This window comes from Martes martes, assembly GCF_963455335.1.
Source record: "Martes martes genome assembly, chromosome: 10".
NCBI lineage: Eukaryota > Metazoa > Chordata > Mammalia > Carnivora > Mustelidae > Martes > Martes martes.
The window spans coordinates 97676027-97919819 of NC_137898.1; the positions used below are offsets into that span (position 1 = coordinate 97676027).

A 243793-nucleotide genomic window follows, 5' to 3' on the forward strand; every position below is an offset into this window, starting at 1 on the left:
AACAAAACAAAAAGGATAAAAAAGCCTACCACACTTCACCAGCAAGAAGAAGAGCTCTATTTTCATTATGAAGTCATTAACCCTACACTCAGAGCACCTAGCAGATGGGGTGAGCGTGGTACCCTGTGTTTTGGTGGCTGGTGGTAGGAGGAAGTACATTCTGCCTTCCAGATGCTCACAGTTTGAGCATCAAACTGAGCATCATTCAGGGGCCCCTGAATAAGGGCATATTTTTATGAAATGGTAATGATCAGAACCCAGTGTGGTTCTTCTTACTGTAGATATTGAGGACTTGTCGTTGAGTTGAAGAGCATAGACTCTCATGCTTGAAGAACTTCAAATTATAGTTCCTCTAACTCCCTGTCCAGTATATGTATCCACCACCACCCCCAGCATTTCTGCTAAGTGACATTTCTGCTAATGAATTCATTAGCTCCTGACGACAGCTCTGACTCTTAGTAAGTTCTTCCTTACAAGGAGTTAAAGTAAGGACAATACTTCTGTATTTTTTTTTAAGATTTTATGTATTTATTTGACAGAGAAAGAGAGAGCGAGAGAGGGAACACAAGCAGGGGTAGTGGGAGAGGAAGAAGCAGACTCCCCATTAAAGGAAGGAGTCTGATGCAAGACTTGATGCCAGGACCCTGGGATCATGACCTGAGCCGAAGGCGGACGCTTAACAACTGAGCCACCCGGACGCCCCTGCTCCTGTATTGTTATTGGTCCTAGTTCTGCCAAGTCTGTCCACTCAGAGCAAATGTTGTCCCAAATATTTGGAGGTAGTTTCATTGATTGAGTCTTCTCTTTTCCTTCAGCTTCTACTCATGAGTTTGGCCCTAAGCCCTCCACTGCCCCAGCTGCTCGTCTGAATGTACTGTTTTCCATTCTCCTAAACCGTTCCCCTGATACAGAATACAATTCCCATTCCTGGGCTGTCCTGGGAAGGGCATGGAGGAAGCTGTTGGTTTTCCCCATGTGTGAGGTTAAACAACTCTGTGCCGCTCCAGAGAACATTCATTTATTTTTTTATTTTATTTTTTAAAGATTTTATTTATTTAACAGACAGAGATCACAAGTAGGCAGAGAGGCAGGCAGAGAGAGAGAGAGAGGAGGAAGCCGGCTCCCTGCTGAGCAGAGAGCCCTGGGATCATGACCTGAGTCAAAGGCAGAGGCCCAACCCACTGAGCCACCCAGGCACCCCAATATTCATTTAATTTACACATGACATTTGTGCTCTTCATGTCATTCCTACCTCCCCAGCCTTCAATGTCTTCCTTTTTGTTATGGAATATATCTGTTTCCCTGCTTGGTTTTAAAGGCTTTTTCTCATCTTTTCCTATTGGATTCATTCGGGGTTATTTTACATTCCACTCTAACAGACATCCATCCCTTGGGTCTGTCTGGTCTTGTTAATATATCCCAAACATCTCCTGCCTGTTCACTTCCAGCTCTGCGCATTCTCATGCTGTTCCCTATCTGAAATGCTCTTCCCCTTGCCCATTTAAATTCCCTCTTTCTTTCCAGACCCAACTCAAATACTACCTCCCGGATGCAGCCCTCCTATGTTATCTCCACTTGGATTATCTCCTACTTTGCTGAATGTTTTTATCCCTCAGAAGCTGATAGGGCAGGACCCATCTTACACCTCATGCATGCAAAACTTCCTGGTCATTCGTCTTGTATTATTCACTATAAACTATATGCATAAGTATTATACTCAGAGCAAAACATGGACCACGTTTTAAAATTCACTTTGTTTTATCCACTGATTGTTAAGGACTGAATGTTTGTGTGTCCCCCCCCCCTTGCTAAATTCGTATGTTGAAATCCTAACCCCTAATATGATGGTATTAGGAGGGGGGGCCTTTAGGGAGGGGATTAGGTTATGAGCGTGAGGTCTCTGTGATTGGGATTAGTGCCTTCCAAAAGCAACCCCAGAGAGCTCTCTCATCCTCTTCCCACCATGTGAGGCTACAGTGAGAGGGCAGCCTGCTGGGTTCTCACCCGAACACACCTGTCTGGCTTGCTGACCCTGGACTTTCAGCCTCCAGAACTATGAGAAGTCCGTGGCTGTTGTTTAAGCCACTCAGTAGAGAGTCCTTTGTCATAGCAGCCCGAGCAGACTAAAACACTGGTGTAGGGCCAACACCTGGAACAGCGTCTGGCACATCGTAGGCACTTAATAACTATTCGCTGAATGAATGAATGAATGAATGAATGAATACATGAAAAATTCTTAAATGCTCACTGATTGATTGAGTGTCCTGGACTGGACAGATGATTAACCAGAGCAGAAACTAAATGGCAGAGGACAGGAATATCGTTCTTAAAAATCAAACAGCACTCCACATCCTTGGGTCTGATCCCGATTTGCAGAAGGAGGAAGAAGAGGTAGGCTGTCAGCAGAGAAAGTCACCAAGTTCTCAGGGGAGTAAGATGAGGGAGGGAGTTCTGACTCATCTCGGGAAATCATCAGCAACATTTCAACACTCCCTAAAACCTGCAGCCCCCGGATAAGCTTTGAGGCAGTTTTGGCTCCTCTCTTGCCTTCTCTTTGTCCCGTTGATAGGAGGGAGCTTGTCTTGGAGACTGAAAGTGCTGTGGTTATTTGGTGTTCAGGATATGACAGGGTGCACGCCCTGTGTCCGGTCACCTCCACCTTCACTTTTCTTTGGAGCCCAAGAAACTATTGGAGGCAGGAGAAATGGACGCAAGGCCAAAAAAAAAAAAAAAAAGTTTCAAGGAGGAATATAAACTCTGATGTACTACCTGAATTACTCTCTTCACCTACCTCGTCTGCTCCCCAGATACCTGGGTTTTGACACATAATATACTTTACACATAATAAGGCGTGTTATTATATACATGTATATATAATATGTATATATACACATATGTATATGTATATATATGTATTATAAGGCATAATAAAATATATGTATATAATATGTATGAATACATATTATACATATGTATAATACATGTATATACGTGTGTATATATACATATTGTAAGGAATAATAGAAAGAATCACCTCAAAACATAATGGCTTAACACAAGACCAACCACTTTTTTGGCTCATGATTCTGCAATTTGGGCAAGTCTCAGCAGGGACACCTCGTTTCTGCTACACCCGGTGTTACTTAGGGCAGCTTGCCTGGGACCAGAAGCTGGACTGGCCACCGGCTGGCGGAGCCTCTCTCTCAAGCGGAGTGGTTGGACTTCTTCCCATAGTGGCTGGCTTCAAGGAGAGAAGAGAAGCCTTACAGCCTCTTAAGGTTTAGAACCAGAAGTCACACAATGTCACTTCTGCCATGATCTATTGATCAAAGCAAGTCCCCAGACTAGGGTAGAGGGCAGGAGAAGCAAAAAGCTCTGCCTCCTCGGGAGGGGGTGTCAAAGTCACATTCCAAAGGACATGTGGAACGGGCGAGATTTTTCTGCTCCTCCTAGATACAGTTTACCGCAGTCATTTGTATATCCTCTGTGCTCCAATAGAGTACTTCCCTAAGGTCAAGTCCTTATTTGTATTCATTTGATGGCTCTCACCATGCCCACTCCTCCAGAATCTCTTATCAGTCCAGGCACTGTGGTTCCCTCAGAATCATCTCCTCCTTGGAGCACTCCCTGATCCTCCAATTGGAAATGAATTTTCATCCCCTGAATGGGAATTTTCCTTTGACTCCTTCTCTGACATTCTGAAAATTATAGGTCATACAATGCTGAAGCTGCTAGGAAGTGAAATCATCTGGTCCCATACCCTTCATTTATAAATACGGAGAAATTCAGACCAGATGGACAAAGCAACTTGACCTAGGACTCATAGCTGGCGTTGGACCCCAAGACTTCCTCATCTTGCAGTGATACCGTATTTTGTACTCCAAGCAGCTTACCACGCGAGCATGAAGTGAGCCCGATCCAGCGTGGAGAGGGGATGATGGAGGAGTAAGAGAGAAAGGCAACGGTGTCGAATTTTCAGAAGGAACCTTGAATCAGAGGACACCAACTGCGGAGAGTGGGTAGGCTTAAGCTCACAGACGGAATGCAGCTGAAGTAAGTTTTGCATGGTTCACGTGGTATTTGTTAAAAACACTTGAAGACGTTGCCAATATTTAAGAAAAAAGTTTATGTCAAAATCCAGATTATCAGCTTCTTTGGGAAACCAGCAGGACCATCTAGCCACAGTGGGCCTGCCTGCGAGCCTGGCAACCATCCGCTGGAGCCACATGGTGGCTGTCCTGTTAAATATGGCCATGGTCTCCCAGGTCCCTGGTTTCAGGAAAGTTCAGCCTGCTCTCCTCTCCTGTGTTAGGGGCACAGCTATGGGTGGACTATGAGTGCGTGGCTCCTGCCTTAGATGAAGGCACTGGAAAATCACACAAACATCTTCTATATGGCAAGGATTTGCCTGCATGTCGATCTCCCTACAAATTATAAGCTCCCTAAGGGAACTTACCATGTCTTAGAACACTTCGGTAGAAATAATATTTGTTTAGCACTGTGTACCCCTGAGTACTCTGTACTTAGTACATACGTAGTACTCGGAACTTCGTGATGTAGGGCTTACTATATTTGTTTACCTTCTTCTAAATTTTTCTATCAGATGAGGAGACAGAATCAGAGAGGTTGATCCCGAGATCAGCCAGCCATTAAATGTGGAACTGGGGGTGGAGGACATCTGGTGTTCATTTCCCTTTGGGAAACTTTCCCTTTCCCCCACACCCCTGTGGTTTGGATGAGGCTGATCCCATGGGAATTCAGTTCTGGCCTGTCCAGTAAGAGTTCAGATTACCCCTAACCTCAGTAATTGGTTTGCATGAATATGTGACCCACGCTGGGCCAATCAGAGCTGATGAGTACCAGTCCCAGGACTTTTTCTGAAACTCTTCTTGCATTAAGTTGATCACTTTCAGGTTAGACCAGCCTCCCTGTTCTATAGACTTCCAGAGGCAAGTGACAAGAGTGTCCTAGAAGCCCCCCAGCTCTGCAAAAGATCACCCCACCCCTAGCTTCCAAAGCATCACTGACAGGAGTAAAATAGGCTGTAAACTCTGTGTGCGCCTGAAAAAGCCTCTCACCTCCCTGCCTTCTAGCCGTCACTGACCGACCACCATGCTGCCTTGAGGGCACGAAGACCTACCAATATATGCATTATCTGGAGACTGAGAGAGTCTGTGCTAGAGTACAGGTCTCTGAGATCATCCCACATTCCCAGGATGCTAATCCTCATACTTCATGAGCATTGGGGCGCGGGCACCGCCCTCATAGTCCTTATCCCCTTTTCCTGCTACTTCTATTTTCCATAGAATTTGTGTTCTGAATGTATACAATTGCTTTTTTCTTGTTCCCCCCTGCCCCTACCTTATTAAGATAGCATTGACATGTCACACTGTATAAGCTTAAGGTGTACCAAGTGTTTACTTGATGCACTTCTGGATTGCTGAATGATCACCACGTAGCATCACTGACACCTGCGTCATGTCACGTAATTACCATTTCTTTGTTGGGATGAGAATGTTTGAGGTTTACTGTCTTAGCCAAGTTCCTTATTTCTTTCACATCTGTCTCTCCCTGTTAGAACGTAAGCCTTGTGAGGGAAGGGACCTTTTCCATTTGACTCACTGCTTAGAACAGTGACTTCTAAGGACTGAGAACTGCGTCTGAGACCAAGAAGGAGTTTGGTGCACACTGTGTTGACGAATGAATGTTACCCAGTGGGATAACCGCACCCACCCAGGAAGAAAAACCATAAAGAAAGCAAATGCCGGGGGGAGGAAAGAAAAATATTTCTGCTCCATTTGTCTGAACCCTGTGTTTTAGTTTGTGAGGGCTGCCATGACAAAATATTATTGCTTAAATGGCAAAAATTTATTTTCTCACAGTTCTGGAGGTTGGAAGTCCAAGATCAGAGTGCCAGCACGGCTGAGCTCTCCCCTGGCCTGCAGACGGCCATCTTGTCCGCGAATCCTCGTACCGCCTTTGCTCGGTGTGTGGGCCCGTGTGGTGGAGAGCTCTCTGTCTCTCTTCCTCTTCTCATTAAGCTACCAACCCTGTCAGATTAGGACTCCACCTCTCTCACCTCATGCAACCTTAATTACCTCCTAAAAGCCCTTTTCTAAAGAAGTTACTTTGGGTATGAGGGCTTTGTCATATGAATTTTGGGGAGGATACAATTCCGTCTAACACCTTGACCCTGGATGTGCCTTAAACTCTTCAGTTATTTACAAAGCAATAAATTCTTCTGTTTATGTCATACCTTAAGCCAGGTTGACTTCGCTTTCTGAAGTTGCATTTAAAAGAAGCCTAACCGTGGGGCACCTGGCAGGCTCCGTCAGTGGAACATGTGACTCTTGATCTAGGGGCTGTAAGTTCGAGCCCCATTTTGGGTGTAGAAATTACTTAAAAATAAAATCTTTACCATGGCTCAGTTGGTTAAGCAGTTGTCTTTTTTTTTTTTTTTTTAAGATTTTTATTTATTTATTTGACAGACAGAGATCACAAGTAGGCAGAGAGGCAGGCAGAGAGAGAGGAAGGGAAGCAGGCTCCTCGCTGAGCAGAGAGCCCGATGTGGGCCTCGATCCCAGGACCCTGGGACCATGACCTGAGCAGAAGGCAGAGGCCTCAACCCACTGAGCCACCCAGGTGCCCTGGTTGAGCAGTTATCTTAGCTCAGTTCATGAACTTAGGGTCCTGGGAGCCAGTCTCTCATTGGGCTCCCTGCTCATCGGAGAGCCTGCTTCTCTCTCTCCCTCTGCTGCTCCCCCTGCTTGTGCTCTCTAGCTCTCTCTGTCAAATAAATAAAATCTTCAAAAAAAAAAAAAAAAAGAAAATCTTTAAGAGTAAAATAAATAAAAGAAGCCTAACCATTCCACAACAAAAACCAAGCAGCCCAATTAAGAAATGGGGAAAGGACTAAAATAGACATTTCTCTAAAAAGATAGACCAACGGTCAGTAAGCACACAAGAAGATGCTGAACACCACTAGTCCTTAGGGAAATGCAAGTCAGACTACAGTGAGATACTACTTCACACCCACTGGGATGGCTGTTATGAAGAAACAAACAGAAAACAGGCTATTATTGGAATAATGATGTAATGTTGACGAGGTTGTGGAGAAATTGGAACACTTGCACATGGCTGGTAGGAATATAAAATGGTGCAGCTGCTGTGGAAAATGGTATGATGATTCCTCAAAAAGATAAAAACAATTACCACATGATCCCGTCGTTCTGCTTCTGGATATGTATCCAAAAGGAATGAAAGCAGGACTTCAAGTAGATACTGGTACACCCTGTTCATAGCAGCATTATTCACAATAGCCAAAACGTGGGAGCCACCCAAGTCTCCATTAACAGAGGAATGGACAGGGGCGCCTGGGTGGCTTGGTCAGTTAAGCATCTGATTCTTGATTTCAGCTCCGGTCAGGATTTCATCAGGGTGGTAAGATTGAGGCCTGTGTTGGGCTCCGTACTGAACGTGGATCTTGCTTAAGATGCTCTCCTGGTCCCTCTACACCCCCCCCCACTGCCCTTCCCCCCTCGCACACTCTCTAAAAAAAGCAAAAAACAAACACACAAAAAACCGCAGATGGCTGGATACATAAAATGTGCACAGGCTACAGCATGGGTAAACCATGAAGACATGCCAGCGAAATAAGCTAGTCACGAAATTACAAATACTCTGTGATTCTTCTTACATAAGATTCCTGGGGTCATAAAATTCATAAAGGCAGAAGGTAGAATGGGGGTTGCCAAGGATTGGGAGGGAGGGGGAAATGGGCAGTTGGCATTTAATGAGTACAGGGTTTGGGAAAATGGGAAAGTTCTGTAAATGGATGGTGGTGATGGTTGCACAATATTGTGGCTATGCCATTGAACTGCATATGTAAGAATAAGTTTAAAATGGTAAATACTGTATTATGCATATATTGCCATAACAGAAAGAAAACTAACCAATGAACTGGGTCTCAAACCAAAATCGTTAGTCTCCAGATCTGTTTTTAACCCTACATCCCTAGGTCTCTTTCCATCACTTATGCTATCCAACTCAAATGCCCTACGCATCATTTGTGCTTAATACAAATCAGATGAATAAGTGAATTAATATATAAGTGAATGGAAGCACTAACATTTACTTGTTTGTATAGAGAGAGAGGGAGAGAGCATGTGCACACATGTGAGAGGAGAGGGGGAGGGTCAGAGAGAGAATCCTAAGCAGGATCCACGCTCAGCACAGAGCCGGACATAGGGCTCAATCTCACGACCCTGAGATCATGACCCGAGCCAAAATCAAGAGTTAGATGCTTAGGCAACTAAGCCTCCCAGGTGCCCCACTAACATTTACTTTTAATTAACATGACATCGCCATGACATGACATAATCATCTGGCAAAAAGCCAACATTTTAATTGAGGGTCCTTAACATTTTGGAAAGTATCGTGAAAGTTCAACACAACCTCTTACTTCAGGAAGCCTGGAGGCTCTGTCCCTACCCATTCACACTTCCCCATTCGGCACATGAGAGTGTTTTCTCTGCGGATACGTGTTTCAAGTGTGACCCCTGAGGAGAAACAGCTTCAAGGCAGAGGCACTTTCCTTTGTACCATTGACAGTTACTCATTCAGAGAACTTAAATGCCCATCTGCTCCCCCAGAGCCTCGGGGTGGACATGGCCGCTGGGGAAAGTAGACCTGACTTTCACTCCTTCACCAAGCCCTGGTGAGGTTTACATTCTAAATGTCTTCAACCTTCTCCATCCTCATTGCCACTACCCTGAGGATAGCCATTGCCATCTGTCCTCTGACTGTCCTCCGACTACTTGCAGGAGTCTTCTAACTGCCATCCTTATTTCCTGCATCGTCCCCCACATCTGGGGCCATCCCCCACAGAGCAGCCAGGCTATTTGCCAGATCATCAATCTACCCTGGTTTCAACCCTGAATGACTTCCTACTGTGGAAGGATAAAGAGAAAACCTCCTAATTTGTCCTCCTTGGCCCTCTTACATTCTGGCACCTGCGTAACTGTTCAAGCCTCATAGGGAACCACATCCTGCATCTTCCCTGGGCTCCATCCAGATGTGCCCACTCTTCTCTTCCTGAGACACACCGATCTTTCCACCATAGAATCTTTGTGCACCCTGGCACTCCTTCCCACCATCACACCCTCTCCTGTTCAACTCTTATTTCTCCTTCATCTCTCGATACAATTGTGTTTTCCTGCATAAAGTCTTCCCTAATCTCCCACATTCCAGCCAGGCTAGGTCAGTGTCCTTTGTAATAAGCTGTCACGGTTCAGTGTTCTTTTCCTTCAGGACACTACTACCGGCTAGGAATCATGCATTCCTTCAAAGCTCTGTTTGACCAACAACTAGCTCCTGCACTGCCCAGATTCTCAGCTTCTTAAAAACAAAGATGATGTTTACTTTTGCCCATCACTGACCTATCTAGCTCCATCATCATCTAGCTCCACACCTGGTGTATAGTAGTTGCTCAATAACCATGTGGGGAAAGGAGAAAGGAAGGAGGGAAAGATGTAAAACAACAAGGTCTCCCTCTGAAATGCTGGGACACCATATGGCAGCTTCTGTGCACAGCACTGGTACCTGCTTGACGTAACAGCTGGAGCTCAGCAGAGTTCCAGGGTTCATCTTGGTTTTGTGGGGGCTTGGTCAAATTGCCAAAAGTCTCTAACTTTGGGTTTCTTCCATTTATTTCAGCAGACAGAGGTAGAATTCTTACTAAGTGCAAAGTGTTATTAGAAAACTGCTTCTCAGAGTGCCTGCCTGGCTCAGCTGGTAGAGCATGCAACTCCGATCTCGGGGTCATGGGTTCAAGTCCCACTTTGGGCCTAGAGCTTAGGAAAAAAAAGAAAAAGTGCTTCTCACCTGGAATGGGTACCTTCTGTAGAGGGCGGTAGCAGAATTTTAAGGGGGAGTCTTGCTCAGAGTACAAAGAAAACCCCAGCTAAGGTGATGGGGCACATGTTGGGTGTGTGAGTGAGTGAGCAGGCAGAAAGTGATAGAGAGATGAACCAGACAGTTCATGACGTCAAAACACTTACTCTCAAATGTGGGAAAGACGTGGGGCTAGAACTGTACTATGAGGCTGTTGGCTAGAATAGAGACAAGAGGCGCATACAGAGCACAGAGGAGGAGTGATTAATTCCATCTTGGGCAAGAGGGGAGAGGGTTTATTGGTAACTTTGGATCTCAGCCTGGAAAGATAGACAGGACCTCATGGATAGACCTGAGGAACAGCCGCTTGGTCCTCTTTCCAAGAAAGATGGCCAGTGCTAACTAGCTGAAGTGCAGGTGGCCTTCTAAAGACTTTCACCAGAGGCTCCATGAGTACCAAGTACAGCAGACGAGTTTGTACCATGTGGGTCCACTTACAGGTGGACTGTTCATACTTCAGTACTCAATGTATTTTCTCTTCCTCATATTTTCTTAAGAACATTTTCTTGTATCTAGCTTCCTTTATTGTAAGAATATAGTGTGTAGTACCTACAGCCTACAAAGCACATTGGTTGACTATTTATGCTGTCTGTAAGGCTTCTGTGGTCCGTGGTAGACTGTGAGTAATTAAGTTTTGGGGGAGTCAAAAGTTTCATGTGGATTTTTTTTAAAGATTTTATATTTATTTGAGAGAGAGAGAGAGAGCACAAGTAGGGGGAAGGGCAGAGGGAGAAACAGGCCCCTGGGATTGTAACCTGAGCTGAAGGCAGACATTTAACTGACTGAGCCCCCCCAGGGGCCCCATGTGAATTTTTCACTACACAAATGGTCAGCAGCCCTAACTGCCCACGTTGTTCAAGGGTCAACTGTCCCGTCTCTTGACAGCAGATAATTCTAATATATTCAACGACACAGCGGCTGTGCTCCGCTGACCAATGATATTACTCCTGTGAACGGAATGAACATAAGCTTTTCCCTTCATTCCACAAAAAGGTCTCGACTGACCAGCATAATCAGTTTGTGGGAGAAAGTATTGCAGCCGCCAACAGGGGATTAGCTTGGGAGAGGTTGACTCCTATCTAAAACTAACCGATGATTTCGGTCTTATTTCTCTTCTTACGGAGCCAGCCAAGTGCCTGGCGTTCTCGTGACTTTATCAATTCAGACGGACACCTCGAGAAACACATAAACAAGGGCAAGTCTTTCTAGAACAAGATACGGGGAAGCAGCAAACAGAGGTGGTGTTAGACAAACATGGGACGTCTGGTCTCTCTGGCTGGAGCAGAGCACATTGCAAATGACACTTAGCTCTTACTGGGCTGTGGGTGCCAGACTGAATACTTTGTATGTATTGCATCATTGACTGATGCAACATGAAGTAGACAGTCATTGCCATCCACATTTGGTAGAGGACAAAGCTGAAGCACAGAGGGGCTACATAATTTGTCCAAGGTCACACAATGGTGGGATTTGAACTCATGGCCCATGCTCTTAACCACCATATTCAACTGCCTCTCACCTGTACAGCTGAAAGCAAGGACATTGGAGTCAGGCAAACCTGGCCATGACAACAGTTCTGTCACTTTCTAGCTGTGTGATCTTGGGCCTATTAGCTAACATTTCAGGGGCAATTGCATTGGAATAAGCCCCAAAGCCTTAAACTTGGGAAATGACTCTCATTGGGAACAATGTGCCATCTCAACCTGCTAGTCGGCTGCCTTCCCCATGTCCCCAGGCCACTCCCCCAGTTGAGTCACCAACTTCACCTCCCGCATGCTTGACCAGTTCTGAGTTAGGTGTGCCTGTTTCAGTAGGCTGAGCTGTGCCAAATAAAGGCCAAGTCTTGGGATACTCAGGCCTTTGTTCTAATCCAGTTTCCAGAGCTCTAATGGGGGGCCCCTGAGCACCTGTGTGGCTGTCCCATTTTTTTTTCCCCTCATGTGGTTCTTCTATTCTTCTATCCTGCTAATGGAGTACTGGCCCTCGCCTTCTTAATCCAGATTCCCCCCATGCACTTTGATTTATGTGGTTAGGCTTCTGTTCTGACACCTTCCAAGTTCTGGTATATGGGCTGGTCCCTGCCTCGCACTTGCTAGTCCCTTTTCCCAGCTCAAAAGAGGAGCATTGCTCCTTAGATGACCCTAGGAGCTGGCCCTCTGCCACCTTGAACAGGCCTTTTGATTAGATGCTTTCCTGACCACTCGCCACACCTGCGTCTTTCTAGATGAACTCATGTAGCATAAAATTCACCATTTTCATCACTTAGCGTGTATGGCTCAAGGGCTTTTAGTATATCCAGAAGGTTGTGCAACCACCACCACTAATTCCAGAATATTTTAGTCCCCTTATAAAGAAGCTCCAGGGGACATTAAACCTGAAAAGCCTGGAAGGGTTAGGGCTGGAAGGGACGGGGCTCAGCATGGCATGGCAGGTTATGTACGGCGTCATACATGAGAGACGAGAGGCCAGCCCAATGTCCTACCCTCAGTGACAGCACCTTGGCATACTGAATATCAGGCCGGGGAATTTTCTGACTTTCTTCGGAAGCAGGGGTAAGATCCTCCTGTAAGAGGCTCCTTTTTTGTCCTCGGAAGAAAGAGCATCCCTACCTCTGAAGAGGACAGACAGACACTGAAAGGAATCTGAGTGGGCAGGCCTCGCTGTCTTCCCCAGTTTACTGCCTTAGCTCAGAGTCCTTTTTGCATGTTTGCATTTTCCCACGACTCTCCAGTCTTCACCAAACCTACCACAAATGCTTAGGCTTAACCACCCAAAGAACAAAAGCCAAAAAAACAACCCCACACTCCTCACGGGTCATTCTCCATCTCCCTCCCTCCACCCCCGGCAACCACTACCCTATGCCAAATCCCATTTCTATCACCATGGATTTGCCCATTCTGGACACTTTGTATAAATGCAATCATATACTATTTGTCCTTTCTTTGTCTGCATACTGTCTTCTCTCTGTTTCTGGCTTTGTGAAAGACCATCCCCATCATAACATGAGTCTGTACGTTGTTCCTGTTTACAGCTGCCTAATAGTCCATCGTGTAAATAAACATTTTGTTTGTACGTTCACCAGTTGGATGTCTGGGTTGCTTCTACTTCTTGGCTATTATGCATAAGAGTTCTACGGGCATCTGTGTACAAGTTTTCCTGTACACACTTTCAGTTCTGCCAAGGAGTGGGGTTGCTGGATGGTATGGTAACTCTGCGTATAACTTTTTGAGGAATTTCTCAGCTGGGTTCCAAAATGATATTTTACATTCTCACCAGTGATGTACGGGAGTTCCAGTTGTGGAAACATCCTTGTCTATGCTTGTTATTGTCCTGCTTGGTGTTTCTTCGTTCCCCTGGTGGGGGGTAGTAGGGGGTAGTTTGCTGAAGTGGGTGATTCCTTGAAGAAAATAGTTAAGCATTTGGCTTTGATGCTAGAGCCCTAAGTCTGGGTCTGTTCTATCATGCAGGGTACTAAGGCAGGTATGTTTCTTGAGCAAGTTTTTTTTTTTTTTTAATCTTAACCCTCAGTTTGCTCATCTGTTAAATGGGAATAATAGGGTCATTGGACTAATTAAATGGGACAAACCATGTCAAACCTTCAGGATAATGCCTGTAAAGTCCTGTCCCAATAAGGGAAAGCTGTCATTATTACCTTCCATCTTCCTTTGCCTACACATCTAGACTTCTCGTCAGTGGGTCATTACGCTGGTCATTTGGCCAGATAACAAATATGTATGGAGAGTCTATTAAGTGCCAGGCACTGTTTGAAGGAGCTAGGGTTAGAGTGCCGTACAAGTAAAAAACCCACGAGTAGGAAGCTAATATTCTACTAGCCCAAGGGCCATGATAAGTACGTAAATTTAAAAATAAGGAAGATAATCATAGGAACTAGAAGAACCTTGATACAATAGAAGAGGGTAATGTAATAGTGAGCAGGGTGGGGGTCAGCAGGTGTGGCCAGGGGAGGAGGGACACCACGGTGCAGAGCTGACTAGAGAGGGGGAGGCAGCCACACATGGGTCTGGGGAAGAGAGTTCACACCGACAGACCCTCACAGAGAATCCCTGTGACAGGAATGGCGTGGAGGGGCTGAGGGGCTGAGAGAGTGAGGGGAGGGGGCAGCAGTGGCTCCCAGCAAGCCTGGGACCCTGGAGAAGAGCCAGCAGGAGCCGAAGAGCTGCCCAGACCCTGTGCTGGTGACAGCTCCGTGCTGACGGTGGGGCCCCAGAGAAGGACGTTAGGGAAACTGGGCCAGACCCCGAGTGTGATATTTGGCAGGAGTTCCGGATACTAAATGTTCTCCGTAGTTGGCAGGAGTCAAAGGAAGTCTCACTGGAGAGCTTCAGCCTGGCATGCCTCCTCCCCGAACACCACTGTCACTCACTCCTGGGAAGTCCTGTCCTCGTTTGGATTTCTTTGTATCTGACACCGAGCCCTCGATCACACGTCTGCCACCGGCTTACCTATAATAGGACAACCTCTGTGTCGATGTAGGCGCTTGCACTTGGGAAAGTTGAGACAAGAAAGCCTGGACCCTCTCTGCCTCTTGGGGAACATTCTGGATGAGCCTGGTGGGGTTGAAAACTCATCCTGTGATGCCACAATGCCCAGACTCAAGGACCGAGGGGGCATCGCAGGAAGCCCATTTTGCCTCACACGTGCTGGCCTGAGTGCTGCCTGTGACTGCTCTGTGGCCATCCACGTGGCAATGGGGGACTCCAGGAGCATTGGTTGTGCGGCTAAGGGCAAGGATTTCAGACGTGCGTGTGTTTGTGCTCTGGGCTCTCCCAGTTCCTAGCTATCTGGCCATGGACAAGTTTCTTCAACACTCTAAGCTTTGGCTTCCCCATTTGTGAGACAGATGCAAAACCTATGTCAGAATGGCCGCAAATACATGGCTCCTGACCGTGGAGTCAGCCCTCAATTACTATCACTTATCATCATTAATTATCACTAGTTTTGCTCCTACTGTGCTATGATGATTTTAAGAGCCTCCATCTAGGAAGGGTCGCCACATTTTGAAAAGCCAGTGCCGAGGTTAACGGGTGTCCCAAGAAGGGCGGTGATTATAATGATAAGACTTTGAAGATTTGAAGGAAAGGTTGGCATGGGAAGGTTGAATCAAAGAATGTTGTTAAACAGTTTTCAAGTATGAAAATTGAAGAGCTATGAAATGAGAACTAATATTTTCTTGGCATAACCTACTCTATGCCAAATCCCAGACTGGGGTCTTTACATTTTTTATTACATTAATTATTACATTTACTCTCCATTGCGACCCTCTGAGATTGTTGTTATTCCCATTTCACAGATAAGGAAACTGAACCTGAGAGACCAGATGCAAACATTGAGTGAGGTGCTGGTGTCTGTCTAACTTTGATACCAATGGTCCTTTCTCTATACTCCAAACCAGTAAAGCCCCAGCTAAACCTATCTGGTTATTCTGGAGATCATGAGCTCCATAGACCCAAGAATATTGCCCCACATGTTAGAGCTCTGCAGCGGAGCAACTAATCCAGCCCAGGAGACAGACGTGTGTATGTAAGCCGAACACTAGAATGAAAAAGTCTGTGTAGCAAGAACATGCTTCTGGAAGAAGGCGGAGGAGGAGGGTTCCTTCTCCTGAGGCTTGAGAAGGTCCTCAGGGAGGGCAAAAGTAAGTAGGAAGCCTTTTCCAGAAGAGGAGTTTCAGACGAGCCTCCTTGGGGTCGTCTGCTAGAAAGGCATGGAAAGGGCATCCTTTTCAGCTAGGGCTAAGGAAGCCATGGCTTGGAGGTAGAAAGGGACATGCTTCTTTCAGGAAAAGACTTGGACCACCTGGACTAAAGGGGCAGAGGATCTGGAGAAGGAGAGTGACACCTGAGGGCGGGATGCTTTGCATGACAAGCTATGGATTTTAGATTCTGTCCTGTAAGCAGTGGGGAGACATAAAGGCTTTTCAGTAGGTGACATTTGTGTTTTAGGACATTACCTCTGGCGACTGTGTGAACAATGCAGCAGGCAAAGGGTGAAGCCATAAAGCCAGGTTCTTCTAATTTACTCTGTAGTGCGCCTGCCTTTGGGACCCACGGGGGCCCTTGTTAGTAGGCAAGAAAAGGGGCATTTCAAGGACGCAACTGAATCCAGTCCTTCAAAAAGCTCCCACTCCATGACATCCATCCTGATCCGCTCAGGTCCCTGACCAGGCAGTCTGCTGGTGGCACCATCAACCTCCGTTTCCACTGCACTGAAAGGCAAGGGAGGATTTCTGAACATATCCTTTACTTTTGAAAGTGTCTCTAGCTGAGATACCAACATTTCCAGGGCAGACAGAAATGGTTGTCTCCAACAGTTGAGAAGTCTCCAGAATAGGACAACAGTCCAGGGCCATCCCCCAGGACAGGCAGGATGAGCAGCATGATCTGGGACAGTGGATGACGCCTCAGGCTCAGGCCTCCGCCCATCCATTCAGCCAACCATTCATTCACAATTGCTCATTGAATGCCTGCTTGCGGCAGGCCACAGTGATGCGTACTGGGTGTGCCAAGGTGAAAAAGGTAAGGTTCCCACCTTCAATAAGGTCACAGCCTAGTGTGGAAGTCACGATGATGGCTTTGGGGTGGAGAGGTGGACCTTGAGCCAGGCACTAAGGTCTTCTGTGAAGCAGGCCGATGGAAGTTAACACAAAACTATGACAAAATGGGAAAGGCATAATAATGGAGATTCTCAAGGATCACTTAGGAGCAACTAGCTCAAACACTCAGGGAGGTAGAATAAATATCAGGGACCTTTTTGTCAAGATCTTATTGAGCATGTAATAAAGTGCCAGGTTCTGGGCTGGGTATCAGCTGTGTCAGGAAGAATGAGTAGTCATATAAACGAGGAGGTAAGCGGAAGGGAACGTGCAACAGAGCGAAAGTGTGAACCATCATAGAACCTACAAGTAGTCAATAATGCTTAGGACAGAATGAAAGAGATAACATTTAGGATAGAAGAGAAAGGGAGGAGCTGGAGGGATGACAAGTGTGTAACTACAATGGGTCTTCTATGTGATGCTAGAGAGTTCAAACAGCCAGTAAGAAGGAGATCTTGGGACAGGGCACTCTGACTACAGTGATAGGGTCAGAGATCACATGACAGGATACAGAGATAAGATCAGAGCATGGTTCCAAGAGCTCTTGAACTTCAGTGCTGAAACTGTAGGCAGGAAGAACTAAGTGGAATTAACATAGGGGAAACTATCGAGTCCCTGAACGAAGGTAAGGGTGGTGGGGATGGTGGGGAGGGGACCAATGGGGAGATACTTGGGAAGGAACAAGAACTTGCAGGGCTTGGTGACCACTTGGAGTGAGGGAGAGAGGAAAATCGAGAGTGAGGCTCATGATGCTGGCCCACAGCCAGGTATGCAGAAGAAGGCAGTAGATGGCTGGATTGGTCCAGAGACTGGGATTTCATTGAGAAGAGCGAAATGACAAAGGAGAGGAAGCAAGGATCATTGCAAGATGCTTATGAAGCAATATATCATGTTTTCTAGACTGGCTGGCAGAGGAAATGAAGAAAGAGGATTGATCAATGGCTGAAAATGGAGGCAAAGGGCCAGTAAGGTCAGACACTAGATGCAGCAGGAATAAAGGAGTTTGAGAAATGGAAGGATAGGAAACTGTGGTGGGTTTGAGGGTATTGGAGTAAAGGTTGGAGATGAAACCTTTCCAGGGTGTGGCCATCTGTGAGAGCAGCTCCAGTGGAATGGACCGGACTACTGGTCTACCGGACTGCTGGTCCTCCTTATAGACAGAGAAGTCAGGATGATGGCAAGCTTTGGAGTGGAGAGGGTGGACCTTGAGCCAGGGACTAAGGTCTTCTGTGGAGCAGGCAGATGAAAGCTAAAAAAGTGGGTAGAGGGAAGGGTGTGGACTTCTAAGGAGCAACGTTGGTAGGAGGCTTGAGAAAGTATGGTTTGGAAGCAGAACTGGGAAATGCAAGTTTGCTTATCGGTGTGGGCCCTGGGTTTCTTCCAGAGGAGGCAAGTGTTGGTGAAGCCGAGCCCTCATGCAAGGGCCACTTTCAGCTCAAACCAGGATGAGCAGAGTTTACGTACTGGGCTGTTGTGTTCAGAAGTCCTAGAGTAGGAGGAGAAGGAATCACAGGAGAGGAGGCCTGAGTGGTATGAGAGCTGTTCGGGTCTGTGACTGGCGCTGCCATCTTCACAGTCATCCTGGTCTCTCCCCCTCACCCCTGCAGCTAACTGGTAACCACAGCCTGCTGATTCAGATTCATAAGGAGCTCTTGGGCCCCTCCCTGTCCTTCCCTTTCCACTGCCCAAGCCCTAAACAGGCTCTCGTGGACCACAGCAGTGGCCTCCATTTTGGCCCTTCCCCTCCATGTCCCACTCTCCACCCCCCTCCACCCTCCGCATAGCTGACAGAATGTTCTTTTTTATCCACAGTCCCGATCCCATTATCCCAGCACTCAACGTTCATCAGTGGTCCCTCAGTTGTTAACAAGACACAACCTGTCCCAGTTGTTTGGCTTCTAGAGTCATTCATAATTGGTCTCCTGCTGATCAGTCCCATGTCATTTCTACTGTTCCCTATCCCTCCCCCCGGAACTGTATGCTCTAGTAATACTCAATTATTTATAGCTCTCAGAACATGTTACTATATTCGCTCATGTTTCCAGATTCTGCACATTCCACTTCATCCACCTACACATTATTCCCACTTGCCACACCTTGCCCTTGACAGAGCCCACTCCAAATCCACTCACGCACCTAGCTCTTCCTCTGTAAGTTTGTCCTTCACTCCTCTGGAGAGCCGAGGAGACCCTTTCCTTAAACTCCCCGTAAACTTTGCACAACACACCACAAAAGCAAGTATGCAATTACACTGTACTGAGTGTCTCTGACTATTCACCTTACTACTAGACAATAAGCTCTTTAGAGGAAAACGTTGTTTTTAAAAACATATATATATATATATATATATATATATATATATATATATATTTTTTTTTTTTAACAGCAGTTTTAGGTTCATGGCAAAGCAGAGGGGAAGGTGCAGAGGTTTCCCATATATCCCCTTGCCCCATACATGCAGAGTCTCCTCCATTATCAACATCCTGCCCCAGAGTGGGACATCGTTAAAACCTCGAAACTACATTGACATCATTATCACCCGAAGTCTGTAGCTTCCATTAGAGATCGCTCTTGGTGTTGTACAATCTATGGCCTTGAACAAGTGTGTGATGACATACATCCTCCATGATAGTATCATACAGACTGCCCAGAAAATCCTTTGTGCTGTGCCTGTCCATCCCTCCCTCCCCACGAACCCCTGTCAACCACTGATCTTTTTACTGTCTCCATAGTTATGCCTTTTCCAGAAGGTCATACCATGTGCCGTCTCTGCAGAGACGTTGACTTTTAACGCTTACATCCAGTGCCTGTCACATTGCTTGGCCCATAGTAGGTGCAGACTATTTACAGAATCAATGGTGGACTTGGTGGATGTGTGTTTAGGGAAGGGACCCTCCCTGATCTGAGGTGAGCTGTATATAATTAGACTCCAGACCTCAGAAGAAGCTCGTAGACTCCGTCTGATTCCATTCATTTCCAGACCTTGTCCCCAGGGCTGGTATGGATTTTTTTTATATCATGGGGACTCAACAGCTGTGGAAGGAGGACATAGTCCCTGACCTCAAGAAGTATACAGTAGACCAAATAAGTAGGCCAAGTTTCTGCAGCCATGTTGCTCCGTCCTCCCTTTTCTTCAGTTGTCCACTAGCAAGGCCTAAAGGCCACAATCACTCGTTCTTCCATTCATTTATTCAACAAAGCTGTCACAGGTCAAGTGCTGTGTTCTGCTTATTCACTGGAGACTTCTGGAAGGGCAAGGATGTGGCTGGATGGCTGGTGCTCTAGGGCACAGGCTGAGACCCTTTCCCTCAAAGCATCCCATGCCTAAACCTTGGGGCTCCAGGGAGTTCTCCGTGCCCCTGCCTGGCTGACGGTTCCAGCTCCCCAGGCCTTCTCCAGGGCAAGTCCTGTTGTACTCCAGTCAGAACCAGACAGTTTGGCATTAATTGCTTTCTAATTGTTTCAAGTGTGCTATTTTTATCTCCCGAGTACTTTGCACTCTCCTTGCAAAGCGCCTGGTCTTTGAGTTTCTCGTTGCCACTGTGCCCCCAGCGCCCAATAAAAGCTTGCTGATTGATTTTCTATGAGCTGTAATTATTTTCAAGGCTGCCCTGGGACAAGGATCTCTCCTGAAACTGGCTGCTTCTACCACCTGTGATCCCCTCCCCACTCCCAGCACCTTCCACCGGCTGCCACTTCCATGGGTGTCCCTAGAACCTCTGTTTCTCCTTCTCTCTATCTCCGCCACCGAGGTTCTCTTTTTTTTGCCAGACCTCTTTTTGCATAAAGGCTCTCTTGGCAAGAAACGTTATTCTTATCGGCTGCCTCATGATCTATTTTTATCTCTCGGCACAAAGTATTAAACACTTCTGGGACGTGCTGGGTGAAGGAAGCTTCCACTTTGAATTTCTGTGTTTTCAGTTTTCTTATCTCAAGACACAGTTGAAGGAAAGGAATCTTGGGTGGGGGGATGGAGCTGAGGTGAGGTTAAGTGGGAAGAGAGGCTTCTTTCTAGAAGGGTAAGCTGTGATCACAGACAGGAGAGGGTGGGGACGGGCAATCACCGGTCACGGAGGCTCCCGGCTCCTTGTTAGTCTCAGAAAGAAGACAATAAGGCGTAGGTAGGGACAGCGCAGAGTTTTGCTGTAAACGTGCTTCTTAGAGTTCAGAGAACCTCAGAAGGTTTTCTGAGAATTGCGAATATTGCTCTCCAGACTGTCTGAACCTGCCTCGCCGAGCCCCAAAGGAGACGGAACCGTGGGATCTCTGAGGTCTCTTGGGGCTTTAGGGAGGGCTTTGTCCGACCTGTCTCCAGGTGAGAGCTCTTGGGAAGACTGTGAGCCATTCAGATCTACCGGGAAACCCTTGGATGTACGAGGCCACAAATTCTATCGAGGACAGGGGTAGTGGTTTTAACTATTTTTATTTATTTATTATATATTTTATATATAATATGTAATTAATTATATATAGTATATATTATATAATGTATAATTTATTTTCTATATAATATATAATTTATATTTTATATATTTATTACACATAATATATATTATATATAATTATTTTTCACATGGATCCAATAAGATTTATTTGCTGCCTAGAATGCTGATGGCAGAGCATGAGAGTGAAGAGGCTGGGCTTGGCGTCACGTTAACCTGAGTTTGAATCACAGCTGTAGCATTTCCTGTGGGAGTTCAGGCAGACTACTCGCACTCTCCAAACCTCAGGTTTTATCAAAAACGTGCACAATACTACCACGTCCTGGGTTATTACAAGGGTTGTTGAGACAGGGAAGGCACTGACTACGATGCTTGGTGCATAGTAAGTCCTCCATTGATAGCTCATAGTATTATTATCCTAAAGGCAACAGCTACCTTCTTCCTAACTAGACTCTGACCCAGTGCTCATCCAAATCCTTGGGGAGCCTTGAGCTAAGTCATCTAAATAGTGAGTCAGTTAAGGGACCTTGGGAGCAAGCCCCAGTGAAAAACTTTGCACCACTGGGGCGGTTTCTGGTGGCTGTTACTGTGACACCACTTCTCCTAACAGAGCAGAACCAACACGCGGCCTCTCTTTGAGCTTGAACTAAAACAGAAGACCCTGGTTCCAAAGAGCACCAGTGAGCCGCCTGCTCACATCGACCAGTCAGGTCGAGGCCCTTCTGACCAATCAGGACGAAGCGCCTTTTCCCCCTTTCCCTTATTAGCATATTGGACCAAGTGGGAACAGGTGGAGCCACCTGGTGTATATAAGCGAGGCCCCCCCCTTCTCGCGGAGGTCAGCCCAGCTGCTCTCTGTTGATGTTCCCTCTCCGTTCCGCTCACACTGTAGCTCTGATAAGATTCTCGTCTGTGCCTTTGACTCTTGGGTCCGGCTAGGTTTGGGGGGGAGGGTTAAGATCTTATTTATCTGTCCGAGAGAGAACAGCACAAGCAGGGGGGATGGGCGAAGGGGGAAGCAGGCTCCTCACTGAGCGAGGAGCCCCATGGAGACTCAATCCCAGGGCTCCGGGATCATGACCCAAGCCAAAGGCAGACGCCTAACCGACTAAGCCACCCAGGCGGCCCCCTGCTCTGTTTCTATTCTTGCCGTGTTCAAGAACCCGACTCCGGCACCAATAGCAACCAATCTTGTGGGCTTTTGCTGTGTATTCCATTGGTTAGGGGCATTTAGGAAGAAAACAGGATGACTAGAGACCCTTGTAGAGCTGTTTTCAGTGGTGGGAGTTCACTTGGCTTTTTCTGTGACTCTAGTCCCTCTCTATTGAACAAAGTCTCTCTACCATACAATATATCCTCCCCCACCCTTGCCAAGCAATGTGGTGATCCAGGTCAATTATCACTTATTTGGCGACAAAATGTGGTGCAGGTGTAAAAAGCAAATCATCTGGGGCACCTGGTTAAGCTTGGGACTCTTAATCTGAGAGGGAGCAGGGATCGTGCCCCATGGGGAGTCTAAGATTCTCTCGATCTGCCTTTGTCTCTCAGATCTTTAAAAAAAAAAAAAGCGGTGGGGGGGTGGTGCAAATGATCTGAAAATGGAAATCCTTGAATTCAAATGACGCCTCTATTATTTACCAGTAGGCTGCTTATTTAGTATTGCTAAGAGAGCTTTGGTTTCCTGCAAGACGGGGTACTAAGAATATATGATTAACACACCGTGCATGAGAAATCGCATAGTTCCTAGCCCGTAGTAATTGGGCAATAGATGGTGGCAGTAACTGAGGAGTCTGCTTCCTTACTGGGCACCTGCTACATTTTGCCCCTTCTTTGAAAATGTCTGGAGCTCTTCTTCACACCCGGCACTTAAAGCTCTGTTCCTGCCAGCCTAGATTTGAACCCACATTCATCTGCAAAGGACATTCTCTGAGCACTTCAGGTTACTGTCTGTTCGTCAGCTAAGCTGGGCCCAGAAACACTCAACCTGGCAAAAGTCCTTCTGGCTGACTTGGCACCACGGGAAAAAAAAAGCCGTGTCAAGTGCTTTTTCCCCCAACGGCGCAGACACTGCCTTTCACAGCACAGAGCAGACAACAGGCTCCTAGACAAGCTCCTAATTAACGACACATCATCAGTGTCTTTCAAATGTGCATATGTTATTCTCTGCCCAACTAATTAATTGCACTAAACATTCCATCGTTTAAGGGGGAGCCTGGTTTATCAGAAAAGCCCATTAGAACCAGACCAGATTCAGAGCTCCGAAGACACAAAAGTTCCCATCCAGGTTCCACAGAGCTCCTGGAATCTACACAGCCCCTCCCCTCTCTGAGCTTCTCTGTAAGTAGGGCCGGGGAGACTTTCTACCTCTTAAGGCGATCTATTACAGCTGAGCCGCCATAGGGCATCCGGCTGGCCCTGCTGGTTAAGCAACTGCCCTCGGCTCAGGTCATGAGCTCCACGTCCTGGGCTGGAGCCCCCAGTCTGGCCCCCTGCTCAGCAGGGAGTCCGTTTCTCCCTCTCCCTTTGCTCTGCCCACCCAAACTCTCGCTCTTTCCCTCTCTCGCTCTCAAATCTTAAACAACAAAAACTGAGACCGTCATGATCCTCTCTGGGCAAGTAGAGACCTACACCAAGGCTTTACTGTCACCTTGTTTTGTAGGCAGGAAGGGTGGTCCACCTTGTACAAAAGTGATGTGTGTGTGTGTGTGTGTGTGTGTGTGTGTGTCTTCTAAGGTGTGGGCTTTACACACATAATCTCATGTGATCCCCATAACCATTCCTACCCATGAGGAAAATAAAGCTTCTTCAAGGAGGGGCGCCTGGGTGGCTCAGTGGGTTAAGCCTCTGCCTTTGGCTCAGGTCACGGTCTCAGGGTCCTGGGATCGAGCCCTGAGTCGGGCTCTCTGCTCAGCAGGGAGCCTGTTTCCCCCCCACCCCCACCCCCATCAGCCTCTCTGCCTACTTGTGATCTCTCTCTCCATCAAATAAATAAATAAAATATTTAAAAAAAAGTTTCTTCAAGGAGCTCCCAAGAGAGCTGGGCCGCAGTATGAATCCAGGTTGATCCAATTTAAAACATCCAGAATTCATCCTTGTGTTCTCACATCATCCCCCTTGTATAGTCCTCCTTTCACCCTGTCTTTTCTGGTTCCCTCTCCTCCCTCCTCCCAGCCCTGTACCTTACCACCCTGCCCCCTATTAAAATACACTCTCCTCTGTCACATCCTCTGAGGACCCGGGGGCGGCTTCCTTTCCTCAGTGAGGTCTCTTTAACCTGATGGAATATTCCTTGCCAGTGTGTCAGCTTAAGGCTGCCATTCTCCTCCCCCACCCCCACCCCCAGCAATTTAATTATTCTAATAAGAGCCTTCTGGAAAGACTGTGATTCTCTCCCATCACACCAGGGATTACCTTCTTACTCCATCTCCCCTGGGAGTTGCCCTGAGCAACCACGCTGACGGAAGCTGCGCGATCATGGGAGCAAAGCCAGAAGGTTCACTGGGCACCCGATATATCGAGATTAATACAGCACAGGGTTATAAGCGGGGGACGGGCACCAGAGATGGCGAGAAAACCATGATGAAATACGTGTATCATGTGTTCGAGCCGGAGGGCTGGCTCTGCTTGGACAGAACGGAGGGACCAGGGGAAAACAGATGTCCCTCCTCTCGGAAAGCCTGTGTTCCCTCCTTTCCCTCGCTCTTCGAAGCCTTTCTGGTCACAGAGGTAGCTCCTGTGGCAACGAGTTGCAGGTGGCCGCTAAGCTGTCATTTTTTATTTCCCACCAGGTCGCAGGCAGGGACGGGCTAGCCAACAGGGCCTCATCTGAATCGGTGGCAAGAGGACGCTTATTGCACATCCGTACATTCAGGGTTCCTCTTCCAAGACTGCGTAGCAGATCGCGGCTGGGGAGCACTGTGTTGGAGCACAGGGAGGGCGCCCGTGGACCAGGCTGCCTCTCCCTTGCTTTCTCTGTGACTCCCTCCCACACGCTCCCACTTGACTACAGAAATTGGGAGCAGGTGGACAGTACTTCATTGTTGTTAGACCCCCGAGAGAGAGACAGAGAGAGAAAGGTCTGGAAAAAGTGATACTATGCTTTCTAAATTTGGCAAGACATGGTGGTTGCCACTTTCTGCCTGTCTCCTATAGCCATGGCTCCGTCCCTCTCTGCCCCCTTCCCATTCACACCTGAGGTCTTCGGGGGGGCCCTTCTAGAGATGGCTGCTTTCTGATGCTCTCTGCCCCGGGGGCAGCATGAGTCTGGGGAAACATTCCCAACAGTTGCCTGGATATTCAAGACCTCCCACTTAACTGAGGTGGCTATTAACTTGAAGATTTAATTAAAATTGGGTCACCCATCTCTGTTCCCTGTGTGGCAGAAAAGCCAGCGTCCCTGAGACGTCCGTGGAGAGTCAGCCCCTGGCGCCTGCTTCTGCTGAGCTTTCATCTCTTCTCCGCTCCCTCCTGAGTTTGCTGTCCTCCTAACAAATCACCCCCGCTGGACACCCCCAGGTCTTGCCGTCTTGTCACTCCCGAGTGGCCGCCATATCCGGGTGCTCTGCTGAGCACACGTTTCTAGAGTTGGAGCAAGAGAAAAGTAACGCTACAGATAGCATCGTAACTGGCATAAGCCTGCGTATTAGGTATTCCTGTTTTTATAATTCCCTTGAGCCATTTCTGTCTCTAGAGGAGCATTACTGATCACCTGTCTCATTTTCTTAGTCACCAACGTCTTGCATTGCTGCTGGCCCTCTTCCCCTCTGAGAGCTCTTTCGTTCTTCCTTCCTCATCTGCCCCAACCCGTAAAATCCCTGGACCTTTTTAGGCAGAATAATTTAACTACCTCTTACCCCCTCCCTCGGCCATGTGCCAAGTCTTAAGTGATGTCTTTTCACAACCCAAAATGACCCAGCAAGGTGTTCTGCTAAACCTATTCTAATTTTTCATTTTGATGAATTAAAATTCACAATTTAGTCCTTTAGTGGCTCTAGCCACATTTCAAGGTTTTCATAGCCACAGGTGGCTGGTGGCTACGGTGTTGGGCTGTGTAGACAGCAATAAGTTCCACTGGGCCGCCCTGCAGCGGAGCCAAGACCAACCCCCGCTTCCCCTCAGGAGACGGTGTCACTGGCTCCTGGACTAATCCTTTTCCCCGCCGAGCTCATTAATGTGTACTGAGTCCTTTCGCTGTGTGAGGTACTTTTTGTGGGTTTTGTGTAATCCTTATAACAGTTCTCTAAAGTGGGTAGCGTTTTTCTCTTTGCACACAGGAGGCCAGTGCAGCTGGTCCCTGTTCTTTCCTCTAAGCCAAATGCTCAGGGGGGCGGGGGGTGATGGGAAGATAACACTGAGAAGGTAACCAGGGGCCAGACTGGGAGAGAAAAATGAGAAAGGGCTATGTCAACCCTCTTGCATTTTTTTCCCTTAAGATTTTATTTATTCACTTAGAGCATAAGCAGAGGCAGAGGGAAAGGGAGAAGCAGACTCCCCGAAGAATAGGGAGCCGGACACGGGACTCGATCCCAGGACCCCAGGATCACGACCCGAGCTGAAGGCAGGTGCGTTACCATCTGAGCCACCCAGGCGCCCCTAGTGCATATTTTTAATGAAATCTTAGGAAGAATTTTCTTAAGGGTTCAGTCCCAAAATGGGGTTACTGGAAAGGAACCTCCAGGGGATGGAATTTTTACTTTGCTTTGAGGGATGCCGTTGCTTGTGGCAGCTGGCCAGGCAGAAACCTGTTTGGAGGGGGAGATCAGATCCCTCCTTTGAGGGAAACCAACAGTGACGGGAAACTGAGGAGGTTACAGAGCTGGTGGTTCCTCCCCCACACCAGCTGCTCCCAGTGCCTCCTTCTGCTCTTTGCTCGGTGGAGCAGCCTTCCAGGTCAGAACCACCCCCTGTGCCGGGGAAAACCTGTTTCTGTAGGTTGAGCCCAGAGCTGACCCAGTTCCATCAGCTCCCAGGGGAGGCCTGGGTTCGATGATGGCGCCATCTGCTGGCCCTTTCTCATGCCGCAGCCCCTCCTGGCTTTCTTCTTGAAGCTAATGCAGTGGTTCTCAAAGTTGGGTCCCCGGAATGACCTGTATCCCCTGGAATGTGTTAGAGCTGCAAATCCTCGGCTCTGCTTACTGGTCTAAAAGTAGATTGAGCCCCAGCTGCTCATGTTTTAACAAGCCCCTCATGTAATCCTGATGCACCCTAGAGCTCCGGAGTCACTGGTTTAGGAGATCCAACTCTACCATGTATTCATTTCTCAAGTCAACAATTATTCATGAGCCTCTTTTAGGGAAACATGACCCCCCCAATAGAAGTAGGATTGCTTGCTGTGCCCTCACATCTGTGTGTAATAGGGAAAGGAAGCATTATGACTACCCTGTTTTCCAGATGAGAAGTGAGAACAGGAGACTGGCCCAGGACCACACACCTAGTAAACAGCAAGGTTGGGTTCCATACTCAGGTCTTTGCCTGTCAAAGCCTGGGCTGGTCACCAAACCACACCTCCCCAACTTTTCCATGAGCTGGGAGGTGGAGGTGGTGGGAAGGAAGAAACCTCCCCAAAACATACACCACTAAAACTCGTCATGCTGCCTAAGATTGCCAGCAACACTCATGGAGGGTTAGTCATTTTAGGAGGCTAGCACTCCTAATTGCCACACTGCTCTCACCGGCCACCTGGCTGGACCCTCCCCACCTCTTCCGTGGACCATACAGAGCATTACTGGGTAGGTCGTGGTGGGAGGGAGAAGGGTGCAGGGGACGACTAACATGTATGTACTGCCTGGGTCCTGCCAAGCTTCAGGGCCTCCTAGGAAGGCACGCGTTTAATTTGACTGCTTAACTGGGGATTTAGAGGGAGAGACAGTGGGACCAAACAGAAGAGGAAAAAAAAAAATGCTGGAAAGAAGAGATAAGAACAGAAAGCAAGCCCTGGTTCCTCTTTTTACCATTTAACAGACTCTGCAGCAATCTTTCATGCCCAGGACAGGCTGTCCATTGACAGCAAACCGTTGTGGAGCACCTGCTGCGAGCAGGGCCCCCCACGCTTATAGCCCCCTGACCACAAGGGACACGCTTATTGTTCAGGGAGGAGACACATGACTTAAACAGGTTTAGACACTCCAGGTTTAAAATTCCCTTGGCAGTAGAAAATATGTTCATAAATAGCAATTTTTTTTTTTTTTTTTGTAATAGTAACAACATTTACTGAGGCACTTAACTAAATGCTAGGCAGCGCTCCAGGCCTGAAATGGAACCCGGGTGGCTGAGCGAGTTACCACCATTTTGAAAAGTCCCACTTCTGGTCCTTAGATCTGCGGGCCTGGGAATTGGATTTTATTGGCTTCCTCTCTGTTTATCTGGCTCATAGCTCTCAGATTCACAGGGAAATACATTAACCAGAATGGCAAATTCGTCCAACTACAGTCATGACTATGAACTGACATTTGTGAGGCCATCTTCTTTCCTTATGAAAATCTGTAGGTATGTCACTGTGAGCATCAAAGCAATGGCAGTGGGTGAAGGGATTGGGGCATGTCAGAGAGCGAGAGCCTGATGCTCTCATCTTTGGCACTGGAAACACACTTGGACAGCTCAGAACACTGGCCTCAAGGCTCACGTGAAGGGCTCAGGGCACCCTCTTCCTGGATCAAGGCTGGAGACACACCAGCGTGGTACAGCTGTCCATCCTCTTTTCTGCTGCTTTGCACGATTTTAGCCAGGCTGCAATGCCAGTCATCTGATTTCAGCTTTAGTCTCCAGTCTGGTCCCCTTGAGTGGTGTTGTCTTGCCGCACTCCTAGGATCATATTCACAACTGTCTCTTGAGGTAGTTTTGCCAGTAGATAAACTCTGTTTCATGTACTCTGTGCTGACTTTTAAGTTGTTCTATTGGGAAGATGGCCTTTTCCTAATCACAATTGCCAATGCCAAGGCTGCCCTTGGAGCTGGCTGGCCCACAAGACGGCCCAGGCGTCTGCTCTCCACCCCTACTTCTCGACTCTTGTGTTCTCCCCTGTTTTTACCTTCAGCACACACACAGGGACCAGGAGATCCAGAACCAAACACAGGGGGAGTCTTGGAACCACCTGCTTCTCTGTTTCTCCCAAGAGCTGTTTCTTCCTTATTTATCTTTGTGTGCCCAGAAGCTAGAAGAGTTGCTAATACTGGTTACGAATTAATAAATCAATAGGTGTCTGTTAGATGAATAGAAAGAATCCTGCTCTGTGATCAATACATCTAGAGTCTAAAATTGTTTCAACACCATCACTAACTGATTTTAGGATCTGTGACTAATCACTTGATGGCTTTGTTGTCTGTTTCTCCGGACATAAAGCTGGAGAATCATCCTTCCTCCCTTCCTGCTTCAAAAGGACATTGGGCAGGTGTACATGATCACTGCCACAGATCGAACTTCTGCCAAGTGATAGAAGTTATCCATCACTTTTTCCATCCTAAGAAAGGCAACAAGGCATAAAAGCTTCTGGGCATTAAATACAGGCTTTCCATTTCCATCATGTCAGCCTTCTGGTGTTTCAAAACAAAGGAAGACCCAGCTTGTCCCACCAAGCTCTCAGGAATAATAAGATGAGGTCTGTAAAGTATTTGGTGGCTCCTTAAGTTGCTGCTGGTGAATTTGCGCCACTGTTTCGGTTAGCAATTGATTCCATGTGCCTGGTTTCCATACTCAGAAAAGCATTTTCAAAATACAGTGATCAGGACTGAAAAAGAGATGTGGAATGATACGGTTGTTTCTAGAATTTAGTGATTCCTGGCTTTGAGTCAAGGAAGCCCCGGTGCTCGCTGAGATCGTGGGTTCTTCACTGAAGACCGAGGCAAACCTCATGATGCTGGGCCCCTGGGCAAAGGTGCGAGGGCCTCGGGCCTCTGCTCTTTCTTGCCCCATGGATAAGCACCCCACTCCAGGGTGGTTGTCCTTCCGGGGGACACTGACCAATCAGTCCTCCTGTATGATGCAGGTGATCCTGGCTCCTGTTCACCCTCTGGCAAGGCAAGCATGCACTTTATTTGACACTGGGAATCTCAGCTCTGAGGAACTTGGAAAGTATAATCAGCTGCTCAGATTTTTTAATAGGTAAAAATCCATTTCGAAGCCGGGGGCTCAAGTGAAAGAGGTAATAAAGTGAGGACAGTTTATAATCACTAAACCTCTCCTTGAAGCATTTCTTGGGGATCTCTCTTGATAATCTCCCTTTCACCTCTGGCCCCTGTGTCCATTTTCCCAGCCCCCTCCACCCTCCCTGACTAAAATACATAAATATTTTTCTTATTTAATGAGGTTTTTTGGGTAAAGTGACATAATCTGCTTTTTTACTTTTAAAAGCAGGAGAGCTGGACATTTTGCATTGCCTCAAGGAAAACTGAGTCGCTTTCCACTTTTGTTTGGGGGGAAGGGAGCGTAGACGGAGGGAGAGAATTGACTGTGTGGGTAGGGAAATGATACTCTAGCCTTGATATGAGTCTAAACGTTTCTCCTTGACTTTCAAAAGTTTTCCTAATTTCGGTGCCACCCTATGTAAGCAACGGTCTTTCCATCCAAGGATACTGGTCTCTAGCCAGAAGAGTCTCCCTAGGGACCTTGACTTCCTGCACCAGTGGCCTCCTGAAGGACAGGCTTGGACTCCGACACCGCAGGCTGGGCCACTTACCCCATCGTTCAGTCTCTTTGAGCTTCAGCTTCCTTATCTGTAGCTCAACGGCTGACCGGCCCAACTCACAAGCAGTGAGAGGATACGATTATAAAATAAAGCTGTGGATATGCGCAAGTGTTGGGAGGGGGGGATGTAAAGTTCTGTGTGAACGGACAATGCTTTATTGCCCGACTTCCAGAACGGGTACTCCCAATTTCCCCATCAACCGGGTCCCATTGATTCTTCAGTAATCACTCTCAATCCCTACTTTTATTTTTCTTTCTTTTTCTTAAGGAAAAAATTAAATGCATACAAAAGCGGAGAGAAAAGCATAATGAACTCCCAGGTACCCATCCCGCCCAGCTTCCAAGATTGCATCTTACGGACAATCTTGTTTCACTCCTACTCTTGTCAGCCCGCTGATTATTTGGGGGGAAAAAACCCCACTCAGATAAAAAATATGTATGTTTCTAGGGGCACCTGTGTGGCTCAGTGGGTAAAGCCTCTGCCTTCGGCTCAGGTCATGATCTTGGGGGTCCTGGGATCGAGTCCTGCATCTGGCTCTCTGCTCAGCAGGGAGCCTGCTTCCTCCTCTCTCTCTGCCTGCCTCTCTGCCTACTTGTGATCTCTGTCTGTCAAATAAATAAATAAAATCTTTTATATATATATATATTTCTAAAAATATGTATCTAAACTTCGTTTGTTTGAATCAAGATTCAGACAAGTTTCACCCATTGCTTTCGGCTGATACGTCTCACTCGTCTCCTTTGTCTATGAGTCACCTCTGTCCTCCTTGTTTTCCTTGCAGTCTGTTTGCTGAAGAAGCTGGATATGAACCCCAGCGACCCCACCACGTTCTGGGTTTGATGGACTGCATCTCTGTGCTGTTTTTTTCCGGCTTTCCCTACATTTCCTATAAACTGGTCATTGGATCCTGAGGCTACGCCAGACTCGATGTGGTTTTTTGGGTAAGGATGTCGGTGGCGGGGTCCAGTACTTCCCACCGCATCACAGCAGGAGGCAGGCACCGTGACGTGTAGATGTTCTTATTGGGGGATGTTCACCAACGTTCACCAGTGGGGTCCTGATGCGCTGCCCGTTGAATCCGTTACGTGGCAGATGAAGCCCCCTAGCTGCTTCTCACCGATTGGGTTTAGCTGCCACTGACGATTGTGGTGGTTTTGGAATGTGTCTCCCATGCATCAGCATGGCCGGCAGGGACTAGTTTTCCTGTGTATTTCTGGTGAAGATGGGATGCGAGGGAGATTGTTGTGGTGCGGGGGAGTGGGTGTGAACAGAAGCAGGACCCGTTATCTCACACCCACATGTCATGTCCCTGAGCTCCCCTCATTGCCAGGAGAGAGCAGCCGCGCCTGCAGCGCCCCCCACTCCCACCCCAGGTACTCTCTCAGCCTCTCTACCACTGGGCGTGTGTGTGTGTGTGTGTGTGTGTGTGTGTGTGTGCACGCATGCATGTCCCACAACGGAGGCCCTGGCTTCGGTGGGACACCCTTACCGTCAACATCAGAGACCAGAATTGCTGTAGCTTTTGGGCCCTCTTCCTGGCTTCTGCAACTGACATCCGTCCTCCCTTCCCAACTGCCTGCCCCGTGGACTTCAGCTTGGGTCCCAGAACGGACCCACGTTTCATGAGCAGTTGCAAAATGGTCAGATTCTGGTTGTAGCATTTCTTTTGCTGAAATTCCTGAGCTGTAGCCTCGACAGAGCAGAAGACTTATTTGTGTCCCTCCCGTTTTCTCCTTCACCAGTTTTCAAAATAACCAGTTGGTTTCTAAGCATCTTCCAAAAGTAATCACATTTTTTTTTTTTAGTATCATTTTGAACTCACAGATTTTAATATATTCGACATGGTATTGTATCATCATTGCTATAATGTTCACATTATCTCCTCTTTGGCCAGTGGGACTCATTCAAGTGGGTTCTTAGATCTTTTTGACACAAGCCCTGCGGTCTCTGACAACTTGTTTGCCTGCCCGACCCACAGAATGTCCCAGGCTGCCCTTTGATATTTCCCGTCCCAGCCTTGAAATCCGCATTTATCCAAGAAGACATGGTTCCTTTTAGTTGGAAATCCAATTTAGAGAAAACAGTCTGGGTGTAGGGATGCTCATTATTTGGGGGTTAATCATGGTTTCCAGACCTTTGCAGTAAACAGAACAAAGAAATAATGTTTTTTTTTCTTTTTAAAGAAAATATATAAAAAAAAAATATATCATACATACTTTTTAAATCAAATTTAAGATTATGGAATTTTCCATTTGATTCATTCAATTCTATATTTATATCTCTCCCCTTATGCTAAACAGCTCAGATCCTAAATATATTAACATAATTATTTAACATATCCTGGTATATACACACACTTACTAGTCTCAGAATAATACTAACATAGCATATATAGTACATACAGTGTATAAAAAGAATACATGTTCTTAAATATATATGTGTATGTACTTGACAGTTTCAGAATATAGATACTGATGTTATAATTGCTGAAAACAACGTAAGATTTCTTTATTATTCTTTTTATCCTTTGGGTAGCAGATTCTTTCAGGATTGTATGACTTATTCTGTTCTAAAATACTTGAAATAATTACTATCTATCTCTGTTTATTATTTTTTTTTCTTTTAAGTAAGCTCCATGCCCAACATGGGGCTTGAACTCACAACCCTAAGACCAAGAGTCACATGCTCCATCGACTGAGCCAGTCAGGTGCCCCTATCTATCTCTGTGTTTAAACCCTCAACTTGGTCTACATTCATTTCTTTCATTTTGCTCTCAATGTTTAGGGATTGCATTTATGTTTTTTAATTTCCTTTTGTAACTATAGAAGACATTAATATGGTTCCAAATTCAAATGTTTAAAATTAGATACTGTGTTGATTTAAAATATGCCCACAAATGCTTTAACACACCCTTTAAAAGGTCCCAGCCACACTCCCCTTGAGTGTCAGTATCTTGCTTCTAACAAACAAAGTAAGATATAAATGGCAGTGTGTGACTTCAAAGACTAGCTCATAAGAGGGGCACCTGGGTGGCTCAGTGGGTTAAGCTTCTGCCTTCAGCTAAGGTCATGATCTCAGGGTCCTGGGATCAAGCCCTGAATCGGGCTCTCTGCTCAGCAGGGAGCCTGCTTCCGCTCTCTCTCTCTCTCTCTGCCTACTTGTGATCTCTCTCTCTCTCTGTCAAATAAATAAATAAAATCTTTAAAAACAAAAAAACTTAAAAAAAGACTAGCTCATAAGAGGCATTACAGTTCCTCTGTTCTTTCTGGATAACTTGCGTTAGAGGACACTGGCCTCCCCATGATGAGGAGGTTCAAGCAACCCTATGCAGAGATGAGGTCCAAGTGGTGAGAAATTGAAGCCTCCCTCCTGCCAACAGCCATGTGAGGGAACCATTGTGTGGTGGATCTTCTAACCCAGTCAAAACTTTTGATGAATCTCAGACCAACATCTTGACTGTTGTCTCTTAAGATACCATGAACCACAACCACCCAAGCTGCTCTGAGTCCCCAACTCTCAGAATGCATGTGACAGAATAAAAATGTATTCTTATTTTAAACCACTAAGCTTCTGGAATAAACTGTGATGCACTAATTGACAACTAATACCGGTACATTCAGAGAAGTCTAGTTTCCATTCCTGTCTTTCATCTCCCTGAAGTTAACCAGTTTTTTCCTTGCTAGTTTGTCCTTCCACTGGTTTTTATTTTATAAATATAAGCCAAAAAGTACATATCTGTATTATCCGCCTTTCTTAGATAGAACCTAGTATATTACACATTCTTCTGAACCTTGCAGGGTTTTAAGAAAAGATTTTACTCATTTGAGAGAGAGTGCGCAAGAGTGAGCAGCACGAGCAGGGAGCGAGGGAGCAGAGAGCTGGAGAAGCAGGCTCCCCACTGAGCAGGGAGTGGACGTGGGACTCGATCCCAGGACCCTGGGAGCATGACCTGAGCCGAAGGCAGATGCTTAACCAACTGAGCCATCCAGGCTCCCCTGAACCTTCCAGTTTTCAATGAACAACGTTTAGTGGAAATTATTCTAAAGCTGAATAAAGAGTTTCTCCTTCTGTTTAACAGTTGATTAGTATTCCATTCTGTAGGTGAACCACAGATCAGCCAGCCTACTGGAGCTGTGGTGTCTCCAGTCTTTAGCATTGCAAACAGTGCAAATGAAAGAGGATGGGTGTGTGTTTTCACAGTTTTGCTGGTTTATCTTTGGAATCCTTTCTTAAGGGCGCTCTTCTTGAAATTTTGTTTCCTATGACTTCAGTTCCCCCTTGTTCCCCGTCCTACTTCAGAGTTTATTCCATAAAAGTTAGCATGTATCTGTGCCTTTATATTATAATTCTGAGCTTCCCATGTGGATCTTAGCTCGCAGCTAGCAGGCTGTGCCATGGGAACGCACGTAAGGCAGTCACAATGCCGCTCTACGGCTGTCAGGAGATTGGGTTTAAAGCTGAATTTGTGGGGATTAAAGAGGTGACCTAGAAAGGGAGTCGGAGGGCGGTGATGACGCTCCGAGGACGCCAAAACGAGAACTTTTTCAGTAGGTATTTCAAACAGGAAGCAGCTCTTCTTGAAAGAGAGGAAAATGTTCCGTCCCACTCCAATCATGATGACAAGTGAGGTAATGAAGATTACCTTGAAGATTCATGTGGAAAATTATTAAGATCTAAGATATGAAATAAAGGGATTAGAGAGAGAATCCTTTCTGTGCAAACCAGCAAAGCAGGCAGCAAATATCTCCCCAAGCCCAGTGGCTGGACGTAAAGCCTCTGCAGAGACATTATATTTAAAATGAACAAAAGTATAGTTGGTTAAGCATCTGCCTTTGGCTCAGGTCATGATCTCCGGGTCCTGGGATGGAGCCCTGCATCGGGCTCCCCACTTTACACAGGGTCTGCTTGTCCCTCTCCCTCTGCCCTTCCCCCCACTCATGCGCTATCTGTGAGTGTCTCTCAAATACAAAAATGAAACCTTGAAAAAATGAACATATAGAATTGGGGGAACAAAGATGAAGAGCCCGTAACTGGACAGCGATTCTCTAAGGGAAGGTCATCCTGAATGTCTCAGAACAGAGGTGTGTGCAGTGATGCAGGACAAATGGGAACCAGATCAGCTTGATCAACCCTTGACCTTGATCAAACACAGGTTCAGTCGCCCGATCAGATCCCCTCTGCAGCCAGGAGTGAGAACTTACCAGTTAAGGCTTGAAAAAGCATCAGCCCCAACATGAGTAGGAAGGGCACAAACCACAGAACCTTGAGAGAACTTGAAAAAAAACCAAAACAACAAAGAGGCAGGACTAATCAAGCCAAATGCTGTCTGGACCCCAGTGAGTCTCACCATGTCCACAGGGCGGAGGGACTAGAACTTCCCTGTCGCAGCCTCCCTGTCCAGTCTCAAATCTACAGGTGTTTCTACTTGTGCCTCACTTTGCTATCTAGAAAGCTGCATTGAGTTCTCTTTCAGGGTGTAGCCTGAGTCCTTCCTTGTTTTCCTGTGGTCCTTAAATATTGTGATTTATCTAATTTATCTATTGCAATTTATCTGATGAAGGTGGAGTCTATTTTAGACCAGATGCTATTACTCGCTGGGGACAAATCAAGGAGGCAGTGTCCCTTTGCAGTGTGGCTGGGAGGAGGTCACTACCTAGTACACTTTTGCCAAAGAATACCGACAAGCACATGCTACACAGCAGATTTTCAATGAGCCCTGGGTACCCTGATCAGATCCTTAGTTTGAATGTTCATCACAATTTTATTCTTATCCTCGCCTTTCTCCCCTGCCTTCATGTGACTTAAATGTCAGTGCACATAAACCTTTATTTAGGCAGTAGATGAGCTCCTTCCAAAGTTGCATGTGAATCTAGTTTTTATTAAAATATTTTTATACACAATGTGCAAGTGACTGATGATGCAAATGCATGCCTGTAATAGACCTAGTTCCTGCATTTTAGAAATTGATTGTTTAGTCGGGGAGACTGAGTACACATGCGAAGATAAAGACAGTCCTCGCTAAATGATTACAGTAGCTCAGGAGTTCACGTAGGGTGTTGCCTGCTGGAAACACCACTCAGGGGCTGGAGAGCCAGCTGAATGTTGAAGGGCTTGATGACAGATAAATGGAAAGGAGAGAGGAGGGTTTTTGGCAGGAAGGGCTGTGTGAGCTAAATCAAGAAACTGGTAAGGTGCCATGTTGATAATATTAGCTAGCTGTGGTGAGGAGGGCGCGGATAGCACATCCCATCAGCAGGGAGGGTTTTGCATCGGGAGGGGAGGACGAAGACGAGCAGGGCAGTGATGTGTAGGATGGAGTGGAAAGAGAGGGGACTGGAGGCAGGCGGGCTGATTCAATGTCTGAAAATAGAATCATCGGCTTCACACTAAGACTGGGGCCCAAAGACCACTGATCATCTCCAAGAAGCTTCATCTTCGTTTCCGATTAAATTTGAATACGGCTTTAACCTCAAGTGTCCATCCGCATTTGACCTCAGGGTCTACATATCAGTACTGGTGTGGAGCGGGGCTTTCTGTTCTCGGGTATCTGTTAGAAGGGGGAGGAAATGTTTAAGAGCTAACGGACGGCTAGTTCATTGGTGTCTGGCAGATTTCAGGCTTGCGTGCTGGGACTGCTCAGAGTGGGCGCATGCCCGCACACCCCACCTGTGTACCCAGCATAGCCTGGCCTTGTCCTGGGTTGCTTTTTTGATGTGTTTCAGGAACGCAGGAGGCACACACAGTAAAATAGATAGAGTGCCTTCTAAGAGCGAGGTTTTTCACATGCACCATCGCACTCCATTATCCCAGCCATCCCGTCCATGGTATCAGTCCCAATTTACAGATCAGAAAACTGAGACCTAAGAAGCAAAAAGACCTGCTTAGAATTACAAACTAATAAATGGGGAGACCAATGGACAGACCCAGTTTGGGCTGACTGGAAGGCTGAAGTTCTTTCCTCAATCCCCCGTCGTCGCACTTGAAGGAAAATTGTGGTAGATTTGGACGTAGGAGGAGGGGTGGTGGTGCAATGTTTGAAGTGAGAAGGAGAAATAAATACCCGTTACTTACTGTTAAAGGGGAGAATTATAAAATAGTGCAGCTCTAGCTCAGCTGTTCCTTGCCCTTAAGCTACAAAAATTATCTGTTGTTGGGAGATAGGGTTTTCCTCCATAGGATTATTTGTTGTAAAGAAATTTTTAAAATTCTTAATGTCACTAAATCACAATGACTGCTCATGCTATTAAGATTTTATGCCTGGGGGACTGCCTGGGTGGCTCAATCAGTTAAGCATCTGCCTTGGGCTTCGGTCATGATCCCAGGGTCCTGGGATGGAGACCCACGAGAGCTTCGTGCTCAGCAGGGTGTCTGCTTCTCCTCCCTCTCCTCTCCTTCCCCCTGCTTGTTCTCTCTCTCTCTCCCTTCTCAGGTAATAAAGTCTTTAAAAAAAAAAAAAAGAAAAAAAGGGAGATTTTCTGCCAGGGCAGAAAACCGGAATGAACATTTCTCCAAAGAAGACAACTAGATGGCCAACAGACACATGAAAAAATGCTCAACGTCATTCATCATCGGGGAAATGCAAATGAACAGCGCCATGAGGTATCCCCTCACACCTGCCAGAAGGACTAGAATCAGGAAGACGAGAAACAAGTGTTGGTGAGGATGTGGAGGAAAGGGAACCCTTGTGCACTGTTGGTGGGAATGCAAACTGGGGCAGCCACTGTGAAAGACAGCATGGAGGCTCCTCAAAAATAAATAAATAAAACTGTCATGCAATCCAGTAATTTCACTATCGGGTATCTACCCAAAAAATGCTACCAAAAACGCTAATTGGAAAAGCTATGTGCCCCCACTGTGGTTATTGCAGCGTTATTTACAAGAGCCAAGGTAAGGAAGCAACCTAGGTGTCCATCCATGCATGAGTGGATACAGAAGAGGTATCCGTACACCATGGAATATTTCTCAGCCATGAAAAAGCATGAGATCTTGCCATTTGCAACAGAGGGTACAAATGCTAAGTGGGAGAAGTCGACGGAGAAAGACAAATGCCTTAAGATTTCAGTTATGTGTGGAATTTAAGAAACAATCCAAATGAACACACGAAAAAAGGAGCCAAACAAAAAACCAGACTCTTAAATACAGAGAACAAAGGGGTGGTCACCCACCAGAGGAGAGGCGGGGCAGGGGGAGAACGGATAAATAGATAAAGGGGTCGATGAGCACTGAGAAATGTGTAGAATTGCTGAATCATTGGACTATACACCAGAAACAAGTGTAACTCTGTACGTTCATTACACTTTAGTAACATTTTTTAATTAAAGAAAAAAGGACTTTCTACCTGAAATGCCCCCATATCCTTAACTCATTCTTCAAAATGAGTTTGGCTCAACGTCCCCCCCCCCCCCGAACCCTGTCTCTGCCTTTCACATCCAGGAACTCCTTGTTCTGTCTGCAGCACCTGGACAGGGACTCAGTGTTACCAATTCTAAAAATACAACAATCTTCCTGCCAGCCTCTTCCAAGCCACATGTGGTCCAGGACTTCTTGATAAAGTTTTCCTGGTTTTTCCCATCAGTTTACTTCTAGATAAATTGAGTAAAGGGACTGTAGATCAATTCCTGTGACTTTTTCCTCCTATCTCCTTCCTCTCCTCCCCGGACAGTCTTCTCCATCTTGGCCATCCCTCTGTCCTCTCTTCCAGGGCCCTGACTCCATCATGGAACCCGAAAGGGAAGATTATGCCCCTGACTGCTCTAGGGCACACTGGAGGAGTGACAGTAGGCTTCTGTGCCTACTCTTGGGGGGCCGTCCCCTAGAATGGGGTCCACAACAAAATAAGCTGAGTAATAGACTTGTAAAGATTACTCAGGCCATGGGGCGCCTGGGTGGCTCAGTGGGTTAAAGCCTCTGCCTTCGGCTCAGGTCATGATCTCAGGGTCCTGGGATTGAGCCCCGCATCGGGCTCTCTGCTCAGCAGGGAGCCTGCTTCCCTTCCTCTCTCTCTGCCTGCCTCTCTGCCTACTTGTGATCTCTGTCAAATAAATAAATAAAATCTAAAAAAAATCTAAAAAAAAAAATTACTCAGGCCATTTCATTCTCCTAGGTGGAAATACAGTGGATTTATAAGGATTTTTTTTTCCAGTTATTTCTGTTGTTGATAATATTTCTAACCTCTTAGCATAACTTTGACATGTAGTATGGTGGACATGTATAGTTTTCCTGAACCAATCTAGAACAATGGGAATATTACATCTCCTCGCCACCATCTGGGACACACATGGACCCCCTTCAAGGTCAATGGGTGTGACACACTTGTGACTCTGTGTGATCTGTTGGTAATGGGCAATGTTGTTCTCCACCAGATAGTTCTAAGGGGTTGGATATAGACCCAGAGTAGCCTGTGGCCATCCTGTCATCCTGTGGGAAGGACCTAACTGAGAAAAAGGTTCATAAAGAGGAAGGCACCAGAAAGAGATGTAGAGAGAGTCTCTTTTGCTTGAGATCTAGTGTCAACCATGCGTGAAGCTAGGTGCCGCCTGGACTTTCCAGTTTGGAGAGCAACACATCTCCTTTGTTTCTTAAGCTAGTTGAAGTTGGGTTCTTATCACCTGTAACAAGAAGTTGCTACAGGGCGGTTATTAAGCTCAGGAAGTCCTTATCTCTCCAATCAAAGCCCTCCCTGCTCACGAGAGAGGAAAGACGGAAGCACATAAACGGTGGATGGGAGCTCGAAACCCAGTTCCGGGCAATCCCATGGTAATAATGTATCCACGTGCCTGTAAGACGATGAGTGCCTCGCCAGCCTGCATCCCCAGAGTCGAGCACAGTGTGTAAACAGAATTAAAACCTAGAAAGTATTTATTGGTTGAATGCACTTGGTTTATCCATAGTTTCTAAGCTTTGGAGTCAACTCAGCCTGTTCCAATCCTCACTAGTATTTACTCACCATGTGATTTGGCCAAGTGACTTCCTTTCCAATTTTGATTTCCTTATCTGTCAGATGAGCACACTAATAATAGTACTGACTTCATGTGTTGTTGGGAGAAGGGGCAAAGATCAGGCATGGAACATATCACGTGGGTAAAGATGCAGCGATAGGTACCAGCTCTTGGTATTATCAAACAAACAACAAGGATTGGGACATAAACTTTTGCATATTAAAATTTCTATAAAATGCTATTTGCTATAATGACCTTTTAGTGTTTCTTGGTTTATTATATAATTTATGTACCAGATAACCCTGAGCAATGTGAGGGTTAGGGGAACTGACCCCTTGTGCAGTTGAAAATTCCTGTATAACATTTTTTTAAAAAGAGTTTATTTGAGAGACACAGAATGTGCAAGAGCAAGGGGGGCGGGGAGGGGCAGAGGAAGAGGGAGAAGCAGACTCCCTGCTGAGCAGGGAGCTGGATTCGGGACTCGATCCCAGGACCTGATCGTGACCTGAGCTGAAAGCAGAGGCTTAACCCACTGAGCCACCCAAGCGCCCCCTGTATAATTTTTGCCTCCCCCAAAACTTGACTAACAATAGCCTGCTGTTGATGCAGAAGCATTACCAATAACAGTCAATCGGTACATATTTTGTATATTGTATGCATTATATAGTATTCTTAAAGTAAGCTACAGAAAGAAAATGTAGTTATCAAAAAAAAAACAAAAAACAAAAAACTGGGGGCGCCTGGGTGGCTCCGTGGGTTAAGCCTCTGCCTTCAGCTCAGGTTGTGATCGCAGGGTCGTGGGATCGAGCCCCACATGGGGCTCTCTTCTCACCCCTCTCTCTGCCTGCCTCTCTGCCAACTTGTGATCTCTCTCTCTGTCAAATAAATAAAACCTTAAAAAAGGAAACTGTACTTACGAAAAAAATCCACACAGAGGTGGACCCATGCAGTTCAAACATGTCGTATAAGGGTCTACTGTCTAGCTGTGTGATCTTAGGCAAGTTACTTAACTTCTCTGAGCCCAGTTTACTTCAGCTGAGCCCAGGTCTACTACTGCACATATTCGTGTTTACATTAAATACCATAGGGCATATTAAAATGCCTCTCTGGGAGGTGGCAGTCGGAGCAGGCAGCCTGCGGGCTGAGCGTCAGGCATCGGTGCCCTGCCTTAGTTCTTCGTCTTCACAAACATTTCGGCGAGCGGACGTCCTCTGTTCCTTGTGCCCTGCTCTGCTTGCTCTCACCTTCTAACCTTGGCTCCAGTCCTCCCACACTTTAGAGAGCCTAGCGGCCCTTTTAATGCTCTGTCTTTCATAAAGGTTTTTCTGATCCTTCCCTCCTCTCCCCCCACCGCCAACACCGGCTTCTCTTCCTCTATACTTCACAGCAAGTATTTATACCTTTCTTGGACCTTCTATATTTGTACATTGTATCCTATCAATTGTATCCTGTCTCCGCTCCTAGAAGGCTCCAACTGCAGATTTGAATCCTTAACGTCCAATCATCTTTGCAGACTCTTCTGTGCCAGCACACAATGACGTAAACGATCATGGGTGCTCAGTTAAGTAAATGATGCCGTGAGAAAGCGTATGAATGAATGGAGGATCATGAAAATAATTTTTGTCCGTACTTCCTCCTTCTTGAATGATGACATTTCCTATTGCCTTCAGTATACCCCCTTAAGTCCTATTTCCAGGATTCCAGCATTCGTTAGTGAATTCCTGAGCAACTGACCTCAAGGAAAATTCCAAATCAGCAAAAAGGAGCATTTCTATCCTATTAGCAGTATAGCATTATGACAATTATAATGTTAAAGCATTTTACAAATTGTGTTAGTTATGCAGCCAGCCAGCCAGCCAGTTAGTCAGTCGGTCATTTATCCAAAAAAATGTATTTGTCAGTGTTGGTGAAGATGTAGAGAAAGGGGAACCCTCTTACACTGTTGGTGGGAAGGCAAACTGGCATAGCAACTCTCAAACTAACTCTCAAAGTTAAAAATAGAACTATCCGGGGCGCCTGGGTGGCTCAGTGGGTTAAAGCCTCTGCCTTCGGCTCAGGTCATGATCTCGGAGTCCTAGGATCGAGCCCCGCATCGGGCTCGCTGCTCGGCAGGGAGCCTGCTTCCCCCTCTCTCTCTGCCTGCCTCTCTGCCTACTTGTGATCTCTCTCTCTGTCAAATAAATAAATAAAATCTTAAAAAAAAAAATAGAACTACCCTATGACCTAGCAGTTGTACTACTAGATATTTATCCAAAGGATACAAACAGCAATTCGAAGGGGCATGTGCACCCCAATGTTTATAGCAGCAATGTCCACAACAGCCAAAATATGGAAAGAGCCCAAATGTCCATCGACAGGTGAATGGCTAAAGAAGGGTGTGTGTGTGTGTGTGTGTGTGTGTGTGTGTGTGTGTGTGTAATGGAATAGTACTCAGCCATCAAAAAGAATGAAATCTTGCCATTCGCAATGACGTGGATAGAACTAGAGGGTATGATGCTAAGTGAAATAAGTCAGAGAAAGACAAATGCCATATTATTTCACTCATGTGTGAAATTTAAGAAACAAAACAGATGAACATAGGGGAAGGGAAGGAAAACTAAAATAAGATGAAAACAGGGAGGCAAATCATAAAAGACTCTTAATTATAGGGAACAAACAGGGTTGCTAGAAGGAGTTGGGTGGGGGGTGGGGTAACTGGGTGATGAACATTAAGGGGGGCACGTGATGTCATGAGCTCAGGGTGTTATATACAACTCATGAATCACTGAACTCTGCCTCTGAAACCAATAATACATTATATGTTAATTAAATTGAATTTAAATTTTTTTTTTTTTTTTTACAAATGTGTTTGTCAGCTGAAGAGAGCACCATGGAGGGGGTAGAATAAACACGAATGTGTGATTCCTGCCTTCACAGTCCATCTGGAAAAAACAACAAACTAGTGACAAGTTCACTAAGGCAAGGTGTTGGAGGACTGATCCCTGCAGAGACAGGCAGTATTGGCCAACACATTTCAAGCGAACGTACAGGCAAAAGAATTGAAATCCACTATGGTTTGAAGGTTGAAAATAATTTCAGGCGCTGCCCCTGAATTCAACGTTCATTTGCAATTTTCTGGATTTGACAAAAGCCTTCTCTAGCCTAGTAGGAGATGGAGAATAATTAAAATGTCAGTAGAACTCCTTTTGAATTTCCAAGAAATTAATACCTGTGGTTCTGTATTTTCCTTGCCAACCTGCACAGATAAATCTGAGAAACCGTCCCAAAACTATGCGTGCCCTAATAACGCAGGTGTTACCAGGTGCCAGACACATGGGCATTATGGTGCCAGGGCTATGTTCCCACGAGGGAAACCCCAGGGATCCATCTCTGACCCTGACTCTGGAACTGACTGGTCCGTTCCACCCCCTCCACTTCTCACTTGTCCGCAAGTTTCTGAGTACCAACCCCAGGCTAGAAAGAGACTGGAAATCCCATCAGGTCACGTGCCACAACCTGGATGAACCTTGAGGACATTACGTTGATGAAAATAAGGCAGTTGCAAACATACAATTACTGTATGATTCCAGTTACAAGAGGTACCTCGAGTTGTCAAACGCACAGAGACGGAAAGCAGGCGAGCGGTGGCCAGGCGCCGGGCAGGAAGGACTAGGAAGTTGTTATTTAATGGGCGCCCCACTTCTGTTTTGCAAGATGAAAATGTTCTGGAGAGCCGTTGTACAACAATGTAAATGTGCTTACTACCCAAATCGTACACTGAAGAATGGATAAAATGGTTCCGTTTTCCATTATGTGTGTTTTACCACAATTAGAAGAAAATCATTTCAGCACCGCCTCTGCCTTCAAACTGGACAAAACTTTAATGTGCCCCAACAGATGGGGATTTCCTGGGTACAGAGAGATCTGGAGAAAATACTCCACCGTCTACTTCCAGCAAGCCTGCCTGCTGGGCTCTGGGTCCTCCTTTATGACGAGTTTTATATTTAAATACACCAGAGTCCCTTTGGGGCCGACTGAGCCTTTTTCCAAATGTCCTCCCAAAACCCCCAAGAAACAAAAAGCCCCAAACCGAAATTCACAACTTGGGGCCCATTAGAAGGCAACTTTGGAAATCATTATATGAAATCATTGTATGTTTCCTTTCCCCCTTCCTTTCTGCCAGGTAGAAGCGGGAATATCGGCTGTTGGGGTTGGACCAGGGCAGACAACCAATAAAAAAAGAGGGAGTCGTGAATGATGGTTAGGACTTACAGTCAGGCACATTTGTGCGTGCTTTTGCCCATATTAACTCATTTAGTCCTTGTAACGATACTGCAAGGCAAGCATTCTTACTGCCACTCCTTTTTCGTTGATGAAAAGATCTGGCAGAGAGACGTTAAGTAAATTACCCAAGATCATACTCCAGAAAGAGGAGGAACCGGGATGGAAGTCCCTGAAGTCCAGTCTTGATGACGATGCTCTGGAACCCTGGCCGGCACAGCTGGGACACCCAAGCTGTGTCCTATGCTCTGGGGAACGCCCACCCCACCAGGGTGCACCTCTTCTCCAGAGAGAGGCCCCTCTATGGGCCAAGAAGCTATGACCACCTGAACCCCATATCAGGTGCCCTTACCCCAGTGTCCTCTTCCCAAACAGTCCCAGACCCTCCCCAGGGGCCTGCACTACCTTCTTTCTTGGGTCACCCTTTGGGGGTGCATGCACTTCTGGAACCAAGTGGTGCCCAAAGAGTGACTGTCTGTGAGAAATACAGACAGATCCCAGATGTGTGGGCAGGTACCCCATGAGATAGATGGAAGGGAGGAGGCCTGGGTGGCTCAGTCTGTTGAGTGTCTCCCTTTGGCTCCAGTCATGGTCTTGGGGTCCTAGGATCGAGTCCTGCTTCGGGTTCCCTGCTCGGTGGGGAGTCTGCTTCTCCCTCTCCCTCTGCCACTCGCCCTGCTTGTTCTCCCTCTCTCTCAAATAAATAGGTAAAATCTTAAAAAAGAAGAAAAGGCATAAGGCCACAGGCTGGGGTTGGCATCAGCCAGAACATCTCTGGCCCACAACGTTCTGGTGCAGAACTCCAGGGAGTCTGAGAGCTCTGAACGTGTGCTAGGCCCTCAGGTCACCGCTGCAAAGATCTGTTAGTGTAAGAGAACAGGACATAACTTTATTTTCATTAGTTCATTAGCTTGCTCCAAACTTCCAGTGTTCAGAGACAAGTGCTCCTTTGCTGCCTGCCTTGCCCGGGGCCCCCAGAAGTTAGGGATGGGCCTGTTCCCGGTTAATTGGCTCCTGGGTTGGGGGGGCTGGCCCCTCTGGAGTACTTCCTGCGTTCCCCGGGCGGTGTGGTGAGCACTTGACATAGCTTCCCATTGGGTCCTCATAACAACACGAGCCAAATCCCCCTCCACGTGCCGGTGTGAGGAGAAGCCATGTTACCGTGGCGTCAGCTTCGCCTCCTTTGACCCCAGGACGAGGCGGACCTACAAGGCAAATCCACCAATCGCTCTCCTGTGGGGACTCTAAAATCCTTCAAAAGCACCAACGAGGGAAAATGGTAGGCCTGTTTCGATGACTTTCAGATCATCCACTACATTCTTTTCCTCTCCCGACAAATTAAGCACCATCCGGGGCCAATTTTAAGCCACGCTGATGGACGGTACCGACCCAGACTGCCCTCCTTGAGAAGGACGTATAAAGTCTGTTCCCCTCCGGTAGGTGTAATTCTGGGGACCCTGCTGCCTGGACACTCAGGTGCGTCCTGAGTTTTCTGGAAGAGAGTTACTGCCCACACGATCTCATGTTAACCTCATAGTATCCTGTGATAGAGGAAAAAAAAAAGAAAGAAAAAAATGGAAATTTGAATCTGTCACTGGAAAAACCAGGCCTGGGTTCGAGGTCAGTCTCTTATTCCCAAATTACCACCCTCACTTTTGAAGAAAATTTTAGGATGATAGATGTTCATTTTGCCTCTTGGGATGCCTTCACTCTTCCAAATACGCAGAGTTGAAAAGCCGTTGCCCTTTTCCACAGGCACATGTTAAAAAGGTAGTTACCAGGGGTGCCTGGCTGACTCAGTTAAGCATCTGCCTTGGCTCAGGTCATGATCCTGGGGTCCTGGGATGGAGCCCCTCACCACCACTACCATCATCATTACCACCACCACCACCACCATCATCATCATCACCATCATCGGCTCCCTGCCCAGTGGGGAGTCTGCTCCTCCCTGCTTGTGCTTTCTCACTATCCCTGTCCCCAAAAAAAGGTAGTTACCAAACCTGTCAGCACCTCGATGCTAATGTGGGGCCCTGCTGGGGGATTAGGAATCACAATGGGTCTGCAAATCTAGGATCCCCTTTCCACCAAGATGCATGGGCTGTCCAGAGGCACCCAGCTGAGAGGACCTGACTACCACGGGATTATTAGCATCCCTGTTTCCTTCTGCCCATAACTGTCACAAAGCATAATAACCTGCTCTAAGGAGAGACACGTCTTCCCCTATAAGGGACTCTCCATTTTCTCTCTGGTGCCCCAGGCGTGGTCATTATGGAGATGGAGAGAGCCAGCGCCGCTACTCACTGTGTTCCAGCTCTCATTTAATTGGCTTTTTTTTTAGATACAAAGCCGGCCCTGGAGAGAGAGTGGATGGGTGGTCTTTTCACAGACCCATTATCAATAACCACGCGCCAAGGCTGGCCTGCTTTGTCCTCTTACTTAAAAATAGGAAGAGGAGGAGATGCTGGGGGGGTGGGTGGGCAAGGGATATCTTGCTTTTTTTTTCCCCTTAAGCTTGAATCTGAGCATTTGCCTCCAGCTTTCTCTCTCCAACCAAGCAAAAAAATCGTAAAACTGAAGCGAAAAGACAGTCTAATGACAGTAGTTAAACATTTCCTATTTGAAAATTTTGCAAAGGCTGGGAAGGGACATAAGATTATAATTGGAGCAAAAAAATTTGGGGTTTTGCTTGGGGCTCACTGTTTCTTGAGCTTAGCCGGACAGCCTGGAGCCTGCATGCACCTGGTCCTTCCCCCCGCCCCGTCCCCCCACCCCATCACATCTCATATTTACTTCTTGATGCTTTCTAATTTGCACAGTAATTTGGTTAGCATCTTAGGTCAGGTTCCCCAGGAAACAGACTCTCAAGAGGGAGGTTAACTGGGGTTGCTTTCAGAAACAGCACCTGTAAGGGAAGCAGGAGGGGGTAGGGGGAAATGCTGAGCCACCACACCATAGCCCTACAGGCCTCAGACAGCTCCAGAACCGGGATGGCCCTTTACAGTTATCCTCAATCCTCAAAGCGCTCAGCTTCTGTACTTCATACAGACCTGACACTGGCGGGTGGCCTACGGTCCGGGAGACATGACTTTGGGCCAGCAGTTCCCTGCAGCCAAGGGCAATTTCCACAGAAGGAAAGAGGTACTAGAAAGTGGGGGGAGTGAGGACCTTGGTCCCTTGTATCTCCAGTGCCCACAGCAGCAGTTGGTGCATAATAAGGGCTCAATGGACGGTGGTCGAATATAGAATGAGTTAACGCTCTTTATTCTACAGACTTCTTTATTGCTTGAAACAAGGAGACTAATGTATTCATGCAACACATTTTCCTAGAAATATTTACACACATATCTCCTAAGGCCTAAGGACGTTCTCCTAGGTAACCGTATTAAAATTATCCATTTAAGAAATTTACATTGACAGAAAGCGATGATCTGATACATAGTCTATGTTCAGTTTTTCAATTATCCTCATAATATACTTTCAGCTTTTTTTCTCTCTCTCTTGTCAGTCCAGGCTAGAATCGCACCTTGCATTTGGTGATACTGTCTCTTTAGAATCTCTTAATCTAGAAAGTTCCTCAGCTTCTTTTTGTCTTTTGTGACATTGACATTTTTGAAGTACTCAGTCTAGTTGTTTTATGCCATGTCTCTCGGTACGGTTTTGTTTGATTGTTACCTCGTGATGCATGCAGATTAAACCTTTTTTTTTCTTTTTTAAGATTTTATTTATTTCTCAGAAAAAGAAAGAGCACTAGCAGGGGGAGCTGCAGACAGAAGGAGAAGCAGGCTCCCTGCTGAGCAAGGAGCCCAATGTGGGACTCGATCCCAGGACCCTGAGATCATGACCTGAGCCAAAAGTATATGCTTAATCAACTGAGCCACTAGGTGTCCCCAAGTCAAATATTTTTGATAGGAATGCTATATATGTGATGCTGTGTTTTCAGGGATCACGCTGGGACCAGATGAAGCTCTTTTTCCCATTACTGGTCATGTTAAATTTGATCTTTTGGTTAAGGCAATGTCTGCCAGACTTTTCTGTATTAAAACTATCCTTCTCTCCTTGTATTTAACGATTGTGATGTGACACTCTGGGACTATCTGAGGATCCTGTTTCCCCAAAGTTGTTCTGTCAAGGACTTTAGCCTCCAGGTGTTACCATGATGCTCACAAAGTAATAATACACTTTTGGAAATAGAAATATCTCACCTGGTTGGCAAACAGTAACTGTGAAATCTCTGTAGTTAGAAATTCTCATGTTATATACAACCAACACATCAAGTGATCTGTAAGTAAACATATGAAGACAGGTTGCTTTCTTAATTAAATTTTTCATGTAATTACATTTGAAATTAATTTATGCCTTTTAAATGATATTTTTAAGGTTTTTTTTTTTTTAAAGATTTTATTTATTTGATGGAGAGAAAGAGAGCACAAGAAGCAGAGCAGCAAGCAGAGGGAGAGAGAGAAACAGGCTTCCCACTGAGCAAGACGCCCGATACGGGACTCAATCCCAGGACCCTGGGATCATGACCTGAGCCAAAGGCAGCTGCTTAACCAACTGAGCCACCCAGGCACCCCTTTATTTTTAAGTTTTTAAGCAAACATGTATAGCTCGAAAAGTCAAATTGTTCTACAAGGCTTGTAAGGCAAACAATTCCCTGCCCCACTTCCCCCCAACTCCCCATTCCCACTTCCCAAGGCCATTCACTTTAGGCTCTCTTAGTTGCTTGTTTCCATGTTTCTAGATAACTTACCTGTCCTGTTTCTTGATTTTCAGTTGTGGATATTTTCCAGTGACTTCCCACTGGGAACAGGACCGTCTGGTTATCTGGCACTCTTCCCTAACCCCCCACATGGAGGCATATATGCACACATAGCTGCTTCCTCTTTGTTCCACAGCCAAACAAAACACACTTACAATCTTGATTAGATTACAGTGTACTGTTCACTCTGTGATGACCATGAAATTGTTGTTCACAGAGCTGTGCAGGGCACTGGGCTTGTACTTATCTATTTTCTATACAATTTCAGTTTTGCTTGAATATCAATAATATTCTCACTTCTTCCTCTGCACAGTTTTCTAACTTCCTGGCATTAATTCACTCCCAGACTCTCAGCCGGCAGTATGACTCTCTTCTTCTTGTACTCATTTACATCAGGTAATGCCTCGGTTTCCTGTTCCTCCTGGTGTCCTAGTTTTGGGCTCCTCCATCCTTCCTCTCTATGTTGTATCCTCCATTTACTAGGTTCCATGTCTGTCTCTTTGTTGGTTTCTTCCCCTGTTTTGATGGAGAACATCCTCTAGCAGCTTTCTGCGAGAAGTGCACATGCTATAAATATTTGGAGATCAGGTACAACTAAAACTTGCATGACTTTACTCCCTGATAGTTTTCCTGAATATAGAAGTATAGATCAGAAGGAATTTTGCTTTTGTGATTTTTTTTTTTTTTTAGATTTTATTTATTTATTTGACACAGAGAAAGAGAGGTCACAAGCAGGCAGAGAGAGAGGGGAAACAGGCTCCCTGCTGAGCAGAGAGCCCGCTGTAAGGCTCGATCCCAGGACCCTGAGATCATGACCTGAGCTGAAGGCAGAGGCTCGACCCACTGAGTCACCCAGGCGCCCCTGCTTTTGTGATTTTTAAAGCATTGAGCGAATGTTTTCTTACTTCCCACCTTACTATTGAGAATTCTAGTGGCATTCTGATGGCTTATCTTACATGTGAGCACCTTTCCCGTCAAGGAGCTTTTGCAATGCTCTCTTCACCTCCAGTGTTCTGAAATTATACTCTGTTGTATCCTGCCGGGGGGCTTCTTTCACTCGTTACACCACACGTTCAGAGTAGAAACTCATGACCCGCAATTCTGGAGAATTTTCTAGAAGTATTCCTTTGATCATTTCCCTCCGTTTTCTCTTTCTCCAATGCCTGTTATTTGGATATTATACCTCTAGAACTAATTTTTTTATTTCCCCCCCTTTTTTCTGCTGTTTGCTGCCTTTTGTTTTGTTTTAACTGTTGTTGTATTCTCCGAGGCTGTTCTTCAAGTTTATCGTTTAGCCCTTCTACTCACCTGCTCCTAAATTTTTCACATTTTCTCCCGCTCCTGCCTTGTTCTGTTTTCTCCAAGTTCTTCTTGCTTGTATCAGTTCGCTAGGGGCACAAGAGTGCCACATAACGGGCATCCCCAGCTCACTGGGTTATACGATGGCACTCACTTCTCACTCATGGGTCCTCCTATGGCAGGCCTGTGGGTCGGCTGTTGTGTCCCTGGTGTATGTTTCTCACTCCTCTGGGACCAACCAGCTATCAAGGATACGTTCTCATGTGGATGGTAAAGGCTTAAGAAGGCAAATGTCAGCATAAAAACTCATTTCAATCCTTTGCTTACATCCCATCCACAAACACCTCATTGATCAGAGCAAATTACATAACCAAATCGAACACACCGGAATTGGGTCGTACATTTTTCCACGCTGGAAGGGAGAAGAGGTAAATATCTGCCGAATGATAAACCAAGCTTTCACATTATTCTTCAGCATATTTGTTTGGGTTTCTGTCTTTCCTGTTAGAAGCTTTCCTAAAATGTTTGGTGAGCTTTGCCAGTTCTGCCCATTCGGAAATGAGGCACAGAGGGGGCAACTGACCAGCTTTATGGGGACGAGCTGGACTTGCTGGCTAGTGAGCTGTGTAGGATAATCTGGCTGGGTGGTGTCACAGGAGATGACCCCGATAAGGACCAGGGGATCTTGTTCTTTGAGCAGCTCAGTTTCTAAAGAGAAAAATCTTCCAACGTTCTACGTAGGAAGTGTAACCCTGGCTTCCAGCAATCTGGGAGAAGGGGGCCAGGGATCTCACTATGATAGCAACAATCCCAATTAGCAGCGTTGTTCTCCTGCCTCAGTGAAGCCTGGTATCCCCAATCCCAGAATGTCTCTGGTTCAACCTCTTCAGAAAGCAGACCTTTAGGCTTCTGCTGGCTGGTAGAGGGGAAGTCACCAGCACAGTGGAGTTGAGGTAGGAATCCGGTGTCTTTCTGCTTCTTAGGTAGACTTTCAATTTCTAGATCACCCTGGACACCTCCCCACCTCCGATAGAGGGAACGTGTGCTGGCCCCTTTGGAACATTCTGGAGCTCCATAACATGCATGCCCTTATTCTGGGGCTTCTCCCACTATAAAAGTAAGATTTCGCTTTACTGCGCACATGACATCAGCCATCAACTGTCCAGTTTCCAAACTTTTGTTCTGTCCTTTCCTTTTCTATTCTTTTTCGTAGTGTGGTTTTGTGCATTTTCATACTCTCACTGTTACTTCAGTTCTGGACAGAGGGGCACTAGCACGAGTGCCTAATCTATCACATTTTACCAGAAGTTTCTCAACATATTAGTATTCTGTCACTAACCTATATATCTAGAATATCTTTCCATGGCAAGTGTGGAGATGCCTTTTTGCTTAATTTTATTATTGTTGTATGTGACTCAGTTAATCAATCTTCTATTTATGGTCATTTGGATCATTTCCAGAGGTTATTAAAATAATGCCAGGTGGGGTGCTTGGTGGCTCAGTTGGTTAAGCGTCTGCCCTCAGCTCATATCATGATCTCAGGGTTCAGGGATCAAGCCCCTCCTTGTGGGGAAATCCTTGCTCAGCAGGGAGTCTGCCTTTCCTTCTCTCCCTCCCCCCAGCTTGTGCATTTTTTCTCTTTCCTCTCAAATGAGTAAATAAAATCTTTACAGAAAATAAAATAATAGGGACGCATGGGAGGTTCAGTCTGTTAAGCATCTGCCTTTGGCTCAGGTCATGATCCCAGGGTTCTGGAATGGAGTCCTGCACTGGGCTCCTTGCTCAGCAGGGAGTCTGCTTCTCCCTCTGCCTGCCACTCCCCCATTTGTGCTCTCTCTTTCTCTACAAACAAATAAAATCTTTAAAAAGAGAGAAAAGAAAAAAAATAATAAAATAATGTGAGGTGAACATCTCTGGGAATATTGATGGATTTTTTTTCCCACTGGTGGGTATTTTTGAACAAAGGTTCCAAGCAGTGTAATTGCTGGATGGGAGTCTTAAGCCTCCCGGCTTCTGGAAACCGTGCAGGGAGCAGCAGGTATCTGGGCTCCTCTGGGTTCTGCCTGTAGGGATCTGGTGTCCTAGGGACTTGTCCAGCCTGTTCTCAGGAAACCTGATGCTGGGAAGCAATGGTCTCTTGTTCATGGTGCAGATGGAGCCCCTGGTCAGGTTTAGAGCAGCGAATCGATCCCACGATCGTGCACAAAGCAGTCAGTGATGTACACAGCTGAAGATGAGGCCAACTCTGTATTTCAGGAGTTTAAAATCTTTGGTGGTGATGAGAGAAACGGACAGAAGACGAACCAGCAGCACTTCCTTTTCCCTGAAGCTGGGCGTGAACAGGACGATCACCTGACAGCTAAGGTTTGCTCGGACTGTCTTGGTAGGCACCTCCGAACATTCTTCTTATGGAATAAATGGAAGAGAAATGGTGTAATAATCAGCTACCAAAGCCCTGATGAAGTCATGACTCCCTAAGTCCCAAGTTCGGTGACAACCCCCAGCAGGTCGGTCGGAAATGACTGCCAGTCTCTCCTCCTCCTTTGCCTAGCGTTACAAAGCTCGCGTGTCAGTATCTAGTTTGGGAGCAATCCCCACCTGGCCCGTGCCCTCCCCCTGTCCACTTTGCAGCTGTCTGGCTGATCCCCGATGCATCTACCATTCGGGAAGGAAAGCAGATGAGATTAACTTGTTCAAATCTGTGCTCCGAACAGTAGGGGCAGGAAAGAAGTGAAAAATCTGAGCTACAGCATTGAGTAAGAGTTTCTTGTTTGGGTGTTTATTGCCTTGGTTTCACACCCAGGGTTTGTCCCATGTCATTTGGGTTAAAATGCAAGGATCAAGCAGAAGCAAAGCCACAGAGACAAAACAGAGAACCCAATACCTCACATTTTCTTCTCACTTGTTTTGTTGAATCCTGCTTAGGTCTATCTCATTCCTTAAAAAGCTGATGACTTATTGCTTGTGCCTATTTTAACATACCGAGGCAATATATATCGATAATATATTTAAAACAGAAAGTGTTCCTAGTAATAGCCACCCCTTACTGAGTGTTCGCAAGAGCCAAAAATTTTACATGCATTATCTCATTTGGATGCCTGTAACTCCTTGTGATGGGTATTTTTAGGACACCCATTTTCCCCCCTCATTTTATAGACAAGGAAATAAGCTAAGAGAAGTTGCAGACATACCCACGGTCACGGGCTAGTACATCACAGAATTGACCCCATGCCCATGCTGTTTCCTACAGTACTTCCTCTCATTTCTTCAGATTACCTCCCAGTCTTACTGATGCATGATTAAATGCACATATTTGTGTTAAAGTGTACAAAATGTTTTGTACTCTGCTCTCTCTACTCCCACTTATTGTATCAAACATGTTTCCATGTCTCCCCCACCGGTATAATTGTAATTTACATTTTAATAGGCTTACAATAGTTCACTGAGTCATCATAGCATCATTTACCAAGCAATTTCCTTCTGTAGGAGTTTTATGTTTTCACTATTTTTGGTTAGCAGAGACAACACCGTAATGGACTTCCGGGGGCTTTTTGCTTTAAAAACGTACATCTCCTTAGGATAGATTCCTGGCACTGGGATTTGCAACATATTATCATATTGCTTTCCAGAGTGTTATACTAACTTACAGTACTGCCAGGAGTGAGTTAGTAGCCCAGTTCCAAAGAGGAATATGTAATATATGGAGGGCTATTATGATTATTGTTGCAATGAAAATTATTACCAGCAATCAAATTGTCCTTGATCCACTACCCCTCATTTCTCTGTGGTTCCCTTCCCTGTCGCTTTGATATCCTCATCTGAAGTCACGGTGATGAGTTTGGCTCCATTGCAGGACACCGGCAACATGGATAGGAACCAAAAAAGACAACCCATTATTCAGAGACCAGCAGCTGGTGCTAAAAATTGCTTCTTCTCCCACTTTCACAATTTCCATATCCCTCTCACTTGCATTAACAAAAAAAAAAAAAAAAAGGAAACATTTTGGCCCCTACCCCTCCTTCCTTCCTTAGTTTCCTGAAGTTACATGGTCTCCCCTCGATGTTGACTCATTCTCTCCATTCGGAAAGCCAAGAGACCACTTCGGATCCTAGTCATCACTTGCCTGCGCACACGTTTTATTTTTTTATTTAAAAAAATTTTTTTTAAGATTTTATTTATTTGAGAGACAGTGAGAGAGAGAGAGAACACGAGAGCCGGGAGGGTCAGAGGGAGAAGCAGGCTCCCCACTGAGCAGAGAGCCCGATGCGGGGCTCGATCCCAGGATCCTGAGATCATGACCCGAGCTGAAGGCAGAGGCTTAACCCACGGAGCCACCAGACACTCCACACGCTTTATTTTTTTAAAGATTTTTAAAATTATTTATTTGAGAGAGAGAGCAAGCATGAGCCATGGGGAGGGGCAGTGAGAGAGGGAGAAGCAGACTCCTTACTGAGCAGGGAGCCTGACGCGGGGCTTGATCCCCAAACCCTGAGATTACGGATCGAGCCAAAGACAGACACTGAACTGCTTGAGCCACCCAAGTGCCCCTGTGCTCACGTTTTAGTATATATGCTGCCGAAGCGAACACTGTGCTCACGTTTTATAACGGGACTCCCTTCTTCCCTAACCCTCCCCACACGCAGCTCCCCATTAACCATCCTGAGGCACAGTCCCAGCTCTCCGTGCCTCCAAATTGGCACTAGTTTTCAGGAGATTCAGGAATGGCGTCCAAGCCGGGTGATGTGGTGCCCCCCTCCATGGTGTACACCCTCCTCCTCCCCAGCCTTGCTTGCTTCCACTTTCTCCATTTACTCCCTGCATGCCCATCAGTCCTCGGGACCTGGTCTTTCCGGGTCGACCAGCTGCCTCACTGGGCAGGAGCTACAGGCAGAAGCTGGGGCACCATTCTCCCACCTATGCTGATTTGGGTCACCTGCTCTGAATCACTCTTGGGCTGGGGGAACCTGGGAAAGTCTCTCCTGCACCTTTAAAGCCACCATGAGCCTGATGGCCCGGGTCTCCAGCAGCTTTTCTGCCTGCAATCTTGCTGGTTCCTCCCCCCGCCCCCCCCCCCCCCATCTAGCCTGTGCACAGCTGCTCGAATGAGTTATCTGATTGCAGGCAGGGCCATGTCCCTGCCCGAGCTTCCCACACTTTCTGCAAGGTGGCATCTCGTGCCCTTGAGGAGCTGCTCCCTCTGTAGCCCTGCGTGTTTATCCGCCCAGGGCTCCATTCTACTCATCCTGCCTCCAGCCCTCCGCCCAGCCTCACCCCTCTTCAGAGGACCCTCAGTGGATGCACTTTAGATCTCCAGGCCATCTGCAGGCCCTGGTCTCTGCCTGGAACACCTTCTCAGTCGTCCACCTTCCCGGGGAAGACTTTGATTTCTTTCTTTTTTTTTTTTTAAGATTGTATTAATTGGAGAGAGAGAGAGCACAAGCAGGGAGAGCAGCAGTAGGAGAGGCAGAGGGAGAAGCAGGCTCTTCATTGAGCGGAGAGCCCGATGCGGGACTCCACCCCAGGACCCTGGGATCATGACCGGAGCCGAAGGCAGACGCCTAACTGACTGAGCCACAATTTCATGGCTCAAGCCAAATGCCACTTCCTCGGGAAACTCTCCAAAGACCTTCACAGACGGAGCTGGGCGTCAGTGAGTCCACGACACCGGTGACTTTTGTTTTATACTCACATTATGTTATCCTGATTGGTTGCAATCTCTCTCCACTAGACAGAAACTCCTCTAGGAAAGGGACCATGTTTGATTCATTTTGGCTTTCCCAATGCCTGGCTTCATCTCTATTATAGGGAGTTGCTTTTGGACGAAAGGTCGAGCTGGGCCTTGTCTGAGAAGGGAATGGGTCAAATCCCCAGCCTGACACTCTCATGAAGAGCCTGACTATGGGTACAATGGGACGATGACCCTGAGCCCTGAATCCTCCCCCCACCCCCTGCCCCACTGCCCGCTTTAGGGAAAGGACTGGGCATTTCTCCAGGAACCTCTTGCTTATGGCTAGAAGAGAGGAAGCAGGGGTCGCCACGTCACTGTGGAAGGAGAGGCTCGGGGGTTTCCTCCATCCCTCCAGGTCCACACGTTTCCAAAGTCAGAGTTAATGGAAGAAATCAGTGAGTGGGCAGGAAATGATCAAAACTGGGAGTCACTAACTCATCGTCTGCTTCAATGGGCTGCTTTTCGGTTTTGAAAACAAAGGCTTGCCGACCTGGAGAAAAGCATACATGTGGTGTCTGTTTTCCCAAAGAATTTAGCCACTTTATACCTGAACAAAACTAGGTTTCTGTGACCCCCAAAGAAGGAAGTCTGCTGGTTACCAGCCATTGTTCAGTTCCAAGCCCACAGCACACTCTCTTCTGTGTGATGCTGTACCCCAGACCCTCTCCTTTGCCAGAGGATCCCTGTGAATTACAGCCAACGGGGTCACTGGAGGGAGACTGGAAAGAGGAAGAAGGAAGCAGAGGCAGCTTGCATTCTTGTTTGCTTGCTGTTCCGACCGACATCACTGGGACAATGCTTCTTTACCCACAGCAGGGCTGGCTTCAGGAGCAGCTGGTTCCAGTTTCCAGAACCTTCCACTCTCCCGGAACTAACCCTGGGGTGCCCCCTCGGGGGTGCCCACGCCAGTCTGCCAGGAGTTGGGGGCCGTGCTTTTTCAGTCTTCCGCTCCCTGCAACCCACTTCTCATGTTAAATTATCTCTGTTAAAATAATGGTATGGTTTCTCTTTTCCTGACTGGACCTGACCAGTCCAGGGAGAACAGCTGTTGGGAAGCTTCCGCTAACGTGTGGCTCAATTACAATTTCAGAGTCAACTCTAATCATGGTGGATTATAATAACGATGATTACCACGTACTAATATCTGTGTATGCCATACACCATGTGACAAGATTTGAATGTATGACGAACGACTGAATTTACAGAAGGACAGTGGTTACACCATATCTGACGGTAGAACTCTGACCCGCCAGATCTCAGGCGCTGACTGCCAGCTTCCCTGATTTTTGCTCGGCTTCCAACTCAGGACCCATCAGAGAAAAACCAAAGATGTTGCCCAGACCAATCACAGAAGAGGCCCCCCTCCAGTTAGCCTGCTCCGACTTCCCATGGCAACAGCCTCCAATCAAAATGTCCCTGAGGCCTTTCCCTCTCTCCCCTCCCCTGCCTGCTTATGAGTCCCTACAAAGGGAGCGACGGTGGCCAGCTCCCTTGCTATGGCAAATTCTGTCTGTTATTTGGGTAACGTTCATTGATTTCCATAGTGATGTTATTTCGTATTCCAACAAGGCAGGCAGAATTACGTCCATTTTACAGACGAAGAAACTGGCACTCAGGGATGCCCAAGTGTATAACAGTTAGGGGAAAGACCCGGGATCCAAACCCGGGGAAGTCTGACTCCCAGTCTTGAACTGGCCCTATTCTATCTCTATCATGGCACTGCCCACCTAACCCTTACTGCTTCCTGCTGTCATTGTATCTTCGCGAGGCTGTCTCCCTGACAGCCTGAGACTTTTCCAAGTTAGGTGTAACTCATAAATGTCGTATTCTTGGCCCTTACTCAGGGCGGGACACACGGTCCATGTCCCTCAGTGTGATGCAGTAATAATGCTGAGGAAATGTCTCTGCTCAGCCTTCCCCAGGCCAAGAAACCCTTTGAGAAGGAAATAAAATTAGGTGAGTGAATGGTCTGGGATGTACTGAACTCTCGTTTTTCTTCCTGGGCTGTGGTGTAGACTGTGGACATGAATATGGAAGAAGGTAGCACCATCTGGGCATCAGTGGGGCTTGTGAGCAGGGACCAGTGGGACCGGGGAGGATGTACTGAACTCTCGTTTTTCTTCCTGGGCTGTGGTGTAGACTGTGGACATGAATATGGAAGAAGGTAGCACATCTGGGCATCAGTGGGGCTTGTGAGCAGGGACCAGTGGGACCGGGGATCCCAAAGAAGCAGGAGGCGATGCATGCTTGTGCTGTACCAGCATGAGGTCAAAGCGGACAAAGTTGTCCACGCCCCAAATCCGTCATCACCAGGAGTCAGATGTTTGCAGTTACGGGAGGAAGGTGGTTGTCTCCTTCATCTCCCCACACACAAGGATCTTGTGAAATGTTGTCAAAACACCTGTCTGAGCAAATATCCTATGATCTCACTCATATGTGGATTTCAAGAAACAAAACAGAGGATCCTAGGGGGAGAGAAAGAAAATAAGACGAAAACAGAGAGGGAGGCAAACATAAGAGACCCTTAACTCTAGGAAACAAACTGAGGGTTGCTGGAGGGGAAGAGGGTGGGCAGGATGGGGTGGCTGGCAGATGGACACTGGGGAGGGTATGTGCTATGGGGAGCGCTGTGAATTATGGAAGACTGATGATTCACAGACCCGAACCCCTGCAACAAGGAATACATTTTATGTTAATAAAAATAAATAAGTAGATATAAATAAATTTTAAAAATAGATAGATAGTTTAGTTAATTAATTAAGACAACAACAACAACACCTGTCTGAAGAACTGGAGAAGGCGGACCAAAACCCCACCCCACCCCACCACCCATCGGAAATGCCAGGAGGACCCGCAGGAACCAGGGCCGGCCACCAGGTGGCACTAGTGCTGAGCTAATGGGCTCTGGCCTCCTGCCCACCCCTCCCTAGAGAGGCCACATTGAACCGAGGCCAGTGACAGCAGGTAAAGTAAAAACTAGAGCTGGAAATAGGGCTGCTCTTATAATCCCACAGCGAGCCTTTTATGTGATTGTGACTTTTATCATTAATAGGGCATTTGTTCTCCAGCAGAGGCCTGAATTAGCAGTGGTTTAAGAACCGAATCCAGCCTAATGTTTGGACTACACTAAGCAAGGTCACGAGGGCTTTCAGAGAAATGACCTGAACAATCCCCCAGGAAGATTAATGTAAATAAGGTTTTCTTTGATTAGCATCATCCTGCTGCCCGGGGCTTTCAAAATTACAGGATTTCTGAGGCTCACAGTTTAATTGCATAATTGTACAAAAATATTACTTAATAAAGAACCAAGCACATAAAAATGACAGCAGCGCTTTCCGCAGCTATTATCAGCTACTGGAGGCTGCCTGACACAGGCAAAAGAATGGGTTTTGGAATTGAACTTGGGTTCAAATCGTAGCTCCGCCCCTTCCCAACTGCATGTTCAGGCAGGCTCATCGATCTCTCAGAGTCTGTCTGTCTATCCAGTTAGGATGGTTAAGGTGTACATCCTAGATGAGTGCGGCATCTGGGACTGTCTGGTACGATGCAGGGCACGTAGTAGGTGTGGGATAAACCTAAACCCCTTCCCCTGTTCCCCAAATGGCGGGGGGTTGCTTCAATAATTAAAGTGGCTGTGCTGCCTTTTTGTAGCCTCTGTGCCCAGGATTCTATTCCTTTGAAAGCGTTTCTCATCTACCAACCCATTTTGGCTCACAGGTTTTGGAACACAGCTATAGAGGGCAGATAGCTGTCGGGGATGGAGGGGCTTTGTTTAAAATGCAGATTAAAGGGGCGACTGGGTGGCTCAGGCATTAAGCGTCTGCCTTTGACTCAGGTCATGATCCCAAGGTCCTGGGATCCAGCCCCTCATTGGGCTCCCTGCTCCGCCGGAAGCCTGCTTCTCCCTCTCCCACTCCCCCTGCTTGTGTTCCCTCTCTCGCTGTGTCTCTCTGTGTCAAATAAATAAATAAATACACTTTTTTAAAAGATTTTATTTATTTATTTGACAGACAGAGATCGCAAGTAGGCAGAGAGGCAGGCAGGCAGAGAGAGAGGAAGGGAAGCAGGGTCCCCGCTGAGCACAGAGCCCTATTCGGGGCTCCGTCCCAGGACCCTGGGATCACGACCCGAGCCGAAGGCAGAGGCTTTAACCCACTGAGCCACCCAAGAGCCCCAAATAACAATCTTCTAAAAAAAAATAAAATAAAGGGGCGCCTGGGTGGCTCAGTGGGTTAAAGCCTCTGCCTTCGGCTCAGATCATGATCTCAGGGTCCTGAGATGGAGCCCTGCTTGGGGCTCTCTGCTCAGCAGGGAGCCTGCTTCTCTCTCTCTCTCTCTCTGCCTTGCCTCTCTGCCTACTTGTGATCTCTATCTGTCAAATAAATAAATAAAATCTTAAAAAAAAAAGGAAAGAAAAAATATATATTCCATGGTACTTTCAAAAATCAAAATTGCTGCTTTTTTTTCTAATTTCTGAATGCATTATATAAAAACAGCTGAATTCATTTTTACTGAATTTTAACTGTTTGGGATAGTCAGACTTAAAAAGTAGACCACAAGTGGACCACAAGGTAATAAAGAAATTCATCAGAGAAAGCCCCAGAGACACCTCAAGAGCTAGACAGTCATCCTTCTGAGGAACAGAAACTAAAGGACAATGAGACGGTTTAGTGACTGCCAGACACATGGTCCCTAAGACTTGGAAATGCCACATCAGGGGAAACCAACCAGGGATTTTTTTTTTTTTTTAAAGATTTACTTATTTATTTATTTGAGAGAGAGAGAGAGAACATGAGAGAGGTCAGTGGGAGAAGCAGACACCCTGCTGAGCAGGGAGCCCAATGCAGGACTCGATCCTGGGACTCCAGGATCATGCCTGAGCCAAAGGCCGTTGCTTAACCAACTGAAACACCCAGGCGCCCCAACCAGGGATTTTTGACAGGAGCCCTAAGAGGGGTAGACATTTAAAAATTATGAGTGTTGATTTGCAGTGAATTTCCTTTTTGTATGACAATAAATGATTCTCTCCAGTAACTCCAGGCACGTTGGCTTGTAGATAGATACGAATCTAATACAGTGATAGATTCAGATTATCAAAATCGAAATGAGAGATGTTTCAAAATTATGAGACTCATGAATAAAGCCCTTTCCCTTCTTGTTTCAAGTTGATTCCTCTAATCAGCCAGGATGGGGGGGTGGGGTGGGGGGGGGTAGGGAGGTGTCTCTCTTCTGCTCAGGAAAAAGCAGAATTGAAACAGCCTGCATTGTGCCTAAATCTTGTGCTGGGACCTCAGTCTGTGCAAAGGGGAAATCCTCCCTATCCCCCACCAACCTGCTGTCCTCCTGTGGGAATACAGGTAAGTTCCTGGTCAAAGTGGGATCTTAATAGAGACCATTGCCCATTGTCCTCATGAGAACTGGGGTTCACTCTCTTCTCTGCCCCCTACTTCCAATCTGTTAACAATCTGTTCGTTCTACCTCATAAAATTATTTTTCAAATCCATTTCTCTTCCCCCAACCCTCAGCTCCAACCCTTGTTCAAGCCCAGATGGGTCTGAGTCCGTGCGTGAATCTCCAGCTGGACCCAGATTTGTTCAGGAAATTGGAAAACTGAGACCGCCATCTTGGGGAAGTAGGCATCAGTGACCTTAGCTTGAAAGGGTGAAGAAAGAAAAGCTACCAGTGTCCCTGTCTCTTTACCAAATATGTCTTAGGAAAATAAGACTACTGTGAATTCTTACGAGAGCCACATATTTTGTACCATTCCTATCCAGAGCAGTATAACCTTTGCTTTATACCCAATTATCCCCAACTCCACTTCAGAGAATCACTACTCCTGGAGTTTCAGTCTGAGGCCATTAAAGAGCAGATCAGTGGAGGAGACAGGGGAGGGAGTCCTGGAGCCTGAGGACTGCCGCCGTTGCCATGACAATGGTGGGACCTCAGGCTCCCCCCATGTGAAGTCTCTTGCAAGGCAGTCAGTGTAAGGGTTGAACCTAACATCTTTGCAATTACGGCGATTATCTGAGCAACTGGCTAGAGAGTCAAAATGGGGTCTCAGAGGAGCTCGGGTCTGAGGTATATTCCCAAAAAAGGCATTCCTCCCATGAACGCTAGGGAGAGGAAATAGAAATAGACAGTGGAGGGAAGAATCTTCGGAATGTACCAGAAGACAAATGACACAATGAGTACAAAAGAACAAGAACACAAAGATGCTGCTCATGGGACCATGATCCCACCTGGTCCCAACCATGAAGACATCCATTTGTGCCCTCAAGTGGTCCACAAACCTGGCTTGAGCATCTAGTAGGTTCCTCACCCTGGGCTAGACACTGGTGACCCAGAACAGAATAATCTCTGTCCTTAAAGTGCTGCTTGGAGAACAAGGGAAATATGAAAAGAGATTGAGACTCTAGACTCGAGACTGAGAGACAGGAGCCATAAATAAAGTTCCCATATTTGGGAGCGACACCACAACTCAGTACTTTTCCTACGTGGTTATTTACTTACTACTCATAACATCTTAGTGAAAGAGCTATGACACCCCCATTTTACAGGTGAAACAACCCACCGTAAGAGGTTAAATTTCTTGCCTGTGCCTCCCACCCCTGCCACCACCACAGCGGCTGCATGACAGAGCCAGGTTTCAAACAAGGCTCTCCACTTCTAAAACCTTTCCCTCCAACATACTGAAAATCCCCGCTCGGTTTAATCCTGTCTGTGCGGAGACTCTGCCCAGGGAGACAGACCAAAGACCTTCTCCCCGTTTAAAAAAAAAATCCCTCCACAAAGGTTTAGAATGAGGAAAAGATCCCCAAGATAGTGACGGAAGAATAAATAGCCTTCTTCCGAAGGTGGGCAAGCCCTCCATTCTGAAAGAAAACTGATGCCCAGATGAGCAAAGAGGAAGGGAAAAAAAAAAAAAGGAGAGAGAGACACAACCCAAGAGACAGACTCTTTTAACTATAGAGAACAAACTGGTGGTTCCCACAGGGCGGGGTGGGGGATGGGTGAAACAGGTGAAGGTAATTAAAGAACACACTTACCTTAAATCACTAGAATGTACACTTGGAACCAGTGTAACACCGTATGTTAGCTACACTGGAATTAAAATTGAAACCTTAATACAAAAAAAGAGGGGTGCCTGGGGGGCTCAGTCAGTGAAGCATCCAACGACTCTTGGTTTTGGCTCCAGGTCACGATCTCAGAGTCCTGAGACTGAGCCCCAAGTTGGTGCCTGGTGCTCAGCCGGGCATCAGCTTGAGATTCTCTCTCTCTTTCTCCTTCTGACCCTCTCCCCCCAGAAAAACAAATCCTTTAAAAAAGAGAGAAAGCTGATCACGTCTGCCCTCTGTTTGTGAAGCCTGAGCTCCTTGCCATAAACTAAACAGACGTTTTCCTGAAAATGGACCGAGCCATCCATCAGTTCCTGGGATCAAATGCATTTCTTCTAAAACCCAGGCATGTGCCCAAACACAAAAAATGTTATACAATTCAAAATACTGTTCTACTTCTTGTCCTCTGCTTTGAAGACAGGAGGACGCCAGCAAAATGAGTTGTTCTGGTGATGAAATGGCATAGTAGCTATTTGCTATAAATAAATACATTTTTTAAAAAACTAGTACTTAGGAAGACTCTCCCCCCGCAAAAAAAGCTATATATGACATTGAAAAGCAAATAGCTCTGAGTCCTCTTTTGTGCTCTAAATCCAGTTCAGCTGCGAGTCGTACAGGCTCTTCCTCTACAACACGTCCAAAGCTCACCCACTCCTCGCCACCCAACCCCTGGCAACTCTATCCGGGCCATGGTCACATCTTCTGTGGACTCCCACAGAATCTTCCCTGGTCCGCCTGCCCTGTCCCCTCGTTCTCCCTTACAGACTCTTTGCCAGAAAGCAGCCGGAAGGACCTTTTAATAATGTAACTGAGATCATGCTACACCCATAAAATCCTTTAATCGTTTCCAGTCACTTCTAAAATAAGAATGAAATTTGCCACGGCCTCGCTACCTCTCTGTCCCTCTCGTTCTCTCCGCTACAACCTCAACAGCCTTCTTTAGATCGTCAGGAGCCGCAAGCCGCCTCAGCCGGCAGAGTATACAGGCTCGCCATCCCTTCTGCCCACAAAGATTTTTCCCGGCTCGCACGTTTCTGACTTTCTTAGCATCAGTTTCTGGATTAAATGTCACCTACTCAGAGCAGCCTCTCCCTACAGCCCTACTAATGCAACAACCTCCTCCATCACCTACCAAAATCTTAAACTAGTAATTTGCTTTCATGTTTCTCTTCCCTCCATGAAAGCAGAGACCCTGACCATCTTTTGGAAATCACTGAGTCCCCAGAATCTAGAACAGCCCCTGACTCATAAGTGTGCTGAATGTTTGTTGAGTGAATGAATGGACAAAATACTGTAACTTTGATGGCAGACCTAGGGTTACGGACTCAAATATGTAAGAGCCTTTATTAATAAGCTAGAAAAATGAGTACGCCCCCAAAAGCCTGCAGCAGCTCCCAGCCAGGATCTAAAACAACATTTTCGGTCCAGACAATAATACTTAGATACTGTCTTTTTCTTGCTCTGCCATTAAAAATCAAGAAAGATGTTAAGCCAGAAGGAAAGGGTATTTGAGTCTGCAGATGGGACTGATGATAAAGAAGAGGTCATGGACACCTGGGAGGCTCAGCGGGTTAAGTGTCTGCCTTCCACTCAGGTCATGATCCCAGGGTCCTGGGACTGAGCCCCCATCAGGCTCCCTACTCAATGGTTAGGCTGCTTCTCTCCCTCTGCCTGCTGCTCCCCCTGCTTGTGCTCTCTCTTTCTCAAATAAATAAAATCTTTTTAAAAATAAAAGTATATTGGGGCGCCTGGGTGGCTCAGTGGGTTAAAGCCTCTGCCTTCGGCTCAGGTCGTGATCCCAGGGTCGTGGGATCGAGCCCGGAATAAGGCTCTCTGCTCGGCAGGGAGCCTGCTTCTTCCTCTCTCTCTGCCTGCCTCTCTGCCTACTCGTGATCTCTCTCTGTGAAATAAATAAATAAAATCTTTTTTAAAAAATAAAATAAAATAAAAGTATATTAAAAAAATAAAAATTGGGGGCACCTGGGTGGCTCAGTGGGTTAAGCCACTCCCCTCAGCTCGGGTCATGATCTCAGGGTCCTGGGATCGAGTTCCGCATCAGGCTCTCTGCTCGGCAGGGGGCCTGCTTCTCCTTCTCTCTCTGCCTGCCTCTCTGCCTACTTGTGATCTCTTTGTCAAATAAATAAATAAATAAAATCTTTTAAAAAAATTTATATAGAAAACAAAACAACAATCCGGTTATGAAGCTTGCCATATGCATTGAGGGCATCCCACCAGTTGTGCCAAATGCTGTTTTGAACACCTGATTCCCCACAGCTGCAGTTGCGTCCCTCCTGCTGATAACATTTGTATCGCCCCAAATCAGCATGGGGTTGATGAAAATGCAAATGGCCTTGGAAGCCCAAGGCAGGAGAAGGAGGAAGTGGAGAACGGCAAGCCCTGGCATTTCGCCAAACGGCCCTGCGGAGGTTTGAGTCAATGAAGCAAATCACAGGCTCCCCGCGTCCGGCAAGATGCAGTGAGACGAGTTGCCCACAAGGGGGCAGAAGCCAACCGGTTGCGAGCTCGGCCCCGCTGTGGGGGACGGTCATTGATTAGTTTCTGTGTCTGTTTTGCGATCCTTTTGACCCCAGATACGGAAAGGTTAGAACAGGGTGCCCGTTTCCAGAAATAGCTCCTCAGTTGAGGCTAAAAGCATCTGGTGTCAAGTCTTTGATGACCTCCCTGCCCACTGCACACAGAACTCGGGCTTGCTGCCGAGCTACAGGGAGGTGGGAAGATGACCTAGATTTAAAAATCCTCTGAATAGAAGGGTGGCTTCCCGTCCTAGTGACATCTAGCCCCTCCACCCCGCTCCGAAAGGAAGAAAGCCATCCCCCTCCCCCCCAAAGACAAAGAAGCCCATTTGGAGGCACCAGAACAATGATCTTTGAAGCCAGATTCGGGACCTCCTCAAAGCCTCAGATCTCAACAGACCACACTACTCACTCCTAAATCCTTGTCCCCGAGGCTCGGCTTGACAAAGACAGAGAACAAATAATGTGATCAGACACTGAAGACCGTGTCTAAATAATTTAACTACTCTCCAATTCTACCTACACGGCTTATTTCCTTTAGCTCTATTTGTGATCTTGATAAAGATGAACACTCCACCACACCACCAGCACCACACACACACACACACACACCCTTTCCCCTGGCGGTAAACCTGCAGACACACCATGCTGGCTTTTACCTAGAAGCATCGGCTCCCAGACCTGTGTGCATCAGAATCGGCAGGAAGCAGCCTGCTGCCTCCCCACCTTGAGTTCTGATGGAGTAAAACCCAGGTGCATGTTGATCCCGCTGGTCGGGGAACCACCCTTTGAGAACCACTGTCCTCATTACACAGAACAGAGGGATTGGTGTCTCTCTCCCTCTCTCTCTCTTCATTGCATTATCCTCAAGCACTAGGAGGCTCAGAAACAAATACTTCCCAAATAAGGAAAAGAAACTAATGTTCATGGAGACTACTGTATGCTGGGTACTTTGCAGTCATTATCCTATTTTACTTAATTCCTGGAAAGTAGGTATTATTATCTGCACTTTCAAATGAGAAAAACAAAGGTTCCAAGAGCTTATTTGACTGCGATCATCTCTCTAGCAAGTGTTACCTCGTGGATTTGATCTGGCTTCCCGAGGTCATGCTGAATATTCTATCTCCCATGGGAAAAGTGGATGCACTGAAATGAATAAAAGTATAACAATAAGCAGTTTTTTGGGGGGCGCCTGGGTGGCTCCATCAGTTAAGCATCTGACCTCAGCTCAGGTCATGATCTCGTGGGTCCTGTGTTTGCTTCTCCCTCTCCTCCCTCCCCAACCTCTCATGGTTTCTCTCAAATACATAAATAGAGTCTTTTAAAAAGATAAGAAGTTGTTGTTGTTGTTTTAAGGTGAATAAGCAAGCAGTGTAAGAAAGCTTTGCAGACACCATTAGTATCAGAGGTGGCTCCCAGGTTGCCCCAGTGTGGGGGAAACAGCTCGCTCAACGAAGGGCGGGACTAAGCTAGGAGCTCGAGGCTGTTTCAAACGAGATTGCTACCTGCCGTTCTAACTGCCTCATAGAACAGAACACCATACCTTATGCAGAATAGAAAGTAGTTTCTATTTTTGCATTCGAAGAAGTGGTGTTTGTATAAAAGGGTGTTGGGGACGTTTGTTAAAAAGCTCTCTACAGGGGTGCCTGCGTGGCTCAGTGGGTTAAAACCTCTGCCTTCAGCTCAGGTCATGATCCCAGAGTCCCAGGATCGAGCCCCGAATCCCGCTCTCTGCTCAGCGGGGAGCCTGCTTCCTCCTCTCTCTCTCTGCCTGCCTCTTTGCCTACTTGTGATCTCTGTCTGTCAAATAAATAAATAAAGTCTTAAAAAAAAAAAAAAAGCTTCCTACAGATCAGAAATCCCCAAGCTGGAGGTCTGATGAATTTCAAAAGTGGAAAAACAAAATGGGAGGCAGTGTTTCAATGCCTGAGACACTGACTGACACCCCTCACCGCTTTTAGGTTTCTGCCTCAAAATGGTTGCTTCCTGAAAGCACTCCTTCTCAGCTTTTTTAGGCAAACATAAGCATGTTGATTCTGGTGCGCGGTGGGAGGGGGGGAGCTTGGGGGGTGGAGGGGAGAATTTCTACTCAAAGTAATCCAATGCCAGGAAATCTACCTTTTACATAAAATAATGTTGCTATCCAAAACAGACTCCTAGTTGGTAAGTCTTGGAGAACAGTTAAACAGATTTTCATTAATAATAATCAGTGTGGAAAAAAATAGAATTTCAACATGTTAGGTGACACATAATTTAATTCAACGAACAGGACCTCCTCTGCAGACCAGGCATTGCCTTCAAGAAACTTATGAGTTAGGCCGAAGAGTATGAGAGACATATTAATAATTATGGTAACTGTGATACACACTGAAGCTTGTGTCCCTTGACATTCAGCATTCAGGAGTTGAGATCCTGACTCCGGGGGGGCGGGGACGGGGTAGTTGGAGGCGGGGCCTTTGGGAGGTGATCTGGTCCTGAGGGCGGAGCCCCATGATGGGATTAGAGCCCTTCTAAGAAGAACCCGGAGAGCGGGTTTTTCTCTCTGCCTTGTGAAGATACAATGAGAAGACCGCGGTCTGTAAATCAGGAGTGAACCCTCACCAGACACCAGAACTGTGGGTGCCTTGATCCTGGACTTTCCAGCCTCTAGAGCTAAGAGGCACGAGTGCTGGTCAAGCCCCCCAGTCTTTTTAAAACCGGCCAAACTGACAAAGACAGCAACCATGATCCAGCTGGGGAGGAAACAAGCACCCAATACTGCTTCTTTCTTCATGGTTCTTCCCACGTGTCTTTCTAGTCCCATCGGGGCTTTGTCTCTGTCCACTGCCACCCAAACTATTTAGGCTCTTCTTATGGCCTGGTTGCCCCTGACCAGTTGCCTCTGGTCTACTCAACACACTGCCACGGGTTTACCCTCCTAAATTCCAGGCAGTTGGTTGTGACCACTCAGTCTTTCCGTGGATCTTAGTTCCTGCAAAGCTGAAGTGATCTGGTTTTCAAAGTCCCCCAGGTTCTGCTGCAAACCACCATGACAACGTTGTCCCCTGTCAGTCCTCAACTCTGGTCAAGTCCATGCATACTCGCTGCCCCTGAACAGAGCTTCCCACATAAAACCCAACAGCACTGACTATAACACTATTTAATATTTGGCATATGATATGTCGAGATATTACCTACTTTGGTGGGTCCATCTCATGGTTCGTCACAATTTCTTTTTTTTTTTTTAAGATTTTTTATTTATTATTTGACAGAGAGAAACAGAGCGAGAGAGGGAACACAAGTAGGGGGAGTGGGAGAGGGAGAAGCAGGGTTCCCGCTGAGCAGGGAGCCCAATGTGGGGCTTGATCCCAGGACTCTGGGATCATGACCTGAGCTGAAGGCAGACGCTTAACGACTGAGCCACCCAGGTGCCCCCACAATTTCTAAGAGTAGGAATTGTGTACTCCTTGTCCTCATATCTTCACTGCTCAGCCCAGGATGGGTACACAGTAGGCCTTCAATACATTCAGCTGACTTTGACAAAGGCTTTCATTAATGATACCAGGTCTTGTTAACTAACAATCCTCCATACTTAAGCCCATCCAAGTTAAGCCCATCCAAGATAAGCCCTAATGGGCAGAGTCCAATGGGCAGAGTCTTATCAGCATCTCTTGGAGTACCATAAAATTAGAGTCAAGAGTTAGATACCTATAGACTTGTCAAGAGGATATCTGTTGCACAGCACCCCACCCCTCAGCCACCACCACCCCCAAGAGGATAACTGCCCTACTCCTTTCAAAGTCAATGTCAAGTGTCACACAACAATATCACAGCTGGATAAGCACCCTCTCAGTCTGCTTATATTTACTTCTTAGGTTAGGAGGGCATGGCCCTCTACAAAGAGGGCCAAATTGGGAATCACAGATGCTTATTGGTGGTAGAATTATCTGAAAGACCTTTGACCAAGTGAGTGTGAAAAGCCTTCTGACAGCTCTGCTAGGTTCCTCAGACTAATTAGCAGTTTTTCATCAGGGACTTCAACTCAAATGTGCCTCCTGGTTATCAGACTATTAGTCTTAAGTTGCCTCTTGATTTCCTCTTTTGGCTGCTTTTTTCTAACTTGAAAAATGGCAACGGAAGATAGTTCGTTTCCTCTGGTCTCCAAACATAATTTTTGGTTATTATTTAGGATTGGAAGCAATAAATTAAAATAGCAGAATGTATGTAAGTTGCAAAATGCTTTTCTCACTTCCCTCCTCACCACCCTTCCATTCGCCACAGTGGTGGCTTAGCCACTCAGTTCTGTTCAGGAAAATGCTTGCCGTTAATGAAGTGTTCCTCTGAGAACAACGACAGCACTGGTGACATGTATGGGGAGGTCCCCCCATGCAAACACCACTCACCCAGAACAGCTACATATAAATTTATTATTTACTGAAGAGCTGATGAGCCAGAAAAAGACTTCATTGTGAATCTGTACTTTTTGCCTATAGTTGATTTCCAACTTGGCAAGATTACAGAATCACTATCATGCCGGGTTCCTGGAATACAACGTAGTTGAATGATTCAAGGAGGAACTGCTCAGAATTATTGGCTCTGAGTCGTGTTGTGGGGGTCCTCAAGGATTTTCAGTGTTTTAAATTTAGTATTTCAGATTTAGATTATTTTGGTTTTCAGAATTTTAGTATTCGGGGAGTTTCTTATTTTAGAAGCCTTGCTTTTACGTCGTTCTCAAATCGTCGGAGGCAAAAACCTCACTCACATGAGTATAATGAGCAGAGTCGGAGACTCCACCCTCTCCTACCACCCACCACTTCCGGTGCCTCAGCCTGTGTACTTTCCAAATTAGGAACTTACAAAATCTGCTAAAAAACCATCATGGCCGCCCTCTGCATTCCCACCCACTGCTTAACGCCCAAATCCGTATCCAGACATGTAAGCCCTCCAACAGGTGACTTCACAAGGAGCCTGAGTCTCCCTCCTCCTGTCCCATCGCTCCCTTTATGTCCCAGTTAGTCCTATCTCCAGTTGCACTGACTTGTTTTGATCACTTTTGACAATTGCTATAAGGCTAGCAAGCAATTATTGATCCCCTATTATATCAGACGCTACACCAGACACGTTCATACTTTGTCCATTTAACCGTCACGACAATGCCACAAGGTCTTTCCCAAATAAGGAATGAAATTCAGAGGCTTGTGACATCAGAGTAAGGCTTTGGTTATCCGCAGCTCCAGAACTTCTAGTCTTCCCACTACGTATTGTCCCCTTGCTCTCGGGGTCTCTGCCCTGCTCAGTTTCTCCTCTATAATTTCTGCTCATGCTCAGGACCCAGAACTAACTCTGCCTCCTCCTGAAACCTTCTCCTAACTCTCCAGAGACATCACCCTTCTTGGAATTCATAGCACTTATTGATACTTTAGTCCTCTTCCCAGGAATGAATTCCTACGTGTTTCATGCACATGTGTAGTATTTCTCCAACTAGACTGAAAGCTCCTTAAGCAGGAGTCACGAGTCGCTCATAGTGTTTACTCAGGCAAGGCACAGAGTAGGTGCTGAAAAATTATCTGTTCAGGAACATGACACTACCAGATGTGTCTAATACCATTCTTGTTACAGTCTGTCTCCCGCAGTTGAACTAATTCAGGAAAACATCTAGCTAGCTTAAGAGAAAGCACACAGATGCTTAACAAACAAACGGAGTCTTTTGGAGAGGATAAAGGGAAAGAATCAGGTTTGGGAGGTGGCTTAGAGGCTTATAATGTCTTTGATGATTATCAAAATGGATAAAAAGATAAAAGAGACCTTTGAGGATGATCATAAAGGATAAAAAGCCAAAAGAGATCCATGATTATAATCAAATGCTAAATGGAGATCGATGTGGCCGGACGATTGGCTAAGTCCTCCCAGGAAAGCGCCCATGATAAATGACCGTCTCCAAAAGCATCATTCTCACTTGCCTACAAACATAACATCTAGTACCTGCTCTGTACAAGATATCACAGGGCAGGCTACAACGCGGTATTAGGGTCTGCTCGAAAAAGATCCCCAACTCAACTGGCAAGAGAGGACACATATCTACACAGAAGAGCAAAAACACAGGACAATGTACCAGCTCCCGAATAATGAAGTACTTGGAAGGTCCATGCCATTGGGGGTCAGGGAGGGAGAGACTCTGGGGGGTGTCATGTCAGGAAGGACTTATGGGGAAGATGGAACTAGAGTCATACCTTAGAGTAGAAGCAGGATGACCCAGGGAATGAGCGATGGGAAGAAAATTCTAAGCCCATGAGTGGCGGAGACTCACATTCCTTATGAAGGCCACGGGAACATATGAGATGGTCTGGCATAGAACGTCCATGCTCGGCTGTTGGTATGGTAGCCCTGTGTAATGGCTACCTGATTCCAATGCCTTTTGCACCACTGCACTGAGGCAAAACAAAAATAATGAATGAAACAAATTTAGGTTACCAGCTTGTGACAGCTGACGGGTGGGAATCAAGTCATATGTGTGTTGAGCTTGGTGTTGGGGATTGTAGATGTAACAAGACGGAGTGAGCACAAGGCCCTTGCCTTCAGAAAGCTAAATACCTACTTTGCGAGCAAGATGAACACCCGTGCAAATGTCAAAATTGGAATTTAAGATTTTATTTGTTTATTTGATATATAGAGAGAGAGCACAATAGAGGCAGAACTGGAGGGAGAGGGAGAAGCAGACTCCCCTTTGAGCAGGGAGCCAGATGCAGGGCTCGATCCCAGAACCCTGGGATCATGACCTGAGCTGAAGGCAGACGCTTAACTGACTGAGCCACCTGGGCACCCCTCTAAACGGAGTTTAAAAACCTGTATAACCAGGGGTCCCTGGGTGGCTCAGTGGGTTAAGCTTCGGCCTTCAGCTCAGGTCATGATCTCAGGGTCCAGGGATCGAGTCCCGCATCAGGCTCTCTGCTCCGCGGGGAACCTGCCTCTCCCTCTCTCACTCCTGCCTCTCTGCCTACTTGTGATCTCTCTCTCTCTCTGTCAAATATATAAATAAAATCTAAAAAAAACCCCAAAAAACCCACACCTGTATAACCAGGGCTAAGTTGTATTCTTCTGACTGTATCATACAAGCTTATTTTAAAGATGAAAAATATTAGTATGGACACAGGTGTTTAGTAGAGGTAGAGTTCCAGTAAGTCCCTTGAGGCGGCCCCATCAAAATGCAACTTCAGGTTGGGCCGGGTGGGCCCCAGTATCTACTTTCACAATCCAGTTTCCACCTCACACTGGAAATCTCTTACGAGTGTTTCAGAAATGTTCAGTTTTAACCTGAAGACTTCATGAAGGAGAACAATTTCAAGTCCGGGCAAGAGCCATTCCACTTGGCAGCTTGCGGAGTGGGAGAAACCGATGACACCACTCCCCTACCAGCTTCCATTTCTGGTGAGAGCCACCAAGTGAGAGACACCCAGCCTGTCTGCAGGATATTAAAAGCGATAGACACAGTCACCCTGCGAGGGCCGCTGCGGCTCACAGAACTGAGTCAGTATATTATTCACGAGGCATCTTCTAATTTTTCATGGCTCTAAAACCCACGAACCCAGCCCCTGGCAGAAGCAGCTGTTTTAAAAGTCCGTCTGAAATCGTGCATGTGTCTTCTTTTAACAGTTCCCAAAATGTTACAGCAACACTGAATTCAGCTCCTGAGCTGCCTCAAAACTCCTCCCACACAATTCTCTTCATTATCCCTGCGATCTGTGGAAATCCGACAGCCCAGCCAACGTCTCCTCCGTGAGTCAGGCTGCAGGAACAGGACACGTTGGGTTCCTTTCCCCCTGGGAGCTCAGGGTCTCCCTGGTGGCGAGTTGACTTTCTCAGCTCGGTTGACCTCAGGGGAAGGAAACGATGAGCGTTTCCAGCGACTGACAGGCAGGCAGAACCGGCCAGGGAGGCAACAGGAATTCAGCCACGGAGGAGTCAGGTAGGACTTCTGGTGGCCGGCGATGTGTGATGTTCTCCTACTGTACGAGGGGAAACGCAACGGTACGCGTCTCCACGGAAGAAATGAATTAATAATGAATGACGTCATCGCTCTCTGTAAACTAAGGGCTGGGTTGAAATGGTGAAAGAGGCGCCCCTAACAACAAAAGGTATCATTTCTGAAGAGGACCATGTGCCAGCCGCTCTTTTCAGTACTTTTCCTCTATTACCTCATTTTGCCCTCGCCAACTTCCGGAGAATGTGCTATTATTATCTTATAATCCTCGTGGTACAGAGAAATAGGGAGATGCGCTAGCTTGCTTGAATTGACCCATAAGAGGCAGAGGTGGGATTTGAACCGACACACTCTCCCTCCATACCCCAAGCTCTTTAACTCAATGTTCTGCAGCCAGATGTAGAAACCATTTAGGAACATACAGAGAAAGGAAACTACACATTCATTCATGGTCCCTGGAAGGTGGAGGTTACAAAACGGCTTGCAATCAGGGGGCCGGCCTGCGGGGAGGCCCAGGATTGGGGCACAGTGTGGGGACTGCTATGAGGGTTGTCAGCCCAGAATTCACACGGGAGGGCAAAGGAGGGATTAGGTAAACATTCCTGGAGAAGGTACTGTTCAAATGAACATTGAAGCCAAAGTGTAAATTAGAATTGGAGAAGCAGCATACGGTAGGTTGATGACAAAAACGCCCACCGTTCCTCATTCTTCCCTGTATCCTTGTCCCTTGCAACTTCCTTTGCGGTTCTTCTCATGAAAACGTTGTCTGTTTCTCCGTACCTTGAATCCTATACCTTGCTTTGGCCAATAGCGTGTAGTGGAAATGACCGGTCAGTTCCCAGCCGTAGCCTTGAGGACCTCTCATGTTTCTCTCTCTCTCTCTTGAACTGTGCCCCCAACATAGGCTGTGAAAAGCCTTGGCTGTCCCCCTAGAAGCTGACATACCAAGCTCCAGTCACCTTTGTCACCCCAGCCACCACCTGTAAATCATCAGACAGAAGAGTGAATTCAGAGACCAGCTAGCTCCCACCAAACCACCAGGTGACTACAGACACCTGAGTGAGCTCAGTCAAGATCAGCTAAGCCTGGCCCTGGGGAGCAGAGCTGCCCAGGTGACTCCAGCCTCATGAAGACAAGTCTAAGTTCATTGCTGTATGTTACTGAGGCTTGGTGGTTGTTATATAGCAGTATTATTACAGAATATAATAGAATATTATATATATCATATATGATATAATTATATAATACAATAATAAATAATATATTAATAATAATATATCATTAATATAATAATATATTATAATATATAATAAAATATATAAATATATAAAATATAAATTTACATATTATATATAAATTTATATTTTATATTTTATATATATAAAAATTTATATATAAAATATATAAAATAATATTAATAATAATATATAATATAATATATATTATATATCATATATAATATACCATACTATATATCATATATATGTATATATACATACAGTATATATACTATACCATACATATACTATATGTATGTGTATATATGATATATAGTATGATATATATCATATGATATATGATATATAGTATGATATATATGTATGGTATAGTATATGTATGGTATAGTATATATACTATATATAGTATATAGTATATGTATATGTATGTATATAGTATATGTATGGTATAGTATATGTACTGTATGTATATATACATATATATACTATATATGTGTGTATATATGTATACTATATATAGATACGTATACATATACACATAAATACATATATACACATATATACATATATACATACTATATATAGTATACATATATACATATATACATACTATATATAGTATACATATATACATATATGTATATATACTATATATAGTGTGATATATATAGTATGATATAGTATGATATATATATCATATATATGATATATGATATATAGTATTATATATTATATATGATATATATAATATTATTTATTATATATAATATTCTATGTATAAAATATATAATAGAAGTAGGTAGGTCCTCTTTCATAAGACTAAAGCCAGTGTGGTCCAAACTGTACTGCAATCCTTCCATACTTTGTTTGCTTTAGAAAAGAATATAGGGTTCTTCCTTTGGTCCGGGACTGGGTTTCTCAACCTGGACACTATTAATAGTTTGGGCCCGATCATTCTGGTAGGGGACTGACTGTTGTGGGCCTCACAGGATGTTGAGCAGCGTGCATGGTCTCTACCCACTAGAGGCCAGTAGTAATCCCAATTGTGACAACCAAGATGTTTCCAGGCTGCCAAATGTCCTCTAGGGGGCAAAATCACTCCCAGTTGAGAAACACTGGCCCAGAGACAGATGCAAAGAAGTTCAGTGAGCCAATACCCAAAGTCCCCCTGCAACCCAGCGGTCTTTTCTCTAGGAGAGTTCTAGGGGTAAACCCAGCTCAGACCCCCAGTGCATACAAATTCCTTCCCTGGGAAGGTGTGGTCTTGGACCGCCCGGCGCCAGGTGGGGCTCAACAGGGCAGCTTCTGGGAGCTGCTCCAGCGCAGGGTAAAGCTCGTTCTGGGCACTCCTGCTGACTCAGCAAGCTGAGTGTTGTCCATACAATGACGTTCAAAAGAACAGAGAAACAAAAACACAGGCCAAGAGGCAGGAATCACAGGCCATCTTGTATGGCAGACCACTTGTGTCCAAAGCTTTCTTACAGTTTCCCTCTGACTTAAATCTTCTTCCGAGTATATATATATATTTTTTCTGGCCTCTTGTGAAAAAGAGCAATTCATCATCACAAACCCGACACATATCTGAATATCCAGCATGAGCATTCCGATGACAACACTCTTCTATCAGCAGGGCTAAGAAAGATGGTTAGCGGTTCTCCTATTCCAGAACTGAAGTTTAACTCAACATCTCTGATCATCATTGAGCTTCCCGGGAGCTAATTCCAACTCATGAGAAAATGCCAGATCCAGGTCTTAGAAGATTTATTTATTTATTTATTTCTCAGAGGGAAAGAGCAGGAACAGGGGAAGCGGCAGGCAGAGGGAGAAGCAGGCTCCCCCCTTGAGCAAGGAGCCCTGTGCGGGACTCAATCCCAGCACTCTGGGACCATGACCCGAGCCGAAGGCAGACACTTCACCAACTGAGCCACTCAGGTGTCCTGAACTTGTCTTGTCTTTTCTTTCTTTCTTTTTTTTTTTTTTTAAGATTTTATTTATTTATTTGACAGAGAGAGATCACAAGTAGGCAGAGAGGCAGGCAGAGAGAGAGGGGGAAGCAGGCACCCCGCTGAGCAGAGAGCCCGATGCAGGGCTTGATCCCACAACCCTGAGATCATGACCTGAGCTGAAGGCAAATTGCTATCTTTCCCCAGGTTTCCATTTTCCTCTAAAAATACAAAATCACCTCTTACTTTTCCTGCTGTTCCGGGAAAACCAAAAGATTCAGCACAAAATCCATGAAAAACAAAGAGAACATCCATTAAGTAAAAGAAGGACAAATCCAAGTTGGAGCTATCCTGAATTCTCTAAATCTGAGTGTCTCCCAGGCACCGCTGTCATCCTGATTTATTTACTTTCCCAGGGGAGCCGTGCCCAGTCATACAGTTGAGGAGTTGTTTCAGAAAAAAAAAAGATGAAGTCATCGATTCTTGGCGTCTCAGTGTTGGACGCAGCCAGACTTTATGGAGATGAGCTATTCCATTCCCACTCTCTGTAATTCAATTGTTATTTTTCCTGGAGGGCTTGGTGGTGATGGTCCAGGCTTTGTGAACACATGAGTATCTTGGGGTGCAGAAGTGGGAAGAGGGTTTGAGTGTTCAGGTGAGGGTTTCCCCTAAGGTTGTTTCTGGGAATTCGCATCCAATCTAGATGTTCGATACGACAAATGAACCATAGGCTGCAACAAGTATGACTCTTTGGGCAGAATAAGAAATGCAAATATGGCTTCCACTAGCCAATGGCAACGGATGCTCCAGGATACACCATCAGAGGCAGCTGAGTCTTATCTGCAAGGCTAAGGGGACAACCTCAAGGCGCCCTGACTGTCTGGATCCTTCTAGAATCAGCTGGTGATATTTGAGAGCACTTGATACCCAGCTGGGCCCACATCCGTACAGAAGGCTATTAAACTGGATTATAAACTGGAAAAGAAAAGGTAAGGCAAGCCAAAAGCCTTCTTCCTTGCCTCTGCAAATGTACAAATACATGGAGAAGAGAAATGACGATCTCCATCGTTTATTGTGTCTTGTAGAAATCAGCACCTTTTCATAAATGATCTCAGTTGAACCTCAAAGCCCTATAACATACATAGGAGAGAGATCATAGCCCAGATTTTTAAATGGGGAAACTAAGAATGTGGGAGGCCTGTCCCTTGATCTCAGGGCAAACACAAAGAGGAATTAGAGGCGGAAGCCAGTTTTTCTGACCACAGACCTCAAGTTCTTCGATCCACATTTCTTCTCCCAGCAGACGTGGGGCCTTCAAAACCATGGCCCCAGAGGGAGGTTTCATTGACCCCAGCCCCATATAGCAACACACCCCCTCCCGTCCCTCTTGTCCCCAAACCAGCCCCAAAGTATTTAGCACCAAGGCAGCAGTCATCTCAGAAACTGAATACTAACAGGTTCTTGTTCCTTTTATGAGAAGTCTTGGGTCTTCTTAGTCTGCACTGTTTTGCCACGGACTGATGAATGTACAGTAAATAATAGTGACAACAGTTAACAAATCTGAGGGTTGAAATGTGGTAAATGATGCTAATCACCGCTCACGTATCCTAACTAAAAGGTGCCAGGAGATAGATCTGCTGGCTACAGTTAGGGGTTGGGTTCTGTGGAGGGCGCCCAGCCCAGAGCACGAGTGGGAGCTGAGGTCAGCCTGTGACGCCGCCTCTCACCCACCTTCCCCCCTTGCACAGGACTGTGTTCACCCATGGGAGGGGCACCTGCTTTTCATTCCTCACCTTGATGGGCTGTGTTCCTGAAAGATCGTCTCTGCCAAGAGAGTAGCCCTTTTCCTGATTCACACCGAGGTGCGCCGGGGGCTAGTGGTCACTTGGTGCTATAGCTATGTTCTTACACTTACCAGAAGGTTGTGGGGTAGATAACATCATCAGCAACATTTTACAGGTGAGGCAAGCAAAGCTTTGAAGAGATTAAATGCTTTGACCGAGCTAGTAAATAGAAGAACTCCTCTGTCGTATCCCGTGGGGGCCACCGTGCTCTCTTGCTGCATTCCTAGGAAAGCTGAGTCGACCTCTCCCCTGTAGCACGTAGAGACTCACCTACACAGGCAAGGTGCCATGGTGAGTAAGCTTCAGAAATTTAATTCAAGGAAGCAACCTTAAGATGATCATCAGAAAAAGTGTTTCCGTCCCTTGTGCTTACAGATCTGAGCCAAGATCCTCGGGCAACAAGTTTTCATAGGTGATAGGAGTTCACACTTTATCATTCCCATTTCCAAAGAAAACCAGGGAAACGAAACTAGTGTTCTTTCTCAATACCATGAGGAGTTGGGGCTAAGATTTTATTTAAAAAATAAAAAGGACCTGGAGAAACAGAATAAAGTCTGGCTTCCTGATCCTGCAGTATTGGTATGGGCAGAACTGCCCAGCCCTGCTCCTCTGCCCGGGTTCCCCTCCCTCCTCCCACCCCCCAACCCCCCCTCCATAATTAAATATTCTTCCTCCTCAGCTGTTGTCACAGTAACAGCGTGGGTCACATGGCCATCACTTTACAATCTGTTTATGGAGCTGCTTGTGATCCTAACTCCAAGGCCTAGTGACAGCTCATTTAGAATCAATCAAACATTTATTAATAGAGAGAGAATCAAGGGGCACGATCTCTTGATTGAAATTCTCTGGTCCTTGGCAAGGACAAGAGCGGGGGCAGGGGGGGAATAACTCTCAGGTGGAGGCCAGGGGAGGCCACATCCTGTCAGGGAAGGAGTCGTCTCTTGAAGGTTGGACCCATGAAGGTTCAAAGCCCGACCCTGGCTCTGTGCTAGGCAAGGAAGGAGTCTCCCTTTCTTTCAAGATTTTGTCATGAGGCCCAAAGATAATGAAATGAATAAAGAAAAGGCGCCACCCTTGGGAAGGACTTAATCAGTGGCAGCCATTAGAAACGAGCAAGTGGTAAAGACAGGAAGTAGACGGAACCAAAAAGGAAATTGTGATTTAGGGCTGACGGCTAAAGGAGTGGGTTTATTTATCCCAGCAGCTACTTGCAAGCAGAAGTCCTGTTAAGTGCAGAGAGTAACAAGCAGTAGGAGAAGAAAACGGGGGAGGCGGACTGGTAGAGAGAGAGGCTGCAAGGTGGGACTCATGGGTGAATGAGCTCTGTTTTGTTTTGTTTTGTTTTGTTACCAGCAGCATAACTAGGGAAAAATCTTGCAATATCTGTTGTTCTTTCGATCAGTGTGTGATCTCATCTTGATGGCATAGGTGGTCCTGCTGGACGCCGAACCAATGACAGTCTGCCTGGTTTGCACAAAGCCCTTGTTAAATAGTTGTTGAATAGGGGCGCCTGGCTGGTTCAGTCGCTTAAGCATCCAACTCTCGATTTTGGCTCAGGTCATGATCTCAGGGTCCTGGGATCTAGCCCCGTGTCGAGCCCTGGATTAGCTCCATGGATGGGGGGAATCTGCTTGAGATTCTCTCCCTTTGTCCCTCCTCCCACTTGTGATCTCCCTCTAAAATAAATACATTTAAAAAAAAATTGTTGTTGAATGAATGAATGAATGAATGAATGAAAAACAAATTATTTAATGGACCTAATGATCCCATCAGAACACTTGGGCTTTGTGAAAAAAGGGAGAAACTGATGCTAATACCCCATTTCTTCCCTCTATGTCCTAGTTTCTTACATCTAAATATGTTAAATATTCTTCCTGGCGAAGGCATTCGGAAAAAAAAAAAAAGCAGAAATGTCCAGATGGATCTGACATGGGTGACAATCCCCAGAAGTGAAAAAGCTCAGATTGATGAATAGACCTCCTCCCTCCAGACTGAGCCAGGGGAGTCTCATCCAACATTTTTCCATTTGATTATTTACAGCCAAAAAGATGCAGCTGACTCTACAGTCTTCCAGGCTCCCGCCTCCTCTCGGCCAGCTCAAGTGGCTGACTTGAGCCAGGGCAGGACGCCAGGGCCGAGGCTGTCCGTGGCCCCTGGAAGCGGAAAACGCCTCCCTATCCGTGACCTTACCTGCTTTCTTCCTTTCTATGTCTTCTCTCCAGCCTCTTCCCCTCTTCTCTCCTTCTCTTTCCTCTGTCCTTATTCCTTTCTTTTCCTCTCCTTTCTCATCCTTCTTTTCCTGCGCTCAGGGACAGTTATCTGATATGAGTGTTACTGAGGGCTAATGAACATGCTACTTTTTCATTAAAATAAAGTGGCTTTGTCACCCCAGGTCCCTGAAGGCTCCAGCTGTAGGTCCACACTCAGGATCTTACATGACTAACCCATTTAATCTCCACAGCAGTGAGAACTAGAAATCCTTCCATGAATTTATCCTTCTCCAGATCTATCCCAAGTCATCTGGTCTTCACCTGCCTTACCCAAGATGACCCCAGTCTCTCTCCCCCGAGACTTATCATAGACTGGTGTCACAGAGTGCATCAGTCGTCACCCTGTGGGCTGTGTATAGGAGGATTTGGTGACCTCTGCTTCCAAGGCCATCTCTGGAATGTGTACCTGCTTTTCCTTGGATTGTAGCTACGACTGGCTTCTTCCACGACTTGCCCGATAGAAGTGTAGCCTATTAAACCTGTTACTCTTCTGCTCAGCGCCTCTGACAGCTTCCCATTTTCCATGAGATAAAGTTCCGATGTTTTGTCTGTCACTTCAAACCCTCAACGACCTGACCCCAATTCACCTGTCCAGGGAATCGCCCAGACGAACACGCTTGTACATTCATTGCATTTTCCTGCCTCCTTGCCTTGTCTTGCTTTTCCCCTTTCCCACCTCCACCCATCCAGCTGGGGGACCCTCTTTAAAGGCCCTACTTAAAACACTACCCCCCCATGCGTCTGGCCCTGAAACATGAAATAATCCCATTTCTCTCTGCTTTCCTCCTAGCTCCGCCGTAGTGCTTACCTTACACTGCCCCGTGTTACAGAGAGCAGCTCACATCCGGCACCTGCCGTGAGCTCGGGGCCGCTCCAGAGAGCTCACAGAAATGATCTTTAGGGACGCCTGGGTGGCTCAGTTAGTTAAGCAGCTGCCTTCGGCTCAGGTCATGATCCCAGCGTCCTGGGATCGAGTCCCACATCGGGCTCCTTGCTCGGCAGGGAGCCTGCTTCTCCCTCTGCCTCCGTCTGCCAGTGCTCAGTCTCTCTCTCTCTCTCTCTAACAAATAAATAAATAAAATCTTAAAAAAAAAAAGCTTTATAAAAAAAAATAGAAATGATCTTTACTCCTCACCACATACCCATTTTACAGATGAAGTAACAGGGATCCCACCCAAGGTCACAAAGCCGGTCCGTGATGGGGCTGGGATTTCAAACCAGGCGTGTTGGACTCCAGCCCTCTTTCCATCACATCAGACTCTCACAGAAGGATTGCAGGTGGGGCACGCTTATTCACATCCATTCTTTCAAAGCATGAAGTCCTCTAGGGCTTACATAAGAACCAAGGCAGCAGATATTAATCACTTGTTTTCAGCAACATCTATATATCTCATCTATGAGATTATAGACTTTTTGATATATGTGTGTCCCTCAATTCCTTTTTTGTTATGTGAATAAGCTTTTTTTCTTTAAAGAAATGGACTTAAGTTATGTAGACACACCTTGAGCTTTTCAAAGTTTACTTTCCTCGAGACCATCTAATTTTTACTAACTTTTTAAAAAAATACATAAGCTCAGGGGCACCCGGCTGGCTCAGTTGGTGAAGCACACAACAGTTTTTTTTTTCTTTTTTAAAGATTTTATTTATTTGAGAGAGAGAGAGAGAGAGCATGAGTTGGGGGAGGGGAAGAAGGAGAGGGAGAAGCAGACTCCCTGCTAAGTGCAGAGCCCGATGCAGGGCTCAATATGGGGCTCAATCCTAGGACCCTGAGATCATGAACTGAGCTGAAGTCAGACACTTAACCAACTGAGCCCCCCAGGTGCCTCAGTACCTGACTCTTGATCTCAGGGTTGCAAGTTTGAGCCCCACATTTGATGCAGAGATTATATACATACATACATACATACATAACTTAAATAAATAAATGAACTTTGAAAAATATGTAAGCTTAGTTCTGGAGAGAATATGCCATCTGTCTAGAGGCACAAAACAAAATCACGGCAGGGCCAGGATCAGAAGGCAGGTCTTGGAGCCTGGCTGGGTGATTTGCCCCTTGCCCACACTGGAGGTACGGTTATTTTACGCATATCCCCTGAGCTAGTTGTCAACATTTAATTCTGGACTGTTTCCAGGCTGGAGTGTTCAAGTCCAGGTCAGCAGAAGCCTGTGAGTTGCAGTGAGAAATTTCAAATCTGACACTTGCCAGTTCCCATCGAGCTCCGGGTGGGAAATATCCTGGGTTTCGTCCATTTCTAATGTCACAGTCAGTCTAGCGGAAGAGATCACCTCCAGGTAAAGTCATTCAGAACAAGGGCTTGTCGTTTCGGTGCCATTCAACGGAGACAGATCATGGGCCACTCTGCTCCCCAGGGGGTGGGCTTGGGATAAAGGACAAAAGCCAGTTTTCCCTGCCCCCCTGCCCTCTGCACCCCAGGATGGTCAGACAAATCCCCACGATGACAAAGCCCTTGACAGAGCTTCCTGGGACTCAGCCCCCAAGAACTCTAAACCCACGATTATAGTCCTGGTTCTGCTGTTGCCCAGCTGTGTAACTTGGAACCACTCACCAGCCTCTCGTGTCCCCCTTTCCACATCCATAAAAAGGGAATAAAGGCACTACATCACAGCTCGACTTTTGAGGACTACACGAGATCATCGTGAAAGCACTTTGTAAACTATAGATAACCGTAGAAACATAAACTGCCAATTTTTCAGGTTATGTGAGGCTAACGCCTGATTTCCTGCAGGACACAAAATACTAGGAAGGGGGGGGGGCGTTCCATATCTAGAAACAGAGAAAATAGCCCGGTTTGTAGGTATATCTGTTTAGATATGTCTCATAGCACCCAGGAAACTTGTCATTCTTAGAGTGACCTGCTTTTCTTCATCCTCCCAAAGAACAGAATGGGAGGAAATTGTCAGTTGTCCATTTATTCATTCCTCCAAGGATCATTCATTAACCACTGAAAGGTAACACGCGTTACACCGAGCTAAGCGCTAGGAATACAGAAATGAATATCGAGTTCTATGTACAAATATTTAGAAAAAAGTCTGGAAGGATATCCAAAAGGTAGGTTCCTCCTTCCCTCCCTCCCCCCTCCTCCCCCCCTCCCTCCTTCCCTTCCTTCCTTCCTTCTTTCTTCCTAAGTAAAAGTAATTTCACAGAACTCTAAGTCCTGGGTCAAAGTAACTCAGATGTGGTCAGTCGTGGCTCAGTGGTGTTCACTCGCTCCCCCTCTGGCAGCTCCTGTGGCAAAGCCAAGACAAAACCAAAATCATGACCCTGACCCACAGAGACAACCCAGCTCTGTCTTCCTATGCGACCCCTTTTATCTCGAGGAAACTTTTCCAAATAGATTGAAGAATTCCCTTCATTTCTCTTTTGTCTGCATTGGGTCACAGGTCCATCCTAACTCACTGGTAAAGAGAACAGTCTCACCAGTTCAGACCAGTGGTTCTCAAAGTGTGCTCCAGGGACCCTGTGGGACCCCAGCCCCTGTCAGGTCTTTGAGGTCCAACTATGTCTGTGATAATGCCAAGATTCTTCTGTGCCATTTTTATTCTCGCTCTCTCACAAGTGTACAGAGACTACAAAAAGTTTACAGATATGAAACTATCACTTTTTTGAGTTTTGGTGTAGTATCGAATCAGAATATCAGCAATTATCTAAAAAGGGAATTAAAACACTTTCCCTTTTTCCTTTTTCTAACCACCTATCTGTGAGGCCACATTGTCTTCATATATTATTTAACCAAAATAACATGTCACAACAGACTGAATGCAAAAACAGATATGAAAGTCCAGCTAGCTATTAATCCGGACAATAAAAGATTTGCAAAAATGTAAAACAATGGGGGCACCTGGCTGGCCCAGTTGGTAGAGCACAGGACTCTTAATCTCAGGGCCATGAGTTCAAGTCCCACCTTGGGTGTAGAGTCTACTTAAAATAAAATAAACTTTAAGAAATAAAATAAAACAATGCCACTTTATCACCAAATAATTTTAGTTTGGGGAAGTATATTTATTATTTTGTCATAGAAAATGTTATATGTTAACCTGTGACAGATTGATTTTGTTATTTTTTAAGGAATTACTAGATATTTTGAAAATTTGTTTTAACATCAAATACAGTAAATATTGGTAAATGTAACCTACAAAAAACTAAAGCTCTCTGGGGTTTTCAATAATCTTTGAGTATAATGGGGTCCGAAAAGTTTGAGAATCCCTACTTCACTCATTCTGGTTATGTCATTGCGTTGCATACAGGGTAAGGTAGACCCTAAGCTTTGTCCAGGACAGAAGATGTAGGAAAATGGCGGTTGGTGAAGTACCCACAATGCCTATGGCAATTGTTCCTTAGTTTTGTGGTTATCGACTATTGTTATTTTCTTCTTTAATTTTCCTTATATATTGTATGAACTTTTTCTTGGGTCTGAACTTTTAAATGAGAAAATTCTGCTTTTCTGAGAAGAAGAAAAATCCGTGAGCCAGTTTTTACTTCAGAATAAATAAGTAAAAACAAGGATGAGTAGGATCCCCAGTTATGAAAGCAGAGAAGCCAAGCCCTGAGGAGGAACCAACTGTGAGTTGTGACTTCCTCTTCCAAAGCTTGGGCGTGAGGAGAAGGGGAGGGCGTGGTGAGGTTGGGTCCAGGATGGGTAGGCTTCTTGTCCATCATAGACGTAGAAGCATCAGCTAGGCTGAGGGAAGGATTCCGGGAAGGAGGAGCAGTAGAACATTGAGGAGAGGTGGAGAGAAGGGATGGCACAATATGGCGGGAGGGGCTGCAAGGGAGCAGAGGGGGAGGCATGAGCTCCGGACAAGAGGAGAACTCTCTTCCCAGATGAATAAAGAGTGCCAAATACAAATCCAATAGGCACAAAACAGCACCCATCTGTCATTCAGAGACTTGAGATAATTCCTTGATATGCCATGATGTTGATTCGTCTCAATCTTTTAAACCCTTACCTTTCAAGTAGCATAGGATTTGGAGCTATTCAAACAATATTAACTCAACAAGGGAAAGAAAGCAATAACCAATGCTGGATCTTCCAGTAGAAGACAAACCAAATGTTTATGATGTATTTGAAGGAAATATAAATACAATAGATTATTTAATTCAAGGTTCTGCAAACTCAGGCTGTGGGACAAATCCTGCCCACCACCTATTTTTGTTATGGCTGATAGTTAAAGATGGTTTTTATATCTTTAAACCATTGAAAAAAGTGAAATGCAGAATCAAATGGAGACTATCTCATGACATGAAAGTTGTATGAAATTCAAATTTCAGTGTCCACCCTCAAAATTTCACTGGAACATGTACACATATATATATATATAAAAACAAATTCAGTAAAAATGTGTAGGTAGCAGCACACCTGGGTGGCTCAGTCGGTTAAGCGTCTGCCTTCAGTTTGGGTCATGATCTCAGGGTCCTGGGATGGAGCCCCGCATCGGGCTCCGTGCTCAGCGGGGGGCCTGCTTCTCCTTCTGCCTGCCGCTCCCCCTGCTTGTGCTCACTCTCTCTCTCTCTGTGTCAAATAAATACACAAAATCTTTTTAAAAAAAGAACATCCAGGTGCCATCAAAAGTAAACTACTTATAGCTTTTAGAATATTTATTAATGTCCTACCTTAATAAATCTGTTAAGATAGATTTATTATAATATAATCTATATTAATATTCTAATCTCCCCTCTGGGAGGGCTTCCAAGAGAAAATGCTTTTCCCATATGGAAGAAGATAAGGGCAGTAGTTTGGCAGAAAATGGTGGAAGGTGAAGCCATGGGAACGTATCTGTCCAATGTGCCAGCCCACCCCCACCCCCTGTGCCAGGGAGGCTAGGTGCTGTAGGACAGAGTTCCTGGGGATGGGGGTTGGTGTGGCTTGAGGTTACAGAGGACAGAGTCCTGGACCACCTCCCCTTGGGCCACTGGTGCCTCCGCGGGTACCTCCAGCTGAGGCAGTGCCCCCCCATCAGCCCGCTGTCTGCGTGTATGTGAGTGGTCTTAAGAAGGAAGACAACTGAAAACTGGGGTCCTGGACCTTGCCTGAGGACACCAAAATCTACCCAGGGAGCTGAGATTTAGTCACTGCAAGAAAGTGAGAGAAAGTTTGGTTCAGGCTGTATAGACGGTTCCAGACTCACCACAGCCCCACTTAGGACTTCTCGACCCTACAACGGTGCCAAAGCGATCCTCATTCGGTAGAAACTGTCCTTGGCATTTTGAATTTTGCTCTTCTCCCAGCCTGGCAACATGTGTCTGATACTGTGTCTGTGGTTCTGGGCAGCTGGAGGGGTGCAGCCCTTAGTGACCCGAGATCAGGAGGGTCAACCCTTGATACCCTGACAACACTCTGTACCCATACAACCGCATTGTTTCTCACTTCCGGTACAGTGTTCAATCAGTTCCAAGAGATATGCAACGCTTCATTATAAACTGGGTTTTGTGTGAGATGATTTTGCCCAGGCGCAGGCTAATGTAGGTGTTCCGAGCACGTCTAGGGTGGGCCAGATGTTGGGTAGGTTAAGTGTACTAAATGCGTTTTCAGTATTTTCAACTTACAGTGGGTTTATTGGGGCATAACTCCATCTGAAGTTGAGGGCCATCTGTGTAGGCAATGGCATGGGCTGGGTTCATTACAAACAATGCCTGAATGCTCTCCCAGAATGGTTTCCCAAAGTGAATGAGTGTGAACAGACATCCTAGGTCTTGGTCCTGCTTAACATTGTTCAGAAATCCCAGCCACTACGAGGTCCAAACCCACTTTCTACAAAGGTTCTCCCCCGCCCCCGCCCGTGCTTCTGTTTTTACCTCCCTCTCTACTCAGCACTCCCTCCTAATCTGTCTCCCCTTCCTGCCATCTTTCCCACCCCTCCTTCCTCCTTCTTTTCTGGTCCTTTCTCTCTTCCTATCTTCCTGTTCTGTTGTCCTTCTTTCCTCATAGCAATGAAATACGAAATGTTCAATTTGCAACAGGAGAACACCACTAAATGAAAAGACAATGCTCCCTGGCTCGAGAAGCAACTTTAATAATCTCTAATCTCTAGCTGCTTTCAATCCTATTTTATATGGGCGTAATTTTACATAGTGGCTATCATAAAGTCCATCAAAGCCATGTTTGCTGAGGGCAGAAATTAGAGATGTATGTGAGCTCTTCTGAGTTTTAATAGCCCACTGTTCACTAACCCAGAGTCAGAGCTGCAATAAACCGTCAGACAAGTTCATTACAATCGGATGTCGGTGAGCTCTAAAAAGGAAAAAATGAAGCAAAAAAAAAATCATCCACTTTCCAGTAACAATGCCATAGGGTAGGAGCGCTCTCAGGAGTCCCTAATCCTCCCCACACAGAACCAACTTGCCAAATTCAGAGTCCCCATAGCTGAATAAAGACCCTCATTCCCTCCTCCCCCCTCATCCAATAACAAGCTAGAAAATGAGCCTGTTTATTTCAAGGTATGGGCTGCTTTATGTATCTATAAGCTATCATTTTGTGTAAATGCCAGTTTGGGAATCTGGGATCAGCTGCTTGCAAAATCACTTAGCTCAAACTTTGATATTCTTTAGAGAAAAGTTACCTGCTAACCCAGTCAGCCCTTTAATTGGATGCCACCCTCTGGGACTACAAGGTTAAGAAACAAATAAAAATCAACTGTGAGTGAACCAGGAGGCACTTTGACTTGTATCTTCCATGAAGAATCAGTCTGGGCCTGGGAATTTTCTTATGGAATTTTCACAATAACTCTGTGGTTTAGGTAATACAATTAACCCATCGTACAGAGGAGGAAACTGAGGCTCAGTCTCACATCAGAGTTAGAAATCGGATCCTGGATCCTCAGTCCCATTTCGTCAGTTTAAAGTTTGTATTTCAAATCCTCACATCATGCTGCTTCCTCAGACTTTGTTGGGGGGCTACATCTTCTGGGAAACCTCTCTGACAACCAAGAGACATTAAAAGTTCCTCTTGTCTCCTCCTTGAGCATATCAAAGAAGCTTCAGTAGACCCCTCAGCATAGCACCTACCACTCGTCTCTCCCCTGCACTGTGAGCTCTTCAGGTAGAGAGAATATGCCATCTAAAAAATTTTTTTTTAATTTTATTTATTTATTTGACAGAGAGAGAGAGAGAGATCACAAGTAGGCAGAGCAGCAGGCAGAGAGAGAGGAGGAAGCAGGCTCCCTGCTGAGCAGAGAGCCCGATGCGGGGCTTGATCCCAGGACTCTGGGATCATGACCTGAGCCGAAGGCAGAGGCTTAACCCACTGGGCCACCCAGGCACCCCAGAATATGCCATTTTAATGTTTGTAACCCTGACCCCCAGCTCAAACTTCTTTCTCAGTAGATGTTCTGGGCTGAATGGATGGTCCATGAGACACATCCCTCATGACTATGAAGGGTCATACCATGAAGTGTGCGTTCTGGCTGGTGCCCACTTGTATTCTCAACCGATATCCAAAACCCATCTTTTTTCAGTCACTCCTTCTTTCCTCCTCTTTGCCAGACTTTGGCACTCTTTTTCCTAATTGCAATCTCTACAGAGGTACTCATTCCCCCTTCAGCCAACACATAAAATGTATGTATTTTCCACTTTGGTTTAAGGTGTTTCTCTTGGAGACTGTGAGCTCTTTTCTTTCTCGTTCCTATTTGTGAGAGACTGTATGTTCAAAAACAGAAGGGATTTGGTCATAAATCTTGGCAGAGGACCTGGAACATAGTAGGTGCTTAGTAAGTGAACAGACATACTTCTCCTGGAACATCTTTCTTTCCTTCTTCCTTCCTTCCTTCCTTTCATTCTTTTAAAAGATTTATTTATTTATCTATTTGAGAGAGAGAGAGAGAGAGCAAGCAGGAGGAGGCGCAGAGAGAAAGGGAGAAAGAATACTCAAGCAGAATTCCCCTTCAACGCGGAACCCAAAATGGAGCTTCATCCCAGGACCCCGAGATCATGACCAGAGCCAAAATCAAAAGTTGACATTTCACCAAGAACCACCCAGATACCCCTGGAACATCCTTCAACTTAATGCCACACACAATCTGACATTCTGTCAGGATTTGTGCACTCATTCATTCATTCATTCATTCAGTAAATAAATAAATGGCTATTACATTCAAAGTCACATGTTACAGACTGAGAATGCGAAGATGAAACAGAGAGGAGCGTAGCCTTCAGAAAACACAGGTCTACAAGAAGAAAGAAGGAATGTTCCACCAAAAAGAAATGAGAGAATGTGCTCTGACCATTTCCTGCTGAACAGCTAGAGATGACTTCACGGAGAAAAAGGACTTTGCACAGGCTTTGAGAATCAGTAATACTTAGAAATTTGGCAAAGAAGGAGACAGAAGGGCATTCCAGATGGAGCAAAGAATTTCAGCAAGAGCAGAAAAGTGGGAAAGCCTGGGGCATGTACTTGGAACACAGCAAAGTTTATTTGCTGGGGCATGGAGTGGAAGAAGAGGCAGGACGAGGAGCGGAGATGGAAACATTTGTGGACGCTGGATGAAAAATCAGTCCTAAGGAGGACACCACGCCCTTGGAAGAGTTCCCCTACTTTCCAGGTCTCATCGGTGCCATCTCTATACCAGCCAGTGAAGGCCTCATGGGACCTTTGACCCATGGTGTTGGCTGCTGTCTGCTGTCTTAACGTAGTCCCCTCTTAGCAGATACTTTTCCCCTTTAGCAGATTTTCACTTTTGGAAATATCACCTATATCATAATCATATTTATAAATGAACTTGGCCCATAGTCAACACATTAGTAGGAGCTCCCATAGCACATTGGGAGGACATTGCCCCCAGGTCCTCCCTCCCACCCCAATCCTTCTCCACCACCCACCTCATTACAAGACAGATCCCAGTTTCAATTGGCACTGAAATGGTCACTACCCAGGGCCTACAGTGCAGGGCACAGTGCTCGCTGCATGCATAAGTCACATGGTCTGTGAGCTCAAGTAGAGGATTTGCCTCCCTAGACCTCCGGTCCCTCCTCTGCAGGATGGTGGTGGAGAGGGGGATGGTGGCTATCACTTGCCTTGCCAGAATATTGGGAGAATGGACAAGGTAATATATATAAAAGACTTAACACATTTTCCGGTCTGTACAGGTGCTCAATAAATGGTAACTAAGTATATACTGTAGAAGTTTAAAAGGTGTGTGTATCTATTGTATGTGTGTATTTACATATATGTGTATCCACATTCAGACATACAGAGACACAGGGATTTTTCACAGTACCTGAAGAGATGGGGAGGGCAATTTCCTAAAGAAATGAATCCCATAGGACAGTTGAGGCATTTGTTTAAGGTCAAAAATAAATCGATGGGGGAATGCCTGGCTGGCTCAGCCGGTAGAACATGCAACGCTTGATCTTGGGATCATGAGTTCAAGCCCCACCTTTGGCATAGAGATTGTTTTTTTAAAAAATTAATTTAAAAAAAATTGATGGCTTGGGTTAGAACCCAAGGCTCCCTTTTCCTAGGACCAGATTCTTTCCAGCACAGCGGGAGGACCAAGTGCATTTCAAGAGCACCTGTGTATACCTGCAAATGAGAATCAGGAAATGAGCTGAAAGCACCTGCCAGCCGAGAAGGCCGGGGAGGGAAACTGTCAGCTCTCCTTCAGGCTGCTACTTCTGGCTGAAGTATGTCCCGACCCAGAGGCCGCTTCATAAGCTCTCCATCATATTGTTCTTCCCTCTTTTGGGCTTTCTTTAAAGTCTTCATAAGTTTCCTTCAGAGACCGAAGCCCCAAATTGAGTTCGCTCTTTCCAGTAAAGGACTGACCCAGCCGAGGTCAGAGCCTCTGGGCCTGGCGGTCCTTGTGCGCCGGCACCCACACCTCCTGGGCTCTCCTCACGTATCCTCCGGGCGCCCGGAAGAGCATCGTGAATCCAATTTTAAGGGCCAAGGTCCGCAGGTCCAGTCACCCACGAATGGGCTGGAGGACAGAGCGGGCAACGAGGACAGAGGATGAGCCAGCAGGCGGCCAAGGAGGAAATGGGGCAACGGGCTGATGCCCAGGAGCAGCCAGGAAGGCGCAGAGCCCGAAGGTGCGTGTGAGACGCAGCAAGAGCGGGGAGCCCATGACCAAGGCCAACGGCACTGCTGAGCCGACACGGCTCCAGCTGCTTTCTTCCTTCCTTAGATTCTAACGTTTTGCTCAGGAAGAGGGTAGACAGAAAGGCGTGACGTGGAGGTCTCAGAGCACGGAGGCAAATAAACCCAGAAAACAGAAGGGGGCCGGAAATCCTCTGCGGGCTAGCAGAGGTGAAGGTGGTTACAGCCCCGGGAGCGGGGAGGGGCCAGGCCAGCGGGGTGCGCGGTTTCTCTGCAGCCGGCAGCTGATGGACAGGGAGCCCCCACCTCCGCGGGCTCCTGCCCCCCTCCCCCACAGCACCGGGGTGCAAGAAACCGTCAAGAAGAACCCCAAACTCCGTATCCAGGACCTAACAAGATTCAAGCTGGAGAAGGTCTGCTCGCCGACTTAAGGGAGTTTTCCTTGAGCTTTCAATCTTGGCATGTTTCTGCTTTGCTTTGCTAGACTTTGAACAGAGAGGAAGATATGAGACAAAGCGACGGGCAAATTTACCTTGAAACCCTGTGTCCAGTTTTGCTCCCTGATGCTGCGATGTGAACCCCAGATTCTCAAGAGGTCTTGGAAAAAACAACAACAACAACAAAAAAAAAACAGGGAGGAGCACCAGCTCTTTCTGCCTAGGGGTCCTGTACCCATGCTCTAATAAACCACCATTTTGCATCCAAAAAAAAAAAAAAACCCCAAAACAAAACAAAAAACAACAAAAACAAAACAAAAAAATGGAGTTAAACGACCCTGGTGTTTTCTCTGGCTGGAACCCACCAGAGAGACAGGCAGCAAGGATGCCCCTCAGCCCCACGTGTACCCCCGCCTCCACCTCCAGGGCAAGAAAAAGTCAGAGACCCAAATTGAAGTGTTATCTTGCTGGCAAAAGGAGTGTGAAGAACTGCTGTGGCCTTTTCTAGCAATCCCAGTGAGCTCATATGTTTTCATGGGGAGGTGTTAAATATTGCCAGCAAGAGGGCATTCTATGGGTATTTAGGTCAAACGCTAGAATTTCTTTTACCCCTTTAGAATTTGAGCCCGATTCCGAGGATGTCACATTGAGATCATAAAACTGGCACAGCAAACTTTCTGGAAACTTTAGAGTCATCACTAATATTGTTAGAAAAAAAAACAAAACCCCAAAACCACAAAACCGTCTGATCTCAGAGAGAGCTGCATTAACTCTTTCTGTCCCCCTGAAATAACCCCTGTGTGAATAATCACAATAATCACATCAGTAATGTGCAGTGGCCTTTGTCTCCCCACTTCTTTACACCCCACTTGCAGTTCAGTGGAGGCTGAATCCCGGACTGGGTGCGGGGTAACTGCCTTGCCTGGTCACTCCCCAGAGAATTACTATTATCTCAGAATTCTGTTTTAAGACAAAGGGAACATCATCACTTTGGAGCTTTCTTACCCAGGCAGGTCTCCACAGGCCCTTTGGAAGCCCTCAGCCTGGCTGGAAGATGATTTTCAAAGAAGTCAAACTGGAAGAACTGGAGGAGGTGGGCGGGTTGCTGGGACAGGGGGTGGGGTGGGGGATGGGCTGGGGAATGGGGAGATGTCAACACACACACACACACACACACACACACACACACACACACACTAATTTCTGAGGAGACGGAGGCGTTAACTAACCGTACTGTGGCAGTCATTTTGCAATATATACACGTAATCATCACATTGTATACCTTAAGTGTAACATTTTGTTATATGTCAATAATTTCTCAATAAAGCTAGAATAAAGCGAACGATGACATAAAGACCAGAATTGAAACAAAGCCTAAGAGAAGGACGATAACTCCTGAGGTTTCTGCCAAGACGTGCTCAGTGTAGAGAAATCACTTTATTTTCTTTTTCTTAAGATTTTCTTTATTTATTTGACAGAGGGAGTGAGCACAAGCAGGGGGAACAGCGGGCAGAGGGAGAGGGAGAAGCAGGCTCCTAACCCTAACCCCTGAGAAATCGCTTTAAATTGGAGTTAAAATACGCAAAGCAGAATGATTCAAGGGGAACCTATGGTGTCTAGTAAAATATGTTACTAAGCACAGGGGCATTTTACCTGGGAAGTGGCTGAATGCTGGAAGGTGACAGAATGTGTGTGTGTGTGTGTGTGTGTGTTAGTAGCATGAGGGTGGTGTTGGGGGTCCAAGGGAGATATTCAATATTTTAAGCATCATTTAAAAAAGAAATCGCCTGAGAATGAACCAATCTGGCAAGAAATTATTAACAATCTACTTCATCTTGGAAAGATCAATGAAACCAACCCTCTCTGTTTCTCCTTTGGTACCAACTATCACTCTGCCCTAAGAAGCCCCAGCTCCTGAGAGGGCACTTGGAGGGTCACTCAGGCACCGATCCCTTACCTCAACTCTGTGAGGCATCAGGGGTTAAGGAAATTCAATAATCCAGCTCGAGCCCGTGTTATATGTAGATGTCAGTAACTTTCATACACGCGAGTAACAAACAAGATATAATGAAACAAAAAAACCTGTTTTATAACAATTTTTAAAAACACAGCAATAGCTGTAAGTAAATTTAAGAATTATGCAAGATAAATAAAACCTTAAAATATCAAAACTAAACTGAATGGAAAACCTAAGTCTAGAGGCTTACCATGTTTCTCTTTCTTTCTTTCTTTCTTTCTGTCTTTCTTCCTTTCTTTTTCTTGCTTAGCTTTAGTTAGTTAGTTAGTTAGCTTGTTTCGGGGTTACAGTTTAGTGATTCATCAGTGACCTCTAACACCCAGTGCTCATTCCACCAAGTGCCCTCCTTTACGCCCATCCCCTAGTTATCCCATCCCCCAACCTACCTCCTCTCCAGCAACCCTCAGTTTGTTCCCCGGAGTTCGATGTCTCTTATGGTTTGCCTCCCTCTCTATTTTCGTCTTATTTTATTTTTCCTTCCCTTCCCCTATGATCTTCTGTTTTGTTTCTTAAATTCCACACGTGAGCAAAATCTTATTTGTCTTTTTCTGGCTGACTTAGTTCACTTAGCATAATACCCTCTAGGTCCATCCACGTCATTGCAAAGGGCAAGATTTCATACTTTTGATGGCTGAGTAATTATTATATATCGATACCACATCTTGTTTATTCATTCATCCATCAACGGACACCTGGGCTCTTTCCATAGTTTGGCTATTGTGGACATTGCTGCTATAAAGGTTGGGGTGCGTGTGCCTCTTCGAATCACTATGTTTGTATCCTTTGGGTAAATACCCAGTGGTGCCTTTACTGGATCATAGGTAGCTCTATTTTTACCTTTTTAAGGTACTTCCATACTGTTTTCCAGAGTGCCTGCCCCAGCTTGCATTCCCACCGGCAGTGTAAGAGGGCTCTCCTTTCTCTGCATCCTGGCCAATATCTGTTGTTTCCTGAGTTGTTAATTTTAACAATTCTGACAGGTGTGAGGTGGTATCTCAGGTGGTTTTGTTTTGTATTTCCCTGATGAGGTTTACCATGTTCTCTGATAGCCAGACAAGAGAGCACGATTAAGAAACTAGTTTCCCGGGACGCCTGGGTGGCTTGGTTGGTTGGGCAGCTGCCTTCGGCTCGGGTCATGATCCCAGAGTCCTGGGGTCGAGTCCCACATCAGGCTCCTTACTCGGCAGGGAGCCTGCTTCTCCCTCTGCCTCTGCCTGCCTCTCTGTCTGCCTGTGCTCACTCTCTCTGACAAATAAATAAAATCTTAAAAAAAAAAAAAAGAAACTAGTTTCCCACTCCCCATATCTGTAAATTTAATGCACTGTTGATGAAATACCAAGATATTTTAAAACAAACTTGACTCTAGAGTGGATGTGGGGAAAGAAACTTGCAAGAATATCCTGGAAATGTTTTTTTAAAAATGAGGAGAGCACAAGTGTTGGCAGACATTAAATACATTCTGAAACTACATTAACATAAATCATGCAGTGCTCATACAATGAATAGACAGATCATAAACTACATGAGGAAATAAAAAATAAATGCAAATACATAAGGCAAATTTGGGTATAAAGTTGGGATCTCTAATTAGCAGATTATCTATAGATTATTTGATAGATGGCTTAGGAACAATAAGGTAACCATTTGTAGAAGAAATAAAGCTGGATTCATACTTTATACCTAACATCAGAATAAATTCTCAGGACTTGTGGGTGGCTCAGGCAGTTAAGCATCTGCCTCAGGTCATGATCCCAATGTCCTGGGATCATGAGTCCCACACTGGGCTCCCTGCTCAGCAGGGAACCTGCTTCTCCCTCTGACTGCTGCTCCCTCTGGTTGTGCGCTCTCTCTCTCTCTCTCTCTCTGATAAATAAATAAGTAAAACCTTGAAAAAAAAAAAAAAGAAGTTCCCAATGAATCAAAGATTTATATGTGAAACATGGGACCATAAACTTACAGAAAGAAATCTAGGAGAGTTCTCTTGTAACCTCGTTTGGGAAAGAGCTTTCTAACTGTAACGCAAAATTAGAAGCCATAGAAGAAAATACAAACCCAACAATATCAAATAAAAAGTCCACGTAGTGAAAATCACCATGAACAGAGTTTGAAGAAAAGACAACCTAGGGGAAAACAATATTTGCAACTTATATGTTAGATTAACAAACCAATAGAAAAATTGGGCACTTCCCCCCAAAAGAAACACATGAACAAAATGTTTCATCTCATTATTAATAAAAAAAATACAAGTGAAAATTACTATAAGATAATATGCCCCTTTGCAAAGTTCAAAAATGTCACAACACACTGCTGTAGTATTGCCCAGGGCTCCCATATATTGATGGCAGGATACAACTTTTATGCAGAACAAGTTCTCAAAAACTTTAAAAATCATAAATTTATATGTCCTTTGAACAACCAATTTCACTTCTGGGAATTTATAGATGTACAAAATGGTATATGGACATAGTTATTTAATGCATTGTTGCCTGTTCTTTTTTTTAAAGATTTTATTTATTTATTTGACACAGAGAGAGACAGAGAGAGAGGGAACACAAGCTGGGGGGATGGGAGAGGGAGAAGCAGGCTTCCTACTGAGCAGGGAGCCTGATGTGGGGCTGGACCCTAGGACCCCAGGATCATGACCTGAGCCGAAGGCAGATGCTTCACAGACTAAGCCACCCAGATGCCCCAAACATTGCCTGTTCTTTCAAACAATTGGAAACAACCTAGATATCTATTAATAAGAGAATGGTAAAATAAATGCTCATAAATTTATCCAGTGGAATAATATATAGCCATAAACAACGAGGGAGCTCTTTATGCACTAAAATTGGATAATCTTCAAGATATATCATTGGATGAAAAAAAAAAAGCAAGTACAGGGCATTGTGTAGCACATTCGGCCACTTACTGAAAAACGGACAAAAAGAATATATAAACGTATTTGGCAATATACATAGAAAGTATCACTGGATGTTGTAGAGGTTGGGGAGGAAAAATGGGTGTCTGGGATAGTGGTAGGAAGTAAGATCTTTCCTATACACCTTTTTGAACTTTTTGAATTTGAACCAAGCGAATATATCATCTATTTTTTTAAAATGCCAACTACACGTTTAAAGACTGGACGGGATAGAAGGAGCAACAAGACAGAAATTAACAGATGTGTCTAAAATGCATAAACATCAACGCACAAGAAGAACTCAGACTGTGATCTTGGTCAGCAGACTGAGGAGCAAAGAGTGACTTCAGTTGCGTGATATGATGGGAAGAGCTTGGAATATAGAGCTGTCGAGGTGTAATTTCTGAAAATACTAAAAACTATGATTCTCTTACAAAATAGAATGAACGCCTGTCAATGATTTTATTTAAATGATTAGCCCACGAGGGCATCAGGGAGACGGAAGCACTGATTCCAAGAGCAGCTGAGGAAGTGGAGTGGATATAACCCACACGGACAGGCACAACGAATTAAGTTTTTTAAAATTAGAGACAAATCTAATTCGTGTTCCACTGGGAAAGAAAAGCGTCTTTTCTGAAGGACAGAAACCTTTGTATCTCTATAAATAGATACATGTTGGACCCATATCTACAAGTCAACATGTAACGTCAAGGAGTCGGAGCGCTGCCTTAGTTGTAAATAACAAAATCAAACATCAGTTTCTTCTCGTAGACACAGAAATAGGCGTTTATTCTCTTAGAAATAATTTGCTGGGCCCAGTGCAAATGAGGATTCAGGGCCTCTTGTTCAAAAATTATGCAGAACTTCAAGACAGCAACAGTCAAGCTGTAAGCCAAGTTAGGGGGCTCTCCTAAGTGCAGAGTTCTGGGTGATTGCAAAGATCTATAACCCACCAAGCTAGCCTTGCCAGGAGAAGTAGATAAACCCAGGAGAACTTTCAAATAATGCCCCACGATGACAATGAGAGGACGTGTAGTCACCCTCTTACTTTATTTCAGGTCATTTTTTTTTTTCATTACAGAGTGGGAAGAACCCCTTCATAGTTACGTGATCTTGGGCAAGTTACTTAATGTCTGTAAAGCTCCCTTGCCTCCCTGGTAACGGAGGATTAAAAATAATCCTTGCCCAAGGGCTTGGGGGAATGGTGAAATGGGTGAAAGGATCAAGAAGTACAGACTTCTGGGGATGTAATGTACAACATGGTGACTGTAGCTAGTAACCCTGTGTTTTATATTTGAAAGGTGCCAAGAGAGTAGATCTTCCAAATTCTCATCACAAGGAAAAGAATTTGTAACTATGTGTGACAGTGAATATTAACTAGACTTCTTGCGCTGATCAGTTCCCAGTATATACATATATTGAATCATTATGTTGTACCCTTAAAACTAATATGTATGTCCATTAAATCTCAATTAAAAAATTTTCTAGTAGTCACATTAAATAAGGTAAAAAAGTGAAATTAATATTTTTATTTAACCCAACATACTAAAAATATTATTGTGATATGAAAGCAGTATTAAAATTTATTAATACAAAGGGCCTTGCCCTATATACTTCTTAGGGTTGTAATGATTTCTTAATAAGACATGCATCTGACAGTTGGATACACTGTGAAGTCCTATATGAGACTATGCAAATATTTAAAATCAGAGGGGAGTTTTGCCAGTTCAGTCTGACAATTCCTTTGGATTTTCTTTCTCATTTTCTTTTCTTTTATTTTTTTAATTTTGAGTGATTGATTGATTGAAGTTTAGTCGGCTCACAATGTTACCCTAGTTTCGAGTGTATGACATTGCGACTCAACAAGTCTGTATGTTATGACATGCTCACCAAGTGTAGCTTCCATCTGTCCCCACACAATGCTATCACAATACCATTGACTATCGTCTTCATGCTGTACTTTTCATTCCCATGATTTATTCATTCCATAACGGATTCTCTTTTCAGAGTCAATTCTCTTAACCTAGAGAAAGCTTCCTGGATAAAATGACCTTGAATTGCATTAGAAGGAGAGGAAGAGAATGGGATGTGGCTGTCAGGAAGTGGGAGGTTGTCCAGACATAAGTGACAGTTTGGACAAAGCCTCGGAGAAAGGGAAGGGTGAGCCCATCCCTGGAGACCCCCAAAACAGTGAGCTTCACCGGCTGGCAGGAGATGAGAGCTGACACCTGAAAAATCATGGTAACTCACCTAGCCTGTGAAATATCAGCAGGGCAGTGACTGTCAACAAAATTTCCCCCAAATACCTCTGAAGGCAGAAGAAAAGAACTCTCTGAAAAGATCACTACAACTGGGACACTTCTTTTATTTACTTATTGGGAAGGGGGGAGACACTTCTTTTAATTCTTGTGTTTATCTTCATAAATTCATGAAAATTTTACATGCTATCCTATCATATATCCAAGGTTATTTTGATATTAAAAATAATAGTCCCCCCCAGCAAAAAACAAAAAAACAAAAAACAAAAAACAAAAAAAAAAACTTTGGTTAAAATTGTATTCCTTCAAGATGCCCCATATTTATTCTGTGGTTCCCATAATCCAGAGGCTCAAGCATCCCCATCGAAAAGGCACTATAATATTAGCCCCCTACATAATATTGTTCATGGCATCTCCATGATCGAGGCTACTCCCCAGAAGCTTCCACGCTTGACTGGGGCCCTTCCGGCACTTCCAGGACCAGAACTCCTTGGATGAGGTCCAAAAGAGGACATGCCTTCTGCAGAAATCTCACTCTGCAGCCACGGTTACACCCAGCCTTCTCTGCAGTCCTTTTTCTCTGCACGTACTCCCACCACCCGCGAGCCTCCGGCCTCGCCCCTCCCTGATCCCCAGAGCGCTAACGCTAACGGGTTTAAGGGGATTTATGACTACTTGAGTCTTCCCCAAATTCTTTTTTTTTTTTTTTTTTTAGTTTTCCCTAAATTCTTTTGCCCAGTTTAGTTTTTCTGCTGCGTAGATGGGTTTGGAGATGGAGCTAGAGAAGGGGCAGGGGAGTGGTGGGGGGAAGCTTAGACTCAGAACAGAGCACTTGCCATGAGAGCAAACAGTCTCTAAAATCTTCCAGTTGTAGACCACCCAGGCTCACTAGCTCCCACCTACTGCCCTGAGCCCCTTGAACCGTGCGCATATTTTTGCTCTCCAGAGCCTCAGCCGCTGGAGCAGAATTACCATTTGTTTACGATTAGGCCCGGGCTGCTGAATGCACAAAGTACACTGGAAAACTCAGATGGCGGCCCTTCCGACGGATCTAACAAGAGCTTCTTGTGTATTTCTTTTTGTTCGCGTCTGTGTACGTTGCTCAGAGACGTGATGACGATTTGAAAGAGCAGAGTTTATGACTGCCTCCGCGTCTTAAAGAGGAATTAGGGGAAACTGATGATTCTTCCTTGATCCTTTCTTGCCATCTTCAGAGCTTGTTTTTATCAGCAGGGGCTGCTGGGTCGCAAAATGGGAGAGCAGAGGAGCATGTAAAGTATTTTTCCCCATTTGCGTCAAAATGGTGGAGGTTGGGGAGGGAATGACAGGTGGGGGTGGCTTTTGGTGCTTGGTGCACAGTCAGGGTGTCACTGTCCTATCTCTGCCGACGGTTCCCTGGAAGGACTCTCACCTTCACCTTTCTGCAGAACTCTTGCCACCTGAGGACCAGACTCTCGATGTGGCCGTTCTCCGCACTCGGAAGGAGGAGGAAGGAAGAGGAGGAGACCAGGAGAACTAGGTTCTCACCTACAGGACCAGCCCTCTGTGGCAAGCAACCGAGACCCATGCTGGGCAGGGATGAGAGTCATCATTTCCCGCTGGACTCACACCTGAGAACCGGAGTCGGAAGTAGAACTTAAGGACACAAACTTCCAGGCCCCGTCCCAGAAGGAATGAATCAGCCTTGGGGTGAGGAAGATAGGAATATGTCACGTTAAATTGCCCCCAGTGACTCTGCTGCATGAGCAGGGGAGGGGACCACTGAACGAGGCCAGCACTTAGCGTCAAATGGCTGCACCTGCCAGTCTGACCAAGAAGATTTCAGCTCTTAAAGTTTGGTTCAAGGGCACCTGGGTGGCTCAGTTGGTAAAGCATCTGCTTTTGGCTCAGGTCATGATCCCAGGGTCCTGGGATGGAGTCCCACGTCCAGCTCCCTGCTCAGCACGGAGTCTGCTTCTCCCTGTCCCTTCTCCTTCTCATGTTCCTTCTCTCTCTGTCTCTCTCTCTCAAATAAAGACAATAAATAAAAGTTTGGTTCAACCTTTTGTTCCACCGTGGACCACCCCCCGCCCCCGAACACACACCGTAGCCCTATGGTTTGCCCTGATGATGCTGGGAGATCGCAGTACCCTTAACCACCCTGTTTGCTCATTAGTTTTCACTGTCCATTAGCAGTCTTGCCCCAAGGGGCAGCTCGGGTCTCACCTGGTGTAGATAACTAATAACCCACATTCAAGCCAGAACACCAGTGTGCATCCCACCAGGGGGTCCTTTCGGTCCCTCAAACTCAATATAAAGGCATTCCCTGGGTCATCCTCTCAAGCAGCTTCCTCTCCTGGCTTCTACATTTCTTTCTGGTTTTAGAAAGATAATTCTTCCTATCATCCTGGCTTGAAATCAACATTACAATCAACTTATCTCTATCCCTTCCCATATGCCCTCCTCCTCTAATCAGTCACCACATCTCACAACTTTCAACTCACAAGTTGCCACTCGTCATCTCCTCCTTAGGCAAACTGCTTCTGTCCAAGCTCAGCCCTCTTCACCTCTCGCCTGGAACGCTGAATGCCTTGAAGGTGAGCTTTCCACCCCCAGCTGGTCCCAAGGCACTCCACCCACCTCCTTCAACCATTTCCTATCCCACCGCCTCCCTTTTAGGGGGTTACGAGTAAATCAGATCCGTCTTTTCAAGACTGTATTGTTTGCCAGATCAAAAACCTGTAACAGTTTCCTGTGCCTACTGAGTGAAGCCTAGACATTTTTTCAGTGATTTGGCCCAATGCCACCCTACCGGTCTATCTCCACCCAGAAGTTTCTTAAACTCCCAAACTGTCACCACCTGCGGATCCTTCAAAATCCCTCCCCTTCCTCCTCCCTGAGCCACTACCGTTGCCATGTCTTTCCAACTCCTGGACTGAAATGCTATCCTTCCTTCAGGGCCCTAGCTCAAAAGTTACCTTCTGCTGCTGGTTTTTCTGCCCTTTTTTTTTTTTTAAAGATTTATTTATTTATTTATTTGACAGACAGATCACAAGTAGGCAGAGAGGCAGGCAGAGAGAGCGGAGGAAGCAGGCTCCCTGCTGAGCAGAGAGCCCGATGCGGGGCTCGATCCCAGGACCCTGGGATCATGACCTGAGCTGAAGGCAGGGGCTTTAACCCACTGAGCCACCCAGGCGCCCCAAAAGTTACCTTCTTCATGATGTCTTCCATGATCAGACCAGCCCCATGTGACTTCATGCTCCCTAAGACGAGTATTCTTTTCTTATGACATTTTTTCACGTACTGTTCTTACGGACGTTATTTGGTTGTATGCCATAGCTCTCTTACTAGACCCTTTGTTTCTTTAGGGTATGTTTCTTTACTCTTCTTAATGTCCCCCATTGTGTCTAAAATAATGCTTTGCATAAGAACAAAAGTTGGAGCGTGCCTGGGTGGCTCAGTCGTGGAGGCCGAGAAAATCAAGGCCATCCCACCTCAGGTTTAGCCTTAGCATAAGTACAGCCATCTTAGCTCCGGCAGCCATCTCAGACCCCTGTGCCCAAGGGCTGAACTTTCCCCCACCCTGCTTTAGTAACCCCCACCCTGTTTTGGTTCCAGGAAGCCCCACCCTGCTTTAGTAACAGGAACCCATAAATACCCCTGCCTTAACTAAGCTCGGGGTCCAAGTCCCTACTCCGCTGTGTCCGGTATACTTGGGCCCAAGCTTAAGCTTGTCAAATAAACCCTCGTGTGATCACATCAGGTGCTTGGCTTCCTTGGTGGTCTCTCAGACGCGAAAACTCGGGCATAGCATCAGTCAGTTAAGGGTCTGCCTTTGGTTCAGATCATGTTCCCAGGGTCCCGGGATCGAGCCCTGCGTTGGGCTCCCTGCTCCTGGGGAGCCTGCTTCTCCCCTTTTTGCTCCCCTTGCTTATGCTCTCTCTCTCTCCACATCAAATAAATAAATAAAATCTTAAAAACAACAACTAAGTGTTGGCAGACTGAGTAAAGGCAGAAATTAATAATGGATTGTGTTGGGGCGATGAAGACAGATAGCTGGTACACTCATTAAATATTCAGAATTAAATATTGGAATTTTTCCATTCTGGTTGTGCATCTTCTGCACTATTTCATGCTGGTAAGTGTCGGCAGCTACTGCTTTAGATTCCTGGGAGCCCCCAGCTTCCCTGAGTCCTCCTCTGACAGCTCTGAACCCCCTGCAAGACCAAGAGATGATGCTTAACACAGCAGGAAGTCTCCAGAACTGGTTGATGCCTCCACAGTAACACCACCCACAGGGAGGAGCAACATGATAATCAAATAGGTCTAATAACATTGACTTTTGGACGGGATACTACACTTGCCTGGGCACAGAAAGAACTAGAAACCTAGAGATGATTGCTGCAGATCTTAGAATAGGAATGTTCCAGTGGCTAGAAGACATATCAATGTTCATGTGATGACTGGTGAAGCAGAGTGCGTATTTCTTTCTTTTTTTTTTTTTAAAGATTTATTTATTTATTTGACAGACAGAGATCGCAAGTAGGCAGAGAGAGAGGAAGAAGCAGGCTCCCCGCTGAGCGGAGAGCCCAATGCGGGGCTCGATCCCAGGACCCTGGGACCATGACCCAAGCCGGAGGCAGAGGCTTTAACCCACGGAGCCACCCAGGTGCCCCGCAGAGTGTGTATTTCTATAAGTAGTAATAACAACCAGCATTTGACAAAACACTTTAATTTTCGTAAGAAGCCTTGGAAGCAACTGTTTCTACCTCATTTACAAGGGGACAGATCGTAGCAGAGGACCAGATAAGCAGCAGTGTGCCCAGGTTCCTACAGTGAGGACACACGCTGTCTGAGTTCCTAGATCTTCTGCACCATTTCATACGGCTTCTGTATCGGCAGCAACAATACGGTGCCCCTTGGTAGAAAGAAAGAGAAGAAGAAAGAAGAAGGAGAGAAAGAAAGGAAAGGAAGAATGGAGAGGGGTGGAGGGGGTGGGGGAGGAGGGAAAGCAAGAGAAAGTGGGAAAGAAGGGAGGGTGAGCAGGAGGAAGAAGGAAAGAAAAAAGAAAGAAAAGGAGAAAGTGGGGGGAACCCAACTTAACAAGGAGTAAGCAGGAACATTCTGAAGCCTTCATAGGCCTTTCGGAGGCTTCATACCACATTCTATTAAGCATCTTAAAATATGCCCAATCTTGGGGCTCCTGGGTGGCTCAGTTGGTTCAGGGTCTGACTCTTGATTTCAACCCAGGCCATGATTTCAGGGTGGTGAGATCGAGTCCCGAGACGCCGTGCCGAGCGTGGAGCCTGCGTAAGATTCTCTCTACTTCCCCCTTTGACCCTCTTCTCCATCTGCTCGCTTTCTCTCTCTCTCTAAAAGAATAAAAAACAACAAAAAAATACCCAATCTTTAACTTTTTTAACTACAAAAATCCCGTTTTTTTTTTTTATAATTTTACTTTTCAAAATTTGGCCTAACAATGATTTCTTGGCAATCATCGCACCCTATCAGGAATTCTGCCAATTATGAAAAACTAGCCTGTGAGTTGTTCTTGGATAGGTAAAAATCTTGTAATAAATATAACAATTAAAGAAAATGGCATAACAACCTCCTTGTAGAGTTAGTGAGGTCTATTAATTTTATTTTCATGTATTCTTTTTGTACTGTGAAGCTGGTTACATTTTTTTATATCTTCAGCATTGCTCCGTCTCCACCAGCAGCCCTAGAGAAAAACAGCCCTGGTTGCACGTGTTGGAGGAGGGTCAGCTTGCAAACTGAACCAGGACCCTCGAAGTACCACGGACATGCCACCAGCCACCTCCTCCCCAAGCCATCTTTCTGCGTCTTCATACAAGGTGTAGACCACTGCTTCCACGGTGGAGTTAATTTCAAATCCCAAGTGGGCCTCTTCTAGGAAACCCCTCCCCACTCTGGATCTGGCCAAGCCACTGGGAGAGGAGCCGCAGATGGAGGGCAGTGACACGGGTCGGAAGCAGTGCAGTCAGTGGGCTTGAGGCTGGCCAGCTCCCTGCCTCCCCCAGCCCAGACCCAGAGAGAGAGACGCGGGGTGCTTACCAGTGAACGCTGTTTACTTGGGCCAACCTGAGTGCATTCCTCGCCCAGGATGCAGTCGAAGACGATGCTAAACAGTCCTCCTTTGCTTTTGGGGTTGCTATGACAGCCAGGAATTTGCTGGAGACCTAGAGAAGGATTCTGTCCTCGGACCGGAAGAGTTATTGGTTCCAAATGGTTCTGCTTACAGTTCCTGGTGTCCCCTTTGACACCTGCCAGATGGAAGGATCTCTAAACTGGGAATTTGGAAATGTCCCAATGGAAAGGCTATTTCCAAGCTGGCTGAAGCTGCATTAGAAGGAATGTAGGTGTGACTGAAGGAGCTTTTTGGCAAGAAAAACTGGAAAATATTACAGTAGGCCCCAGAGAGAACCTCATTGTTCTCTGGAAAACTCATATTTGTTTAGCATTCTGTGGTTTGCTAACTACATGCACATAAATTATGCCATTGGAGACCTGTACCCCTGAAACAAATAATGCATTATATGTTAATTTTCTAAAAAAGACTTTTGACCAATTAAAAGAAAATTATGTCACATCTGTCTGGCGAAGTAATAATTGGATATTATATTCGACCAAAGACAAGGAAAGTCAGGCTCAGTAAGAAAAAGAACAAATAGCTAACAAGTGGGAGAATTGAGATTTGAATCTGGGCTTTCTGATTCGAGATTGAGCAATTTGAATTCTATAATGATCTCCAAAAGGTAGACGAGGTCACACCTGATCTAGACAGTTTGGGAGTAGTTTTTGTTTTTGTTTTTGTTTTTGTTTTTCTTAAGGAAGTGATGTTGTAGGGATGTTGTAGGAATAATTTTTCCTATTGTGGTAAAATACATGTAACACTAAATTTATCATCTTAGCCGTATTTAAGTGTACAGTTCAGTGGCATTAAGTATGTTTAAATCATGACACCTGGGTGGCTCAGTTGGTTAAGTGTCTGCCTTTGGCTCAGGTCATGATCCCTGGGTCCTGGGATCCAGCCTCACATCGGGCCCCCTGGGAGCCTGCTTCTCCCTCTGCCTGCTGCTCCCCATGGTTGTGCTCGCTCTCTCTCTGACAAACAAATAAATAAAAAAATTTTTAAAAGTATGTTTGAATCGTTAGGCAACCACCACCAGCACCCGTCTCCGGAAATGTTTCCATCTTGCAAAGCTAACACTCTGTACCCGTTAAACACCAACTCCTCATTCCGTCCTGCCCCTAACCCCCTAAAAATTCCCACTCTATTTTCTGTCTTTCTAAATTGAGCCACACAGGAGGCCTGAGTGGCTCAGTCAGTGAAGCATCTGCCTTCAGCTCAGGTCGTGATCAGGGTCCTGGGATTGAGTCCCGCATTGGGCTCCTTGCTCAGCAGGGAGTCTCTCCCTCTGCCTGCCTCTCTCCCTATGTGTGCTGCTCACTCTTGTGCTCCCTCTCTCTGATTAATTAATTAATTAAGTATATTAAATATATTAAATAAATAAATGAATAAGACCACACTATGTCCTCCGTATGAGTGGAATCCTATAGTATTTGTCTTTCCGTGACTGGCTTATGTCACTTAGCATAATGTCCTTCAGGTTCATTCATATTGTAGCATGTGACAGAATTTCCTTCTTTTTAAAGGCCGAATAATATTCTACAGTGTGTATACACCACGTTCTGTTTGTGGATTCATCTGATTCGTCTGTTGGTGAACATTTGGGTCACTTGGGTATTTTCCACATTTTGGCTATAGTGAATGATACTGCTATGAACATGCGCGGGCAAATACCTTTTTGGGTCCCTGCCTTCAATTCTTCTGAGACTATATCCAGACGTGAAATCCCTGGGCTATATGGTAATTCTATGTTTAGCTTTTTTTGAGGAATCATCATACTGTTTTCCACAGCAGCTACGCCATATTATATCCCCACCGAGAGTGCCCAAGGGTCTGGATATCTCCACATTCTCATCATCACTTGTTATGTCCTGGTTTTGGTTTGTTTGTGTGTTTTATGTGAGCCATCCTATTGAGTGTGTAGATGGATGATTTTTTTTTTTAAGGTTTTATTTATTTATTTATTTGACAGACAGAGATCACAAGTAGGCAGAGAGGCAGGCAGAGAGAGAGAGGAGGAAGCAGGCCCCTCACTGAGCAGAGAGCCTGATGCGGGGCTCGATCCCAGGACCCTGGGATCATGACCTGAGCCGAAGGCAGAGGCTTTAACCCACTGAGCCCCCAGGCGCCCCTAGATAGATGATTCTTAAACACGCGGTTATCAGGGTCAGTTTCTTTCAGAGGGATTAAAGAATGGTCCCGGGGAAACCGGGTTAGTTTCTACTTGACCCACCAGCCCTAAGCCCAGCCAGGAATCTCACGAAAGCTTTCACTGGTCACCAGAGAGAGCACTCCAAATACTTGACTTGCTCTTGGGATAAGGAACCAACTCAAAGCACAGAGCCTCCTCGTAGGAATTTCATTTACCTTCACTGTGCATGAGAATTCATTACAGGATGCCTTTATAGTCGATCAGCCCCTTGCTCCATAACCGGAGGGTCCGTGTGAGTGCCCACACCGGCAAGGGGGGCATCTCCGTGGATAAACATGGAGGAGGAGAGTTCCAAGAAGGGGATCAGCAGGCTCGTCTTCCAGATGGCTCTAGAATCTTGAGACCTCATTTCATGTCTGTGAGCTTCCTTCTTTATTGTTTATCTACCTCTGCCACTTCGGAGAGATGAGTTAGATTGTATCTTTTAAAGGACTTTTAAGTGAGCTGCTCTGTGAGTACAAGATGTAATATCCGATTACGTCCAAAGTTATATAATTTCTCCACCTGGCAAGAACTGCTGGATTCTCTCTAATGTGGTTCAGAACAGTGGGGAAGCTCTGGGCTGGTGAGTTTGGGGCTGGGAACCATGTCTGATTCTCCCAACCTTGGATGTACAAGTTTTACCCTCCTTAAATGTCACCTCCTCCAAGAAGCAGTCTCTGATGACTACATAGGACAAAAATCACAGTTTCCTCCTTCTAAATTCTGAGGCACTTCACTTATGTCTGTCTCAGGCCAAAGGCTACATTTTATCCTAGATTCCTGGTTATTTAAGACCGCATTAGGGGCATCTGGCTGGCTCAGTTGGTTGAGTACACCTACCTGAATTCCGGATTATGACTTTGAACCCCAGGTTGGATGTAGAGATTACTTAAAAAGAAAAGAAAAGAGCATATTATACCTTCCCTCTTTGAAACTGGATGCCCCTTAGAGGAAAAACTCACTTTTGGTTTGCACATAGTATAAAGTAAATGTTTACCAAAAATTCCCTAGCAAACTTCTCTTATGGCTGACATGTTTGCCAGAACTGTGTTACATGGGTTTCCTGGAGCAGGGAAGGCTGGGGAAGGGTTTAGATTTCTTAGCTTCGTTAGCAGAGGAGCGTTGAGAATGGGGCTGGGTGAGCCAGCGATCCTGTCTGTGCTCGGCACATGCTTGGGGAAGTCAGAGGGGAGAAGCCTCACCCCGAGTCCTGTGGCTGGGCTCTGTTTCCTCTGTGGGCCCCGCCACGTCTGTCATAGGGATGCACTAAACATTCCTTGACCGACTGATTCTCTACCCTAACTGGGAAACGGGGGGGCACAGAGAAGAATGACCCACTCAAATTAGGTCATTTCAATTCCTACCATTGACACTCTTAATAATACTTACCTCACATTCCTCAAGAACTCAAGAGTTTACAAAGCACCAGCAGCCCTATTTTCTTCAGACAAAAAAAATGAAGGCTCAGGTTCAATAACTTGCTCAAGGTGACTCTCAGAGAAGCCAAGTCTGCTACAATCCTGGTCTCTTGATGTCACTCGTCTGGCTCTGTCCACTACTCTCCACTGCCTCTCAGAGGGCCGTTTCGGGCCACAGCTGTCCTATTCCCCAACCCTGCTCCCAGGAACAGTATAGTCAGGAGAGATGCCAGACAAAGCAAGAGGCTGCAAGACAGTGACGTGCGTCATGTGCTTGTGGGTCTGTGGTAGTTGGGAAGGTGGGAGATGTTCCTCCTCGTCGCCTATCCCCTCAGCCTGGCCGCTACAGACATCAGTCTTGCCAGTGAGCAGCTGCTCGCAGCTGTGGACAGCCCTCAGCATCTCAGCCCACGAAAATATGAGTTCCCCTCAGGACCCTGGGGGCATATCTAGGTTTCGCATATGTCATCCTCCCTTTTACACTGTGGTTTTGACAGCCTCGTCCAATTCTAGAAAAAAAAAGAAAAAAAAAATTCCAGCTCTTTCCTGGGCCCTATCACACCTGTTCCTGCCAGCCAACACCATGGGTTTTTCTGTTCTCATTCCTGACCTTTTAGGAAGAGGCTGTCTGGTAATCTTCCACACGGCGGGGAAAGGGAACGGGTCTGGTCGCTAGGCAACCGGCCTCAAGCTTGGCTCTCCGTCTAACTTGAGTGTGACCCTGAGATATAGCACATCCGCAGGCTGGGGCTCAGTCTGTAAAATGGGGAAGTTCAACCAGAAGGAACTCTACAGACCCATGCAGCTCCATAGTGGAGACAGCAGCTGCATGGGGTGAGATGGGGTGGGGGGGGTCTAATTCAGGCTTTTGGGCTGGAACATGTCTTTTAAGCCTGAATGAATGAAAAGTGCATGAGCGCTCCTGCGAGCTGGGGACAGCAGGTCTCCATTCCCCAGCTGGAAAGATATGAATTATTTCTGTCTTCTGGTTTGGCAGTTTGCATTCTCTGCTACGGGCTTACATGTCACAGAGGGAAACAGGCTGCCGGGTTCTCAGAAAAATCAGCTAGGGCTCTGTCTGGCTGCAGAAGGAAACCAGACATGGGTCTGGTCACCCACGGAATCGTAGCAGCCCGCCTGAGACCGTGGTCTAGGAATCAGACTGGGAATCTTCTTAACTTGAACACCACCAACTCGCTGTGTAGCCCTGGACGAGTTGCTATTCCTCTCTGAGCTTGTGTCCTTTCATAAAATAAACAAGTTAGAGGGGATGCTTCTCCTACTCCCTTAGAGCCAAGGATCTGATATTCTGTGCTGAATCGTGTTTGTCTCCTACTTGGCTTCTCTATGACAGTTTGTTTTGGGGGTAATTCTGAGTAAAAAAAGCCTTTTGATTTTGACCTCAACTCAGACATGGGGAATGAGATGAGGAAGGGAGAAAGCTGTAAATACGTCTACTACCCCCTTGTGCTGTGTTTCTAAGGAAATGCAAGACTTCATCCTTCAAGGAGAGAGATGCTATCTTCCCAAAGCTGAGAGGGCAAAGGGGCACCAGTAGATCCCGTTACTGTGTAGGCTGGAGTTTGGACACTTACTGTTATATTCATTAAGGGAGAACAGAGAAGGGAGCTAACTTTCGCTGGCCCTCATGTGCCCTGTGCTAAGTGCTTTCTCATATAGCCTCATGTGATCTTCTGAACAACCACTAGAGAAACCTTATAGATGAAATAAGGAAGGTTGAGAGAGATTAGAAGACACTTGCCCAAGCTGGACACTGTAAGGAGAGTAGCGAGAATTCGAAATTAGCCTGTCTTTGGGCCCCCGGCTAGCTCAGTCTGTAGAGTGTCGACTCTCGATCCCAGGGTTACAAGTTTGAGCCCCATAATTGGCTGTCGAGATGACTTAAAGATAAAATCTTAAAAAAAAAAGAAATCGGCCTGTCTTCCTGCAAAGTCTGAACTGCCTCTCTGAGGTATGACTTCAACAGGAATTGAAAGTAGGATTCGGGAGAATCTGGGAACCCCGAGAGCCAGCCGACCTCAGGGAAAAGGGTGGCATCTGGAGCCACTCTGAATCCTTCGGCTCAGCAGTCACGTAAACCTCTATGTTTCATCTCAGTTCTTGATTCTCCCACCGGCCCCCTCAAAACCCCTGTGGTGCCGAAAAACAGGCCTGTGCATCCTGCCACAACTGACCACACGGATCAAAGTTGGGGACTGTCCTCTCGTGGTGTGGGACCGAGCAGGGCCCAGCACTCGGCACCTCTTCCTCACTCCCGGGCCCCCTAGGGGGAGAAGAGCTGCTTTCTCTACATTAGTGGGAGCTCCTTATTCCTTAGCCTCCGCGAGCTCTCGGGGCTCCCCAGGCACAGCCTCAGGCCTGACCCTGAAAGCCAGTTGGGGCCTCGCACTGTCCAGCCATAAAAAGCACCAGCCCCCGGAACAGCCAGGTCCAGAAGTATCCTTGTGAGACAGGAAAGAGCTTAAAGGAAAGATAACCTTGTTTTAGTAGAAAAAGGAAATGAGACAGAAGTTGGCTCCTTACTGCGGGGAATGGAATCCTATGAACTCAACTGATTTTGTTGGAACATTTACCACACTTGGGGAAGGCGCTTTCTTCATTCTCTCATTTCTCCCTCAGAACAGTGTTAGGAAAAGGGGAAAGGAAGGCTTGCTGAAGTCAGGTGACCTACTCAAAGCCACTAAGAACCAAAACTTTCTGCCTCCTAGCCCAGCATACAGCAATTATGCCACAGCTGCCTTCTTCTAAATGCTGTCCCGAGCCTGTATCTTCGTCTGAGACAACTGGGCACAAGAGGATGCTGGAGCTTGAAGGGACAGAAAGATGTGTGGTCCCTGGTCCCCAGACATCCTGTGAGACGAGGCAGCAGCACAGAGCTCCCTTTTCCTCACGGTGCTCCCCTCCCCTCTGCTTACAGGACTTCCCCTGGGAGGTCTTCCTTGACATCATCTACACTAGGTACAGAATCCTGCTATCAGCTCCACGAACTTGCCCGTTCCGAGTCCTTCTCACTGCACTGCATGACTGATTCTTTGTTATCCAACTTCCTTAACTCACTATAAGCATCTGGAGGGCAAGGACATCTTTGCCTGTGCTCGGCACATAGTAGGTACCTAACAAAGATTTACTGAAAATTTTTTTAAGTTTTATTTCTTTATTTGAGAGAGAGAGAGAGAGAGAGAGAGAGAGAAGGAGTGAACATGAGTAGGGGAAGGGGCAGAGGCAGAGAGAGAAGCAGACTCCCCGCTGAGCAGGGAGCCCAACCCAGGGGCTCCAACGCAGGACCCAGAGATCACGATCGGAGCCGAAGGCAGCCACTTAACCGACTGAGCTGCCCAGGTGGCCTCCTGAATTATTGATTGAGAGAAAAAATAGAAAAAACAAATGGATGAGTGGATGGGTAGATAGAGAAATGATGGTCTCCCAACCCCTTAAAGTTACCAGGTCTCAAACGTATCTTTCCCTTCCTGACAAGTTAACTTACTTAACTTACCTAGTTTGTTAGTAGTGCCATCAAAAGATAGTGAAGGGAGTGCCTGGGTGGCTCAGAGAGTTCAGCGTCTGCCTTGGGCTCAGGTCATGATCTCAGGTCCTGGGATGGAGCCCCACGTCTGGCTCCCTGCTCAGCAGGGAGTCTGCTTCTCTCTCTCCCTCTCCAGCTCCCCCTGCTTGTGCTCTCATTCTCTCTCAAATAAATAATAAATAAAAATCTTTAAAAACAAAAGGTAGTGAGGTATAAGGGCTTTCAATCCTCTGACTCCAACACTTACTAACCATGGAACAATAAGCAATTGATTTACTCTCCCTAAACCTCAGTTTCCTCGTTGTAATGTGGTATTATGAGGCTTATTGATGATGTTTCTAAGCCCTGGAATATACTAGGAGGTCAATGAACAAATATTATTAATTTAGTATATATAGAAATATATGACATCACTGATAGTTATCTTTGGTGCGTCTTTTGTCTTCCACCTCCTCTCCTACCCGCAATGACCCGCAATGACCGTCAGCTATGAACTGTGTAATCTTTTCCCAAATATCTCTCATGTTCGTTTCACCACCCTCACATCTCCCCATGTGGTGCAACAGGTTCTAACCAGTTCCTCTGCTTCACGTTTTTTGTTTAATGTTTACTGCTCCCTGTGGAGGTTCTAAAATTCCTGTAAAAACAGGTGTAAGGTGGCGATCTTGGCTCCCTATAGAGTGGGGAAGCAGGAGAAGGCACTTGTCTTGAAGTTGCACGTGCATATCATTTTAGAAAACACTGAGGGGCGCCTGGGTGGCTCAGTCGGTTAAGCACCTGTCTTCGGCACAGGTCAGGATCCCAGGGTCCTGGGATGGAGCCCTGCTTTGAGCTCCCTGCTCAGCAGGGAGTCTGCTTCTTCCTCCTCACCCCCTCCTTGCTTGCCCGTGTGCACGCTCTCTCTCCCTCAAAAAAATAAATAAAATCTAAAAAAAAAAAAAAGAAAATATTGAGCGAATGTTAACTGTTATCATTAAAGCATGGGGGGAGGGAGTCTGATGGATATGAAAAGGGTGCTAAATCCCTCCATCCTTGGCCAATCATTGGGGTCATCTCTGGGCAAAAGCTGCCAATTTATATTTCCTAAAATATGGTTCTCATCAAAGTCCCCTCTGCTAAAAATTTTTTCTAGGAGTCTGGAGAAGCTGCAGAATAGTTTCCAGAATCTTCTACCTCACATTCAGGACTCCACCATTTTTGCCTCAGGCTAACTGTCCCAGGGCATTTTTCCCCAACACCAATTTTTCATTTCATTCACTGCTCCCTGAATACACCAAACTATTCCTACTTCTACGTCATTGTCCAGAAATGCCCCCCCAGGTCCTCTCATCTAATGAGATTCTATTCAGCCCCCAAGGCTGGACTGAAGCCTCGTTCTCCCAAGGAAACGTCACAACCACCCAGCCTACAGTGCTCCCTCCTTCCTGAGAATTCACAGTGTTTCTTACTGTCAGGGTAATTTACTCAGGCACTTAACTACATAACTTTCTTGTATTGTTGTTGAAACATCTCACGTGTTGACGTTTTCTCTCCCGCTGGACAGAGAGGTCCATTTAGGGCAAGGACTGCCGCATACCTCTTTGGATTCCCATGGCACCCAGCCCGGTCAGTGTGGGACACAGTGTAGGTAGGCAACGGGCTGCTGAGTTATGAGCCCTCCCGAGGCACTCTCCTCTTTGGGCCCACAGATGCAGGATAATAGAAAAGAGGCTTCAGAGAGAGGGACAGTCATCTTCAGGGATGCAAAGACCCTTTCCAAGGAACGCAGGCCAACTATCTACTGGTTCTAAGACTCTGGACCTGGGAAAACCAAGGGTTTATGACCTAATCTCAGCCTAGTCAACTCACTTCCTATGCTGATGACTAATGACTTGGAGTGAAGTCTTGTTACCTTCTGCTTGAGCAATTTGGTTTAAACACACGCCTGCTTACACCCACAGACATCTGTCCTCCTGTGCACACCAGCCCTCCAGCAGTAAATGGTGTCATGCAGTTCAGGAGAAAGCCCACAGTGCTTGGGAGATTAAAGATGGGGCTTTAAAACTTTTGCAAAATACCTCCTTTAGAAAGAAATAAAAAGGAGGTGTCTGGGCGAAGAGTATCCAAGAACTCTTTGTACTATTTTTGCAACTTTTCTGTGACTCTGAAATTACTCAAAGTATTTAATAAAATTTTAAAGCAGAAATAAGAAAAAGTCACCTTCTCTATACATTTTCCCTCCCACCTTCCTCAGCCTTTAAGAATAAACATTTTTCAACACATTCACATATGAATTATAGTTGTGAAAATTTCAATGTCTGTTATTAGATAAGAAGTATAAAATGGAAAATGAAAATACCCAGAGCTTTAAAATATTTTATAGTATAAAAATAATGTTTTAGAATATTAAACTAGAATATTAATAGAAGAGAGGGGTTTTTAAAATTTTATTTATTTATTTATTTGAGAGAGAGAGGGAGAAGGAACGAGAGAGAAAGCACTAGCTGGTTGAGGGAGAGGGAGAAGCAGACTCCCCACAGAGCAGGGAGCCAGACTAGGGCTCTATCCCAGAACCCTGGGATCATGACCCGACCTGAAAGCAGACGTTTAACCTACTGAGCCATAGGTTCAGTAGGAGGGGGTTTGAAGGAGGGGGGTTTTATTTTATTTATTTATCTATTTATTATTTTATTTATTTATTTATTTATTTATTATTTTATTATTTTGTGACCCGTGACAAGATACTAATTTCTTTAGGTTATGGTTTCCTCATCTTTAAAATGGAATTAAAAATGCCTATACCTTAGCATTATTATAAGAACAATGATAAATGTTAAATAATTAATATAATTTTTAGTCTGTAGTTGGTGCCCCAACAAATTAGTTCCAAATTTCAAAAAAATGTCAATAACCAAGCTCCATTCACTTTGTGTGTTCACCACCTTAAAAAAAAAAAAACCACCTAAGAGTAAATGCATAATGAATATGTATTAAAGAAGGGAGGACGGAATGAATAAATGTTAGAATTCTAAAACAACTTACGGCTGATCCCAAAGCTCCTACAAAATCCCCTGCTTTTGCCATCCCTTCTGAGTGACCTTGGGAGTGTCCCATACCTCTGTTTTCCCCATCTATGAAATGGGTTGGTTTTCATTAAAACCAGAAAGACTAGAGAGGGCCATACAGCTCCTGGGATCTAACACCCTTAGAAAGAGGACTGGAAAAATTGGGGCAAATCTGTGATCCCGCAGCTGGCCAGGCCTGTAGGGTTCCTCTCTCCTATAGCATCCCCACTTCTCAGAGCGCTGGTCCCAGCTGCCAACTGGTTATAGACACAGGTGAGGCTGAAGGGGAGCCGTTCCTCCCGCCTCAGTGTGGCTGAAGGAAAAGCCAAAGCGCCAGGGACATCCAGAGTCTGGGAACCAGAGAGCGCAGGCGACCAGCGTTTCTCAGAGCCCAGGATACGTGTGCCCCGCAGGAGCCCTGGGCCGTGGAGACCTGCGCACGGCCACTACTGCTCAAGGGCTGACCCGAGAGTCCCACCCCGGAGTGCACGGAGCGCCCCCTGCCTTCGCCTTAAGTCCCTGGAGGGCCTAGAGGCCAGGTCCCTGGAGCCCCAGAGCGCGGCCCTTCCACGCAGAGGGAATTCCACGCCTTCTGCCTTTTCCTTCTGAAAGGGAGTGATGCACGTTTTGGCCGGCACCTCGCGCAGCGCAGCTCGCTCCAGTGCTTCCTCGCGGACGGGTTCCCCCGAGTTCCGGGCCCCCACTCCCGGCGGGGGAGGGGGGGGGCGATGGTGGGGAAGGCTAGCTTAGCTGCCCGGGTCTGGATCCGAGGATGGGCTGCTGTAACTCCTGACAGCAGGAGAAAGAGCGGGTGCGAAAGGCCAAGGGAAGGCCGGGCACACGGTGGCCGGGATGCCAAAACAGGCAGGGAAGCCAGGAGAGCAACAAGCGGACGGCGGCGAGGCTGTCGTCGCTGTCCCTTCCACGCCTAATCGTCCTTCTGGTCAGCCTGTGGTTTCCTGTGACAGAACCAGACAGGGAGCGCAGAGGAGAGGAGAGAAGGTGCGAGAGAAGGGAGAGGAGGGACGAGGTGAGAGAGGGGAGCCCAGAGAATGTAAACGGGAGAGAAATGGGGAGAGAGAGAAGAAGGGGGCAGGAAGGAGGGCAGATCCGTGAGAGAAGTGGAGGGGGGAGGTAGAAAACGGAGATGCGCGAGAGAAGTGGAGAGAGGGACAAAGTGGGAACCGAGACGGAGAAGCCCGGCAAGGCCTCGGCCCTCCGCTCGTGGCCGCGGTGCCGCGGCTCCTCGGCTCCAGCCGGTGCGGCCCGGCCCCCTGCCCTCCCGGCCCGCGGGCCCCGAGCTGCGAGGGCGGGCGCGGGCGGGGGCGCGGGGGGAGGGCGAGGGAGGGGCTGCCGGTGGGAGGCGACCATGTGGTTCCAGCTCACTCTTTTTTCCCCCCTCTCGCTTTCTTCACTTCTTTTTCTTTCCAAACAGGGAAAAGTGTTCCGCGAAGCGGTAGCGTCTCTCCGCCTGGCCCTTCCCTTCGCGACCCTGGTCCCCGCTCCCGTCCGGGCGAGCGCTGGAAGCCCCTCTGCGCCGGGGGGGTTGCGGGGACCGGGCGCGGGGACCGGGCGCGGGGCGGGCTCCCGCGCCGGCACATGGCCGCAGCCGCCCCGCGCGCACCCCGAGGCGCCGCGCCCAGCTCGTCCAAGGTCCGTCGGCTGCGTCCGGCCGCCCCGGAGCCCTGCAGCGCCTGAGCGGGGAAGCGCCCGCGCCCGGGCATCGGGATGAGCCTCCTCCGCGTCCTCCTCTGGCTAGGTGAGTGCTCGGCAGCGCGGGAGACCCGCGGGGCGCCCCCGCGCACGCCAGCCCCGGGGTCCGAACGCCGGTCCCCGCAGCCCCCGGGGAGAGCGCGCGGCTCGGTGCCCGCTCGGCGCTCCGGAGGCGCACATCTGGCAGCCCAGGCCCGCCCAGTCGGCCATCGAAAATGCCTCACACACACATCTGGGCCCGGGAGCGGGCTGGGGCCGGGGGTGTTTCCTGGTGGAGTCTGGCCGTGAACCGTCCGAGGTGGAGGGTTGGGGGGGTGGGGGGCGGCGGGCGGCTGATGTTTAGTTTCGGGAGTCTTGCGGGGGGGCGGGCGGGAGAATTGGGGGAGGGAGGAAGGTTTCTTCAGGAATTTCTGTGCCAGGTTCCTGAGGGTGGGGGGAGTTTTTTGTTTCAAACAGGCGCCTCGAGGGCTCAGATTAGAAACAGATGTGTTGGAGGGGAGGCGCGAGGGACTGGAGGAAGAGACGGAGGAGACGGAAAGGTGGAGGGGGAAAGGCCAGAGCGCAGGCAGGACCGGGAGCAGTGAAAACGACCCAGGGAGGGCAAGAAGAGGGAGAAGCCGAAGGGGCTGGGAGCTTGGGAGAAAAGAGGAAAACGGGGGATATGAAGCAGAAGCGCAAGACTGAGGGAGATTGAGCAGCGGAGTGTCAGGAAGACAGAAGGAAAATGGAGTGGAATGGAAGGACGGAGAGAAGCAGGCTCTGGGGCAAAGAGAAGAGCTCTCGGGGTGTCCACCTGGGTGTCACCCAGGGGGGACTCCTGAAAGCCCAGAGGCCCTGGGACACATTCTCACTTGGGCTGGAAGCAGGCAGGTTTGCAGGACTGGGCGGGACAGTAGCATCAAGGATGTGTGTGGACAAGAGCAGGCAGGAAGACCAGTAGTGTCTGAGGCGCCAGGGGCAGGGAAGGCAGGCAGGAGAGCAGAAGAAAAGCCATGATATGCACCAGGGATGTGTGGGGAGCTCCCTGGGGACAGGATGAAAAGTTAGCCAGGGTTCAGAAGACCAAAGAGCCAGTTGGATGTTGTAGAGTGAACACTATGCAGGACATCAGACCTCCTGAGAACCAGTCCTGGTTTTGAGCTGACCAGCTGGGTGATCTTGGACAATTCACTACCCGGGGCTTTGGTTTCCTTAGCTCCAAAGCAAGCAAATTAAACGGTTCCTAAATCCCTTGTTGCTCTGACAGCCTGAAACACCAGGGGGTGTGGCAGGGCCTGATGTCTAGAAAACCCCCACACCAAAGTGAAGCAGCACAGAAAAGCCGCCCTGGTGTGGATTTCTAGAGCTCTCTCTCTCTCTTTTTTTGTTTTTAAACCTATAACCTGCCACAAGCATGTCCTTCTAAGCCAGCCTCAGGTCGGTAATCACCGAGGTAGAGGAATAAAAAAGGTGCATTAGCCTGTACGGTTGGCTCAAGTGGGGCAGGTGGGAGGCCAGTACCTTCTCAGCTCCTTCAGATACCGGCCAAGTATTGGCAATCCTTCTCCTGTGCACAGCTGGCACAGTTGGATGGCACCTTTGTCACCCTTACCGGCCTCTGCCCCTAAGCTGTGGATCACCAGATGTTCACTAGGCTCAACCGTCAGAGCCCCCTTATTAAAAACAGCTGGAATTCTTTAAGTACTTAGGCTGAGCCCTTGCTATGAACTGTCTTGTTAAGTCATTTACCCTTCACGCCAATCCTATGGGCTACACACTGTTACTTTCCCTGTTTTACAGCTGAAGAAATCAAGGTGTAAAGAGGTCAGAGAACTTGCTCGAGGCTAGCTCGTAATTAACAGAGATGGGATTTGAATGTAGGTTGTTTGCCTTGAGAGAGTGCTCGCTCAACGGCCCTGTCTACAGCCTTCTGTCACTAGAGAAGGGCTTACCAAAGTTGTTCTTTGCAGTGAAATCCGGTTTAGCCCTCTTCCTGAAGGGTGAGATGTTAGGGTGAACCTGACCTCAAGGAGGGGTCTGGGGGAGGAAGGGCGTGCGGAAGGGATAGAAAACTAAGCTAAGCGTGTTCGAACCCCAGCTCTGTACCAGCCCCAACGGGGCACAGTTGATAGTGGAACGTGAAAAGTGACATTTGTCCTGCATAGTCAGTTGCAATCAAGTGACTGGCCTTGATCACAGTCATCCTCTTAGTTCATGAGAAAGAGGAACTGACAAGACAGGCATCAAAAGATGTTACTGATTCATGGTCCTTTCTTTACTGAGTGCCGATGACGTGTGACCGTTCTTTTGGTGAGAAAACCATCTGTTGGGCCGATTGTCTCTTTATCATAGAGGCTGCCTCTCATGATTCCTTTGTTGGTTCTGTCCTTATAAAATTAGTGCCAACAGAAGGCCTTGTGGAGGAGAAAAAGTAGACTCCAGACTTAGCGTTCTGCACAACTGGATGTTTGCCATTCACACCTACTGTTCAGCTTTTGCCACGTCTGTGTTCTTTGTCAGACATGCTCAGACTCCTGACATCCCAGTTCAGGTAGAAAGTCGGAGTTGATGAGCTGAAGGGTCCCGACGATGGACAAGGCAGGAGACCTGAGGTGATGCTGGTGATCCAGAGATCAGCCCCAGAGGGGGACCCCTCTATGCCTGACATTACTTTGTGGCTAAGAAGCCCCTTAGGGAATCACTTCGTGGGCTGGATGAACCTTATTTGCTAAGGGCTTTTGAGCCATGGTATGCCTGGCCCTCTAGCAAAGCCAGAAAGAAAACCCTCAGAGTTGCCTGAATCCTAAAATTGTCTACTGGTTCCTTAAAGGAATAGCTCCAGGACTGCTTAAGATCACTGCTGGCATGATTTCTGGCCTTTTTTTTTTTTTTCCCCCTAGAGAATGAATAGTATTGAAGGGGAGTTGGGAGAGCTAAGAATTCGTAATCTGAGCAAGGGTGGACCAGTTGACTTCATGTTTTCTGGACCTGCCACACCTCTCTAATGTGAATGAACAAGTAATGTTCCGAGCTCCATGGAGGAGAGAGAAGGGGTACTTCATGGGCTCCCCCAGCTCCAGCCCCTCCTCTGACCATCCCCCTACTGCCCATGCTCAGGTCCTCATTATTCCACCTTAAATTCTCACTTGGACTCCCATAATGGCTGCCATATTGGTCTTCTGCCTGAGCTCTCTTCTCCACCCTACACACTGCTACCAGCATGACCTGGTGAAGCAGCTGGTATTAATGCAAACAGTTGGGACTTAGGAAACTGGCAAGCTTTCTGGGTTCTTGTTCTGACTCCCTTGTCCCTAAAACAGAGCTAAGGAGATCTTTAATTCAAAAATTCTATAATTCTGTGATGTTAGTCCCTTCCTTCAAAAATCTTTGGAAATCTCCATTGCTTATAACATTGAGTACAAACACTTCATTCTCAGGTTAAAGAAGTTACACGGTGTCAATCACAACTCCTTTCCTCCCACCCCAGGTGACTCTGCAGGGAATCGTGCTGCTTTCCTGTGCCCTAAATAGGCCCCATGCTTCTTTCTGTTTCTATGCTTTTGTTTATGATAATCCCTCCACCAAAGATGTCCTCGTGCTCTCTGCTCCTGCAGATCAAAATTGTGTTCCCCCTCCAGATCTCATCTCAAAGACCACTTCCTTCATGGGTCCATCCACGATTTCCCCCAACCAAGATATGCTTTTCTTCTTTAGAATCACAGTAGCCCTTCTGTTATGTGGTTTTTGCGTGATGGTGATCTAAATGCTCATCTCAGGCTCTAGTGAGAGTCTAAGCTCTATGCAGACTGGGTGCTGTCCCATTCAACTGTGTTCCCCTTTCAGTACCTTGCAGAGACTCAAAGCTGGGGACCATTTGTTAAGATAATCGGATTTTTGAAATATCTGGAACACTTAAGTTCAAGAAAGGTGAAAAATGGGGAGGATTATTACTCTGTGGAATGACACAATTGTGAGGAGCCCAGTTTTGTTGTGTTTTTTTTTTTAAGATTTATTTATTTATTTGAGAGAGAGCACAAGTGGGAAGGAGAGAGAACCAAAAGCAGACTCTGTGCTGAGCATGGAGCCCGATGCAGGGCTTGATCTCATGACCCTGAGATGTCAACCTGAGCCAAAACCAAGAACTGGACGCTTAACTGACTGTGTCACTCAGATGCCCCCTGAGGAGCCCAGTATTAACTCAACTTGCTTTTGGGTTTTCTTGTCCATTAATGCAAATAGGACCAGTACCATTAAAAAAATTATGCACAGAACATTACATGGACAGGGACCAGAAAATGTATTTGTTACACAAATTTATTTTGTTATTCACAATAAACTTCTTCATTGAAATTTCTGCCAGGGTGGGGAAGGAACTTTGTTTCTAAGAAAATGAGTTTGAGGAAGGCTTGATTGCCCAGTCCATTGGTCTGTAGTTCAGTGACAGGTCTCAGTAGGATTCCATGCCTTGCCTTCATCTTCCCACATTAATGATGATGGTCATAATAATGATACATTCCCAGTAGGCTCATGTCTTGTCTCATCCTATTTTTGTCTTATACTTAGCCGGGCAGTGTACACATGAGTGGAGTATATTTCATGAATGTACCTAATGGTAATGAACTAGACAGACATTTTTAAAAGACGGAGTCAAAGATTGTCAGAACTGGGGCAAAGCTAAGGGACTGTCTAAAAATCAAAGGTTCTTAAAATTTGGAATTGCAGACCCCGCTGAGAATCTAATGAAAACCATGAAACCACGTCTCAGAAAAAGACACATATACATTGAACTTTGTCTAGAACTTCTAGGGATTCATTGACCTCCTGATGCCCTTCCTACGCAAGTAAATCCTTGATCTAAATGTACTCCCCTTTTTTTCTACCCCCTTTTTTATGATGAAGAAGGAAGCAAAGTTCAGAGGGACTTGGCTTAAGTTAAATAGCTAGCTTCGTAGAAGGGCCACGACTAGAACCCGAATTCCATAATCTGTCCTTTCACACATTCTTGAAATAGAAAATGTCTCTCCTTTCTTCTCAGCTCTTGTAGTTGAGCTCTAAGATCACAACTGCTCTCAGATGCGTCAGTTAAATGAGCTAAATGCTGAATAATTGGCATTGGTTTTTACATTGAGAAATTGTCCGAAAAATAGGGCAGATGTCGTAACATTTCAGTTGAGCCATCCTAAGTGGAAATCCTGGAAACGTCTACTGTGCCTTGTAGAATGTCTGGTATAGTCAAGAAGAGGGGATTATGCCCAAAGTCTCAAAGAGGGGTGTGTGTGTGTGTGCATATGCACAAGGAATAGAATGGTAAACCAGTAGCTCTAGCACCTTCATAATTTTGCTAGGTTATTCTGGGAAAGTCGTACCCCTCTGAGCCTCAGTTTCTTTCTCTGCAAAATGAGATTATTAGACTAAGGTTATCTCTATGTTTCCTGATACCACTAATATTTTCTTTTTTTTTTTTTAAGATTTTATTTATTTATTTGCCAGAGAGAGAGAGAGAGCACAGGCAGGCAGAGCAGCAGCAGAGGCAGAGGGAGAAGCAGGCTCCCCGCCAAGCAAGGAGCCTGATGTGGGACTCGATCCCAGGACACTGGGATCATGACCCGAGCCGAAGGCAGCCGCTTAACCAACTGAGCCACCCAGGCGTCCCACCACTAATATTTTCTGATTTTTTTTTTTTTTTAAATGCTGGCTGGTCGAGATGTGGTTGTGTTTAGCAGCACATGGGTGTGGCCATGACTATCTGATTTTTTTTCAGGCTCTGTCCACTCATAGTAACTGGTTGCATATGATTATAAATCTAGAAGGGCAAGCCCCCTAACGTGAAGAGAGCAGTAGTCGAAGTATTGTATGCAGCACTATTAGCCAGGGAGCATCGTTGAAGGTCAGGGTAAAGAGACCTGTGCCCCGGAAGGATAGCAACTGAAATATTCACCCAGAGGACCTTATCCTAAGCAGAGTTACCTACATCACAGGCCCAAACATGGATGCCTGGGTAGATCTCCGTGTAGAGGGCTCAATGTGTGAAACTGTTTGCAACAAAATTCACCATTTGCTTTTCATTTCCCAGGAGGGACACAGTTCTGAAATCAAGGCTTCTGTGTTACCAAGAAGCAGAGTCTTCGTTTATAGGGGGCCAAACGATAAATCCCACTGTGGAAAACTCAGTGAGAACGTTTATCCCCTAGCCCTTTCCCGTACCCCCATTCAAATGGTTAATCTGATTTGTTTGGGTAAATGACTATTGTTTGTGATTTAGAATTCCTTCATCTATCTTAGAGGGATTACTAGCTCTTCTGGTTAATCAGAAGACTCTTAGAGTCCTCAAGGTTATTGTGGAGACCTTGCCCTTTTGTGGGGTCAGATTCATGAGCTGTTCTTCTTAGCACACAGTCCTGAGACCATGGGTGGAGAAGGTGTGTGATTCGGTATGACTTGCCCTATATGTTGCTTTTCTAGTGAAATTCCTGTTTCCACCAGTTTTCACTTCTTTGCCTCCCACCTCCCCTCCCCCCCCCCAAAAAAAGAATGCAGACTATATAAAAAAAGAAAAAAAATCTAGTTATCTGAACTTCTTAACTGTCTGGATTCTGGAAAAATACAAATTTATTTCCTTTGGCACCATATAGACCAAAGTGGGAAGGAATGCTGAAATCAAACAACCTTTATTTTGCTAGTGACAGTCAGCTGGATCGCTGTGTGACTAGCATCAGCCAGAGTCTGGTGGCGATAAGATTGAGGGCTGCTTCGTTTCAGTGGAAAGCCGGGGAGAAAGCCGTTTCCTTCCTGGGGAGAGAGAAGGGGCGACAGCCATCTTCGGAATGGTTCCCCGGTCCGTGGGGAATATGGCAGGTTTTTCTGCAGTGAGGCAGCAAGGGGGATCTGGGGAGTTCAGGTCGGAAAGGTGACAGGGGAGGAGAAAGGAGAGGAGAAAGAGGAAGAGGAAGCCGTAGAAGTAGAAAAGGCAGAGAAAAGCTAAGCTAAGCCACTGGGTTCTTGGTGTTCACAGAGGAGTTCTCTGAGCTCATGCATCTTCAAGGATGGTGGCGCCGCTCCTCAGCCTCCCTTACCCGTGTACACCATTTCTCCTTAATCCACAAACTCTCACAGAAGAACTGTAGGAGGGGAGCGCCTTGTCTGGTTCAGGCCCCGTCCTAGGCTCCGAGACCCCATTAATGCGAAGGGCACGGTTTCTACCATCTGAGAACTGAGGCCCCTGGGGGCATCGTAGGCCTGAACAGGGAATTACAGATATATGAAAGTGCTAGCAGCATCGAGGAAAGTACCAAGATTTCTAGGAGTCCCAAGGAGGAAGGAACTTAATTATGAGCTGTCTTGTGGAAATAGGGTATTTCTTCTCCGTAGGTCTCCAGGGACTGGGCCTGATGTTCCTCTGTCCCTCACAGCACTTTCACGTCACGAGGTTGGTGCTAAAGAAACAGCTGGTGGGTTGATAGATCATCCCACCTCATCATCAGAAAGGATATTTAAGCAGCGTGTGTCCTTGGCTTTCAGCCAGGTGCTTCCTAGAGGGACTGAACCTCCCGATGTCCTTGCCTTTTGAAAATTATGGTCTCATTCTTCATCACAACCTGCCAGCTACGTAACTGCGTCGACTCCTGCATCCCTCAGGGGATGTTAAGAAAAGAAAAAGAGAAAGAAATACATCGATGAATCTGGATCTCTTAATTAAGAACGGTGGTCTGCTCATGCAGGGTTGCAACTGGTATTTGTCTGCATGGGAAGCAAATGGGATCAAGCCAAGAAGGACTTTTCTGTTCCAGAAGGAATCCGTGGTATCGAACAGAGACTCAGCCCCTGCCATGGTCTTCCTTTTCTTGGTGGAAGGGCGGGGAAATCCAGTCTCGGAGGGGGAGATTGCTTTGTGACTTCATTGTTTAAATTTAGGCTTGGGTCTGTCGGGATGGTTCAGACTTGGAGCAATGAGCCTCTAACCCAGCCTCTGTCACTTCTCATTACTTCCAGTGACAGTTCTATTATTTCTGATCACTCTTCAAGGGAAGAGCAGGAGGAGGCAGAGAAGGCTTCCATGTAGACCAACAGGGCAGCGACTTCTCTAAGAGCCGGGCCCTGGGGTCCTTGGACCCCCCACTTCGGGATCCCGTGACCTTCACCCTCCGGCCCCTACTTGTCTCCCCAGTCCCTGCCTCTAATAACGACGTCTTAGGTTTGTCGTGACAATTAAGTGAGATGACACATGTAAGGAATCTCGGCGCCCTTCTTGGTACAGAGGGAACAAACGGCTGTGGTCGTGACCATGAGTGTCCTTGCTGGGAGAGGGTCAGCCCATGGGGATGGGGACGACGTGGGCATATTCTGCCTGGAGTCAGCGGATGCCGGGTCAGCCAGGCCAGCCTTTAGAGCTTCAGCCACGGCTGCTCCTCCAGCCCACAGACAAGTTCCTAGATGTCCTTTGGGGAATGCCGCCCAGCTCTGGGACCCCAGCTGACTGCCTGCAGCTGCTCTGGGAGAGGACTGTTTTGTGTCACTTAGCCTTGGGCAAGAGGTGCCCTTCCTCACCCCACTGGGCAGAGTGTCTGTGGGCTGCTGCTGGGATGACATCTCGCCGTGAGCCCTTCTCCCAGGCTCTGCCCTCCCTGTTGCACACTCCCAGTTGGCTGTGCCTACTCGGGCTGCCCCAGCTGGGCCGACACCGTGGGCCTCATTTCTCCTTTCGGCGTCAGATCATGTTTTACTGAGCATCTGCTGTGTCCTCGGCATTGTACTAGGGACTTTCGTACAAGTAATTTCTTGTATCCTCACAACAGCCTGCGAGGCAGGAATTAGCCCCATTTTACAGGTCAGAAAGGTGAGACTTAAGAGGTTAGGTGTTCTGTTGTACGTTCCCTCTGCCTCCTGCTTCAGCACTGGTCTGGGGAAGATGGGAGTGAAGAGACAGACGGGTAGCATCCGTGTAGCAACGCACAGACGGGAGGTCACTTGGGGACCAAGGTGTGCCCACTCTTTGAGGATGTGGCCTGAGAAGGAGGCGTAAGTCCCTGCATTCTCCCCTTTTCAGGCAGTCATTTGTCCCGACCAAAATTAGACCGCAGTGCTCCCAACACCCACAGTCAAGACGTGTTGAGTTATATTTCCTTTTTAAATTTGGGAGGACAGGAAAACCTCAAGGTGAGAAGGAAAATGTCTGTTTTTTCCACTGACCTGAACAGCAGGGACTGTGACATCCCTCCTCATTAAACAGGGCGAAGCCGAGTGTCCCAGATTTCTGCAGACCTAGAATTCCCACTCAGAATGATCCCTGGGCCAGGCAGGTAGAGTCTGGGTTTCCAGCGGAGGCCTGCTCTCCATCTGCTTCCCTCTGATGGAGTTCCATCCCTGGGGCTCCTCCAAGCCAATGGCCAAGTGTAGCCGGCTCCCCCCTTCCCCTCTCTGCCCTGCAAAGGAGGAGAGGCGGAAATGGGGCCACCTCTCCACACCCATCCTCTCTGCTCCACTGCCTCTCACTCCCTGTTCCCGGACTCCTGCAGCTTGCCAAGCCCTGAGGAATCCAGCGACAGCCCCTCACATGCCCGCCACCTTAGCCTGACCTTCCCCTCGCTCCTTCCCTCTCTCTTTGGGCCCAGTATGTCCTGCTCTCGGATCTGGCACTTAACAACAGACACGGAGAGAGAGACATGCAGACAGAGACAGAGACAGTTATAAAGAGATGAGACAGAAGGAGGGACAGAGACAGAGACACACATACACTGAGACAGAGAGACGCTGAGAGAAGAACAGAAGGAGAGACAGAAACAGAGATACAGAGGGAAAGGTAGAGACAAAAAGAAGACAGAGAAACAGATGCAGAGAGAGACAGAAGACAGAGAGAGAAACACACATAGAGAGAGCAAGACAGAGAAACACAGGAAGACAGAGAGAGAGAAGACGACAGCACAAGTGTGAACTTTGTAAAGCTTATCTTTGGTGTGCATCTCTCCTTTCTGTCCCCCATCCCACATCTCCAATTTCACACCGATACCCTCTGCAAAGAAGCCCTCCTAAAAGGTTCTGCTCTCAAAGGATCTAAGCTACTGTGGGCCGTGCCTCGGGGGTGCCCTCGGGCTCGCACCTTGCTCATCAGCACCTCCGTGCTGTCGGCCACAAATTTCCCTTTGCCCGGCTGCCTCTTCACCCTTCCCCCACCCCGATCGGCGCCCACCTCGCCTTCAAGACCACAGGCTCCACCACCGTCTGCCCCGCGAAGGCTCCCCTGACTGTCCCAGGCAGGGAGCACGGCTCACCCGTCTGCACTCCCATGGTACCCCCGTACTCCCATTGGAGCGGCTGCGCCACGTCGTGTGGGCGTCTGGGGTTCTCTGTCGATGCTGTGGGATTGCGAGCAGGGGCAGGATCCTACTGTCTGCGATTCCAAGCCCAGTGGCTGACACTCAGTCGATACTTGGAAAGTGGATGAATGAGTGAGCAAACTTAAGGATGAGAAAGTTAATGAATGTAAAATGTAAGCTTATAAAAGTAAAAGTGACTTCTTCCTAGAGTTTCTTTAATGAGGATTCTTTATTGTCAAAAAGACCCCAACGAGGAAAGGGTCATCTTAGGCACGGAACAGAAGATGGTGGACATATTTGCAGGGAGAGTGGCCTGCCCAGCATACCTCCCACCTCTGGAGGGACAACCACACTTAGCTGCTCCCTGAAGGGACCTACACCCTCTCCTTGTAAGGAGAGGTCAGATGGTCTGAGCTCTGTGGTGAGCAGGTCCGTGGGTGGGAGGTGGTGAGACAGCTGGTCGGGGGGCCTGAGGTCGTTCAGACGTTTTACACTTTGGTGATTTATTTTCCATGTACTGTAATAATTTGGAGAACATGTAGCTTTTCCTTCCAGCATCATCTGAACTTTTAGCTTCATTAGCGGAGAAGGCCAACCCAGCCATGCTGACCGACTCATTCCCTGGCCCTTTGCAGGCCCTCTGGGGGTGAAAGGCTCCTTCCCGCGTACATAGAGTTAAAAGTCTTCATCTTTCCTTTCTCCTCTGTCTTGGCGGATCGCTGACTAGGGCTCTATCACGGAGGCAGGGCACACAGAAGAGACACAAGTCAGTTAATGAGGACAGAAAGCATTGGTGAGATTTAAAGACATTTTTCATTTTATTTTATTTTATTTCCAGGCTTAGTGCTTATGAGTATGTTAGATCCTTATGATAGCATCGTGAGGCAGATATTGTCAGCCTCTATTTTATAGAAAAGGATCAGAGGGGGGCACCTGGGTGGCTCAGTCGGTTAAGCATCTGCCTTCGGCTCAGGTCATAATCCGGGGCTCCTGGGATTGAGTCTTGGCTCGGGCTCCCTGCTCAGTGGGGAGCCTGCTTCTCCCTCTGCCTGCTGCTCCCTTGCTGTGCTCTCTCTCTGATGAATAAGTAAAATCTTCAAAAAAAAAAAAAAAAAGGACCAGAGATTAGGAAATTTTCCCTAGTTAGTAGCAGAACCAGAACAAGAAGCCAATTCTCCTGTCCTCCAGTTCATTGCTCATCCCACACCTCCGCAGGACCAGGAGCTCCCTCATGAGTGGCCGCAGCATCCCACGGCACTCAGTGGACCCTTCACTGCCCCCATGTGAAGTCCTCTGTGGCCCCATGGCCACCGCCGCTCCCTGAGCGTGCGTGCGCTCCGTGAAAGATTGTTGCCAGCTATGGCTGCTCTCTGGGAAGCCTTGAGATCTAAGATGTACAGTGACTGACCACCCTGATTTGCCCAGGACTGAGGGGTTTCTCAGCCACAGAACACTGGATTTTCAGTGCTGGAACCATGATGGTCCCAAGAAGACTGTTCTGCTGGTCAGCCATCTTGCTACCCAGAGTGTGGCCCTCACACGAGGGCCGTGTCCTCCCAGGGAGCTGGCTGAGACGGGCAGAATCTCAGGCCCCACCCCAGGCCCACTGAACCGGACCATACGACCTGTACAAGATCCCCACAGAACGTAAAAACCTCTAAGGAGCTATAGCAGGACCCGAGTTGCCTTTGACAGGAATTGAGGAAACGGAAGAGTCCTACCTCAGTTATGTGCCCCGGGAAAAGCTTGGCCATAACCTCCCGTGATGTGCGTTCACACACACAACTTTGGCTTTATAGCCTGAGGAAAAAAGGAGTCCAGGTCCCACGTGTGGCACAACTGGGATGAAAGTTTGGAAGCGTGTCTTGACTCCCTCATGTATGGGCATGACGGGATGCATGCTTAAGCACTTCTTTTTTTTTTTTTTTTTTTTTTTTTTTTTTTTTTTAGATTTTGTGTATTTATTTGACAGAGAGAGAGATCACAAGTAGGCAGAGAGGCAGGCAGAGAGAGAGAGAAGGAAGCAGGCTCCCCGCCGAGCAGAGAGCCCGATGCGGGGCTCGATCCCAGGACCCTGAGATCATGACCTGAGCCGAAGGCAGAGGCTTAACCCACTGAGCCACTCAGGCGCCCTGATGATGATGTTCTTATAAAGGCCCTGAAGTTCCCTGGCTTCGCCTTCCCTCGGACTGGGGAGAGGCCGGCGCGGTCAGGAGCAGACCGCGCACGGACCAGAGTTCATGCTGCATGGACGGCAGCAGGCTCTGCTCCTGGGGCCGGGGACTCCGACACGGGAAATAAAACACAGGGGCACAGCATAGAACAGAGCCAGGTGTGGCAAACAGCAGGCTCTCGGGACTTAGTTACTGAGGGAATAAGGAGGCTGCAAAAGCTGTATTCGGAACTTGCATCTTTGTTTTCCTGTTGGGTGCCTGGCTCTTCCTCGCCAGAGCTGAACCCAGCTTTGCAAGCAAGAACCCGTTGAGTCTGTGTTCCGGGAGAGGAGTCTGCCCCCTCCTGCTGTGTCCCAACAGCTTCGCTAGACCTTGGCTTTTCTCAAAGTAAACCTCAGTCCAAGCTACGGTTTAAGTCTGTTGCGTGATGGTGGTGGCGTGTTATCTTCTGGGATCTTTGTGCTCTTGAACCTGACCGTCAGCCGATAAAATCCCAGGCACTGGGCAAGGGAGGAAAAGACATTCATCTTTCTGGGCTGGCAGAGCGGCCTCACACTCAAAGAGGCATAACCCACATTTGTCAACTTCCTCTCTATTCCAAGTCACACGCCCAGTAGAGGCTCTGAAATAAGGGCAGCCCCAGGGACGGAGTGACAGCAAGGCCTGGAGATGAATGTGTGCGGTCGTTCAGTTAGAGCTGTTCCCGACAGAGCTGATTTCTGCCAGGATATCAATCCCACCATGAGGCCAGGAAAGCAAACCATTGCTTCTCTTCTAAGAGGGAGAGATGTCTCTGACCCGGGGCGGTTGGTTGTGTAACAATTTCTTCTGTGTGTGGTGTTTTCCCTGGGATTTCGAAGGGCTTGGTTGTGGGTGGATTTTAAAGAAGATACAGATTTCCATTATGGAGCAATCCTTGTGTGCTTGGTTCCGTGGGCGGAGATGGACCCGTACGTGACCCAAGGTCTCATCAAGGTCTCTGGTGGGAGGCGGCAGACTGACAGAAGAACAAGAATGTGTACAATGTGAGGTGAATACACAGTGACTTGAAGGCTTTGCTTCTGGGATCCTTGGGGCGGGGGTCTTGGGAAGGGGCCCGAAGGCGCAACAGGCAGAGCCCGGGGCAGAGGAGGACGGAGTGGGGGGAAGGACACGTGATGGGGGGCAGAGACCCACATAAAATAATTGCTCTGTCTGACTCTGGAAATAACACATTCTTATTTCACAGTCCAGTTTGGGGGTCCTTCCTCGGGTGGTGCTGAGAAGTGACCTTGAGCAGCTTGCCCTCTGGGCCTCGGTTCTCACCCTGCAAGGGGGGAGGTTTCTGGGTCCTTCCAGCTCTGCAGATGGAGGTCTCTGCGGCATTCCTTTGTGGGAGGCTGAAGCCCCAAGCGATTCCTGGTGTTCTCACCTGCATCCTTCAGCCCCGAAACCCCCAGGCTCCCTGCTGCTGCTCTGGCTGGGCCCCTACTGCTTTCCCTTGCACTGGAATGGACCCCGCACATCTGACCCTGCCCAGGCCTCTGTCCCCAAGCTGCCAAAGTTGCTGCAGGCTCAAGGTCTTTGCATTTGTTCTTCCCTCCCCCAGATACGCACTTTCCCCTGATTTTTGCAAGGCTGGCTCCTCGCCTTCCAGGTTTCAGGGCAAATATTGCCCCAGTGAGGCCTTTCCTGAGCCCCACCCACCCTCCCTGTTCTAAACAGAGCTCTGCTGCTCACTCCCACATTACCCTGGTGTATTTTCTCCCTCATGTTCATCACAGTCCGATATACCCTTTTCACCTCCATTCATGCACTTGCCTGTTGTTCGTTTCTGCAAGAGTCTGGGCTTTGCCTGTGTCGTTGACTTCTGTACCTCCGTGCTGAGAGCAGAGCTAGATGCTCAGTACAGGTGTGACAAACAGACATGTGTGCCCTTTCCTGTGTGGCATGCCTGGCAACGGAGAAAGTTTATAGATGCCAAAAGCCGTTTATGAGCTCCCATTATGTGCAAAGATCATTGTATACGTTAGTGCATTTAATCCTCGCAGCCACTCTACTGACTAGGTACCATCAGGATCACATTTTTTTTTTTTAAGATTTTATTTATTTATTTGACAGAGAGAGATCACAAGTAGGCAGAGAGGCAGGCAGAGAGAGACGGGGAAGCAGGCTCCCTGCTGAGCAGAGAGACCGGTGTGGGACTCGATCCCAGGACCCTGAGATCATGACCTGAGCCGAAAGCAGAGGCTTAACCCACTGAGCCACCCAGGCACCCCCATCAGGATCCCATTTTACGGAGGAGAACACAGACCCTACAGAGGTTAATTAATCTGCTGGGCTAAGGAGCCATGAAGTTAGGATCTGGCCCCCGGCAGTTTGACTATAATGCTGATGCCATAAATTAAGTATTACTCAAGTCCTCCAAGCCAGTGTTTCTCAGACTTTCAGGTGCTTATGAATCACTTGGGGATCTTGTTAAAATGCAGCTTTGCTTTTAGTAGATCTGGTGATGGGGGGGGAGTGGTGGGCTCAGATTCTATTTCTTGGTTCCCAGCCAGCGCTGCTGGTCCATGGAAAATACTGCTCAGGAAGGAAGGGAGAGATGGAGGGAGCGAAACGGAGGCTTACAGAGGTTAGGCGGCTCTCCTTAGATCATATGGATAGTTGATAGCAGAGCTGGGACTCGAGCCCAGTGTCCCCGCTGCTAGCCCCAGGCTCGTCCAGCAGCTCACCAGCCGCAGGGATCTGGAAGCGTGTACACATCTTCAAAGACTGGTTTTCAGGAATAGAGCCGCCTGAGTTAGAGATCACAGAGAGCGTGCGTGACGCTGGCCGCTGCCCCAGTGATCACGGCTGGCTTGGTTGCTGCCGGCCTTCCCGTGACAGGCCGTGACGGTTCTTGCTTTGAGAGACAACAGTGGCTCCCCCAGAATCTCCAAACCGCTTCCTAACACACTCAGCCTCGAGGTGTGACCTCCAGCACACCCACGACCCCTCACTCTGCCCCACAGGGAAAGAGTGCCCTTCGCTCCCGTTTACTGTATTTCCTCTGGCTGCTATAGGGTTTGCCACGAGAGTTGCTTTTAGAAAAAACATCAGCTCCTTTGTGCGGCCTCCCTTCCCCCCTCCTTTCCTCCTGACGCACAGGATTCCATGAAAACCTGTTGAAAACTTTTATATCTCTCTGCTCCAGCTTCCACCCAACAGAAATCCCTTTCTGGAAGATGAACCGCTGTCCTTCACTGGAGCGGACACCGGGAAGCTCAGTACTTAGAAATGCGTCCACTCTGAGATCGCACTTAGCGGGGGGAAGGACTTTCTCCTCTGAGCTGGAGGCAGCCTTCCTGGAAACTGCCCCCAGCCGAGGCTACAGAGATGAACAACGGCCACAATGGCCTTGAAGTCAGGGGCCCTTCACTTTGTAAAGTGATGTTTTAAAAGCGTTCATCTGTGATGGGCACTGTGCTAGACATTTTCCTATACGTGTCACCTCACGCACGACTCACACCCACACCCTGAGGTATGTAGTGGCGATCCCCGCTTTATAAATACAGAAACTGTGGGGAGGCCTGGATGACTCAGTGGGTTAAGCGGCTGCCTGGGGCTCAGGTCACAATCCCGGAGTCCTGGGATCGAGTCCCGCCTCGGGCTCCTTGCTCAGTGGGGAGCCTGCTTCTCTCCCTCCCTCTGCCTGCCCTTCCCCTTGCTTGTGCTCCCTCTCTTTCTTTCTGTCAAATAAATAAATAAAATCTTTAAAAAAAAAAAAACAACCCAAAACCAAATACAGAAACTGCAGCTCAGAGGAAGGGGTTTAAGTGACTGTCCCAAGACATACAGCCAATAAGCTGCAGAGACAGTGTCCTTTCTCCTGCATCACAACCACACGTCTTCCTCCTACCCCAAAGCCCTGTGTGTAGCGGAAGACGGTCTTTTCGTGTATGCTTCCGCCCCTGCTCTGCTCTTCCTGAAACAAACCCTCCAGTCTCCTTGAACTGTCCCCCCTAGTTATCATAACAGTAGGGCCAACCATCATTAACGGAAGTCATGACATGTGCCAGGAACCCAATATGTAGACTGAATTAATCTCCATAAGAGCCCTACGATCTCTCCATTTTATTGATGTACGAGATGCTGAAATCGGAGAAGTGATTTGTTCAATGTCCCTCAATTACTAAGTGACAGCCAGCTAGGATTGGAGCCTGGGTCTCCTAGGCTGTGAAAATGATGGAGAAGCCTGGGGTGAAGGGACGGAGTGAGGACAGTGGGAATCCGAGTAGGAAATGACGCGAATCTGGCTGTTCTCCCATCGTAACTATCTGTATTGTACTGGCACGCTTGGCCTCTCCTACAGACTAAGCATTAAACAGCACCCTTCAGGGAAGCCCGATCTGGCCAGAGAGTAGGGTCTGGAGTTACTGAGGGCGTTGTTCTAGGGAGGGTTTTTTGTTTTTGTTTTTAAGATTTTATTTATTTATTTGAGAGGGAGAGAGAGCACAGGGAGGGACAGAGGGAGAGAGAGAATCTCAAGCGGACTCCACGCTGAGTTTAGAGCCTGACACGGGCCTTGATCCCACAACCTGAAATCATGGCCCAAGCTGAAATCAAGAGTCAGACACTCAACCGACTGAGGCACCCAGGCACCCCTCTGGGGAGGTTACTTGACATGAACCCTAAGTACTTAAAAAACCCCGACCTCAGTTATTGAGATACACGGAATGTACAATAAACGGCTCATATTTACAGTTTACAGTTTGTTACTTCTTGGCATATGTATATGCCCATGAAACCATCACTGTAATCAAGATATTTTAAATATATGTCATAAATCCAAAAGGATGGCAGCCCTAGGAATGAATTTTTGAGGTTCTGATCTTCATGGGATGGGGCAGTAGATGAAAACCATTTCAGACATCCTAGAGCAAACCTCTGTCTTTGCATTCAGAGCCCTTCCCTGGAAATCACTACTTTGGGGTGTTTTGCTCCCTTTGATGCAGTGTGTATTGGGGGTGGGAGTTCAGGGGGCAAGGACAAGATGAAAACCCATCTGCAATCCCTACGAAGCCTTGGGGAAGGTGTAGACCCAGCTGGTCCAGACCCTTCAGCCTCCTAGACCTCCATGCCACCTTGTAGTTTTCTGGTTTATCTTTGATCCAGAGCCCACATTTCCAACCCTCTTTGCTTCTCTAGATTCCCATGGACCTTCCATTTGGGTTCAAGCAAAAATTAACTATCAAGTTCTTGAGTCTGAAAAATTCAGTAAAATGAAATGGATGGCTCAGACCTCAAATTTCAGAGTTCTCAGTTCAGCAAAAATGAGATGATCCACCAGAACCTCCAAGAGGAGACCTAGAAGACAGGAGCCACAGGGTCAGTGTCCACCTCCCATCTTCCCTGCCCTTGTCCTTGCCTCCTGAACCCTCATCCCCAATACACACTGCACCAAAGGAGCAAATCCCCCAAAGTTGTGAAGATTTCCAGGGAGGGGTTCTGAACGCAAAGACAGAGGATGGCTGAAATGGCTTGAATATTATCTTTACCCCAAGGTTATCCTTATTCCCCTCAGTTGAAGTAATCTCTGTCTTCTCTAGACTGCCATGAACTTTCCATTTTGTCAGTAAGCACCTTCTACCCTTTGAAATACAGTTGTTCACACACGTCTTCTTTCACTGAAAGATCTCTGAAGGCACAATCCTGGTTTGCGCCATCTTTGTGTCGCCTGCTGTATCTCACCCATGGTACGCAGCCCTACTTGTCGAACAAATTAATGAATGACCCATCTGTCCTAAACTCTGGGCACAGCTGCATTGTATGTTACACTAGATGTCACACGTGAAATACTACACGAAATTTTGGTGATTCTCACTTGTGCAGTATAAATAGGGCCAAGGAGATATGTGCACTGTCTTCTTTACATGCTCTGTTAATTCTAAGCGAGGGCAAGGGTTGGCTTGATGGGCTTGGCTCAGAGAGAGAAATCAGTCGCTGTCACTGGGGAGGCAATCTCTCAAGGGAGACATAGGTCCTGCCTCCAGTGGTTCCAGCAGGTGCAAATGAGTCAGAACAGGCAGGAGGAGGGGAGGGAATAGTTTGGAGCAATGGGGTATAGGTCTCAGCAGCTGGGGTTCCATTTGCTCAATCTCAATTCTACAGAGCTGTGGTGCTCATGGGTCACCAGTCCACCTCCTTGTCCAGAGATCTCCATCCCTTGTAGACAGATGTGGAAAGGTGTTAAGTGTCCTTCATGCCACTTGAAAAGGAATTCATTGACGGATTAGACAAAACTTGATTTGAAAGTATAAACATGCCTAAATCAGTGTTTCTCGGACTTTTAGATTTCAGGGACCAAAATAAATTTGGGGATGACATCGGGGTCCCCTTTTCAAATATGGCTGACTACAGATATGAAACAAAATATGAAACATCCTTTTAAAAATTGTTCTTAAAAAGAGATGGCATTTCAACAACAACAAGAAAAACAGAAAGACAAAATGACAGCCATACAAGAACGACTCTGTCTACAACAACTAACATGTCCTGAGTGCTAACTATATGCTGGGTGCCATTCTAAGTATTTTGCTATTATTTTCGTCTTACACCATACCTATTGCATCATTTATATTTTTTCTTCCCTATGAAGCCCTGAACGTTTCATCATGGGCCCGTGGTACTTGTTTATACCCTAGATTTAGAAAATTACCAGATGAGGGGCGTCCGGCTGGCTCAGTCAGAGCTGCGTACGACTCTTAATCTTGAGGTCACGGGTTCAAGCCCCACATTGGGTACAGAGATTACTTAAATAAATTAATTTTTTAAAAAAGGAAAAAAAAAGAAACTCACCAGCTGAGAAGACTTCTTGAGACAACTCAACAGCCATAGGAGTCAAAACTTCTGTGAACTTTAAAGTTTGTGCCTGATGCAGAGGCCAGGACAGGGGTCCTTCAGAGCTACTCTTGAAGAAGGATCCAGATGAGAAACACCTTGCTCTGAAGTTTCTTTGATATGTGGGACTCATGGAGCTCTGGTCCCTTTTGCCACGGAGACTCACAAGCTTTCAGCCTTTATCGACAAATGCAATGGCCCAAGTAAATCACAGTCCAACCAAAGCTAAAGTGCTTCCAGCTACATTTTTGGGTCATGAAAGATGGAGGAAATGCTACCACTTTTGCAAGATAGAGCCTCCCCTCGCTCCCCCCCTTTTCCTGCCTGAACTTTCAAAATCTTAATATCCCACTATCATGTTTCACAACGAACACAAACCAGATGGCTTAGGCCAGGGGAAGGAATGCTGGATTGAGTAACAGGGTATGAATTAAATAACCCTAAACAACGATTAAAAAAAGAAGAAGAAAAAGAAAAGAAACCAACCCTAAGTGTTTTCCTAATTTCTAGATTAAAGGAAAGCCTGGAACAGAAAAAGAATATAAACCACGTTAGGATTCAGCCTCTAGACAGAAGGGCCTTCTTCAGAGAATGAATAGACCAGCGAGGTCATCCACTGCCGAATCTCCCCAGAGACCCAACACATGTCCACAAGAAGGAAGCAGATGGGAGACTGTTATTTATTTTTCCAAAGCTTAATAGATCAGCTCCAGGAGACCCAGTGTCAGGCCTAGATGAGACATAGTACATTTCATAGCCCCTTAGTCTCCAGGTGGGAGAAGCGCCAGATTCCGGATAGAATGTGATTTAAGTCCGGATGAACTTTGCTTGTGCCCCGTTTCTCTGGACCATCTTGTTTCCCTCAGTAGGAAAGGAGGCCATCGTTGGAACTCCCTATTACACGTGGAAAAAATTGTCAAACTCCTTCCTATTCCCAAAGAGCTGGATTTGGAGGGCAGTATGAGGAAGCATCGAAAGTAGGTATAAGAAGAGCTTCCTCTGGAGGTAAGGCCTGGTCTCTCCATCCGGTGGAAAGCTTAAGACTCCTAGAGCCTTAGATTCCTAGAGCTGGGATTTTAGAAATCGGTGGGGAGATGGGGGCCTTTGGAGAGCTCCATTTTTCTATCGACTGTGTCACTTACCGGGGCCCAATGAGGATACAACTCCCATCTCACAGAGGAGGAGGGCAGGGCTCTCAGAGACCGAAACTTGGCCAAAGTCACAACCCTGTGTATATCTTGTTGCAAAGCCTGTGCTCTTTTCCCTAACCACACCAGCTCTGGAGATGAGATCATATACATTAAAATGTTTGTAACGAGCCGGGCCCTGTGCAGTCATTCCCTTGTGGGTATTAGGCCCAGACTTCCATCTGGCGTGCACAGAGATGTGCCAGCTCACATCTGCATGTGTCCGTGGATATATTCATGTAAGACTGTGGTCTGTGGTCTGACTAGCGTAAGAACACTTCAGCAGTAACAGGACAGAACCAGGGAGTCTCCCAGAAATCCAGGCTATGCCCTGGCGTCAGCCATAGGAAAAGCCGTCCTGTACCAGGAACAGTTGCTTATGCTCTGACTCATGCCAGCGCCGATCTTTCGAGCATGGGTGACACGTGGCTTGCTTTGGAATAATCCTGGACCTGCCGTCCTAGCCCAGAAGTGAGTTCTTTCTAAGAGGTTCAGGCAAACCATATCTGCTTTTACTGATCAACTCTGGGGAATCTGGGAAAAGGGAGTGTTGGCTTGGAGGAAATGAGAAAGAGGAGAGAGGGGCTCCTGGTCTGTGCCCAGGGTTCAAGGGGTCACATGTTCTGCCCCCTGGAAAGGTGACATCAGAATGGTGAAGAGGAAGACTGTGGCCCTTTTGGTTTGTCCCTTGGGAAGGCTCATCCGTGATTAGTGGAGGTTCAATCAGCACAAACCATTTTTTTTTTTTAAAGATTTTATTTATTTATTTGTCAGAGAGAGAGAGAGAGAGAGAGAGAGAGCGCGCGAGCACAGGCAGACAGAGTGGCAGAGGGAGAAGCAGGCTCCCTGTGGAGCAAGGAGCCCGATGTGGGACTCGATCCCAGGACGCTGGGATCATGACCTGAGCCGAAGGCAGCCGCCTAACCAACTGAGCCACCCAGGCGTCCCCAGCACAAACCATTTTAAAGAATAGTTTGGAGGGGCGCCTGGGTGGCTCAGTTGGTTAAGCAACAGACTCTTGATTTCAGCTCAGGTCATGGTCTCCGGATCGTGATGAGATCGTCCTGCATCAGGCTCTGCCCTGGGCCTGGAGCCTGCTTGAGATTTTCTTTCTCCCTCTGCACATGCGCTCTCTCCCCCTCTCTCTCTAATAAAAGAACAGTTTAGAAGTCTGCTTTAGGAATTAAAAACACTCACAGCCTTGGCCCAATAATGCCCTCATTGGGAACCTGTGCTAAAGAGATAATCAGAATGTACAACATTTATGTATGAAAATGTTTACTGCAGGGGCGCCTGGGTGGCTCAGTTGGTCAAGCGTCTGCCTTTGGCTCAGGTCATGATTCTAGTTCGGGCTCCCTGCTTAGCAGGGAGCCTGCTTCTCCCTCTGCTGCTCTCCCTGCTTATGCTCTCTCTCTCTCTCTGTCAAATAAATAAATAACATCTTCTAAAAAATTTTTTAGAAAGAAATTTTTAAAAATGTTTACTGCAGGGGCGTCTGGGTGGCTCAGTGGGTTAAAGCCTCTGCCTTTGCCTCAGGTCATGATCCCAGGGTGCTGGGATCAAGCCCCGCATCGGGCTCCCTGCTTGGTGGGGAGCCTGCTTCCTCCTCTCTCTCTCTCTGCCTGCCTCTCTGCCTACTTGTAATCTCTCTCTGTCAAATAAATAAATAAATAAAAATCTTTAAAAAAAAAAAAATGTTTACTGCAATAAAAACCTGTGTTTTTCCCCAACTAGGACAATGGCTAAGTGAATTATGCTTCATGAATCTGTACAGTTGAATATAACACTGTTAGCAAAACGTAACAGAGTTTTCACAACTCAGATAACGCTGAGGAAAGTGCTACAGAACTGTACATACGGTACGATGACTACTTTGAGTGTATGTAAATGCCCAGAAAACGGACTGGAAAGAAATTTTACTGGTGATAGTTCTTTTCTTCATTATTTTTTGTCCTTATTTGCCAGGTTTGGTATAATAAGTAGGCATAAGATTTATGTATGTATTATTTTCTTTGAAACAAATTGGCCACATTATTTTTTTAAAGATTTTCTTATTTTTTAGAGCAAGCAAGCAAGAGAGAGAGAGTATGAGCAGGGGAGGGGCAGCGGGAGAAGCAGGATCCCCACTGAGCAGGGAGCCCAATGCAGGATTCGATCCCAGGACCCTGGGATCATGACCTGAGCTAAAGGCAGACGCTTAACCAACTGAGTCACGCAGGCGTCCCAGTAGGTATAAGTTTTATTTTTTAAACGTTACTTCAAAAATGGCTTAAAGAAGTGCCACTCCTCCTTAAATGGCTTTCTCTTTTGCCTGAATGAGCACAGCAGACTCCCAGCCGCCCTTCCTCCTCTCATCCCACTCCCTTCCCAGCCCAGCCTGAACTGTCTCCAGGGCTCCCCTCTGGGACTCGAAGCTGACCAGGGTTAATACCCTGGCTTAACGCGGGCTCCAGTGGCCTGTTGTCTCTAGACTGGATGATAGGGTTCAAAGTCCTTCTCGTGGTTTGCTGCTCCCCGGGGGGCAGACCCCTTCCGATCTTCCGGTCCGCATGCTCAGCCTTCCCTCTGCTTACAACGCCCTTTGCCTTCTTTCTCACCCTGGGGAAGTCTTCCTTGGCCTTCGTGGCCAGGCTCAGAGGTGAGCTTGTTGCTTTTGGCTCTGCTCCCAAAGACTTTGTCCATAGCTCCATTCCGACAAATATCACTTGCTGTAATAAGTGTATCTTTCTGTCTCTTGCTCCCTCCCCCTACCTCTCTCCCCACGTAAGACCATCGGATTGTGAGAATGGAGATCCTCCTGGGATGCCTGCTGCCTGGCACAGAGTAGGTGCCCAGGGATGAAGGGATAAAGAAACTGGTGGCTGAGCCGGGACGGAGGAGGCCGAGGGGAGTTCTCAGGCCAGGGAGGCTGTCTGTAAGATGGCTGTGGACCGACCTTCCTTCCTAGAAGCAGCAAGAAAAAGCAGGCTTCCTTGCAGTGAAACAGATTTCAGTTAGCCCAAAGGGGGAACTCACACAGGTTGTTATTACTGGAATAGGGGAGTGGCTGGTGGGTGGAGAGTGGGGGGAAGGGGAGAGGTGATGCCTTCAGAATAGGGTAACAACCTCCCCTGCCTGAGAGGACCTGGGCACAGCCCTTCTTGGAGCCTGGAAGGTAGACAAGGCGACCGCAGCCTCCCCTGGGTTTCAGGGCATTGTCCAAGGAAAGAGGGTCGGGAGCTCCGCTTTCTCCCAGAGCCCACTGCGATTCTGCTATAGGCCTGGGCAGGTTTCCATGTCAGCTGTACTTCCAAACCCAGATCTGCAATTTGAACCTAAGGCCCTTCAGACAAAGCCGACTGTGTTCAGAGCAGGGCCAGTTGCTCCCCAAGCCCAGCGGGGCTCTTGGCTGCACAGCACTCATTAGCATAAATATACATGAGGCCCGTGGGTTCCCCTGGGAGTCCCGGAGGCCCTCACAGCCAAAGCGTCATCTCTCCCTCTTTGCACCTCTCCTGGACCTTCTGAGCCCAGCTGCCTCCGGGGAGCCCAGTGCTGTGAGACGATTCCCCAGCAGGGGCCTGACAGCTCGTTTTTAGGGTGCAAAAATAGATACTTGGTCCTTTGGGGGACCGGCTCTGTTCTGCCCCTCCCCTCCTTATGGAGGGCCCAGGTCTCTGAAGAGCAGGGATTTCCCCACCGCCCTCTCATGTGCCCAGATCCTTGGAGACTCAAGGGCAGAGGGAACCCGCTACATGAATGCAGTGTAGCCCTTGCAAAACTCAGGACTGAGGGAGATGAGGAGACTCGGCTTTTTGGTCCTAAAGTCCTCCTTATCTAATGGGATACACAAAATAGAGAAGAAAAAAATAGAACCCTGAGACAGCACCAACCTCAGAGAAATATAAATGAGAACATAAGTAGCAGCCTATGAACCCTGTAAATTCCACAGAGGGGGTGGGACCAGAAGGCAGTGCTGCTGGATCAAATCTCAGAGGGCTCCTGGGAGGAGGTGAATTTTGATTGGGAAAGGGTGGCGTTAGGAAGGGTACTGAATGTTGGGCAGGGACAGTTGAGTGGCCGCCCTAGCCCTCTCCCAGAGGTATTGTAGCACAGTTGAAATGTCAGGGAGGAAAATAGCCCCAGGGGTCCTCACACTCCCAACAGCAACCCTATCCTATGAACTAGCCCACAGTTGTTTCCAAGGCTGGTCGGAAAGGACTTTTAGAGAAAAGCCACAAAACGAAACCAGTTGAATCCCGATGTACATGGGGAGAGCCTGGTGTGGGTGGCTGTCCTTTGGTGTTTCTGGCTGAAGCTGGAACACCCCAGCCTCAGCTTTGGGGTGTGATGCCCCAGCACTGCCTTGGGCAGATACATACGACCCTCCCTATGCAGATTCATCATGGGGGGGAAAAAGCCCATGTATCACTTAGAGGACATGAGGAGGGCGGTCGCTGACGTGGAAAGAGGAATCGATGGTGGTAGATTTCCAAGCGCTGAGAACAGTTCAACTCAGGTTCTTTGGGAGAAGTTTCTCCAGCCCCACGTCCTTTGCCCACCTTGGCAGGGTGATGTCCTCAGTCGGTTGAAGATCAGGCATTCTGCTGTGAAGCGTCCTTCACGCCAGGTGGTCTGTCGTACCTGGGGCCTGGTAAGAGAGCCCAGGCTCTTCATTTGCTTCTCGAGGAACGTCATCATCCTCCCCGATCTGCCATGGGGGTGGAGGTAGATTTCTCAGCCAGGGAGGAGCCCCCCTTCTCCCTGAGATTGCAATTCCAAGTCACAGCAGGTTATATGGGAAGAATCCTTAGAGATCACTGATGCCAACTCATACTACAAGCCCAGAAGGGGAGGGAGGTACTTAGTCAGAGCTAGGACTGTAATCCTGGGTAAGAGTGATGCAGAATGATCTCTGTGACCCAACCAGCCCGGCTCCACACTCCCATCTTTCGGGCTCCGTGGCCATGAAACCTTGAATAAGTCTTTGAACTCCTTGGAGCGCCGGTTTCTGCAGCTGCCAAAGGCAAAAGAGAAAAAGAAAAGCAGATACCTCTTCGTAGGAGGCTCTAGAAGATCTAGAAGATTATTGATAACAATAGCTATCACTTATTGAGTACTGACTGTGTGCCCAGGGCCATGGGAGACGCTGGGTCACGTCATCTGTGGTTACTACTACATCAGACCCAAGGAATTGACACTGCTCGTGGACATGTCTCACCTTTGGCTGCGGACTTCCGAGATGATAAAACTCCTGTGGCCCCCGGTTTCTAGAAGTCAGGAAGACCTAAAGGTGGGGAAGGAGTCCACGTCCAGGCTGAGCAGTGATGTGCTAACCTATGCTCCAGCACTGAGGAAGGTCACCAGCCTTCCCGTCCAAATGCAGCCTGCTCTCTCTTGTTTACACAAGGCCAAGGAGGCAGACAGGCAGCCCTTGGTTGGGGAGGAAGAAACAAGGGCTGTTTGGGATTCCATGGAGACTCCGGGCTATTGAAGCTGTCAGGCTGATACACAAGCTCTGTCAGGCTTATAGCTCTTGGCATTCTGGCTGCTTCCCCTGATGACCATTTATAGTCAATTCCTCTGAAGAGGGTGTAGCCCTGGGGTTGGACGAAAGTGATGAAGTTGGAGGAGAGGCACCTGGCCTCAGGGAGGCTGGCGGTAACTACTAGAAACGTCCTTACCTTCAAACGCTACGGATGTCCCGGAGGTTGGGCTCAATGGCTCCCCCTTCAGGCTTGCATGGTAAGAACAAGCTAGGACCAAAGGGAGGTTGGAAGGTGGAATGAATGGAAAGATCAGGGCCTCCATCAACAGTTTTTAGAGGGGTTTAAAGTAAGACAACCCCGTATGGCTTTGTGATAGGGACTTCACTCCCTATGCCCCTGAATTTTTCTTTTATTTCCCCTTAAGATCTAATTTAAGACCATTTTCTGCAAATTGGAAGCAGCAGACCTTTAACAGAGCTTGGAAAAGGGAAACATGGCTTGACAGCATCCATAGTCCAGTCTGGTCTGTTGACCTCGGCCAAGTTCTGCCCTTGGCGTCATTGTGATTCCCATGGTCTTTGCGTGGGGAGAGGGCACTAGATTCCACGGGTCCTAAGTAGACCTTAAGCTCTCTTAGCGCCTAGGGGGAGGAAAGATTAAAGGAGGGTCTCGGGGCGCCTGGGTGGCTCAATGGGTTAAGCCTCTGCCTTCGGCTCGGGTCATGATCTCAGGGTCCTGGGATCGAGCCCTGCATCAGGCTCCCTGCTCCATGGGGAGCCTGCTTCCCCCTCTCTCTCTGCCTACTTGTGATCTGTCTCTCTGTCAAATAAATAAATAAAATCTTTTAAAAAATAAATAAATAAAGGAGGGTCTGGACCCATCCTGCTGACTTGGGGTTGGATAAAAAGAACACTGCCCCCCAAGTCAGCTGGAGGAATTGCTAGGAAGTCAGGATCTGCAAATAAGGAGGTGAAGGAAGGCTCGCTGAGACCATAGGAAAACAGTACTTTGAGGTGGTCACGTGGGCCTGCATACACCCACAGGAATACAGAATGATAATATGTCCCTGTTAACCGTGAGAGGGCTATCTGGTGGTGGGGGGAGGCGCAGGATGGGCAGAGGCACGGATGGTATTGTACTAGGTTCTAGACACTGGGTTAGGAGATTTCTACACACTATTTTGGTTTTTAATGTTGAGAAGCTTGGAAAGTTAGTTTCATTCTTGTTTTACAGATGCAGAATCTGAAGCTCATGGAAGCCAAGTAAATTGCCTGAGGTTTCAGGCTTAGTGGTGGCTGGGATTCAAACTTCTTTCTACTTTGGGAGGCTGTTTTTAGAGGCTTGTACCAAGATCAGTGACTTGTTTAGGCCCCTCCCATGGGGGCAGGGCCCGTTGTGGGTCCTCAGGAGGCCAGATTCCAGACCAGAGGGCATCACAGTCGTCTTAAAGATCCTTCTAGCAGGCTGGTGTAACGGGAGAAGCCATCTCCAGCTGGAAGAGGTGTCTGTTTTCATTAGAAAAACAATCTGTTCCCCGCACAGAGTGGAATGACACTGTCAAAGCCTCATGTTTCTGTTTCGTTTTTCTAGAACTTTGTGGAGATCACCCCTTTAGTTACAACATCCTTTCTTCCTCGGCCAGATGATTATATTACACAATTCTTTGGTTTTAATCCCCTTTTACTAACTCTGGGAGTTTATTACTACATTTTAAAAACATTTTGGTGCAAACTACAGGCTCATTCGTTTGTCCAGATTTATTGAGCACTTAAATATATGCCTGATGGTGGGTTCACTTCTGGGAACAGGAGAATGATGAAACTTGTCTCTTCCTAGGGGAGGCAGATGCACAAACAAATACAATATAATATGAGCCCAAACAGCACAATATTTAAAACCCCATATGGATCGTTAGTCTCACGCTATTGGTTTTTCATTCATTAAAACCAAAGCAACAACAACAGACACGAGTTTATTGTAAGGCCCAATATTAAGTACTGGGAAAACTCTGAAGGGTCTCTTGGGGAAGATAGCTAGACTATGTGGTACAAACGAGATAAAAATTAGCAAAAAGTAAAGACAGATTTTTGGTAGGCATGATTACCGATTTTCAGATAAGTAAATTATTTAGTACTTTACCTGAAAGAGAGCAAGCCCTCGGTAAATGGTAATCTGTGTTGTTAGTATCATCACTATGATTATTGTTGGCAAACATGTGGTGAATCAATTTGGATTTTTTTTTCCTATACAACTTATAAGATCTGGGTGATACTCTCATTTTTCCATTTTTCAGAGAAAATGTACACAATATGATTTAAGTGGCTGACCCAGATGATTCGGATTTGGAGTAAAGATACGAAAATGAGAGCAAATATTCTGGCTCCCAACGTATCCCTCTTGCTCAGGGCCCCTGAGCCCACAAGCTGGCCATCAGTCTGGTCTTTTCCACCTCAACATAAACTTATTCGAACTCTATCCCCAACCCCTTATGATCTAATCCTCAAAACATCTGACGCTACCCTAGAATCTCCTTTCGGTGCTCCCGCCTTCAGCAAGCTGCCAGGTCCGAGGAACCAATGCTTCTCTAACTTACCGTATATAGATCTCCCCTGGTTCTTGTTAAAAAGCAGATTCTGACTCTTGAGAGGGGTATGTGCGGGGGGGCGGGGGGCCCTCAGGTCCTGCATTTCTGATAAGCTCCCAGGTGCCGCTGCTGCTGGTCCCGGGACCATACTTTGAGTAGCAAGCTGTCCGTCATAACTCCAAAGCCTCTCTTTCAATTACCTCCCTTCCTTTTGCTCCCCCCACCCACCGCCCCCAGCTTGGGCCACCCCTACTCCTCTGCAGATGAGCCCCAAGCTCCCGAGTGGTCTTCCTGCCTCTACTCCCTGCTTCCACCCCACCCTACATGCTTCTGCTTAATTCCGCTTCCTTCGTGTTACTCTCCTGCAGCAACGCCCCCTGTGACTTCCCACTGACCAGCAAACTGCACACAAATTTCTCCGAGTGAGGTTAAGACCGTCTAAGACGGGGCACCTGGGTGTCTCCGTCGGTTAAGCGTCTTCTTTCAGCTCAGGTCATGACTCTAGGGTCCTGGGATCCAGCCCCTTGTTGGGCTCCCTACTTGGCAAGGGAGCCTGCTTCTCCCACTCCTCCCTGCTCAGGCCCTCACTCTCTCTAAGATTTAGCCTGGCTTTTTTTGGTATGAGAAATCTCACGATTTCCACTGATTTATCCTACCCATGATCACCATTACTACCTGCCTTGGGGACTTTGTGGATATTCTTCCTTCCACTGAAGCTCCTTCCCGCTCCCAACTGTGGTCCTCATCCCAGCACCCAAGCCCTCTCCTTCCTTCACGCCCTGGGCACCCTCTTCCACAGCTGGAGACCATTTCACACCTGCATAGCTCTTTGCCCAAATATGGTTATTTGCGCGTATCTTCCCATGTGCGTCCCATCCTTCATCTCTGCACAAACCCCGCAGCATCTCTTGCAGGGCCTTGCTCCTAGCAAGCTCTTGATTCATTCAGCCGGGTGCCTCGGTTTCCTCGTTCTTTTAATGGGACTCTATTCTATTTGCATTATTCATGTTCCCGTGTTAGATGTGTTTTAACATCGTAAACGACCTCAAATCCTTTTTTGGAAATCAGTGAGTTATAAATCATAAATAATCAGCTACAAGATTAGACACTCAGGAAACATTTGTTAAAGGAACGAATGGATGCTGTCTTCAGCACTGAGTTAAGAGCGGGTTACTGTCTGCCCTTCCCACTCCTTCCTGCCTCTGGCCCTTTTGCTCCTCTGTACCCTGAAAGGTCCTCCTGCAGCTCTTGGGGTCCTGCTCAACTTCAAGATGCAGGGTGAGCTCCAGACCACCCATACCCGACAAGCAAATTCTCCGGCTTCAAGCAGGATTCACTGCTCATGTCATTCACTAGACTGTGAACCCCTTTCTGTCCTGGGTCTCTGCCCCCCTGCATCCCTCATGTTGTAGCCGCACAATGGCCCCCAGGCCTGGCCTCACATATTTCTCCCTGGGAAGCTTTGGAACATTTTAGGAGCCCAAACACACATGTCCCACCCCAGGCCTGTTGAATCAGATGGTTCTCAAACTTGAGCATGGGTGCAAGTCATAAGCACCAGAGAGCTTGTTAAAACGGAGAGCACTGGCCCACCCCAGAGACTGTGGGATGGGACTAAGATTTTGCATTTGTAACAGGTTCCCAGATGATGCTGTTTGAAAAAGGCTCTTGGAGGACCACTGCCTTAGAAGTGAGGTCCAGTGGTTCTGTATGTAAGGAAGAGAAATCTCAGAGTGCTCAGGCACGGTAGAGGCTTGATAAACACTTAATCGATTGGGGCGCCTGGGTGGCTCAGCGGGTTAAGCCGCTGCCTTCAGCTCAGGTCATGGTCTCAGGGTCCTGGGATCAAGTCCCGCATTGGGCTCTCTGCTCAGCAGGGAGCCTGCTTCCCTCTGTCTCTCTCTCTCTCTCTCTGCCTGCCTCTCTGTCTACTTGTGATCTCTCTCTGTCAAATAAATAAAATCTTTAAAAAAAATACTTAATGGATTAAATTACTTGCTTCATCTATCTTAGCTCTACCTCCCCAAATGGATTATAAGTAACTTGCAGTTAGAGACCAAGTCTTAGATGACTTCTCTGGCAAATTCCATCTGGCAGAACCCAGGGCTGGGCATTGAGTTGGCACACAGTTCATACCTTTGGATGAGTAACAGCTTTTCTTACCTGTTTTCAGTGTCACTGTGAGAGGAATGCTAAGGAGACCTAAAATTACCGGTTTCGATCAAAAAGTGGGAAGGCAGGTTCTGTCAAGTTCATTGAAACATTCGTGCCTGAGAGGTTCATGGGGGAGGAGGCCCAAGCCATTCATTCTGTACATCTCAGGAAATCAGTAAATTGAAGACCTCTCACCCAAAACATCCCAAAATTTCAGCGTAAATCAGCCCCTGGTCCCTAGGTTCTTGTGTTGAGTATCTGTTGTGGTCTCCAGATTTCTTCAATAGTCAGTGCACACGTGAGCCAGCATTTAGGACATCATTAAAACATGCAGAGAAGGGGGACCCCGGGTGTTTCAGTTAAGCGTCTGCCTTCAGCTCAGGTCGTGATCCTGGGGTCCTGGGATCGAGCCCTACATCGGACTCCCTGCTCAATGGGAAGCCTGCTTCTCCCTCTCCCACTCCCCCTGCTTGTGTCCCCTCTCTCACTGTGTCTCTCTTCCTCTCTCAAATAAATAAATAAAATCTCAAAAAAAAAAAAAAAAAGAAACATGCAGAGAAGCCATACAGCTATCCATGCTCCCAAGGACCATTCTTCCCCAAATGTCAGTATTTATTAACCTCCTCAGGAAAAAAAAAATTAGGTTTATGAGGGTATAGCTGGATTATTGCAATAAACCCTTATTACCGGGGTTTGTTTTGTGCTTCGCAGAATGTTTAATAGCTTGTTAGAAAAATAAGATCAGGGGCGCTTGGGTGGCTCAGTGGGTTAAAGCCTCTGCCTTTGTCTCAGGTCATGGTCTCAGGGTCCTGGGATCAAGCCCCATATCGGGCTCTCTGCTCAGCAGGGAGCCTGCTTCCCCCTCTCTCTCTGCCTGCCTCTCTGCTTACTTGTGATCTCTTGTCAGTCAAATAAATAAATAAGATCTTTTTTTTTTAAATTTTTTTTTATAAATTTTATTTATTTATGTGACAGAGATCACAAGTAGGCAGAGAGGCAGGCAGAGAGAGAGAGGAGGAGGCAGGCTCCCTACCGAGGGGAGAGCCCGATGCGGGGCTCGATCCCAGGACCCCGGGACCATGACCTGAGCCAAAGGCAGAGGCCCCAACCCACCAAGCCACCCAGGCTCCCCAAATAAATAAGATCTTAAAAAAAAAAGAAAAAGGAAAAAGATGATCACCATCATCATTAGGCAGGAGGTCTTAATAACAAACAAACATGGTAGATATAATACAAAAATGGATGAATTCCTCATTTTTTTCCCTTTTGGACTAGAAATTGAAATTTTATTTTATTTATTTTTTGTGTGTGTGAGTGTGCACATGAGTGGGGGTGGGAGGGGGCAGAGGGAGAGGGAGTGAGAATCTCCAGTGGACCCCCTGCTGAGCGTGGAGCCTGATTCGGGGCTCGATCCCACAACCCTGAGATCATGACCTGAGCCGAAACCAAGAGTTGGATGCTTAAAAGACTGGGCCAGCCAGGTCCCCCAAAAAGAATTTTTTAAAGCAACAATTATTAATCAACTGAAAGTCCTTCCAGAGAATTCTGGAAAACACTTACTCATCCTTGTAGACTCGGGGCATCCCCGCCATCCTGTGGGTGTTCCCACACCTCAGCCTGGCCCAGGCTGCTGCCTCCCCTGCTGCTCTCCCGCCACCCCCCCGACCCCCGCCCCAGCAAAGCGTCTCCAACATAACAGCACTTAACCTCACTGCCTTCCAATGGTCCGTTGACCATTTCCTATTTTGTTAAGCATGAGATAGTTAAGTTTGAAGCAGTAAGGCTAATAGACATTATAACCAGGGCAGCACACAAATTTTCGACCTTTGTTGGCTCCATCCAGCAAGCTGCGTGTTCTCATTCTCTCTCGTTCCCATGTTGGACACACTCCGATGATTCCCACACCTGCTGGGAGGGCCTCATCTGTAGCCCGCAACATGGGGAGCCCAGACAGACACTAGGAGCCACTCGTACCCGCCTCAGCCTCCGGGTCTGTTTCTTCCTCCTCCTTCCCCTCCTGCCCGGGCTCGCCCAGGGTGGGGCCAGCAGCTGTGTCCTCACAGTGGCCTGCAGGTAATCGTGCAGGAGCGAGTTCTGGAAGGTTCACAGCCCGATATTTATCTTCTCACTCTAAGCAGCTATTAAATAGCTCCCAGGAGACACCGGGTTTTTGCTGAGCGTTCCAGACACTGTCTTAATCATTTTAAAAAATAACACACACACCCATACTGAAGCCCATTTGTGTCGTTAATGCTTTGACAGACCTTTGGTCTTTGCCACATTTTCTAAAGGTCTTAGAACCAAACCCGGAGGGGAACTACTTCACGAACTTCTTGAGAAAACTGTCTTTTATATTTGAAACCCCCACGGCCCAGCACAACGCCTGGCACGTAAAGGGGGCGCTGAAGAATTAGATGCAGGAGGGGCTCCTGGGTGGCTCAGTTGGCTATTAAGTGTCTGACTCTTGATTGCAGCTCAGGTCATGATCTCAGGGTCTCGAGATCAAGCCCCACGGTGGGCTCCATGTTCAGTGGGGAGCCTGCTTGGGATTCTCCCCTCTTCCTCTACCCCTCCCCCCAATAAATAAATAAATCTAGAATTAGATACAGGATCCCAACAGTCATGGCTAATATTCACTGAACATTTTCTCCGGGCCATACTGAGAAGCCCTTTATGGGACAATCTTATTTAATCCTCATAACGACCTGCAACCCAGGTACTAGTCAGCACCATACTTGGTACTACACTTGATCTTAGCCAAAAGGCCGAGAAGCGATCAGCACCATACTTGGTAGATGAAAACAACCCAGGGCTCAGAGGGGTAAAGTAACTTGCCCAAGCCCATCAACCAGAAGCAATAAGGCTGATTTTAAGTCCAGGTCTGTCTGGTTCCAGAGCTTCTGTATTTATCACGACACGCAATGTAAGGTTAACAGTTGAATAAACCTTGATCTTAGGGACTGTAAATATTTGGGTAGTCTCCTGGCTTTGTGATTTATTGCAAAACTAACGTAATATACCCAAACAGCACAACATATGAAGAAATAACGAGCAGTACCTTTTAATGAGGGAGACGGTGGGTTCATGGGCCCACCCAAAGCCAGCAGACCGTGGTGGCACTGTCCCTAGAGTTCCCCAGTCTGATTTCTCGCAGTGGGGGCTGGCGCTCAGGCCTTCCACAGCGCCTCAATTCTCTACTGTTTTCTCGCTCTTAAATAGCTCTCTCCAGGACAGAGGCATTTTATCAAGATTACAGCACTATGTTATCTGGGTGAGCTGAGAGTTAGCTAGCTAACTCATTAGAAGGGATTGCTCACTGTGATGGATGGGATGGCAGGCTATAATTGGAAGGGCACTTTGAGGCTGAGAAGCAGCACGTGACTTGCCGAAGATCCCAGGGTAGGTCGGAGGCAGATGATTTTAGAACCCCAGTCCCCCAACCATACCATCCAGGGTGCTTCCCCTTATCCCATCTTCCTACCCTGACAAGGCTGTCTGGCCATCAGAGTTTAAGCAAAGCAGCACAGAGTATTTCTCGGGGCGGGGGGTGGAGGTGGTGGTGAGTGATCTGTGTGACCAAACCCGAGGGTTTTGTGCAGAGGGGACCGCGCAGGAAGGAGCAGGGAACAAATTCAGGTAATGATTGCAGAAAGGGGCATGGTCTGTGCTGAGTCCCTCCCTAAGTCCGGTGCCTTAGGAGAAGGCAGTGGTTCCCCATTCACCTCTGGACGGTACCCTGGAGGCACTTAGAACAAGCTGCACTTGAACTCGGAGGGCCAGAGCTCCTCCCGTCCCCGCTGTGTCCTTTACCTGCACCTTGCTAACCCTTGGCCGAGACACTGAACCTCTGCGTCTTCATTTGTCTTTAAGTGGAAAAAAAAAAAAAGTTGTCCTGGTGATTCCTAAGATATTCTAGCTCTGACATTCTGAAGTTCTCCTGAACTGGGATTATTTAAGGTTAGGCTTGATGTCCTAAACCCACCTAGAACATTCCACAAATGTGACCAGCACCTCTCCAGGTTCTTCCGCCTTTTGTTTTGGGATGCAGACCCAGCTGATCAACTGGTCCCAGGTATTTTACCTCCACGATTCCTCCGTTCTCCCAGGACTGCATGTATCCCTCAGCTCTTAAGGGGCACTGGGTGGATCAGTTGGTTAAGCATCTGCCTTCGGCTCGGGTCACGATCCCGGGGTCCAAGGATGGAGCCTTGCATGGGGTGCCCTGCTCAGTGGGGAGTCTGCTTCTCTCTCTCCCTCTGCCCCTCCCCCTGCTTATGCTCTCTCTCTCTCTCAAGTAAATGAATAAAATCTAAAATAAATAAATAAACTCCGGGATAAAATATCCACCTTTGCAAGACGCTCAGGCTTTCATATGTAGGCTGGCGAGGATCACAGAACAGTGGCTTCCTCAAAGGGCTGTCCCACTAGCCGATATGCCTCCTAAGTTCTTGCCCTATTTCGTCAGGGTTTTAGAACGAAATAGCTCTGTGTCTTCAAGTTTGCTGGCCCATACCCCAATTACAAAGAGGAACTAGCTTCTCATTGACGAGTAAAGGTCAGGATGGGGGTGAGGAGATCATCTTTGACACTACCTGTGTAGGGCAGAGGGCGACAGAGGGTGTGGTTGAGCCCATGCTCTGTCTGGCCACAGAGGAGAGCTGAGAAGTATGATATTCATCCCTGGGAACGCCATCAACCCACTTTTTGAAGGAAGAAAAGCCAAAGAATTACAAATTTACTCAGCCTAGAGATGGAAAGAAGAGTGTCTGTGAGCAAGTTAAGTGGACCAATTGTTTAAAAAACAAAGGCTTTGTAAATGTTGTTAGATGTTAAGTCGGTGTCTGCCTTTGTTGCCCCCTTCCCTGTTAGTCCACAGTCAGTTTCCTTTTCAGTGTTCCAGCCTGCCTCTGCTTCATTAAAGCGCATGAAAACGGGTTTTGTGTTTTCCATACTTGGGCTAAAATCTTAAGTGGGGGAGGTAAATCTCTGGGGATTTATGTGATCTGAGCAAAAGGACTCAAAGGAGAAGCTGGCAGGAGAAAAAAGGAACTTCAGAGAGAAAGATCAGATAAAAGTTTTGAGTTGCTCCTTCCTCCACAAAGAGAAAGTAGCGGAAACTCTTATTTGCTCAACCCCCGGAGGCTGCTGCTCTGTGCCTGCAGAGAGGAGGAGAGCTCAGTGTTCCAGACGATGGGCAAGCTTGAATGTCAGTGCTTGGTGCAACCCGCGCCCTGAAGCCCGGGAGCGCCATCAACAGAAGTCCAGGGAGATGCTCTAATGTCAATTACATTTAATGTCATGGCTCTGTACTCTCTCGGCCAGATGCGTTTCATGGCAAGAGATTTCATTTCCTAGAGAAAAACCTTTCGAAAAAAGAACGAATGTCCTCAGCGAACTTCCTTTGAGGGCAGGCTGAAGGAGCCCACTGGCTGAAACACTTTTCCAACATGCTTTCCCTCCGGGCATCTCTTACACAACCCCTGTGCTCAGCCCCTCATGGGGCCCTACTGCGGACGTGTGATAGGCGTCATGGCCCCGAGTTTTAGTAATTTACGGCCTGCTTGTGCTGTAGGGTATACCGCGTGGAAGGACATGGGAGAGATATGGAGCCAAATGCGAAAAAAATGACAAGGGACTGGGAAGTATTTTCCCAAGTGGAGCTTTGGAGAAGATCAAAAGTGGCTGCCTTTCTGGGTGATTGTCATCTGCCGGGGGCTTCCATAAGAAAGTACCACAGATTGAGTGACTTCTTGAAACAACAGAAATGAACTTTCTCATGGTTCTGGAAGTTAGAAGTCCAAGATCAAGGAAGGTGTCCGCCGGGGGGCGTGGATGGTTGTCTTCTCCAGGTGTCTTCCCACGGTCTTCCTTCTACACCTGTTTGTGCCCTAATCTCCTCTGTAAAGACCTCAAGCAGATTGGATTAATGGTCTCATTGTAACTCAATTCCTCTTTAAAGACTATCTCCAAATACCTTCACCTTCAGAGGTACTCAGGGTTAAGATTTCAACATCTGTGTTTGGGCGGGGCGGGGGGGGGGGGCGGTCGGTGGTGGACGGAATTCAAGGGTGTTGAGAGGTGAAAACAATTCACAGCCATCGAGAAGCTTTGTAATCTTTCCTTAAGGCCGAGGTCCTACCTGCCTGGTGGGCGGTAGCATGGGAAGGAGCTCAGGAGAGGGAGAAATTGCAGTGAGCCAGTGTGGTTAGAAGAAGTCTGTCCGGAGGAGGACAAATAGAACTAAGAAGGTAAGATTTGGAAGAGGGTAGAGCCTGGGTGAACGGCAGGGGAGGAGAGCACATTCCAGGCAGAAGGGATGTGGACTAGACCAATCTGGTAAGATCGCAGCCCTCATTTTGGAGGACAAGAGGAGAGCCTGAAACAGCCGGCGGCAAGTGGGGAGTGGGAATGGGCTGCAGATAGATTTTCTCTCCCGGCCAGCGCCTTAAGCCAGCTACTAAAATGGTAACAAGAATCACATGCGTATCACTGCTTACGATCTTTAAGATTTTTTCATGAACGTTATCCCATTTCCTTGCTACAGATATGTAACGAAATCAGTAGGACATCGTCAAAACCATTCTATACATTTGGAGATCCAGGTGGAGGGAGTTTAATTGCTTGATTAGCAGCTGTAGGGGCCATGATCAGAATTCACTCCAGGTGAATTAATCCGACAGGCTACTGAGGAGCAGGGGGCCGGGAGTTGTTAGAAAGAAGAAAAGGAGTGCAGGGGTGAAAGCCTGAATTAAAGGAGTGGTACTAGAACTGGAACATTTTAGGGGCGCCTGGGTGGCTCCGTGGGTTAAGCATCTGCCTTCGGCTCAGGTCATGATCTCAAGGTCCTGGGATTGAGCCCCGCATTGGGCTTCCTGCTTGGCTGGGGAGTCTGCTTCTCCTTCTGCCTCCCCTTCCCTCCAGCTTGTGCGCACACGGTCTCTCTCTCTTTCTCTCAAATGAATAAAATCTTAAAAAAAAAAAAGAACTGGAACAGTTTAAACACACATAACATATTGGTTGTGATCAATAAATGTGCAAAAATGAAGATGCCAGGAAATAAGCAAAAATACTTCTGGGAAGGGTACCGCACTTGGTTCCCATCAGACTCCCGTCTCTCAGCATGAATTAATTTATCACATTCTTTCCTGGCTTTGGAAGTAGGAATAGGGAGGACGTAAGGACAGGTATGTTCCCCTACGCCCCCGACAAACGCTCAGTAGGTTGTGCTGGAACTGTGTGCGTGTATCTGTCTCATAGTCTGGGGCAGGGGGAGACAGATACATGCACAGACTACGAGTTCCCCCAGGAAAGGGACAGTCTTTTCTTTATCTCCGTATAGCCAAAACCTAGTAAAATTCTTCAGTGGTCAATAAGCATCTTTTTAATGAATGAGAGAGAGTGAACAAGTTAGGACACCAGTGCAGGGGAAGAAAAGAGCATAAAAAGCAGAGGTGAAGGACCTTGAGGACAAGGGTTAGAGACGTCACAGGTGTCCCCAGGACAGCCTCATATACAGTCAGGTAAATCCAACCTAAAAGAGAGCTCTAGAAAGCCAAAGAAAGTTCACATAAGTGGCTTTGACCATCAGGTCCCTGCAGGCAGCTGTGGACTTTATTATGCAGCATTAATAAACTCTATTAAGAAGAATTATATAGTGCACTTTATAAAGCTTATGGGCCTTATCATACAGAATTGCTGGAGAAAGGGCATTGATGACTTAAAGTAACTTATTCCATGGAATAAGTTTCTAGAAAGAAATGAGTGGTTTCTTCTCCGTGGCCTTACCTGTTCATGCTGCAGAGGTTCTTTCCCCTAAGCTCCTGGATGCTCTCCCATCCTGCTTCCCACCGCCGTCCCCATGCTACGTCTCTGCCTATCACATGGAAAGGCCCTGCTCTTGAGCGGACAAGTCTGACCATAGAAGAAAGTAGTTGAGGTAAGACGGAAGGACCCAAATACATCAGAGCGACTGGTTCTCTTCTCACCATGTTTATCAAGAAGCCTACCTGGGCTAGGATCACTTGACCTGCCGTCTTTTTGTTACCCTGGGATATAACTGTACTCGGGGGCTCCGAATTCAGTTTGTTTCAATAGGCACATTTTGTGAAAAACACCAAGATGGGTACTGGACAGCTCCCCCTGCCTTCCAGGAATTTATTCTGTTCTTGGAAGAGCAAGGTCTTCCTCATTAGTGTTGAATTTCTCCCATGCCTTTTCTACACTGAGCAAATCCCATTCTCATGCGTGCCGTGGAAGCACTAAGATTTCCAGAAGTTCAAGAACACCTTCTCCCCATGGCTCAGTGGGCTCTTCAGAGCCACGTGCTGTGGCGTATCCTTTCCAGCCATCTCTTCTGGTCATCATCTAGAACGTGCCCCGGTATCTGACCTCACCGCCTCTTAACCCATTTCCCCTTGCTTGAGCGCATGCTTTGATTAGACAGGAAATAGAATATAACCCTTGCCTGGAAAAGCAGTGAACAAATGCTCTTGGGGGGTACAACCATGATAGGGCAGAAGTAGCCCTTAATGTGCCACTGATGTTTCAGGGAGAAGCCAAGACGTCAAGCAGGCACCCTAGATCTCAGGGTGGAACAGGACAGTGATAGCAGGCCCGTGAAGGAGAAGTCTTGCTAATTAAAAAAAAGTTTAGTATTAACCAGAACCGGGGCCATGCACCTGGTTGGCTCTCTTCCCACCGAGGATGAGGGCAGAAGGTTGGGGGGTGGGGGTTGGCATTCACACTTGGAGTTCTTCAATGCGTGATCTGTGTTGTCTCTTAGAAGGTCTAAATTCTGGGGGTAAAGATCCCCACTTTCCAAGGAAACAGTCCTAGGCATCAAAATCCCACTCACAAGCCAAATCAAGAGGCAGTGTGTGTCTGTTATGTGACTGGTAGGAATTAGAACAGGAACCAATGTATTTTATGAACATGTAAATTTAGGGTGATCCTGTGATGGGGCTAAATTTTCTCCCCTTTCTCTTGCTACTGGCAGGCACATCCAAGCTTCAGGCTGCCAGAAATTCAGACCACTGATACTCTGTCCCTCTTTATTTTTATTTTTCCTGGGTTTCTTTCTTTTATCAACCAGAATCATGCTGTATGAATTGTTTTTTGATGTTGACTTGTTGGAGATGTTCTCAGCCCAGCACACTCCTTTTATCCATTATATAATCTACCAAATTACTGTCACTGTTTGGGTTGCTTCATTTATGCTCTTATAATTATGCCCACTTTTGTGCACAGACTTGAGTGCAGCAGCTGGAATTTGAGGGGAAGAGTGCCAGTTTGAGCCGTTGGCAATCTATGGTGAAGGTGTGATGACTTGGCACTGAGCAAGTGGCAAGCCGTGCATGATGACTTGGGCAGGGGTGCGGCTGGACCATGAATTTGGGATTCACAGGCCAATGGCATCGTGTGTGACAGGGAGGTGGCTGGCTTTCTTTTAACTTTTGTTTTTCTGGGAAACTCTATCTCTCCTTCTATTTTAAATAAAAGCCTTGCTGGATAGATTATTCTTGGCTATAGATTTTTTTCCTTTTAGCAGTTGGAATTTATCATGCCGCTTCCTTCTGGCCTGCAAAGTTTCTGCTGAAAAACTCACTGGTAGCCGTATGGGGTTTCCCTTGTATGTCGCTGCTTTCCTTTCTCTTGCTGCTTTTAAAATTCTTTATCGCTATTTTTGACCATCTTATTTACTTTGTGTCTTGGTGCAGAACTCTTTAGGTTGGTTTTCTTTGGGGCTCTCTGTGCGTCCTGGATCTGGATTTCTCTTTCCTTCCCCAGATTCCAGAACTTTTAAGCTATGATTTCTTCAGACAGTTCTTCTGCCCCCCTTTTCTCGCTCTTCCCCTTCTGGGATCCCTATCAGGGGACTATTATGCTTGACAGCGTCACTGAGTTCCCTGGATCTCTTTCCCCCCTCATCTGCTCAGCTTGATTACTCTCCATTAGTCTGTCCTCCAGGTGGCTAATCCATTCTTCTACTTCCTCTTGTTTGCTATTAATCCAGGTGGTCTATTCTTATTTCCACTTAGTGAGTCCAATATCTCTAATTGGTTCTCTTTTACATCTCCTGTCTCTTGGTGGAGGGTCTCATGGAGGTCCTGCATGCTTCTCAATTCTAGCGAGGATATTTATAAGCATTGCTTTAAATTCACTATCAGACATATTACTTATCTCCATTTCGTTTAGGTCTCTTGCTCTGATTTTGTTCCGCTCTTTGATTTGAGACGTATTCCTCTGTCTCCTCATTTTGTCTATTGTTGTATCTGTTTCCCTGTGTTAGGAAAGTCAGCTATGCCTCCCGCACTTGAAAGTAATGGCTTTATGAAGAAGAGGTCCTGCAGTGCCATGTCTCCTTTTCACCAGAAAATGGTGCTTCCGGGGTGTCTCCTCTGTGTGTTGCTACAGGGGCGTCCTGCCATTGTGGTGGAGCTGTGTTTGCCTTCAGTCCAGCCTGTGATGGCTCTCTGCCCGTTGTGGGCAGAGTCCGGTGCCTCTGCTGTTAGTGGGCAGGTCCGGATCTGCTTTCGGCTTGAGTTGAGTAAGACCAGGCATTTACCAGAGAGGAAGTAGCACCAAACTGCAGGGCACTGTCCCTGTGTTGTCCCCTTGAAGCTTTTATTGGTGGGCGGGGCCTGCAGTTAGCCAGCTGCCTGCCGTCAGCCCACTGCTGGGCTCATAGTCAGACTGGTGTGTGGTTCTCTTCCCCTCTCCATGGAGCAGGACTGACTCTGGAGTGGTGCTGGCCCTTGACCGGGCTGTTTGCACACTGGGCTTGTGCCACTGTTTTGATGGGATCTTGCCAAGAGCGATTGGAGGAGGTGGATCTGCCTCTCTGTGGCCTCTTGCCTACTTGGGGCTGCAGAGAGTCTGTTCTGTCAATTTCGGGTGGCTTTCTAGGCTATTTATGCCAATGTGGGTGTTCTCCAGGTGGCCACGTGGCAAGAGGTGAGCCCAGCGTCCTCCTACTCTGCCATCTTCCCCTCCATTCAATTCTTTAACAATCATTTCCTGAGCACCTTCTGTGTACCAGCACTGCACAAGGTGCTGAAGCTACAGTGAGGAAGGATATGGCCTTGACCCTCTAGGTGCTGACAGTCCGGCACGTGAGATGTCATAACACAGAGCACTAGGTTGGAGGTGTGCAGACAGTGCTAGGGGAATGGGAAGAAAGGGCAATCAAAAGAGGCTGCTGACGGAGGAGACCCCTAAGTCTCAAGGGACCGGGGACAGGTAGACCAGGGGGCCATAGATAAGATAAAAGGTTAAGGGTAGGGAAGGGTGCTCTAGGTGGAGGAAGCCATGAGTGCAAAGACAGAGGTATAGCAAAGAGCTCATGTGCAGAATAAGAAGCAGTTCAATGTAGCATGGGAGTGGAACACTTACAAGGAATGAGATTAGTGGACCAAGAGAAGTCAGATCTCCAAGGGTCTTTCTATCATGCAGCATTTGAAATTGAACCTGAGAAAAAATGGTATTTAATTTAACTTAATTTAATTTAAAAGATTTAAAGATTTTGTTTATTAATTTGAGAGAGAGTGAGAGAGGATGAGCGGGGGTGGGGGACGGCAAAAGGAGAGGAAGCAGCAGACTCCCCGCTGAGCAGGGAGCCCGACGCAGGGCTTGATCCCAGGACCCTGTGATTGTGACCTGAGCTGAAGGAGGATGCTTCACGGACTGAACCAGTCAAAAAATGGCCCCCAAAATGGCATTTTAGAAAACAGGTAGTGAGCAAATCAGAAAGTATAAAAGTAAAAGGTTAGAGTCCATTTTGCAGATGACACCGTGAAGATTCGTATGTCAGACCCATATTGTGGGTACGTATCATGAGTACGATGTGCTTGCAGAGCAGCAAGATGGAGAGGAGTCGGAGTCACAGGCATTTGGGAGGCAGAACCCACAGGACAGGGGTGAGCTGAATATAAACCCAAAGAGTAGACAGGGACCCGGTGTGACTCTGGTTCTGGCTGAGGAGGTAGGGGATGGCACCATTCCATCAGATAAGGAACACGGGAGGCATGATGCTGAGTTGGGGTCCCCCTGAATTTGAGGTGCCTGTGATACATCCAAGGAGAGCTACTTTTGCTGGATCTGCTGGATTTAGGGGAAGAGGTCTAAGTGGTAGAGCTAGATTAGGAAATTATCAGTACTTAGGTGCGTGAAAGCCTTGAGGGTGACGAAAAGATTAGGGGTGTGGAGAGAGATAAAAGGGAGCTGGAGAGGGAAGCTGGGGTGGCACCAGTATTCACAGGACATACCTGTGAGGAAGTAGAACCAATGATTGGGGCTGGAAAGGAGGAAATGCTAGAGAAGGGGTGTCACACAAGCTAAGGGCAGTTTTAAGAATGTGGACACATCACAGAGCCAAGGGGGTGGGCCTAGTTCTTCTTGTCTACATGTCTAACTCCCCACCAGATGGTCACCCGAGAACAGGGTTGTGCCTGATTCAGCTCTGTCCTCCCCCAACAGTAGGCACCTCATACAAGAGGATTAAGGAAATAATAAGAACCAGCATTTATTGAGTGTACACTTGGGCCCCTAAACATTTTGCATGGAGGATCTCATCTAATCCTTACAAACACACTATTAGGAATGATCCTTTTAAAAAAATGGAATATTATTCAGCCTTAAAAAGAAAGAACATTCTGCAGTATGGGACAGATGGATGAACCTCAAGGACATTATACTAAGTGAAGTAAGCCAGCCACAGACGGACAAATAATACTGCATGATTCTACTTACGTAAGCCATCTAAAACAGTCACATTCATAGAATCCGAGCAGAATGGTGGTTACCAGGGGCTGGGGAGGGGGAAATGGGAGCTGTGGGTCAACAGGCAAAATTTCAAAATAAAATTTTTTTAATTAAAAAATTTTTAATTTTTTAAATTAAATCATCCAGGGGAGCATCTCGGTGACTCAGTTGGTTAAGCATCCAACTCTCGATTTTGGCTCAGCTGATGATTTTAGGATTGTGAGATTAAGCCACGAGTTGAGCTCTGCACTGGGCCTGGAAACTGCTTAGGATTTTCTGTCTGTCTCTCTGTCTTTTTCTGTCTCCCCCATCTAAATAGATAGATAGATACGTAAATAAATAAATAAATAAATAAATAAGGGGCTGTTGGCTGGTTTCATTGGTAGAGCATGTGATTCTTGATCTCAGGGTTGTGAGGTCCAGCCCCATGTTGGGAACAGAGATTACTTAAAAAAAAAAAAAAATAAAGGGGGGGGTGTAATTTCAGATAAGCAAGATGAATAAATTCTGGAGAGCCATTGTACAACATTATACCTAGAGTTAACAATACAGTATTATACTCCTTAATATTTTTTAAAGAAAATACATGATCTTCTTATCTGCATTTACAGATGAGGGAAGTGAGGCACAGAGAAGTTAAGCACCGTGCTCAAAATCACACAGCTATTGTGTAGTGGGGCTTGGCTGCAAGCCCAGGCAGTCTAATGTTATTCTACAGCAACATTGTTCAATAGAAATCATAGAAATAAATTTAATAGAATGCAAGCCTACTTGTAATTTAAAATTTTCTAGCCGTCAGAAAAAAGCAAAGAGAGAAAGGTGAGACTAATTCTTATAATATATTTTACTTAACCCTAAATATACAAAATATTTCTCAACTTGTAATCAATACAAAAAATGGTTTACAAGATATTTTACTTTTTTATGGCGCTATCTTCAAAATCAGGGTGTATTTTATACTTTGGGTGCATCTCAGTTCCAATTGGCCACATTTCAAGTTCTCAAGTGACACTGGTGGCTTAGTGCAGAGCCCAGTTCTAGAGCCTTGTAAATCTATGGGCAATGGAATGGGGGCAGACCCCACACAGTCAGAGAGATGGGCTAGGAAGGGATCCATGAGCTGGTAACCTATGTTTATGAGCAATCTGCCCATAAATATTCAAAGTGAAGGGCTCCCCTGCCCTTCACACACAAACCAAAGGGGCAGGTGTATTAATTATCTCTTGCTATGTAACACATGACCACAAATTCAGCAGCTTAAAAGAACACACATTTATTACTGTAATTTCTGTGGGCCAAGAGTCCAGACTTGGTTTAGCTAGATCCTCTGCTTAGAGTCTCTTAAGACTACAAACAAGGTGTCAGCTGGGGCTGGGTTCTCATCTGGAGGCACAACTGAGGATAGTTGAGCCTTTCACATGGTTGTGGGCAGCATTCAGTTTCTTGCGATTGTAGTGCAAAGAGTTTCTGTGTTTTGCTAGCTATCTAATAGCTACCCATAGTTCCCTGTCATGTAGCAGACATCATAGCAGACAACATGGCAGCATGCTTCTTCAAGGACAGCAGGAGTGCTGCTGCTGCTTCTTCTTCTTTCTTTTTTAAAGACTTATGTATTTGGGGACACCTGGGTGGCTCGTCGGTTAAGCATCTGCCTTCAGCTCAGGTCATGATCCCAGGGTCCTGGGATCAAGTCCCACATCGGGTGCCCTGCGCAGTGGGGAGTCTGCGTCTCCCTCTGCCTCTCCCTCTGCCTCTGTCCCTTCCCCTGCTGTGTCCTTTCACTCTCTGTCAAAATAAATAAATAAAATCTTTAAAAAAAAGATTTCTTTGAGAGAGAGAGAGCATACATGGGGTGGAGTGTGGTGGGTAGGGGCATAGAGAGAAAGAGAGAGAGAAACTCGAGCAGACTCTGAGTTGAGTGCTGAGCACGGAGCCCAACATGGGGCTTGAGCCAACGACCCTGAGATCATGATCCAAGCCAAAACCAAGAGTCAGAGGCCCAACCAGCTATGCCACCCATGTGCCTCTAGTAGGAGTGCTTCTAACTCCAGTCTACTAGGTAGGACTTTTATGTAATTTGCTGTCATCCTGAGAGTAGCAGCCCATCTCCTTGCCTATGTTCTACTGCTTAGAAGCAAGCCACAGGTCCCACCCACATTCAAGGGCCAGTGATTACACAAAAACATGAATACTGGGGGTGGGATCATGGTCCCCCCCCCCCCTTAGGATCTATCCACTATAGTGAACTTATCCCTGTTTAACAGAAGTTGGGAGGAAGCACCTGGGTGGTTCAGTTAGTTAAGCATCTGCCTTCAGCTCAGGTCACGATCCCGGGGTCCTGAGCTCCGCATCAGGCTCCCTGCTTAATGCAAATTCTGCTTCTCCCTCTCCCTCTGCTATTCTCTCTCTCTCTCTCATTCTCAAATAAATAAATAAAATCTTTAAAACACACACACACACACACACACACACACACACACACACACAAACAGAGGTGGGCAGTGAGGGTCAGGGAAACTGATCAGTGATAGTCACTCAGCTTGTTGGGGACTAAGGTCCATGGGTTCTGATTCCATTGGCCAATATTCCTTCCACCACATAAGGACAATGAGACATGGATCCTTCCCTTAGGCAGCTTGCTAAAAAATTAGGGAGTAGGACCAGAAATAAGATGACCTAGAATTCTGGGGTGCCATCACACAGAAGAGGCTTGGCCCAGGGAATAGGTTGTCAGAAAGCTCCACTGGGTTCTTGTTGTGTCCCTTCCTGGACTTACACAAGACACTCTAGAGATAAGATGTGGTACTTTGGCTTGGAGAAAATAAATTGTGGGCTCTTGGCCAGCAGCAGACTGCCTATTTTAAGAAATCCTATCCAGCCAGGAATCCCAACTACAACTTTTTAGGTGATTTTACAACAGAAATCCCATAAACCCCATATACCCCTTCTCCCACTTAGTGCTTTGACTGTGGGGTTCAGAGGTCAGAGCCACTTGCTACAGATTCCTCTGTCCCCTCTGCTGGGTGGTGTGGAAACTTCCCTAAAGAGTTGTTCTTTGGGACGCCTGGGTGGCTCAGTTGGTTAAGTGTCTGCCTTTGGCTCAGGTCATGATCTCAGGGTCCTGGGATTGAGACTCGCATCAGGCTCCTTACTCAGTGGAGCAAGGTGCTCTCCCTCTGCCTGCTGCCTCCCTATTTGTGCTCTTCTTGCTCGTTCTCTAAAAAAAAAAAAAAAAAAATGAAAGAAAAAAAGAGTTATTCTTTAATTTTAGGGTCACATTTCAACTTTTAAGATGATATGAGTACCCCTAAGGGGAGTGCCTAGACAATCAGATCTTCCTTATCCCACCCCTGACACCCAGGTCCAAGGTCCAACCTGAAGAACTTTTTTTTTTTTTTTAAGATTTTATACATTTATTCAATAGTCAGAGATCACAGGTAGGCAGAGAGAGAGGGGGAAGCAGGCTCCCCGCCGAGCAGAGAGCCCGACGCAGGGCTCAATCCCAGGACCCTGAGATCATGCCCTGAGCCGAAGGTAGAGGCCCAACCCACTGAGCCAGTCAGGCGCCCCCAATCTGAAGAACTTTGACTAGATCAACTTAATTCTCTCTTTCTGGCTCTACCAAAGATAGTAGCCCAGTAGCCCATCTTCTGGGCCACAACAAAGAGGAGGAAATTTGTGTGAATAAGTACTACTATTGAACTCTTTGTGTGCACTCATGCAAAATCAAAGAAGTGATACAACACAGTCCCTGTCTTAAAAACACATTCACTGGGGCGCCTGGGTGGCTCAGTGGGTTAAAGCCTCTGCCTTCGGCTCGGGTCATGATCCCAGGGTCCTGGGATCGAGCCCCGCATCGGGCTCCCTGCTCGGCAGGGAGCCTGCTTCCTCCTCTCTCTCTGCCTGCCTCTCTGCCTACTTGTGATCTCTGTCTGTCAAATAAATAAATAAAATCTTAAAAAAAAAAAAAACACACACATTCACTATGCTTTGGGGGAGGGGTGAGATCTACACACTGCAAATGATGAATATGAGACAATATGAGCCACCTCATGAAAAATTATTTAAATTAACTCAGTAATTAATTTTGTATGCCTAAGTGATGAATGACAATACAGAGTAAATGCCTCAGCGTGCACAGATGGAGGAGGCCACTGTGAGCCAGAATCTGGTTACCTTGAGCCAGGCTTAGAAAGAGCCCCTGGAGGGCAGTGGTTCTCAAATGGGGGAACCATCTGGCAGTGTCTCTGAAGACACTGCTGATTGTCGCAACCTGAGGGGGGAGAGGAGTTATGGAGTAGGTACCACTAGCATATAGTGCTCAGAGGCCAGGGATCCTGCTGTACATCCTGTAAGGTCCAGGACAGCTCCTGCAACAGAGAATTATCTGGCCCCAAATGTCAACTGTTCTGAAAAGTTGAAAAAAGTTGAAACCAAACCAAAGTTGAAAAACCCTGATCTCGAGTGGTCAGAGAGGAAGCCTTTTCGCAAAGGTCTGGGGAGATGGGATGGCAGTGTAGCAAAGCAGCAGATGGTGGAATCATAGAGGCACCAAGCCAACCCCCATACCCTAATCTAGAGGGTTCTCTCTCCCAACTCATGATGACCCATCTTCTGACATATGGCTGACCAGCCACAACAAATGTAGGAAACTTACCAAGTTAAAATCTTAAAAAATGTTACCATGGAAACGGTGCTTCGAGACCCAGGGTAACCCCTCAGGATTCCAGATATGGACGCTGGGCCATGAAAAGAGGGAACTGAGGTCCTGCACCCGCTCTGGAACCCAGACCCAGTAGCGCACAGCCCAGTTCTCTTTCTTATGTTTTATTTCTGATGTCTAGGAATCCAATAAGCTTTGAACATCTCTCATCCGAGGCGGATGAGTTGAAAACTGCTGTGCCGCTAGAGGTGTGCCCTTGTATTTCTGCAAAGGATCAGACAGTAAATGGTTTAGGTTTGATAGGCCAAGCAATGTGTGCCACAGATAGTCAGTTCTGCTGCTGTTGTGTGAAATCAGCCATGGGCGGTATGAACCCGAGTTTGAGTGTAGCTCTGTGTTCCAATAAAATTGATTTATGGACACTGAATTTAAATTTCATATAATTCTCATGGGACAAAGAACATTATTCTTTTATTGTGTTTCCAGCACTTAGAAGTGTAAAAACCATTCTTAATATTTAATTCTCAGCCGTATGGAAGGTACAGGGTAGGGGGGGCCAGCAGGGACAGGAAAAGTGTTGTTAGGTTTGGCCCATAGGTCAAAACTGCTGATAAGCTACTATAGCTAATCCTTCTATCTTGCTTTTTTTTCTTCACCTTTTGTAATTATAAATCCCATTTGGGAGCTGAAGGTAGATCTTTGTATTCCAGCATGGAAAAATTCCAAAACCTAGTGAAAATAAATTGAAAACCATACATACCGTTGAATCCAGCTCTGTTCAAGGTAAAATAAAGTTTTCTATGTCTATATGAACACATACACGTAAATATGACACAGAAAATTTTAGAATATTCAAGTAATCTGTACTAGGAATTACGTGGGGGAAGGGAAGAAGATTGAGAACGAGTCAAGGGAGCCCTTAAATTGTTCCTGTTTTTTTTAAAGATTTTATTTATTTATTTGACAGACAGACATCACAAGTAGGCAGAGAGGCAGGCAGAGAGAGAGGAGGAAGCAGGCTCCCCGCTGAGCAGAGACCCCGATGCGGGGCTCGTTCCTGGGACCCTGGGATCATGACCTGAGCTGAAGGCAGAGGCTTTAACCCACTGAGCCACCCAGGCGCCCCATTCCTATTTTTTTTTTAATAAGGAGAGTGTATTTATGTATTAGTCCTGTAATTCTTTAAAGTTTTAAATTTAAAAAAAGTTTTATCTGTCTCTTACACTAGGGTTAATGTGTATTTTACACTAGTTTGATGAATTGCCCCTGACCTTCCCCCCAAATCCAGCCCTTTCTGCTTGTTTTACCTGAGGGAGTTGGGGACCCTCTCACAGGTAGAGAGAGGTCCTGGCCCTTGGGATTTCTGGACATTTTCTGCTATTTTGGGGGTGGGGAGGTGAGGAATGCCCTTATGCTCAATTAAGTGGGGGGCAAGGGGGAGCTGTGGTAGTGCTCTTTCCATGGCGACAGGGGCAGTCCGGGGTCCTTGGAGGATCTGATTTTGGAAGCCAGAGGGAGAAGGGAGCTGGAAAAGGCTGCACAGCCTGGGCCCCCGGGAGTCTGGGGGGTCTTGGCGGTCTCTCTCTGTCTCTGTCCTCTCTCTCTCTGCAACCCTGCAGCCGGTCAGCCCATGTGGTTTCAATCACTAAGCCGGGCGCCTTCCGCAGCTTGGGCGGCCCTGTGACTTCTTTGTTAGCCAGGAGCTGGGCCCCGCGGGGGTGGTGGCGGCCTTCCCCTTTCTATGAAATTCCGGAAATCGTGGGGCAGCCCCAGGCGAGGGCTGCGGGCGGCAGGCAGCGTGCTCCGGGAGCAGGGGCTGCCTGGGGGCGCTCCGGATCCCTGGGGAGAAGTAACCCTGAGACCTCCGGGCCAGCTCCGGCCAAAGCAAACAGTGAGCACATGTCCCCAGCGCAGCCTCTGGTGAGGCTGTTCCTTCTTCGGGAGATGGCCGCCTCTCTCCTGGGGCCCCGCAGGCTGCACCAGCCTTTTCTCCCCTCACTCCCTCTCGCCGGCCCTCCCTGCTTCTGAACCGGTTGCCTTTGAACGTCGTTCCACATAATTGCCGACTTTCCCCACGGGGTTTGAAGGAAAGGGTCAACATTCCCAACCTGGAAGGTGAATTTGGTTTCCTGGTAAAGAAGGATTGCATGGAAACTTCTAGGGGACTCTGGGAACTGGACAGGGGAGGTCTACTTCCCCAGTTTGGAAGGTAGACAAATGCTGTTGGTTGGTGTGGGCAGCTCCCCACTCGTAAAGCCCAGGGGAGTTACCCCCCCCCATAAGTAAGATTCCACTTAGGGGAAGTCATTATTAAAGTTACACTCTGGGCCCCACATTTGTCAAGTATTGCTTCTAAGGAACAATCTCGGTTCTGGCCACGAAATGTTGCACAGGAAATGCAAGTCTGTGGGCAATCTTCTTACTTCAGGCAACCCAATACTCCTGGAAAATATCTCTGACAGACACCACATTCGGCATTTTTCCCTACCATTCTGTCATCTTGCAGTGTAACCGTCTCTCCTTGGCTTGACCATTCATACCTATCGCTTGTGGACCGTGCAAATCGGGGTTGCCCTTTTCCCAGAACTACCTTACTTTTTCAGACCATCAGCATGAACATCACAACATTGCCTGACGACATTCTTGAGTATTTTGCTATTCGACTTTTTTTTTTTTTTAAGGTTCTATTTATTTATTTGACAGAGAGAGAGCACAACCGGGAGAGCAGCAGAGGGACGAGGAAAAGCAGGCTCACCGAGCAGGGAGCCTGATGTGGGGCTTGATCCCAGGACCCTGCGATCATGACCCGAGCCGAAGGGAGACGCCTAACAGATGAGCCACCCAGGTGCCCCTCCACTCATTTTTTTAGAAGTAGTCTCCGTGCCCCATGTGGAGCTTGAACTCAGGACTCTGAGATCAAGGGCGCCGTGCTCCACCAGCCGAGCCAGCCAGGCGCCCCATATTTTGTTATTCTTGGGGTGAATAAGGAAAAGGGAGAATTTCACAGCATCAGAACGGTTCCTGTATTTATTGGTGCTCTCAGGTTTATCGCAGCTGGCTCCCGCCATCCAAGCGGCTCCTTGCAGTTCAGTGGTCGAACACTGCGGACAGCGCTGTCTGCTAGCGCGCCTGGGAACACGGACCGCCCTCACTCACAGACTCCTCGGGCTCCCCGTTGCCCATGCGGCAAGGATACATTCTGATCTCCTTAAATGTCACGCACACTTGTCCTCGTCTGGCCCTACGCCACTTTTCCAGCTCACATCCAGTCCTTAGGTCCTGTCGCTTCTCTACTCAAGTCCCTGGAAATGTTTCATCTTTCCCTGAGCATTTCCCCAGGTCACCCCAACAACTCTGGAATGCCCTCGTGGGCGATTATAACGTCCTAGCATAGAGAAATAGGAACGTTGCGGTAATAGCTATTTAGGAAGTCGATTTCTCCACGTCTACCCTCCAAACAGCTTCCCCTGTTCCACACGTAAGGGGGATCATACAGTGATTGTCTTTGACAGTTACCCAAAGTAATCATTCGTTTTCTCAGTCCCTGTATAAGGGCCACTGCCTGCTTCCCAGCCCATGTCCCATGTGGGGCTGAATCAGCCCAGAGGAAGATATAAATCCTGTTTTTCTGAGTTTGCTCAGAAAGGCGCTATTTGCACCAGCAGAGGCCCTGCTCCCCCCCGCCCCCCCCCCCATGTTTACGGTTAGCTCTGCTCCTTGCTCCTTCCTGAGAGAGGTTTCTCATACACACGTCCTTCTTGCTAGGATTATGTGCCTGCCTTCCTCTGGTACTCCTCGTTGTAGCAGCGTGCTTTAAAAAAGCCTTCCTGTGATCCTTACAATAGCCCTGTGTAATCGGGACCGTTATTAGGCAATTTATGGATAATTAAACGGGGTTTAGTCAAGTTAAGGATCTTATTGAGGCCACACAATAAATGGCAGCACGAGAACTCCATTCTGACCCAAGCCCATTCTGGTGACCATCTCCACACTGTTTTTAAACCTACTATTTTAAGAGTTTGAGAGAGTACGCTTGAGGCTTATTTTGTTGTTATTGTCTGTCTGTTTTGTTTTGTTTTGACTCCTAATCTTAAGTACATAAAATTAAGCTAAGAGGAGTTAAAAATTCCCTCCAGGACTCAAAATATTCTTCTCCATATTTGTTGTCTAACCTCTGTGGCTACCAGAAAATAATTCTTTCCTTTTTTTTTTTTTTAAGATTTTATTCATTTATTTAAGAGAGAGAGAGCAGAAGGGGAAGGAGAAGTAGGGAGCCCAGTGGACCCTGGGATCATGACCAGATCCAAATGCAGCTCCTTAACCAGAGCCACCCAGGCGCCCCACCAGAAATTCTTTCTTTCTTTCTTTCTTTTTTTTTTTTTAATAATTTTTTTTAAGATTTTATTTATTTGACGGAGAGATCAAGTAGACAGGCAGGCAGAGAGAGAGGGGGAAGCAGGCTCCCTTCTGAGCAGAGAGCCTGATGTGGGGCTCGATCCCAGGACCCTGAGATCATGACCTGAGCGGAAGGCAGAGGCTTAGCCCACTGAGCCACCCTGGTGCCCCAGAAATTATTTCTTAATGCAACTGACAGGGAAAATGAAATTTCTATACTTTTTATATCAGAGGGAGGAGAACAAAGAACTAGAACTGAATGGTTGAACTGTTTGCGTGGAGGAAAAACAATCATTTAGATCCTATTTTGGAAAGATGTATATTATTTTTGATACCCATTTGAGGAAGAAAAACAAAGATTTTGGAGGTCTTAGCACATTTTTTTCACCTGGATTGGAGTATCCTATGCACATGGGTACCGTGATGGTGTTTTAGAAGCAACTTTTTTTTTTTAAAAAGATTTTATTATTTATTTGAGAGAGAGCGAGAGAGAGCACGACAGGGGAGGGCAGAGGAAGAGGGACAAGCAGATTCCCCGCTGAGCAGGGAGCCTGACTGTGACTCCATGGGGCTCTATCCCAGGACCCTGACATCATGACCTGAGCCAAAAGCAGCCTCTTAACCAACGGAGCCCCCCGGGCGACCCTGGAAGCAACTTGCAACCAAGTTTTAGATTTGTGGACTGTTTTCTGACTCATGAACTACTTTTCTTTCCCCCCAGATTTTCCATAGTTCAAACCCCCTCACTCAGAATGCTTGCTCCCCGATTCTCTGCTATTGCGGAGGACACGGGAATGATGCCGGCCACGGGTCGCAGTGGGAGCCTGCCAGGGAAGGTGGGCCCACTTCTGTGTGGCTGAGAGCATCACTTAGGGTCTCCACCCGGTGTAGAAGGAAGTGTGCTGACCGGGTTCTTCTCCCTCCTGATCTGGCAGACACCATCCAGCCACACCATTTTTCTTCTTAACGCTCTCTTCTACTGCAAGGAAGCCTTTCCTCCTTTTTAACTTTGCCAAAGCGTTCAAGAAGGCAGGACCAAGCTCCCGAGGCTCTCGGCCCTGGGGCCACTTCCCAGCACCTCTGGGGCTGTTCCGAGGGATGCTGGTGGTTGGGAACTGATGATCTTTGTCACAAAAGGGCCAGTCCCAGGCCTCCTGGGGGCCACTTACCCGCTTCGGGGTCCCCTTTTCAGGCCTCAGAGTTTCACATTTCTGGAAGGTAGTGTTCTCTGCCCCACCTCTAACTTTCCATGCTTCCCTGTTGAATCCTTGTGTTTTCTCACCGTCTGCATTCCTAGGAAGGGAGTATCCCACCCAGTCCCCCCTCGGCTCGCTCTTTTCTGAGTGTGGGCAGCGTCCTCTCCTCTCTGTGGCTTCGTGGTTTCCAAGGCGAAACAGAGGGAAAGATGAAATTCAATGCTTGGTTTTCTAAATTATATTTCTCTCTCTAGTATTTTGGGCCTGGAGCTACCATGGGGGGAAAAATGTGTGTTTTGGTAAAAAGGAAGGAGTGGGAGGATTAGATGTAAAAGTGACACATGGTTCTGGGAAAAAAAACAGTGCCGGGGGGGGGGGGGTCAGAAGGCCTGAGTTCCTGTCCCAATTTTGCCATTAACTTGCTTCTGTGTGACTTGAGAGTTGCCCTAGTCCGTCAGGTAACGGGGCTTGATGAGAAGTAGTGTGGACAGTGAGGACCCCAAGTTCTTTTGTCTCCAGCACTGGCTGAGCCATTTACTCGAATTTCCTTAGGCGTGTGTTTTTCTGAGGCTTGATTTCTCCGAGCCTCAGTTTAATCATCTGTAAAATTGGAATAAAAATTGTACCTATTTTATAGGGTGGTTGTAAGCATTAGAAAAAGATAATGTGGGCGCCTGGGTGGCTCAGTGGTTAAGCGTCTGCCTTCGGCTCAGGTCATGATCCCACAGTTCTGGGATCGAGCCCTGCATCAGGCTCCCTGCTCGGCTAGAGGTCTGCTTCTCCTTCTCCCACTCCCCCTGCTTGTGTTTCTTCTCTCACTGTCTTTGTCAAATAAATAAAACCTTTAAAAAAAAAAAAAAGATAATGTTCACAGAGCCCTTTGCTGGGGTTCAATAAAGTTAGCGATCGGCATAGTAGTTCCGCAGGGTTCTTCCACATCTATACTTTAGATGACTCAGTTTTTGAAAAGGTCATCGATGATTATGTTTTTAGTTATTTTTCACTTATTTATTTATTTATTTACTTATGTATTTGACAGACGGAGGTACAAGTGGGCAGAGAGGCAGGCGGGGGGCAGGGGGGAAGCAGGCTCCCTACTGGGCAGAGAGACCAATGCGGGGCTCAGTCCCGGGACCCTGAGATCATGACCCGAGCCGAAGGCAGAGGCTTTAACCCAGTGAGCCACCCAGGTGCCCCTAAGATTTTAGTTTTAAGTAATCTCTATACCAACGTGGGGCTCGAACGTACAACCAACCCCGAGGTCAGGAGTCTCACACTCCACTGCCAGAGCCAGCCAGGGGCTCCTATCTCTGGTTTTTAAATGTGGAAGAGACGGTCTCCTCAAGCCCCAATTCCCTGTCCAAGAAATCTTTTAGGGAAAAGAAGACATTCTCTCAAAACAATCTAACAATACAGTTCAGAAAGGGCTTGAACTTAATAAGTTAAGGAAGAGTTTAAAAGGGAAGAATTTTACTGTAATCAAACAATGTAACTGCCTAGGATATTAAGAAATCAAATATATTTAATGATGGAATTATATGTTTATAGCTTCCCATACTTTTCCTTTATAGCATCACATTTATAGATTTGAGGTGATTACTTAATCATATTAACGTATCCCATTAAATATAAAAAATATTTACAATTAAGTATTTTTCTTTTATTCTTGGGAGTCGGCTTCACACAATCGTAAGCTTCATTAGAGGAGGGACTAATTGTTTTCCTCACTATTATCTTCATAAACCTGGCTCAGTAATGGAAAGCTGGTAAATAATGAATGCATAGTTGATGAATAAACTCATTAATGCTTTCCCACGAGCTTCCCAGAGAATTTGTCTGTCTTTCTGAAAAACTAATTAGTTCAGCCCACGTTCACTGAAGGTCTGTTGGGTGACAGGCATTGTATAACTACAAAGATCGAGCAAAACATGCCCCGGCCTGGGGAACTTAATGTCCAGTGGGAGAAAAAGATGAGCATATCCGTAGGCACAAGACAATAGGAAAACTGTAATGAAAAGTGTCCACTGAGTCCTATGGGACACAGATAAAAGAAATTCACGCTGCGCAGGAAAAGTGACATACTTGGGTTGGCTCCTAGAAAGAGAGAGAGGGATTGTCCAGGCAGGGAAGGGGAGACGGGAAAGAACACGAACAACGCAGTTCCCGCCAATTCTTGAGAACAGGAATGTGTTCTGTCCTGTATAGCTCCTCCCACCCCCCAGCTCAGAGCCTGATGCATGCTCAGTAAGTGCTCAGGAATTGTCCGTTGAGGACCTGCCCACTCTTGCCATAGGAGAGGGTGTAGGAAGCAGGGCAGAGTGGCCCAGGACCACATCCTGCAGAACCCTGAGTGCTCCCAAAGGAGTTTCCACTTGATCCTATAAGCCAAGGTGGGGCCACTGGAGGCAGTTAAGTTGGGGCCAGTGCTTTGCAAACTTTCCCCCTAAGCATACCTAAGGGCAGAGGAACATGCCCCTGTGTCTCTGGGAACTTGGGAACACAGCCCAGAACAAACTGCCACAAGGGCATTTCTTTGAAGTCTTGCTTTAGCTTAAAACTAGGGGGGATGAGGGATGCCTGGGTGGCTCAGTCGGTTAAGTGTCTGCCTTTGGCTCAGGTCACGATCCCGAGGTCCTGGGATTGAGTCCTGCCTCAGGCTCCGCGCTCAGCATGGAGTCTGCTTCTCCCTCTCCTCCCTACCACCTTGTGCGCGCTCTCTCTCTCAAATAAATAAATAAATAACCTTTAAAAATATTATAAATACATAAAAAGTGATATGGACAGATGGCTGTTAGATTATTTGAGAGACACATCCCGGGCATATTGGCCCGTTAGGTCCCTGCTGCCGCACAGGCCCGTGTGCTGAATGAAACAGAACCATGTCCCTTCCTGTCTCCGTTCACTCACCTGTGACACTGCAGCCCACCAAAGGCATGGAGGTTTAAGAAAGGTTAGGAGCTGGGGTGACAAAAATAAGTCTCCACCTGCCTCTGAATGAATCTCACAGAATGGCTACCAGTGAGCTGGGAAAATGGTGCATAGGAACAGAGACAGGGGGCCCCTGGGTGGCTCAGTGGGTTAAGCCTCTGCCTTCGGCTCAGGTCATGATCTCAGGGTCCTGGGACAGAGCCCCGCATAGGGCTCTCTGCTCAGCGGGGAGCCTGCTTCCCTCTCTCTCTCTGCCTGCCTCTCTGCCTACTTGTGGTCTCTGTCAAATAAATAAATAAAATCATTGTAAAAAAAAAAAAAAAACAGAGACAGTTGTTAAACTAAAAATAACAACAACAACAAAACTGGAGCTCTTCTCTAGGGACCAATTCAAATAGTATTTTTCTAGAAGCTTCCCTCTCATCATTCTCACCTCAGATGACTCACGCCTTCCTCTCCTCTTTCCCGTGCAGTCCACCCCTGAGCGATGAATTCACTCCTGCTCGAACATCCAGCACTCATGCCTGCCTCTCTGGCTTGGCCAAGTTCTGCTCACCCTGTCACCCGTCCCACCTACGGAAATGCTGTGACCCCTCAGACTGGAAGTCTGATTTCCGGCCCTGGTTTTCATCACGCATGGGTTGCCATCTCCTCAGAGCTCCCGTGGCTTTTGAGGTGGCCCATTTTGTGCCGTCTTGCAATAGCCTTTGATTCTTTCATATACCTTAGCACAGTACGGGGTGCTCCCGAGGGCAGAAACCAGGGCTCCCCTGTTAACACTACCCTCAGGCCTTCCCCAGCGCTCCTGTGCGAGGCTGGGACGTGCGACCTGCTCACGTGGCTGAACCAGGAGTGAGCTGTCACGGAAGTCTGCCTGCGCGTCCCACGTGTCTCACGCAGCTCCTCACAGGGCTCACCACCAACTTCTCAATCACAAAAATCTTCAGATCTCTGCTGGAGTTCTGTAGAGTTTGTGCCCCCAGAAAGGTCACAGCAGGAGGCCAAAGCGACGTGCCCAGAAAAGCTGATTCCAGAGCTAAAAACCACAGTGGCTTTTAAAGACCACAGAGAAAACAAAAGATTTCAACAAATATTTTTCCTAAGAAGGCCTCGGTCTGTGGTAGGGTTTCCAAGTTGCAAACACAGCAAAAGCGATGAGGGTAGAGGGAGGAACTCCGCGGGGCAGAATGGGACTTCATTTAGGCCAGACATGATGGCATTGTCCCCAGGATTTCTGTACTTCTTTAATGCGTTCTGAGAACCTTGATTCGTTATTCCCCAATCTGACCAAAATAGCTTAAATATGACATGCCTGGTGAACAGAGGAGGGAGGGAGGAAGGCAGGCAGGCAGGCAAGACATTAACAAAATTCCCACACACTTTTTCTTTGTGGGTTTCCTATGTCAAAATTAGCAAAATGGCGGACAGTTTCCTCATTCCAGATGAGACTTGCTTTCGCCTTTTTCTGTACCCTGCTCTCAGGTAAGGTCCTGTGGAGAAGAGTCAGAATCTGCTGGGAAACAGCAGCTTCCTTCTCTTTTCTATTATGCTGCCCAAAGGATGTTACAGCAGAAATGCCTTCTGGCAGGACTGTGACGACCGTGTCCTAATGCACATCCCAAGTACAAGGACAAGCAGTTCTGCTCCGGAAAGCCCGTCCCAGTGGGCACAGAGCTAGACAGCAGGGTCACTGCTGAGGGACAACACCCTGCAAAGATGATTATCTGTTGCACAGAGGACAGGGAAGGTAAAAAAAACTACAGATATTATCAAGTCTTTATTCTCAAAAAAATGGTGTAGAGAAAATGTGTACAGTATCAAAGAAATTACCTGTCCCCACCCAAATCACTTCCTGTGGTTTTAGGTAATGTGGTAGATTGAACACTGGTGTTTTTCTCTGTTTGCTCCCCAAATCCCATTAAAGTGAGAGTAAAGGAATAAAATGGATGTCCGTCCACAAGGACAGGAGGACGGGGGAGGAAATAAATGTGAAAGAAATGTTGGCCAATATTTGGATGAAAGGAAGCAGATGGAGGAGAGACTACTGACTTACCAAATTCTCTGGGACCTGTGCAGTTTAAAATATGCAAAGAAAGACTTTTCTTTTTTGAGGAAAGAAAACCCTTTGATGACAACTCATTGGTGTTAGCGTTGTGCCACGTTCTGAAAGCCAACTGCCTAAATTTGTTGTATATTTTTCTTCGTTTTTTCCTTAAGACTTTTTTTTTAAACTTTAAAAAATTTTTTTTATTTATTTGACAGACGAGATCACAAGCAGGCAGAGAGGGAAGCAGAGAGAGTTGGGGGGTTTGGGTGGGAAGCAGACTCCCTGCTGAGCAGAGAGGCCGATGGGCTCGATCCCAGGACCCCGGGATCATGACCTGAGCCGAAGGCAGAGGCTTTAACCCACTGAGCCACCCAGGTGCCCAACATTTTATTTTTAAGTAATCTCTACACCTGGGATGTCTGGGTAGCCCAGTCGGCTAAGCCTCTCTGCCTTCAGCTCAGGTCATGATTCCAGAGTCCTGGGATAGAGCCCCCAGGTAGGGCTCCCTGCTCAGCGGCGAGTCTGCGTCTCCCTCTTCTTCATCTGCTGCTCTGTCAACAAAATAAATAAAATCTTTAAAAAAAAAAAAAGTAATCTCTATGCCTAACGCCTAATGTAGGACTTGCTATATTTGTTTCATTGTTTATTCTCTTTTTCTCATGGTGCCCATGCAATTCCACTGTCTCCTTGTATAAAGTGGGGTATCTGTGACTTGAACTAAGAGCAGTTCTCAACCTCAAAACAGACGCAGGGAGCTGTGGCTGTGTGCGCATGTTCATTGTGTGCTGGCGAGCCTAGCAGAAAGTCGGGGTTGGGGGGGATATTTAACTAGCTGCTGTGTGCAAACATTGTCTGCTTTTTTCAAGGTGGAGCCTCAAGGGTGATCTTGTTCTTGTATCTCAACTCAAAAAAATTAATGGTTTGCTTTTTTTTTTTCCAAAGGATGATCTATACCAGGTTAAGGACAGAGTATTATAAATCTAGTAAAGGTGAGACCCTGTTGCTTATGGAAGGCGAACCAGTTCATGGGAAGTCTTAAGAACTAGAAGCTATACAGACAAAGCAAAATGCGGAGCTAAGGCATGTTCTTAAAGCCGGGGTGGGTGGGGGGGAGTCAGGTGAAAATCTCTTTTAAAAAGATCTAAGTTTCGGGACACCTGGGTGGCTCAGTTGGTTAAGCAGCTACCTTCGGCTCAGGTCATGATCCCAGCGTCCTGGGATCGAGTCCCACATTGGGCTCCTTGCCCCGCAGGGAGCCTGCTTCTCCCTCTGCCACTCTGTCTGCCTGTGCTCGCTCTCTCTCTCTCTCTCTGACAAATAAATAAATAAAATCTTAAAAAAAAATAAAAAAAATTAAAAAAAAAAAAAGATCTAAGTTTCTGGGCACCTGGGTGGCTTAGTGGGTTGAGGGTCCAGCTGTTGACTTTGGCTCAGGTCATGATCTCAGAGTTCTGGGATCAAGCCTTGCCTCGGGCTCCTTGCTCAGCAGGGAGTCTGCTGGAGAGTCTCTCCCTCTGCTTCTCTCCACCCCACCCCCCATTCTCTCTCTGAAATAAATAACTCTTAAAAAAAAAAAATCTAAGTTTCAGGCTGCCTGGCTGGCTCGTCAGAAGAGCATATGATCTCAGGGTTGTGGGTTTGAGCCCCATGCTGTGTGTAGAGATTACTTTAAAAAATAAATAAATAAGCAAACTTTATTAAAAAAGAACAAAGTTTTGGGGTGCCTGGGTGGCTCAGTCATCAAGCATCCAACTCTTGGTTTCGGCTCAGGTCATGATCTCAGGGTCGTGAGATTGAGCCTCATAGTGGGCTTTGCGCTCAGCTCAGTCTGCTTGTCCCTCTCCCTCCCTCTGCTCCTCCCCCCCTTATAAACACATAAAATCCTTAAAAAAAAAAAAAAAAAAAAAAGGAACTACATTTCTCTTTCTGTACCTTCCATGGAAAGCCCTGGCCTCTCCCCTATCCCATAGAAGGGAGTTTGAGAGAAGCCGATTCAGAGACCCCAGACACAGCAAGGAGCAAAGGGCCAACTGTAAACCCAGGGACTCCCCAAATTAGTGTCTCTCTCTGAAACTGTTGGATTTGCATCTCAAATTGGACTCCCAGCTCAGTGATCCTTGGCAGCCACTGCCCACCTCCCACTGACAGATGGGTGATTTAAGAATTCTTCTCTGGAGGAATAGAACAGCTTCAGAGAAAAAGCCTACAGACACTGACATTTGGGAAGCCCACAGTGAAGAGGAAAAAAAAAAAAAGCCTACAGTGAAATCTGCAGTGCAAAAAAAAACGTGCTCCCTCACAGCCCTTACAAATGGCTATTAGGTATCTCTCTCCAACATGAGCCATTTGTGAAAAGTAAGAGGAAGACGAATAGAAACAGACTATGCAATTGTGATTAATTTCCGCAGAGACATCAGGGAAGAAATGGTAAGATGTTTTGCAAAAGGAACATGTTACTAGCAATAATAGCAGTATCGACTGGACCAAACATATATGAAAACTAACAATCCCTTAATCTGAATTTAATGCCCGTGAGTTGGGTATGATGATTTCCCCCAGTTTATACATGAGACTACCAAGGCACAGGCAAGGTAAGGAAATTATCAAAGGTTCTACAACTAGAAAGGAGTGTCTACCAAATCCGTTGAATCTCTCATTTTTAACGACTACCTTATAATGCCCCCCCAAGAGAGCCTTTGAAAAAAATGCTTGGAATCACTCAATCGAAAAACATGAGAAAAAGGTAAGAAAATTAGAGATCAGGGTCACCTAGGTGGCTCAGTGGGTTAAAGCTTCTGTCGTCAGCTCAGGTCATGATCCCAGGGTCTTGGGATCGAGCCCCACATCGGGCTCTCTGCTCAGCGGGGAGCCTGCTTCCCCCCCCCCCCCGTCTGCCTCTCTGCCTACTTGTGATCTCTGTCAAATGGATAAATAAAAAATCTAAAAAAAAAGAAAAAGAAAGAAAGAAAATTAAAGATCAGTCCAGGAGGCCACCATCTGACATACATATGAAGAAGAAGAGGAAATGGAAGGAATTATTTTAAGTAGTATAATAACATTTCCTGACATTGAAATGAAATAAGGGTTCAGACTGACTAGCCAGCCATTAAGTGAATAGAAAAAGAGATTTACAAACAAAAACCCATGGTAGCAAAATCTTACAACTCTCGGAATGAAGATAAGACCCTAAAAACTTCCAGAGAGAAAAAAAGAGGTCACCTACAAAAGACTGGAATTAAAAAATGGCCTCTGATTTCTCACCAGTAACTCTGGAAGCTAACAGTCAATGGAGCAATGCCTTCTGAAATTTGAGTCAGAATTCTGTCCAACCTAACATTCTATACCCAGCCGAACCGGGAGTCAAGTGCGAGACACAGATTACATGTGAACTGATGGCAAGTGTCACCTGTAGGAGGGAAACGGAGGGCGGGGTGTGGGCCGGAGACTTCCTTTGCCCTGTGTGCCCTCTTGTTCTGTTTGTTTACCTTGTTTATCTAACATTCTTCCGATAAGTTTTTTAAAGCTCTTTAAGTGATGCTAATAATTAACTGGGTTTGGGAGCCACCCATCTTAAATGAGAAAGCACTTGGGTGCTGTCTTGCTCTGCCTTAGTCCTCCCTGGCAAGCCTGAGTACACCTGGTGGGGGGGGGGGAGGGCAGGAAGAAAGGGAGGGAGCTCAACCGGAACAGCTTTGTGTGGCTGATGCAGAGATCATCTGGAAGACAGTCCTTAGGCAAGCCAAAGCCAAGACTCATCATTAGGCCGTTTGAATAAGCACATGAGTGAATGAATGAATAAATGAGCATGAAGCAGCCGTTTGAGTCATTTGGGTGTGGGTGAGTAACAGGAAGAGAGCAAAGTTAGGGGGAAATTACTTGGCATTACGAATTCTCCCTTGCAGAGACCTGACGCGTCCTCCAGGGATATATCCTGAGTGTAGGAAGCCGAATTGCAATTCTGAATCTATTCTTGCCACCTTCATGTGAGGAGCTGAAGTCTGCTTTAGCTGATTTATCTGCATACCATCATTAAGTAGCATACAAATCAAGGTCCACATTTTTAATTGCCATTATCTGTCTCAAGAAGAGAAACCCCGAGATGCTTCCGGCGAAGCATGTGCTAGGCCTGATTATAATTCTGCTCACACCCTTGATGTAAGAAGCATATTAAAGCTCCTGCAGTCCTTAAGAGCTTATCTAATACCCTGGTTCTTTTTAAGCCCTTTAAAAAGAGTTGGTGTTAAATGAACAATATGGTGAGTATGGTGAACTTTCTACGAACATGTTAGTAAGAATATATTCCAAGCACTTGACCTGAATGATCACAGGTTGGTAGCACTGGCCTCTTGGAGAAAGACTGCAATAGTCTATAAGGTTGGTTATAAGCACTGTATGGGGAATTACTATCTTTCACATTCTACCTCCCGTAATCTAGAAGACAATCCCTTCCTCCACACAAACACCAAGATCAGGATGACACAGCTTTTATAAAAATTTCCCCATGACATATTCCAGGAAAATGTATTATCAGAGTGATAATAAAGATTATAGTTTACCTTCTTAGTAGAGCATAGGAGGTCTGATGTCAGACTCTTTGAGTTGAAATTTTGGTTGTATCAATTATTAGCTCTGAAATCTTAGCAAATTATTAGGTTTTACTCTATAAAATGAGGCAAAACCCTGCCTCATCAGGTTAAATGATTAAGTGAATGTGTACACATTCATTATATATGCATACATATATATTCTGCTATAGTGTACAGTAATTGGCATATAGGTTTTTTTTAAGATTTTTTTAAAAGATTTTTATTTATTTATTTGACAGAGATCACAAGTAGGCAGAGAGGCAGGCAGAGAGAGAGGAGGAAGCAGGCCCCTGCTGAGCAGAGAGCCCAATGGGAGGCTGGATCCCAGGACCCTGGGATCATGACCTGAGCTGAAGGCAGAGGCTTTAACCCACTGAGCCACCCAGGTGCCCCAAAGATTATTTATTTGAGAGAGAGAGAGAAAGAGCTTGTGCAAGTTGGGGGAGGGACAGAAGGAGAGAATCTTTAAGCAGACTCCCTGCTGAGCTTGGAGTCTGACATAGGGCTTGATCCCACAACCCATGAGAACATAATCTGAGCCAAAACTGAGACTTGAACTCTTTCTTAACTGACTGAGCCACCCAGGGGCCCCCGATGACTGGCATATGGTAAGTACTCAATAAATGCTAGATATTAATATTATAAAATGTTTTTATAACTTTCAGAGTAGTTTCAGATAAACTAATGCTAAACTATAATTCCCACTTATTCTGCATAACAAAACTCCAAATACAGATGGGAAAGAATGGTGAAATCTGAAAAGTGTTATGCAAATATAAAAGCGGTATCAAGCTTATTATTACATTTCCATAAAACAGAATGAAAAATTCATGCCATCAACCTACTCTTGAGGGGTGTTGTGATTACCAAAAAATTAGTGAATTGTTAAAGCATTTTTAAATCTATATGACAGTGATTATCATTGTGAGTGGAAAAGCAGAGGAAGTTATTGTGTAATTTTTAAAGCTTTTTAAAAGTGGGATAGGCAGCCTGAGATTGTCCTTAATGATTCCTCCTCGTAGACCCCTTTCCATGAATGTGGGCTGGAATTATTTGATTGCTTATAACAAATGGAATATGGCAACAGATGTCTGCTCTGAGTTTCCATTTTAGGCACGTTCTTGTGCTCCCTCTTGGTTCACTCACCCTGAGGGAAGCCAGTTGCCCTGTGGTGATGCAGTCCTGTGGAAAGGGGTTCTCTCCATAGGGAGAGGGAGGCTGGTGCTCACAGAATACCACCTGTTCCATAACCACTCTAATTCTCTCACTTTTGAATGTGTCTGTTGCTTTCACAGTAAGAAAACCCGTTTGTAACCATTCTGTTGCTGTGTTGCAAACAATCTGTAATTAAATGGTATAAGCACTTTAATCAAAGATGTTGCAACCAGGGAGAGAACCCCTGCGGAGAGGTTGCTGAGACCTGCCAACAACCACTTTGTAAACTCACAAGTGGATTCTCTGTACCTCAGTTGAGCCTTCAAATCAGACCACAGCCCCATTCAACAGTTTAATTCCACCTTCTGAGAGACCCTGTGCCAGAGCTACCCAGCTGAGCTTTGCCTGGACTCCTGACTCGCAGAAACTCTGAGATAAGCTATGTTGGTGGTTTTGAGCTCCTAAGTTTTGGAACAGTTTGTTATGCATCAATAGATAATTAGTTAAAAATATAAATACATAAAGTGCACAATCACAAGTGTACAGCTTGATGAATTTCACAAAATGAACATGCCCAAACGGGCACCCAAATCAAGATATAAAACATAGTGCGTTAGAAGCCTCCCCATGTTCTCTTCTACTCATTATCTCTTCCTCTGAGAGTAACCACCCTCTGGAATTCTAAAAGCATAGATTAATTTTTTTTTGTTTTTGTAACATATAAATAGAATCATATAGTATGTACCTTCTTTTGATCAGCATTATATTCATGTGTAGTTTTTTTAAAAGCATACTCAAAAATGCCATTGCTCAGGGCGCCTGGGTGGCTCAGTGACTTGGGCCTCTGCCTCTAGCTCAGGTCATGATCTCGGAGTCCTGGGATTGAGCCCCACATCGGGCTCTCTGCTCGGGAGGGAGCCTGCTTTCTCCTCTCTCTCTCTGCCTGCCTCTCTGCCTACTTGTGATCTCTCTGTCAAATAAATAAATAAAATCTTTTAAAAAATGTCATTGCTCAGTCATGGTATTTTATATGTTCCACATAAGGAGAGTGTGAGTTTATTTATATGCAAAAAATGGGAGCATAAGTAAAGAAAGATTGAGAAGCATGTCTATATATGACCAAGAGTAGAGAAGCTCTGAGAGAACTCACAAGAATCCTAGCATAACACTAGGTCAATGAAATTTTTGTTAAATATATGTACTGGGATGCAGTATGATATGCCATTAAGGATATGGATGTTAGAGTTAAAATGGCTAGATTTGAACTGTGGCACCACTCCTTACTAATTTGGTGATCTTGGACAAATTAATTTCTCTGTGTCTCAGTGTCTTGTCTGTAGAAAGAGGGTTATAATAGTGCTTACTTTACAGGATTGTTGAGAGATTAAAAATGGAAATCAATATGGGGGCACCCGGTGGCCCAGCATTCAGTTAAGCATGCGACTTTTTTTTTTTTTTTTTTTTGGTCAAAGAGTGAGATAGAAAGATATAAAGAGAGAGCACAAGCAGGGGGAAAGTTAGGCAGAGGGAGAAGTAGGCTCCCCACCAAGCAAGGAGCCCGACATGGGAATCAATCCCAGGGCCCTGGGATCATGATCTGAGCCAAAGGCAGATGCTTAACCTACTGAACCACCCAGGCATCCCAAGCATGCAACTCTTGATCTCAGCTCAGGTCTTGATTTCAGAGTTGTGAGTTCAAGCCCTGGGTTGTGCTCCATGCTAGGTGTGGAGCCTACTTTAAAAAAGGCCAGTGCGGGGAATGAATATAAATCAAATAGCACAATACTTTGCACATAACAGGCATTCAGAAATTGTTAGCTATTGTCAATAAATGGTTCCATAGAGGGGTTTTAAAATATATTGGATGGCAAATGCATATTATTTATCATTTTTCTCATATAGGAAGTGATTTCCCTGTGAATAGAAAATACAGCTTCCTTGATTCTTTTTGTTTTGTGAACCTTAAAAATAAAATAGCCTGGGGCGCCTGGGTGGCTCAGTGGGTTAAGCTGCTGCCTTCTGCTCGGGTCATGATCTCAGGGTCCTGGGATTGAGTCCCGCATCGGGCTCTCTGCTCAGCGGGGAGCCTGCTTCCCTCTCTCTCTCTCTCTCTCTGCCTGTCTCTCTGCCTACTTGTGATCTCTCTCTGTCAAATAAATAAATAAAATCTTTAAAAAAAATAAAAATAAAATAGCCAGGGTGCACCTGGGTGGCTCAGTTGTTAAACGTCTGCCTTTGGCTCAGGTCATGATCCCAGAGTCCGGGGATTGAGCCCCACATCGGGCTCCCTGCTCAGTGGAGAGTCTGCTTCTCCCTCTGCCTCTGCTCCTCTTCCCTGCTTGTGTGTGTGCTCTCTCTCAAATAAAGAAATAAAGCCTTTAAAAAATAAAACAAAATAACCATTTAGTTTATCAGCAAAATGTGTTTATTCAGGAATAGCAGAGGAATCACAATTTGGGACATGCAAACCATGTCAAACCACAGACATGTCCACAGACCAAGGTGAGGAGTGTCCTTTTATAGAGGAAAGAAGGGAGTTGGGAGGGGCTGTTTGAAAGGAAAGTCCCACACAAGAGCAATCGTTCCAGGTCGCAGCGACTTCTCATTGGCTGAGTTGTAGTGATTCTCATTGGCTGGGTTGTTGCTGGGCAAAGAGAAAACCTTCCTTCTTCCTGCTGGGGTAGGTAAAGTAAGCTTCGAGGAATGGTACATGTGTGATGTACATGTCCACTAGAACTTCCCAAATCCATTTTTTTTTAAAGATTTTATTTATTTATTTGTCAGAGAGAAAGAAGGCACAAGCAGGAGGAACAGCAGGCAGAGGGAGAAGCAGGCTCCCCACCGAGCAAGGAGCCCAATGTAGTACTTGACCCCAGGACCCTGGGATCACAACCTGAGCGGAAGGCAGACGCTTAACAGACTGAGCCACCCAGGTGTCCCCCCAACTCCATTTTTAATGAAATTTTTACTTTATTCATTTTCAAGGTATTATGACTTGGCTCTCTCATGCCGTCAACCTACTCCTGAGAGGTGTTGTGATTACCAAAAAATGAGTGAATTGTTAAAGCATTTTTAAATCTATATGACAGTTGTGATTGGAGGAAGTGACGGAGGGAGAAAGAGATCTTCTATTTGAAGGTCAACTTCTCTTTGTTCCTAGTTTTATAGGAAGGTAGATGGGAAGGTAAAGTCTGAAGTGATGCTTTAATTCATCAGTGGGTTTTTATCAGCATGATCTCAGTTCCCCATTGCCATGAATCCCTAAAAACTGACCATTTCACTCTCAGTAGTAAGTCTGTGTCTATTTTTAATTTCCTCACTCTGTTCAAATCTCCCTGCCGAAGGTAATAAAAGATTTAGAGTTAGAAAGAGACTTAGCATTTGGAATGAGACAGAGGCTATAAATAGACATGTCAATGAAATAGGTTAGTGAGGGAACTGGTTCTCAGCGCCTCGGAATCAAAGGCACACATTCTTGTCTGATCTGTGTATGGACACAGGCACGCTTGTAGGTTCTCCGCACAGGTATGTGTGTTTTCCTGCCTACGTGAACATGAACACATGTATGGAAAATGTACCTGCACGTTCCTGAGAACAGAAATCTGGGGGATAACTGGTGTATATCTGAGCAGTGGGGTGATTGATCCCTCTGGACCATGTCAGTATCCTCTCCCTGACAATTATTACTAGAGATATCAGGGTAAAACATTACTGTTACGTAGTCAGCCCCTGGACCGCAGGGCTGTGATACAGCTTACGTGCCGTTCATGTTACATTACTGACCATTCTTTGGGAACTTGTCAAGACCAAGGGTCCAAGGTGATGTTCCAATCTGTCAAGTACTAAGGTCTGTCTAGAAACTAGTTTCCTAAGCAGTCAGGCTGCCATTTCTGATCTTTGGAATTCCACCCCCTCATTTATCACTGCTCAAATTCCAATCTGTTTTTCAAGGCCCAGGTGACATAATTCCTCTTCTAGGAAGCCATCCCTGATCACCTTAGTGATCGTCCTCTTCTGAATTCCCTTACCACTTCCTGACCCTCACATTGATCTTGATCACGTGCTGCCTTAAACGGGGCTTGTTGAATGCTATTTGTTTCTCTGTTACTGTGATCTCTTCATAGACAAACGACAATGTCATTGATCTTTGTTTCCAGTGGCTCCTAGTATGGTAGCAGGAATGCCCCTCATACTCATTGAACAAAATAGCACTCCTAGGTACTCCCCTGTGAGTGCCAGTGATTTTGTTAGTGTTCCTTTTTGTGACACCCAGAATCTGAAGTATTGAAGACAAAATGTTTGATTAAAGACATTCTATGCAAGACAGTATTCCTGATTATCCTGTGATACAGAAGTTGGTATCCCTAAATATCTCATGATATACAATAATAAAAAATTTGATACTAGCAGAAGTCTCAATATCTTGGGACAGTGTTGCTGTGATTTCAGATTCTCAATGGTAAACGAGGATATGAACCATTTGATATGTTTCAGCAGATGAGTTTTGAATATGAAATTGATCAAAAGGCAAGACAACGACCTTCTATAGGCCTTCCCAAGCTTGAGATTGTAGATATAACCGGAACATCCCAGGATTTTGTAATTCTGTAAGTGACTGGCCTAGAACCAAGACTAAATGTCAAGACTGAAAGGGCCTGGAAGGTTCTTTTGCTGATTCCTCAGTCCCTCTAAGCCATCTGTGATGGATTTTTGTTCCTTCCCTTTGTCTTTCTTATTGACTGTCTACTAAAACAAGTCTTCACAGCACCTGTTTAATTGCTTTGTTTCATAATAAATTCTGCAATTAAGATAAGGTTTTTGGCCTCAGAGTAAACATCCATTTCAGGTGGACAAAGTGAAAACAGTGAACGTAAGCTATTAAAATAGTGTATATTTCTGTTGCCTTGGTAAAAATTTCCTCTCAAATGTCTGTTTTTCTGATTTCTGTTGCCCTTGAAAATTAAATGCGGGTTGTCTGAAATTTAGTTAGTATATAATTACAAATGGCAACAAAGTGCTTATCAAGCTTAAATCCAAGGTCATCTATAATTCTTTGTCAATAATAATCCTAACTAATACAAGAACTGCATTAAAGATGAGGCATGGCTAATCCTCTCTAAGTAAATTCTGCCCCCTTGTGGATTAAAACATCCATAGATAAGAAAGAAGTTCAGTAACAGCTTGGGTCAGTTCCCTTCACTTCTTTTTTTTTTTTCTTTTAATAGACTTGAAAACTGACTCTTTTTTTTTTTATTTTTAAAGATTTTATTTATTTATTTGACAGACAGAGAGCACAAGTAGGCAGAGAGGCAGGCAGAGAGAGAAGAGGAAGCAGGCTCCCTGTTGAGCAGAGAGCCCGATATGGGGCTTGATCCCAGGACCCTGGGATCATGACCTGAGCCGAAGGCAGAACCTTTAGCCCAATGAGCCACCCAGGAGCCCCATCCCTTTACTTCTTTTAAAAAACATTTCAACAATCTTTAAAAACAATGTTAACAATGAAACAGAATGAGATCGTTTATATCAATTGTGTAAGAGCTGATTGATGGTGACAAAACACATTGACAGATAATAGTGTACATTTGTGTGTTATACTTTGCATCCCATTCAACAAGGACAGTGCCTTGAATATTAATATTATCAGTTAATATTTCATACAATATTATAGTTAGAAAGAACTTTAAATATTGATTCATCATCCACGTGTAAGGATCGCTTTTACAGCTCCTGACATATCCCCTGCCTGAATGACTCCAGTAATGGAAAGTTCACTGTTACTGCTCATTCTCCGATCAGGCAGGACTGTTAGAAGGTCTAACAACAGGGATAACTGGGTGTCTCAGTTGGTTCAGCATCTGCCTTCGGCTCAGGTCATGATCCCAGGGTTTGGGGATCAGGCTCTGCACTGAGCTCCCTACTGAGTGGGGAGTCTGCTGCTTCTTCTCCGGCTCCCCCTGCCTGTGCTTTCCCTCTCTCCATATCCAATTAATAAATAAAATCTTAAAAAATAAAATCTTTTAAAAATAAATAAATAAAATGTACTAGTCTCTTCTCAAGGGCTTCATCTTCTAATTATGTCTTACTTCCGTCAGTTATATAAAAGTATACATGATGAAAACCAAAAAGTTACCCCTGCCCATCTCTTTGAAAGTCTTACAGGCTTACTAAAATCTTTAGTAAATGTACATTTCCTTTAGAGAACAAAACCTTGAACTCATCTTAGCTGAACGTAGGCAGTCATCATCTGAGAAAATAAAACAACCCTTCTCGTAGTAGAGAAAAGCACGGAAAGGGAACTGACATTTTCGAGGGGAGACTCCTATGGCCTGGCACTGTGCTGGGTGCCTTGGTCAGTGTCTCCTTCAACTCCCATTTTGCAGATAAGAATGGTAAGGCTCAGGAAGGGTAATTCTCCCAAGCTCGGGCTCTCAAAGGGCCTGTGTTAAGTGCCTGAGTTGTATTAGAAGCCTTCCCTTAGGGAAAGCTGGAGGCTTCCAGGACTAAACCTTGCACGTGCATACAGATGTTTGTACCACTGGTACCTCCCAGCACCTCCCCCCACCGTCAAGTGCAGGACGCATCCTAGATGCCCAAAGGAGACCCTTGAATTATGTGGATGCACTTACATGTGGATTTCTTATGGTACAGTACTGTACATGTGTTTTCCCTAGGGTTTCCTTAATATTTTCTTTTCTTTAGCTGACTTTATTATAAAAATACAGTACACAGTGCACGTAGCATATGGAATATGTGTTAATTGCTTGCTTATGTTATTAATAAAGTTTCCTGTCCACAGTAGGCTCCTAGTCAAGTTTTGGAGGAGTCAAAAGTTTTATGTGGATTTTGGACTGCAGGGGGCGCCGGTGCCCCACCCCTGCATTGTTCAAGGATCGGCTCTACTTGCCTGTTTGCAGTTCCGTTAACATTTCAATTCTCTGGGCTGTAGTTTCCGCCTAAGTTAAGTTCTGATGATCTCTTACAGTCTTTCTTAATAAAGATGAACGGGTCAATGCCTGGGAGCCTAGGGCTAGCTCTTCCCACTCACCCACCAGGCAGTGGAGAAATGTGCTTACCCACTGCCAAGCCCGAGAATTCTTTTTTTTTTTTTTTTTTTTTTTTTTAAGATTTTATTTATTCGGGGCACCTGGGTGGCTCAGTGGGTTTAAGCCTCTGCCTTCGGCTCAGGTCATGATCTCAGGGTCCTGGGATCAAGCCGCGCATCCGGCTCTCTGCTCAGCAGGGAGCCTGCTTCCCTCTCTCTCTCAGCCTGCCTCTCTGCCTACTTGTGATCTCTGTCAAATAAATAAATAAAGTCTTTTTTAAAAAAGATTTTATTTATTCATTTGTGTGAGAGAGAGAGCACAGAAGGGGGAGTGGCGGGCAGAGGGAGAAGCAGGGTCCCCACTGAGCAAGGAGCCAGATGTGGGCTCGATCCCTGGACTCTGGATTCCTGACCTGAGCCAAAGGCAGTCTCAACCCACTGAGCCGCCCAGGCTTCCCCAGGCCCGAGAATTCCATACAGAGCCCAACCCCTGTCTGCTTAGGCTACAGAACACAGGTGTGGGGGTGGGAGGGAATGCACAAAAGGAAAAATTTGAGAAATTCACAGGGATCCCAGTGAGCCCCCCGCCCCGAAGTCTGGGGCGCTGAAGTTCAGGGAAGACTAGAGATGCATGCCATCTGATCTTGAGTTTCCCTGCCATGGTAAAGTCATTTGTATTCCCTGGGTAGCCCCCTCCCTGCAGGGCTGTATTTAGTTCTGGCTATGGTATAAATAGAACTTCTCACGCTGGCAAAGCATGCCACCCACCACCGCTTTCTTTCCTTTTGGGACATCAACCAAACCTGAGCCTTTGATTCCCTCTAGTGGCTCAAATCAGCAACTTTCATAGCTGTTTCTTCACATTTATTTATTTATTTATTTATTTAAGGTATAGTGCCTACTCTATACACTAAATTGGTCCTTGGTTCTTCAGCTTCGCTGGGGGCATGGGTTGTTGGTTTCATTTGATCATTGTATCCAGGGCCAAGTGAGCTTAGCTTAGCTTAGTGCGATGCAAACTGGCTAATCTCCTTGCCGTTCTATAGCTGCTTAATGGAGCCTGAGGGAAGATAGGTTTTTTATGGGTTCTGCCTTAAAGGAGCTGTAGGACTTCAGGGCAACTCCTTTATCCCTGGGCCTCAGTCTGCTCCCGGGTGAAATGAGTCCATGGGTTAAAATTCAAGTCAATCCAACAGTTGTTTATTGAGCATCTGCAGAGTGAGGGGTCCTGGGCTGAGCGCTTTGGGAAGGTTGTAGTCAGTTGGTACCTGATCTCAAGGAGCTTGCAGGCTAATGGGAGAACCACGTGTCCGGGAAGCCACCTAACACATAGGCCAGAAGCTGCCGAGCATGGCTGTTGGAATAGGAGCTTTGCAGGGAGACACATCTGGGCTTGAGCCCCTGACCTGTCCTTTCCTGGCTGTGTGATCTTGAACAAATTGCTAAGCTCGTCTTCATGCTTCATCTGTAGATTTGGATAATCACCCTTTCTTCATCGGGTTGAGTAATCGGCGTACAGCCAAACCACACAACTACTCCCTAACTGGCCACTCCCCTTGCAGTTTCAAGTTTTAAACAGAAATAGCAGAAACCTTATTAGGAATGTCAGTAAAACCCTATGAGGGGCTTATCCTATTGGTTCTGAAGGCTGTTTCTTAGGCCCCACAGATCTCTGTGGTCTCCTTTCTCTGCCCTGGAGCTCGGGAATCCACCTGCTGGTTCTGTTGGCGGGGCGGGGCGGGGGTGCCTCGGAGGGCCCAACCCTGCCGTATCAACCCAGTCTGCCTACTGTTTAGAGGGAACTACGGTTTCCCCTGCTTCCTTCTTCCTCCTTTCAGGCCCTTTTCCTTCCCACAGATTGATTGCTAATATCTTGGGAAATGAACGGGGAATAAGAAAGGTAGCTTGTCTGCTTCTGTGAGTCGAGATCCTGGATCTTTAGTGCTCCAAAGGGGCAGAATGAATGCTCCCCAGGAGAGGGGACTTCACCAGAAACCCTGACACCTGGGGCTGTCCCACCTTGGAGGTGGTATGATTCTTGTGAACCTCTCACAGGAGCATTGTGAATGGCTTTTCACGCTGAGCTCCTTTATTGTGTGCAAGGAGGCAAAGGAGGATCTTAGAGCACGCCTTCATGCGAGACATGTGATACCTAGAATCCAGGTGAGGTTCTCTAACACTGTGGATTTAATAGTCCACAGGGTCCGAAATAAACAGGAAGGAGAGAAGGTGAGCGAACTTAGAGCCTAGAGTTGCTGACAGGACACTATTCCTGGAACAAGATGAAAATTAGGGGTAAAGAAAGCCAAAAGCCGGACTGAAATCCTGTTGGCCAAGGGGATGCTGGATGCGTGGAGGGGCAGGATCCCAGTGTGGTAACTTGGGATTTCACTTTGGACAGGAAGGGTTCCTTCGTATTTTGAAGCCACGTGGGAGGAGACTATAGAGACTGGAAGATAGAACTTGGAGGGGCAGAGAATGAGGTCTCTAACGGAAGCAGGAACTGCCTATAAGATTCCACTCGTGGGGCGCCTGGGTGGCTCAGTGGGTGAAGCCTCTGCCTTCGGCTCAGATCATGATCTCAGGGTCCTGGGATCAAGCCCCGCATCGGCCTCTCTGCTCAGCGGGGAGCCTGCTTCCCCCTCTCTCTCTGCCTGCTGCTCTGCCTACTTGTGATCTCTCTGTCGAATAAATAAATAAAAGCTTAAAAAAAATAAAAGATAAAAAAAGGTTCCACTCATTCCCTGAGACCTGCTGCACTTACCTGTCAGCCTGTGGGGGTAGCCTGTCTCTAAGGGTGGCTCAAGGGGCCAAGTGATATCTGGAGCCTGTTCTGGGAAGGTTGCCAACCCCTGCCTTTCCTTTGGTTTCTGCCCTTTTGCGAGCCTCTGCTGGTAAAGGAGAGAAAGTTCAAAAAACAAAGTTGTTGACCTGAGTGATTTATTCATCGTTCATAAAAACCCAAGAAGGTAGGAAAGAGGAAGAGTACGGATCGCTAAGAGTATAATTCAGGAGGCTCCAGAAGATAATGATGAATTCAGTTAAAGGAGGAGCCAGTGGGAGATTCCAGGACTTTCTGGTACCTCTGGTCCGGGATTCTTCCAACACCTTGATTTGGCCCTTGCCCACAGGAACACCCCGTAATTATTAGTTGTAATATTTGCTTCCCACACATTGCTATGCATTTCTGCATTACTCATTAGACGCTCTCCTCTTGCAGTTTCCTACTACGTTGGAACCTTGGGGACTCACACGGAGATCAAGCGAGTGGCAGAAGAAAAGGTCACTTTGCCCTGTCACCATCAGCTGGGGCTTCCAGAAAAAGACACCCTGGATATCGAATGGCTGCTCACCGACAATGAAGGGAACCAAAAAGTGGTAAGTGTACAGTTGGCCAGAGGGCCCCCCATCCCCGTCCCCGTCCCCACTCATCCCCTCATCCTCCCACAGCTGTCTTTCCTCGGTCCTCCAGTTTTCTGTTGGAGGAAAGGGCTAGAATAGCTCTTTCATCTGGCTTATAGTTGGAAGACTTTAGAGATAAAAATTATCAACAAGGAAATGTACTTGGGTCTTAAAGATAAGAGGTTCTGGGTTCCTGAGGCAAGCAAGCAAGCCACCTATCATTTGCCAGGGAGGTAATCTCCACTGTTAGTGTCTTTTCCTAAGAAGGGAGCTAAGATGTGTTAGCTGGGTTCCCTAGTCTAGTGGCCAGACCCCAGATCTATACTAGGAAGCCTACTCCCCTTTCTCCTCTGAAACCATTACCACCTGCCTATGTTGAAGTTTTGCACAAAGTCGTGACTTTCAAGCTCTGCGATCATGTAATGTAACGAACAACATACAATGCAGGGCATGATTGAAAATGTTTAACACACATGTGATGGGTCAGCAAAAGAATCGATACTGGTTCCGGAGTTGGAAAATGAAGGGGCTGGCCCGGGGTCTTGTGTGCTCAGGGTGGGGAGGTCCTTTGGTGTCTATGGGCTTTTGGGCAATGTGAACAGAACTTGTAGCACTTTGCTCCCAATGAACAGAACTTGTAGCACTTTGCTCCCAATGAACAGAACTTGTAGCACTTTGCTCCCGATGATCCACGGGGCTGGTCTCTGTTGAGAGTGAGAAGTGAGTAGCTACTGTATTATCCTGTCTGCCTTGGCTGTATTCAGCCTTCCTCAAGCAGGGTTTTCTAGCATAACTCGTCTCATTCCATTTACCCAACTGAGTTACTTTTTTTTTTTTTAAAGATTTTATTTATTTATTTGACAGAGAGAGATCACAAGTAGGCAGAGAGGCAGGCAGAGGCGGGGAGGTGGGGAAGCAGGCCCCCTGCTGAGCAGAGAGCCTGATGTGGGGCTCGATCCCAGGACCCTGAGATCATGACCTGAGCTGAAGGCAGAGGCTTATCCCACTGAGCCACCCAGGTGCCCCGCAACTGAGTTACTTTTTAAAAAGCTTTTGGTTGAGTGGTGCCTGGCTGGTTTAGCTGGTGGAGCATGCAGCTCTTGATCTCAGGGTTATGAGTTCAAGCCCCATGTTGAGTGTAGAGATTGCTTTTAAAAAAAAAAAAAAAATCTAAAAAGTAAACAACTTTAGGTGGAAAGTTTTGTGATTTTTTTAAAAAATCACATAAAATAAGCCAGGGAAACTGACTTTAGACTTTCCTTCCTTTTCAGAACTTTACCTCTTGCCCTACTAAAAAGTGAAAGATTGTTCTTTCTTCTCTGTCTATACCTCTGATTTCAAATGATGGTTTGTGCTGGAAGAAGTTAAAGTTTTCACTAAAATAAAATCCAGGATCATTGTTGGATTTCAGCTCCTACATCACTTTGTCATTTTGATACTGGTGTCATCTGGTTCTCAGTACATCATCCTAAGACTCTCTGTTCTCCGTAGAGCAAGGTCACCTTAAACTGAGCGTTTTTATTCCAGCAGATTCTCAGTCAATTGTAGATATGATACTCTCTGTTCTGTATCAAGTAAATAAGAGCCATGTTCCTCTTACAGAAATTTAAGAAGAATGCCTCCACTCGTCTAACTTTCACCCAAGTGCTTTCATTTAAACTAAAGGAAAAAGAGAGTTGCTTTTTTATGTAGCCAAGTGAATATAAGACTTAGAAGTTCATTGCTGATTAAAGCAGGCCACTGATATGGCTTTAAGCAGCCACAGTTCCCTACTTGTCTCCGATTAATGCTCCAAAGTAAGGATCAGGATTTATTTGGTCATTCAGAGTGCATGGATTTATTTAGCAAATACTATATACACCAAGCTAGGCACTGGGACACAATAGTGAAGATGGCAAAGTCCCCGCCTCCCTGGAGCTTACAGTGCCAAGCCATTCAGTAATTTAAAAAAAAAAAAGAAAGAAAAAGAAAAAACACCAAAAATTTTTTTTTAAGTAGAGAGCCCTTAAACATTAAGCTATGTTCTGGGTTGCAGTCTATTTAGCACATAGTAGTATCTCATTTAACTTAATCCAGGAGGATTAATAACTAGGATTAGTAGTCTCATTTTATAAATAAGGAACCCCATACAGCGTGTGCCCAGACACAACACACAAAGTGAGGAAAGGGCTTAAGGTCACTCATTGTGCCATTTGAAAAGAGGCACTGTGATATCAGTACCTGGGCTGTTAACTGCCAGCTGTGCTACCTTCATAAATAATTTGAAATTAGAGTCTGTGTTATGTAGGAAATAAGGAGAATGTGGGAAGAAAACTATTCCAGACAGAATCAGTTGTGCCAAGGCCCCATTGCTGGAAGAAGCTTGGTACTATTGCAAGTTCTAAAAGAGCGAAAATCAATTTTTTAAATTTATTTTTATTTTTTTTAAGGATTTTATTTATTTATTAATTTGTCAGAAAGAGTGAGAGAGCACAAGCAGGGGGAGCGGCAGGAAGCAGGAGAAGCAGGCTCCCCGAAGAGCAAGGAGCCCGACGTGAGGCTGGATCCCAGGACCCTGGGATCATGACCCGAGCCGGAGGCAGATGCTTAACCGACTGAGCCACCCGCGTGCCCCTCAAAATAAATTTAGGTTAAACTGAGTAAATACTGGATTCCCACTATCCACATGAAGGAGGTAGTTGTGTGAAGACATAACTTGAGAACTAAGTGACAGAGATAATGATAGAAATAGGCAGAGTGTTCTAGCTGAATATGAAGGAGGCACCATTGACCAAAAGTGCGGGGGGGGGGGGGGGGCGGTGGTCAAGGGCAGCTCCTGTAAAGAAGTCGCAGCTGATCTGAGTGCTCATAGAAATTTCCCGATTGCACTGAGGAAATCACAAGAGCGTAGACACAAAGGCTGCAAAGTTCTGGGAAATCATGAGCAGCTAGCATACGTGGAGTACAAAACGTGAGCTCACAGAGATTGCAGGACCAGAACACAAAAGGTCTTGTGGAACAGGTTAGGAAGCTCAGATACTTTCTTAAATTGTTGTGGAGTTCTTGAAGGATTTTAGGAGCGACAGGGACATAGATGTGTCTTAGGCGATCACCCTGGCCCTGTGTGGACGCACACTGATTCAAAAGAGACTTGAGTAGAAGCAAGATCAGTTGACGATTTCAGACTATACGTGGGGGCTTACACTATAGTCATGGGTAGCTGGGATATCAAGGTGTAATATACAAATGTAGTGGGTAAATTGCCACCATTTTTGGAATGAGTGAGGGTGAGAGAGAAAATACAGGAGGGGCTGGACCGGATGTGGTGCCTAAGGTAGGCTAGCCAATAACCTAGACCCCAAGGTTAGCCTTGCATTTCAATCTGAGCAGAATTGGCTCCCTCCCTTTTGTCTAGGAGGCTGAGAAATGCAGAGACCATTTGGGGGTGGGTAGGCAGTTTGGCGAATATTTGAATTTCAGCCTGGGTAGATAGCCCGGCCTCTAGAACTCTGGAGCTCTCCCCCTGGTTCTAGGGATGGAAACACATTTACTTTCCAAAGTCAGAGCCACCATCTCCCCCAGGGTCAGTCATGAACACACAGCAGAGACCTTTCCTCTCTATTTTTCGGGTGGAGAAATTAGGGCAGAGATGTTCTCATTTATGTGCCAAATCCCTCTGGCCACCTCCTCTTCTCCTTTCCCCCTAGTCTTTGATCTTGAGCAAGAAAACTCCTGATCAAGGGCTTCCGGCTCATGATTTTGGCTCAGGTCATGATCTCTGGATTCCTGGGATCAACACCCACCCACCCGCCTCCCCCGGCTCCATGCTGAGAGTCTGCTGGTGAGGCTCTATGTCCTTCTCCCTCTCGAAGTCCCCCTGCTTGTGTTCCCTCCCTCACTGTATCTCTCTCGTCAAATAAATAAATGAAATCTTTAAAAAAACAAAAACAAAACAAAAAAAACTGTCAGTAACAGGTCCACCAGGCTGTCACAAGACACACAGCCCCAGACAGCGGCAATTTACGGACTTCATGTTTTGTTTGTTTGCAAAAGGATTAAATTTATGTTCACTGTTCTCCCATCACCCCCCTCCCCCACCCCACCCTGGGGCAAGGGCTTCGTCTCACCTCTGCATTTCCTAGAATTAAAACCACAGCTAAGACAAAGGGACACACAGGTACCTGAGCCAAATTGCAAGGCTGGAACTGAGCCCCAACCTGTGTCCTAAATGCTGTGAAATGCTCATGTTAGGCAATGGTTACTTAATTATAGTAAGATTATTTTGGAGTTGTACAATATCTGCCTTCCAGAGATGTTAAATACTTACCTTAGGTGTCTCCCCCGGCCCCTTTTTTCCCATTAAATAATGGGACAAGATTTGGGGGGAAGGAGAGAAAAACACTTGGGAGTCAGCCCTGCCTGTATGTACTAGGTGCTGTGGTGGGACCATGTCCAAAGGGCTGAGGCTCACAGGAGGAAGTCAGCGATTCTACACGGGGATCTAATACACAGGCTAATACACAGAAGGTGGCCTTTGAGCTTGATCTTGAGGCCTGTGTAGGTGTTGCTGAAGCAAAAATAAAAGAGAGGCATTTCAAAAGGAGAGAAGACTGCATGATCCAAGACAAAGACACATCAGAGGGTGTTGTTCAGAATCAAGGGACCTCAAGCTTGGGGACAAGGCTATTCAGAGATGCGAGGACAGGGACCAAAGACGAGGCGCAGCCCAGGCTGCCCTGGCCTTAGGTGCCAACATCAGAGGGCTGAGTTTTAGTCCAGTGTGTGCACAAGTATGGGAAACAGATGGAGGCTTTCAGCTAGGGGGCTTTGCTCTACAAATGCATGGAATGACTTATGTTCTCTGGGTACTGGGCGGGACAATTTTGGAAACCTTAGGGACTTCCCGGAACCAGCCTAATAAAAGCGATCGTGAGGGCTTACTAGCAAAAACCCGATGAAGTATCTTACCCCCGTTTTACAACCGAGGAACTTAAGGTTCAGAAAGGTAAACCAACCGACCAAAGTGCAGAGCTCTAAGTGGAGGGGCTCCTGCCTGAATGTAAACCCGGTGACTTCCCTGCTTACTCACTCTCAGTCACTGTGCCCCGGTGCAGCGTTTTTTCCAGTCAGGACTCAGTAGTGGATTCTAAGCGAGCAGACTGGGTTTTTTGTTTGTTTGTTTGTTTCTTTAACACAGACTGGAAAATATCAGTGTATTGCACATACGCTATTTCCTGAAACTTACACTTCAGTTGTCTAGTACACTCCCATGTGCGTGCTGGGTCATGGATGTTAAGTTTCTTTGTGTAAGTCTGTTCAAAGCTGGAAAGCTCCTATTCTATAGTGGACTTAAAGCAGCCAGCGTCTCCTGTGGACCACACCTTACTCAGTCTCTCCGAAGTCAAATGTGACTTTCAAAAATATGAAATGTTAGTCCAAATAGTAACATGAATAAGAAAGAAATCCCCTAGAGCAAAAAGGTTCACCAACTTCCCAAATCCCACAAAACCCCCAAATTCCTAAAAATTACCCAGCTCTTGGGGTGCCCGGTTGGTTCAGTTGGTAGAATGTGAGACTCTTTTTCAAAGATTTTATTTATTTGATAGACAGAGATCACAAGTAGGCAGAGAGGCAGGCAGAGAGAGAAGGGGGAAGCAGGCGCCCCACTGAGCAGAGAGCCCGATGCAGGGCTCGATCCCAGGACCCTGAGATCATGACATGAGCCAAAGGCAGAGGCTTAACCCACTGAGCCACCCAGGCGCCCCAGAACGTGAGACTTGATCTCTGGGGTCATGAGTTCGAGCCTCGTATGTGGCATAGAGTTTACTTAAGATAAAAATTAAATTAAAAAACCAATTCCCAGCTCTTTACTGATTTTTGGTTTAGAATCTCTTCATTCTTCCTAGGAAGCACAGACTCACTTCCTCGTAATGATTATGCAGCTACGAGGTAACATGAAAAAGTCAGAAAGCAACATTCACTGAGTACCTGTGAGGCATTCCCGCCTCACGTGTCCTACCTCCAAATATCAGGCCCCCCCTTTCAGTGTTAAGAGGAGGTAAGCTCTAAAGCTTCTAGTTTGTTTTCTGTTGCTAATATATTTCCTCCTCTCCCTATTGTCCCAGTGAGCTGGCATTTCTACGGCAGTTGCTTCCACCGCCCCAAGAAACCTATCCTTTCTACCCAGTACAAATGTGGGGCCAAGAACACCCTGCACACATGTAAAACAAACAAATACCGTATCAGAAGGGCTGCGACCTGGCTTTTCCTGGTCTGAGACTCCTGGAGCAGAGCCGGGAGCTTTCACGGGTGCTGGGAACCCTATCAAATTACTTGCAAAATAATAATGTACTTTTTTTTTTCCCCCTGGGTCAGAGTTCATAGGTTTTATTGGAGAAAAACAAAAAGCAGTGAGGTAGGACAAGGAAATTCCTCAGACATGGTGCTGGGCTGATGTGTTGTGGGGTCTGGCAGCGAGTGGTTAAGAAAGAATTCTTGGGGCTCCGTGTTATGCCGGGAGCCTACTTTAAAAAAAGAGAGAATTCTTCGGATGTTTTTGGTGTCAAAAAGGTGGTTTTTATCAAAACACAGGGACCGGGGGCACCTGGGTGGCTCAGTCGTTGGGTGTCTGCCTTCAGCTCAGGTTCCTTGATGGGATCCAGCCCTGAATGGGGGCTCCCTGCTCAGCAGGAGGCCTGCTTCTCCCTCTCCCTCTCCCACTCCGAGGGCTTGTGTTCCCTCTCTCTCACTGTGTTTCTCTGTCAAATAAATAAATAAATAAAATCTTCAAAAAAAAAAAAAAAGGGCACAGGGACTGGACCCAGGGGCAGAAAGAGCTAACTGGGAACACCTGCCTGGCTCAGTCGGCTTCGGCTAGGGTCATGATCCCAGGGTCAGGGGATCGAGCCCTGTACCCTGCTCCCTGCTCAGCCTGCTTCTCCCTCTCCTTCTGCCTACTGCTTGCCCTGCTTGTGCTCTCTCTCCCTCTCTCAAATAAATAAATAGAATCTTTTACAAAACATTCTGAAAAAGAAAGAACGAGCTGCCCCAGGATTGTAAGGAGTGATTGCCTGTATACTTTTACATTGGGAGGGGCAGAGAGAAAGCAAGTTTCCAAAAGGAATTTTCATATGTTAACGAAGACAACCAGCATCCTGGAGGTCTGGCTGTGGTCGAGCTAGGGTTGCCTTTTGCCTCTGGCAAGGCTTTATTACCCTTAGGACCACTGGGAGTTCCAGGAGGAGGGTTGTAGTCTGCATTCCTTAAATATTTGTCAACGTGCTGCAAGTTGTTAAGGAGATTTAATTTTATCTACATTTCTTTTGCCTTTGTGCTCCCGATCCCTGGCCACACTGGGGAACAGGAGGCTGGTTGCACTTTGAGGAATAAGAAAAGGAAAGAAACTTCTCCCAGGCCCCAAGAACTCCTTCCTGGGATGTCCAGTCTCCATGGGAAATGCAGTTGAGTCTGTGAACCCCGGAGGTTGGAAAAGAACGCCCCCACTCAAGCAGGAAAAACTGTTGCCGGGCCAGTTTCAGAATAGGATATATGTTCCGACCTTATCCCAGGCCCTCTCTAAAGAATTTATCAAACGGGCACCTGGGTGACTCAGTCGTTAAGCTGCTGCCTTCGGCTCAGGTTATGATCGGGCTCCCTGCTCAGCAGGAAGCCTGCTTCTCCCTTTCCCGCTCCCTCTGCTTGTGCTCTCTTTTCGTCTGTCTCTCTCTCTCCCTCTGCCAAATAAATAAATAAATAAATCTTTTAAAAAAGAATATCAAACAAAAGAATGCCCTTAAGTCTAAGCATTTTGCTGGGGAGACTCACTTCCTTAATCTCCTTGATCTTACTGTGAACTTCTCACTGACGTGGGTTTTTTTTTTTCTCTTTGATGCAAGGGGTTAATACTTATAAAGCATTTAGAACAGTGCCTCACATAAAATAAATAACACATATGTGTTTGTTAAATAAAAACAGGACTCCTCGACTGGAAGTATTGCATTGTGTTGGCGGATTTTCATTTCTAGGCCTAATGCATATTTTCCTAAGTCCAGGGCCAAGGGCTGTGCTTGGCCCAGAGTAGTCACGAGATGGTCAGTGAGCAAAGGAATGACGTCCTTTCACAGATTTCCGCTCTATACAATTCTTACTTGGAGTCTGTGAGGTTGGTAGCTAAGAATTGTTGTCCTCATTTTCTTTTAATATGTGAGGAAAAATGAGACCTTAAACTTGGCTGCAGAAAACCTGAGCTCTATGCCTTTGAGATTTTGAAGTCCGTTGCCCAAAACAGATTTCAGAGCTAGGATCTCAACTCCAAATTCCTAAAGCTAAATCCCTTTCTTTCCCTCTGACCCCCACCCAAGAATTCACAGCTTCTCTCGAATGCAGAAAGTCAAGACAGAACTTTTGTCTGGGATTAAGCACTGGACCTTTGACTGAAATCGTGCATTTCCTGTACCTTCCAGAATATTCCTCTGCATGAAGATGAAGTTTGGGAGGGACCTCCCTATTGTGTATGGGTTGGGGTGCAAATGTTCAGGTTGGGGTAGGGAGAGATCCTCGATTGTAGGATAATGAGTAATCAGACCTCTTCAAGGTTGCTCCCCTTGCCCCCATCTCCCTACTGTCTCCTCCCTCAGCGGGTGGTTTCAAGGTGCACTTCAGAGTCTTTATGAAAGAGAGGGTAGGAGGAAGAGGAGTTGTCATCCAGGGGTAAAGCTGGAAATGTGAGCAAAGGCTGGACTTGAAGAGTCCGCTAAAGAGAGGACAGTCAACAGTTTTACTCTGAGGTTGGTGGTTTTTTTTTTTTTTTTAAGATTTTGTTTATTTATCTAACAGACAGAGATCACAAGTAGGCAGAGAGGCAGGCAGAGGGGTTGGGGGGCGGGAAGCAGGCTTCCTGCCGAGCCAGGACCCTGGGATCATGACCCGAGCCGAAAGCAGAGGCTTTAACCCACTGAGCTACCCAGGCCCCCTGGTGATATTTTTTTTTTTAAGATTTTATTTATTTATTTGACAGAGAAAGATCACAAGCAGGCAGAGAGGGGAGGGGGGAAGCAGGCCTCCCCATGAGCGGAGAGCCCCATGCGGGGCTCCATCCCAGGACCCTGAGATCATGACCTGAGCCCAAGGCAGAGGCTTAACCCACTGAGCCACCCTGTCGGTGGTATTTTGATGAGTTCTGTCTTTGTGTTTAGACACCCACTCTTTGGAGAGTCTCATTTAACCCTCCTTTTCTTAATGTCTATATTGGTGCCATCGGGGAATCTTATCTAGTCTCGGGTCTTTAAATACCATCCACAAGCTTAGAATTCCCAAACCCGTATTTCCAGGCCTCCCTCTTGAATATCCAGCACATGTATATGCAAGTGCTTTACCCCATGCCTCTGGCTATTGGACAGGTAGTCTCACATGTAGGAAGCCCAGAACTAAGCTTCTGATCAGCCTCACCCTGCACACTCCGTCCGGCTTCAAGCCTCCTCAGCTCTGTCTTCTCTCCGGGTTGGTAGCTCCTCTCTCTTCTCATAGGCCCCCACCCCAACATGAGAGTGGCCCTGGACTCCTCTCTTTCTCTCATACCACAAGTACACAATTTTTTAAAAGAGATGATTTATTTGACAGAGAGAGAATAAGCAGGGGGAGGGGCAAGGGCGAGGGCGAAGCAGGGTCCCCGCTGAGCAGGGAGCCCAACTCAGAGCTCACTTCCAGGAAGCAGGGATCATGACCTGGGTCGAAGGCAGACACCTAACAACTGAGCCACCCAGGCGCCCCGACTCCAACAGCCTCTTGACTGGTCTTCCTGTTTCCGTTTTTGGTCTCCTACAGCCTATTCTCAAAACAAATCATATCATGACACTCTTCTGCTCAAAATCCTCTAAAGCCCCCACTTCCCGCAGAGTGAAAACCATCATCTTCACAATGGCCCGGAGGCCCAGCCCCGATCTGGCCCCACTCCCTGACCTCATTTGCTATCTGCCTGGCTTACTCCAGCGCCCTGGCCTCTCTGACTTTCCTCAAACACGCCAAGGCGTGCTTCCACCTTAGGGCTTCTGCTCTGCCTCTTTTCTTCGCTTAGAACTCTCTTTCCCAGGGCGCCTGGGTGGCTCAGTGGGTTAAAGCGTCTGTCTTCGGCTCGGGTCATGATCTCGGGGACCTCGGATCAAGCCACGCATCGGGCTCTCTGCTCGGCAGGGAGCCTGCTTCCTCCTCTCTCTCTCTCTCTCTGCCTGCCTCTCTGCCTACTTGTGATCTCTGCCTGTCAAATAAATAAATAAAATCTAAAAAAAAAAAAAAAAAAAGAACTCTCTTTCCCCAAAGCTAGTTCAGCGTCTCCTTGCAGCGAGGTCTACTTTGACCACCTTATTTAAACTGCAGTTTGCCCCCCTGGACTACCACCCCCTTCCCTGCTCTGTTATTTTCGTAGTATTGTCAGTTGTAGCGCACAGTGTTCTTCCGTGTCTGTTTCCTGCCACCAGAATGCATCCTCCCCAGGGACTGGGATTTTCACGTGCTGTGTTCACGGATCTTCCTCAGGCACCTATAACAGGTGCTGGCAAATTGTGGAGGCTCAAAATTTGTTGAATAAATGACTGCGCTCTTGGGTCTTTTTAGCTTAACATTCAAATCCAGCCTTTATCCGCATTTCTACTTCCGGGTGGAGGTGGATGGACCACTCCTCTTCTTCCCACCGTCTCTTCTCGGTTCTAAACAGTCTCTAACTGGTCAGGCTTACCAATTTGCTGCAAAATGGCTTTGAAGAGTTCATCTGGGACTTCAGGAGCAGCCGATGGTGCTGCCCCAGTGAAGCTAGCTACCTTTTCCCTGGCAGCCCTCATTCCAGTCCGAAGGAAACGAATGCTCTTCTCAGTACTCCAGCAGGAATCTCATTTACAGACCCAGAGAGCTGAACTGTGAAACCACCTGCTGAGGGAGGGGGCAGTAGGGGGGTGGGGGGCAGAGGGGAGCAGCCTTCAAGGAATCTAGTTCCCCTTACTGTCATACCAATCATACCAACAGAGGATCTCTCCCCACCAAAATCTGAACACTTGCTTCCACCCTCCCCATACAGTATACCATAGGGAGGTCCCTCCCAAACATCGTCTTCATGCTCAGACTCCAAATTTCCAGATAAATTACAATCTAATTTTCCTCACATATTAATCTCTACAGAAATAGAAATTAACTTGTGGAATGCCCATAGCGATGTCCCTGTTTCCATATCCACAGCATGGCAGTGGGTCCTGTGTATAGAGATGCAAAGGAATTTTGTCCAAAGGAGACTACAAGTCTTTGCCCGATTTTCATTTGAGCCTGTTGTAAAATCTTTCTGGTTCCATCATTTATTAATGAGTTAAATAAAATCTTTGACACATGCTTATTTTCTTTGTATATGAGAGTCATAATTTTACCTTTTTTAAAAAAGTTTTCTTTTAAAACTGTAGGAGGGGGGAAGAATATCTTTTCCCCTTTCCCTAGGTTTTCTAGCTGGGGCACTGTAAATTAGACCAATAGAAGACAGATTTTTGTTAGTTGGTTTGTTTTCTCTCTTGAAAAAATTTATAAAATATTTTTACTGAGATATATTTGACATAGAACAATTATATTAGTTTCAGGTATACAACAAAGGGAAAAGTTAATAGGAGAAAAACAAACAGAAGTCTATTCACTTCTGTGTACCATGTAGGTAACGTGCGAGAATAAGTACCCACAGATGAGTAACTCCAAGGGGTGGCTAGAATTTGGGCTACATACCTAACTTAGTCGGGGACAGGGGACAGGAGGAAGGACGCTTAGGGAAAAACAAATGACCTTTGAGGAAGATAAACTGGCCCTTAGAAGAACAAATGCAAGATATGTGAGCCTGTGATCTTGTCTGTCTGGGTGTGGTGCTGATTTCTGGTCTCCTAGAAGAGAAGATTAGAGTTGTTCTCAGGAGGGGATTTATTACACTTAAGTTCTTAGAGGAGGCTCTGCTTTGAAGTCAAGCAACTTCAAGAACTCAAATGCCTTTAGCATTTGAAATTCTTATGCACATGCAAAGTGGCTTATTCTGGGTGGCACGTCCTGGCCCTCAACACTTTCTTAAAACAATTTTTTCTTTTTTTTCTTTTTTAATTTTATTTATTTTTCTGACAGACAGAGATCACAAGTAGGCAGGAAAGGCAGGCAGAGAAAGGAGGAAGCAGGCCCTGGGACCATGACCTGAGCCGAAGGCAGAGGCTTTAACCCACTGAGCACCCAGGCGCCCCCAAACAATTTTCTTTGTATTGATATCATCTCTAGCGCAGTGCTAAGCATGGAGTATGTTTTCAGTAAATGTGTATTCAATAAAGGCTTGCAGAATTGCATTATAGCCTAGCCAAAGACAATTAAGGGCAATAGACATATATATAACCAGAATGTCCCAAGGGTCTCCTGGTCCGCATCCAGCATTATAGGAAGGGGATCTAGCAATCTATGTGCCCAAGTCTTTCACTGTTTTTCCTCTCATAAAAATGCTGCAAAGATGCAAAGAGCTGGGAGGGGGGAGGGAAGAGGCCATTAGCCTTGAGTGTCATAACCGGGAAGGTTTTGTAAGAGGTTAACATTGATTTGGGACTTAGAAGAATGAAAGGAAATAATTATTTTTTTTGAAGATTTATTTATTTATTTGAGAGGGAGATGTGGAGGGAGAGAGAGAGAGAGAAGGTGTGGGGAGAGGGGCAGAGGGAGAGAATTAAGCAAACTCCCTGCTGAGCATGGAACCCACCATGGGGCTTGATCTCATGCCCCCGAGATGATGACCTGAGCTGAAATCAAGAGTTGGACACTTAACCGACTGAGCCACCCAGGCACCCAAAAAGAATGAATAGGAGTTCTTCATGTCAAGAGATGGAGGAAAAAGGAGTTTCTCTATGGAAAAACGCAGTGGGCAAAGGCATTGAGTACAAGAAGGCATGAATCATATTAAAGAAAGGGAGGCAGTGTTATCTGACGGTGCGCAGGGAGGTGGACAAAAGAGGAAATGGGACTGGGAAGGTAACGCAGAAGTCACTGCCGAGAACTATAGACTGAATCCGGTCCTCACTCAGAGAGGTAGCAGGGAACCACTGAAGAGTTCTGAGCTGGAAAAGAGCTGATGTGAGTTTTACGTTAGTGTTAACTTAGCGTCCACTTACATCGTGATGTAAGGTAGATCGGAGTGGGCAGAATTACACTACTGCCAGGCCGCTGGAAGTGGTAAACCAGAGTTCAAGACTGAGTCAGGATAGAGATAAGGATATGAGAACTATCACAGCAGCGGTGCTCTTGAAGGGAGTGGGCCAAGCTGGATACGGAAAATGTCTTAAATTGATTATCAGCTACAATGTCTACCTTTACTTTTCTCTTACTTTCTTCTCCCCCATCTCACCTCTCCCCGCTATCCCCCAAAGACTGTGAGGTTCATAGGGCCAGAGCTGTGTCTTATCCCTGCTTGTTTTCTAGCACCTGGCACAGTACTCTGGCCTGTGAGCTCAATAAATAATTTGCCAATGAAAAAGAGCATGAAGAGAAAAGAAAAAACACATTTGTTAGAAAGATGGTGAGGGTGGGGCGCCTGGGTGGCTCAGTAGGTTAAGCCTCTGCCTTCCGCTCAGATCATGATCTCAGGGTCCTGGCATCGACCCCACATCGGGCTCTCTGCTCAACAGGGAGCCTGCTTCCTCCTCTCTCTCTCTGCCTGCCTCTATGCCTACTTGTGATCTCTCTTGGTCAAATAAATAAATAAAATCTTTAAAAAGGAAGAAAGAAAGAAAGATGGTGAAGGCAAAATGGATGATACTGAAGAATTTTGATGTAATTGAGAGAGATCTGATGGACATTATATTGGCTGGGTTCAGATCTTTTCAGGAAAGCATCTGATGTGTTGCAGGGTGTCACGTCATTGAGGATGGGGTTAAGGACTTGAGCAGAGGGAAACAATTTGAACAGCTGCAGCCAGAAATGTGCTCGGGAGACTCCCGAATGCTCGTGCGCCTGTTTTTAGTGTCCTTCTGTGTATCTGGAATGCTCCCTGCAGCCTTCTTCTCCCTGACTTTATCATCTCTCATTGAGTCTGCTTGTCTTTCAAAGCCTAACTCAAATGCCTCCAATTTTTCTGGGACATTCTCTCTGATACTATTTCAAGTTAATTAATCCTTTTTCTATGTTTATACTTCGCTCCTTGCTAATCCCATTAGATTATAAATTACTTGAAGACAGGAAGAGGGTTTTACTCATCTGAATAGCTTCCCTGTGACTTGATGGGAAGCAGTCGTCCCATAAATGTTTGCTGACATTTAAAATCAAACGAGTTTAAGAATATGCTGAGTGGCAGAACGCCCAAAGCTGAAGTTGTATAGCTTGAAGTCTTGGTGGACCAGAACAGCACAGTTTTTGTGACTAATAGGAGTGAGGTGATGGACACACAGAACCAGGGAAGATTCCAGAACTACGTAGGCTAGAGCACCCGGGTGACTCAGTTGGTTAAGATCTGCCTTCAGCTCAGGTCATGATCCCAGGGTCCTCATCAGTGGGGAGTCTGCTTCTCCCTCTGCCCCTCACCCCACTCACACTTGCTTGATCTCTTACTCTGAAAAAAATAAATTTAAAAATCTAAAAAAACCCTCCAAACCTATAGGCTATGATGCAGGCAGATGAAATTTCACTAATACTCGAGGTTATTATTATTACTTTTTAAGTAGGCTCCATTCCCAAAGTGGGGCTTTCAAACACAATCCCAAGATCAAGACTGGCATGCTGTATCCGTTGAGCCAGGCAGGCGCTCCAGGATGTTGTTGTTGTTAGAGTAATCTAAACTTTGGTGTCCCTGCCTGGGAAAACAAAGACATGATCTCATACGTATTTTATGGTAGGAAGGGATATAATTTTTTCCCATCTGACTTCCTCTTACTAATCGGCAGTGAAGCCCCCCAAAAGGAAAGCCGAACAATGAAGTCCTCGGTATCAGACCTGAATTTTAAGCGTTGACTTCTACTCTTTTTAACTCTTCCAGGCCCTTCGACTGGACTCCAAGCTTTTGTAAGAACAAAACAGATTGGGGTACCTGGATGGCTCAGTGGGTTAAGCCTCTGCCTTTGGCTCAGGTCATGATCTCAGGGTCCTGAGATCGAGGCCCACATCGGGCTCTCTGCTCAGCAGGGAGCCTGCTTCCTGCCCCCCCCCACTGCCTGCCTCTCTGCCTACTTGTGATCTCCCTCTCTCTCTGTCAAATAAATAAATAAATTCTTTAAAAAAAAAAAAAAGAACAAAATAGATTGATTTTATAGTGTCACTTTTCCACCTTCATTTCTAAACTTTCTGGAAGAGGACTTAATGAGCTGTGTAATGAATGCAGATGGCCACAGGAAGTGGGAGGTAACTGGTATACCGGGACCATGAACTAAATGGCCTTAGATGGTTATTTTCAAATCCCGGTTCTGCTACTTGCCTGAGAATTGGGGATAATGCCTACAGTATTACCCTCTTATCTGTGCAGGATATGTTCCAAAAGCCCTCCTGGATGCCTGAAACCATGAATAGTACCAAATCCTATATATACTATGTTTCTTTTATACGTATATACCTATGGTAATGTTTAATTTATAAATTAGGCACAGGGGCACCTGGGTGGCTCAGTGGGTTAAAGCCTCTGCCTTTGGCTCAGGTCATGGTCCCAGGGTCCTGGGATGGAGCCCCGCATTGGGCTCTCTGGTTGGTGGGAAGCCTGCTTCCCCTCTCTCTCTGCCTGCCTCTCTGTCTACTTGTGATCTCGTCTGTCAAGTAAGTAAGATCTTTTAAAAAATAAATAAATAAATTCAGAACAGTAAGAAATTAAGAATAATTAATAAAATAATTTAAAAATTATGAGAATGTGGTTTTTCTCTTCTTCAAAATCTTATCGTACCATACCCACCCTTTGCCTGGTGATGTGAGATGATACAGTGCCTCTGTGATGAGACAGAGCGTGGGGAGACGACACAGGCATTGTGCACGGTGTTATCACACAGCTGGCCTTCTGACAATATGGTAGAAGGAGGATCATCTGCTTCTTCTGGACCTTGGGTACTGAAACCACGCGAAGTGAAACCACAGAGAAGGGGAGGAACTACTTAACTTGCAAAAACACTATGTGAGAAGTAAACCAGGTGTAAAAGTGCTGAGCAAAAGAAGTGTAGCGTATTTTGAAGAGCTCACATGCAGGTGGTAGGAAATTAAAAAGTCAGAAAGGGTATGCAGGGGAGGGACACCTGGGTGGCTCCGTCTGTTGAGCATCTGACTCTTGATTCCAGCTGAGGTCATGATCTCAAGGTGGTGTAATCAAGCTCTGTGTTGGGCTCTGCACTGGGCTGGGTGTAGAGGCTGCGTGCTTGCTCTCTCAAAAAGAAAAAAAAGGAGGGGGTGTGCCAGGGGAAGGTAGATCTCCTCTCCATCCTTTTCTGCCAAATCTCCTCACAGCCAACTCTTGATACTCTTTTGTTGTTGTTGTTGTTTTTTTAAAGATTTATGTATTTATTTGACACAGAGAGACCACAAGTAGGCAGAGAGGCAGGGAGAGAGAAAGGAGGAAGCAGGCTTCCCGTCGAGCAGGGAGCCCAATGTGGGGCTTGATCCCAGGACCCTGAGATCATGACCTGAGCTGAAGGCAGAGGCTTTAACCCACTGAGCCACCCAGGCGCCCCCAACTCTTGATACTCTTATATGCATTTATTGTGCATTCCCTTCCTCCCTTGACTTAGCTGTGTGAACTTCACTGAACATGTAATTCAAATGCAAAAATCCCTTACTACGAAATGAAATGGCTCTGAGCATTTAATGAAACAATTACTATTTTGTAATTAAAATGCTGCACACACAAAAAGAGGTATTATCTTGGGAAGGAGAAGGAGGCCTAGACAAACATGTCGTACTTTTAAAATCTTTTTTTGGGGGGCGCCTGGGTGGCTCAGTGGGTTAAACCTCTGCTTTCGGCTCAGGTCTTGATCTCAGGGTCCTGGGATCGAGCCCCGCATCGGGCTCTCTGCTTGGCGGGGAGCCTGCTTCCTCCTCTCTCTCTCTCTCTTTGCCTGCCTCTCTGCCTACTTGTGATCTCTCTCTGACAAATAAATAAATAAAATCTTAAAAAAAAAGATTTTATTTTTTTTTAAGATTTTATTTATTTATTTGTCAGAGAGAGATCACAAGTAGGCAGAGAGGCAGGCAAAGGGAGAGAGAGAGAGGAGGAAGCAGGCTCCTTGCTAAGCAGAGATCCCAACTCGGGGCTTGATCCAGGACCCTGGGATCATGACCTGAGCAGAAAGCAGAGGCTTTAACCCACTGAGCCACCCGGGCGCCCCAACATGTCATACTTTTAACTTCATTTAGAACAAAGGGTCTCTTGACCCTTAGAAATCAGCTTTGGGCGTGACTGCTTTCTTCCATTAGGAGTGTTCCCTTTCCTCATCTTGACATCAGCAAAAGATGAAGGCCGAGAGCCGTACTGCTTGACACCCTGCCTTGGTCTGTCCCCCAGGTGATCACTTATTCCAGCCGTCATGTCTACAGTAACCTGACCGAGGAGCAGAAGGGCCGAGTGGCCTTTGCTTCTAATTTCCTGGCAGGAGACGCCTCCCTGCAGATTGAGCCTCTGAAGCCCAGCGATGAGGGCCGGTACAGCTGCAAGGTGAAGAATTCGGGGCGCTACGTGTGGAGTCATGTCATCTTGAAAGTCTTAGGTAAGCTAGAGTGCCAAGGTAAACACCTCATCTCATTAATGCAGTCTCTGTGAGGAACAGCCAAATGCCCCATAGTCCAGTTTCCTGGGAAGAAGTACGTTCTATATTTTAGACATAATAAAAGAAGAAAGAATAATCACGATTTTCCATGGGAGCCCACTTACAAAGTTTAAATATCCTCTCGTGTTTAAATGGCATTCTTATATTTACCTTACATCTCTCAGATACGATTCAACTCCATTTCTGGTTTCTGGCAGCAAAAGCTACTAAGTTCTATTTAATTGCATCCAAGTTAATGGGTTTCTGTCCCTGTTTCAGTATTCATAAAATCACACTCAACTTTGAAAAGTGTCTTGAGAAGGGACGAGGGAGTTTCCGAGGCAGCCTCTGAAAATTACAGTGGCACCAGCAAAAGGCGCTGGGATTGGGTGTATGTGTGTGGAGGAGGGTGTATTTTGGGGGTGCTGTAAAGCATGGTTACGTACCAAAAGACCCACTCAGAAGTGGACCGTAACAGGCCGCTAGAGAAACAGCTCAACAGGACACGGTTCTTCCACTGAATCGGGTGTTTGGCGATCTTTGAAGCTTTTTCCTTTTGCCAGTGAGACCATCAAAGCCCAAATGCGAGCTGGAAGGAGAGCTGACAGAAGGAAGTGACGTGACTCTGCAGTGTGAGTCAGCCTCTGGCACAAAGCCCATCATGTATTACTGGCAGCGACTCCGGGAGAAGGAGGGAGAGGATGAGCGTCTCCCTCCCAAGTCCAGGATTGGTAAGTCATCCCTCCACCAGTCTGCTGAGATAACAGAATGGTACTCTAGCCGTGAACTCGGAGTCTCGTTTGGTCAGCACTCACCACGTGACCTTGAACGCACTGCTGAACCTCTTTGAGCTTCTATTTTTCATCCATCAACCTGGACAGAAAACAAACAAACAAACAAACAAAATAACACCTGTCATTTCTTTCCTCAAATGGCACATAAAAGCGGCAGAAGAAGCAAGGGAGAGAGGTACCGGGTATCCATGATAGCTAATTACGGTGCTTACTGTCCCTCCCACATTCCCAGTCTTCTGTTAAGTCTAGAGGATGTGCAGTTTCAAAGAACGTTCACCTTCCTTTCCACATTCCAAAAAAATCGATCATCTCATCCTTCCACACTGTATTAGAGAATCTTAGGTCAGTGACGCAGTGAGGTGAGCAGTAGACAGAGACCCTGTGACTAAGAGGATTACAGTCATCCCTTCTGCTTGTGTGTAGACTACGGTAACCCTGGACGAGTTCTGCTGCACAATCTCACCATGTCGTCCTCTGGGCTCTACCAGTGCACGGCGGGCAACGAGGCTGGGAAGGAAAGCTGTGTGGTGCGAGTCACTGTACGGTGTAAGTATCCAATGGGCTTGTGCCTGCTTTCCCATTGGTTCCGTGTAAAACACTTTTAATCACAAGGAAGAGGAAAGTCAAGGTCAAAACCTTTATTTCCAGAAGGACATGGCTAGCACTAAAATAAATTCAGTAGTTGCACTGAGGTATCTAATTCTCTGTTTAGGAACATGGGCAAATTTGTCAGCTCCCTGAAGAAATTTATTATGTCCAGGAGGGGACTGAATGGAGATTTTCTTTATAAATGTAAATTTCTCTTATAAAAGGGTAACTTCTACTCTGTTTCTAGAACTTCCCCTCTGTGTCTGCTGTTTCTCAAAGATAATCAGCTTAAGCGGGGGCACCTGGCTGGCTTAGCTGGCTTAGCCAGTAGAGGACAGACTCTTGATCTCAGAGCCATGAGTTCAAGCCCCAATTTGGGTGTGGAGCCTACCTCAAAAAAACCATCTTAAAATAGTCCTAATGTCAAAGAGGCATATTTTGGGGTGGCGTGATCTGCTGCCTTTTGATATCGAGGGGGTTGGTCATACAGCAAGGGTAAGAAGATAGGAAGATCTGGAAATACTCACCCTATCTGGGGCTTATGTTTCTGTTTAAGTAAATGCTATTCCCAATGTGGGGCTCAAACTCGCAACCTCAAAATCAAGAGTCCTTGAGATTAAGAGTCGCATGCTTCACCCACTAAACCAGCCAGGTGCCCCAGGGCTTATGTTTTTTAAGTTCGTATCTTTTTTTTTTTATGATTTTATTTATTTACTTGACAGAGAGTGACACAGCGAGAGAGGGAACACAAGCAGTGGGAGAGGGAGAAGCAGGCTTCCTGCTGATCAGTGAGCATAATGTGGGGCTCGATCCCAGGAGCCTAATGCGGGGCTCGATCCCAGGACCCTGGGATCATGACCTGAACTGAAGGCAGATGCTTAACAACTGAGACACCCAGGTCCCCCGAGTGCGTGTATTTCTTGGCTTATGTTTCGTTTTACCTCTGCTTTTGTTTCTGAGAAAACAGATGTACAGAGCATCGGCATGATAGCAGGAGCAGTGACGGGCATGGTGGCTGGAGCTCCGCTGATTTTCCTCTTGGTGTGGCTGCTGATCCGAAGAAAAGACAAAGAGAGATATGAGGAAGAAGAGAGACCTAATGAAATTCGGTAAACCTCCTTTCACCATCCGCCTTGTACTAGACTTCCTTTCCAGAGCTAGCTAGCTCTATAGTGACCAGCCAACATAAATGTCCCATTTCCTCATTTTTTTTTAAAGATTTTTTATTATTTGAGAGGGACGCAGCAGTGGGGGTAGGGGTGACGGGGCAGAGGCAGAGAGATAGGCAGATTCCCTGCTCAGCGGGGAGCCCAATTTGGGGCTTAATCCCAGGCCCCTGATATCATGACCTGAGCTGAAGCAGACCCTTAACCTTAACCAACTGAGCCAGCTAGGCTCCCCTCCCATTTCCTCTTGACTGTGAATCTGTTAAAATGATTATTCTGGTTAGGTTAGGAGTTCCAGCCTAAGGACAGAAGGTCTGGTTTATCTTGCCTTTATTGTGAAACTCTCTATCCTCAGCTGAGAATTAAAAGATCAACTTTATGTTACTTCTGATTCACTTCCATTTATACAGTGCCTATGATAAAGAATGGGCATAACCTCTGGGCCACGAAAGGGTTTCTGTAGGGATGCCTCGGTGGGCACAGTCAGTTACTCTTGATCTCAGGGTTGTGAGTTCAAGCCCCGTGTTGGGCTCCACACAGGGTCTGAAGCTGACTTAAAAAAATAAAAAATAAAAAAATAAAAGGGTTGGGCAACTCCCTGGGGTCCTCTCCCTCCTTGGGAGCTTTGTACTATCACTTCGAAGTCCTCAGTAAACCTTACTTTGCTGCCCACCAGAAAACAAACAAACAAATAAATAAGGGTTTTTGTAGACAAACCCCAACTCAGTCTCAGCGGTAAGTGCCTGCTCTCCGAGAGTAACAGAGTTGACTTCAGGGCTAACAAAACATCCATTTGTGTAAGTCAGCCATGAAGTCTCGGGGCCTGGGGAAGTCCCCATTCCCCTAAATGGCTGCCGTCCAGTGGCATCACGTGACGTTTACAGCTTGAGGAATTTATTGGGAAACCTCAGAAGGAAGCAACCATAGTGGAAGCTATCGAGGTCTTGTCAGGATTAAAGTTGACCTCTGCCGTTTTTTTCTCTTCAGGGAAGATGCGGAAGCCCCCAAAGCCCGCCTGGTGAAACCCAGTTCCTCTTCCTCGGGCTCTCAGAGCTCACGCTCGGGTTCGTCCTCCACGCGCTCCACAGCAAATAGTGCCTCACGCAGCCAGCGGACACTGTCGACCGAAGCAGCGCCCCAGCCGGGGCTGGCCACCCACACATACAGCCTGGTGGGGCCAGAGGGGAGGGGTTCTGAACCAAAGAAAGTCCACCATGCTACCCTGACCAAAGCAGAACCGCACCCAGCATGATCCCCAGCCAGAGCGGAGCCTTCTGAACCGTCTGAATTAGAGTGGACTTGACTCCCACGCTTTCCTAGGAGTCAGGATCGTAGGACGCTTCTAGTCGTTGAAGCTCAGTCACCAGCCACACAACCCCCTCGAACCGGATGAAAGGCCATTTCAGTAGCAGTGAGCATTGCATGAAACCCACTCAAATGAGCACTTTCTTTATAGGACACCAAACAGGAAAAAAGGATGTAAACTGATCCTCTCCAAAAAGGCATCTCATGGTGCCTCGAGACCAGAGTGGGGAAGAGCGGGGGTCCAAATCTGTGTATTTGTTGACCAGGACCTGTGGTGGAAAAGGTTGGGGAAAGGGGAACTGAACACACTTAAAACTTCTCCCCTGAGATGTTTTATATCAATACTTCGGCTCACCATTGTCAAGAAGAAATGAGATGATGTTCATAAATTTTCTATGCATTTCTGCAAACCTACTGGATTATTGTGATTATTCAGAGTCAAGTGGAACCCACAGCCTTATATTTCACCTAGCTGCACGATGTATGGGGCACATTGCTTCTGAGAAATTTCAAAAAGGAAATACATTTCTTCTGACCTGACTTCATTTACCATAAGGCTTAGATATTAATTTCACAAGGAGTTGAACTAGTGGGAGGTAAAGAATGATTTGAGTTTCTCCCCCTCTACCCACTACTAACCTCCCACTTCTATTGAACTATAAGGGAACTGAGAAAGGAATTCAAAATGTGTGATAGGGGACTGTGAAAAACTTTCTGTCTTAATGATGTTCAGAGGGTTACTGACAGATATCAAAAATATATGCTGGAACAATTGTGGACCATCCCTCAAATCAGACGTCTCTGAGGACCTTCCTGCTGGATCTCTGGAGCAAAAAAAACACCGTGTGTCATTTGACAATGTTCTTAGAAGTCTTTTAGGAAAAGATCTTTCAGAGTTGCTAAAAGGTCATCTGACATATCATTGCATTCTTTTCTGAGAACATATGAAATCAGAATTTTAAGACTGATTAAACTAGAAAGGGAGCTTAGATCAGTTTTCTCTTAGTATGTTGAGGAATGGTATAAGGCAGTTTACCATTACACCAAACTTGGAGCTTCCTCCATTTCTTTCATTTTAGGAGAAGGATGTGAACCTGGGACTTTTGATAATTCTAGGCCTTAAATTATCAAAAAGATCAGGGATCGTCAACGTTTCCTAATGGCATTACAAGTACGTCATAATCGTTCCCTCCTGAGAGACAGAGAAATTCAGTAATTTCCCAGCGTCTGAGGAAGTCCAGGTCTGGAAGGAAAGGGAATTATATTTAGGGAAGGGATGGTGAGGATAACTCCTGGGTGGCAGGACAGGGCTGGATTAGTGACTGCTAACATTCAAATTGTCACCGACTTGGAAACAATGAACAGAAGTGATTCACCAGGATTACCATCAAAGAGTTGATTCATGGAAGAAAGGTGTGTGAGAAATAAAAAAGAAAAGCAGCAGCTTCCAATACAAGAACTTGCCTTTTTAATAGTGGTGACTATTCTGTGAGTCAAATTCATCTAATGGCAAGAACGGTAGATCTGAAATAGCCCTGCAAGGACCTTAGGGCAAATGTCAACAGATCACCATTGGTAGTGCAAATATTTATGATTAAAAGGGCAGCAAGTTACAGAAAAGAGAAAGCCATGCTGAATCTGGAGTGAAACCTTTTTTCTAAAAGTGGAATCAGATGCTTGAAGAGAAAAGGGAGATCTGGCATTTGGCCCCACTTCTCTGGTTTTTTCTACATTTAATTCTCATGAAACAGTCCTCATATAGTGCAAATGCATTTCCCTCTAAGGTTCTTTAAGAAATGGGGGTTTATGCTTGGGTGAAAATTGTAATCTGAGGTTTGTCTTCGTCTTAAAAAAAAAAAAAAGCTGGGAAATAAGAGACATCGAGGAAGTGATGTAAGGAATGTCTGCTATTAATTTAAGAAGGCTGGCATATTTGGAATGCTTCTTATACTAACACTGCCTCATTGTAAGATAGAAACCCCTTCCATACTCTTTTTTATTTTTCTAGTAGTGTGATAACCTATCACCTCTGCTATGTAACTCTGAGAATTCTCATTTCTAGAGTACCTGAGCCAAACAAGTACACTATGGAGGCTGTGGCTGTACCATCACAAGCAATTTGCTCTTATCATTATTTACTACCTTTGAACCCAAGGTTTCCTGTCTATGCCTTTGAAAGCAGGAATCAGTCCCCTTTGCATGATACGGAGATTTAGGTTATTTAAACATGTTAGTTATTAAAAGGCTAGAATACCAGTTGAATATCCAGATTTTGGACATCTATTCACACTGGAAATCTACAGAAAAATTCACAAAGCAGGTAACTACCTAAAATCTGAGAAATTCTAAGGAATTGAAAATTCTGACTGATAAGGTGCTGAAGTTTTAGCAATGACAGTGCACTTCTCTTAGAGTCAGGTTTTTGGGTTCTGATATGGCAAGCTCTGGGTTTAAGATAAAGTTTTGAGACACTACTGGCTTCAAACCATATTCTATTAACTTTAAGTCAAATAAATTTGATCTTTTAATATGAAACAAACAAAAAAAGTTTAGTTAGCTAAAAAGTAGAAGGAAGAAATGTTTGTGGGAAGAAGATACCGATGGAATGATGTGAATGTTTGGAGAATAACCGTTTCAATAAAATATATAAACCAAACTTAAATTTGGAAAATAATGAAGTTGATGCCCTTGTTGTTAACACTGTATAAAAATAACTTCACAGTTGCTGTTGCAAAAAGACATAGAATTTTGCTTCGTTTCTGGTGTTAAGCTGTTTATATTTTAACTTCTAAGTTGCCTTGTAATTGAGACTGTATTTGATCACAAAAACCAAATATTTATTACAGATGTATCTGTATCAGCAATTAAAAAATAAATAAGGTGATACCGTAAGGGAAGCTCAAGGTCATATAACGTGCACTGAAAATTTGTTCATTAGCTTGCTGCCAAAAGAAGAACAGAACTCAGTCTGAATGTGATCTACTACTTATTTATTTCAGTGACAAATATACCAAGTACTATTTTCTCACAAAGCAAGGTGCTCAGCAGGATCTTATGACAGAGATCCTGCTCTTAAGGACTTAATCAAAATATTTACGAAGCAAGTATTTTACACCAAGGTGAAGTGCTAACAGAACTACACATTAAGGGGTTCAAACAATCTCAAAAGTAAACACTGAGAGATTCAAATAAATCTGGGGGAAAAAAACTTAACAAGATTAAATGAGGTAATACATGTAAAGCATTTAGCACAGTGCTTGGTATGTGGCAGGGACTCAGATATGTTCATCCTGACCCCGTCCCTCAATCAGAAACCCTAGGCTTCAGACTTTGTTGTTTTGTTTTTTTTTTTTTTTGGCTTCAGACTTCTTTACTGCAGTTCCTATGCACCCCCAAACTTTAATTTTCCATCCTGAATGTGTCTGAAACCTTGTGTATTTGAAGAGGTGGAGACAGGACACTGATCTTATTGAGCTTTAAATACATAAAGTCTGAATCATTCTATTTAATAAGAGCATAGTCCATGTTCTACAATGTATGTTGAGTGACTGGAGACAGGTTACCTACTCTACTTTATTCACTCCCAGCCACTGGATTTGGGCCTTGTTTTACTTTCCAGTAGTTCAGTAGTTAAAATGTTGTAGGTAGTCCCGAGGTTAAAAGGGGCAAAATGCAGGGTACAGTTTAAAGACTGTACTTGATAGGTTGAGTAGGAAAAGACTGTAGATACCAAAGAAAATTGGAAGGAGCCTCCCACAGCACACATCTTACTCCTTCTTGAGTTGTGTAGTTACATGTGTTTCTGGAAAGTAAATTATACTATAATGTAACAAAAACCAGACCAAGGATTCTGGAATCAAAAGAACTAGCTTCCATTCTAGTTCAGCCAGCTGTAAATTCTACAAATAACATCTCTGAACCTCATTTTTCTCTTAATACCGAGACATATAATACACATCTCAGAAAAATATTTTGATGATTGCATGATATAACAAATGAAAGCACTTTGTACATTGTAAAAGCATCATATAAAATTAATATTTTGGGAGGTGAGTAGAAATCTTAAATTTATACCTCCACGTGCTCAAGCCAACATTGCTACCGCCCCCCCCCCCCCACCGGAAAAGGCAAATGTGAAAAGAAAATTCTTCCTTCTTAGGTTTAATCTGTCTCTAGGCCTTACTGGCTTTGACAAGGACAAGGTGTCCTCTTCTGACAGCATTTTGGAGGCACTATCTGGAAGGCCTTTCTTATTCCAGCCACACCACTCTGTTACGTAGTTTCAAAATAATCTTTTCATTTATCTGCCCATTTATGCATTAAACAAGAGAGCAGCCTTGCTCTCTTGAAAGAACCTGCCTGCTTGAAAGAACACCCTGGGAAACATTTCAAGGAACTGTAAAAGGCGGTTTGAATGACAAGGTCCATATACCTGCCACCACGCACCACAATTTAAAAGTACTATTGTTTTGCGGACTCGATTACTAATGTTCTCGAGATGCCCCTGAACGATCTGTCGTTTAGGGTTTTTTTTAAATAAGTCAAGGAAGGAAAAATACATCATGTTTCTAAAAATAAGAGAGGTTCTAGAAGGTCTAAATCAAGGACACGGGGTTACCGGAACCCAGGTTCCTAATGCCCGATTCTCCTACACGGAGAAAACTCGGGTTTTCTTTTCTTTAACAAACTGAGAAGCGCGGGATTTTGGGTGAGGGGAGAGAGACAGTCGAGAAGCCGAACCTGTTTTTGGCGGAAGGTGGGAAGTGGCGGACTTGTTTGGACTCGGGGAAGTGGGTTTGGCCCTTTATTTCGCTGGGGGATCCGGCTCAGGATCCGGACCAGGCCGTTCTGAGAGGCCGGACCCCCTCCAACTTCTGCCTCGAGGGCTGCCGGCCTCTTCAGCTGCAACGTGACTGAGAATTCTGGCGGGCCTGGCTAACATTTCCTACCCGGCTTGGGCGCGGCTCCCTCCAGCCCCACATCTGCGTACCCCCCGGCAAGTCACCCCGGCAGCGCCCAGGGGTCAGTACCTTCCCCCTGCCCCCCGGCTCCTAGTGCTATGACCCAGCCCAAAGCCACATTGGACAGAAGCGTGGGAACAAGGAATCCGGGAGGGCCTAGAGGACCCCGTACAACGCCAAAGTGGGGGTTGGGGGAAACAGAATGAGGACTGGGGAGGATGGGCAAAACAACCTTCGCGGCCATTTTGTCCTCGCTCTACTTCCGTCTTCCCTCCCGGGCTGCCGGCTCCGGACCCCTCCCTTCAGGCCCCGCGCTCGTCCTCTCCCGGTTCCGCGTCGATCCAGATCTCGGCCAATGCTGCTGTCATTGGCTGGTTCCAAATTTGCCCACTCCTCTTCCTCCTCCTCCTTACGTCCCCTCCTACCCGCGCCGACTGAGAGCGCTTGCGCAGAAGCGGACGCTCCTTTACCCCCGCACCCCCCCGCCACTCCCCGCCTGGGGTGACTGAGGACTCCCGCGCGCGGGCTCTCTCGGCTCCACCCTCCCTTTCCCCGGGGCCGTTCGGAGAGCGGGGGCGAGAATGAAAGTTCCAGAACGCTGCGGTGAGTGCGTCATCGCGAGGTGGGGAGGGATGGGGGCGGGAGTGGGCGAGGCCCGAGGAGTAGAGCCGGCTTAGTCATTGGGGCTCGTAGAGGTGGCCGCGCGCCCATTGGCCGAAGAAGCCGTGATGGGCAGCCGACAGGGGTGGACCCCTTCTGGAAGGTTCTGAGGCAGGGTATAAGAGACAGGGTGGCGGGCGGAAACCGGTCTCATTGAACGCGGGGCTAGATCTTTGGATTGCTGTTCTTCTCAACTCGAGCCAGGCCCACACAGAAGGTAAGGTCTCCGTACTGTGACCTCGTGGTGGTTCCTCAGAAATGGGCGTCCTGCGCCCGGATTAAGAGTTTGCGGTGCTTTGGCGGTTTCTGAGCATTTATGTTGGCTGGGGGCCCTGAGCCCCCTGCCCAGATGCCGTTCCCTTCTCCCCGGGAGGCGGCGGACCTGGGTTGCGGCCGATCGGGAAACCCGGGGTGGGGGTACAGGCCGTGATGGCCGCCGCGGGGTCAGGGCGGCACCCGCACGGAGGGCTGGGCGAGGGCCGCATCCGCGCTCGGGGGGCGGAAGTCCGGCGCCCTGGAGCGGGCTTTCCTTAGATCCTCAGAGCAGGAAGCGGCCGCTGGGACGCACCCAACGCGGCGGGGAGGGGGGGCACTAGAGCACGGAATACGGGTCGTATTGTGTTGTCTCTTGGAGCGCAGGGGGTGGGGGTGGGGGTGTGAAGGTCGAGCTCTGGGCTCGAGACCACGTGCTCGGTACTGTCGCAGACCCTCGGGGCAGGTGCTTTCTTCGGTCTGGGCTGAGCCCAGCTGCTGTTGGCACGGCAACCACGACTGCAGTATTTTTTGGTCTGGCCGTTACCGCGTGGTTTTCACAAAAGGGCAGTGTTTCTGGGGGAGGTGCTGAGTGAGACAGAGGCCAAAGTGCCTCGTACCTGATGGCCTGCGTTCCACGATAAACGCTCTAAGCGTCTGATTGCTTTATCAAACCGGGCTTTTTTAAATTTTTTCTTTAACTTCCCTCAGCAAACATGTCTAAGGGACCTGCAGTTGGCATTGATCTTGGCACCACCTACTCCTGCGTGGGTGTCTTCCAGCACGGGAAAGTGGAAATAATTGCCAATGATCAGGGAAACCGGACCACCCCAAGTTATGTCGCCTTCACGGACACCGAACGATTGATCGGTGATGCTGCGAAGAACCAAGTTGCGATGAACCCCACCAACACAGTTTTTGGTAAGTCGTTAATTAAGGCACTAGAGAGTGAGTTCAAGTGGTTTAGACTGCGTGTAATTTGAGAGTCCGAAGTTTTTGGAATATAAGGCAGCCAGGAGAGTTTTTATAACATGTTAAAAAAAATACAGGTAATTCTAAAGTGGGAAGACTGAATAACTCAGAACATAAATTCATTTATTATTCTGGAGTTTGGTTGCTGGGCCTCTTGGTGTTTGAGTAATGGTAGATGAGGATTCTTACTGGATGGATGGCAGTGTTATAACATTTGCATTTGATAACCTTTTACAGATGCCAAACGCCTGATTGGACGAAGATTTGATGATGCTGTTGTCCAGTCTGATATGAAGCATTGGCCTTTCATGGTGGTGAATGATGCTGGCAGGCCCAAGGTCCAAGTAGAATACAAGGGAGAGACAAAAAGCTTTTATCCAGAGGAGGTGTCTTCTATGGTTTTGACGAAAATGAAGGAAATCGCAGAGGCTTATCTTGGGAAGGTGAGTAGTGTGCAACCCTGAAGGGGAGGTAGCTGGAGGTTGGAACATTATGCACCAGATTTCCTATAAATGGAATTCATGGGGTTTTGACTAATGAGGTGTTGTGTTTTGTCTTTTTAATGATTAATGTCAAGTGCATGCAGAGGCAGACAATGTAATTACGGGACTGACAACTTTTAGGAATGGACTACAATTACTTTTTTTTTTTTTTTTAGACGGTTACCAATGCAGTTGTCACAGTACCTGCCTACTTCAATGATTCTCAGCGTCAGGCTACCAAAGATGCTGGAACTATTGCTGGTCTCAATGTACTTCGAATCATCAATGAGCCAACTGCTGCTGCTATTGCTTATGGCTTAGACAAAAAAGTATGTGCCATTTTTAAAGCGTAGGATTCATTTTACTGTACATTGGAGTCATTGGAAATTATGGACGAGGAGTAATTACTTTGTATTTTAATTGCAGGTTGGAGCTGAAAGGAACGTGCTGATCTTTGACTTAGGAGGTGGCACTTTTGATGTGTCAATCCTTACTATTGAAGATGGGATCTTTGAGGTTAAGTCCACAGCTGGAGACACCCACTTAGGTGGAGAAGACTTTGACAACCGAATGGTCAACCATTTTATTGCAGAGTTCAAGCGCAAACATAAGAAAGATATCAGTGAAAACAAGAGGGCAGTTCGTCGCCTCCGTACTGCTTGTGAACGTGCTAAGCGTACACTTTCTTCCAGCACCCAGGCCAGTATTGAGATTGATTCTCTGTATGAAGGAATCGACTTCTATACCTCTATCACTCGTGCCCGGTTTGAAGAATTAAATGCTGACCTGTTCCGTGGCACCCTGGACCCTGTAGAGAAAGCCCTTCGGGATGCCAAGTTAGACAAGTCTCAGATCCATGATATTGTCCTGGTGGGTGGTTCTACCCGTATCCCCAAGATTCAGAAACTTCTCCAAGATTTCTTCAATGGAAAAGAACTGAATAAGAGCATCAACCCTGATGAGGCTGTTGCTTATGGCGCAGGTAATAATTCCTTTACTCTAGTTAAACAGTTGTAACATACGGCCTGTCAGGCCCCATGCTGACTCGCTGTGATGATTGATTCTTTAAACATTCGTAGTTTCCACCAAAAGCTTAGCTGATGATGGCACAACTTCCTTGGATGTCTGAGCGACTGAAATTTGTTCGATAATGAGGTGGTTGGGATTTCTTTTCTTAACTAATATTCTTTATTTTAGCTGTCCAGGCAGCCATCCTTTCTGGAGACAAATCTGAAAACGTTCAAGATTTGCTGCTGTTGGATGTCACTCCACTTTCTCTTGGCATTGAAACTGCTGGAGGAGTCATGACTGTTCTCATCAAGCGTAATACTACCATTCCTACCAAACAAACACAGACCTTCACTACCTACTCTGACAACCAGCCTGGTGTGCTTATTCAGGTATGTTTTATATTGTATTGGTACTTTGTCCTGTGAAACTTAGGAAAGACGGCCCGCTGTGATGATTTGACCTAAACCATTCGTAGTTTCCACCAGAAGTCTTGTGTTGGCCAATTCCTTCCTTGGATGTCTGAGCGCAGCCTTTCCTAATTGACCTTACACCAAACTAGGAACTTGAGGCAGTAATCTGTGCAGCTTCTTAGTAATTTTTATTTGCTACCAAGGTGTATGAAGGTGAGCGTGCCATGACCAAGGACAACAACCTACTTGGAAAGTTCGAACTCACAGGCATACCTCCTGCCCCTCGTGGTGTCCCTCAGATTGAGGTTACTTTTGATATTGACGCTAATGGTATCCTCAATGTCTCTGCTGTGGATAAGAGCACAGGAAAAGAGAACAAGATTACCATCACTAATGACAAGGGTAAGTTAAGAGCACAATTTTAGAGTTAAACTTAACATTTTAAGATGGTTTGGGTCACAAGGATGATTTTTCAAATACTTTTAACTGCCCAAGGATACTCGGGCCAAGGAATCACTTTCTGGAATTGGCTGCTTCAGTGGGTTACAGTCGTTGCAGGGTAACTCAAGTTCAGTTTCAACAAAAAGACTGGTTAATTTCACAGGCCGCTTGAGCAAGGAAGATATTGAGCGCATGGTCCAGGAAGCTGAGAAGTACAAAGCTGAAGATGAGAAACAGCGGGACAAGGTGTCTTCCAAGAATTCACTCGAGTCTTACGCATTCAACATGAAAGCAACTGTTGAAGATGAAAAACTTCAGGGCAAGATAAATGATGAAGACAAACAGAAGATTCTTGACAAGTGCAATGAAATCATCAACTGGCTTGATAAGAACCAGGTTTGTAATTTAAACTGAGAATGGGGGTGGTTATAGGGTTTCAGCAAAAGATTAGATGGGTCTTATATACAGGTCACAGTGATGAATGGTCCAAACATTCGCGGTTTCCACCAGAATTCCAGATGTTGGCAACTAGCTTCCTTCCTTGGATGTCTGAGTGACCCAAGATTTCATGGGTGGGGAAGAATTGAAAAGCTTTTGTCTAGTCTTCACAACTGATTGCACCAGACGTGAAGTTTCCTATATTTGAGGAACCTGTAGTAAAGTATTCTTTCTTTTCAGACTGCAGAGAAGGAAGAATTTGAACACCAGCAGAAAGAGTTGGAGAAAGTCTGCAACCCCATCATCACCAAGCTGTACCAGAGTGCAGGGGGCATGCCAGGAGGAATGCCTGGAGGCTTCCCTGGTGGTGGAGCTCCTCCCTCTGGTGGTGCCTCCTCTGGGCCCACCATTGAAGAGGTTGACTAAACCAACCTGAAAATAAATAGGTTGAGCATTGTTCCACACACAATATTCAAAGGACCCAAATTTGTAGCAAATTCCATGGCAGTTGTAATGCTGAGCTGCTATAGCAAAAAAAAACTGGGCATTCTTGATACTTGAATATGGAATATGTGCACAGGGAAAGGAAACAAACATTGCACTTTATAAGCACTGTATTGTTAAGTGGAAAATGCAATGTCTTAAATAAAACTGTATTTAAAATTGGCACCATACAATTGTCTGACTCCATGTATACAAGGACAGCAGGCAGCATTTGATTTGGGGGGCTGGATATTCCTTTAGCCAGTGGTGAATCACCCAAAAACAGTATTTGGATTGTCAAATAGAACAGTTGAAACAAGTCAGTATAAAAAGTGGGTTGGGTTCATGATCTAGCGTGATCACTATAGAGACTAAGCAGTAAAATAGGATTGAACTGCGTATAGGCTTTCCAGTGCTTGGGGAGCTGTTGGGGGGGGAATGGGACGACTGATGGGAAGAAGAAAAGGGAATCTCAAATGTTAATGGCTTGCTGAACAGATTATCCTTTTGAGAGTTAAGTTTGAGGGTGGCCGATTAAATAACGGAATAACCAGACAGTGGAAGCAGTTTATTGAGCATGTGGAACTGACCCAAGTCCAGGGCAGCATATTCCCTTTAAAGCACCCATGTTCTGTGGGGGATGCATTGTTTTTCTCAAAGGCTGGTTGATAGAACTGGCTGCGAAGTTGTGGGTTGGGGTTTGTTTACCATAGAATCAACTGAAAAGGAAAGGCCAGAAATAGCTAATTCTGATCTCTGGGTGACGAGGCTAAACCTCAAAAAGACTTCAAAGCTGCGCTTATTGGAGTACAGTTCCGTTTGATAAATACTGGTTTGCCTTTAGGTAAGTGGTTTCAGAGCAAATCCCTACATGCTTGTCTTTGGTTATGGTGGGTGCGTTAGTAAACGTGTTGAATTTGGCTTTGACAGTAAATGGTGGTGTGCTATATACCAAAAGTACTTGGCCGTCAAGGTTGACTTCCCAGAAAAGTCATGTGTATGTGTCATTTGGTGGTGATGGGCCTCAGTCCTCAAGCCTGAAGCAAGGAAACCAGGGAGAGGTGATAAATACATTGACAAGGTTGACAACAGTTGGTTGTGCCACACGTTTGCCATCTGGCGGTCAGAAATGAATCCTGTCATGTGCTAAGATTTTAACTGAGCAAAAAAGCCCAAACTTTGATTTCAACTTTACTGTCTTAGGAACTGTTGGTTTCTGGGTGACCTGGTATTACACATGATTGGATTTTGATTCTGCAGTAACTGCCAACATTGAAGAGCATTATGCAAGGTTTGTGAGAATAGCTAAAACCTCATTTATACAGAGATCATTATCTAAATGGTAATACATAATGGCTGATAATACACCCCCGTGATTTAGGAGGGTATCCACGTAATGCTTGGAGTCTCCAGAGATTTATGGTACCATACGTGATTTATGTTCGCTTTCCTTCATTTTTCAAGTGTCACAAATTTAAGAAAAGCAATACATGATTCTTGGGAAAGGCCCAGGCCTCATGTATATAACTTGCATGTTTTTTTTCCCCCGCCTTTTTATCTGCCCTGGGTTTTAGTTACTTTTGTTAATACATCCTTTATGAACTGAAGCCAACAATTGGAGAGTACTCTGCTCAAAAGAAATGTAATCTTTTTTGTTTTGTTCCTTTGAAATCATGGAGTCTTGGTAAGAAAATTGTGGGGGTCAAATGTGATTAGTGAAAAACGGCACAAGACAAAGCCCAACCAAAGCTGATAAGTTCTTGTTACTGTAAGAACTTCAGTTAAAGTTCTGTCCATGAATTCCATTAGTGAAGCAAATTGGGTTTTGAAAAATGGTGGTTTCCTGTATACAAATGGAAGAATTTGGGCATGTATACTAGAAAATACCGAGACTTTGGGAAGAAGGTGGAAATTAGCTATTTGCTAGATTTTTTTTTTTTTATAACTAATCTGAACAAGGTTATGTTTACAGTTAACATAGGTTCAGAATTGAGTTGATCTCAGATGCCACAGGGGAGGGATCCAGATTCAAATTCTAGCAGGCTTTACTCCAAAACCGGTATTTTTGCTTCATTATATAATGCGTGAATTAAACACTAGCTCAGCACAGCATCTGGGATTCACACTTACTGGAATATTTTTTTTTAAAGATTTTGAGAACATAAGCATGGGGAGCAGCAGAGGGGGAGGGAGGAGCAGATTCCCCACTGAGGAGGGGCTCAATCCCAAGACCCTGGTCTCGACCTGAGTCAAAGGCAGACGCTTAACTGACTAAGCCACCCTGGTGTCCTCGGAAGGAATATTTTCTTAAAGGGAGTTTTGTATCTTGCTCCTCAACACATGCAGTCATGTACTTAGTTAACTTCATCTCGGTACTCATCTGGTAGTTCCTTGTTTGTGTTCATGGTCATTGATTTACTTTTGCCTTTTGCAAGTAGCAGTCTATGCAATCATGGGCATTTAAGGAGCTCAGTGACTCAAACCAACTTATTTTGTGTTTAATGAGGTTCCTGCTGTGAGATAAGCCTGGTTTATGGGGGTAGATTTTAAAAGCTGGTAAAAATGTGTTCTGGCCTTCTATATATGTAGGGTAACAGGGGAGGCTGCCCCACACAAGATCAATTGGTAACCATGAAATGCTTTTACAAAGTATAAAATGGCATGCTTGGTGCGAAGACCCTAGCTAGAAGTACCAGAAGTTGTTAGAGCACCCTTAGAAGAAGATGTAGAGAAGCGGCCATAGAGGATGGCAGTAGTTAACACTTACAGGTTTCCACTTCTCTTGATGATTTTATTTTTTAAAAGATTTTATTTATTTGACAGAGATCATAAGTAGGCAGAGGGAGGCAGAGAGAGAGGGAGGAAGCAGGCCCCCTGCTGAGCAGAGCCCCCCCCCCCCCAATGCGGGGCTTGATCCCAGGACCCTGAGATCATGACCTGAGCCAAAGGCAGAGGCTTAACCCACTGAGCCACTCAGGCGCCCCTCTTGATTCTTTTAACGACCTTCCAAAGGAAGGAAGGTTGGATGGTTGGATGGTCAGCTACGCACAAGTAAATCTACATGGGGTGGCACGGGCAGTTTTTAATTCTGGCGAATTATTAAGGAGGTTGTGGTTATAAGCAGAAATATGGTGCTTGAAGGCTGGCTCATAATTTTGCACAGGGCTCCACTGGATTGGGCAGAGGGAGCAAAAAAAAAAGCCAACTTTTATCTCCATGTGCAGCTTTTTAAGAATTAATGCTGATTTCAGGTACCGTATTTAGCAATACCTTGAGTTTAATCCACAGTAATTGTTGCACTTGTTAAACTAGTAAGGGAGTAGTTTTTATCTGCAAAGCCACAGCAATACTTTACTCCTAACAATATTACTATTTATGTACATAAAATGTAATACAAAAAATGGAATGATAGTACTGGAAAGAAATGGAATGATAGTACTGGCAAACAATCCTTTGCTCAAACAATATTTATGGAGTACCTGTAGTTTTCCAGGTATCCTATACTTTCTTTTTTTTTTTTTAAGATTTTATTTATTTATTTGACAGACAGAGATCACAAGTAGTCAGAGAAGCAGGCAGAGAGAGAGGAGGAAGCAGGCTCCCTGCCGAGCAGAGAGCCTGATGCAGGGCTCCAACCCAGGACCCTGGGATCATGACCTGAGCTGAAGGCAAAGGCTTTAACCCAGTGAGCCACCCAGGCACCCCTATCCTATACTTTCATAGGAAAACAGCCTTCTGAATTCTGGTAAGGTAGAAGGTGGAACATAAATAGGGAAATAGGGAAAAGTTGAGAATTTTCATTTTTGGGGTCTGCGTTTGGATGTAAGGACCTCTTTTTCCACTAGATGGCAGTAGCTATTTAGAAAACAAGTCCAAACGCAGCTGAGGAAAGCTCCTGAAACTTGATCACTCAAGTCTGTGCTTTTGTTTGTTTCACAAATTGCCTAACCTGGAAGCAAGTGCTGAGGAAGAAGTCCGTGCTGAATACTCACATTCATGTTCCAGGTAAAGCATTCCCAGTAGGCAGTAGAGCGAGTGCTCTGGTTGGGGTTATGGCTTTGAGTAGAGATCTCAGGGTACTTGGGGCATGGGGGTGGTGGGGAGATACAGAGCCTTGAAACATGGAGAGGGAAAGAAGGTAAATCTTAGTGGTCAGCGTGTCTTTCCTAATACAGTCATAATTTGAGCCCCTATGTTATTTCCCTCATCACCTTTGAACTTAGGAGATTCAACCATATTTATACGAAATGCTGGAATTTCTCCCCCCTCAAACTCACACCCAAGAATGCAAAAGTATTCACACACTCCTGTATTTCCAGTGTCTGGCACATGATAATATTTATCAAGTGTAAGAATAAAAAGGAGAGAAGCAGGCACTCAAAAGATTAGTAGTAGAATGTACTCTCTTTGTAAGAGTCTGGTCATGGTCACGGCTATGGAGTGGTGAGAGGTTGGCTGGCTGAGCTCAGGACCCTCCGCAGGTCTTTGCTACAGTTGCTCCTTGCAGAACTAGGGAGCCAAGATTAAAGTTGTATGAGAGGAGGAAATGATCAAACCGGGAATAACTCTAGCCAAATGAAAGTTGACAGTGGCAACTGTCAAAACCTTTGGCCTAATGGACTCCCGGCGTCTTTAGACTACCTCTGAAATCTGGGCAGTATGTGGAGTGAGTGGGGTGAGCAGAGGCAGTGCAGCTAGTCTGCAGTTGGGAGAGGACAACCTGATAGCCTGGCCTGGAGGGAATGGGGCCTGTCCTAAGAAGCTGGGCCCTAGTTCAGGGTGTTCAGAGGATGCAGTCAGGCCCAGAACAATAAGAAAAAAGGCTGCAAATCTTCTTGACTTGGATTAGGCAAGGGTTTCTTAGATAGGACACCAAAAGCATAAGCAACAAAAGAAAAAGACATGTTAGATTTCCTGAAAATTAAGAACTTAGGTAAAGGATGCCATCAAGGAAGTGAAGAAAGACAACACACAGAATTGGAGAAAGTATTTGCAAACCATGTATCTAATAAAGGACTGGTATCCAGAATATCTTAAAAATATATTTTTAAAAAGATATTATTTATTTATTTGACAGAGATCACAAGTAGGCAGAGAGGCAGGCAGAGAGAGAGGGAGGGAAGCAGGCTCCCTGCTTCGCAGAGAGCCCGATGCGGGGCTTGATCCCAGGACCCCGGGATCATGACCTGAGCCAAAGGCAGAGGCTTTAACCCACTGAGCCACCCAAACGCCCCCTTAAAAATACATTTTAAAAATATTTCTACAGTGGACAAAAGATCTGAAAAGGCATTTCTCCAAAGAAGATGTACAAATAGCCAATAAGCACATGGAAAGATCCTTAGCCATCAGTGAAATTCAGCTCAAAACCGCAATGAGACCGAACTTTATTCCCCACAAGGATGTTGGTCATTAAAAAAAACAATTTGGCAAGGATGTGGAGGAACTGGAACCCTCCTACAATCCTGGTGTGACTATAAAATAGTACAACCACTGTGGAAAATAGTTAGCAGTTCTCAAAGAGCTAAGCAGAATTGCCGTTACAACCCAGTCATTCTACTCCTACCTATGTCCCCAAGAGTGATTACAGTATACATACACATAAAACTTGTACACAAGTGTTCACAGCAGTATCAATCATAAGAGCTGAGACGTGTCAATCACCCCAACACCCATCACCTGATGAATGGATAAATGGTACACAGTTGCACTGAGATATTATTCAGTTATAAAAAGGAATGAGGTCCTCATACATGCTAATGTATCCCTGAAAAGGGGAGCAGCCACAAAAGACCACATATTATACGATTATGTGAAATGTTCGGGATAGACCAATCTTTTGGGACAGAAAGTAGATCGGTTCCCTGATGCTGAGGAAAAGGAGGGTCTGGAAGAAATGCAGAGTTACTCTAAATAGGTAATGGGGCTTTGTTTGGGGATGATGAAATCACTCTAAATTGTAGTGGTTAAACGCAATTCTGCGAATATTTGAAAAATACTGAATTGTATACTTTAAGGGATGAATTGTGTGGTATGTCCCCATAAAGCAGTTTTATGATTTTTTTTTTTTAAGTCAGAAAAGGGGAGGGAAAGAGGCTAGAAAGCTGGCTTCCCCAGTGAATGGGAAGGAGGGGAGAGAAAGAGTATGTGTGTGTGTCTGTGTGTGTGTGTGTGTCCCTGATGCTGAGGGAAAGGAGGGTCTGGAAGAAATGCAGAGTTACTCTAAATAGGTAATGGGGCTTTGTTTGGGGATGATGAAATCACTCTAAATTGTAGTGGTTAAACGCAATTCTGCGAATATTTGAAAAATACTGAATTGTATACTTTAAGGGATGAATTGTGTGGTATGTCCCCATAAAGCAGTTTTATGATTTTTTTTTTTAAGTCAGAAAAGGGGAGGGAAAGAGGCTAGAAAGCTGGCTTCCCCAGTGAATGGGAAGGAGGGGAGAGAAAGAGTATGTGTGTGTGTCTGTGTGTGTGTGTGTGTCCCCTGCAGTGCCAAATGGGACGACGGATGAGGAGAAATAATAGATAACATTCTTACTTTCCAGGAAACAAGTAATCATGGCTATTCAGCGGTTTTTCTTTCATTCCCCACCCCAGCTTTATTGCCATACTTGATGTACACTCTTGCGCAACATTAGGGTGCATATCATGTTGGTTTGATACACTTAGGGTTAGCTACCACCCCCGTCCCCTTACATTAATCACCACTTCCTTTTCCTGGTGAAGATACTTGAGATTTGCTCTCTTAGCAACTTTCCAGAATCTACATACTCACCGTGCTCTCCATGAGATGCCCAGGACTTCTTTATCCTGTGAGCGGGAAGTTTGTACCCTTGGACCAACCTGTCCCCCCCTCCGTGCTGTTGTTTTCAAACGTCTGCACTTCTGCTGGAGACGCAGTAGACTCTTAATCCAAGTAGGTACAGGTTCCACACCAGGGGTTGAGAACATTAGATTGGTCTGGAAAGAAAGCAGGCAGCAAGTAATCATCTGAAAACTGGAAAGAGTCACCAGGAAACTTTTTTTTTTTTTTTTTAAGTTTTATTTATTTATTTGACAGAGAGATCACAGTAGACAGAGAGGCAGGCAGAGAGAGAGAGAGGGAAGCAGGCTCCCCGCTGAGCAGAGAGCCCAATGCGGGACTCCATTCCAGGACCCTGGGATCATGACCTGAGCCAAAGGCAGCAGCTCAACCCACTGAGCCACCCAGGTGCCCCACCAGGAACCTTTTTATTGGCTTGTTGCTTGTTTGTCATGTTTCTGTCTGAGACCTGCTCTGCCGGTGACTAGGTGTGTGAGCTTAAGCGAACTCTTACCTCTTAAAACCGAGTCTCTCCTGAAACAGGGATTGTAACAGTCAGCTATTAGGTTCGTTATGCAGATGCAATGAGCCAGTAAATGTGGAGCTCTCTGCCTGGCTCCTAGAATAAGTGCTCAGTAAGAGCTATTATTACTGACTGTGGTTAAACAGCAGTCATAATTACTAACATTTCCTAAGGCTGCCATAAAAAGGGACCGAAAACTGTACGGCTTAAACCAGAAATGCATAGTCTCACAGTTCTGGAGGCCAGTGGTCTGAAGTCCAGGTGTTCGCAGGCCACGTTCTCGAATGTACCAGGGAGGGAACTGTTCTGGGCCTCTCTCTTAGCCTTCAGGGGCCTCACATGTTCCTGGGCTTGTAGAACACCATTCCAGCCACATGACTGTCTTCTCCCTGCCTATGTCCACTTCGACCTCCCTCTGTGCACGTCTGTTTATGTCCAAATTTCTGCTTTCCACTAGGACGCCAGTCATACTGGAGTAGGACCCTCCCTAATGACCTCATTTTAACTCAATCATCTCTCTAAAGACCCTATTTCCAAATAAGGTCACGTTCTGAGTGCATTAGGATCTGTTACCCTTAAAAATAAAGCTGTTGCTGATTTTACCAGCAAAATGGGTTTATTTGGGAATAACAGAATGGCAATGTAGGACAAGCAAGCTCAGGCAAAACCGTAGGCAAGTCCCACAAACAAAGGGCAGGAACTTTATTTTACATGGAAGGAGGAGGAAGTTGGGGGGAGTTATTTTGAATGAAAGTCCACTGGAGAAAAGCACAAAAGGGGTCAGGGTGAGGAGGATTTCTCCCTGGCTGAGTTGCATGGATCTGCCGTCTCTCCTGGGAGATGCAATGTACCTCTTTCCCTGTTGGGGCCTATAATTGATCCTTTTTTCCTGTGGACTTTTCTTCTGGTGGGGTCTGGAACTGATAATTCTTCTTGCAATTGACATTGAGTGGTCCAGGTTCCCCCTTCCAGCCTCCCTTTCTGGCATCTAGTCCACTACATTGAGATTTCCCTTTATTAATTTCCATAGACTTCTCTAGATTTGGGGGGGGGGGACAGGGAACACAATTCAACCCATAACAGTCACATTCCCTGTTATCACAGAGGAGGAAGCTTCTTCCCCGTTTTTGCCTAAAAATAGCAAACCCTCCACAAAAATCCAAATACCTATTCTTTTGTGGGACCAACATAAAGGCATTTTCATGAGTCTCCTTCTCTGAAGCAGGTCCCACCGTAGGCCACCAGCTGTGGGCAGAATTCCCTTTACCGGCCTATCATCCCTCCAGATTTCCAAACAATGCCTAATTCTGTTATTGCCAGTGATTTCCCCGTGGACAGCAGTTTATTTCTGTCATCAAGTCTCTGATGAAATCTTTAGCCATGAAATGTTTAGTCCAATCCCAACAAATCGTGTGTAGTGTTAACAGCACAGGCAGCCGGTGGCCTGCATTACGTGGTAATTTGGAAGCGAGAGAAGTGATAATATAGGGCCGGACTTCTTTTGTGAGCTCGCATTAATGCTGGAGCTGGTGATGTCAATTGACAGCCCATTGATTTGGGCTAATAGTGCCTGGAGGGGGCAGAATTGGGGCGAGGTGGGGAATAAAGGATATCGACGGTCAGTCGCCAGGATCCGGGCAGCTTTTAATCTATTACTGCCCTCTTTTAATGCAACTTCTGTGTCAGCCACATTTATTTCCCCCAGCTCTGCCTGCTGTGCTGAACTGCGAAGCCGGTGGGACGCCACCTCCAGAGTGGTCCAAAGTTCCCCAGTATTGATTCTCTGATGCTCTGGGGTGCGAATTATAATTATTTCATTAAGCCCTTTAATGGGTATCAACTATGAACCTTCCCCAGCCCAGGCTGGGGTGGCCAGGGCGAGGTCCACATCATTAATCTGTGTTCATCTCGTTGCCACCAATTGTCGTCCCCTCCACCCTTTTTTCCCCTCCTATTATCGCGTCTATGGTTTTAGTGGGAAGCAGGTCGATCTACTCTCAGAGAGGAGCTGGGAAGGAGAGTTGGCTGATTTGGGAAGGCCCGAGGGGAGGCCACGGTGGAGGACATGGCTGTGTTGGCTATTCACACTGAAGGACTAGCTACTCATGCTGTCAGATCTGCTCTGCCCACTGCTAGTTTGCAGCACAGGGAGGTGATGAACAATACCTCAGGACAAAGTAAGAGATCTTGCAGCTGCTTCTTGTGTGGCTTTGAGTCCTACCGTAGCTCAGGAATATAACACACCCTCACTTAAAGTCCGTCGTCAGCCTTACTAGGGTGCAATGGATACAAAGGTGGACAAAATCCTGCCTTGGGCCCTTCTGGAGCTTCAACTCCAGTAAAGGATCTAGCAGAGGGATCAAAAAGCAAACAGACAGCAAGGCGCTAATGAGTGTTGAGAAAGGGCAGAAGTATAGGGAGTTATGGCACCCCAGCGAAGAGGCCTTGACCCAGACTTGAGGGTCAAGGAGGGCTTCCTGGAGGAGCAAATGGTACACTGAAGCTGAAGAATGAATAGGATAGTCCTAGGAAGGAGGAAGGTCATACCAGTCAGTGGGAACAGCATGTTTAAGAGGCTTGAAGTGGGGGCGCCTGGGAGGCTCAGTGGGTTAAAGCCTTTGGCTCAGGTCATGATCTCAGGGTCCTGGGATCTCAGGGTCGGGCTCTCTGCTCAGCGGGAGCCTGCTTCCCCCTCTCTCTCTGCCTGCCTCTCTGCCTACTTGTGATCTCTTTCTGTCAAATAAATAAATAAAATCTTAAAAACAAAAAACAAAAAATCAGGCCTGAAGTAGAAGAGAGAAGGCACACGAAATTTTGGCTTCTTGTCTTTACCCACCTGTCATTGCTGATTAATCTTATCAGGAGCCTAAGGAAAACTCGGCAGTCCCAAGTGGCATTTCCCATCATTTTATCAGAGGCTGTCTTGTTTCTACCATACTTTTCTTTAGGCCCAAAGTGAGTTTTATTTCAGGCTCTTCACTTGTCTGGTTCGTATGGTGGTTTCAAAACATGCCTGCAATTTTTTTTTCTGCAATTTATTGGGGGCATTCCTAGCATGAGGGTAGGGCGTCTAATTCCTCTTCCCTTGAGTATGGGCTGGCTTTGGAGATTGACTTCCAAAAGACAGAATGAAGAGAAAGCACCTCCGGGTAATGTCCAAGTCTGGATTGTTAAATCCATGCTGCTTTCACCTGATTCTCTGGACACTCATGTTAGGCATCATCGGCTGCCCTGCCCCTGTGAGGCCCGTAAGTGGAAATGGCACATAGAAAGAGGAGCCCTGGCTGTTGAGTGTTCCCAGTCTGTGCCCCAAACATGGGAGTGACAAAGGTTGAAGGTGATCTAGTCCCAGCCCTCAACGGACGGCATCTTCATTCAGAGAGACTTTGTGAGAATCAGTCAGCTGGGCCCTGTCCCTCTGTCCCCGGGGCGATGACGAAAGTAAATGAGGTCATTATGCCAAGCCACAGTTTCAGGGTGATTGGTTACACAGCAATAGATAACTGGAACAGTTAGATTTGATTAAGTTTGTATTTGGGTAAGTTTGATTACTATAGCTTTACAATTAGTCTTAAAATCAGGCTATGACCCCCCCAACTCTGCTCTTTTTCAAGTTTGTTTTGACTCTTCTAGATCTTTTCCCTTTCTGTGTACATTTTTTTAAGTGATTTATTTATTTATTTTTTAAGAGATTTTATTTATTTATTTGACAGACAGACATCACAAGTAGGCAGAGAGGCAGGCAGAGAGAGAAGGAGGAAGCAGGCTCCCTGCTGAGCAGAGAGCCCGATGCGGAGCTTGATCCCAGGACCCTGGGATCATGACCTGAGCCGAAGGCAGAGGCTTAACCCACTGAGCCACCCAGGTGCCCCTCTGTGTACATTTTAAAAATCAACTCAGTTTCTACCATAAATAAAACCTGCTTGGATTGTAATTGGGATTTTAATGACTCTATAGATTAAATTGGGTAAACTTGACATCTTAATATTGAGCACCAGTCCAAGAATACAGTATAGCTCTCCATTTCTTTCTTTCTTTTTTAAGATTTCATTTATTTATTTGACAGAGAGAGACACACAGAGAGACACAGCGAGAGAGGGACCACAAGCAGGGGGAGTGGGAGAGGGAGAAACAAACTTCCGGCCAATCAGGAAGCCTGATGTGAGGCTCGATGTGGGGCTCGATCCCAGGATCCCGGAATCATGACCTGAGCCAAAGGCAGTCACTTAACAACTGGGCCACCCAGGCAGCCTCTTTTCTTTTATTTTTTCTTCTTTTCTTTTCCTTTCTTTCTTTCTTTCTTTCTTTTTTTTTTTTTTAAAGTAGGGTCCACACCCAGTGCAGAACCCAGTGCGCGGCTTGAACTCACAACTCTGAGACTGAGTCCTGAGCTGAGTTCAAGAGTTGGAAGCTTAACTGAGCTACCCAGGTGCCCCTATTTAAGTCTTTTAAAATTTCTCTCAGCAATGTTTTGTAATTTAGAAGGAAGAAATCTTCCATCTTTTGTTAAATTTTCCTAATTATATTTTTTATGCTATTGTAATAGAACTATTCTAAAATTTCATTTCCCAACTAATTGCTCCTACTTTGTAGGAAAATAACTGAACTGAAATATTAACCATGCTTTGTGAGATCTTGCTGGATTCAGTTATTAATTCTATGATGGTTTGGTGGAGTTCTTTAACATTTTTTCCAGAAACAATCCTGTTATCTACGAGGAAAGATGGTATATTTCTTCCTTTCCAGTCTGTACTCATTTTGCTTCTTTTTCTGTCCTTATTGCTTTGGCTAAGACTCCAGGAAAATAGTGAGTAGAATGACATTGAGAGTGGACATCCTTGCCTCGTTTCTGACCTTAGGAAGAAAGCATTCAACATTTCACCATTAAGCGTGATGTTAAATTTGGATTTTTCAAAGATATTTTTCATCAACTGGATTTTGGTATTATGCTTATATGAAGGGTAAATTTGTTGAGCCTGGTGATCTGTCCATGACAAAGCTGCCGTCAGAGAGCAGCCTGGAGAAAGAGGGCTGATGCAAGTGGAAAGAATGGACACAGGTAGAATCAAGACAGAATAACATCCTTACGACAGGGCTTGTGGGCTTAGAATGGCTTCTTTCCTCCACTCTACTTGGTGATGCCTCTCTCCCTCCCTTCTTTCCTTCCTTCCTTCCTTTCCTCCCCCCCTCCTTTCTTTCTCCCTTCCTTCTTTCCTTCTTTCCTTCCTTTCTATTTTACTCATTAGAGAGAGAGAGAGCCCACCAGCAAGGGGAAGGGGCAGAAGGAGAGGGAGAAGCACACTCCCCGCTGAGCAGGGAGCCCAATGCAGAGCTTGATCCCAGGACTCTGGGATCATGTCCTGAGCCAAAAGCAGATGCTTAACCAACTGAGCCACCCAGGCGCCCTATTCATTTTTCAAAAGCCAGCTGAAATATTCCCTTTCTGGAGTTCTCCTAGGCAAGTTTGGTGACTTCTCCATTCAACATTCCTTCTATGTTTGCACCTTTAGTATAGTCTTTTTCACGCATTCTGGAGATATTTACATGCCTGGCTGTCTTCTCTCTGGACAGGGAGATCCTCTGAGGTGGGGACTGTGGCTTCTTCATTTTCATATATCCTCTTCTTGTAGGCCCTGCCTCTCTGGGAATCATGGGGCAGAGCCTGAGCTCTGGGGTTTGCATACCATATTTCCCCAGCTGTGAAAACCTCAAGCAAGTGTCCCTCTGAAAATACTTTTCTTTAAAATATAATTCCCTTCTAAGAACTTGCACCAAGGTTAAAACTTAGACACTCGGTTTCTCATCTATAAAAAAGGGAGTAATGATACCTGTCTTTTTTTTTTTTTTTTTTTTTAAAGATTTTATTTATTTATTTGACAGACAGATCACAAGTAGGCAGAGAGGCAGGCAGAGAGAGAAGGGAGGAAGCAGACTCCCTGCTGAGCAGAGAGCCCGATGCGGGGCTCAATCCCAGGATGCTGGGATCATGACCTGAGCCGAAGGCAGCGGCCTTAACCCACTGAGCCACCCAGGCACCCCTTTTCTTTTTTTTTTTTTTTTTAAAGATTTTATTTATTTATTTGACAGACAGATCACAAGTAGGCAGAGAGGCAGGCAGAGAGAGAAGGGAGGAAGCAGACTCCCTGCTGAGCAGAGTGATACCTGTCTTAGAGGTAAGTGCTACCTGCTCTTATAGTAGTTGTGGATATTTGTTGACTGAAGGGACACAGTTTTGTATTGGAACAGAGGTGTGGCCTAGAGATGAACAAAGGGACAATCTTGCATGATCCCCAATTTGAATGGAAACCTGATTGATTAAATCCTGCCAACCGTTAGAAAGTGTATTCTGTAACGCAGTGGGGTTCCCAACCTGTTCAGACCTCTTTTTTTTTTATAAGAAATATTTTGGAATATCCTCTTTCCTATCACAGAATGAAATTCATAGATAACCAAAATATTCCATTTGTAATTATAAATATGAAGGAGAAGTAAAGAAAAACAACTTGCAATAAAATACCGTGTTTCAGTAGATAAATGCTCAAGTTCAGATAAACCAGAAGACTCAAAGAACCAAGTGAGATGCTCACTCCTGCAGAAACTTTGCGAAAGCCAGGTACTAATTCAGACTGATTTAGGCCAATACTTTGGTGGCTCTAATGTGAGTGACATTGCCGTCAAGACATGCTTTTCTGAAATGGTAAGCAAATCTTTGTATTGTCCCAGCCGAAACAAAGGGCATTCATCTCTCTCTCTCTTTTTTTTTTTTTAAGATTATTTATTTATTTATTTGACAGACAGAGATCGCAAGTAGGCAGAGAGGCAGGCAGAGAGAAAGGGAGGGAATCCCCGCTGAGCAGAGAGCCTGATGTGGGGCTCAATCCCAGGACCCCAGGATCACCTCCTAAGCCAATGGCAGATGTTCAACCAACTGAGCCACCCAGGCGTCCCTGATTCATCAGTCTTATATAATACCCAGTGCTCATTATATCACATGCCCTTCTTAATGTCCATCACCCAGTTACTCCAACCCTCCACCCCGCCCCTCTCCAATAGCCCTCAGTTTGCCATCGTAACCATTTTTATTTTTTTATTAATTTTTTAAGATTTTATTTGTCAGAGAGTGAGAGAGAGAGTGTGCACAAGCAGGGAGAGGAGGAGGGGGAGCTGCAGAGGCAGAGAGAGAAGCAGGCTGTCTGCTGAGCACAGAGCCTGATGCAGGACTTGATCCCAGAACCCTGGGATCGTGACCTGAACTGAAGTCAGAGTCTTAACCAACTGAGCCACCCAGGCATCCCTTGAATAGTTTTAAGTGTACAGTATAAAGTATATTTATATTGTTATGCCACAAATCCCCAGAACAAAATTGACATTCTGTATCCATGAAGCAACCACTCCCCATTCCCCCTACCTCCTCACCCCATCGCCCCGCACAGCCCCTGGCAACTTACCATTCTACTTTTGGTTTCTGGGATTTTGACTACTCTAGATAGCTCATATAATAAGCCTTTTCATAATAAGCCAATTTTACACTCTTAATATTATTTGATTGCAACGATATGTTTTTTCAAAGATTTTATTTATTTACTTGACAGAGAGAGGGAGAGAGCACAAGCAGGCATAGAGTCCCGCAGAGGGAGAGGCAGGCTCCCCACTGAGCAGAGAACCCGATGTGGGTCTCAATCCCAGGATGCTGGGATCATGACCTGAGCTGAAGGCAGATGGTTAACTGAGCCACCCAGGCACCCCTACAATATTTTTTTAAAAGTAATCTTTATACCCATCATGGGGCTCGAACTCACAACCCCCAGATCAAGAGTTGCATGCCTGAGCATGCACACTGAGCCGGCCAGGTGCCTCTGATTACAAAAATAGTCATAAGGAGGAAGGACAGAGTCTCCTGGAGGCCTGGACAATTTCCATTTTTTTAGGCTCTCCAAATACAAAGAAATACCAATTTGATATTACAAAAATTGTGGTACATTGAGTGAATGAATGCTTTAAAAAAATGCAATGCCATGTACTTGTCCCAGAAAAAAATTCATGTTAAAAATTCCTTAGAACATACTGTGGGTATGGTCCAAAAGTGTTATGTAAGTTTCAAACTGGGTAGTGGGGATGCCTGGGTGGCTCAGTCAGTTAAGCATCTGCCTTCAGCTCAGGTCATAATCCTGAGGTCCTGGAATCGAGCCCACATTGGGCTCCCAGCTCAGCAAGGAGCCTGCTTCTCCCTCTCCCTCGGCCCCTACGCCCCACTTATGTTCTCTCTTGTTCACTCTCTCAAATAAATAAATAAAATCTTTTTAAAAAAAAAGGTGAGTATCTCCTTCCAATTCTGTATTTCTCTGTGGCTGAACATATATTCATTCTGAGATAATGTCAAGATCTAATGTGAGGCCCTTCGTTAATGTGAGGTTCAGGTAAAAGGACCATTTTCCCCTCTCCACCAGCTCTTCCACTTAAGAAAGGGTAGACATCATCCCCATTTTTACAAACCAGAAGTATCTCCACAAATATTGTTCCTAGCTGAAGACACAACAGCAAATTTGGTGGGGGGCGGGGTGTCAAGATTTGAACTCAGGTGCTTGGCGGGAAGCCCTAGCAGCCGTCCACTTCTCAGCTCACCGCTGCCACAAACAAGGATGTGAGCATGGCAGCAGTAGAGGAGGTCTCCGGGCTCTCCTGAGGCCACTGAGATGGGCTGCCTTGCAGGTAGTGAGATCCCAGGCTCTGGGAGCAGTCAAGAAGAAATCCGACTGACACCATTTGCGTTTGCTGCAGAGGAGATTCAGGAGTGGGGAGTGGGAGTGGGGAGGAGGGAGTGGCGTTTGATGATTTCCTACTTCCCTGCAGACGCCCCGCACAGACTCAGCACATCTGAGTGCTCTGGGGAGAGGCAGCCTGGGCCTCGCATTCAGTTCCCCACCTTTTCATTAGCAGCAGCCTGCCGCCGGTTGTCGGGCAGCCTCGGCTTAATTTGAACAATTGGGCTCCGGGTTCCCAGGAAAACAGTCCGGGCGCCTCAGCCATCCATCAGTATTCTCTTCAGTCCCCCGACAGCTGCTCACGGCGGGTTGCCTCAACCTGCACTGACCTCATCTTCTCACATAGAGCAGAGGAGGATTTGGAAAAAATTAGTTATATTAGTGACTCCCCGAAACACTCCGTTTACTTGTGATATGACAAATATTTCAGCCATTAGGATCTCTCTGTCTCTTATCATCTTAAATGCACTCACTTACATTCCAAATCACTACTTAATTTAAAAGCCTATTTGTTGAGATTGTGACAGACCCAGGGAAAAGGAGAGACAGACACTCAGCTCAGGCTGGAATAGAATCAGACTTGGAACTTTGATTGAATCTTTCTCCACCAGACTTATGCTCGGTCAGGTACAATCGAAGCACGTAGGAAGCAGGAAACTTAAAGGGAAACCCACTCCGTGGAGGTTTACGAGCTCTGCTTTCAAGTGGCAGGTGGCAGGGTGACCTTGGGCAAATGACTTTATTGCTGGGTGTCCTCCTGTTCCCTGAGCCCTGGGTACAGTGACTCATTCCGTGAACGTTTATTGAACCCCTAATATATGCTAGGCAGCACGACAGATTCTGAGGGTACAAAGACGAATGAGCCGTGCCTCTGTGCTCTAAGCCGTTCTCAGTTTGTTACTCACAATAAAGACTTACTGGGGTGCCTGCATGGCTCAGTCAGTTAAGCGTGTGCCTTAGGCTCAGGTCATGATCCTGGGGTCCTGGGATCAGGCTGTGTTGGGCTCCCTACTCAGTGGGAAACCTGTTTCCACCTCTCCCTCTGCCTGCTGCTCCCCCGCCCCTTGTGCACTCTGTCTCTCAAATAAATAAAATATTTAAAAAATTTTTTTCTGCTTGTTAAAATTTTTGCAGGATATCTATCTATCTGTCTATATATCTACCGTATATCGACATACGACAACATTTAATCTCACAGCAACCCAGTGAGGTGGTGGGTTGGTATCATTACTCCTCCTGATAAAGATGAGAAAACGGCCAATTAGAGAGGTCAAGTAATTTACCCAGGGTTGCACAGATAATATGTGGCTGAGATCAGGCTGGCTGATTAGGCCCTGTGGAGTCTCTATGGATCTATTTCCAGGAGTGAAACTGGGAGCTCCTGTGTTTTGCTCTTAATAGCGGATCAGTGGGTGGATTCACGTCTCTGACATAGGGCTGTTTCGGGAGGTTCTGTCGTGCCGTGGCCCTGGAGCGGAGGGGAGCCTGTGCTTGTAAAGAAGAGGATGGTACCCCGTGTGTCACCTAGCAGCGCCCAGCCCACTGGGGCATTTTGAATCTCAATGGTGGAGGACCACGGTGAGAGACCTGCAACCTATTTAATTCTGTTAGAGAATCAGTGAGGTGCTTGACGAAGCCATTAACTGGGGTTCGTGTCTCCATTCTACTTATAAGACTCCAGGAGGGCAAATGCTGATGGAAATTTATTGATTTCTTTTTCTGCCTTTACCGAATGGGTCAAAAACATGGTATAACACTGCTGGTTCCAATTAAAATCACCTGTTAGCTTACAAAGGTTGGCCCTTTCCACCCTCCCTCTTTCCCCCCCATTTAAAAAGGGTTTAAAAGATTTTCATTTAATTGATTTGCTGTAAAATGCCCTTTACAATTACCCAGATAAACTAGGCGTCACCTGTGGAGTAAGAGCCAATTTGAGCTGTTTATCAAGACTTTGCCTCTGGCCACTTCTCACCCTGGGATCTTGAGTCTCTGTATTGATAGCTTGCATCTGTCAACATTGGATATTTTTAGTGTGCTGCAGAAAGCTTTTAGGGAGATGGGGATGGTGGGGCTGCATCTTTGAGCAGGTGAAGAAAGCGTGATGGGTTTTTTTGTTGTTGTTGTTGTTTGAAATGAGAATGCTTTATTGTGCTGAAAACAAGTTCAGAAAAGCAGCCTTGGCCCCATATGCCTAAAAATAATCAGAGTTGGTCCCATTTTAAAAACCAGGCAGTGGGCCTCAAGGAAATGGGAACGTGGGCAGTGGATAAAACCAAGTAGCAACACTTGCCCACTTTCTCTTGGTTTGGGCTTCCTGTCAAGCTGTGTTTAATGTTAGCGGGCAGAAGTTGGGGCATCTCTGCAAAAGTTGTCTGTGAAATGACACTTATGTTCTTTGTGCTTGTGATGCTGGTGGGGGCGGGGGCATTACAGAGGATAGGAAACAAAGAAAGGAGGACACAAGGGTATTTAATCTAGGTCTTGTGTATTTCTGAGACCGTACAGTTGAATCCACTTGGCCATGGAAACAGGGTCAGTCCTGGCTAAAGAACTATGAAAAATATTGGCACCAGAAAGCGAAACACAGACAAATGTGGAAGGGGAGAGGTAAATTCTGGAAGGTATAGACCAATAATCTTGAAGGCGATCACAGCAAAGTTCTAGAATAAATTATGGGAAAAAATGTTTTGTGAGCCTTTGAAAGAAGATGGTTGCTAAGAATGAAGTATAATTTCCATTCTGACGGGTGTCAAACAGGAAATGCTCTAGACACAGGAAGTCTAGTAGGGTGTCGCACAGGAAGTAAGGTGGTCGAGGGGATTAAATGACAGATTGTTTATGCAAGCTT

General features: G+C 46.3%; 2 protein-coding genes across 2 annotated transcripts; both read left to right on the forward strand.

Moving 5' to 3' along the window:
• Positions 1–118253: 118253 nt before the first annotated feature.
• CLMP (CXADR like cell adhesion molecule) lies at positions 118254–214718 on the forward strand (the record flags this gene model as incomplete). Its single annotated transcript, XM_080815861.1, is given in 8 exon segments — positions 118254–118322; positions 192985–193142; positions 210652–210853; positions 211456–211623; positions 212110–212232; positions 213242–213383; positions 214428–214672; positions 214675–214718. Coding segments are annotated over 8 exon segments (1113 nt in total). The 5' UTR covers positions 118254–118291.
• A 5638-nt stretch (positions 214719–220356) lies between these two features.
• HSPA8 (heat shock protein family A (Hsp70) member 8) lies at positions 220357–225047 on the forward strand. The gene is made up of 9 exons (XM_080817456.1): positions 220357–220583; positions 221330–221539; positions 221828–222033; positions 222249–222401; positions 222499–223054; positions 223270–223472; positions 223697–223895; positions 224098–224330; positions 224613–225047. The coding sequence occupies exons 2-9, from the start codon at positions 221335–221337 to the stop codon at positions 224796–224798; spliced, it is 1941 nt and encodes a 646-aa protein (XP_080673582.1). The 5' UTR covers positions 220357–220583; positions 221330–221334; the 3' UTR covers positions 224799–225047.
• The last annotated feature ends 18746 nt before the right edge of the window (positions 225048–243793 follow it).

Bases quoted from the DNA above. Each gene is read 5' to 3' on its own strand.
- HSPA8 (XM_080817456.1), top strand. From the start codon at position 221,335: ATGTCTAAGGGACCTGCAGTTGGCATTGATCTTGGCACCACCTACTCC. The intron at 222,034-222,248 runs GTGAGTAGTGTG...TTTTTTTTTTAG, and splicing joins CAGAGGCTTATCTTGGGAAG to ACGGTTACCAATGCAGTTGT. The intron at 223,055-223,269 runs GTAATAATTCCT...TCTTTATTTTAG, and splicing joins GGCTGTTGCTTATGGCGCAG to CTGTCCAGGCAGCCATCCTT.